Source organism: Wyeomyia smithii, chromosome 3, assembly GCF_029784165.1.
Source record: "Wyeomyia smithii strain HCP4-BCI-WySm-NY-G18 chromosome 3, ASM2978416v1, whole genome shotgun sequence".
NCBI classification, from domain to species: Eukaryota; Metazoa; Arthropoda; class Insecta; order Diptera; family Culicidae; genus Wyeomyia; species Wyeomyia smithii.
The window spans coordinates 133,586,026-133,860,382 of record NC_073696.1 but is presented as its reverse complement, the minus strand read 5'-3'; the positions used below and the strand labels follow the sequence as shown (position 1 = coordinate 133,860,382).

The 274,357-nt window shown below is 38.3% G+C and overlaps 7 protein-coding genes across 12 annotated transcripts in view; 4 read left to right on the top strand and 3 right to left on the bottom strand.

Moving 5' to 3' along the window:
• Positions 1-18,661, top strand: part of LOC129731400 (nucleoside diphosphate kinase 7) — a 200,140-nt gene extending 181,479 nt beyond the window's left edge. Inside the window, exons 3-6 of the mRNA XM_055691379.1 lie at positions 14,490-14,583; positions 14,645-14,681; positions 15,868-15,987; positions 18,317-18,661. Of these exons, the coding sequence (XP_055547354.1) occupies positions 14,490-14,583; positions 14,645-14,681; positions 15,868-15,987; positions 18,317-18,454 (389 nt within the window). The 3' untranslated portion in view covers positions 18,455-18,661. The remainder of the gene's footprint in view (positions 1-14,489; positions 14,584-14,644; positions 14,682-15,867; positions 15,988-18,316) is intronic.
• LOC129731399 (uncharacterized) lies at positions 10,577-11,661 on the top strand. Its single transcript, XM_055691378.1, has 2 exons — positions 10,577-11,100; positions 11,160-11,661. Exons 1-2 carry the CDS (start codon positions 10,741-10,743, stop codon positions 11,592-11,594), a joined length of 795 nt encoding a protein of 264 aa, XP_055547353.1. The 5' UTR covers positions 10,577-10,740; the 3' UTR covers positions 11,595-11,661.
• Positions 18,662-52,940: 34,279 nt separating the features above from the next.
• On the bottom strand, positions 52,941-208,244 carry LOC129731397 (protein hu-li tai shao). Of its 5 annotated transcripts, none has more exons than XM_055691371.1 (13): positions 208,120-208,244; positions 170,485-171,072; positions 170,260-170,427; positions 128,028-128,323; positions 122,633-122,832; positions 122,451-122,574; positions 106,453-106,476; positions 99,059-99,172; positions 98,710-98,995; positions 98,524-98,631; positions 98,287-98,364; positions 81,173-81,240; positions 52,941-55,387 (listed from the first exon to the last, which is right to left on the bottom strand). In XM_055691371.1, the coding sequence occupies exons 2-13, from the start codon at positions 171,059-171,061 to the stop codon at positions 55,280-55,282; spliced, it is 2,151 nt and encodes a 716-aa protein (XP_055547346.1). In that variant the 5' UTR covers positions 171,062-171,072; positions 208,120-208,244; the 3' UTR covers positions 52,941-55,279. The 5 variants fall into 5 exon arrangements, with proteins under 5 accessions (XP_055547346.1, XP_055547347.1, XP_055547348.1 ...); XM_055691372.1 differs by lacking the exon at positions 208,120-208,244 and adding an exon at positions 207,138-207,984; XM_055691373.1 differs by lacking the exon at positions 106,453-106,476.
• LOC129731398 (uncharacterized) lies at positions 81,251-93,752 on the bottom strand. Its single transcript, XM_055691377.1, has 2 exons — positions 93,076-93,752; positions 81,251-82,381 (listed from the first exon to the last, which is right to left on the bottom strand). Exons 1-2 carry the CDS (start codon positions 93,722-93,724, stop codon positions 81,573-81,575), a joined length of 1,458 nt encoding a protein of 485 aa, XP_055547352.1. The 5' UTR covers positions 93,725-93,752; the 3' UTR covers positions 81,251-81,572.
• Positions 208,245-258,150: 49,906 nt separating the features above from the next.
• On the top strand, positions 258,151-261,416 carry LOC129728573 (uncharacterized). The gene is made up of 2 exons (XM_055687021.1): positions 258,151-259,230; positions 259,383-261,416. Exons 1-2 carry the CDS (start codon positions 258,151-258,153, stop codon positions 261,414-261,416), a joined length of 3,114 nt encoding a protein of 1,037 aa, XP_055542996.1.
• A 639-nt stretch (positions 261,417-262,055) lies between these two features.
• LOC129728572 (uncharacterized) lies at positions 262,056-263,006 on the top strand. The gene has a single exon (XM_055687019.1). The coding sequence runs from the start codon at positions 262,056-262,058 to the stop codon at positions 263,004-263,006; it is 951 nt and encodes a 316-aa protein (XP_055542994.1).
• A 6,992-nt stretch (positions 263,007-269,998) lies between these two features.
• On the bottom strand, positions 269,999-271,277 carry LOC129731780 (phosducin-like protein). 2 transcript variants are annotated; one of them, XM_055692034.1, is made up of 2 exons: positions 270,956-271,277; positions 269,999-270,907 (listed from the first exon to the last, which is right to left on the bottom strand). In XM_055692034.1, the coding sequence occupies exon 2, from the start codon at positions 270,878-270,880 to the stop codon at positions 270,035-270,037; it is 846 nt and encodes a 281-aa protein (XP_055548009.1). In that variant the 5' UTR covers positions 270,881-270,907; positions 270,956-271,277; the 3' UTR covers positions 269,999-270,034. The 2 variants fall into 2 exon arrangements, with proteins under 2 accessions (XP_055548009.1, XP_055548008.1); XM_055692033.1 differs by having other exon boundaries at positions 270,961-271,268.
• Between the last annotated feature and the right edge of the window lie 3,080 nt (positions 271,278-274,357).

Below are 274,357 nucleotides of genomic sequence, written 5' to 3'. Positions count from 1 at the left end.
GAATCCAAACACCCGGACTGTGGTGTATGTCTCGGGTGCGGTGAATGATTATGTCACGTAGCCGGCACGTAGTGTATCATCCCGTATACAGTGCTTGGCATGATCGATCGTCATCATTGCGTGTAGCTGAGAATCCAAACACCCGGACTGTGGTGTATGTCTCGGGTGCGGTGAATGATTATGTCACGTAGCCGGCACGTAGTGTATCATCCCGTATACAGTGCTTGGCATGATCGATCGTCATCATCGCGTGTAGCAATCGATAGCAATCGATAGCAATCGAGAACAAAAGACATCTTTCGTCAGTAATAGAAAACAAAAGACATCTTTCGTCAGTAATAGAAAACAAAAGACATCTTTCGTCAGTAATAGAAAACAAAAGACATCTTTCGTCAGTAATAGAGAATAAAAGACACCTTTCGTTACTGATAAACAACAAAAGACATTGTTCAGCTGCTGGATAGATCGGCTGAGTATAAATGCGAGCTCATGGCAAGAACCGTTTCAGTACAATTTTTATACTTGTGATACGATTACCTTTTTTGCTTTTGCTTTTGATTCGATTGGATATACAAACTGTTCGATATGAGTAACGCGGCAGTGAAACGTGGTGAACGGGAGCAGGCGATCAAGTTGGCGATTATTGCCATTAAGTTTGGCAAGTCGTTACGGGCAGCTGCTGGAGAGTATTGTAGGCATGATGTCGGCATGTCATCGTGACTGATTTTAAACACCTTACGTGTTGAGTATCAACTTAGGAATGAATCTTTATTTCAGTAATTGGCTTAACCTAACCTCCTATTTACTGGAGATACTTGAAGTCATTATGTATCGATCAGCCAATCGGTGATCGATGCAGAAGGCGGGAGAGAGCTAAGTATTGAGAGAGAGACCGCCTGGTCAGCGCATCGTCGCTGCATGTAGCTTGGGAATGGAATGGCTTGGGAACAGCCATAAAACAATGACTCTGTAAAATGACACTTTCATGGGAAAGTGTTTATGCAAGGCAGCAACGATGGGTTGATGACTGACGAGGGTTTTGACTTGGAATCAGCATGACGCAACTTATGCGTTCTGCTGTGATTGAACAGGATTCGATGCCATGTGTGATGCACATGCCACACCATCCTCCTTTAGGGAAAAAATGATTGAATTGTATGAGATCATTTTTGTTGCTATTGTTGTTGTCGACTTCAAATACCTCTCACAAAAAAGTTTCTGAAATGTATGCTTAATATCTATATTCAACGTTAATTTGTTATAATTATTTTGAATTATTTTGAAATTACTCTATTTTTATAAACTATTTGTTCATCTTGGTTGACAATATTTTTTATTTTAATGTTGGGATGATTTATTTCAATAACATTGAATGGTCCAGAGTAAACTGGATCCAGTTTCCGTCTTTTCTCCTTTTTCAACCAAACCTGGTCTCCTATCGCTACATCAATTGGATTTGAAACTAATTGCTGATTTTGTATTCTAGTTGTTTTAGCTTTTTCTAGCAGAGTTTTTGCTTTACTAGCTGCTTGTTGCATCCTAAATTTCAGTTCGTAAAAATATGATTCGTGATTATATATTGGATCAACTCTTGTTATATTTGAAAATTGGCTCGGCATGTTTGCAAGTTTTCCAAAAACTAATTCGAAAGGGCTAAATGAATGGTCGGTATGAGGTGTACTATTATAACAAAATGTGTAGTATTTAAGCCATGCATCCCAATTGTCATGCTCTTCATTGATAAAACTTCGGAGATATTCGTTTAGGCATCTATGGTTTCTTTCAAGACCTCCTATCGTTTCTGGGTGGTAGGCAGTTGAGAATTTTTGTTGGATTTCTAATAATTTGCAAATGTTTTCAAAAACTTCATTCTTATACTCGGTACCCAGATCTGATTTAATTGTATTTGGGCATCCGTATATGAGAATACAATTTTCTACTAAAGCTTTTGCTAATGTATTAGCCTGTTTGTCAGGTATTGGAGCTATGATAATATATTTTGATAAATCGCACTGAATTGTTAGCGCGTACCTATTTCCATTCTTTGATTTGGTTAACGGTCCAATTGTGTCTATTGATATGAGATCAAAGCATTTGGCTGGTGTTGTTGTTTCTAAGTATGTTTCGTTTGTTTTCATTTTGTGTTTATTCAGGCTACATTTCTCACATTGTTTGATGTGATTTGCTATTGTGCCTTTCATATTACGCCAATAGTATTTTGATCTTAATCGCTTCATTAATCTGCTAATACCAACGTGACCTCCCGTAGGGGTGTCGTGGTTTTCTGAGATAATTTTCTTTATAGTGTCTTCATCGTTTATAACTTGGGCTGGTGTATAAATTATAATCGTAATGTTTTTCAGTAGTTTATTGCATGCTTCCTTAAAAGTTTCTCGAGAAATCATTGAAAATAATATATCATCTATTTTCACAGCTAGCATTTTTATTTTTAATGTGGCGGCCATTGCATCTAATGTCTGCAGACATTTTTGTATATTAAAATTTCCTCTCTTGTAAAATAATTGCTCTTGTGCAAGAATTCTTTTCAGAGTTTTTGATAAAATTCGTACGTTTAGATTGTTGTCGTCTATATCGAAAATAACCTTTGGTATGTTAAACGCATCTAGGTTATTGACCGATTCATACGCTTTGAGGTGATCAGTCTCGTCAGCAGATGAATTGGTTTCTATGTCATTATCGTTCTGATTTATTTGCTGCCTGGTCATAGATCTTGTTTGGATTGGCAGTATGGTTAAATTTTTAAGTTCTTCGGAGTCGATTACTACGCGGGATAAAGCGTCGGCGCCAACGTTCTTTTTTCCGCTTATGTGTTCGACATCAAACGTAAACTCTTCTAGGTCAACTCTCATCCGGGTTAATTTTGAACTTGGATTTTTCATTGAAAATAGGTAGACGAGTGGACGGTGGTCTGTTTTAACCGTAAAACGTCTACCATACAAATAGGGTCTAAAGTAGTTGATTGCCCAATGTATAGCAGTCAACTCTTGTTTAATAGTGGATTTATTACTTTCACCCTTTGTAAACTTTTTGCTTGCATAAGCGACAGGCAACTCTATGTCACCATGCAGTTGTGACAAGACAGCACCGCATGCAATTTTAGATGCATCAGTGCTTAGAATAAACTTTTCTTTAAAATTTGGAAATTTCAAAATTGTAGGGGATAATAATTTTTGCTTTAAATGGTCAAATGCTTTTTTACATTTTTCGTCCCATTCAAATTTTACTCCTTTTCGCAGTAGCGCGTTTAAAGGGGCTGTTATTTCGGAGAAATAAGGAATGAACCTTCTATAATAATTACAGAAAGCGGTAAACCTTTTTACATCATCAACGTTGCGGGGTTCAGGGTAATTCAGTATTGCGGAAAATTTCGATTTGTCAGGTTGAATTCCTTCACAGGATATGTGATGTCCCAGGTAGGTAACATCACTTCTGAAAAACATGCATTTCGAAGGGTTCAATTTAAGGTTAAATTCTCGAAGTTTTACAAAAACTTTTTCAAGGTTTGAAAGGTGATGTTTGATTGAACATCCCACGATAATTATATCGTCAATATAAAGGAAAGCGCATTCCGGAGGAAGACCGCTCAAGGCTATGGTCATCATCCTTTGGAAGCTGTTTGGCGAAATATTAAGTCCAAATGGGAGTCTATTAAATTCAAAATGCCCTTTTGTAGTGGAGAAAGCTGTGTAATTTTTTGACGAATCATTAAGTTCTATCTGGTGAAAACCAGACATTAAGTCCAGGGTCGTGAAATATTTGGCTCTTTCCAGTTGATCGAGAATATCATCGATCCTGGGGAGCGGAAATTTGTCGGCAACGATATTTTTGTTTAATCGCCTAAAATCGACTACAAGTCTCCAATTTTTAGCCTTTCCATCGCTTGACTTTTGACGTAGGACTACGTCTAACCGCACTATATCGAGATACATTCCGCAAAAACTAAAACCAACTAAGATGTAACGCCGGAATGAAAGATTTCAAACGGTTATACTGATGTAACCACATGATGGATCACTATAATCAATATGTCGTTGGATTGATAAAATGATGGACAATTTTGTGATTCTTCAATTTTCATTATCACTTCATTGTTAAACAGTGAAAATTGAATAAAAGTTTCAAGGTCAAATTTTCAACAACAATGTACCAATTATATGCGAGCACGCCTAGCACAGACTTCATGAATAGACACCAACTGCATGCTGTGATATCCTGTATAGCAGTGCCAAAAAAAATTTTGACAGAATCTCCCCGTCCCAATAGGTCAACTAATGTTAGTTTCCATGAGCCTAGACTATTTTGATGTCTTGAAGGTGAAGCTTTCTCGGAAAGTTCGTAACCACCTCCACTATTAGACAGTATGACGTTCTGCTGTTAATAAATATGTTAATGTTAATAAAACTGATGTCTTGAAGGAAAACATGCTGGCAAAGGCAACAGTACTGCACCGAGCATTGTATGAATAGAGCGCTGGTCATTCGTCGTCTATCAGTGCAGAAAAACTCGATATTCATTTGTGTGCAGCCAAGCCAAGTGAAAACTACATTGCCGCTGTTGACGCACGGTGGAGCGTGGAACACAATCGAATTGCCGTTGGAATTGTCTTCTTCTTCTTCTTGTTTCGTATAGCAGCAAATATCAGAATTCAATTTGATTTTTCGGGTACCGCAGAATACGCTGCGCCGCCGGGGACAACAAAATGCGTTGTTTATTTTTGAACTCTACATTCTGCTTTTTTCAGATTTATTTAAATAACTGAATATGGTATTTGAAAGACAATAGAAAACAAAAATGCTCCGTACATATCTTTGAATAGTTAGTTAGACGAGCTGTACTGATGATTATATTTTACTAGCTAAATGAATTTAGTCCAATATGACAATATTAGTTGCATCCTGCGGTGGCGGTATAGAGGAAAACCAAATTCATTTCATCTTGATATTAGAGTTCCGACATTAGTATTTGTGTTTTTCAATTAAATTTTTTTTTTGAATTTGCATTTACAAGAGAATATTACTTTCCATAACCTTACTTGTAATTGAACAACGTTATGCAAACATTAATTGCCGTGGCTAATGTTGTGCATCATTCTTGCCCAGTTTATTTTCGAAAATAACAGACATATAACCTTCAAATATGATATCTTCGTTGTTCTTTGGTATCTTGAAACTAATCAAATTTTTTCTGATTGATTCTGTATACTGATAAAATGTTTAAATTGACCTGAATTGAATGTTAACATGTTCATAAAATTCTATGTCAATTTCAAATTTTCTGTGAATATACATTTTCTACTAAAACTGTCATTCATTATCTATATTTTTTCCACGAGCTTGTAACTGCAAGAAAAAATTGATGTGACATCTTTGCCGCTTTGTGATCGGTGAGTGAGCCAACTTTAACAAGACAAATAGATATAGAAGGAAGAAGTTTAATTTCTACTAAATCGTACTCAATTAAACATTTTATAGAAGGTTGCCTTTTCGCGTATTAGAGAAAACTCGCTGTATTAGAATGAAAGGTATTCATCAATAGTCTGGAAACCAAATTTAGGGGGAAATTTGGGTCTAGAGCTCTATAGCAATATTTTAGAGAAAAACTTCTTTCAACAAAATTGTTACATATGATAAAGCGCTTATTGAAAAAGTATCAAAAATTGGGGTGACCAAAATTTTCAATGCTATCAAGTATCTTCCTTTTTATTTTTGTAGATAGAAAACCTTGTTCTACAATTTTATAGCTCCAATAATTTTAAGTAACTTTGTAAAAAAAAAGATTTCTCTAAAACATTGCTATATAGCTCTAGACCCAAAATTTCCCCTAAATTTGGTTCCTCGACCATTGTGAATGTTGAAGAGAATATTTTTTCTTCTAAGGTAGAGTGGTACAAAGAAATAATCAAAATACAGACCCCGTTCGATTTTGGCAACACGCCAGAATATTTTCTGTTGCCAAAATCGAACCATGCCAAAAATGAACGGTTCTTTTTTCATGACTTTTTTGAGTGGTCAAAGACGACCTTAACAGTAGAAATGGCCAACAATGAGCTAGTTTTAGTTCCAAGTCGTTTAAGGTGACGCTTGATGAATTCGGGCTGACGACCTAGATACTTGATATTACCACCCGAACCAAAATACCTCCCTTTTGGAAGATGTTGAGTTTAAATTGGTTAAAATAAATCAAGCAAACTACAAAAGTAAAACGAGCTCAAATCAAACATAGCTTTAAAATAAAAATATAAAATTATTGTAGTCCTACGTCAACTATGCGGTCGTGTCTTGGATACCACCCTCCTACTATTTAGGCACAAGCAAGATAGGAGAGTTGTAGGGCGATATTGATGGTCGAATAATATTTTCTTTTAGTAATTTATTCACTTGTTCATCTATCTCTTCGCGATGAACTTCTGGAATACGATAATTTTTGGTATATACTGGTGTTTTGTCATTTAATATTATTTCCTGTTTATAAAAATTATTGCATGTCAAACTGTCATGTTGAAGTGCAAAAATATCGCTAAATTTAGAACACAAGTTAGTTAAGCTCTTTTTAGCTTCATTTGGAACACTATCCGTTTTCAGTTCCATTATTAGACGTTCTTGTCTGTTTTGTAAATCAATTTTATCGAAAGTAAAAATATCATAGTTTTCTAAAGTTTCGTATGTCCTATCAAATGATTTGCTTATTTTTACCATTTCAGATGTAGTGTTTATAATTTTTACTAAATGGTTTCTAGTGTTAACTATTGATTTTGCACTAAAAACACCTGGTAAAATTTGTTTTGATTCCATGAAATAACTTCCTTCAGGTTTTCTGGAGTCGATAATTCTTAAAACCTCACACCTAGGTGGTATCATAAAATAACCACCTAGACTGTCTTGTATTGTAAACTCTATTTCTGTACCTGCATTGAAAATTGTAAGTATCCATGAATCATAATTGATACTACAATGAAATTTTGTCAGGAAATCTCTTCCCAAGATTCCGTCGGTGGGGATTGGAAAATCCTCGTTAATTAGTTGAAATTTATGTTGTATCGAAGTATTATTAGGACAAATTATATCTGTAGTAATTGTTCCTAGGGTTTGTAACTTTTGCTGTGTAATGCCTGAAAGTGAACAATTCTCTTTTACGTTTACTAATTCACTAGGATTAACAATATTTGCTTTTAGTATAGAAATATCTGCTCCTGTGTCCACTAGTAAAGTGCACACTCGATTAGAAGCAGTTATCTGGATATTTATAAAGTTCGTGCAGGATGTGCTAATATTGTAACATTTTAGCGTCTCGCAATATTGGCCAGTGCGACCTGCGAGTTCTGTAGAGGAACTAGCTGGTTGGACTGTTGAGGTAGCTGAGCTGGACTGGCTGCCATGCTCGTTATGCCCCCAACGTTCATAGGTTGGGGGGCCGGCATGTTTTCCGGCTGGGCATAATAAACGCGATTATGCGGGTGATAATTTCCTCCTCGAAAATTATTACCACCTCTGTTTCCAGATCCGTTACGATACCCATATCCACCTCTACCTCGAGATGGATTGTACCCATTTTGATTTCCATGACTGCGTCCGTGGTACGTATTGCCTCCGCGAGGTGCATTGCCTCGGTTGTTGCGTCCACGGTGACCACCTCTGGCGTGATTGTAATTGGGGCCTTTGCAATACAAGATAGTGTTGGTTGTAGGATTTTTTTCATTTTCCGTTGCTTTGCCTATTGCCTCTGCCAGGGTATCAAATTTACCGGCTTTTATGATCAGTTGTGTTTCTTTATTTTTAAGTCCGCTTGCCAATGCATTCGTACCGGCTCTAACAGCCAGCCTCGATGCAGTGTCAAGTGGAACTTTTTCTGCAACATAAGCATTTTCGAGTTGGAGAGTTAATTTCTCGATTTGCTCCGTAAATTTGGCTAATTCTGAAGTTTGTCTTTCATTTGATAATTTGGCCAAAATTACCTCAGGTTGGAGGGTAGTCGAACATTTCGCTTTCAGGCCATCAATTATTTCTTTAATTTCCTGTGGGTTGTCGCCCACAGCTGATCGAGCTTTTCCCGATAATTTAGATAAAATTACTTGGATGGCGGCTGCCTTGTTTGCATTTGTGACGATAGTCTCCAATGCCTTGATTGCGGCAATCACTCTGTCTAACTTGTCACTGCTTCCGTCGAACTCGGGTATGAGCGTGGAAGCAGTCTTAATAGTATCTAAAACTGACGTCATGTTGGCATTTAATCTTTTTGTAAAAATAATAGCTGTTACTGCTGCTTTAAATGAAACTAAATGTAATTTGCTTTTTTGATCTACTATTTGCTTAATAACTTGATATACTCTAAGTGCTTTTTGATATATTATTTCATTGTCTGGATTATCTGTAGTTTCTCTTAGATTGGCAATTTTCCAAATAAGATCCTTTGCTATGTTTGAATTTTTTGTCAATATTCTTTGTGATGACCTTACATTCTCTTTTGATTTTAGGTCTTCATATACTTGTTTTAATTTATTGTATGTATCTTTCATTGAGACTTGTTAACTTTAATGTAAAAATAATAGATGGATAAACTCACTCGATATTTATGTTGCTTGCTTCCGGATTTGTTGCTTTGGTCTCATCTTCCTGCGGATTATAGATGCTTCTTGTGGTTCAGCTCCACTGCTTCCGTTGCACTCGTAAAAAAATTATGTCGCTTCTGCTGCACTCGTACGTAAATCATCTCGCTTCTGTTGCATTCGTACAATAATCAGCTTAATTTCTCGAATTGGTATGTTGTAGTGTTATTTTCCGACGGGTTTACTGTCATCCCGTTTTGCGCACTTTCAGTTTATTTCGCACTGTTCCCTAAATCGTTTTTGTAGACACACACTTGTGTACACTGTCACTTTGTCAGTTTTTTAAATTGTGGTCAGATCCGAAATAGTTTTCGCAGCTTTCAAAGCCTGCGCACGGGTGTGTTCTTTGTAAAGTTTGTACACTGTTATAAGCAATTGCACAGAGACGATCACGAGTATAATCGTGAGTTTGAATTCGTGCTCTCTATGCTGCTCTGCGTGAATTTCCAGTCTATTTAAAACTTGGACCTGGGGGTCCCCGGAAATCTGTGATTCTTTTGACTTTTCGTTCCCCATGTTGACAATTAACGCTGGTCATTATTTAAACTTGTTTTTCGTGAGGGGAATTAGTCACTTCACACCGATTATCACGTCGTTTGTTCACTGCTGCAGTTTACGATTAGCTCAGAAATTCAGCTTCTTCTTATTTGCACTTATTACTTATTACACAAATATTGTTAATTGTGCTTCACTTAATGCATTTTTTGGAGAAGGCTGTGCTTGGTTTTAATGTCACTGGGCGCCATGTAGGCATGATGTCGGCATGTCATCGTGACTGATTTTAAACACCTTACGTGTTGAGTATCAACTTAGGAATGAATCTTTATTTCAGTAATTGGCTTAACCTAACCTCCTATTTACTGGAGATACTTGAAGTCATTATGTATCGATCAGCCAATCGGTGATCGATGCAGAAGGCGGGAGAGAGCTAAGTATTGAGAGAGAGACCGCCTGGTCAGCGCATCGTCGCTGCATGTAGCTTGGGAATGGAATGGCTTGGGAACAGCCATAAAACAATGACTCTGTAAAATGACACTTTCATGGGAAAGTGTTTATGCAAGGCAGCAACGATGGGTTGATGACTGACGAGGGTTTTGACTTGGAATCAGCATGACGCAACTTATGCGTTCTGCTGTGATTGAACAGGATTCGATGCCATGTGTGATGCACATGCCACAGTATGGTATACCCCGTACCACCTTGCTTCGCCACAAGCGGTTAAACGCTGGCCTGATGGTGCAAGCGGACCCGCTACATCCTACGATATCGATGGAGGATGTGCAATTTGTAAGCGCGGAAGACCACCGTTGTTCCCCGAGGAACCAGAACGGGCATTCGAAAAGTATTGCTTGCTATGCCCGGACAAGTTCTTCGGTCTAACATCCAGAGACATTCGTGTGCTTGCACCACAATTCGCGAACCAGCTGGGGATTCCGGTTCCCGACAATTGGATCGCGAACGCAAAGGCAGGCCCTGTTTGGTTTCGGAACTTTCTGCGCCGAAGGCCGAACCTGTCGATGCGTTCACCCGAGGCGACCAGCATAGCCAGAGTCTCTGCTTTTAATCCCACAAATGTGGGCAAGTTTTTCGATCTTCTACGCACAGTAGCCGAGAATATAACGTTCGAACCAAATTCCATCTGGAATCTGGACGAGACTGGAGTGACAACAGTTCAGAAACCTCAACGAGTTGCTAGTCGCCGTGGAGTCAAACGTGTTGGTCGAGTAACTTCGGCCGATCGGGGCCCGTTGGTTACGATGGTACTTGCGGTTTCCGCCACTGGCAATAAAATGCCACCATTTTTCGTTTTTCCTCGAAAACGTTTCCATCCACACTTTCTGGATGGTGGTCCAACGGGATGCGCTGGAGCGGTGAGCAATACAGGGTGGATGAATGCAGATATCTATCTGGATGTTCTCCGACACTTTAAAGCATTTACGCGAGTGTCCAAAGAAAACCCGCTTTTGTTGATTGTGGACAACCACGGTTCACACAGAAGTCTACCTGCAATCGAGTTTTGCAGGGATAATGGCATTCACCTACTTACAATACCACCCCATTGCTCTCACCGCTTACAACCCTTGGACGTGAGTGTGTTTTCGCCGTTCAAGCACGCAATGAATGTGCTGTGCGACGAATGGACATACAGGCATCCCGGAAAGCCGATGTCTATTTTTGACCTTCCGGCTATCATCGACAGCGCTCTCGAACGGAGTGCCACGGAGCGAAACATCAAGGCCGGGTTCCGGGCATCAGGTATTTGGCCCTTCAACCCGGATGTATTCACTGCATTGGATTATGCTCCATCATCAGTGACAGGACCTTCCTTGGTTGACGAAATAATACCAGGATCACTGCTGGACACTCTTTGCAGAATCAGACCAATCCCGCGGGCACCACCGCGTGCTACAGGCAGACGAGGACGAAAACCTGGACGAGCTGCTATACTGACGGACCCCACTGAAATCGCTCTGATGGTATGTTTTTATTTCTCACGAAGCTCTGTTTGACACTAAATGATTCATTCTCTTCAAAGGAACAAAACATACAAGCGAAGGGAGTAGCCCGACCCACTCAACGGCGAGTAGGCCGACCACGTAAAGCAACTGTGCAGTTTCATCGCCTCGTTAGTGCACCACCAAGACCAACGATGGTGGTGATAAAGAGACCACCTGGAAGACCCCGCAAATCACAGGCTGCAGCGGATAAGAGGCCCGTTGGCCGACCCCGCAAGCCTCCAGTCGTTATACTAAAAAGGCCTGTTGGCCGACCTCCAAAGTCACTAGCCATTGCTAAGAGGCCCGTTGGCCGACCACCAAAGTATCCAACCATTGCTAAGAGGCCCGTTGGCCGACCTGCTCAAAGTAAAGGCACTGCCAAGAGGCCCGTTGGCCGCCCACGCAAGATTAAGACGCCTGTTGGTAGGCCACCGAAACAACCAGCAACCAAAATAAGACATGAATCTGAATAAATAAAATTAATCTCATGTCAAATTATTTTAGTTTTTCTTAATCAGAACAGGTCCGCATTAGATCACTTTCCCCTAATAATTTTTTAAAAACAAAATTACCGACGACCTTATACATCAAACAAACCGCCCAAAAAATTTTTCTTTACAAAATTTGAGCTATTAATATTTCTATTACTCCATGATTCAACAACAATCAAATTTTAGCTTACCTTTTGTAGATTTTGCAGGCAGAAACATGTTATTTTTTGAAATTCAAAAAAATATTTTTAATCCTAGTTTTATATCTTTTCTTCAGTGTTGCTGGAAAAACTCAATGGTGAGCCGTTTGTCAGACACTCAATCAGTTTGGGGTGAATAACTTTTTCTACAAGCCTTACGGTCTTCAGAAGAGTTTTCCCCGAGAAAATTTCCTGCAAACATCATGTATCGATATATTTTTAGGAGCCAACTGGACATCTCTAGAGAACAAGTATTTTTTTTTCTTTTTGAATAAAATATACACTGTGAAAAATCAAAAAAAAATTTTTTTTTAGGTTTCAACTTATTTTGTTTTTTTGATTATCCAAGCTCAAATCAATGTTTAGGTAACTTTTTGTGGTTTTCAAAATAAATAGAGTCTTTAAGCAAAAAATAAAAACTCATTAAACCTGTCTGTATGATTTTTTTGAAGACTTATGAATAGAGTAATAATAATAATTATTGATTTTTTTATTCATATTTTCAATTTTTTTTATGTTTTTTTTTTTGAAAAACAAAATTACCGACGACCTTATACATCAAACAAACCGCCCAAAAAATTTTTCTTTACAAAATTTGAGCTATTAATATTTCTATTACTCCATGATCCAACAACAATCAAATTTTAGCTTACCTTTTGTAGATTTTGCAGGCAGAAACATGTTATTTTTTGAAATTCAAAAAAATGTTTTTAATCCTAGTTTTATATCTTTTCTTAAAATTTTTTTACAATGTGTACTTTTTTCGGAAGTAAAAAACTACTATTTTCAACTCTGCCGGAGACGTCTCACCGATCAAACAAACCGTCCTGGCTCTAAAATTATTCTTGTTCATTAATACCATTTTACATAAGTTTACTTTTTTCAAAAATTAGTCTTGTTAAAAAAAGATTACTAGAAAAGCTTCAACCAAATCGAAAATGGTCGATTAACATCGATGTCTTTAACATTAACATCGATTCTGTAAACATTCCCTTTGTAGTGTCGAGGCGTTTGCGTCTTGAAGTAAAACAACAAACAGTTGTACATGTGGGGGTGGGAGGCTATGTACACAGTTCCGAGAGCAAACACTCTTTTATCGTAGCGTTAGCTTCAAGCTAAATTCAAGAAAATATTTTATTTTTACGTTTATAGCTAATACTAATTGTACTTACAAATTTAGTGTAAAAACCTTTGAGAAACGGTAGAAGTCTTATCGTTAACCGCGTTATTTTGTTCGACTATAACCTACAATTTTCACATTAGTTTTAAGTTTGCATTTTATAAAGTACTAACGATAAATTTATGCTTACTTGCAATGTCTTATAGATGGTTTAAGTTTTAGCGGTATATATAATTTGATTTGCAATTCGATAATTATTTAACGTGTAATTTTGCAGATAAGGGAAATATAATGTGCCTTCACTTTTCACGAACAGCGAACAATGACTATTGGGTATTCGTTTTTGACGTTTCTTCTTTCCGTCGACTGATCGAGCCGATTCAATCAGCATCCCGTCGACGTTCGTTGACGGCGCCGCCGCAACGAGGGGCTTGGTCGTTACAGTACACGTGGCGGTTTTACCCCATGTATAGTGGGCGGCTTTACCCCCAATGGAACATTTTCATATTTCACCGAAAAAATAGTCAAATTACAAGATCACTCACGGCTTTCGATATTTCCGAAAGAAGACAGACTCAGGCAAGCGATTAAACGTATATTCACGAACAAAATATACGAACAATAGATTTTTAGACAGAAAAACCTTAAGTCCCGTTACCGCCAAACAATAGCGCATTGACTGGTTGCCAGCTGAAAGGTTGTTTTTGATTATTTCTGTGACCGTGCGCGCACTATCAAAACATATTATATAACTTGATAGTGAAACTACGGTGGGCGGTCTTACCCCGCTAGGCGGTCTTACCCTGTTTACCCCTACATCATAACAGTTTCCCGCTTTACGTAGCTTTCCTGTCCCTCGTGCCTTGGAAATAATATTTTTCAAAGGCTCAGCACTGTTTAGCTTCCGTTTAGAGCTCAATAGAAGTTGAGAGGGTGTTTTAATTGGTGAAAATTCCATTTGAATCGGAGTATTCCATATTTATAAAGAAATATCTTGTCTCGGTCCCTATTATGAAACACTTAGAAAATAACTAGTTTTAATAGGAAAATCGTTATCAACCATCAACATTTTGATGAATCGCGAAGAACTTACCTTGAGCTTTGTGTATGAGTTATTTTTTGCACGAGAATTAGCGATTATATGACATATGAACCTTATGAATGAAAAGCATGCTACTTACGCTGATTGAGAAAAACGACAAATATTTTGATAGATTCTGGAAGGCAATATATCACGTCTATAAAAAACACATCAATCAAGGAATAAGAACGATGTTGTCTGTGTTTAAAGCTAGCAACTATGGCATGTTTTACTGCAAAAATGTTACATGCCTTCGAACCGTTAGTTTGACTAAGTTAAATGACATGAGACACAAAAGTGATCCGTATTTGTGGGAGATCTATAATTGTTGGGGGAGTGTACTTCTGTGCTAATAGATGAAACATTTCATATCTAAGTGAAATACACTTGCGTTTTACTTCACAGCACAAAATCAAGTGTTTACACTTCGGTTCGCTATGTCATGCATACCAAAATCAATTTTTTTTTACACTCAGATTTCAATGCTAAAACTCGTCAAATGTCAAAACACATAAAAATACCGTGGATTCCAATTAAAATCAATATGGGTCGACCTGTTAAAATGATTCGGTAGGTTTATTGGTATTCATGTATAAAGGGCATTTGGTATGAGCGTGTTTTTTTTTTTCAGTGTAGGAGTACAGGACGCAGCGCGAACACGGCAGCAGGTGGTGCTAGTGTAACTTACGTAAACTATCGTTTAGACAAAAGTTTCAGCTTGAACACCGAGTTGAATTGATGACCACTAGACTGGGTCACGGTTATATGGGAAAAAAGCGATGGTGTTATTTTTTCGCTCCCATGCACTTTTCGTGTTCCTTATGGGTACTACAACAACTGTGTAGCTTTTCAGGTCGATCGGTGGAACTATATATTTGCGCCCGATTTTCAAAGTTTCCATACGATTCTATATGAGAAAATCCACATTTTTAAAATTTATTCTCTAGATATTTCCAGTTGGCTCTTGAAAATATATCGATACATATTTGTAGGAAATTTTTCTGGGAAAAACTCTTCTGAAAACCGTAAAGCGCTACGATGCTTGTAGAAGAAGTTATTAACCACAAACTGATTGAATATCTGACGAACGGCTCACCATTGAATTTTTCTAGCAATACTGCTGCAGCATGCTGCAGTTGCAAACTCAGCCATGTGATAAGAAATGACATCGCGTAGAATTTATCTTGGAGGCTTCTCCGAAGATACTATGAGCAAAAATCCTACTTTCAAGCTTAATTCCACGCGAAATTCTTTCTCATCCTCCATGAGTTTGCAATACCAGCATGTTGTAGCAGTGTTGCTGGAAAAACTCAATGGTGAGCCGTTTGTCAGACACTCAATCAGTTTGGGGTGAATAACTTTTTCTACAAGCCTTACGGTCTTCAGAAGAGTTTTCCCCGAGAAAATTTCCTACAAACATCATGTATCGATATATTTTTAGGAGCCAACTGGACATCTCTAGAGAACAAGTTTTGATAAAGTGAATTTTGCCATATAAAATTGTATGGAAACTTTAAAAATCGGGCGCAAAAATAAAGTTCCACCGATCGAGCTAAAAATTAACACAGTTGTTGTAGGACCCATAAGGAACACGAAAAGTGCATGGGAGCTAAAATTTATTTTGTTGCACCACCCTAATGACCACTTTGGTACTAACCTGTATTCATATATTTTAATTAACACTTTACTTCATTTTGTCGTTTAGTTTCTTTGATTATCTGCTGCATAGCATCCATATAACACGATATTTTATGCGTATATTTGAAGTTATCCTCGTTGACCACCTCACCCGTTCTACCCTATATGTAATATAGGCAATATTAATATATTGTAATCTATTGATTTTTTTTTCAGTCAATGATAATGGAAATGATTAGCGGGAAATGCGTCGCTTTGGAAATCACAAATAAAAATAACGATGGATCTGATACTATATGCTGGAGATTTAGAGATTTTTGTGGACCAATTTGCCCGGTAAGGAAAAGATTTCCCGTGCTTAGAATGTTTTATAGGATTAAAACAGCTAGGGTAACCGCTCCTATATTCATCTCAGTACCTATATTCATCTCATCACGCCTTTTGGATCAATTTATCGTCAAATTTTACCATATTTTCAACGTACAACTTTCAACCACTTGACAAAATCGAGAAGCAAATAGATTTACTTTCAAACATTTGTAGAAATTTGACGATAAATTGGACAAATGAGAGAAATAAGATGAATATAGGTGCAACTAGCTGTTGAGATGAATAATGGAGCAGTTCCCCTACCTTGATCCATCTAAGCAGTATATACATGATTTTTACTTTTCGTTTGATGTAATGAATATCCCAGCAAGTAATTAATTTTAGCGGCGGGAAAAAGTATTCACATTCGCTAAAACAGTATTTTAGTTAAACCACAAAAAACAGACATTCATGTTCATATAAAAAAATTGAAAATCGTGTGTAAAAATTTGAATCAAAATACTTTCATACACTAACGACATATGTCTTGTGGTGCCCCAGTTACACTGCATACATATTGCCGTATCGATATTTTATCGGTATCAGTGCTTGGTTTATCATTGATGCAAGCGCCACAAAGTGATGAGTAGGGACAGTGGTAAATCACGATTTCGCGGAAGCCGCGAATTCCGCGAAATCTTCGCATTTCGACCGCGAAATTCACAAAAACCCGCGAAATGTCGCGAAAATAATAAAAAACAGCAACATTCTATGACTATCATGAAACATTTCGATTTGCAACCTACGAAATTCATGAAAACCAGCGACAAGGATAGAGCTTAAGATTAATGGGCACCTAGATGGCAATGGAAGGTCGTTTTCTTCGCAACCAATAACATGAAACAGTACTACAACCGCTCTCTTACAACGCGATTTTGTCAGTCCTAATTGAATTTTGCGATTTGTGACGTGTAGCATTGCACAATGGTCCAGAAACCAAATTTAGGGGGAAATTTGGGTCTAGAGCTCTATAGCAACATTTTACAGAAAAACTTTCTTCTACAAAGTTGTTACATATGATAAAGCGCTCATTGAAAAATTATCAAAAATTAGAGTGACCAACATTTTCGATGCAATCAGGTATCTAACTTTTTCATCTTTGTAGATAGAAGAAAAATTTGTTCTACAATGTTATAGCTCCATTAATTTTAAGTAACTTTGTAGAGAAAAGTTTTTCTCTATCTTTGAAAACAACCGATTTATATTGAAAAAACATATTTTACGCTCTAATTTTTTATTTCAAATTTCAAAACTGTCTTTGAACGACTTTTAGAGCTTTTTAAGAGAAACAATTTGCAATGCGGACATCGTAAATATCTCAATTTTACTCAAAGTTATTAATATTTTTCATCAAAAAATATGCGTTTTTCATTTGTATGTCATTGTCTCTTGGTCTCATTTTGAAGGGCATACTTGACTCTATAAATGGAGGAACTTTTAGAAATATGTTATTTTTAAATTTGAGTGAATTCAATTTAAAAACAAGACGAAAATTTCAATAATTTTATTCATTATGCATATAAAAGCACCCAGATACATTTTTTGGTATTTTTTCTTATAATAGACGTAATTTAGATGTTTTTAATTTGGTATTTTTTCTTATAATAGACGTATTTAGACGTAATTACCTTTAATATGAACCAAAAAGATCGAAAATCGATTCACTGGTTCAAAAGTTATGAATTTTATTAAATAAAATACATCGGATATAGCCGTTTTTTATGATCACCCTTTTTCGGAGCTGGTCCCCTTAACAACCCAACGAAACAATACGGGTTTGATTATTTTCAACATAGATGCATCCCTGCGATTTTGAGCACAATTGAAGCACTTTGCGTGACCAACTTCGAAATAAATCATTGCACACGGAAAATAACCTCACTTTTTTTACACTTCCCACGGGTTTGTTTGCAAGATGTTTCATTAACTTTGTATATAATAGGAGTGAAAATATATGATACGAGTACGAAAAAGATGGGATAACTCTCCGCCTATGCGAATTCGTTACTATGATCTTTTGGTTTATTCTTGGAAACGCAAGTTTTAACAAGACACTTCCGTCAACGATAAAAATGGTGGTTTATACGAAAAAGTTTGGAACTAACATTCATTAAACGCCGCAGACACTTCCATTGTGGAATTAAAGTTTTAGTTTTTGGGTGTGTGCGTTTTGAAATAAGCTTTGTGGAAAATGCTATGTTACTGGACTAAGTGCAACTTCACATTTTGTTTTTGTTATTTAACCTCTGATGATCACTTGTATTAATACACCTGTTTTGTATCAATTTCTTTTCAGAGTGTTGCTAGGATTATTAGACCGCAATCATTGAGAGCTCGTTTTGGTATTAACAAAATCATGAATGCAGTGTATTGTACAGATCTGGAAGAAAATGCTGAATTTGAATTGGAGTACATTTTTAAATTTTTGTCGTAACGCGAATAACATTTTTGTATTCATTTTATGTATGTTCATAACTAATAATCAATATTTTCAATTTTAACATTTTAGCTATACGATTTTTTTTAGAGGTTGTATCATTTGAAGGTTTATAGTGAGTGCGCATTCGCATATAACATATTGTATGAAAATACAAGCTGTCTCATTTTAAGGTAAAAATAAAGAAACGTATCAGATGATTAGATAGATTGCATCTACTAGTGATGATAATTGTTTCCGAAAAATTCTAGCGTCTTGATTTCACTTACTTTTAATTTCACGGTTGGGACTCTTCGCACAAGTTGTGCCTAATTTGTTGTAGTTATGCTCACCGCAAAGTATCGGGGACGTTTAAGGTGGAAGTGTGTCGAAGCCATAAATGGCCGACTTCAAGCCACCACGTGGTCGACTTCGAATTTCAAATGCTTACCACTCGGTAGTAGTTAATGCATCACTTGTGAAAACATATCATCATGTTTGTTACGATGATGAAAACATAAAATAGTGTTTTCATAGATAATGCATAAACAATTCCCGAGTCTCGTTGCGCTGAAAATTCGTAGTCGACCACGTGGTTGCTTCTACACACTACCACCTTAATTTAAAGTGACCAGACGTCCCGCGTGCCTTTGGGATGTCCCGCGGTTTCAATAAAATTGTATCACCAGATTTCACATATCTTTACTAAGACAGTCTCTTCGATACAATCCTATTGACACTAATAGTCTCTCCCGAGCCGAGACTCGAACCTACGACGACTGGCTTGTTAGGTCGTAACTTGAGACCAGCTGGGAGAGCTGGGAATCAATATTGTTGTATTTCAAAATTTGAAAAGTAAACTTCGCGTTGTTTTTACCAGGAACTAATGCTGTAACCAGTGGTGGGTACAATTCCGCAAATTCGCTAAATATTATTTAGCAGATTAGCGATTTGATTGAATTTTTCGGCTGAACTGCTAGCGTCGTCAAAATGTTGGTCTTCTAAACGCTAATCGTTTATTTGCTAAATTTGCGAAGAAGCGGCAGAAAAACTATTTACTCAAACTGTTAGTTGCTTATGCGTACATAAGTTGCTTTAAACGATAAAACTTACTGCGAAAGTTATTTGTAGAACGTATATTTCATTCAAAGAACGTTAAATTGTCTCAATTGTTTATTTTCGGGATGATTTTTGCGCTGCTTCAAATATTTTGGTTTAAAAAAGTGTTCCGCCGACTTATGAAACAATTCATGTGTGATTTTTTAACGTTGCAAGGTAACTACCCAACTCTGAAAAAACATGTAGATTTCAAAATTAGTGTAAGACTAAACCCCTTAGTTCCGAAAAAAAAATTGCAGAAATTCTGGAATGTGCGTAGAAATAAAAACTTTATTTGCTAAAGGTTTTCATCATTTATGCTTAATACTTTCGAAAAAGGATCAATACTTGCAAAATTTTTGCTTTTTACTTTAGAAGTAACAACGTAACATTTTCCCTTTTGTAAAAAAATTGTTACCGTAAAATGGGTCTGTGGTTGAAATTAAACTGCTCCAGGATTACTTTTGCTAAATTTGAGTGTAACATCTTAGTCTTGTATCATACGAGGTCTGAACAATATTGTATTGGTTGAAATGGCCATTCTGTTTCGGACGGAATTTCAACATGGTATAAATCAGCTTTAAAGTTGGATTTTTCTAAATTTTTCTAGTCTCCTAACTTCAGTTTCTTGAGTAGATGCGGATTATGTAAAAAACTCATTTTTGAAAAAAAAATTGTCTTTAGACCACTCTGTTCCGCGACGGCGCATATGTGGTTCTTTGTGCAACTTCGTTAGCTCAGATCCATCACGGAGGAGCCAACACGAAATGTGCGGTCATTCAAGCTCAAGCTCTCTATTCGATTCGGTGTACGTGCATTAGTTTGTTCGTCGTATGCATACGAAACAAAGAAAAAATATGACAAGAGTTGCCAGGCAGAGATGCCAGATGTTTTTGAAAATTGTCTGCAACTGCTCGAAAAACCGGAAAAATGTACTCGAAATCTGAAAAAAATCTATCCGTGATCCGAAAAAATTTCGCTCGCGCAGGCAAAAGTCTGTAAAAATCTGCAAACATTTTAAAAAACTCTGCGCAAATATAAGGAGACTCTGATAAAAATCTGCAGAAACCGTGGAATGACTGCAAATATCTGCAAATCAATAAATATCTGCACACGGACTCCAAAAATCTGCGTTTTGCAGACAAATCTGCACATTTGCTTTCTTGCCAGCGAATGCAAGCAATGTTGAAAACGCACAATTTACCCAAAAAAAACTTATTAGGACTTGTTTGATAGTACAAAACATGTGCCAATCTAGAAACCCATATTCGGATCTCCGATAGCTTTGGTCGGAACATGTTTATGATCCATAATGGATTAAGGGGTAATATCTACCCAAAAAAAATTTTTTTCCGCCATTTTTATTTATTGACCTAAATCGTGCTAAAACTATCCAAGAATCAAAATCTACATCGCCCAAGTACAGATCTAAACTCAAATTTGATGTATAGAGGTCTCTGCATCAAGTTTCGACCGTTATACCGTCTCTATAGAACGTGTTTACTCACAATTTCCCTTTGTTTAGTCGATCAGCCGTTCTTGTTGTGTACATTCTTTGTTTGAGTTTTTCTATACTTTTTAACTGTGAGTTATATTCAAAAGTACTTAAATATGAGTGACAAGTTTGAGTTTTACGTGGGATCGGACGCCAACCGCGTCAAAGTCACTGAGCGCCGCATTTCGATACCGTGAAAGAGGGTAGGCGCAGCCTTAGATCAGATGAAAAAAGGTAGAAGAGGAAGATAAAGCCCACGAAGGACAACTTTACGGCACAGGGATAGCTGACTGAAGGTTAAAAAATTATTAGGGGCTTTATTATTGCGATTCTTAAGATTTATAGCATTTTGAAACTTCAAACGCGTTTTTCTCAAAACATGTTCTCAAAATCGGCGAGCAGTAGAACTGAAAAAGTTTACATCCGATTGACTTGAAATTTTAACTGTAGCTTCTTCATTATCTAGTGAAGTACACACGATTTCAGCGATTGATTTACAACAACTAAAGTTATAAACAATCAAAGTCGATTTTTTTTTGTCGAAACAGAACCTTTTTTTTTCAAACCGTTGCCATTTTGCGAAGAAAAATTCTAAAAATATAATCATGTGTACTTCACTAGCGGCACTTATGCAGACAAGGAAAAAAAAATGTTTTGGTTATAGGAGGAGTTGGGCACGACTTCTACTGTTCGCCGCGGAACAACTTTAAAAAAACGAAGTTCACGGCAATCGCTGCACAGTCGCCATTTCGTAACAAAATGTTGCAAATTGGAGGGACTAATAGAAACGCAGCGAAGTTTGTTTGATTTACTTCCTCGTTGTTCATTTTCGTTTTCAATTTGAATTGTTTAATAAGTTCAGAGCGAATTTTAATCAGTTCAAGGGGGGACCCTACTCTAGAAGGTCGAAAAATCATGAATTTTCATATACCTAACTGGTGGTAAGTTTTTCTCAGCTTCTAGTAGACCGATCGGACTGAAATTTTTTTTTCAGTATATAGAAACATATTATCTATCTTGTTACGTAACCGTTTTTGAAAATTCCAAAAATTGCCAAAAAGGCGGGCATTTTAGTAAAAAAATTGTTTTTTTTTCATGAAAAATCACTATTTAAAAAATCATAAAACATTGAAAAACTCAGATATCAAAAAACGGCTACGTAACAAGTTAGATAATCCATTTTTCCATGTTAAAAAAAAATTCAGCAAAATCGGTTCAGTAGATGCTGAGAAAAACTTACCACCAGTTGAAAAAACATGGTTTCGAGAAAAACACTGCCAATAGCGTAATACTCACTATATTTGCACCCACGGTACACAAAATACATCTTCAAATATACCTTAATCCATAGCCGAAATGCCCGAACACCTCACCTTTCTCTAAACATCCGAAAAAAATATCACGAAAATTCATTATTTTTCAACTTTCCAGAGTAGGGTCCCCCCTTTAGAATACACATTGATAACCGAATTAGAAATGGATGGATTAAAGTCAAACGTTCAGCGGAAGAGGAAGAGTAATTTCTTAACACTCGTGGAGAAGATTCATATTATTGAAGATTTCGAAGCAGGAGGTGGTACCCATGACTATCTTGGAACGAAATATGGAATAGGATCTTCCACTGTCACACGAATCATTCAGAAAAAAAGAAGCGATTCGTGGGGCGGCTAATAAATTTGAGGAATATGGAGTAACTAACCGGAAGACGCTAAAAGAGCAGACGTTTCCTCTGCTGGAAGAAGCTCTTTATGTTTGGATTTTGCAGCAGCGGCAATCCAACATTTTGTTGACAGTGGATGTCCTCAAGACAAAAGCGGAGCTGTTGTTCAAAATGTTCCAGGATCGAGGACTCTATAAAGTAAACAGTTTTGCTTCTTCGGACGGCTGGATGCATCGCTTCAAGCAACGGTTTGGATTGCGTGTCAAAGCTGTAGCAGGTGAAAAGGCATCCGTGAATGTTGAAGCGTATCTAAATTTTAAAACGGTTCTGCTGAAAAAAATTCAGAAAATGGAGCTCTCGATATCCCAAATATTTAATGCCGATGAGTCTGCCTTATTTATAAAGCTCCTTGCAACACGCTCCGTCGTTACTTGCAATAAAACTGTGGCAAGTGGACGAAAGCAAAACAAAACAAGGTACACGTTTATGCCTTGCGCCAACGTAGACGGTTCTTTGAAGCTTCCGTTGTACTTCATTGGAGGAATCAACACCGAAAAACTTCCTGTATCATATGTTCATTCTAAGAAGGCTTGGATGACCAGACAACTGTTCCGTCAATGGTTCTACTCTGAATTTGTACCCGCAGTTCGGAAATTTTCGACCGATAATGGGCTGGAACCAAAGGCATTGCTGGTTCTTGACAATTGCACCAGTCATTATAATGTTGATGAACTTCTACAAAGCGACGATGGACTTATTTTTTTTTATAAGAGGGGGATTTGTTAGTAGCTTAAGTATATATGATAAATATTAGTAAATAATAAGTATGTGTGTCCAATCACAAATGGTGACTTCTCAACACTGTTAGAAATTTGTAATTTTAATTGTTAGGATTGGTTTGCTTTCGCAATTAGGACTTATCATTCGTAGGGATTTAAACCTACTTGTCAGGAAAGGGGAAGTAAATTTATAACTAACTTAATTGCTAACTTATTGGCTATAAAGAGAGCTTATCGTAGCAATTGAGGATTGCAACGATTTTTGTCGAAAATTGTTAATAATTTTATTTGACATAGTTTCTAATGGTTCAACACCAGTAAGTCTATGTAATTCGAGTGTACCAAACCAAGGAGGACGCTTCAAAATCATTTTCAGAATTTTATTCTGAATCCTTTGGAGCGTTTTCTTCCTTGTTGAATGACAACTTGACCAGACTGACATGACATGACTGCATAAAGCATTGCTGGTCCAAAAATTTGTTTGTAAATCAAAAGTTTGTTCTTTAAACAAAGTTTAGAATTCCTGTTAATGAGAGGATATAAACATCTCGTATATTTGATGCACTTGGCTTGTATACTCTCAATGTGCTCTTTGAAAATAAGTTTTTTATCGTAAATAAGTCCCAAGTACTTAACCTTGTCAGACCAACTTAAAATAACCCCATTCATCTTGACAACGTGATTATTGTTTGGCTTGAGGAAAGAAGCCCTAGTCTTATGAGAAAAAATTATCATTTGAGTTTTAGAAGCATTGGGAGAGATTTTCCACTTTTGCAAGTAGGAAGAAAAAATATCTAAACTTTTCTGCAATCGACTGCATATGACACGAAGGCTTTTTACTTTTACGGAAATGCTTGTGTCATCGCAGAACAATGACTTTGTGCATCCTGGAGGCAAATCAGGAAGATCTGAAGTGAATATGTTGTACAGGACTGGACCCAAGACTGAACCTTGAGGTACACCTGCTCTGACAAAAAATCTATCAGATTTTGAATTCTGATAGACAACCTGAAGGGTTCGATCAGTAAGATAATGTTTTCAAAATTTTGATTAGGAAAATTGGAAAATTAAATGTTTGCAATTTCGCAATCAAACCTTTATGCCAAACACTGTCGAATGCTTTTACTATGTCCAAAAGAGCAGCTCCAGTGGAATAACCTTCAGATTTGCTAGCTCGTATCATATGAGTAACTCTGAGAGCGACGATGGACTTATTCAAGTTATCTACCTTCCGCCGAATGTGACTGCAGAATGTCAGCCGATGGATCAAGCAGTGATAAATGCGATCAAGCGAAAATATAAGAGGAAGTTTATGCTTGCATTGATTCTCGAAAACGATCACTTGAGGTAATTTTGAATTATTTCAGCTGGGTTGCATAAATTAAAAAGGATATTTTATGAAAATAATCTTATATTTCGTTTCTCTAGCTTCGAAGAACGGTTGAAGAAGATTACTCTTCAAACGTGCATTTCATGGTTGGCTACTTCTTGGGAGGAAATCTCTGAAAAAACCATACGTAGTTCGTGGAAGAAGCTACTCGACGGTTTATCAGTTGATCTCGGCGAGGAAAATTCGACAGCAGACGATGACGATTTTAAAGCACTTGTGTCAAATATCGATAATCTGGCTGGAACAAAAACATCGGACCCGGATATTGATCTGTGGATCAATGACGAGATATACGACGCAGACCTTAACCCAGATTGGGTTACCAGTGAAGTGTTTACTGACGACGAAATTGTGTCATCGGTCCTCAATAAAGACCAATCGCAAATGAACGAAAATTGGCTAGAAGATACAACGGACGTATCTAACACCTTCAATGATTCTGATACAAATGCAGGAAATCCAGGTTTTGGCGATGCAAAGATATCTGTTGATTATTTGCTTCGCTACATGAAGCATAATCCTGCTGAAATCTGCCGCTTGAATGCTCTGCGATCGAAGATAATGGAAGCAGTATGGCTAAAACGCGCATTTTGAAGAACTTTGCTTCTTTTTTTTTGAATTTATTGTTGTTACATCGTTTAAATCGTATAAAATATATAAAGAATTTATGTTAATTAACTGTCGATTAAGTGTGACTTTCATTTCTAAATAATGTTCGCAAAGTAGATAAAATAATAAGATGCATAAGAAGCTGCTTGAGTTAAACCATTATTTTCCAATGCAACTGGTTGTAGTAATTAATTTATTGCTTGGTTTGCCCGGGTTTTTCTTATAATCGTTTATCCATATTCGGTTGTTCGGTGTTTGAATGAATTTTACTTGCTGCATTCAAAACTGCATCCTCGAGCCCCTCAAACGAAAATTAGTGCCATCAGAAATAACGTTTGACTTCGATTCAGTTGGGCTATAGCCCAACGAACGGGAGCCCAACTAAAACGTAGCCCAACCAAACATAGCCCGAGTGAAATTTGACTGTATTACCCCTTAATGAAATAATCAACATATTAGTTTTTACATTCTGTTCAGTTGTCGTTAAGATACAGTCATGGAGAAAATAATATATACACTTCAAGTTTTAGTTAATTTTCCATATTCGCGCACTGATTTAAGTTATTATATGATGTTATGTTACGTCATTACGATCTGCAGGCGCTCTCTTTCATAGAAGAATGGAGAAATATCTGGAATTTTTCTGTGTCGGTGATTTTTAAAATTTCTTGATGTTCGATTTGAACAAAATAGAAAAGAGCACTTCATTTTTTCTCTACTATATGTAGCAAAACAAACTGAAACAAAAATACTATAAAACTGAAAATACGAGTAGTCATGTAATTACTTTTGTTTTTTTGCAATGTTGCTAGTTCTTTGAAATTTTAGAATGGCTGCCAGATTGACGGAAATTAAGTCGGCCAAACTTTAACTATAGGCCTTTAATTTTGAGCAGTTTCCATCTGTTTTGCAGGCGTTTTTTTAGCACCAAAAGTGGCTCCTGAATGGCTGTTATATAGGTCGATTTGTTTAGAATGATGTTTGTTCAAATATTTCTTTGTGATTAACGGTATTTCTTATATCCGCAAGACGCAAGTTCAAATCGAACATCAAGAAATATTAAAAATAACAGACACAGAAAAATTCCAGATATTTCTCCATTCCTCTATGAAAGAGAGCGCCTGCAGATCGTAATGACGTAACATAACATCATATAACAACTTGAATCAGTGCGCAAATGTTCGGTTTTCGAAATTTTTTTTGATGCCAAATGACTTAAAAATGCATGAAACGTCGAGAATTGGTGTCATCTGAAAAAAATTGTTTTTTGCAAAAATCTACTCCCTGGGACTTAGTCGTTTTTTCAATTGTGGAAGGCGGAGTTCAAAATTATTAGAATTATTATTAGAAATTGATCACTAGTCTCTGGAAATAGCTTGTATAATGATATACACTATAACTAACATCGAATTCATTATGTTTCATTAGGGTGGTTCATAATATTGTGAAAAATGAGTATAAAATAGAAAAAAGCACTTCGGTTCGTTTGATTGGTGTGACGTCTTCGACAAAGTTGTAGATAATAATTCTGTCTTTCCAAAAAAATTACTTTCAAAAAATTATTTGATTATTTAATTTAAGAATAATTAAAAATGAATTATTCAGAAGGGCTTATTTTTTCAAAAACTGATTTTTTTAATAAAACCTACAAAAGATTACCAAAACAATGAAACCAGTCCGATCATTTAGAAATCAAGAAAAATAAGTTATCATTTTTTGAAAAAAAAAATATTTTTTGAAAATAAGAAATATATTTTCATTTTTTTTAAGGATTTTTTTTGAAGGACAAAATATTATTTACAACTTTGCCGAAGACACTATGCCGTTTCGACTGTAGACATATATTTAATTCCCAATAGAGCACTCTATGAGGAATTAAGAATATTTCTACAGTCAAAACGGTTTATTTGATTGGCATAGTGTTTCTGGCAAAGTTGTAAATAATAACTTTTCAAACAAAATAAAAGATATTTCATCAGTTTCCACCGTTTCATGTACTTTTAAGACACTTGGAATGGAAAACATTTTTCAAATTTTCGAATTCCATGTATCTCCCGTGTGTGATTTTGCAAATGACATAAAAGCATTCAACATTTTCCGCGAGACACAATCTTAATTTTGGTTGAGATGGTTTTTTTGCACAAAGTAGTTTTTTGATACATTTTGTAAATTTGTTTTGTAATATCTTGCTATTTTACATATAATTTTTCCAATTCAACATTGCCACCCAAACGACAATGATATAACAAATATTATATTTTCAGGAATTTTCGATCTCCGCCTTCCACAATTGAAATATATATATATATATATATATATATATATATATATATATATATATATATATATATATATATATATATATATATATGTTCAAATCGAACATCAAGAAATTTTAAAAATCACCGACACAGAAAAATTCCAGATATTTCTCCATTCTTCTATGAAAGAGAGCGCCTGCAGATCGTAATGAAGTAACATAACATCATATAATAACTTAAATCAGTGCGCTAATATGGAAAATTAACTAAAACTTGAAGTGTATATATTATATTCTCCATGACTGTATCTTAACGACAACTGAACAGAATGTAAAAACTAATATGTTGATTATTTCATTAAGGGGTAATACAATCAAATTTCACTCGGGCTATGTTTGGTTGGGCTACGTTTTAGTTGGGCTCCCGTTCGTTGGGCTATAGCCCAACTGAATCGAAGTCAAACGTTATTTCTGACGGCACTGATTTTCGTTTGAGGGGTTCGAGGATGCAGTTTTGAATGCAGCAAGTAAAATTCATTCAAACACCGAACAACCGAATATGGATAAACGATTATAAGAAAAACCCGGGCAAACCAAGCAATAAATTAATTACTACAACCAGTTGCATTGGAAAATAATGGTTTAACTCAAGCAGCTTCTTATGCATCTTATTATTTTATCTACTTTGCGAACATTATTTAGAAATGAAAGTCACACTTAATCGACAGTTAATTAACATAAATTCTTTATATATTTTATACGATTTAAACGATGTAACAACAATAAATTCAAAAAAAAAAAGAAGCAAAGTTCTTCAAAATGCGCGTTTTAGCCATACTGCTTCCATTATCTTCGATCGCAGAGCATTCAAGCGGCAGATTTCAGCAGGATCATGCTTCATGTAGCGAAGCAAATAATCAACAGATATCTTTGCATCGCCAAAACCTGGATTTCCTGCATTTGTATCAGAATCATTGAAGGTGTTAGATACGTCCGTTGTATCTTCTAGCCAATTTTCGTTCATTTGCGATTGGTCTTTATTGAGGACCGATGACACAATTTCGTCGTCAGTAAACACTTCACTGGTAACCCAATCTAGGTTAAGGTCTGCGTCGTATATCTCGTCATTGATCCACATAAAATAATAACTTAATAATAAATAATAACTTTTCAAACAAAATAAAAGATATTTCATCAGTTTCCACCGTTTCATGTACTTTCAAGACACTTGGAATGGAAAACATTTTTCAAATATTCGAATTCCATGTATCTCCCGTGTGTGATTTTGCAAATGACATAAAAGCATTCAACATTTTCCGCGAGACACAATCTTAATTTTGGTTGAGATGTTTTTTTTGCACAGAGTAGTTTTTTGATACATTTTGTAAATTTGTTTTGTAATATCTTGCTATTTTACATATAATTTTTCCAATTCAACATTGCCACCCAAACGACAATGATATAACAAATATTATATTTTTATATTTTCAGGAATTTTCGATCTCCGCCTTCCACAACTGAAATATATATATATATAAATATATATATATATATATATATATATATATATATATATATATATATATATATATATATATATATATATATATATATATATATATATATATAAAATATATATATATATATATATATATATATATATATAAATATATATATATATATATATATATATATATATATATATATATATATATATATATATATATATATATATATATATATATATATATATATATATATATATATATATATATATATATATATATATATATATATATATATATATATATATATATATATATATATATATATATATATATATATATATATATATATATATATATATATATAGGACCATCAGCGAGAGCTAGCCTAGGTTGTGGTGAGACTCAGGCATTGGGCCGCCGAATTCTCACAAAAGCCACATTATCCGGAAGCAGCTCTGGCGGAGCGAATAGTGCCGCTCCCACCACCCAAATGCACTAATTCGCCCATTGGGATTGATGCCAGTAAGTTCCCAATTACGGTAACTGGTCGCAACGCCATATTATAAGAGTCGGAATTCGTTTTCGTACCACGATTCTGGGTTGGCACCTACGCCGAGCTGCCTTAGTAAGGTCGTGTGACAACGGCTTGAAACGGCGAGACAACAACCGGTGCAGGGGTCTCCGTCCCGTAAAACCTGGCAGGCCTTCCAGTACGTTCCAATCTCATTGCCCGGTGGGAACCGGGCAGGAGTGGGATCAGATGTCCTTTCCTGACTTGCGCCGGTCGGGGGTGTCATAGTTGCTCATAAGGCGCTATGGCAGCCGCCCCTAGCCATGGTCTCACTGCTTCGGCATAGATTACCATGGGACCAGATAGGCGACCACTCCAGTATGGATAAGGATAGCGGCTGGAAGGGGGACCAACTTAACAAGAATGAATATTCAAAAAAATGGGGATGAACAAATGAGCGCAGATGGGTTGAAGAACCCGTTCGCTCGAGGAGGCATCCAGAGGTCTCCGCCGAGAAAGGCGGAGACGGATGCAGTAAAGGACGCCTGCGAAGACGGCAAAGGCAGTACGCCTACCGGACCGACGCAAGACATCTCAGTGGCTGGCCCACTGTTGATAAAGGCGGTCGGAAGACAGCGAGACACGCTACCGAAGGTAGTAGCGCTGTCGGAGCAGCTCGATGCCATAATCGAGTTCGCGAAAAGTCGCACCAACACGACGAAGTACCTGAAGCAGGCTCTCTACATGCTTCGGTCCTCCGTCGATGCTGCGAAGAAGGAGGACGCCGAGCTGAAGACAAGAGCGGTGGCTGCAGAGGAGAAAGCAACGAAGGTGACCGGGAGGGCGACGAAGTCGGTCCAAACGGACACCTGCACGTTTGCAGCGGTTTGTGCCTCCGGGTCAGCCGCAAAAAGAGCAAGGCAGCAACAGCAACAGCAAGAAACGGTTGGTTGTGCTAAACCCGCGAAATAGCACACCAACGGCCTCCAAGTCCGCCGAAAAGCCTGCCGAAGTGGCGGCTACGGGAAACACTTGGGTTACCGTAGTAGGAAGAAAGCGCCAAAAAAGCAGCGAGCGCAACGACGAGAAGGCGAAAAATCGTCCAAGGAGGGAAAATAAGGCGCGAAGCAGGGGTGACGCCCTTATACTCAAGACGGATGGATCCAAGTACTCCGAAGTCTTGAAGAAAATGAGAGGCGAAACCCAGCTCAAGGATCTGGGAGCCGATGTGCGGACCATCCGTCGTTCTCGCTCTTGCGAGATGATCCTTGAGCTCCGTAAGGATGCTAAAAACAAGGGCGCTACCTACAAGACAGTGGCCGACGGTCCTCGGGAAAGATGTGCATATTCGGGCACTCACCTCAGAGGTGACTCTCCAGCTCAAAAACCTAGATGAAATCACCGAGGGGTGCGATATTGCACAGGCCCTCAAGGAGAAGTGCGGAGTGGAAGTGGCCACTGAGGCAATTCGCCTACGTAAGGGTCCAGCGGGGACCCAGGTGGCCACTTTCCGGCTTGCATCGGCCGATGAAACCCTGGCCCTGAAGACAGCCAAACTTAAGGTTGGCTGATCAGTATGTCCCCTGAGCATACTTCAGCAGCCGGACGTTTGCTTCAGGTGTTTCGAGGGAGGACACAAGTCCTGGACCTGCAAGGGGCCCGATAGGAGCCAGTTATGTAGGCGTTGTGGTGGTGCTGGCCATAAAGTTAAAGACTGCGGGGAACCTCCCAAGTGCTTGGTATGTACTGGAAAACGGGACGCCAAGCACTTTATGGGAGGCCCACGGTGCCCAGCCGGTAAGGCGGCCACGAAACCACGGGCGTGAGGGTGACACAATTGAACCTGAACCATTGCTATGCAGCACAGCAGCTGCTATACCAAGCAGCGTCTGAGTCGCGGTCGGACATCGCAATCGTATCGGACCCCTACTGCATTCCTCCCGGAAACGATAATTGGTTTGCAGATAGGTCCAGTACGGCGGCCATATGCACGACCAGCAAGTTCCCGGTTCAGAAATGAAGGATACGCGGTTGCCAAGGTGGACGGAGTGTTCTACTGCAGTTGTTATGCTCCGCCGCGTTGGTCTATCGAAAGGTTCACCCAGATGGTCGACTTGTTATCTATGGAGCTGACGGGACTAACACCCTTAGTAGTGGCGGGCGACTTCAACGCTTGGGCTGTTGAGTGGGGAAGCCGCCGCACGAACCGGAGGGTTCAGATCTTGTTGGAAGCTTTGGCAAAGCTCAATCTAGATGTGGCCAACGTTGGAACCAAGTGTACATTCAGCAGAAATGGTGCGGAGTCGATCATCGACGTGACGTTCTCCAGCCCAGGACTGATCGTGAACTGGAGGGCAGACTTGTTAAAGCACGCACCGCACTAGGAGCAGAACGCAAATTGAGCTCTTGCTTGCTAGGTAACACGCACTCAAGCTAGCTGCTTCGGTCGCCGACTCGGCTCGTGAAGAATAAGAGAATAGCACAAAACAGGTGATATCTCTTCGTTGGTGTTTTTATAAAGTTACATGGAGCGCGCGGTGTAGCCCCGATCCAGTTTTGCTTGCTTTTTTGCTTTGTGGCATCTCCGCCTTCTTGTACTCTGATTCTTCTTGCTATGTATATTACACGTTGAGCTAGCGCACAGTGAGCGCTGACGACGTTTGCGGGTGAATGGGTGACTATATATTTGTGTTGTTTTTAAAATTAAATGTCTTGAATTTAACGAAATGAAATTTAATGAAATGAAGCAGCAAAATAATGCTCTGTTTGACAACACCGGTGTAGCCAAGGATACAAAAAGGGTTCAAGTGATAACTGATCAGTAGTCTAAACTGATTTTCTATTTCTTTTTATAGTTTAAAAAGAACATGCGGTGAAAATTTTTCTTGCAACAGTTAAAATTAATTGGCTTTGTTTGTTTCGTTCTCACATTTGATATTTTTTCACACGTGTACTGTTCACACGCGCAAACCAGGGGACTAACTTACTTCATTTGGAAAAATGAAGCAAGAATAAAAGTAAGGTGTTCTACGGAGTGTTGCTCTTTGAATATAGAAATCTTGATATACGGTTAAGAACCGAAGCGCATTACACAGTTTTAAAGAAACCATACGTTTCGGTGAATATTTCCTCTAATATGAGGTTTAAATTGTTTTATATTTTTAAGCCTTCAGTCAAAGAATACAGTAGAGAATGACCAAGACACTATTTTGATACTTTCCGTCGTTTCAGGAAGCATAATCATCAATTATCAATTCACAACACGAGTTCATATTTCAAAAAATATTACAAAATTCCTATTCGAACCGCACAGCATCACGAGCAAAGCTTGATTGTAGCTCTGCTTCATAACCCACACGCACTCGGTCTAGGTGCTTTAATTTTCACCTGTTAGTTATTAAATTATTGAATGAACCTTCTACATATCAGGTTCATATCGATTTCCAACTATTTTTAGTAATAAAATTAAAATTTTCGAATGTACAACAATCGCAAATAAAAACAAAATAATAAGGAGCGCATTTTATTACTTTTACTTTTTATTTCATTTACTAGTTGAATTTGCTGCTTATGTTGAACAGAAGGATGGTTTTCGTTAAACAAATGCAAATATGTCCTGTATTTTCGAAGAAACAAAGTTATTTAAATACATTTGAGGGACATAACACATTCGTTAGTTATTTTGCCACCCACGGATTTTTCGAAAAACCTTATAAAAATTTTAAACCCAATGTACATACGCATATTGCAATACAGATCGGACTCGATTATCTGGAGGCACAATCATCCGGAGGCTCGATTATCCGGGGTTCGATTATGCGGAGAGAATGGCTTGATTATCTCGAGTTGTTATTTTTCTCCAATTTCGGATTTTGTGGACAATTCTACCTAGAAATACCAACTTTGATTCAGTATATTGCGTTATATGCTGCGTAGTCAATTCAATGATGCAAAAAGAGGAGGAGCAAGATTGATTTTGGTTCAACTTATTATTATTGAATTTCCACTATTTTGACGGTCACCGCATGAATGGGTTGCTTCTGAATAAATCTTAGTCACTTTCTCTGATCCGCAGCTTATCTAGCCGCAACGCTTATATAATTACCAATAAGAGACATATAAAAAGGGTATCAAGGTGTTTTAGCGGCTTCATGTTTCCTTTAATATTATTCTGGAACTTATTTCGGAATCTGGTGACCGATCACGATAAAGTTTATTAGAATATGAAGGCAGCTATACCTTTAAAAATAAATATGTTGCGTATAAATCCGTTCAGACATCTCCGAGATAAATGAACTTAAATAAACTGAAAGTGGTTTATATGATAAACATCGACATCGACCATTAGACCATTTCTAAATATTTATGTCGGCACATTTACACTTATTTTTATTAGCAATCTAGACGTCAGTGCGTCTTGAGCTGCCCGACAGATCAGACGTATTTTCGGTTGCTTGTGGACTGGTCTTTGACTGCCTATAGCTTCAAAGTTTGTGTTTTATCAGTGTGTCTTTTAAAGATTACCTGGAAGTTAACTTACATCAGTCTTTCTCAAGACTACCTATTTCTTTCTTTCTCAATACTTGCAATTTGATATTATTTTTGAACTTTTTTTCGTATCACCTGAAATGGCAGGACGAAAAAAGAAACCACGCTTCGCTACGGGGAGGAAAAGAGAGGCATCTCTTTCTGAAACTAGCTTATGCAGTGAAAATTTATATGATATTCTGCCTGAGCAAGAAGCCGGCGAAATTGAAATGTTCGAAAGTAAAACTATTCAAAGTGAAGTTTCTGTAAAAAAGGAGAAAGTTCCACCTATTGTGGTAACTATTGCTTCTGAATTTAATATTTTTAAAAGAGAACTTTCTACGTTTCTCTCCGACGTCAAAGTTACTTATCAAATTGGCCGAAGAGGCGAATGCCGTTTACTGGCCCAAACATTGAAAGATTGGAATCGTCTTATTCAGTATTTAACTGAAAAGATGTATAATTTTTTTACATATGATACGAAGAGCGCCAAGCCGTTCAAGGTCGTATTGGAAGGTCTCATCAACGATCAAACCGTTGATGAGATCAAAATTACTTTGACAGAATTACTTGGTATAGCCCCTACCCAAGTAATTCTGATGAAACAAAAATCACGAGGCGAAAACAGTCAGCGAACTGGAATTTCCCTTGTAAATTATTTAATTCATTTTAACCGCAGTGAGGTTAATGACTTAAATTTTTTTGAAAAAGCACATGCTTTATATAACGTGCGTGTAAAATGGGAATTATATCGAGAGTTTGGCGGAGGTGAAAAGCATACCACCCAATGCCGTGTTTGCCAACGTTATGGCCATGGTTCAAAGTTTTGTAACATGGACCAAAAATGCCTCATTTGTGGAGACTCTTCTCACAAAAAGGACACATGTCCTGTGAAAGAGAGTAAAAATTTTCGCTGTGCGAATTGTAACGGCAACCATATGTTGAATTTTTATCAATGCCCAGCCCGTTTAGCAATTGTTAAGGCAAACAAGGTAAACAAAATTCAAAACAAACTTCAAAACAAAATTCTCCAAGCGTACCAGCGATGCATAGTTTACCTACTCCTTTGCATACCCGTTTAACTTATGCACAGGTTACAGGTAGTTCGAACATTACACCGCCTAGTGTTGGTAGTTCGAAAATGACCGTTAATATGGGTGAGCAAAACACGCTAGAAAATAATTGTACACCTATTACTCCAGCTAATATTGCTGCCGAAAATATTTTTTCTAATATCAACTGCCTATTACGGCAGGTAAACTTTCTTTTTTGCAACAGGCAATGTTCGATCTTATGAACGCCATGTTGCAGGCAAAATCAATGTTTGAAGCCATTCAAATAGGCACAAATTTTACTATTAAAATTGTTTCTAATTTAAAATTTAGCAATGATTTCAAATAAAACAATTAAAATATTAAATTGGAATGCTCGCTCATTGAAGGCCAATGAGAATGAGCTTTTTAATTTTTTAACAGTAAATAATGTGCATATTGCAATTATTACTGAAACATTTTTGAAACCTAACATAAAATTAAAATATGATCCCAATTACGTGGTTCATAGATATGATAGGATTCAGGGTTCCGGCGGTGGAGTTGCAATTGTAATTTTATACAATGATTGTTCTTCAGGATACTATTCTATTTTGTCTCCGAATAGTCCTACATGCTTTTCTTCTGTAAGAAACCCTTCAACAATTGATTCGGTGCTAACAGTTCAAAGTCATGTATGTAGTGATTTGATCACACATGCTGACTTTGATTCTGACCATCTTCCAATAACTTTTTCTTTATCACATGAATCAGTTTTAAACCCTATGAGCTCTGTTTTTAATTATAACAAGGCTTATTGGGAAAGATACAAAACTCATATTGAGAGAAACTTCAATAATGAGCTTGATTTGCAAAACGAAGTGAATATTGATTCCGCTTTGGAAGCATTAAAATATGCAATTGTTTTTTTTTTTTTCTTCATCTATAGTTTATTTGACACGGCACAAATACAATTCAATATTTAACGGCGCCAATTATATCTGGTAGCTTACTTTCTAAAGTATCTTAATAACTAAAAGCAAATTTTTTATCCTCGCTGCCGACTACGAGCTGAAACTAAATCTAACTTAAAGCTAGAATATTTTGCATTAAAAGCACAGGTTTGCTGTTTGATGGTTTTCATTGCCATAGGTAAGCAGCATATTAAATTTGTTCCGCTGCTGGGCCAAGATATTACGGACTGGCATATTGGGTTGTTTCCATCGGGCCTTGAGAGTATCGTGCGGGTCTGATTGCTGTTTTCGGATCCGGGGTCTTAACGTGTTCTTGTCGTTTGGTTGGATGCAGGCGGAAGGGGATAGGACTAAACTGGGGCGTGGATGGATTTAAGGAAAACGTATATAAGGGACATGTAGGATAGGTCACGGCTCGCCAAGACATCACGAACAGGAACAGCCGGCTGCCTACCTTCGGCCTGCAGGGAAGCTATTAATCTAGACCTGGCGTCACGGTGTACAGGGCATGACCAAACAACGTGCTCTATGTCGTGATAACCTTCACCACAGGCACAGATACCACTCTCCCCGAGCCCAACACGACGGAGATGCGCGTCAAATCTATAGTGATTGGACATAAGCCGGGACATCACGCACATGAAATCCCGACCTACATCCAACCCCTTGAACCACGGGTTCGTCGATACCTTGGGGATTATGGAATGTAACCACCTTCCCAGTTCCCCCTTGGTCCAAGAATTTTGCCAACTGATGATCGTATTCTGACGTACAAATGCGAAAAATTCATTAAAGGCAATTGGTCTTACATAAATATCACCGTTTGTTGCGCCCACCTTAGCCAAAGAGTCCGCTTTCTCATTACCCGGTATCGAGCAGTGAGAAGGGACCCACGCTAAGGTAATCTGAGTTTTTTCGGATAAAGCACTCAGATGTACCCGTATTTTCCCCAGGAAATACGGAGAGTGCTTAACATCTTTCATCGATCGGAGAGCCTCAATGGAACTTAGACTGTCCGTAAAGATGAAATAATGGTCCGTGGGCATTTTTTCGATAATCCCTAGGGTGTACTGAATTGCAGCTAATTCTGCGACGTAAACAGAAGCAGGATTATCGAGCTTATGGGAGACGGTTAAATTGTTATTGAAGATACCGAAGCCAGTGGACCCATCAAGAAGTGATCCGTCAGTGTAGTACATATTGTCGCAGTTGATGTTTCGATATTTATTGGAAAAAATTTTAGGGATCTGCTGCACGCGTAAATGATCCGGGATTCCACGAGTTTCTTCTATCATGGATGTATCGAAAAACACAGTAGAATCAGAAGTATTTGATAAGTCGACACGATTTGGAATATTCGAAGAAGGGTTAATATTTTGGGACATGTGATTGAAATACAATGTCATAAAACGGGTTTGAGAATTAAGTTCGATTAACCTTTCAAAATTTTCAATCACGGGACGGTTCAAGACCTCACATTTGATTAGAATACGAGAAGACAGGCTCCAGAAGCGGGTTTTCAATGGTAGTACTCCAGCTAAGATCTCCAAACTCATCGTATGGGTCGATTGCATGCAACCCAAGGCGATACGCAAACAACGATATTGTATTCGCTCCAGTTTGATCAAATGTGTGTTTGCTGCGGAGCGGAAGCAGAAACACCCGTACTCAATGACAGACAATATCGTTGTTTGGTAAAGCCTTATAAGGTCTCCTGGGTGGGCTCCCCACCATTGTCCGGTTATTGTACGAAGAAAATTCACTCTTTGTTGACATTTTTTCATCAGATACCTCACGTGACAACCCCAGGTGCTTTTAGAGTCGAACCAGACACCAAGATATTTGTGTACCAAAACCTGAGAAATCGTTTTACCCATTAATTGTGTTTGAAGCTGAGCAGGTTCATGCTTCCTAGAAAAAACTACTATCTCAGTCTTCTCCGGAGAGAATTCGATACCTAGCTGTAAAGCCCAAGCGGACAAATTGTCCAAGGTATCTTGCAATGGTCCTTGCAAATCGGCAGCTTTGGCTCCTGTAACAGAGATTGCACTGTCGTCTGCAAGTTGTCTTATCGTGCATGAATTTGCCAGACATTCGTCGATGTCATTTACATAAAAGTTGTGAAGAAGGGGGCTTAAACATGAGCCCTGGGAAAGACCCATGTAGCTAATGCGAAAAGTTGCCAAATCGAAAGAATGTCAATAGAAACGGAATCAAAAGCCCCCTTAATGTCCAAGAACGCAGACGCCATTTGTTCTTTGCGAGCATACGCCAGCTGAATATCTGTTGAAAGCAACGCAAGACAATCATTCGTCCCTTTGGCACGGCGGAAGCCAAATTGAGTATCTGATAGTAGACCATTTGATTCGACCCAATGGTGTAAACGACGGAGTATCATTTTTTCCATCAATTTCCGGATACAGGATAGCATTGCAATCGGCCTATAAGAGTTGTGATCAGAAGCTGGTTTCCCTGGTTTTTGGATGGCGATCACCTTCACTTGCCTCCAATCCTGCGGTACAATGTTTTGCTCCAGGAACTTATTGAACAAGTTCAACAAGCGCCTCTTGGCATTGCCGGGTAGATTCTTCAACAAGTTGAATTTGATTCTATCTAACCCAGGCGCGTTATTGTTACAGGACAGGAGGGCAACTGAAAATTCTGCCATCGTAAAAGGTGATTCTATCGCGTCGTGGCCCGGAGACGCATCGCGAACAATGTTTTGCTCAGGAACAGAGTCCGGACATACTTTCCTGGCAAAATCAAATATCCACCGACTTGAAGACTCCTCGCTTTCGTTGACCGTTACGCGATTCCGCATTCTTCGGGCTGTGTTCCAAAGAGTGCTCATCGATGTCTCCCTCGACGTCTCGTTCACGAACCGGCGCCAATATCCGCGTTTCTTTGCTTTAGCCAAACTTTTAAGCTTGGTATTAAGCTCCGAATACCATAAATAGTCGCCAGGTATACCTCCCTTCTGGTAGGCCTTAAACGCGTCGGATCTTTGCGTGTAGACATCGGAGCACTCTTGGTCCCACCACGGAGTGGGAGGCCGTTCTTTGATCGTTACGCCGGGATATTTCTTCGTTTGGGCTTGCAACGCGGCGTCGAGAATCAAGCCCGCGAGGAGGTTGTATTCTTCAAGTGGTGGATGATGTTGAATCGACTCGACCGCTTTTGAAATCATTTCCTCGTATAACTTCCAATCGACATTCCGTGTGAGGTCATACGGAATGTCAATTGGTCGCATGCGAGTCGACCCGTTATTAATTGAAATAAGAATAGGCAAATGGTCGCTACCGTGAGGATCAAGGATTACCTTCCATGTGCAATCCAACCGTAGCGACGTCGAACATAAGGATAGATCCAAAGCGCTTGGGCGCGCTGGAGGTTTCGGGATACGTGTCATTTCACCGTTGTTTAAAACAGTCATATCGAAGTCATTGCAAAGGTTATAGATTAAAGAGGAGCGGTTATCATTGTATGGGGAACCCCAAGCCACGCCATGAGAGTTGAAGTCTCCCAAAATCAAACGTGGCGAGGGAAGAAGTTCTATTAAATCAAAGAGCCGCCGTTGCCCAACCTGTGCTCTGGGAGGAATATATATTGAGGCAATACAAAGCTCTTTACCTTGTATTGTCATTTGACATGCGACAACTTCGATGCCTGGAATCGAGGGGAGGTTAATACGATAGAAAGAATAGCACTTTTTAATCCCTAAAAGTACTCCTCCATATGGGGTGTCTCGATCAAGGCGAATAATATTAAAATCATGGAAGTTGAGATCAATATTTGAAGTAAGCCAAGTTTCACAAAGGGAAAATGCATCGCATTTGTTTTTATTTATCAAAACTTTAAACGAATCAATTTTTGGTAAAATACTTCTACAATTCCACTGTAAGACAGAGATAGAATCCTTCATATACGCAGTTGAATTAGGCATCGAAGGATACAATCGCCGCAAGGAGGGGCCATTGGGCAGTCAACTGCTTCAAAAATGATCTAACTGTTGGGAGGAATGCTGTAAGAAAAATTTTAATTGGATCGGGTATATTGAAATTTTCAAAAAACCAGTCCACAATGTCAGAAAATTTCACTAATCCAGAGTTTGTTTCATTAACTGGATGTGCAAAAGGAACAACTGGGGTTTTAGATGTTCCTGGCAGTGCTGGGAACTCCTTCTGGGACTTTAAATTTGCAAGCCCAGGAGGAGTTTGCTCCGGTTTTTCCGCAGCACTGTTTGGTTTGTTCGTACTTTTCATTACACTTTGGGAAATCTTAGGACCTTTACGGGGAAGTTTAGGAGAAGAAACATTTTTCTCTTCCTAGACCCCCCAGGAATGGCATAAGATGTTCCCGCTGATGAATCGTCAGAATCGGTTTCATCGGAGGGCAACAGATCAAAGGGGTTCGATGTTATGGTAGAAGTGGTCACGGTCTTCTTCAGCATCTCAGCGTAAGAACGCTTTGAACGCTCCTTAAGTGACCGCTTGATTTTATCTCTGCGGTGCATGTACACCGGGCATGTGGAGAGCTCATGCTGGTTTTCCCCACATTGAATACATTTTTCAGCATTAACACTGCAAGAATCTTCCGCATGAGTCTCCCCACACTTGCTACATCGTGCCTTATTGCAGCAGTAAGCGGCTGTGTGGCCTAACTGCTTGCAATTGGAGCAATTCATAACACGGGGTACATACAATCGCACAGGCAGACGAACCCGGTCGATCGAGACGTGGCTAGGGAGTGCAGATCCGGCAAACGTAACGCGAAACGAGTCTGACGGAGTGTAAACTTTTTTACCGCCGACGAGAGACATGGACCGCAATTGCTTACAATCCAAAATCTTCGCCTGTGTTTCGGTATTTTTGAAGCAACCGGTTGCGCTTTTTAGGATACACTCGACAGACAGACTCGAATCGGTTATGACACCGTCGATCTCCACGTCTCGTGCGGGTATGTAAACGCGATACTCGCGTGTGAAGAGCTCAGAGCAAGCGATAGCATTGGCCTGTGCCAGATCACTGACCACGACACGGAGCTTGTTAGGTCGGACCTTGGAAATTTCGGTCACGGCCTTGTACCCCTTCGTCAGGTCTTTTGAAATTTGCAGTATGTTTAATCGCTTTGAATTCACTCCTGCCTTTGGACGAAAATAAACAGTATAGCTGCCCTGTTGAGATCCGTCCGGGTAAAGCCTGGGGCGAGGGGGGACTGGAGAATGAACAGGGGAGGGGGTAACAGAAGGGTCAGGGTCAGGGGGGTTCGGGGATGGTGGCACGGGAGGCGAGGGATCTATATCCATCGCGCTAAATGTAACGCACTAGCGAACTAGCGCCGACAAGAACACGTACCTCTTTACTTCTTCCTTCCAGCAGTGGTTGTCCGATCGTTCGAAGCTGCACCCAAAGCAGCCAGCAGCACCAGTACAGCAGCACCAATACAGCCACCAGCAGTGAGCCGGGTGTGAGATCACTCAGCACAGCGACACGGACTCGACTGTCAACTGATGGCCTTGAATAATACACTCTTTTGTTTGGCTATTCGTACACACGGACCGGATTGTAATAGAACGACCACTTTGCACGTCCGTTTCTGTCGAGTGTTCGACGCGGAATGAAATGTGCAATTGTTGATGCCAGGAATTATTCTGTTCCAAAGGCTCAAGTGAAATTTGATTCACCAATAATTGACGAAAATCTTCAACTTCTAATTCGTTTGAAAAATGTCCGCAGACGTCAATATCAACGTTCTCGTGACCCTGTTTTTAAAACTATTTATAAAGATTTACAGAAAGAGATTAAACATAGATTTACTCTTCTGAGAAATCAAAATTTTGAGACTAAAGTTGAAAAACTGAAACCATATTCAAAACCTTTTTGGAAGCTGTCAAAGATTCTTAAGAAACCTTCAAAGCCTGTTCCACTTTTAAAAGATGGTGAACGTTTTCTTGTATCCAATGAACAAAAGGCTCAAAGACTTGCTAAGCAGTTTGAGAGTGTTCATAACTCAAATTTGAATTTTGTGAGTCCAATTGAAAATGAAGTCACACGTCAATTTGATTTCATTTCTTGCCAGAATTTTTTACCTGCAGAAATAATTGAAACTAACTTGAATGAGATTAAATCAATTATTAAAAATTTCAAAAATATGAAAGCACCTGGTGACGATGGAATCTTTAATATATTATTCAAACATCTCCCTGAAAGCACAATGGAATTTTTAGTGAAAATTTTCAATTGCTGCTTCAAAATTGCATATTTTCCCAAATTATGGAAAAATAGTTTTCTGCGGACATTTTTCAAACGAATTAGAAGTTGAAGATTTTCGTCAATTATTGGTGAATCAAATTTCACTTGAGCCTTTGGAACAGAATAATTCCTGGCATCAACAATTGCACATTTCATTCCGCGTCGAACACTCGACAGAAACGGACGTGCAAAGTGGTCGTTCTATTACAATTGGGAGAGCATTGGGAGAGATTTTCCACTTTTGCAAGTAGGAAGAAAAAATATCTAAACTTTTCTGCAATCGACTGCATATGACACGAAGACTTTTTCCTTTTACGGAAATGCTTGTGTCATCGCAGAACAATGACTTTGTGCATCCTGGAGGCAAATCAGGAAGATCTGAAGTGAATATGTTGTACAGGACTGGACCCAAGACTGAACCTTAAGGTACACCTGCTCTGACAGGAAATCTATCAGATTTTGCATTCTGATAGACAACCTGCAGAGTTCGATCAGTAAGATATTTTTTTTAAATTTTGATTAGGAAAATTGGAAAATTAAAAGTTTGCAATTTCGCAATCAAACCATTATGCCAAACACTGCCGAATGCTTTTTCTATGTCTAAAAGAGCAGCTCCAGTGGAATAACCTTCAGATTTGTTAGCTCGTATCATATTAGTAACTCTGAGCAATTGATGAGTTGTGGAATGCCCATGGCGAAATCCAAACTGTTAATTTGCAAAAATTGAATTTTCGTTGATGTGTGACATCAATCTCTCCCAATGCTCTAAAACTCAAATGATAATTTTTCCGCATAAGCCTAGGGCTTCTTTCCTCAAGCCAAACAATAATCACGTTGTCAAGATGAATGGGGTTATTTTAAGTTGGTCCGACAAGGTTAAGTACTTGGGACTAATTTATGATAAAAAACTTATTTTCAAAGAGCACATTGAGAGTATACTAGCCAAGTGCATCAAATATACGAGATGTTTATATCCTCTCATTAACAGGAATTTTAAACTTCGTTTAAAGAACAAACTTTTGATTTACAAACAAATTTTTAGACCAGCAATGCTTTATGCTGTACCGATCTGGTCAAGTTGCTGTTCAACAAGGAAGAAAACGCTCCAAAGGATTCAGAATAAAATTTTGAAAATGATTTTGAAGCGTCCTCCTTGGTTTGGTACACTCGAATTTCATAGACTTACTGGTGTTGAACCATTAGAAGCTATGTCAAATAAAATTATTAACAATTCTCGACAAAAATCGTTGAAATCCTCAATTGCTACGATAAGCTCTCTTTATAGCCAATAAGTTAGCAATTAAGTTAGTTGTAAGTTTACTTCCCCTTTTCTGACAAGTAGGTTTAAATCCCTACGAATGATAAGTCCAAATTGCGAAAGCCAACAAATACTAACAATTAAAATTACAAATTTCTAACAGTGTTGAGAAGTCACCATTTGTGATTGGACACACATACTCATTACTTACTAATATTTATCATAAATACTTAAGCTACTAACAAATCCCCTCTTTAAAAAAAAAATATTAGCAATCTAGCTGTTCTTGACAAGCGAAAATAGAAAAAAAAATCAAAATAAATAAACGGTTCTATTATCCGGAGAATTCGGTTATCCAGAGTGAAATATTATTCAATGCTCCGGGTAATTGAGTCCGACCAGTACATACATTCAGAGTTGCGATTTATCATCAATCCAGCTACTCATGTGTTAATTCTGATTGAAAAAGCGAGACATAATAAGATATATTTTATTTGATTTAATCTCTATTAATGAATATTCTTTGACATGATAAAAATTTTTCATACTAATCAAATTATAATGATATTCACCCTGGGCTCGGTAACGAAAAGGAATTGAAGGCTTAAACGGAAGAGAAAAGTGCTTCCAAACATCTTGCACATAAGCTAATAGCCGAATTGAAAAACACATGTTTGCCATCACAATGTTACCGGCTCAGTCAATGTAATGCAAATAAAAAAAAAAACAGCGCTAATCTACTTATATCGCTAAAACTATTAATTTATCAAATCTCAAATATCATCAAATTGACTAACGTTTATGAAAACAGCTTTTGATTTATGAAAGCATAATCTTGATTACAAATAGCATAGACGAAATGCAGTAAGCTCACGAGCCGTAACGAAGGTAAATGATATCACTCGTATTGCATTCATTGTTATAAATCAATAGATTTATTTTCTCATGCGTGTAAATATCACGCTGTTGAAATGATAATATTATTTTGGATAAATCAGTGTCGGTACTGTAAGCAGTCGTATACTTGTTTACTAAAAAGTACAAACCACGCATCATCCAAGTTGGCGGATTGCAAGAGCAAGACATGTTTACCATTTATTAGAAGCCACATCAAATTAGAATTACATCAAAACGAATAACGGCAATGCAAAGTCATGTTCAACTACACAAGCAAACACTCAGCCATCATCCCTCCCTGCTCATCAATCCATAGCAGCACTGCAGCAGAGTAAACATCGAATGCCGTGCGCGAGCGGCCTCAGTCCAGCCGACCTGGCGTACTGGCGGTTCAAAACAGAACGAAAAAGATAAAACGTTCAATGTGTATGTGCCTCCCGGTGACGAACGAAAGGTTACGGCACTGCATTCGTAGCTTCTTAGCTCTTGAGCCGAGCTGGGGTTGCTGCGAATGTCGCATGAAAAGATAATACGCTCGTGGTGATGGGTGCCTAGAATTTGGCGATGTCACCGAGCGGCTCGGAGCGGTGCTTTTACCAAGTCTGCTGGAGGGTAAACGATGGCTACAACTATAGTGACCACCAGTCGGTCTGCTATAGCGTAGTCCATAACGTGAGGCGGCAGGCGACGGGTAGAGCCAATACTCCGACTGTCCGCGGGTGGAAGACTTCGCATTTCGATGCCGAGGTATTTGCAGAAGCAATGAGAAGAGAGCGCGAGGGGGGGCAGTTGGCTCCGCCCGAGTGCTGACCAATTAGTTGCCACATTATCGCGGGCGTGCGACGCCACCATGTCTAGGACTCGTCAACCTAGGAATGGTAAGTCACCGGTATACTGGTGGACCGACGCGATAGCGGACCTCCGTAGCGCGTGTCTCCGTGCAAGACGGATGTTGCAACGTGCACGTACCGATGCACAGAGAGTAGAGCGCCGTGTAGCATTCGGATCTGCAAGATCGGCGCATAAAAGTGCGATAAAGGCGAGCAAGAGGGCCTGCTTCGATAAGCTATGCGCGAGTGCCAATACGAATCCGTGGGGCAACGCCTACAGAGTCGTAATGGCGAAGACCAAAGGCGTGTTGGCGCCTGCAGAGCGACCACCAGCGATGCTGGAGCGTATCATCGAGGGACTCTTTCCACGCCACGAGCCAAATCCTTGGCCTCCGGTTGCTGAGTCTCACGTCCGACGTTCCAGTATCTCAGACACAGACCAGGGATGGTCGGCCAACCTGCCGGGCATCCAATCCGTGAGAGACGGCAGCCGTGCCGAGGTTGTGGAGGAGGTAAGGGTTACGAATGAGGAACTCATCGTGATCGCCAACTCCCTAAAGGTGAGCAAGGCACCGGGACCGGATGGAATCCCGAACTTGGCCATCAGGACAGCCATGAAAGTGGCCCCCGAACTATTTCGAGCAGTCATGCAGAAGTGCCTGGATGACTGCCTCTTTCCGGACAGGTGGAAGCGACAGAGATTGGTGCTGTTGCCGAAGGCTGGGAAACCGCCAGGGGACCCATCGGCATACAGACCTATCTGTCTGCTGGACACTACGGGCAAGGTGCTTGAGAGGATTATCCTCAACAGACTGGTGAAGTACACAGAGGGTGTAAACGGTCTGGCAAGTAACCAGTTCGGCTTCCGGAAAGGTAGATCCACGCTGGATGCTATTCTCTCTGTCACCAAGACGGCAGAGGTAGCACTCCAGCGTAAGAGTTGGGGCATTCGCTATTGCGCAATCGTCACGCTTGACGTGAAGAATGCATTCAATAGCGCCAGTTGGGACTCCATAGCGCTCGCGCTTAGGAGCATCCACGTACCGGTGTCGTTGTACAAGATTTTGGAAAATTATTTCCAGAATCGGGTACTGGTTTACAACACGGAGGAGGGTCAGAAGTGCGTCCCAATCACCGCAGGGGTACCGCAAGGTTCCATCCTGGGCCCGGTGTTGTGGAATGTCATGTATGACGGAGTGTTGAAACTAAAGTTCCCCGCAGGGGTTGTGATCGTCGGTTTCGCAGACGACATAACGCTAGAGGTCTACGGCGAGTCGATCGAAGAGGTCGAGTTGACGGCCGCGCACTGCATACGCAAGGTCGAAGACTAGATGCACTCTAGGAAACTGGAGTTAGCGCATCATAAGACGGAGGTCACGGTTGTGGATAACCGTAAATCAACGCAACAGGCGGTGGTCAGAGTCGGAGACTGCACCATTACCTCAAAGTGATCTTTGAAGCTCTTAGGGGTTATGGTTGACGATAAGCTCACGTTCAAGAGTCACGTTAACTATGCCTGTAAGAGGGCTTCAACGGCCGTTTGCTGGTCTATCTCGAATGATGTCTAATAGCTCAGCGGTGTATGGCAGCAAGCGTAAAGTTCTTGCATGAGTGGTTTCGTCCATACTTAGTTATGGTGGGCCAGTGTGGTCCAAAGCGCTAGGTACTAACAGTTATCGTGATAAACTGGAAAGTACCTACAGGCTCATGTGCCTGAGGGTTGCGAGTGCGTATCGCACAGTGTCATACGACGCAATCTGCGTTCTGTCCGGCATGATGCCTATCAGCATAGCCATTAAGGAAGACGTAGAATGCTTCGATCAACGTGACACAAGGGGCATACGAGGCATTAGAAGATCATTATCGATGATCAGATGGCAGCAGAAATGGTCCAACTCCACGAAGGGTAGATGGACGCATCGACTTATTCCGGACGTATCCGAATGGGTCGGAAGGCGCCATGGAGAAGTGAACTTCTACCTGACACAGATTCTGTCAGGTCATGGTTGCTTCAGGCAGTATTTACACAGATTCGGGCATGAGGGGTCCCCCAATTGTCCCGAGTGCGTGGATGTGGAAGAGACTGCTGAGCATGTCTTCTTCGTGTGTCCTCGTTTTGCGCATGCGCGTAGCGACATGATGGTAGTGAGCGGGCCAGACACCACTCCGGACAACCTAGTTCGGAGGATGTGTAAAGACCCGAACATTTGGAGGAGGGTTTGCGCAGCTGCCTCCCAAATTGTTTTAGAGTTGCAAAACAGGCGACAGGTTGACCACCGACAAGCCAGTTAGCTAAGTTAGCTAAGTTATCAGAGTCTTAAAACCAAGAGGTTGCGTAGAGCACAAAGGCCGCTCCCTGAATCAATACCTAGCGGTGGTTCCGGGGAGTATTATGGGCTGGAGACTGGAGGGGTTTTAGTGGGTCCGGTCACTGATTCAAACCAACCCCATACTCCCTGAGGTTGGTCACCTCAGGGGTTTGGTTGCAAATTTCCCCTTCACCTGATATATATATATATATATATATATATATATATATATATATATATATATATATATATATATATATATATATATATATATATATATATATATATATATATATATATATATATATATATATATATATATATATATATATATATATATATATATATATATATATATATATATATATATATATATATATATATATATATATATATATATATATATATATATATATATATATATATATATATATATTAGGGTGGGGAAAAATTATCGGTTTTCCAGAACCAAGCTTTTTTGGTTCCTTTTGGGGCCCCAAACAACCCTAAACTTACCGGAAGTCGATTGGTTTTGTCTCCGCTTGGCGCATTGCATTTCAAATTTGTATGGAAATCGGTATGGGAAAACCTACTTTTTTGCATTTACCTTTCTACAGAGCTCAATAATACTCTAATAATGCACTACATTATGTTAAAGTATAGTATTTCAGATGCCCAACAACTTTGCCGAAGACACTGAAGAGCTAGGATGTCCATAAGAAGAGCTATAGCTGTTCAAAATTAAGTATGTCGATTTAAATGCAGAAAATCTTGGTTTCTGCCAACATTACCAATGTACCGGCGTCAGTAGGGTTCCCATCAGAAGTAACCTGTCGTAACGAGTTTATACACTCGACTGGACCAAGCAAACAAATTTAGGTCAATACTCTAGTCGTAGGTAGAATCCCAAGTATAGATGACAGTTCTAAAAGGTATGCTATTCACGTCGATGCATTAGTATTGGTGATCGTTATGAACTTTTTCCAATTTTGTATGAAATTTGAAATGATTTTGCATTTTAAACTAAACTTATAAAACATACTTTCCTGAAAAGTTAAAGAAATAATGTTCAAACATGTTTTATTTGTGGGGAATACATAAGCATGCTGCGGTTTAGGTAAAATATGCTGTTTTTCATCAATTTGCCGGTAGCCTTTTTGCACTTTTCGTTTTTTTATTGTAGTCTAATAGCGCTTCAAAATAGAGTCGCTTATGTTTCATACAGTAACAAAAGTCATGAGCATTTTTATATATTTCATTTCGACATATTGTCGCAATTTTTCACACGAAATCTAAATTAATATCAATTTCTAGTGTGTTTCAACTGGAGATTCACTCTCCAACCAAAAAAATCAGATATAAAACATCATGAAACGAGAAATTTCCAAAAATGTTCTGAATTCCATACAAAACGCGAAATTTTTCACAACGAGATTTGTTTGTGTGCGTGGATAGACAAAAATGTAGCATACCTTGTAAAACTGTCATCATACTTGGGGTAGAATCTACAACGAGTTTCAGAGGTTACTTCTGATGGAAATCTGACTGACGCCGGTACACTTGCAGTGTTGGCAGAAAAAATAATTTGCATCATAAATTCCGACATACTCAACTTTGAACGGCTCTAGTATTTTTTTGGCACACCCTCGCTATTTAGTGTCTTCGGCCAAGTTGTTAGGCATCAAAAAACCTACCATTTGAAGTCATGAAACCTTTGGTGTGAGCCATTTTGAGCTCTTTAGAACGGAAAATGCAAAAAAGTTGTTTTTTTCCAAACAAATCTCCATATAAATTTAAAATGCAATGCGCCAAGCGGAGGCAAAACCAATCGACTTCCGATAAATTTAGGATTGTTAGGGGCCCCAAAAAGAACAAAAAAAAACTAGGTTCTGGCCTTCTGCTATCAAGTTTCGTTTTTTTCCATATAACGATTCCCCACCCTAGGCTAAGGTACAGCGCCCGAGTTATTTATCCAATCGTTTTGTTTTCAAAGAATGAATTGTATATTTTTGATCAAGCATTCCAATAAACGTATGGTTTTTGCTGGAGAACTACGGACAAATTAAGAAAAACGTGTATTTACCTAAATTTTAATAATTTTTCGAGCTTAAATTAGAAATAACTCGAAAACCAATGCCTTAAGAATGTTAACTACCGAGAGCTTTTTGATTTAAAATGACTCTCTGCATCTTTTAAAATCATCAGAATAAATTTTTTTTTGAAAAATATTTGAATTAGAATTTTCATGAAAAAATCATTCTACCATTAAAACAATATTTTTCATTTCTCCATCCTGGACTTTTTTTTAAAGTTGCGGGTTAACGTCAAGTTTATTTGAAGAAAAAATAAAAAAAAATCAACTCTTTTTTTTTAAATGAAATTTAATGTTTATTTTTAATTTTTTTTGGTCAATTTTTTTTTGTACAGTGTATAATTTTTTTATAATGCATTTTTAATTCCGCACAACTCATTCTCAGACAGTTTTTCTATACAACCAACGGTTTCTGGACTACAATGCTTCGAATAAAACCTATGCCAAAAGACATACGCCTTTTTAGAATGTAACTCATGGGTGTAGAAAATCTTTCCATCTGTGAAAAATGCTCAGTTTGCTAAGCCAAATACGTGTGCAAAGTTTCATTCAAATCAAAAATGGTCGATGTTCGACCTTAGGAGTATTTCAGTCAAAAACCTGGCCAAAATACGAAAAAAATAATTCAAGTGTTCCTCGTGCTTTTGATTCTTTTTGGATTCTCTGATACTTACTACATCTTGAAGTTATCTGAGTTGTTTACAAACTACAGTAACGATCATAATCTTGTTATTAATTAGAGCCCATGAATAAGTCACAAATTGTTGTACGAAAACTATAAACTGCCACTCATGTTATTATCACTTTAAACTGATTCTTGAGCGTAAATTTAATATGGGCGGTAACAACGAAGGTATGAGTAAATTTGTGCCGGTAATGTGTTGTATAGATTGAAAACTTGTTAAAAACAAGGCATTGCCATACACGTGTTTTTCAGTTTCTTTTGATCGACAATTTTTTTCCAAAAAAGGATTTTTGTTTGGGTTCCCAGCAAAAACTCACCCACTATTGGAAAGGTTATGTGTTTCTGAATAAGTACCAGAAAGAAAATCTGGCCCATGCTCACCCATTCGTAATTGCGACCAATGCGAAGTTGGAACATTCAGATTTGCTGAATTTTTGTTTTTATTGAATGAGTGCATTTATCATGCCTTTGTCATACATCGATTGTAAAAATTTGATTAGTTTCTTCAGATTTTGTGATAACTTACCGAAAACTACCCTATTCGGGTTGATTGCGCAATACTATGAACATTCGATAATTAAAAAGTTCCTGATTCTGGAGGAAAAACTTAAAGAAACCCTCAAATGTCACCACAGAAGATCAAAACAATGATCGAGTGGTAAAAGTCTCACAAAAAACCCAAATGTCCTCCAAGAATCACACGATCTTAAGATGTCAACAGAGTCGCTCCAAAAGTTAGTTATATAAATTTGACAGCTTCGAAATATGACAAAATTGGTAAAGCTTAACCAAAATGTTGTAAAGTTGGTCGGAAGCTTCGCATTTATGTCGTCCAAGCAAAGGATAGATGGCAGTGATCGAATCAAGAGACGCAAAACGCAAACGAGAAATTGTACACTCAAAGAAATCGACACGACATCATAAAGTGTTTTGCACTTGATTTCACCCTACTGGTCAAAACATATAGAATTCATATGCGAAACACTTTAGAATTATTTATCGTGCAACATCTCATTTCCAAAAGGAGAACACTTTCAATTCTCGTGTTATGACATATAGACATAAAGTGTTTGGATTTCGAATCTCAAATGAATGTTTACCGAGCTTCGAATGATTTTTATTCGACTTTAAAATTAAAACAGTTTTACACGGAAATTATTGCATATAATGCAACCTTTGTTTTATTTATAAAACTTAAAATTTAATTTTATCTATAATAATTCATCATCAAATATAAACTTTACTTCTCTGTTGAAGAAACCTGTAAAGCAAACAAAAAAATTAATTAATTTAATTGTATTAATCAATGTTTAAGTAAACAAATACTTGCCTCTAGCGTAAAGATGCTTTCATCAGAATCTCTGTGATCTTGTGCTAGAAGAACGAAATAAGATTAGTATTGGATTCTTTTACGTGACATAAATAACTTACCTTGCAAACATTTACAAATTTAGTCCGGAAAATCGTCGAGCTTCTAAACCGTATGACACTCGCTGACTTTTCATCTGTCGCCATTTTTCTACTTTTCAGCACAAACGGCACTTCATTTGACACATAAAAACAAAACAAATCAACCGAAAGTGTTTCGCACATGATAATCACTGTGATGAAACAGTGGGGCAGATTCAAGTACAATTCACTTGAAAGGGATGTTGGAATCATACGTAAATGAAGTGCGGCTCATGGATGTAAGTTGATGTGTGCGACAACTTGAAACGAAAGTGAAAAATGACTGAATTCGATAAAAAAAATTCTTCAAAGAATAATGCGGAGTCATTTTCATATTCAATTGATGAAACACTTGGATGGAGCGTGCGCAGTTTTTTCAGTGTACCATTGGATGAGTTGAGTTACGCAGTTCCCATGACTCAATGATCTACTGGGAGCACTGCGGTTTCCAACATTATTAAGGCCATATCAGACGATCCTTTGAAAGCGAGTGATTGACAAAAAAGTATTCACTAGAACAAGCTCTTACTATATTTATACTTTTTAGAATTGCAGATTAATAGCAGAGAGAAGTTGATATATCACTGCTAGGTGATTAGATCTTGATGAAATCTTGTTAATAATAAGTTTTTATGTCTAAATATGAAGCTTAACAGAGAAAAAACCACGTTAAGACACATTTGCTATATGAAAACTCATTAAAATAATTTTGACCAGGTTTTTATTCTACGTACTCCTATGTGCATCGGTCATTTGGCGCGATTTGTCTCAGATATTAAATTGCATTTCGATAGACATCATATTCCTGATTTATAGGTAATTGTGATATGAGATGTTTCGTGAATTTGCTGTATTTCAGATATGGTATAAACGAAGGCAAAGAATCGCAGCTGTTCATCAAACATATTTTTATTTAACGGATCAAGTCATTTTTTTTTTGTTACTAAAACACATCTTGAAGCTTACAATCGAAATAGCGGAGTTAGCATTTTTTCGATGAAATGCTGGCATTATCACTACAATTCTAACAACCGTTTCTCTTGCGAAATTCTACCTTTGAAAGTAAATAAGCTCATAGTTATTACGCGTTACAAGGTGTAAACTACCGAAAATTACCGTAAACATTCCAATGCATGAGTTTACCAATTTTTGTATTCACAATACAGGTTTAACTGCAGTTATTCCAACGCGGAATCTATAATTTTTATATAACGAAATAGCTATGAGCTCATTGAGGTCCTGGTGCTATGAACGACCAGCTACATATACCTTTTGAGTAGCAGGCTATTCATTCTCATGCACAGGTATACTGTTTGGTGAACTTAATGATATCAATATCAATTTTCTTTAAAATTTTATGAACACTGGTCACCGGACATGTACGTTGCCCGAATACACATCATGTAGTGCAACAAAAGTCAGAAGCAATGGTAACAAGCGATTTTTTCACGACTCAAGTGCGGCTCGGGAGCTATTGTTATTGCAAGTCACTTCTCATGAAAATTATGTAATACTAAAGGCGATGAAAAAGACAATTGTAACGTTTCAAAGTGCATGTTCGTTTGGCCCTAAGAGAAGAGTGGCCAAGATGATAACTCGGTTTGCTCCAGGTTTTTTGCTCCAAACGTGATTGGTTGATTTTGACAGCACGCGTGTGTGACAATATTCAAAAGGGGTTCAGCTTGCCGTGTTGCAAAAAAGCTGGTGTTCGACCAAGGGATTGGTATGGTAGCCTTCAAGCGTATCGAACATCTATTTCTGTACCGTTCATCACAAAACTTCGTTTTATGCCGTCACAATTTGCTTCTATATGTTTTGGGGCACAATTATTGTACAAAATATCACTTAGAATATCAAATTACATACAAAAATCTTGAGAAACTGCTCAAAATTATCCGATAAGCTGTCAATAACTGCAGTCAACATTTGGTCGGTTTGCCCGAATCAACATAAGATGAGGGTAAACTGACCATTTTTCGGGTGCCAGTGCCAGTGATGTTGGTAACGCGTCAAATGTGTGGTAGCTGACAGCGGTGCCATCCCCGTGTGTTCGACCCAATCATTGAGTAAGTAAAAGTGAAATATTGTGGACACAATTTTGTTTTCGTTGCGACAAAAAAAGCAAATAAGAATTTGAATGAAGTGCCAAGAGTTTGGTCGTAAAATTTTATCGATTTCCCAAGAATGCAGAACCTTATCGACAGTGGCTAAAAATATGCGAAAAATCTGAAAAAGATATTCCAAATTTTAAAATCTCACGCAATAGTCAAAAATGCAGTGAAGGTAATTCTTTTTATTATTATGTTGTTTATTTAGTTGTTCGTGGTAAAGTGAAATCAAGCTTTTCTTGAAAACAAGCAATTTTCCCCTTGATTTTGCAACAGGAATTAAGTGTTTCGCCAAATATTTTTCATTCTGCTCTCTATAAAAAGTCCGGAGAAGTCAGAAAAACAAAAAAAAAAGTCTGGCAGTGGTAGTATGATGATATAAATATGGACGAAGTTTTGTTGTTTTGTTTTATATGTTGTTTGTAATCCAATTTTCTTTGTTGTGTTTTTGTTAAATAAAAATATCGAATAAATAAATTGTTCTGGTTGCACTGGATTTTGCGTAAGGCAGACGAAAATAATATTCAACCGGGGATATGTTTCATAGCAAAGAAGAAGAGAAAGAAGCCACTTGGCCACTCTTCTCTTAGGTTTGGCCATGCATCGTAGTTGTTATGGTACATGCGATGTTTTATATCCTGAAAGCACAAAGTAAAATTAACGGAAACACCATTCCAATTGCAGCACTCTTCCATCACTATCAGTGTTAAAAACATAGTTTCGACAATTATTTTCAGTAAACTTCATCTTATACAACCTAAAACACAGTTAGCTTCACGTGCTAGCAATCAGCAGCATGAAACAACTCTTGAGGAAACCTAGTATGGGTTTGCAAGAAGACAAACTTATTACTGAACTCAACTATAACTACAGGGTGCATTTTATCTGACCATTTCACACATTATTAAAACTGCTGCAGCAATTGCTATATTGTGCCTGTGCCTTTCTGAGTGATAGTCATTATTAATAGGAATATTTGTTCTTATCATCTCATATACATTCGTTCTGGGGGATTTTTTTCTATTATGTATTCACTTTTTCGTTCGTATAGTAGAAGAAAAAAAGGTATCTTTTAATTAAATTCTTACAAAATCGTCAGTGAGAACAGCTATCCAAAGTTATCTAGGCCTCGATCCGCTTCTTGTCCTTCTTCTTTTTCAAAAATGATGGAGTCCTCAAGCCTTTCTTCTTCTTTTTATCTTTCTTGGGAGACCCTTCGGTAGATACATCCTGTAAATAAAGCGATAATATAACACCTTATTAAAACGATATGTTTGTACAAGTGCTATTAACTCCACGTAATCTTTTGATGTATGAGTGTGAGCGTGTTTGCGTGCTGCATTTTGAAGTAGAATACTTCTCTCAGGAAGTTCGGCTACATAGGGATGTGAAATAAAAATCTAAAACCGAAAAAAGTGAAAAATATGTCCAATTTCAAATGCTAATAAATCGGTTAGTATTCGATGGATTTCCTTCGTTCTTGCAGCAATAGATTGGAAAATCTTCTAAGATTCTTCCCAAAATAAGATAATTGTAATTTTATCATTCACACTATTGTACTATTGAAAATAGTCAAGCCTTGTCAAAACGAAAAATTCGACCTCTGATTGGTCGTTATATGCTTGCTTCCCAAGCACGGTCGACAGGATCATATACCTTGCAATTGAAAACATGCTATTTGGCCTATATAAGAGCCTGCTTCAGCCGGAGCCGCTCATAATAGTTCTAGACAGCGACAAGTCGTTCTTCCTTAGCAACAGCACTAGCCCTGTGGTTGGTCACCACGTCTCAGGAGCAGCGCGGTTTTTCTCAGCGTGTGTCGCCAGACAGCCATTATTCCCCCCTTGTTGGGGCAGCTTGAAGATTGCCATCAGGAAATCCAATTTTGGAAATCAAAATGCCTTTTTGAAGGCAAATAAACAAGTCATTGAAAGTTAATAATTTTTGTCAACGCAAGCAAGCATTCTGTGTTGCATCCTTACAATTTAATTTTGTCGCACCCGTCTAATTTACTGAATGTGAAATAGCTTCCACAGTGCATGTTGTCCGTGTATCTTAATTCCCCCAATGTTAGGGCAGCTCAAAGGTTGTAATTAGCAACCGATTTTGAACCGCAACATGCTTTTTTCAAGGCAAATAAAAAAATAATTGGAGGTTAATAATTTTCTGGCATCAACACAAGCAGACATTCTGTGCGGGATGCAATCAAATTCTGTTGTAGTTGTCTAATTTTCACTTTATTTAGTAAACCCCCCACTGTAGGGGCGGCGCAAAGGCTGCGATCAGCATAACCGACATTGAATAATAAACTGCCCTGTTAGTACGTATTCACAAAAGCAGTTAGTTCGACTATGCAGAGCTAATATGAAGTCGATTCAATCAATCAGCATAAACAGAATTTCGTCGTCTCCCAGCTGCCAAGTTGCAACATGATGCAACACGCAACAGCGAGCAAACGAAATCGCTTGATGTTACAAACCGCAATAAGATACGGGTTAAAACCGTTGCGTGTGTGAGAGCACCATCGGTGTTTATTCGCTGGATACACTATCTACTGTCTACTGAACGCAATAATCTGCTTACATGCGACATGGGGACGGGAACATTTTCTGCAACCAAGCTGCACAACACGACACAAAACATGTTATTTTGTTGCTTCAATGAGAGTGCTATCGGTCCGGCTCGACAGAATGTTCACAAGCAGACTTCCTGAAATCTCGCTCGCACAAAGAAGAGACAGTGTGCTTTGCGCTACAAGTCTCGTTTCTCATTCAGTCGCTTCGTGCTGTGTGCAGCGTGCGAGCGAGAAAACTTACCATTCGTACGAGCCATGTCTCGTCGCATGGGAATTTTTATTGCGACGTACATGAAGATATCTCGTCTCTCAACTTAACGAGTGCGGTGCATGGGCGTCGCGTACTTGAAACAGCTTGCGTGCAAATTCTCGTGAGCTCGTCTCGCGAGCTTGCCTCGCATGTTGCTTTGCGCTAATGGTGCGAGAAGGAAATTGATTTTGCGCAGAAGGAAACAGGCAGGGGATTTTATGTTGTTTTTTATTTACGGTGTTATAGCAGCATGCATCAAAACACCGTTAGAATTATCAATGATATAACCTAGTTTATTTATTTATCAATTCAAAATTCTGTGAATAATTCATCCGACTTTTGTTAACATGAATTAAGAACGTTTTGTTACTATACTTATTATGCTAACGGTACGAAAATGCACCGGATGCAGAGTGTTACGTTGGTTAACAGGAGTGTTCCTTTCGTCGGTTTAGATGTCATTGACTATCTTATGATAGAACTCTGTTTTGTAGTTCTAAGGATAAAAAATGTGGTTTGAAATTACAACATAAGTTTTTCGGGAGTTAAAAATAGTAAAACCATTGAAATTGTTTATATTTTCTAGTACATGTTGATGTTGGATAGAATTTTCGAATTGAGTACACTAAAGTCGCTTTTTATGCGGGGGATACATGCCGCGTAAAAAACCGCGTAAATTCCGGAATCCGCGTAAAAAAAAAACCGCGTAAATTCTGCAATCCGAGTGAAGAGGAACCGAAATCCGCAAGAAAAAAAATACCGCGTAAATTCCGGAATCCACGTAAAAAACCGCGTAAAAGCGACCTTAGTGTATAGATATTGCAAATCAGGTTTTGAAGGTTCGTGATAATCTGATCGTAGTAATATAGTTTTGTGAATTTTTCCGATTAATACACCTTCAGAAGGGTCTGACGGCATATATCGTATGTAGGTACGGTAGGCAGCCTATACACCAGAGAGACGCAGAGACACTCACCGTTAAGGCAACTGTCAACATCAAAACGGATAACGGCAATGCAAAATAATACAGCTCGCCCGTTTTGATGTTGACAGTTTCCTCACCGGTGAGTGCTTTGTCATTTCTCTAATATACAGTTTCACTAAGGTACAGTACGGGCGTCTCGCTCAGTTCGTAAAGCGATAAGACAAAGTGTGGTGCGCCGCAGTCTCTTACCGAAGAAAAAGAAGAAAAGAAACCTCTCGTCGTTTCAGCGCGTGTACAGGAAGTCTGTGTACACGAGAAAGTCTCACGAGCTGTAGCGCACGAGCTGTATCAAGTATGTACAGTACGGGCGTCTCGCTTAGTTCGTAGTGCGATGAAACATCGCCTTGCGCATCGCAATCCGAACCGAAAGAGAAGCGAAAGAGCAACCTGCAAATTGCATGTGACGTGTCTCGTCTCGTCGCACAAGCATGGAAATTCTACGAGCGAGAGAAAGGTTTCTCTCGTCGCTTGAAAAAAAAGCGCGTGCACGGGAAGTCTGTTCACAAGAAATCATTTTTGTGCATCCGTGCTACGAAACTGAGGAAAAACTTTAGAAACTAAAAAAAGGTGGAGCTTATCAAATGATCGTTCTGAACCAGAATGAAGTCACACATATTTTTCAAGTTATATCATTCCACCACGTACGGAAAATAATTCATTCCTATTTTCATCCCTATATAAGAGCCTGTTTTAGTCGAAGCCGCTCATAGTAGTTCTGAACAGCGACGACAGCAGTCCTCCCTTAGCAGAAGCGGGAGCGAGCAGTGGGTACCATCGATAGCGGATAGCGGCCACAACTGTGGCATGGCTGTGAATAAGCGTAGCAGTTTCAGCGGATCTCACCATCGATAGCAGCAGGGCCAGCAGATGCAGGTACAGCGGATACCAATGGCGGCCACAACTGTGGCATGGCTACGGATAGCGTTGCAGGTGCTCAGCAGTTGGGCCAGCGTATAGCGGCCACAACTGTGGCATGGCTATGCATAGCGTAGCTGTTGCAGCGGGTATATCAGCATCGATAGTAGCAGGGTCAGCTGATGCAACGACACTCCCTTCACTAAAATGCTGTTTCAGTGTGGTAGCGGGAAGCATCAGCAGCAGGCTTGCATGGAGTGAATACATCAGCCAGCAACTTTCTCTAAGGCCTCTGCCATAGTAGACGCAAAAAACGGCGCGAACCGATTCGCTCGGCCGTAGGTTGATGTACAGCTCTACTGATGGCTGTACGTTAACCTACAGCTGAGCGAATCGGTTCGCGTCGCTTTTCGCGTCTATTATGGCAGAGGCCTAATGGGAAAGTTGTATCAGTTTGTTCAGAAGAATATTATTGTCGGTAATATTACAGAGATGCGATTGCGTAAATCCGATTTTGAATTGAACAATTGTTCTTTTGAGAACAAATAACACACTTATTTGAAGAGTTAATAGCTTTTGGTACCAATAGCAGTATAGTGACAGCCTCAGCGGTAGATGCAGATGCAGCTGGTACTTCCCTGAGGCCGATGTAAAGGTAAACGGGAGCAGCACGGCGAAACAGTTCGGGTTATGCTTAGACGCGCGTCATTTTTCGTTTTTGATATTCCCCACATGAAACGACGCGCTTTCGTATGACAGCGGTGGTATTAGCGGTAGATGCATTTGCCAACACTTCCTCCTGTAAAGCCGTGTCTAGTTTTCAATGTGAAAACACCTTTCTCATTGTGTTGACCGTGCGCCTTAGTCCTCACTATCAAGATAACACAGAGATGTAAGATAAACACTACATCCTATTTAGAAAATCTATAACGAGCGTCTTAGCAGAGTGATTGAGAAATCAAAGAAATAGTTATCGGTTTCCGTTATACTCTACTAATTTTTTTGGAAATAAATATTGAAATTCAGTCCGCAAATATATATTTCGACTGTGACGTACAGTCTTCCTCAGTGCTTATGTGGACTGGTAAAGAGCAAAGCGTAAATCCTGTTTTTTATTTGTAGTAGGTAAAATGAAAATTTAGCACTCTTAATTGGAGTTAGGTAGGGAATTATGCGGTCGATTGTTTACCGTACCATGTCTGGGGTTTTTGGGAAGCAGATTGAATAGCCATGAGGGGTGATTACCTGCGTCTTTATTGAGCAGCGTGCATGAGTGTTGTTTATAAATTTCTAAACTTTCAGCTACGTCTAATTTCCATAAATTATTAACGGGGCGGAAGAGGTGAATGTTATCCAAAGTTAGTGGATGTTCCTCGTTAAAAATATGTTCAGCAACTTTTGATTTGAAAAGGTATGGTGGGGCATTTTTTGAAACTTTACTTGCTTTTGTCACTTCTGCGAAATGTTCTTTGAAACGTATCCCTAGGTTACGTTTAGTTTGTCCAATGTAAACCATGTCACAGTGACTGCATGCAATTTTATAAATTCCAGCTTTGTTCAGGGTATCAATAGGGTCTTTGGAAGACCCCAATTTTGTTTTGAGTTGGGTATTTCTACTAGTGTAGACAATATCCATCCCAAATTTTCTAAATTTTGAACGAAGTGGGCGTGTCAAGTTAACGTCATATTCAACGGCTACCCTTTTCAGATCTTCTGTTATTGGGGTGAGTGTTGTAAAAGATTTCCGAATTTGAACACGCTTCTTTTTATCAACAATGGCTTGAATGATACTTTCATTGTAGCCATTAAGTTTAGCAATTTCGAAAATATATTCCAGTTCCTTTTGCTTGGCTACTTCACTTAGAGGTAAAGTTTCCATGCGGTGGATCATATGATGGAAAAATGCTATTTTATGCTGGAAGGGATGGTTTGAAGTGTTAGGTATTACCCGTTTTGTATTCGTGGGTTGAGCATGAGCATGAGCATGATTGACCGCCCGCGGTTGCTACTCCGTTATTGCCAGATCAGCTGTAATTTCACAAAGAACCAACAGATCATGTTTGGGACCAACATGCATCCTCAATGTGTAAAAACAGGTGACCTAAATCTCTATATTAGGCAATACCAGCGCCGGCCGCATCCGAATGCTGGTCAAAGAAGGAGTTTGTATAGGAATATGTTGACGTGATACTCGCTTTATGGAAGCCGAGAACACCTCTGCACTTCCACGAGAAATCACTGGGATGTTGGATAAAGGGGAAGGTATACAGCAGGGTTCGTTTTGGTAAACGATGCGCTAATGTCGGGTTCTTCAGAACATGTGCCGCGTCTACAAGTTTATTACATCCGCCACTATATTTATAATTGATTCGAACTTATTTAGTTTGACAATGTAACACCGCAACAATAAAACGTACGCGAGGATACAGGATTTTTGACTAAACCGAGACAACCTCAAATTACCGTATATCTCCTCGTAAGGTTATGCTCTTTATACCTAAAACTATTGCGCGTTGTTGATCCATCTGTAGATAATACGACCTCATGGAAGGTACCGACGCGGGGGTTGAAATGATATTTATCGACTGAACGAAATCTACTTCGATTTCCGATGTAATAATTTAGATGCAACGCGCGAGCAGTCTCCGACTTAACGTTGATGGAGATGAGAAAGATATGATGAAATATCTGGGTTCACTTCGCGAAATCACCACACGCCGGAAGTCCATATATCAGCAAAACTCGTCCGGGCTGAATACGCGTTTACACCGAAGCGTTACGAACAACCGCTTTAATCCCCCCGGCCGACACATACGCGCAGGAACTCGGCGTTTACGTCGATTATCTCTTAACAATGTACGCCTAATACGCCTAATAAATATGAAAATTGGCAATGTTCCATGCATCCAAAGCCTCAACAATTAAATAAAAGAAAATATACATATAAGCCTGAATATAATTTTAAATTTGTTGACAAAGTGCCGAACTAGTCATAAATATAACAAATTATGTAAAACAACTGGTCAAAAGCTAGAACAATCAAAAAATCTAAGCATATGATTCCTGAGAAACACATACTCCAAACTCCACAAACCACATTAACACTTTGTGGACAAAATTAAAACTTGTTACTGAAACTCTGCGGAAAAAAATACCGCGCACACAATTTCAACGATGAAATCAAAATCTCTCTGTATCTGTTTTCTCACATAAAGTAAAACTAGAAACAAGCATCAACATATCACTTTACAATACAGACAAGACAAAACGTATACTTAGCTTTCATCTCTGCATTTTCCAGTTGTTTTCATCGTTTTTGGACTTTTCTTTAAATAGAAGTATAGTGGCAACATGCATGTATGCCTTCACACACTCGTTTAATCCATACAACATTTCATTCGTTGAAAAGAGATAGCACATTAACACTGTAAACGGCGATGCATGGTTTTGATCTTACTGGCAAATTTTCACTTCAAGTTTAACTAGATACAAGCCAAATATAATTTGCACTATGCCAATGAATAAATCCCTAATGAGCATCCAATCACTATAAAACTATGTGGAGCAGCTGCTCGAAAAACACTCTCCTTATTGTATCTTACCCGTTTTGTATTCGTGGGTTTCCGATAAATTTCAAATTCCAAGTCCGTAGACTTTCTGACTACAACGACGTCCAAGAAAGAGAGTCTGTTGTTAAGTTCTTTTTCAATTGTGAAGTTTACATTTTTATGGGTATTATTAAGGGATATGAAAAAAGTTTCAAGATCCGCCCTTTTCAAAATACAAAAAATATCATCCACATACCTCCACCATCGAATTGGTAAGATGTTCCTCTTCTCTAATGTACTTTCTATATTTGCCATGAAGAGCTCACATAGAAAGGGAGAAAGAGGATTCCCCATTGGTGCCCCTTTAGTCTGTTTGTAAAATTTACCACGAAATGTGAAGTAGTTTTCTTTCATGCAAAGGCGTGAAAGTTTCAACAAACTGTCAACTTTCTTTTTCCAAGTATTATCAAAATATTGGGAAAGAAGCCAGTCCTCTAAAAGGTTTAAGGTTTCATTCACTGGAACGCTAGGAAATAAGGCCGTAACGTCAAATGAAACCATTATCTCATCAGATTGGATGTTACCCGAGGATCTTAAATTTTCAACGAAACCCCAGCAAAATCTTCTAAATATGGGCCTAAACTTCGCAATTCCTTCACGACCCAATATTGAACAATCGATCATCGATATAGAAGCTGGGATGGACAGTTGTAAACTTTCCACAGAACAAACTGGTGAAGTACGCCAAATTTTTTCAAAAATTACTAAGACACTGCCACGTCATGAAAATTCGTCTAAAGACAGTTGAGGAATTACGTAAAAAACCTGTTTTCTATTTAAAAGCAGATTAGGGGAACAAAACCGTCATCATGGACAAGTCTGACTATGATGAACAAATAACCCACAAAATTGATAAAGGTCCATATTGGCAACTGCGACTTAATCCTCTTGCTGATATGGTAAAACGTGTCGAAAATACAATAAAAGAATGCAAACCCGTTTTGGGTAATGCGTTACAAAATCTTCGTGTTTCAAATCCAGTTCTTCCAAGAATAAAGGGTCTCCCCAAAATTCACAAACCTGGAAATGAAATGAGAGAAATTAACTCAGCGGTAGGGGCTCCCACAGAAAAATTGGCTAAATGGCTGGTAAAAGAATTTCAAGCCATGCCCAAGAAATTTCCAAGTCGATCAGTAAAGAGCACCGGAGATTTCGTTGAAAATTTAAGATCCTCGGGTAACATCCAATTTGATGAGATAATGGTTTCATTTGACGTTACGGCCTTATTTCCTAGCGTTCCAGTGAATGAAACCTTAAACCTTTTAGAGGACTGGCTTCTTTCCCAATATTTTGATAATACTTGGAAAAAGAAAGTTGACAGTTTGTTGAAACTTTCACGCCTTTGCATGAAAGAAAACTACTTCACATTTCGTGGTAAATTTCACAAACAGACTAAAGGGGCACCAATGGGGAATCCTCTTTCTCCCTTTCTATGTGAGCTCTTCATGGCAAATATAGAAAGTACATTAGAGAAGAGGAACATCTTACCAATTCGATGGTGGAGGTATGTGGATGATATTTTTTGTATTTTGAAAAGGGCGGATCTTGAAACTTTTTTCATATCCCTTAATAATACCCATAAAAATATAAACTTCACAATTGAAAAAGAACTTAACAACAGACTCCCTTTCTTGGACGTCGTTGTAGTCAGAAAGTCTACGGACTTGGAATTTGAAATTTATCGGAAGCCCACGAATACAAAACGGGTAATACCTAACACTTCAAAACCATCCCTTCCAGCATAAAATGGCATTTTTCCATCATATGATCCACCGCATGGAAACTTTACCTCTAAGTGAAGTAGCCAAGCAAAAGGAACTGGAATATATTTTCGAAATTGCTAAACTTAATGGCTACAATGAAAGTATCATTCAAGCCATTGTTGATAAAAAGAAGCGTGCTCAAATTCGGAAATCTTTTACAACACTCACCCCAATAACAGAAGATCTGAAAAGGGTAGCCGTTGAATATGACGTTAACTTGACACGCCCACTTCGTTCAAAATTTAGAAAATTTGGGATGGATATTGTCTACACTAGTAGAAATACCCAACTCAAAACAAAATTGGGGTCTACCAAAGACCCTATTGATACCCTGAACAAAGCTGGAATTTATAAAATTGCATGCGGTCACTGTGACATGGTTTACATTGGACAAACTAAACGTAACCTAGGGATACGTTTCAAAGACCATTTCGCAGAAGTGACAAAAGCAAGTAAAGTTTCAAAAAATGCCCCACCTTACCTTTTCAAATCAAAAGTTGCTGAACATATTTTTAACGAAGAACATCCACTAACTTCGGATAACATTCACCTCCTCCGCCCGTTAATAATTTATGGAAATTAGACGTAGCTGAAAGTTTAGAAATTTATAAACAACACTCATGCACGCTGCTCAATAAAGACGCAGGTAATCACCCCTCATGGCTATTCAATCTGCTTCCCAAAAACCCCAGACATGGTACGGTAAACAATCGACCGCATAATTCCCTACCTAACTCCAATTAAGAGTGCTAAATTTTCATTTTACCTACTACAAATAAAAAACAGGATTTACGCTTTGCTCTTTACCAGTCCACATAAGCACTGAGCAAGACTGTACGTTACAGTCGAAATATATATTTGCGGACTGAATTTCAATATTTATTTCCAAAAAAATTAGTAGAGTATAACGGAAACCGATAACTATTTCTTTGATTACTACATCCTATGATAAATTGAACAATTGTCCTTATAAGGACAACAATTGAATTAATGAAGATTTAATTTTGAATTGGAATACTTCTCTCAGGAAGTTCGCATAGGGATGTAAAATGAAAATCTAAAACTGAAAAAAGTGAGAAAAATTTCAAATGCTAATAAATCGGTTTGTTTTCGATGGATTTCCTTCGTTTTTGCAGCAATCGATTAGAAAATCTTCTAAGATTCCTACCAAATGCATGAAATTGCAATTTTATCATTCGAACTATTGTACTATTGAAAACTCTTAAGCCTTGTCTAAACACAAAATTCGACCTATGATTGGTCGTTATACCGCGCTTTCCCAAGCACGGTCGGCAGAGTTATGGACCTAGTAAATTGGTAATGCATCATTTGGCCTATATTAGAGCTTCATCAGATAATAAACAAACATTTCATCGGATATTAAATTAAACAACTGAAATTTGAAGAACACAAATGATATTTGAAGAGTTAATATTTTCTCGTTTTGCGCTATAATCCAAAGTTCAATATCTTCATCTACATGCATACTCTGACTATTATCACGTGTTTGCGTCGCATAGTGTTTGGCTACGGTCATGCAGAACGCAAATAACGGCGCGATGCGATTCGGCAAGACGAAATCTGTTGAAATGTATAGCTCTACTTCGCCTTAAAAAGAGCTGTACATTTCACCACGGTAAGGCGAATCCGTCGCGCCGGCATTCGCGTTCTGCATAACCGTAGCCTTTGTTCCGTTCCCGTTTAATGATGTCGTATTAAATGTGCATATTACAATTCGGCAGCACTTCAACTTCTCATTTGCACAACATTTAAAAATATCCAATGAACTTCATTCAAAATATCAGACAAAAAGAAATTACAATACTGCCAATGAACGGTCAACGTTTATTTACTAGATAAAATGACTGACACGCAAGCAGCCAGGTTATCTTTCTTGTAAAAGTATTCTACTTCAACTTGCGGTCGTGGCTTTGCATACAACCTTCTTGTGATTTTTTCTAAACAAAAACAATGGTGAGCAATACAATTTCACAATTAGGCCCCAGTTTGAACATTGTTTTCTCAATTCTATTTTTTGATTTGACTGAAACTTTGGATGTTTCTATGGACAAAAGATGCAACAGCACAATTTGTTTTTTTTTTTTTTAAATTACGACTCGTTTTTGAGAAACTATGTAAAATGCTATGTAGAGAAAGAATTGATGATTACAAATGTTTTTAAAATCAAACGGTAAAGTTGTAGATAATAGTTTTGTCTTTCTGAAATCAGAAAGAGACACAAAAAATAATTACAAATTAAATATCTCAAAAAAACTTCACATCATAAGCAAATCATAAAAATAGTTAACCAAATTTGAATAGAAAAAATTGTCAAAACAACTAGATTTTTAAGCCCTTTTCACAGTGTATATTTTTTCGGAAGGAAAAAAAATATTATCTACAACTTTGCCGAAGACACTATACCGGTCAAACGAACCGTTCACATGCTAAGGATTGCTAAACAATTTGCTTGATCGGTATGGTGTCTCCGACAAAGTTGTAGATAATAATTTTGTCCTTCTGAAAAAAACATATACACCATAAAAGAAGTTTAAAAAAAAAATTTAGCAACTCTTGACAATTATTTTTTATTTTTTATCTCTCCAAGTTCAGTAAACTGTCATTGGTTACCACAAAAGATCAAAACAATGGTCGCAGTGGTCCAAATCTTACAAAATAAAAAACTGTCATTGGTAAGATCATAATGTGTAGTTTTCGTAGGAAGAAATGATTCATGAAAAGTGAGTTTTTTGAGATATTTAATTCATTATTAATATTTTTGCATATATTTTTTTTTAAAGAACAATAAATATATTGTTTTAAAAGATAGTAACAAACAATAAATAAAGGACTGTTTACAACTTTGCTGAAGACGTTTTATCAATCAAACCAAACATTCTGGCTTTAATTTTTTGCTGAAAAATTTTTTTTGTTCTCAATCTATCAATGTTCAGCTAATCTTATGTAGTTTTTTAAGACAGAAAAAAATAGATTTAGATGGAATAAGTTTTTCAGAGAGCAGAAATATCAAATTTTCTTAAACTTCTTTTTCTCAAAAATTTTTTTAGAAAAACAAAATTATTATCTACAACTTTGACGAAGACGTCACACCAATCAAACAACCCGTTTGGCTTTAAAAATATTTGTAATCATCAATACTTTTTTAGCATAGCATTTTTACAGAGAAGCTCAAAAACGAGTCAGGTTTGAAAAAATTGATTTTGGGCCTTGACCCTTCAAAGGTTTGGAAAATTGGTCTATTTTTAGTGTAAGAAGCAAAAAAGCCGTTTGTCACCATATTTGGGCCTGTGAATCCAGATCTCTAGGACCATGTTCCATTTCGGGAACCTGCTCTGGAATGGCCATTTCGAAGGCAACTCATCAGATGGACTCAGAATAAATGAAAATCAACTCCTGGAGTGATTTTATCATACCAATGATACCAATGTTGTTCGGTATATCTAACGATTATCTAAATCTATCTAAATGGCTAATAACAAAGCCTGTAATATTTTTACCAGAATAATCATTAGCACAGAATTATATCGAATTCTGTTATCAAAGATACCGAACTGCGTTAAGCGATATCCGTCGATATCTTTTCAGATAGAAAATTTCCAATATTTCGCATTTTTTTCCCATCAGTCAACATTTTGGATTCTAAGTCAATATAATTTAATTTGTGTGTATTTTTATTTTACATGCTGATATAAATCAACTTTGGCTAAAGCCTCGTTAAAAGAAATAAATACATAAACAAATGCTGATATAAATTTAGCTACTGCATTGCCAACTGTGTGGGTTACTACGCTTACACATTGTCGTAAACTGTTATTCAGCTGCATTCAATGAAAACTTCCTGAGTTACCGATCAGCCAAGTATATCAGGATTATAACAACCTGTTCAGACATATAATAATTTTAAATAACATAATTGAAAAATCTTTAATAATATTATATCATATTACAACGAAATTTGTGAGAATCAACGGGGTGTTGTACCATGATCGGACCAGTCAGAAAATGTACCATGATCGGACCATTTTTTATATGCAAATCTCAATTATTCTCAATTATTGAATGAAAAACTATATCAAATATGTAACAGCATCATCAAAGAACTTCTACTTCTGATAATGTTCGGAAGGTTTCATTTAGATTCCTTGAGTATTACTATTATAAAAAGGTTTTAAAAAATTATCTATTTCCAAGCACAATTTCCCCTTGGAATTTTCATCAAGTCATGTTTTTAAGCAGTGATTTCACGGTTAAATTACACAGTGCAACAAAAATTGACTTTTTTTCTGCCTTGGTTGGTTTTGCATCAAAATACAAAAAAAAATATATTTTTTTTTTGTATTTTGATGCAAAACCAACTTTACCCGAGTTTGAGCATATTTCAACATAAGGGGCAACAATGGCGCCATTTTGAATTTTTGATAAAGCGAACATTTTTGATGTTTTTTCGACGCCATTTTGTTTTGAAGCCAAACATCATTCTAAGAGTTTGTGTATATTCTTACCCATCTTTTCAAAGAAACAGATCTTGAATCGGACAAAAACTGAGCTCAAAACGGCGATTTGGGCATGGTTTTAGTATATTTCACAAAGCAAAATCATATCGAGTATGTCTAAGCATTGATGGTAATGCGCTAATATCTAAAAGTGGTAGTCAAATTATGTCTTATATTGAGTAAAAATGTCTCAGGAATCGAGTGGTAGGTGTCTGATTTACGTCAAATGTCAACAACATGTCAATTTTGCCCCAATTCCCCTTTCAATATCGCACGCTTAGCCTGGGGGCTAATAGCGGTCTCGATCAACTAGACTAGATGAGAGAATTCGTTATCGATATTATTTTTGGCACATTTTGTATGTGTAGGATAAGTACAACGATACACCGTGCCCCAGTGCTGAGTCGAGAAAATTTCCAGCTTGAAAAGATCCTCGACTCGATCGGGAATCGAACCCGATATCACAACCGCGTGGGAGAGCTAGCCGACCGACATCGCTAACCACAGAGCCACGGGGACCACAAATTAGCCCCAATTCCCATACAAAACTTAAATAGGTATATTTCGACGTTAGATTAACTTATTTGAAATCTGTTTAATGTAATATCAAGAATGTAAACAATACTCAAAGATACAATAACAATTTGTCTTACCATGATGAAAAGGGGGAGGCTTTTGCGAGAGGAGGGGTCGCATTGTTGGCATTGTTGGACCGGCCAAAACATAAATATCTCGCTTCGGGTATGAGACAGAATCATCGCGTCTTCAATAAAGTTGAATGCGACCCCCTCCTCGCAAAAAGAGGATCATGTGGAGACAAATTGTTATTGTATCTTTTAGTATCTCTTACACTCTTAATATTACATTAAACAGATTTTAAATAAGCTAATCTAACCAGCGATGGAAAAAAATAACCTCTAGCTATTTTGAATACATATAAAGCAGGCCTATGATGTGTTGACATCGTCGTCAGAATGCGAAAAGTATCGGTGCTGGTGCACTCTCTTTGCTTTCATCTTTATGGTATATTTCTATTCATAATGAAATAAATAAATAAATAAATCCTTTCTTCCCCTAACGCAGCGGTTCTCACCCTTTTTTGTCCGCGTACCCCTTGGCAATATTTTCCAAATTAATTGTACTCCCTGGCTTCTAATGTCCTCGCAGAGTGGGAGAAAGTAGTGGTAGATCACGTTGTGGTAGTCTAGTCCAGGTTTCAAATTGGACTATAGTTTGTTTCATTGCTACAGTCATGTTTTGAGAGCAAGTTTGAACAATAACTGAAGTTCTATAAAAAAACATTGCTTCGTCCGCCATTACTGATTTTTCTTTCGTACCCCCTAGAGGTACGCGTACCCCAGGTTGGGAACCGCTGCCCTAACGATGGAGAAACAAACGCAACGAGCGCATCGCTTCTCAGAGCTGATGTAGTCTAGTCTTGTGTTCCTTTTCTCCCAGAAACCTATGCACCATATCATCATTCCATTATGGGTTGAGAGTATTCAAGTTTAGTCGCGGTTTGTACACTTCATGAAGTGCACATGTATAGTATAAACAACGATTGCATCTAATTCGTTTCGTTTCCATCACTGAATCTAACGTCGAGATAAACCTATTTTAGTATTGTAGGGGAATTGGGACAAAATCGAAATGTTGCAGACATTTTACGTAGATCAGATACCTACCAATCGATTTCTGATACTTTTTTACTCACTATAAGATATAATTTGGTTACAATTAAAAGGTTACAACTAAACTTTGATATTAGCGCATTACCATAATGCTCTACATACTCGATATTATTTTGCTTTGTGAAATATACTAAAACCATGCAAAAACCGGTTTCGTAGAATCACCGTTTTGAGCTCCGTTTTTATCCGATTTAAGATCTGTTTCTTTTGAAAGATGCGTAAGAAGATGCTAATATGTGGACAAACTCTTGGAATTTCGATATTTGGTTTTAAAACAAAATGGCGTCGAAAAAACATCGAAAATTTTCGCTTTCTCAAAAATTTAAAATGGCGCCATTGTAGCCCCTTAAGTTGAAATATGCTCAAACTTGTGGAAATTTATTTTCGCATCAAAATCATCGAAAAATCATACATAAAAGCCAAGGCAAAAAAAGAGTATAAATGATGAAGCTTATTTTCTATAGAATGAAGTCTATCAAAAACGACGTAAGGTTCGCAAACTAAAGTAAAATCGTTTAAAACTTTACTACAAACAGCCCTTTATGTTTCAAATAGGGAAAATATAGCTCAGTGTCATCCTTATTTAAGAAGCACTTCTTCCCGTGAAATTTCGACTAGTTTACGAGAGAGTGATAAATCAAAATATATGAAAATTTTCATTTGTGTATGTTTGTTTGTCAAAGCTTCTGAAGAGACATCTCAAACATGTTTAGCTTAAATAAAACGGTCGTAGATATTCAATACAATACGAATATGACCTATGATCTACGAAAAGATTTATTGTTTATTGATTTATTGTCATAGCACCGATAACTTTCTTCAATGTACCTTAAGGTTTGGTTGAAGTTTTGAGAAGTATGAAATGATAGCTTTTATTGTGGTCCCCGTGGTTCTGTGGCTAGCGATGTCGGTCGGCTAGCTCTCCCACACGGTTGTGAAATCGGGTTCGATTCCCGATCGAGTCGAGGATCTTTTCGATCTGGAAATTTTCTCGACTCAGCACTGGGGCACGGTGTATCGTTGTACTTATCCTACACATGCAAAATGTGCCAGAAACAATATCGATAACGAATTATCTCAACTAATCTAGTTGATCGAGACCGCATAAGCCCCCCAGGCTTGCGTGCGATATTGTTATATTGTGATAGCTTTTATTCTTTTAAACAACTTTATCAAACAGATGCGATAACGACTAACAAATCAGTTTTAAAAAAAATAACAGATAGTGCTTTCGTGAAGAGATAGCCAATCATACTAAGTTGAAATCGCATAGCTTGCTTCCGCGATATATTTCAACAAGCAGTTGAAACGCTATGAAAATATAACGTTTTTAGGAAAACGGTTGGTTTAAAAAATGAAAACAAACAAAGTAAAGCTTCTGAGTACTTTAACAGAATGGACACGATTATTTTTCAATGAATACATACAAGTCAGCAACATACACTATTCTAACAATTTAGGAAATTTGGCTCGGTTAGTAAAATGTTAATAAACGTTTTATATTTTGAGTGGAATTTATATAATATATATTATGCTATTAACCGCGAATATTGGCATTATGGCAGCCACTTAACGGTGAAATCAGAGAGAAGTGAATAAAGTCCTATTACGGGACTCACGAAAGTGAGAAAATCGTCGCAAAGTGACATCTGCCGTGGAATCTGGGTTATTATGAGGTGCCTATAACGGGAGTCACATCACGGTGAAATATATTTCACTCTCACGCTCACTTCACTTTTTGAGACCTATTCCCGATTCCACCTCAAGTGAGGTGACAAAAATCACCTCCGTGAAGTGAGATTGCCAGTGAAGTGAAATTGAGCTGAAATTTTGTATGAGGACATTTTTCGACAAGAGGAAACTTTTGAGCCCTACCGCTGAACGAAATTCGAAGGTCAACTTTTCCCTTACGTTCCATTGGCTGCAGCTCAAAAATTTGTATGTCCCAGAGAGCCGATTTTTTTCAAGAAAAAAAAAAGATTCGCCTTGTTGCTGGAAAATAAATCCAATATATACTACCGCTAGACCACAAATCAATCGATTTTTAAACTTTCCTGTCTTCGTGGAATCATTTCACCGTTCAAAATGGTCGTGAAATAATTCCACGCGAAACGTCGCTTTTTTCGTTTTCACGTTCGCGTGGAATTATTTCACGACCATTTTGAACTGTGAAATGATTTTACGAAGATAGGGAAGTTTAAAAATCGATTGATTTGTAATCTAGTGATAATATATATGGGATTTATTTTGCAGTAGCAAGGCGAATCTTTTTTTTTTCTTAAAAAAAAACGATTCTCTGGGACTTACAAATTTTTGAGCTACGGCCTAAGGAACGTGAGGGAAAAATTGACCTTCAAATTTCGTTTAGCGGTAGGGCTCAAAAGTTTCCTCTTGTCGAAAAACGTCCTCATACAAAATTTCACCTCAATCGACTTTCCGGGACTTAGGAATTTTTGAGCTGGGAAACTCCCACATTTCACTTGTCCTATTCTCAATTTCACTTCACTGGCAATCACACTTCACGGAGGTAATTTTTGTCACCTTACTTGAGGTGGAGGTGCTTATTACGGGAGTCACTTCACGGTGAAATATATTTCACTCTCACGCTCACTTCACGTTTTGAGACCTATTCCCGATTCCACCTCAAGTGAGGTGACAAGAATTACCTCCGTGAATTGAGATTGCCAGTGAAGTGAAATTGTGAAAAGGACAAGTGAAATGTGGGAGTTTCCCAGCTCAAAAATTTCTAAGTCTCGGAAAGTCGATTGAGGTGAAATTTTGAATGAGGACATTTTTCGACAAGAGGAAATTTTTGAGCCCTACCACTAAACGAAATTCAAAGGTCAATTTTTCCCTTACGTTCCATTGGTCGTAGCTCAAAAATTTATAAGTCCCAGAGAGTCGATTATTTTCAAACAAAAAAGTGATTCGTCTTGTTACTGGAAAATAATTCCGATATACATTATCATTAGATCTCAAATCAATCGATTTTAAAACGCTTTCCATCTCCGTGAAATCATTTCACCATTCAAAATGGTCGTGAAATAATTTCACGCGAAACGTCGCTTTTTCCGTTTCCACTTCACTCATATGACACTCATAATAGCCCAGATTTCACGGAAGATGTCACTTTGCGACGTTTTTCTCACTCACGTGAGTCCCGTAATAGGACTTTATTCACTTCACTCTGATTTCACCGTGAAGTGACTCCCGTAATAAGCACCGGAATCGGGAATAGGTCTCAAAAAGTGAAGTGAGCGTGAGAGTTAAATATATTTCACCGTGAAGAGACTCCCGTAATAAGCACCAAAGTGACAACTGCTGTGAAATCTGGGTTATTATGAGTGTCATATTACTAATAGCGAATTTCTGTAATCCACTGTGTCCGGGCAAAACTGCCGAGGAATAATGAAACGACATCGCAATTTACGACGCAAGTGAGAAAGAGATGCCAGATAATTGTTTACGAACTTAGCACATGCGGTGGTGGGTTAAAGCTGACAAATTTTACAGTGCGCTTCGAGCAAATAAAGAAGGGTTTCGACAGCAGTTAGTGCATTTTCAGGACAAAACGAAGTGAGCTGGTGGAATAAAGAAATTCGCTATAAAATGGAAACGGAACAAGTGACGTTTTGCATGGAATTTTTTCACGACCATTTTGAACGGTGAATTGATTTCACGAAGATGAGTAAGGTTTAAAAATCGATTGATTTGTGATCTTATGAAAATGTTTATTTTTCAGTAATAAGACTCTCTTTGAGACTAACAAATTTTTGAGCTGCGGCTAATGAAGTGTAAGGAAAAAAATGATCTTTGAATTTCGCTTAGCGGTAGGGCTTAAAAGTTTTGTCTTCTCGAAAAATGTCCTCATACAAATTTTCAGCTCAATCGAACCTAAAGCAGTAGTGTCTTAAAGCGGTTAAAGTCTCAATTTTCGACTGATGACGAAAGGCACAGTTCATGCAATTGTCGATATTGAAATTTTTTTTATACCAAATATCGTAGAAATGCATAAAACGTCGAGACCTGGTGTTATCTCGAAAAAAAAATCAAAAAAAGTCCACTTTTTGGGACTTAAAAATTTTTGGGCTGGGAAATTAATTTCACATTTTCACTTCACTGTCAATTTCACTTCACGGGGCTATTTTTCGTCACCTCGCTTTAAGATTAGCCTTCGTGTACTCGAGTGCGATGTGTTGGAATTTTCACTGCGATCTGTGTAATCCTATCAAAACATTTTATTTTTGATACTTAACATTGTGATTTTCGAAATTTGTGCGTCTCAATCTAGCTCAAAAGTAATAGACAAGTTACTGCATATGTAAAATAAACGATGGCATTCCCGTAACATAGATTTGCAATGAGTCCGAACAGCTTTCTGCTAAACGTGGAGGAAAAAATAATCTTTTTTTTTCTCCTTGAAAAAAAATCGACTTTCTAGGACTTACGATTTTTTGAGCTGCGGCCAATGGAACGTAAGGGAAAAATTTACCTTCGAATTTCGTTTAGTGGTAGGGCTCAAAAGTTTCCTCTTGTCGAAAAATGTCCTCATACAAAATTTCAGCTCAATCGACATTCCGGGACTTGAAATTTTTGAGCTGGGAAACTCGCTCATTTCACTTGTCCTATTCTCATTCTCACTTCACTGCCAATCTCACTCCACGGAGGTGATTTTTGTCACCTCACTTGAGGTGGAATCGGGAATAGGGTGCTTATTAAGGGAGTCACTTCACGGTGAAATATATTTCACTCTCACGCTCACTTCACTTTTTCAGCCCTATTCCCGATTCCACCTCAAGTGAGGTGACAAAAAACACCTTCGTGGAGTGAGATTTACAGTGTAGTGAAATTGAGAATAGGACAAGTGAAATGAGATTGTTTCCCAGCTTAAAAATCTCTAAGTCCCAGAAAGTCGTTTTTTTCCGTTTTTTCAGATAACACCAGATCTTGACGTGTTCTGCATTTCTAAGACATTCGGCATCAAAAAAAATGTTTTTTTTTTCGGTATCGAAAATTTCCTAAACTAGATTGCATTTTTTTCATCGGGCAACAAAATGAAAAATTGACCGCTTTAAGGCACGGATCCTACTCTGATTCGCTTCGTTACTGAAGAATAAATCCAATATTTACCATTAGATCACAAATCAATCAACTTTAAGACTTATGGCATCTTCGTGGAATCATTTCACCGTTCAAAATGGTCGTGAAATAATTCCACGCGAATCGTCGCTTTTTCCGTTCTCACTTCACTGATATGACACTCATAATAACCCAGATTCCGCGGCAGATGTCACTTTGCGACGTTTTTCTCACTTACGTGAGTCCCGTAATAGGACTTTATTCACTTCACTCTGGTTTCACCGTGAAGTGACTCCCGTAATAAGCACCTAGGTCTCAAAAAGTGAAGTGAGCGTGAGAGTGAAATATATTCCACCGTGAAGTGACTCCTGTAATAAGCACCATTGGCTGAATATCGCACTGAACAAGGGCTCTCACACTTTAGGCATAAAAGTTAGAGCATCGCCATATTCGGCAAATTTGTGGTACTACTTAGGGACTACAAGTTTGTCATACATCGTTTCTCAAAATTGTACTGATGCACATATGAGTAAATCAAATAAAAACCTGATCAAAAGTCAAAAAGCAAAAGTTTAATAACCATGTTCTGCATTTTCTCATTTTGATGTGTGATGCCTACTGAATCTTTTGACGGGTCATGAGCATCCAGGAGTATTGTTGACCTTTGTTACAGCTGGTTGAAATCGATAAAATTTTAGCTTTCTGTTGTTGCATTCGATGCTTTCGTACCGTTCACTTATTTTCAGAACAATCAAGTGCAACGTAGTGATTTGTCATCAAACCAACTATGGAGATTGTCAAAGAAGGTTAGATTAGATAATAATAATAATAATAAGGTTAGATAATCAATCTGTAAACTTGAAAGACTTATAAATAGTCTCGATATTGCCAGGGAACATTCTAATAAACACAAAAATTCTGTAAATTAGATTTTTTATATGTCATACTAACTGACCCGGCAAACTTCGTCCCGCCTATTTTAGTGTTTAATTTAAAAATTTTAAACATTTCAAATTCATTGATTCCTTGCGATTTGTTTATATTGCTTGAAATGATTGGTTTTAATCGAAATGACAACATCCTCGACTTTTGGCTTTTGTACATCACATCTATTCCGGAAATGTATTGAATGCATTTCAGTTATTTTCGTTGTTTTCCAGAAACTGAAAGTGGTCTTCTTCGAATTCAAAATGGTTTCCAGGGTCAATGCTTGGCTTCTATACATCATTTCGATTACCGAAATACCCGGTTATTCGGTTATTTTCGGCTGTTCCCAGAAGTTGCCATTTTACAATTCAAACTAGTGTCTGAGGTGAATTTTTAGCTCCTTGCATCATTCTGGATCCGGTGATACACATATTGGGCAGTATTTGGTCACTTCAGGCTATTTTTCAGAAACCGTAAGTCGCCATCTTGGATTTTAAAATAGCATTTGAAGACAATTTCTAACCCCTGACCGTCATCCTGGTTAAAGAAACGATCATATTGGGTGGTATTTGGTCATTCTCGGCTGTTTTCCAGACACCGGAAGACGCCATCTTACAATTCAAAATGTTGTCTGAGGTCAATTTGTGGTTTCATAACAATTCCGGAAATACTCATATTGGGTGGTATTTGGTCATTTGCCGCTGTTTTTCAGAAACCGGAAGTCGCCATCTTGGATTTCAAAATGGCATTTAGAAACAATATCTGGCCTCTGTGCATCATTCTGGTTTAAGAAACATCCATTTTGGGTGTTATTTGGTCATTTTCGGCTGTTTTCCAGACACCGGGAGTCGCCATCTTAGATTTCGAAATGGTATTTGGAGACATGCCAGAAGAAGGAAGGGTGTCGAAACATTATGGACATGTTTGTTAGACCTAATAACATTCATTTGCCAAATTTGGTTATTTTTGCTTGATTGGTTCTCGAGCTGTGCAAAATTTGAGTTTCATTTGTGGATTATGGATTATATTTGTTACCCCTAAAAACATTCACCTGCCAAATTTGGTTCCATTTAGTTGGTTAGTTCTCGAGATAAGCAGAAATTTGTGTTTCATTTGTATGGAACCCCTCCCTCACAGAAGAGGGACGGGAGTCGAACCATTATGGACATATTTGTTACCTCTAAAAACATTCACATACCAAATTTGGTTGTATTTGGTTGGTTGGTTCTCGAGCTGTGCGAAATTCGTGTTTCATTTGTATGAGACCCCTCCCTTGTAGAAGAAGGAGGGGTGTCAAACCATTATGGATATATTTTTTTTTATTCTCGCTTATTTTCCGTCGGTCTAGTTCCGCCACTGTTGTGGCCAATCACCGACGCCCAGGGAGGCGACTCCACACCCAGGACCCTAACTCACGACCCGCTTATTAACGGACCGGCGCCAACGTCTGTACTTCCTTATGCGATGGAAGGCGTGATCCCAGAGATTTTTCGACTCAGAAAATCTCCCGGTGTCGGTTAGGATTGAATCTAGACCAGTTGGGTTGGTTGTGAGTGGATCACGCCACCTCACAACCATCGACACCTATGTCGGCGGTGGGATTCGAACCCAGGCGTCGAGCGTGGTTGGCGGAAACGTTACCAACCACACTAGGCCCCCGCTCATTATGGATATATTTGTTACCCCTAAAAACATCCACCTACCAAATTTGGTTCTATTTACTTGGTTAGTTCTCGAGATGTGCAGAAATTTGTGTTTCATTTGTATGGAACCCTTCCCTTCCAGAAGAGGGAGGGGTCTCAAACCATCATAGGAACCTTTCTCGGCCCCTAAAACCCCTACATACAAATTTTCATGTCGTTCGGTTCGGTAGTATCCGAGCCTATATGGATCAGACAGACAGTCAGACAAACCGGACTGCATTTTTATAGGTATAGATAATATGAAGTGAGGTAAGTATCAATGAGTTTCAATGTAAACAGTCAATGGCAAATCAAAGCCGGTATGTTGCAGGTCAAATTGGTGGTTTTACATCATCCGAACCAATCCTAACTCATGAGTTACATCATTGTGAAAACCATTGAAAAATTTCAACTTTTCAGTTCCCGGCAGTGTTGTTGCCTTAGTTTCAAGAACATACCTCTGTCATGTTATGGATGAGTGTTCTGAGACATTCTCAACAGGTTGCTATTGAATTCAGATCGTTTGATTACGAGCTCCAGGCCAAAATCCAAAAAAAAAACGGTCAAGCTTTTTCGTCCGAAGCACTGCAAATGTTGCGAGTGAAATGTTTGTACACGGACAATGATAATAATACTAGTGACTCTCCAGATTCTTCTAAATGCTCAGATTGATTAATAAACGAAACAGTGTTAACCCCGCACCTCACTGATCTATAAAAATAGTAATGTTTCATTCATATAGGCTCAGTCATTTATTGTAGAAAAAAACTACCATTGAATCCGAACTACATCATCAGAAAAGTAACAAATCACTCAAAGGTGGGTTATTCCATGAAACTTTTAGTCATAACTATTCATTATACTATATTTCCGATCCATGATACGTTTCCAGTCCAAAAATATTTAGGAATAATTTTGATCAGGTTTGATGTTCTAAGTGCTCCACTGTGTGATGGAGTGAGCTATCGGTAAAACGAAACGGCAACCGAAAAAACACTCATAACTGAAATGCAAACTTGCCGTAATATAATTCATAATGTTTTCGAAATAATATGAAAAATGTTCGAAATTATTTTTAAAAGATCGAAAAAATATTAAAAAATATTTAATTTATCAAGTCCAAACCAAGCACCGATTATGATATATTTTTTGGTCCGATCATGATTCACCATGGTCCGATCACGATATAAATTCTATGATCAGGAAAGAAGATATATTAAAATGAATTTACGTCGAATTTGCTATTAATTATTATTTCTGTAAACTAGACAGATGGGCTTTTCCGATAAATGAATTTTATTTATGATTACATGTAATATTAATGGTGAAAATGTGACATGAAGAGCGATGTAGACCTTGAAAATAGTCTAAATTGGTCCGATTATGATATATTACCCTATAACTAGTTTAAGTCTTTTTCTGCCGAAAACAAAACTTGCTATAGTTGGTAATAATCAGTAATTAAATTTGATAGGATTTTTTGAAGGTTTCACTGTTAACGAGACCAAGTTTAGAACACAAGTTGATACAAAAACAGCTCGTAACAAAATATCAAGATATGTTATAATCCTATTTGCCTGATTGAGTAGGCGTCTCGAAGGGACGCGCTGGTCATATCTTTCACGAATGTTTTCACAAGACCAACGTGTCAAACTTTCTATGGGGAATCTGGCATTGATTACACGCAACGGAAAAGAAGTTTTGTGGTGATTCGTGACAATGGATGAAACATGGATCCACCAATCTTCACACCGGTTGAGTAGGGTGGCAAGCCGATGTATGGAAAAATCGAATTTAAAGAACCGGTTATATAAATTTTGTTTATTTGCCGAAAATAATAACCTGTGCCAAATTTCAGTTAATCAGACATAATTTAGGGGTGCCTCAAAGCGCTTAAAATTTCAGTGTTTTGACTCTCGAAAATTAACATTCCTAATAGAAAATTGTGTTTAAGATGCCTAATAAAAACTAAAATGATTTACATGTAGTTTGGTAAATCATCTTATTGTTCATTAGGCATTTTGAACTAGATTTTTTATTAGGGAAATCCATTTTCGAGGGTCAAAACATCAAAACTTCAAACACATTGAGGCACCCCTAAATCATGTCCGATTAAGCTGAAATTTCACACAGATCATTTTTTTAGCTCAATAAACAAAATGTACATAATTGGTGACATGACCATTTTCCTGCCACCCTAGTGTTGACCAGTATTTTTTGGATTTGCAATAGATTGTTTGCTCGATCAGATATTGAAATGGATGTAAAGGGGCCGCATATAGCGAAGGAAAAGTGCTCTTTCTCGAAGAAAACGATCTCGCTAATTCTGTTCGCCACCGATAAATTCAAGTAACTGCACGACGGACTGGTTCCCCAGCTTTTGTATTCACCAGAGTGACTAATTCCTGTTTTTTTTTCGGTTGAAAACGTGATTTACCGATCCAACAGCGTTGTAAACAAACTATTGTTTTGAAGGACTTGACGTTGAGCGCTACAAAACTGGGATCGAAATGTTAGAGAACCGCTACAATAAGTGCTGGATGAAGACTTTGTCATTTTTTCAAAAAGGCCAAAGACTTTTCAGCCCGTATAGTACCCAAGACGGTTAATACAATTGGCATGGGCACTACCTAACCGAGAAGAAACTATCAGTTAGAATAACAAAGTTTCCTACTATAACAGTTTAATCGAAGAATATTTGAACATGAAGCGTTCATGTTTAATGCTTCTAAAAATATTTACAAGGATACACCAAAATCAACCACATTAGGGTTCTTCACTTCGATCTACAAATACAAATACCCCCAGAAAACTGTGTATCTTCCATTACTTGTCAATGGAGGTGAGTATTTTTACGGCTGGGTATTTGTATATGAGCTCGATATGAATACCCATATGATTATTACTTTATCGTCTGACTAATTATTTTAGCAACGCTGATTTCGGACAGTTCAAACTTGAGAGATCGTTAAAACTCGTTTCAAAAATTGGTATATCCTGCAAAACACAAGATTAGTAAACGACCACATATTTTTGAACATAAAAAAGAGCTATATGCTAGATAACACTTTAAGAATTTTACGTACCTCTTTGCTGCTATGTGAAAACGTACTCATATGAGTATCTGAATGATCTCCGTTCTGCACATGTTCACCTGAAATATAAGTTATATTTGGCATATAAATAATTTCTATCTCATATATAATTGATTGACATTTTAGAACAAAAAAAAACTCCTTGAATGCTTAAGTACGTCCAACTCTCGAAATGACTATAAACTGCATTTGTTTTTAGTGCAATATGTACATGCTTTAAATAAATAAATACCTTATAAATAAACATGCACCTAGCATGCAGCAGGTAATAGATTAATTACGCTTTACAACATGAATATAACAGCCAATGCACTGTTTATTAACTTCAATGCGAATATTGTGGATACATATTTATGGAAAAAGTAAGAATGAGTTGTAAAATATCATTAAGTTATAACATATCAGAAACCGTTCTGTTCACTCGCAGACAATCTTGCGTTAATGATTCCAGATGACGTGAATAAACTGCATTAATTTCCTCTTGTAAGTGAACAATTTCAATAGCGTCGTTTTGCATTTCGTTGAAACAATCACTGATCTCGTTAATAGATTCCGTTTGATCTTTCAAAACTTCGTTCAGTACCTCCATTTCTTTTATTTTGATTGGTTGCTCTGCGCTCTCTTTATACTTTCCTAAATCTTCTTCATCCGTGGCAAACTGCAAGCTACGACACTTCACTGTCAAGTTTTGAAGTCTGCGTCTTTTTGTTAATGGTTTTTTATTAGATGAAAGTGTTTGTTTCTTGACGTCATTTTTAAGAAGAGAAAAATCACGCGAAGGGTTCAATTTAAACCGTTCGATATTCTCCAACACAAAATTGCGATTACGTCGAATTTTCGAATTTTTATGCAATGGCACTCGATTATCCTGTTGAAAATGATCTGATGTCAATGAATTTGTGTCTACTTTTTCAATACATTCACTCGCTACAGCTTTATTCGTACGCATTTTTTCCTCTTCAGTCTGCGTCGAGGAAGTACTTTTCAGCGGTTGAAAGGTTGTATCGTTATATTTCCTACAATAAAGAATTTCTTCACTGATCCGATGAAATAAGTCGGGAAGGTTGCCATAAATTTTAGAATGCTGGGTAATTTTTTCTAAAATCTTAAGATCGACAGAATCCAACATAGCAGGGTAGGGTTCACATGAAATTGTATAATTGAGTAACGATGTATCTGTATCCAATCTAACTGCTTCGTCTGTAATGAATACGTATACATGCACGAATGAGCAATTTTAAATCAAACATATAAAGCAAAAAATCTATATATATAATTATAATTGCTTCTTATATAAATATATATATATATATATATATATATATATATATATATATATATATATATATATATATATATATATATATATATATATATATATATATATATATATATATATATATATATATATATATATATATATATATATATATATATATATATATATATATATATATATATATATATATATATATATATATATATATATATATATATATATATATATATATATATATATATATATATATATATATATATATAAATATAAGAAGTACGTATGCAAAGCAAAGCTCAGGTGCTTCATTCGACACTCAAATTCCACATTTCCTTTTGTTTTTTTTTGCGCAAACTTCGCAACCATCTGTGTGTACAATTGCAGGGCTAGCGCTATAATCCTACTGACACTAATAGTCTCTCCCAAGCCAGGATTCGAACACACGACACCTGGCTATTATAGTCATTGTATTTTACTAGTCTGGCGGAGTGGAAAACCATGCAACTGGCAACCCACTTTTTTCACATTAAAATCCTGACACCACTGGATATAATTCATGTTGCATATGACTCCTTTGAAAGTAAACATTTGATGTGAAAATGAAGTGCGTTTATAACAAATGTAACAGCAATTGGCGAAGGACAAAGAAACAAACTAGTTTGTTCCGGTTTCCAAAGAATGCGGAGATTAGAGGGAAATGGCTAAAATTTTGCGAGTTACCTGATAATTTTGTTGTTCCGGAAAGCTGTCGACTATGCAGTGTAAGTAAATAAGACCGAACAGGAAGAATTTTTTTTAACTTCAAATCTTGAATGTTTTCAGTTGCATTTCGACGAAAGTTGCTTTTACATGTCACCAAGTGGAAAAAAAGTCAAAACGAACGATGCAGTCCCTACTATTGAATTCGTTTCCGAGATTCTGGAGAGCTCTTTTACAGGAAAAAGTGATAGCGATTTATCAGATTTGAACACAAGCAGTCAGCATGAAATAGAAATGGTTTCGATTCCCGAAAGGCTGGAGTATATTCATGTTGAATTTTTAGATGAAGCGTTTTTACATCCGGAGGGTTTGGGAGGGATGAAAATTGATCAACTACAGGTTTGTGTTACGAGCTGTGAAATCTGCGACGTGAAACTAAGGTGCCGGAATGGTACTAGCAACAAGAATCTAAAAAGAAAATTGAAGAACATAAAATATATCACAGGCGACGATCAGTACCACTTGCTTACAACGGAACAAAAAAAAATTGAAAAATGGTCAAACGACAGCATTATTGAAGGCTTACGTACTAAACTTGTTTGTGGCCATGAGGAAGAACAAAAAAAACGGCTCCTACCTAGCGCTAGAACGCTGCGAGAACGGCTGCAATTTTTGCATTTTGAAAGCGGTATTTTGAATGAAATTTTAGCTTGTGGATTGACACTAGAAGATGTAAATTTCGAACGAACCAGCTCAAACTTCGACAAAATGAAAGTTAAGACATCAACAAAATGTGTCAATAATGGGGTAGCAGCTGCGCTTAAAGTTTTCGCTCAAGAAAACAACAGATAAGATGTCTTGACAACTGCCTTTTTGATTGATACTATTTCTACTTGGTTCACAATTGTTCCATCGCGATCTATGCAACTATCGTTTAGTAGGGTGTACGAGGATGCGTATAATAATACTATCGATAATTTAGTAAAGTTTCGATCGATAGTATTCAATTGTAAAGTAGGTGCAAAAAGTCAAAGCAAGTCTTGACAATCCGCGGCAGTTATGGCTACAGATGGTGTATTGAGGCTTTAGAATTATTTTTTGAGAGTCGAAAATTTTGACTATTTTCTCGGCGGCAGGCTCACGCAAGACCCGTTAGAGAACATTTTCTCACAGATAAGAAGTCGACAAATCAGACCAACTGCGCTACAACTAAAAGACAGTTTGAAACTAATATCCGTTTCACAATATTTGAACAGTGTAGCACAGACGTCATATGGCTGGGAAGATAACAGCTGGCTTCTCGAAATGTCTGATGTAACCAAGAGCAGAGACGAAAGCAATCACACTAATCTAGACGCCACACCAAAATCCTACCGTGGTGAAGGAGATGAGCACTCTAAGGATGACAATGAATTTATTGAGGAGGTTGATACATTGTGCAATCGATATTCTGAACATAACGTGATATAATACTTATCTGGAATGATAATAAGAAAGTTAATCACAAGATCTCAAACTTGTAGAGCATGCATGAGTTGTTGTCTGAGTCAAGATGTACTTTTGATCGATGTAACTTTTTTTACACATCTTAGAGATTATTCGGGAAGTGCTCTAGTTTACGTTAACATAGACACTTTCAATTTCTTCTTGGAACTGGTTCTCGAAATCCAGTCCGCCAGACTAGTAAAGAATACAGTGACTATACTGGCTATCAGATCAGTTAGGAGGAAGCACATATCGTCGGTTTCATGCGATACTGGCACAACTCAAAATTTTGCACTTTTGAGTTTTTGATGGCAAATAATGTCAAACACTGGTTCGTTTAAACTGTTTGATGTTTTAAGAAAAAGATAATGTGTAAGGGCCCCGGAGGAGGCTCCGGGGCATTTGGCTCCCGCTTCGAGTTTTTGCCTAGCGATACAGTAGATACCTACATATCAGTCTATAATCTTCTGCTGAGACATAAGGGGTTATATACCTTTTTAGTTTCCAAAAAATCGAAATTTTTTATTGCATTATCTTGAAGAACAACATCTTGAGAACATTTTCACCAATTTTAGTAGTAAGTTTTTTCAGGAGTAAGTTACAGCGATTTGCAGCGCGCCTCGCCACGGCCGCATAAGCTAAACTTGAAACTTTATACGCGTTTATCTCGGAATGGAGTTTGGAAAGGAAATGGAAATTGAAAGAATGACAAAGGTCAAGGATGGAAGGTCATAGCACACGGACTGTTCACCCTAACGTTGAATTTAGGATATTTACTGAAAGTAATCGATGTAAACGATATAAACATACGAAAAAATACTGGAAAGGCAACCGCATTTGCACGAAATGTTTAGAGCTTTATCGCGATGGTAGCTTTTCATCGCTGGAAAAATGCGTTAACTGCGGAAGTCTTGACCAGGGTCACACGGAAAAAGAAAGCCGCAGTTTTTACAGTCATCTGTATCACCAAAGCTCTCCAAAACTCAGCACAATCAAAAAAACTATTTTTGAATAAACTGCCTTCAATCACATATCAATCCCATCTAAAAAAATGTGTAAGGTGGTTTATTCAATTTTTTTAGTATAATATAACGAAATGGACCTTCGCCATATTTTTTTTATGTCAATCTTGCATTTTTCCCGAAAATTGCAATGTAGCGACCGATATTTTATTCATTTATTTATGTATGCCCGCAGACTGCTTCTATTGTGCAGTGGAAAAACGGAAGGCGGAGACGTCCACCCATTACTTACTCCGACTTTAAGACCGTCGTTGAAAAGCAAAAAGGTTGAAGTGCTGCCAGACAAATTCTATCCATACATTTATAGCGTTTCGCAATACGTGCTGAATAACATTAGTTCCCGCCCATACCAAATTGGAAAGGTGTTATTGAGAAAGGGAAGTTTTTTTTTTTTAATTGGGGGGGATGTTTTGCGATGAATTATTTATTTACTAATATTTATTCAGAATTTGTTCTGCCACAAAGGGTGACATATCAACACTGTTACATATATTTTAAGTTTTATTTCATTAAAAGATTGTAATTGCTTCCGCAGTTAAGTGAATATAATAATTGTAGGAAAATTGTAAACCTACTTGTCAAGAAAAAAAAAGAATTTAAAATTAAACCATAAGCTAACCTTACACCTATCTTACTGACTATGAAGTTAGCTAATCGTTGTAATTGAGGATTGCAATGATTTTTGTCGGAACTTATTGATAATTTGGTTTGACATATTTTCTAATGTTTCAACATTAGTAAGCCTGTGTAGTTCATTCGTGCTAAATCAGCGAAGACGCTTCAATATCATTTTCAGAAATTTGTTTTGAATCCTTTGAAGCATCTTTTTTCTGGTTGTACAAAAACTTGTCTAGATGGGGACTGCATATAACATTGCTGGTCTGAATATTTGTTTGTAAATTAGCAGTTTATTCTTGAGACAAAGTCTAGAATTTCTGTTGATAAGAGGATACAAACATTTTATATATTTATTTATATATTTATGGGGAAAAATAATTGATTGTGTTTTTGATGCATTAGGAGAAATCTTCCATTCCTGCAAATATGAAGAAAATATATCTAGACTTCATTGCAGCCTACCGTGCTGGATCGAAACCCGTACAGTATCGAAATCCGTACACCTTGATGTTTTTCTTCAGTTTGAAGCATAATAAAAATGAAAATTCATATGATAGTTACATGTACATATCCGTTGAGCTGTTGGCCTTCTGTTAAATTGAACTATGCGCCAGTAGGCCATGAAATAAAAATATTAAAAATGAAAAATCAATCGTGTATCGGTTTCAGTTGTCATTTCGTTGTACCGTTAGAGAATTTACTGAGGAAACGTTCTTAAGATAAAAACGATTTTCAAGTGGGATATGAGTGTTTTACTCTGTGAATCTTTTTAAAATTGATGGAAAAGGTAAATCTTTGTCATTTTCGAGCTGTATATTGTCTGGTAAATAGTGTAAATTGTATTTATTCAACAAAAACTGTGCCGTACGAATTTTGATTCTTGTTATTTGCTTTGATCGAAATCCGTACAGCGTGTGTATCACGCATATATTGTTGAACTTTCTTCTTGTTTTCAGCATATAATAGAAGAAAACAAGTATAAATATACGGCAAACAATTTCGAACGAGCTGTGACTGAGGTGCGCAAGAAAAAGTCGTACCGGGAAGCTTCGAGAGGTTCCGGTTACTACGAAACGCTACGAAAATTGCACTATTTCAGCTGATATATAAAATTAGAAACTTTAGGAACCAATTGATCCTCAAAATATATTTAATCGTTAATTTAAAGATAAATTATAAATAAAAGATGTTCATTTTTGTACTTCTATAACGATCCGGGATTTGATTTATTGTTGTATGGACTTTGATCCAGTCTCTATCGCGTGTGTGCGGATTTCGATTCAAGAGTGTACGGGTTTTGATTCGGACAAAAAACTGTGTGCGGATTTCGATCCAAAACATGTTCTTTTTCAGCATGATTTTTTCAAGTTTCGCAGTGATTTCAATCATTTTGCTTGAAAATAGTGATAAAATATAAGTAGACCTACATGTAAACATGTCAGTTCAAAGCAATATATGATTTCTTGATTTTATATTGACCGTCGAAGATTATCATGTGCTTAGGTGTACGGATTTCGATCCAACACGGTACTGCATATGACACGAAGGCTTTTTCCTTTTACGGAAATGCTGGTATCGTCACAAAACAGAGATTTCTCACATCCTGGTGGTAAATCAGAAAGATCAGAAGTAAAAATGTTGTATAAGACTGGCCCCAAGATACTTTCTTGAGGTACACCAGCTCTAACAGGCAATATATCAGATTCACTATTTAAATAGTTAACCTGAAGAGTGCGGTCTGTCAAGTAACTTTGTATCATTTTTGTGATGTAAAGAGGAAAACGGAAATTTGACATTTTAGCTATCAAACCTTTATGCCAAACACTGTCGAATGCTTTTTCTATGTCTAGAAGAGCAGCTCCAGTGGAATAACCTTCAGATTTATTAGTACGAATCATATTAGTTACTCTAAGTAACTGATGAGTAGTCGAATGCCCATGGCGAAATCCAAACTGCTCATTTGCAAAAATTGAATTTTCATTGATATGTGTCATCAGTCTATTAAGAATCATTCTTTCAAAAAGTTTGCTTATAGACGAGAGTAAACTAAATGGACGATAACTTGATGCTTCAGCTGGATTTTTTCAGGTTTTAAAATTGGAGTGACTTTGGCATTTTTACATTTTGAGGGAAAATATGCTAATTCAAAGCATCTGTTAAAAATTCTTACCAAGAAACTTAAAGAGCATTCGGGAAGTCTTTTGAGGAGGATATAAAAAATCCCATCATCTCCTGGTGCTTTCATGTTTTTAATGTTCTTGATAATATTCCGTATTTCATTCAAGTTTGTTTCTAGTACCTCTTCAGGAAGAAATTCTTGAGTGGTGATGTGATCATACTTTTGTAATACTTCATTTTCAATAGGACTCATTCATTCAAATTGAACTTATGAACACTCTCGAACTGCTGAGCAAGTTTTTGAGCTTTTTGTTCATTCGTATGAAATATTTGGTCACCATCTTTGAGGACTGGAATGGGCTTTGAAGGTTTCTTAAGAACTTTCGAAAGCTTCCAGAAAGGTTTGGAATATGGTTTTAGTTGTTCAACTTCTTTCATGAAATTTTCATTTCGCAAGAAAGTGAATCTATGTTTGATTTTTGTTTGATAATCTTTAAAAATAACTTTCAAAGCAGGATCACGAGTTCTTTGATATTGACGTCTCCGTATGTTCTTCAAACGTATAAGAAGTTGTGGGGTTCGTTGTCAATAATTGGTGTTATAAATTTCACTCTAGCCTTAGGAACTGATAAGTTTCGGGCATTGAGTATTAAACTGCGCAAATCATCCAATGCTCCGTCAATGTCAGCACTATTTTGTAAAACAATATCACAATTCAAGCTTTCTTCGATCGTGGTACGATATCGATCCCAATTGGTCTTGTGATTATTAAACACAGACCTAGTGGAATTTAAAACAGTTTCACGGGATATGCAAAAAGTTATAGGGAGATGATCAGAATCAAAATCAGCATGAGTTAACAAATCACTGCATGAATGACTTTGGTTTGTCACTTTTAAAAAAGACACGAATGCACCAAAATACTTGGTGTAAAATGTCTCAAACAAACAAACAAACAAACAAATTTTGGTTTGTTCATACCAAATCAATTGTGGATGGATTCCTAACAAAAGAAAAACATGTAGGAGCATTTGGAAATAAAACTGAATAAAATCTAGCCGATCTATTTCACGATCGATGTTTTGCATTAAAATCACAGATGATAAAAAACTTAGATTTATTTCTCGTGAGTTTTTGTAAATCTCCCTTGAAATGATTTTTCTGCTCACCAGTGCATTGATTGATTGGTAGTTACGAGTTCCATAACCATTGATCCTCTATAGTAGAAAGAATTTCATACCTATTTCTTTCTGAATCACTCGGAGGAGAATCCTCACGTTTCCTCGTAGCCGCATCAAAGCGAGCTTTTTTGGTTCGTCCTGGCATTTCAGGACAAATTTCACTTCACTTTCACTTTACACAAATTTTGTCAACACAAATTTTGTCAACACAAATTTACACATTAATCACTCGTTAAACGTTAAAAACAAATTCAATACTTTGCGATTCAACAGAGAATCTTTAAAACAGGTTACCTGTTGAAAGCGGAAAATTTCCAATATCTCTCGATAGTCTAAGACAAGCCAAGACAAGAGAAGCTGTTGGTAAAATGCGACCGTTCTGCATGGCAGTTCAAGTCGTACTGAGAAAGGGAAGTTTCTAATTTCATTACAGCAGCGACTTGATGGAAAACGATAGCGATGAAAAGAGATGCAAGCTGTGTACAGCTATGCAACTAAAAACGATGTCTCCTGAATTCTGATAATTTTAGTTTGAAAGATCGTTTGACACGCACAGTAATTTGATCAGCTCTCAAAAAAAGGGTAACTAGTTTAATCGACTATTTTCGATCTGGCTTAAACTTTGCACAGGTGTTCCTATGAGCAAAAGAAGTCTTGCCATTATTATTTTTTAAATCACGATTATTTTTTTTAAAAGGGCTTTTGCAAGTTTATGTATAGTTTTAAAGCCAGAACGGTTTGGTTGATCGGTGTGACGTCTATGACAAAGTTGTAAATAATAGTTTTGTCTTTCCGAAAAAATATACTCTGTGGCAAAAACTTCTTAAAAAAAAAAAATAAAGAAATAAAATTGCTTTTAAAGCTTATTTTTTAGAATTTTTTAGAAAAGGTTAAAATTTGCTATTTTTGGTTTGTTTTTTTGCTACAATATTCCCGGAAAAATTTTAGACCGTAATTCTGTTCTTACACAAAATATATACACCGTAAGACAAAAAAAAAACTTTCATAGAAAAAAAAAACAAAAATATAATTATGAATTAAATAGCGTAAATTACCAATTCTCGTCAGTCTATGCCAGTTGAAATGCTTTAAGGTGAAACGGAATTGTGGCCTTTTCCTATACAATTTTGAGGTTAGAGTTCTTTTTACTTCTGTATTTTGATCGTAAAAAATTCGGCTTCCACTAAATAAACAACACTCAAATTGCTACTGCAGGCATGCAACAGTTGTGAAAACAATTGATCAAAGTTTCATGTACGTAGTCTTCATAAATCAAGAAAAAATTAGATTGCAAAATTCGAGTTGATCGCGACCACGTCCTGTTTCACCTTAAACTGCCACCATTCTTTAGTAAGCTACCTAATTTCATTTATTATTTTTCTGTTATACTTTTTCTACTTGTTATCTTATTAGAAAAATTGAAAAAAGTCACAAAATTTCCAACAGAGCTTCTAAATTTGATCGTAAAAAAGCCACTCTTACAGTATTGTAGGCATCATTTGGTTTAGTTCCTCAGTAGCGAAGAAAGAAAGAAAGCTTGTAGAAGTATACACGTTTCTTCTAGTTTCATTGCTATGAATTGCAAATAAACGTTCTTAATTACTCCGCCATTCAAAGTAGAATTCTGACGCCATAAGTTGTACGTGCTCCTGAGCAAATCAATGCTAGTGATGTCATTTTTGTATATGTATATGCTGCGCTTCTGTATACACGATTGTCGAGGGATTGATACATGTTGTCGTTTACTGTGTAAGAACAACAGGGATCGAGAAATTTGCGCAGTGCGCAGTGTGTGCTGTAGTTTCAAATTTACCGCAAAATATATTTGAACTCTATATCTGTTTACTATATCTATTTGAATTATAACGTAATTTCTTTGTTTAGGAATATACAAATAGCAATATGAGTTTGTGCAATTCAATTAACATTAAAGCATGGTTTCACATGTTATAAACTCTAATAAAAAAAGATATGGCACGTTTTGCAACAAAAAAGTGATTCATTCATGCGAACAGAAAAAACTTCAATGTTCGAGGTAAGTTAGCACACATTGATTTTCTAAGTGGAATAAAAGCAGTAGAGCCCGGCAAACTAAATCCTGCCAACAATGCATACCACCTGACAAAGCCGTCAGTTACCCTATCTAAAAATAAAAACTGAAAAAATATGATTTTTTGAAAGAAAGAACATAAATCAAATTTGAATAAAAAAGGCAAATTTACAATCATCAAATTTTGATAGATCGTAGTAAACATTGTTATCTTCAATGTGCAACAGATTAGATTTAAAAAAATGGTACCCTTTGAGATATTCAATAATGTGTGACAATTTGTTGAAAAAAATTATGCGGCGTAAATATTTTTTATGGAACCGCACTTTATTACCTTTGCTTTGCCGCAGACACTATTTCAATTGAACAAACCGCTTTTGGCGGGGGACTAGCGTGGTTGGTAGCGTCTCCGCCAACCAAGCTCGACGCCTGGGTTCGAATCCCAACGCCAACATAGGTGTCGATGGTTGTGGGGTGGCGTGATCCACTCACAACCAACCCAACTGGTCTAGATTCAATCCTAGCCGACACCGGGAGATTTTCTGAGGCGAAAAATCTCTGGGATCACGCCTTCCATCGCATGAAGAAGTAAAGCCGTAAACAATGGAACATTCAATGGGTTATCCATAGGCCCTTTTGCTTTGCTTTTACACATTGTGCTTATTTAAGGGGAAATATCCACAAAAAAAAATGTTTTCTTGTAAGTTTTTTATTGGCTTAAATCATGCTAAAACTATCCTAGAATCATAATCTACATCGCCCAAGTACTGATCTAAACTCAAAATTCGTTTTTATGCTCCAAAATAACATTTTTTGTTTATTTTGGCGATACTCACTTCACTACTTCAGTAGCGATACTTATGTAGATAATGAAAAAAAAAATTGTTTTGGGTATAGATGGAGTTGGGCAAGACGTCTACTGCTCGCCGTGGAAGAACTTAAAAAAGCGAATAAATTTCTTTTTGAGCGTCTTAGTAGAATGGAATTGAATATTGAGAATAGGTTATGTTTCCATTTAATTCTACTACAAAAAATCGAATACCCTCTAATCGAATACCGTCCGCAGATACGTATTTCGGCTGCTACATGCAACCATCATCAGTGCTTATGTGGACTGTTAACAGTCCACATAAGCACTGATGATGGTTGCATGTAGCAGCCGAAATACGTATCTGCGGACGGTATTCGATTAGAGGGTATTCGATTTTTTGTAGTAGAATTAAATGGAAACATAACCTATTCTCAATATTCTTAAAAAAGCGGTTCACGGCAATTGCTGCACAGCCACCATTTTGTAAAAAAAGTAGCAATAAAATCTCAAATGTCCTTTAGAAAAAATCATGAAGAAAGCCTTGTTTTTTGAGTATTTGGTAGATATTACCCCTTAAATGCAATTGATTTTGTTTTTTTTTTATGTAAATACGGTAATAAGTATCAAATTTTACCTGAGGACTGTTCACTTTCCGGCGTGGTTAGACTGGAATATTTCAAGTTGCAGAGTTTCCTAAGAAATTTTTGTGTATTTCTCAGATTATTGTATTGAAGTTGTCGCAAATGTTCATCACAAGCCTCAGAAAGACACCGCAAGTTGTTATTTCGATCAATATTTTCCATTTTTTCATAATAAAAATTAAAACTACCATCAAACTGATCGCAGTTTAATTTTTGGTCAAAGTCGAGACGCAGACTATTTTTAAACCTGGATGAATAGTTTTCGGTGGGCAAGATTTCACTCAATAAAACAGTGTGAGGGCGGTGTTGAAATTGTGACGGTACAGTAGGAATGTGAAAATGCTGAACATATGGCACAAACGTCGAAGGTCGGAATCCAAAAAATGCATTACTTCGATAGGGAAAATTAAATATAGTATTCACGACCAATCTTGAGACAGAGTTTTCAGTATTGACAAAGCTCGTGGCTCCTGGTTTTGTCCATGAATGATTTTTTATCCATATGAATGGCGAAACTTCTCTATCTGATTCGAAATAATCATCTTCGGATGTAGAGCTTACGTTGAATAATTCTAAAACAGTTGAATCGTTCACGGTAGCTTCTCTTTCCAAATCACCAGTGTAATCGTCGTAAATCGTCATACTCTGCGACGTTGTTTTATGCTTCTCAAATTCTTCCTTATCTGAATATTACAAAAATAGATATTAGTTTTAGCAAAGCTCATTAAATTACACAATTTTACACTGCACTACAATACAAACGATATCACAATGAAAATACACTAAAACCGCCCTTTTGAAAGGAAGAACGTACCGCTGAGTTAATTAGCATTCTGGGATGCGCAATAAGATATAGCAGTGATTTAGTGTAAACATTGCACAAAAAACCGGATGCTGATGCTTCTAAATACTCGAATCTTATTAAATCGCGTTAAAAGACGACTTCAGTGTATAATCCTCATGGTGACATCGTTAGTGAATTAACAGATAGGATATTATCAATACGTCTATATTTTCAGGTAGCCTGTAACGGGTGTCCACTAACAAAAGAGAATGAAAAACATGGATCAAATACAGAGATCAACAACAGAGAAGTCTGCAAATTGATATACTTCATATAAAGGGTTGACTTAAGTCGGTAGTTTGTGAACTCTGACGTATGGTCCGTGATCCACCGTGCGGCGAAGCGTAGTCATGGCATTGGAACATGACCGTTCGACGGAAGCCTCACCTCCTGTTGACGAGTTGCTCTATGTTCTCGGTCTTCCAATTATTCTTGTACACCATAGAGCTGAATAAACCTAAAAAATCTTCGTTAGGACGAGTTTCGATCTTTTGCCGGGTTTCGGTCTTTTGGTACATATTCTGTCTCTCTAGAAACATTAGTGTTTCCTTGGCGTAGTACGATGATGCCTTGTCCGGAGAAAACACGTATTCTCCATCCGAGTAATGTTTTAGAATGAATGGAATTAGTATTTTCTGGACTTCCTATTCAAACTTGTGCCTAAATTTTACATCACTTTTGAAGGAGTACTGGATTTGTCTTCAGTGTAGAATCGTTCGTTTCCGAACGGAGTGTTTTTTATTCATTACTTCCGTTGGACGGCCGCTATCTAAGTTCCGGATTACTGCCATGAAGTCAGCATACGGCAGGCTTGGTTTTCTTCTCAATATGTGAGAAGAGCAGGGTGAATATTCAGCGTTCACTTCTTGTCAAGCATGGGCGCCGCGTGTAGCAGTTTATTATCTCTTTTAAGAGATATTTTATGTCGAATTCGTTTTCGCGGTGTAGCTACACTTTTCCGGACTACACTTTGCAGCTTGAAATAAAACATTTTCAGTGTAGTTGTATTGGTATGCGTAATAAGAGGGATAGCTGTCAATTTGTTTTGTTTTGGTCATTATCGCCATCGTCATTTTGTCTCGTTTCCATTTCATATGTCCATCTCGCAAATGTGCTGAAAAAAAATTACCTGACACTTTACCACGTGGAACGAGAACCAAACAAACCAGTTTTGACACATACGTGTGAATGCGTTGGTAACTCCCTCCAGTACACTCTGCTTTTTTCGGGTGACAGGGTCACATTTTTGGGGCCCCTACAATTCGAGAAAAAGTTTTTATCTCTGTCAAAAATGAGATTCATTCAAAAGTTCGATTTACAGCAAGAAGATTTGAACAGACCATTTCAATCTGAAACTTTCCTTCAGTGTTATTTTTTCGCGAGCGCCAATATTACAACTACATTCATAAGAGTTCACCTTGGATTCTCTTGGAATGACACACATTAACACACCATTCGCGACTACGAAGTTGAAGGAGATTTTAAAGGCTGTTCGCACCTAGGCGAACTCTCATATGCAATTGTCAAAATGTGTGTGATGACAAAAGCAAAAATATTTCCTTCCTTTTTTTTCTCATGCAAAAACCAAACAAATATCAACACCTTCGTAGTCGCGAATTTGAATCGAACCAGCGTTGTCCGAATCAGGGATACCAGATGTGTTTTGCAAAATACAGATTTTCAGAGTTCGTGTGCAGATTTTATTGACCTGCAGATGTGTGTAGATTGTTCCTAGTTTCCGTAGATAATTGTCAGGGTTGCCTTATATTTGAAGCAGTCTTTCTCAAATTGTGTGCAAATTTTTACCTGCGGATCGATTTTTTTCCAAATTGCGGTAGGTTTTTTTTTCAGATATCAAGTAAAAATTTCCGGTTTTCGAGCAGCTGCAATGCAATGCAATCTTTAAAAAACAACAGGCACGCTGAAATTGCGTTGCGGATTTATTTGAGTCTAATGATCTCGAACGCAACTTCGAAGATGAAACTGATTAAAAATAGGTTGCGTACGACTATGAAGAATGAAAGGCTGTCAAAGTTAGCATTGTTAAGTTGCGAGTACGATATACTGAAGGAGTTGAACGTTGATTATTTAATTCATAAGTTTTTTTTTCTCGTAAGAAACAATTCTAACAAATTTTTGGTAACTTTTCAATAACAAATAAATGTTTTCAACTCGTACAATAAAAAACGGTTTTGTTTTATTTTAAGGCCCCCACCTTAAACTGGGCCCGGGCCCCCACAATCGTAAATCCGGCTCTGGATGCACCAGACGCGGCGCGGATTTCATCGCAATTCGATTTTTATGCAATTGTTGTTACGCAGGATTTAAACTCAAATCTAATACGAGTGTACTGCACTGTTAGTAGGGTTTACGTGCAAACCGAAAATAAATGTGCAAGCAAGTTTTAAAACTCACTTGGATACGAGTGCAAAGTCACACTGCCTACTCTGCCTTCACTGTCTACTTTTTTCCACGATCTTCGTCGTTTGCTTGGAAGAATTGTACAAAACAGGCTGCAGCTCCTCTTAATTCGATGACATTTTGTACATGACTGAACATGTCAGAGTGCAATAGAGTGTGTGACAATTTCCTGAAGAAGGTGAGGATTCATTCACCTAAAGGGTTATTTTTCTGCGAATGTTATTGTATTGTTACGATTCTCATATTTAAGTGGACACCCGTTATTTTCCCAAAACAATAGTTTTTATATTTCCGTTGTATAACAATCTAGTATCATAAATTATAACTTATAGTCTTGATCTCAAATGAATAGCTGTAAATAAAATCATAAGACGTGGTTAACATAAATATATAGGTAAGGTGAATTACAAAGTGTAGTTTGAAAATACCATCAAATCCAAATGCTGTCAAATGCCTTGCAGCAAATAACAACAAAACATACACACAGAGTGTATGTGCTAATATTGGTTTAAAGTTACATAAAATACCATCAGAAGTAAAAGTTGTTTAGTTCCTCGTTGAGAATATTTCATGAGGTTGGTAGAGGGACACAATTGAGTTATTCAATCTTTAGGTTTCTTGAGCATTCTCTCCCTACAATGGTCAGCAATCTTATTACTTTCATTTGAGAACTGAATAAAAAAAATCTACTAAACACAGCCTTTACATGACCAAAAAACTTAAAAAAAGTATTTTGGTAGCAAGAATGTTTGGAAATAGTGCTTTTTTAATCCTATTTCGGTGCTGCCTCGCACAAAAAGAATCTTAACATTATGGTTTTGGTAATTGAAATTGATTAGTTCTCTATCTGTTTTATTAGTGATCGAGAAATCATAATTGTAATATGTGAAGAAAAAATCATAATTTTATTGCAGTGCGCGTGGGTAAACTAACATGCTGGAGATTTTCGAAGTAGGGTAGCTTGCTTGCAGAAGAAAAAAACCTAATGTATTGAAATTTTTGTCACACTTACACTTCAACTAACATATACTATGTTAGTATCTACAAGAACAAAGCTGGAACATTTCTTTGCCCCACAGACAGAAAAAAAGTTCTCACAAAATTGCTCCAGAATATTTTTATAGTTGGGTGTTCACTCAATTTCAGTAATTTTTGTGATTTTTGTGACAAAGTAAGCAAAATATTTTGATGAAATTTAGTAAATTGCAAAAATTTACCGTTAACTCAGAAGTCTTAAATCTCTTCTGGTAAAATTATTGAATTTACTGTAGATAACATTTAAAATACATCAGATCCTTTTATTGCAAGGGGATGCGTCTCGTGTAAAAAACGCGTTATTTTGAGAAACTGTACAAAAAACCGTGTGGTTCCGGGAAACTGTGTTATTTCGAGAAGCCGTGTAAAATAAAATCGTGTTATTTCCAGAAACCTTGTAAAAAAACAACGGCCGATTCTTTTTCTGCACAGGGTATGCGTCCCGTCCCGATCTAATTTTTTTTGGTCGCAGTAGCTAAAACCCAACAAAAAAATGCGTCCCGTGTAAAAACCGTGTTGTTTCGAGAAATCGTATAAAATAAAGCAGTGTTATTTTGAAAAACCGTGTTATTTGTTATTTTCAAAAACCGTGTAGAACTTCGTTACAACCGATTCATTTTTTTTTGCACGAGGGATGCGTCCCGTGAGAAGAAGCGTATTATTTTGAGAAACCGTGCAAAACAGCATGCAAAAAAATCCGTGTAGACAAGACGCCAGATAAGCCTACATCGTCAAAAAGAGTGAACATGCAAAAATTTGTATTATTTTTAATTAACCGCAAGGCAAGACATAATAAAAATAGGCGCAGTGCAAAAGTTTTTTTTTTGATGTATAACGACAGAAACATTGAATCTATACTAGCAATGTTTTATTCTTTAATATAATATCAAGCAAAGGTACTTACCATCGCTAAGCACAACCTCTGGTTGACTAGGCTTGGGAACTTGCTTTGTTTCTATTCTGAGCACCTGATGCTCGGTAGCTAAAATATATTTAAGTCATTAGTAAGCTGAAACATAGCAGTCTCTATTTAGCCCTCTGGCAACAACAATTTTGAAAAGGAACTAAATAAAATATTCGATTTAGTTTATGGCCTAATACTGCTATAAAACTTTTAAAATTATTATGGACGTATAATTACCAGTGTCTTCTGTGTGGGACTTATTTGGTGGCCCCTGACTTTTCGCTTTTGAGTCCGAAATTTGTAGAGAACTCAAAGCTTCTGATTCAGAGAGGTCTGTATCTGTGTCTGTTTTGATCAGAAACATACATTGAAAAAAAAAAATTAACTAAATTCTCAAATATTTGGGATATATACGATACTTACAATCTCCTTGTCGCCTTTTTTCGACTGTTTTCTTATATTCGTTGAGTTCATCGTCCGTAACAGAATCGAATGGATTCTTGGCGTAGGGCGCTTTGTAAACAGTTGCATTATGTTGATATCCGCGCTGAATAATGCCCTTAGAAGCTGCTCCCATTAGAACGACATGATCGCCAGTGGCAGAAACATTAGCATCCTTAAGACGATTCGCTTCATCCCAAGAGACACCCTCCAAAATGTGTGATTGGGGTCCTGCCGATATTTTATCAGCTCGTCGATAGTCTTTAATCTGTTAGATTGAGATAAAATGTGTTTAGAAACTAAAAAAAATGTAAAACCGTATCAAATTCACCTGTTGTTGAATTCGCTTAAATTCTTTCGGATTCGTGTTTGGAGGAACGAACTGTAAGGCAGAATCAATTTTTACCGGCGTTGATGAATGAGTTGGGGAGGCTTCTGCTACCCACTATATAAAGAAAAAAGGAGAAAGGAAAAACATATTAGTTTCGAAAGCTGTTATCTAAAATAACCTTTCACCGTACAAAACTGCAAAACCTCTCGAAGTTTACAAAATAACGTGATATAAATGTGTTTGATGAATAAACCGAATTATTTTTCAAGTATATCCGAGTAAGGAACATGCTTTAAGGTATCTAGAATTAACTAATCGAGTTTCGTTCAACTCTCACTTCGAAGAATTTATTATTGCGTTTCAAAATAGTGAATTCTTTTGTTGTTGGTGTAGAATTACGTTTCCCGGCAACATTCAAGGATAGGGGTGTATACTGAAATACCGAAAACATCCAGAGCGCATGAAAATTGGCAAATTTTTAATTTCTCAGTCAGTTTACAACGGGAAATACTAGTTGAATTACGCGTCCACCAAAATGCGAAAAGTTGTTGTGTTTTGATGCTGACTATTCTACTATTGAAAAACACAGAGCTCATTCCAACCACGTTTTCCGCTCTAGAACCAAAGTAATCATATCATATGTCCCCAATCGTAGCTTTTCGTCACAAAATCAGGACCCCCTCAAGATAATTACGTATCTTTATAACAAAGCCCCCCCCCCCCCCACATGATATTTTTTTTTGCAAATTTTATTATCAAAAATATACCAGGTATCATAAATGAACAACAAAAGACAAGGAAGTAATAAAAATAACCCTAAACATACAAAACAGTGATAAAAAAATAAACAATTAGAAAAAAATCCATGTTTTTTCTTAGTTTCATATTTGCTACGTAGCTTGACTTGACCCCCCACCCTCCCCCTCGTCACTTTTCGCCACAAAACTGCAAACCCCCTCCTCCCTCCTCCAATGCTACGTCATTTATGAATGTTCCCATACAACTATTTAAATTGCTGAAGCAACCCGTCATAAGAAAGTACATTTAGTTGGCATTATTTCGAGGGAATGCCTTTTCCTATCCCTCGCTGTACATTTGACAGAGTAAAACATCGAAGGTACGAAAACGTCCAACCTGATACAAAAACGTCAATATCGGTCGGATTGTTTTCATTATTTTGCTGTTTCGGTTGGGGCTTAGCCCTTGCGCTTCTTAAGTAGACACCGTGGACCTTGTTATTATCCAAAAAAGTGATAAAACTCTATAAAAAACTCTGGTTTTTGTATCTCTAGCAAACACAAGCAAGAAAACAGAAAAGAGCAAAAACATCAGATTTGACGTTTCTATGTTGTACTCGATGTTATAACCATTACCTCGCATCATTTACGACCTGTTTAATCATATGCTCTTTGAGCTAATTTCTAATATCCAGCCTAAAATGTACACCAAAGTCGGTTCTTAATGGTGTCGCGTCGCGTTACGCTGGAATGTGTCAATAGCACAAAATGGCATCTTTTGCCTATAGAAACGTCGCAAAGTTTCAGCTAAATCAAAAATGGCAATTTAAAAAAAATATTAAAAACCAGGACATTTTTGTGGAACTGCTCAGTAGTAGGCACTAAACTCAGGAAATACAGGAAATAATAGCACAAAATGATAACGCTAGCCATAGAATATACTGTGCAGTAGGGCCTAAATTGCAAGATATTGTATTTATAGCATTTTTGTAGAACATTTCGACTTTCTAAAAAATCGTTTTCAGGTTGCCCAAACGTGATTTATGAAAAAATGACTTTTTTAAGCTACAAACCCACTCTTTTGCACTTTTTTCACTTCTGTTCGATTTTTCCATATATTTTTTTATTTTTGTGGGGTTGTTTTTGAATGTTTTACATGGTTCAGTACAGCATTTCATTTAGTTTTTTGACTTGCCCATTAAACATCAAAGAAAAATTAATTTTTCTAATAATTTTCAGATCAAACCCTTTAAAACACAAATTAAAAATTTTTTTAATCAAGAAATGAGATTTTCATTGCAAAGCGGGATTCACGACGAAAATTTATATGAAAATAGATATGTACTTGATATCCTATCGGGGAGCTGAGATATTGGCATTTTTATATGTGATGGAAATCTGTGCATTTTAACAAATATGTTTAATAACTGTTTTACTTTAGGAGATAAAAAATAACAATGTTCAGAAACCAAATGTGTTTTTAGATGGCTGATATCTTGGTAGAAGGTTTAAAAATTCGGAAAAATCTGCGAAAAAAGTTAGAAAGAAAATTGTGATTTTTAGTGCCTTCTAATAGAAAACTCAATGTTGCACGTAATATGTAAGCGATAGAAACATGATGTCTTCGGTAAAGTTTCTTGGTTTAAGATAACCCAAAACTTTGTCTTATTCTGATTAGAAAGTAAATTTTTTATCTCACTTCTTGGTCACCCATCTTTCTACATTAAAAGATGCATTTTTGAATATCCTGAAACTTCTCCGAATATACCTTATGGCTATAATCAACATTTGAATCACTATTTAGGAAATTATACGCACAAACGGCAAAATAAAACACTGTGCAATGAAGATATTGAGCTTTAGTGGCAGTTTTGACATAATGTATAGTTTTCCATCACATGTATAAACGCCAATATCTCAGCCCTCCGGTAAGATATCAAGGATCTTTGTTCATGTAAATTTTCGTCTTGAATCACGCTTAGCAGTAAAAATTTCAGTTCTTGATAAAAAAAAAATTATATGTGTTTTGAAGGGTTTTATCTAAAAATTATTAGAAAAATTCACTTTTTTGTGATGTTCAATGGGCTCTGTGAGTCGAAAAATTGAGTGCGATGCTGAACCAAACCATGCAAAATATTCAAAAACAACCCCACAATAATAAAAAAATACATGGAAAAATGCAGGAATCGAACAGATATAAAAAAGTGCAAAAAGGTGGTTTTATAGCTTGAAAAAGTCATTTTTTCATAAATCACGTTTGGGCAACCTGAAAACGATTTTTTAGAAAGTCGAAATGTTCTACAAAAATGCTAAAAATAACATTATCTTTCACCTTGAATTTTTCAACATCGATTTTTTTTGGGACACCCTACTGTGCGCCTACTGTGCGTGCCAGATCTGAAATGACCAAATAAAATAATTGCCTTTTTATGGAATTGCACAACTGTGAACTGTGAACTGAGAATGAAAGTGCACAAACTGTATTTTCATGCGCCGAGAGTCTTAACCATTAAGGTAGTATTTCCATCAGTCGGATGTGGTTTATCCTCGTCATTTTATCCATCCATTTTTTTCCATCGATTTTTTTCTCATGTCCAAACTTACCTTTAAATAAAGGCAAAAGGTTATTTCTGTGTCCTTTTTTCACTTCGAAAAAAAAAAACTTCCTTTTTTTTAAGCCACAGGAGTTGATATTTTCAACAATAAATTGAAAACATTTGCGCTTTGACAAATGAGACCGAATGAAATAGCGTAAGATCGAATAAATTTCGAAGCAATTGTAAGTGCCTGGAGTGGTATTCATTCAGTTGATTGACTTTTTCCTGGAATTTAATGTAAGGGAAGGGACAAAGTAGAGGGATGCGAGAGCCCAGTGTTGGAATAATCATGATAAAAAAATGTTCACTCACAGCTCAATGCCAAGAAAAATCGCCAGAGAATTTCGCACAAGAAGATCATCAACGATATTTGATCTAAAAGTTCATGAAAACACAATACGAGAATTTGTTTCAGCTGGCATCGTAGCGGATATTTTTTGTCTCCATCTCACATGCGAGCGAAACGCAATTGGGATTCGAATCATTCGAGCATCGTATCGCCTTCGTGCTTTTTCTGCTTTGAGAATAGGTAGCCTATTTCAACGAACGCACGAACTCATATTGATATTCGGTTTTGATCCGTTTCACTCAACCGCTCGGGTGAGAATTTTGTTAGTAGTTGTTTGGAAGTCTTACAAACTCGACGTGCATTTCTGGCTGTGACAACAATTGGATGCGAGCTTTGAAGCAATGGATAAAAATCAAAACCAAAGTGAACGGATTAATATCGTGAACGCTTTAGAAGAGAATGATAACTCATCCCATTGAATTGCCGTGCGTAATCATGATTATGCACAAATCAATAAACTGGCACTTATCTACCATTTGAATTTGATTTCAAACAAAACTCAAATATGGTCTTTTTTCATTTTACTTTTTAGGCGCTGTTGTTATAGCATATGTCTGTGTTTGTAAACAGAAGGGCGAGCTCCGAATCGGAATATGTATAGCACCAAGGCTTTGCTTTGTTATAGCGAATGCTTTACTATAAAAAACACTTATCCTTTTCATCTTTTCGATATATAATCAACCCTATTCCAGCGGAGAGAATCAGCCCCAGTGCACTTGTCGTCAATGAAATGAATACAATCAGTCATCTGGTTGAAGAGCGGGTGAAGATCGGGATATTTCGTCGAACAATATCCCGAATCATTTCATGATATTTCATCTACGATATTTGCTCTGGGTATATCATGAGCACAGAAAGTTCGGGAGCGAAAACGTATCGCATTTGAAAATGATATTCCGCTGACAATTCCAACACTGCGAGAGCCTGAGAATAAACCCATGCACAAAAGTCCTTCTGATACCGAGTGGTCTGATTCTATTAAAATTCAAACTCATGACCATTCGCTTGTTAAAGCGGACTCTGTAACCTTGGGACTACAAGCTCCCCTACAGATTTTACTTCAAATATTTTTATTTATAATAATAACACCCATTTCTTGCTTACAATTGATACAAGTGTTTTGATTTCGAATTTCGATACATTCAGTGCCGGATTTTGGTGCAGGGAGGCCCGGGGCAAGTTTTTTCGGCGGGCCCTCTGTTATTAACAAATTAAAAGGTAAGAAAATTTTAAATTTTGAAATGACAATGCTTCGCCCCCTTTGCCCCCTTAAATTTGGACCTGGATACATTCTCTATCCATTCGAAATAATTATAAGGCTCGATATTCATCGTACAATTAAATCTGAGTTATCCAGTGGTGTCAAATAGTATCGCCCGCGGAAAATAAACTACGGTGATCGTCTACTAAACAGTGTAATATAAGCCTTTCGTTGCAGCATATAAGTGGGTATTGTATTCATATTTTTAAACATTTAATCTACATTAAAGTTACAAACAAACTTAAAAAACGTTTTTTTTTAAATAATTTTCATCTTTCCGAAATATACAAACATAATTCAATCATCGCATAGACATAAAATGTCGAAGAGCTTTGTTTTTTATCTTTGTCTGCTGTTATCTTCCGAGTTGTCTACAGATTTCAGCAGACAAAGATAAGAGCAAAATATTACAAGCGTTGATAACATTGTACGAAAAGGACCAGACTGAGAAAAGTGGAAAGGAAATAATGAGGGTTATATATGCAAGGCTAACGGTCTGCTATGAAATAGTGTCGACATGCTTAAATAGCGATTCTAGCACTCACTTTTTGTTATTCCTGCCATGATGCAATGGTTACACAATACTGACGAATCATGTAGGCTTGTGTACAGATCTCGATGATTCAAATCCACTTTACCGGCTCGCGATACACGGATCCGTAGTCTGAAGCAAAGGGTGACTGTGTTAGTAACGTTAGTTTGCATACATATCTCTTGCTATTTCTAACCTTCAGTTCTTTCCACTTTCACAGCCTCGTTATGTCCTTAGGATACTATCAAATCTAGTTTTTATGGCTTTCTTCTACTGCTGTCATCGTCTGTTGAATTGCCATAAATATCTATACAAATGTTCGTTACATTTACAAGTTAAGGTAAAGCGCTTGAGGTTGACTTTTTTATTCAACTTTAAACTAAACTCCAAATACATTACCTAGTAATGTTCTAGGTTAAAAAACCTCTCAAAGATTTCAACTACCCAGAGCTTTGCCGAGAAACACAAATCAGTTCGAGAGCACGAAAAATTTCAACCAAGTCGAAATTGGCTGAAACACCATACCGAAGGCATCAGAGATTACGGATTCAATTCCTGTCAGGATAAGTGATTCTCTTTAGCCCAGAGTCACACCTTCTGTTCTTGTTCATTTTTCGCATTCTCATAAAAATTACATACATTGCCGCTCCACTAAACTCAAAATGTAATCATAAAAAAAATTAGTACGTAGTGTAATTTCAGCATAACAGCACTTTCGTCGAACGTGTTCGGTGGATGAACACCAACAACTGAACGTGGGCAAGTAACATGTGAGGGCCTTTTTCAGCTGTCAAAATTTCAATAAAAGAACATTTCATACAAAAATCTAAGTTAAAGAAAGTTTATAGAAGGATCAGTTGTGTTAGAATTTGAGTTTAAGTGTCACGAAATTCGTTGTGTCGTGAGCCATTGAAAGTGAACTTTTGTGGCGGCCCCCAAAGCCCCCCTCTCCTTCCCCTCCTATTCTCTGCGTGTGAAGAGACACTCTCTCAGTTACAATAATAACTCTCACAAAGCAGTGTGTGTGGTTAAAACAGGAGGCGTGCTAAGAATAGTAGAGAGTGACGTTATATTGAAGTTACCATCCCAGCAGTTTAATTGGCTAAAACACCATGTCGGAGACATCGGAGGTTGCGGGTTCAAGTTCCGCTTGGATGAGAAAAAATTTCTTAGGTCTATTTTACACCTTCTGTTCTCATTTATTTTTCGCATTTCCGTAAAAACTACATACATTTCCTATACTTTCTTATACTTAAAATGGCAAAAAAACGAATTTATTTCGTAAAGTCAATAATGAGTCTATGTAGTGTACAATAGAATTCCCCAAATTTCTACTCGACCGAATCGAAATCATCATGTCTAGTATAATTCATATCACGCAGTGCATTGAAAAACAATGGTTCACAAACCAGTCCAATTTTCAGACTAAGCATATCTTTAACGTGGTGTGAAACAATGCTTCATCTACAGATATTTCGAAAAAATACGTGAAAACGGTATAACGCTTGAACGAATGAGTCACATTCGTTCTTTTGAAAATAAATTTTTTAATTAAATTTTACTCACCAACTACCTTTCGCCCTTTCGCTGTAAACAACATCGCAGTTTTTTTTTACTTCCAAAGAACAGGTGATTCCTTTTTTTCACAGTAAAGAAAAAATTTCTCTATGCTGGCCACCCTAATAAACTCCGTTTTAAGTTAAAAAACTACAGAAAACTATTTATTACTATTTTCCCAATCGCATTTAAAAATGTTGTTGCACGTGTTAACTACCCGCTACACTGATACGCTGTTAGTAATTGAATATCTACTAGAACGAAACACAAGAACCTTTGCCTTTAGAAAAACTAAAAACAGTATAATTGAAAAAAAAAACTTAAGAGCTACACCCAAAACACCCATAAATGAATTGTTTACCTCTTCTATGTTTGCATCAATCCACTAAAAAAAATTGGAAAAAATAAAATATTTTTATTTTGTATGGGTAAAATTAAAGTAGTGAAAATATATGAATAAATCGAATAATTTAGATTTAGAAATAACAGATTACAGGGTTTTATGATATTAAATGGTTTGACTAAAAAGACTTATTAAATATCGTTCGACGAACGGACAAACTTTATTTTGCTAGTTATATCTAGTACACTTATAAGCAATTTACACTATTGAATGTTTGTAGTAATATAAATAATATATAAGCTTTACTTTTGCTTTTGTTGTTTACAATTTTTATATGAATCCATAAAATTTGCATCTAGCCAAGCGATAATTTGCTATACGAATCTGCATTGCCAAATACATATTTTTTCGCTGATGTTATTTTTTGAAAAATATGTCAAAGCAAATACTTAAATTCGTACATAGAGCATCACTTTTCGTAAAAGATTAGTTCATATATATTTTAGTAATAGACTGGGTTGATCATTTGAATATTAATGTTTTTTTTTTTGTTTGAATGATACTGGTAACGTTAGAGGCACACTGAATATTGACTGTGTGCCTATATTGTTTCAATTTGCGATACAATTGAACCAAAACGCCTATGGTAACGATCAGGTAACTCACCATGATAATTTATGAAATGCAATATTGAAATATATGTTCATTAAGGGTCGAGTATTATTGATCCTTGAAAGTGACAGCTGTGTCTAAAAAAGCATAACTTTTCTAAAGCAGGTATTAGACGAAGCAAATATTTGCTACTTTTCAATACAGATTTTATTTTGTGCAAATAAAAATCGTACCAAAAATAGCAAATATTTGCGTCGTCTATACCTGCTTAAGGAAATACCAACTGACAATGAGCAATATTTTACATCTATACAGCCAAAATTGGAAATCATCACTTTACCACCAAATGGGGCATTTGGAAGGCCTAAAGTTTTAACTCTTTCTTTCCCATAAGGTTTTCACTAGAGAAAAAAAAAACGAAATACACATTTATATGGTGCTAAAACAAATTGTTCACACTAAATAATAGTTCGCATTCAAAAGAAATAAAATGTTATGGTGGTGTTGATGATTTATTTTTAAACTTTTATTGTTGAAATAACTTAAAACGAGTTCTAAATAAAGAACGTTAGGAATGTCGCTCATGTGTAATTCTCTGAACTGGTCATTGCTCCAATTGGTCGGCCTGCGACCAGACCGAGCCTAGCGCCATGTTTTTTTTAAATTGAGTCATTAACACCACTAGATGTTAAAACTAATAATCTATCATCCATGATAAAGCAAAATCGTTTAAATAGTCCGTAATGAAACTATAAAAAAAACTGTAGCGGTTTGCAGAAAACATATTCAAAATAATGCTTGGTTCGGTTTTATTGCACGCCGACCAATTGTGATTCCAAAAACCAGGAATAATTCATTTCATAATCAATCCTTATCAGTTTTACTGATAGTGTCTTAGCAAAAGTCGCTTCTTCGTTAGTCATACACAGACTAACAGACATTACACTTTGAGCAATTAAAATAAAATCAGCGTTTGGGTAACAGTAGTTCACGTAAGTAACACTTGCACCATCTGCGCCGTGTTCGTGCTGCGTCTCGTGTTTTAACAGCAGTGTCAAATTGAGAACCACAATAATGTGTGAGATTGCATGACGGTGTTGTCGTGCGACGACTGTTATTTGATTGGAAATTGTAATTGATCATTTTTCTTGGTGTTCATTTGCTTCCGTGGCAACAACTAAACAATATTTGGTTTTTCGCAAGTATGAATATGAATGTGCGAATGTATGGAAAAAATTTATCTTCGAATTTCGTGTCGAAACTTTTCGAGAGATTTATACATTCCCAAGATATTTGGCATAAAAAAATAACATCGAACATTCATGAACCAGTGCATTTTTTCATCAGTCGAAAAAGTGTGACCGCTTCGAAGTTTTGCTCGAGGACATTTTTCCAGAAGTTGAAATTTGTCACCTACGTTGGCCCCAATTCTAGAATTTCTAAGTCTCGGAGATCGACAATGTGCGATATATTGAATAATCTAATATATGAATGCGAAATTCTCTAAAGCAGTCGATTTTATTGATTTTGTTTGCTTTGTTCCTGAAATATCAAACCAAACAACATCCAATATGGGTATTCTCAGGATGTTGCCCAGAGGACGGAAGTCGGCTCCAGGGACTACTTTTTGATTCCTGGTAGCGACTTCAGGCTTATGGAAAACAACTTAAAATGTATTCACTTATGTTCGAGCGTCTTGATAGAAAAATTTTCACTACACTTTTCACTTTTTATTCACTTTCACTATTTAATTCTATCACTTTTCACTTTTCACTTGCAAATACGTATTTCGGCACTGACATAGTGCTTTCGTCAGTGCTTATTTGGACAACAGTCCAAATAAGCACTGACGAAGGCACTATGTTAGTGCCGAAATACGTATTTGCAAGTGAAAAGTGAAAAGTGATAGAATTAAATAGTGAAAGTGAATAAAAAGTGAAAAGTGTAGTGAACTTAAAATAATGGTGAAATATCTTACAATATGGATATTTTCGATACCAAGATGATAGTCAGAAGCAGGATCAACTCCAGACGTCATTTTAAAATCTATATTCCGATATCTTATGCAAAAAACAGCCTGAAATGGCCATGTTTAATATATAAAATTGCTAAATAAGCAGTGAATTAAGAAAAATGATTATGAATTTTGAAACCCAATCAACACCGGCAACGCTCAGCTAGGTTGTAAAATGACACAGTTCCGTTGGATTACGCTATTTCTCTAGAAATTTTGCGAAATTGGAACAGAATTCAACGCGGTAACCTTTTTGTGACACAAGCAAATGGGAATCTGTTTTTTAGATATTCTGAGTTATTTGCCCGAGGCGTAATTAGAAATCTGTCATTTAGTAGGCAGATAGTGGACAGCCATGGCTTTTGCTTCTCTCCTGCGTAGGAGGGTATAGCAATCTCTGTCAAAAGTCATATACCACTCGATATAATTCAACGAATGAAGTTTTTTTTTATGTGTATGTAAAAAACAAATCTTGCAGGAAAAACCCATCTGAGACACTCATAAAAACATCCAATCCTACCTCAAAGGAGATGAAACAAAATATTGCGAGTTAACTGACCCAATCATGAATTGGTCGGCGTGCGACCAGACCGAACCATGCGGAACCATGGACGTGAAATTTCGGTTTTCGAAATTTTTTTAATGCCAAATGAAACGTCGAGAATTGGTGTCATCTGAAAAAAATTTTTTTACAAAAATCTGTTCTCTGGGACTTAGTCGTTTTTTCAATTGTGGAAGGCGAAGTTCAAAATTTTTAGAATTTATCTTTTGAAATTAATCACTAGTCTCTTGAAGCAGCTTGTATAATGATATACACTATAACTAGCATCGAATACATTATGTTTCATTAGGGTGGTTCATTTATTCGACATAGGGTGGTTCATATATTGTGTAAAAATGAGTATAAAATGAAAAAATCACTTTTCCCTGAATACCAATAGAAAAATTCCTGAAAATATAATATTTGTTTTATCATTGTCGTTTGGGTGGCAATGTTGAATTGGAAAAATTATATGTAAAATAGCAAGATATTACAAAACAAATTTACAAAATGTATCAAAAAACTACTCTGTGCAAAAAAAAAAAATTATCTCAACCAAAATTAAGATTGTGTCTCGCGAAAAATGTTGAATGTTTTCATGTCATTTGCAAAATCACATACGGGAGGTACATGGAATTCGAATATTTGAAAAATGTTTTCCATTCCAAGTGTCGAAACGGTGGAAACTGATGGAATATGTTTTATTTTATTTTGTTTGAAAAATCTACACTCTAAGACACTTGTACTTGTTCTTTCGAATGTTGTACCAGACAATTTATTCGTTTTATTTACCACAATAATGTCCTTTGCCAACACTTGATTGAACACACAGTGCTCTGGCTTATCTAATCGGACAAAAGACTGTATCGATGTTATTCTGTGATAATGAGAGTATAGGGATCTCAATCAGATACGCAACACAATGGACTCGTTGTTTCTGGGTTTGCGTCGTTTTGACAGTTCGACCATATATTTTCTGTCAAGTTTACATCATCAGAACGTGAACGTGCCCATTGGCTGAAACTTTGCATGAACGTTTTTATAGGCAAAAGATGCCATGTTGTGCTATTGGTTTAATATTTTGAAACACAACTCATTTTTGAAGAGCTTTTATAAAAACTATGAAAGTTTACCTGAACAACGAAACCGGCCATGGAGAAATCAGAAAAAAAAGTTATAATTTTTTTAATTCAATTTTTTTTCACAGAGTACATTTTTTTTTGGAAGAACAAAGTTATTATTTACAACTCTGCCAGATACACTATGCCAATCAAATAAACCGTTTTGACTGTAGGAATATTCTTAATTCCTCATAGAGTGCTCTATTGGAAATTAAAAATATATCTACAGTCGAAACGGCATAGTGTCTTCGGCAAAGTTGTAAATAATATTTTCCAAAAAAAAGCCTTTATAAAAAAATTGAAAATATATCTTTTTTCCAATTTTTTTTTAAAATGATAACTTATTTTTCTTGATTTCTAAATGATCGGACTGGTTTCATTGTTTTGGTAATCTTTTGTAGGTTTTATTAAAAAAATCAAGTTTTTAAAAAATAAGCCCTTTAGAATAATTAATTTTTAATTTTTCTTGAATAAAAAAAAAATATTTTGTAAGTAATTTTTTTGGAAAGACAGAATTATTATCTACAACTTTGTCGAAGACGTCACACCAATCAAACGAATCGAAGTGCTTTTTTTTATTTTATACTCATTTTTCACAATACCTTATGCCGAATAAATGAACCACCCTGATGAAACATAATGTATTCGATGCTAGTTATAGTGTATATCATTATACAAGCTATTTCGAGAGACTAGTGATCAATTTCAAAAGATAAATTCTAATCATTTTGAACTCCGCCTTCCACAATTGAAAAAACGACTAAGTCCCAGAGAGTAGTTTTTTGCAAAAAAAAAATTTTTAGATGACACCAATTCTCGACGTTTCATGCATTTTTAAGTCATTTGGCATCAAAAAAAAATTTCGAAAACCGAAATTTCACGTACCCCTCCCCCCCCTTGGGTGATTTTTCGGTTTTCAAAAAGGCCAAACTTCTTCAATCGCTTTGCGCCACCCCATTTTGAGTCCGATTGGGCTGAAATTTTGCACAGGGTGTTTTTCGAGCAGGTGAACATTTTGTATAGGGTTTTTTTTAAAACTCGAGATGACCATTTTGACTGGCAACCTAGTGTCCACTCTGGAAGTCTGTGCCAGGCGTGCTCGCTTGTGATTGGTACATTGTTCGTGAAAATTCAACCTTGAAACTTTTATTCAATTTTCACTGTTTAACATTGAAGTGATAATGATAATTAAAGAATCACAAAATTGTCCATCATTTTATCAATCCAACGACATATTGATTATTGTGATCCAACATGTGGTTACATCAGTATTACCGTTTGAAATCTTTCATTCCAACGTTACACCTTGGTTTCGGTTTCCGCAGAATGTATCTCGATATAGTGCGGTTAGACGTAGTCCTTCGTCAGAAAACCATGGGTGGAATTAGTTCTACGTTATATAACTAGAAAAAAAATACAATATGGGACAAAATATGCGGGTACATTTCAAAAGTACTCGCATATGTTGTCCCATCACATATAAATTCAACCAGCAACTGGCAGTTACACCGGCTACGTAGATTGTTCTACAGAAAAACAACATTAATTTAGTTAATTGAATGACATACTCCTATATGCCTAAAATAATCCGATGTACACTAATCTGGAGCAAAATTATATGTTTGCAGTTTGTACCACTATGCTGTGGGACTGTTATGCGAGTACTTTCAATATGGGACTAACACAACTTGGTATTTTTCCCAAGTTTTTCCATACTAACGTATCAATTTTAGATTTTTTTCAGAAAATATGATAACAATTAAGGCGATTCCCGATGATAACTCAAAAGTGACGAAAATCAGTATGGGACAGTTATGCGGATAGTGTCAGTCAGCGTGATAGTGAAATTCAAAGCAATTGATTTCATCTCGTTTTGAAGATTTACATTTTTCTGCCGAATTGTGAAAATGGCTTTTGGAGGGCTTCTAATCCACAGGCTACCACGCAGTATAATGAGGTCATTTGATAGTTACATGAGCAACGTTATTCGCTTTATTCAACATTTTAAACGTTACGACGGTCTAGTATTTCCCACTTTTGCGTTGTGAAGATAGTAAAATTTCCAACAAGTGTTGTAAAGAACATGGGTTCATCATCACAGCAACATTTCCGTATCTGAATTGATCGCTTTGCGACGTAAAGACGTGGACATCAATATGAACCTCATCGAAAAGTTAAGAACAAAAATGTAGCGAACGATCGAGAAAAAGTTGCTGTTACATAGTATGCGAACATGACAGCAATTTTTAGAATCATTGTTTTGTGTACCTCGCATGCATCACGCTGGCAACTTATACGCTCCGCCCATTAGATCCAGAGAAAGTTGGTTATGCTTTCAAACGCAGTTCACACGTTTCAACAACGAACCCAATATCGAAAATTACGTTGTTGGTGTAAACTTTCGAAGCAACGATGCAACATTAGTTGTTCTTTACAATTACAATCTTTACAATTTCATCGTAGTGACAAAATATGTTTCTTGGTATTCCATTTGTGCAGCAAATGATCACAATTTATTTTTTTTATTATATTTCAATTATTGCTTGGGTAACTCGATTGTGTCTTACTACCATTCGTCCTTGAGCCCCCGATGTTAAGTTTGACAACAGCTTGAAATTGATTCAGAACCGTGTGCTCGAAATCGAAAATGTAGGTTATCTCATACAAATTCAAAATGCAATACGCTAAGCGGAGTCACTAGTAATTAAGTTGGGGATAAGTTTGGGATTTTTGAGGACACAAATGGAATCAATAAATTTTGTTCTGGCTCTTTGCTCTAAAGTTTCAACATTTCCATATGACGATGAACCACTTTTATACTCATAGCCAAGCAACGACATCTACTTAAGCAAAGTTGCTTATTTTGCTATTATAGAAAACTTTGCTGAACATACCTAAGGGCATCTTCAGCGGTGGTCTATTTTTGAAACAACTTTATACTAGATTTACACCAGCGAAACCTGAATAGAACCAGCTAATATAGACCAACTTTTCGTTCTCCGCACCGGTGTTGTATATCTTGTTGTTTTAAACCGCTGACATCTGTCACACTGTCAATAATTTAATAATTTAATTTTTCGAGTAATAATTGCACTTACGAATATTTTATTTTACCAGTTGTTTTTTTTAAATCACCTTTCGCGTGTGTGATATCGAGTACAGAGTTATTCTAGACGTTCTGCTGCAAAATCTTCGTTTATAAGTTGGCGCCTACCGGCATCGTGCCTCTTTTGTTCGAGTCATGGCCTCTGTCTGTAAAACATGCAGCTCACCTATCAACGGAATCGATAGAGTTGCCTGCCGTGGGAATTGCGGTTCCATGTTTTATCGCACCTGCATTTCGGGACTGCAACGTTCCACTCTGGACGTGATAGCCACCTCCAGTGATAATCTGTTTTGGTTTTGTGACGAGTGCGCCAAAAGTTTCAACGAGTGGTTGCAGCACCCAGCTCCCCTTACACCCTTCGCTACCGATACATCGATGCTGTGTGAAGCTGTCGCCAAATTGAATACAGTCGTATCAAACTTATCGATCCGTATAGAGAAACACTTCCCAGCCAGCACCGCTTTACCAGCTCAGAAGATTTTTTATTCTCAGCGACAGCCCGACGAACAACCGACACCTAAACGGAGTCGTGAAGACACTTCGAAATTTCGGGCTGCAGTGGTCGGTGTTTGTGGCACGAAAACAATACAATGCAAAATAAAAACCATTGCTGATGAACGGCAGCAATTTTGGCTTTATTTAAGCAGATTTGATCCCAGCCACACTGTTGATGACATCGTTGCGATGACTCGAGAGTGCCTCGGCATCAATGAAACGCCTGACGTCATTATGTTAGTGAAAAAAACGCAGATCCCGCGAAATTGAATTTTATATCTTTCCGGGTGGAGATTCCAGAGAACCTTAAGGATGTTGCTTTACGTGCTTCTACATGGCCCAGATACGACCCGATAGATTTCGTCAATAGTTCGAACTTTTCTCATGCTTTATTATTGAACAGCGAGAGTCAACTGACTCTCGCACAAGTTAAGTATCCATCCTCGTTTTATGCCCCTGACAACGAATGCCAACATTCCGATTCGTGTTCTAGCATACTCAACTTAACACCCGCGCCGTCAGCTCCGCTGCCTACCAGTCCCAGGGCGATACGATCCCGCAACCCGGATTCGATGGTTCAGCTTTATTAACAGAATACTTGCGGCATGAATTCAAATATCGAAGACTATGTGCTCGTTTTTTCGGATGACTGTTACGATGTTATCGCGTTTACTGAAACTTGGTTGGACGATCGTACCGTGTCAGGCTATTTGTTTGGAAACGAGTACGAAGGTTTCCGTTGTGATCGGAGCTCTTTCAACAGCCTGAAAAGGACCGGTGGAGGTGTACTCATTGCCGTTCGTCGACGCTTGAAAAATCACGTTATTTGTGACCCCACGTGGAATACGCTCGAACAGATTTGGGTGTCTGTCCAGTTGACCGATAGAAAATTGTTTATCTGCATTGTCTACTTTCCACCGGACCGCACACGCGACAAGCAGCTGATCGATACTCATCTTCAGTCTGTTTCCTCGATTACTGCTAGAGCTAATCCGCGCGACGAAATAATAATTATTGGTGATTACAATCTACCTAGTCTATTCTGGCGCCCTGCTTGTGACGGCTTTTACTATACCGACCCGGATCAGTCTACATTTCACGCTTGTGCTATGGATCTTCTCGACGGGTATAACGCCGCTGGCCTACAGCAAATTAATGGCAATCCCAACGGAAACGGACGCTGCCTAGACCTTTGCTTCGTCAGCATCTGTGACACGGCTCCTAAGATTGCATACGCACCCGACCCGCTTGTCAAAACCGTACCTCACCACCCGGCTCTTGTTCTGTCTCTCGACAATCGTTATAGAATCGATCCAACGATTTCAGTAAACTCGATTCGATTCAATTTTCGTCGAGCTGATTACGATGGCTTGTCAAGCGCGCTACGCAACGTAGATTGGATTACTGTTTTGAATCACACCGATATTGACCTGGCCGTGAACGATTTTACTTCTGTCTGTACCGAACTGTTTGAACGTTTTGTTCCTAAAGCCCGTCATCGAAAGTATCTCCCCTGGCAATCTTCCACACTACGTCGTCTAAAATCAATGAAAAAAGCTGCATTGAGAAGGTTTTCAGCAAACGGTACGCTTTGTTTGCGAGAACACTATCGGCAACTAAATTACGAGTATAAAAAACTACGACGACGCTGCTACTCAAATTATAGGCGGCTCATGGAGAGTAAATTGAAGACTGATCCAGAAAAGTTTTGGAATTTTGTCAACATGCAGCGGAAGCAATCAAGTCTGCCCTCTAGTATGGAGCTGGCTGGCGAGAAAGCAGATAATTGTACCGCAATATGCAGATTGTTCGCCGATAAATTTTCTAGTGTATTCAACAGTGAAACTCTTACTAATGACCAAGTTCTTGAGGCCGCTAATAACGTTCCCTCTTATGGACAATCAAGCGCCTCGATTAACATCGACGATTCAATGATTCTAACCGCTGCTAGTAAACTGAAACATTCCTATTCTTCTGGTCCGGATGGTATCCCGACCACGTTGCTAAAAAAGTGCATCACTGATTTACTTATACCGTTGAGTTTCTTGTTTCGTTTGTCGCTTTCCTCAGAAAGATTTCCTACAGCTTGAAAACACGCATTTTTGTTCCCGGTGTACAAAAAGGGCGACCGTACGAAAATCGACAACTATCGTGGCATATCTGCGTGTGCTATATCGAAACTGTACGAGCTAATCGTACTGCACCCAATTTTCGCGCACTGCCAAAATAATATTGCTGACGAACAACATGGGTTTCTTCCGAAACGCTCGTGTACGACGAATTTACTCTGCCTAACAAGTTTCGTAATCGACAGCTTCATTGACCGATCTCAAACGGACACGATCTATACGGACCTCTCAGCCGCTTTCGACAAAATAAACCATCGCATTGCCGTCGCCAAACTTGACGGACTCTGAGTGTGAAAATTAACGACAAAATCTCGCGCAAGGCAGTCATCTTGGCCCACTAGTGTTCCTGCTTTACTTCAACGACGTACACTATTCTTTAAAATGCCCCCGTCTTGCATTTGCCGACGATTTGAAGCTATTCAACAAAATCAAGCATTCTGCCGATGCCGCTTTTCTTCAGGAACAACTCAACATATTCGCTTCCTGGTGCGAGATTAATTGTATGGTACTAAACCCGTCCAAATGCTCGTCATAACATTTACGAGTAAACACAGGCCACTACAAGTTGACTACTTCCTAAACGGTTCTCCAGTACAGCGAGTCGTCTTCATTAAGGATCTCGGAGTACTTCTGGACGAAAAACTCACCTTCAAGCAACACATATTTTTCATCGTAGCGAAGGCTTCTAGACAACTAGGACTTATTTTCCGAATGACACGTGATTTCAAAAACATCCACTGCCTAGTCACGCTTTACTGTTCGCTTGTTCGGTCTTCATTGGAGTACTGTTCTACAGTCTGGGTGCCTCATTATAATAATGCTATCTACCGAATCGAAAATATTCAGCGCCGGTTTGTACGTTATGCCCTTCGAATGCTTCCCTGGCAACAGCCCATGCGTAAAACCAGGTATGAGGACCGATGCCAGCTGCTCCAGATCGATACTCTTCAACTACGTCGGGAAACAGCACGCGCTATGCTCGTCTCCGATATTCTGACATCACGGGTCGACTGTCCTGCCATTCTGCGTCAAATCAACCTGCATGCTCCAACTAGAACCCTGCGAAGAATGCCAGCTTTGCACTTGCCCTTTCGCCGAACCAACTATAGCTCAAACAGTGCTATCACAGGTATTCAACGCGCTTTCAACAGAGTGTCGCTAGTTTTCGACTTCCATTCATCATACCGAGTTATACGTTCTAAATTTTTGTCAATGTTCCGGAGATATTTGTATTAGTATTAGTAGCCATTAGGACAATTTATTTTATGTCTGTTGGTAATAGTAAATAAATAAACAAATAAATACCCCATGCTATCAGTTAATGAGACTCGTTATAATAAAAAACTCAATATTTAACAAACGGAAATTCAATAATTTTTACGCACATTTAACGATTACTTTGGCAAGACACTTTATATCCACAAAACTTTATGGATTTGACGGTTTGACCCGAGCGTCAATGACATTTCTCAGGATGGATTGGTATGATCTAAAAATTTCTGCTCCGAAACCCTACTTGGTTTCGGAGGATAGCGAAAAATATTTGATCGCGTAGATGTTCATCTTCCGTTTTTGTCTCATCAATCTTTTAAAATCTTGCAGTTCTTCAAACTTGGTTTGGGTTTTGAGGATATTGGGTGGCATTGCGCAGCTCGATTCGAACGATTTTCGCTATTTTCGAGTAGGTCACACACTGCCAGTTATGCTTCAAGCTTAAAAGAAGCAGTCATTGTCATTTGTCCTGCGGCTCATCTAACCCGCAAAGTCGAAAAATACGAAAAACGAAACATAACGCCCCCCAGGGATCATTTAGTTTTGTTCGAGTTGCTCGAAACGAAATGCACAATTTCACCCCAGTATTTTGAACGTTTTTAGTTCAGTGTCTTTAAGGACCATTTTTCTGGCCTCTTAAGTTCTCCTCTAGTCACAATACAATTAAGGCGACAGTTATGGTCTTTCAGAATTCCCCCTTTTGCTGGTCGGTTTCCTTGATGCCAAAAACGACAAACCTGTTCATATTCTGCTTCAGAAAAGCCACAAAAATGAATTGTGAGTTGTCATAAAAAACCTTGGTTTTGTTTATTCCCCAACACTCGCAAAACGCTTATATGGAAATAGCCAAAAATGAGGTGTTCAATTGAAATATGACATTTTACCTACCTATTGGCAGCGTACAAAGGGTTTTAGAACGATCTATTTCTTGTTCCAAAAAGTGACAAAAATAGACCAAAACGTATACCAGTTTCAAATTTTTTCAATTTAGATCTGGTATAAAACAAAATTTACACCACCGGTGCAGCAGTGAATTTGAGTTTGTTCCAAAAAAATAGAACTAAACAACGATTTGGACCACCCCTGAAGATGCCCTAAGTGGTATAACAAGGATAAACCTGAAAAACTGATTTTTGGAGTCAACAATCATAAGAAACTTAAAGCCACTCATACTTCAGGCAACTGGCGGCCAGTGATAATCCCCACAATTATTAAAGACCTAACTTCGGGCTTTAAGATGGAACTTGTTACCAGTGCAACGGTTTGCAATTTACTTAGTAATAACATTTTGAAAAAGGGCCATTTTTAACTTAATAATCATAGTATCTTTCACGGATGAGATTTAAACGCATAAGTGTCTAGAGCAAAGTTGTTTGTTATTATCTAAAACTTTGCTGAACATAACTATGTTGTATAATGTGGATAAACTATAGAAAAGTCAAAAAAACTAATATCAAGGTACTACTTCCATAGAGCTCTTCATATCTCAATAAATTGAAGTCATGGCAACTTGATGTCTTAAGCAAACTTTATTGAAATTTTGAGTACTATAACATTGTAGAACACATTTATTCGCTATCAGTTGAAATAAAAAAGTTAATTTTTCTAAATTCACCTTTATTTAAAAAAAAAACAAAATGGCGAATATTCCATAAGATATGAAATCAAAAACGATAAAAGTCATCGGAACATACCAAATGGCTAAAATGTACACAAACGTCACAAAATAATTAAGTTCACGAATTTCTGCTTTTAACCCACTGTGCACCGTCATGGGCTACACTTTGCAGCCTCAAAAACATTTTATGGGTAGTTGCATTGGTAAGCGTAATAATAGAGATAGCTGTCAATTTGTTATGTTTTGGCCCTTATCGTCATCGTCTTTTCGTCTCGTTTCCATTTCAGATTCATTTCCATCTCGCAAATGCGCTGAAAAAAAACTTACCTGACACAATACCACGTGGAGCGACAACCAAAACAAACCAGTTTTGACACATACGTGTGAATGTGTTGGTAACTCCCAAAAGTACACTCTGCGTTTTTCGGCTGTAGTCCGGGACAGAAAAAGTGTAGTCAGAGACAGAAAAAGTGTAGTCAGAGACAGAAAAAGTGTAGTCAGAGACAGAAAAAGTGTAATCTGGAAAGTGAAAAAAAAAACATTTACGGGGTAAAAAGTGTACTCCGGGTCACACGAGTTCTACATTAGTTGAATCAAACCATCCAATGTCGAATGTTTTAGGCATAGAATTGTTCTCAGTCCCCTTCCGCCACACTGAATAGCAGTTTGCCTCACAAGATAAAGCTTATGCTCCAAGAGCTAGAAAAATTACAAACTCAAGGAGCACAGGAGCTTTTTATACAAGACAAATTATAGTTTGATTATGCTCCTTGGATCGGAGGTCGACGGAATAATCAAATAAAAAATTTCAATAACAAGGAGTCCTATATCACACACAAGCATGGATAATTAAGAAAAAATGTGGCATGTTATTGCAGAGATAATAAACCTCGGAGATGTTACAATAACCTAAAATGCTAGACGCAGTGTTGGAATTGATGTCTGCAGTGTAACTCAAATTGCCCGATCTATTATTTTTAAACAAAGTTTCTATTTTTAAATATCAGGAAAATCATTATCTCATGTAAACTGAGACGTACAAAGTATGTTTCAAATGCTCGTTGCTAGTTTGTAAGTTGCTCTGAACTAGGTATAAGACCGGGGTTTCTATGAGCAAGGATAATGCATTTGTCTGATTCAAATTCTAGTTAATAACAACAAGGAATCATAAAAATACTATGTTCGAGAACTGTTTGAAAAATAGAACCATTCGTCACAATTTTTCAACAAGCATCTTATATATATTGCACTTATCGTTTTAAAAATGGATTTATACGCAAACTTCTGATTCACTTAAAGTTTTGTGGTTAAAGTGAGAAAGAGATGCCAGATAACTGTTTACGAACTAAGCACGTGCGGTGGCGGGTTGAAACTGACAAATTTTACAGTGCGCTTCAGGCAATCAAGCGAATAAAGAAGGGTTTTGACAGCAGTTACAGCATGATTAAGCTTTCTGAACTAATTGCGAAAGTGACATTCGTAAATTACGTAAGGATTCATCTGCCGTTCAAAGCATATCTGTCCCATGTTCTATGGAAACCTTATGGACGCTGGGACAGTTATGCTTGGAACGGCAGTCATGGAACCAACAAAATCATACGTAAGATCTAAAAATTTTAAAAAACAAAACAAAACCTCAAGTTCTTAAAATTTGCAATATATCTTGCTGAGAGTAAACTTATTACAAGCAGCTATTTCATCTCTACTGAATGATTATGCACTATAATTTGTTAACTCAATTTTGATTTTCATTGGAATTGGTTAACTTGTTGTTTTTTATTCTCTGCGAATAAAAAAATAACATGTTTTTGAATCAATTTTATTTTTTTTTTCTCCAGAAAGGAAGTGTTACATAAGGTATTAGGGGAAAGGACAGGATAATTAAAAACCTTATGATGCCCTACTATGGTAGAGGAGGGTTGTCGAAGATTTTGGGAAGAGCCTTTACGTAATTTAATAAGTTATATCAATGACCCCTAACAATGCACTTCCAAAGTTCCAATGTTTTTGTGCGGTTATGTAAATAATTAGGCTAGGTACACACATAGCTGCAACAACAACAGTCATAGCAGTGTGTTGTCACTAATGTACTTTGACAACAAACGTCTTGAAAAAATGAAAAAACCTCGTGTAAAATGGATTGTTGCTTAACAATGTTTGAATTATTTAAAATTTCATAAAGCATATCAATGTGAGAATTCGTGGAATTCAGTTTAATATTAGGAAAATCATTCGAAGAATTTAATATATGACATTAGAGCAAATAAGAATTGATATGATATTAAACAACATTTTTTTGGTCACGAAAAATGGTTATAGGCCTTATCGATTCACAAAAGTCAACCTCTCCAGTGAACTGATATTTTGCTTCAATAGTAGCATAAGTAACACAACTAACGATAAATGTTTCAGAACAATATTTAATTTGTTTTGCTTTATTTTTGCTGGTTTTTGGTATTTTAGTCGTAAATTTTTACATTAATTAGCAAAGCTTTTCTTAAATGTTTGTTCTGGAATATTTTATTAAGGTGTTAACCAGCATAAATTTAAACAATTGATTTCAAATATTGTAACAGTTGAATCGAATGGTTAACGTTTGAATGTATTATTGTTCCAGTTGAAAATCGAATTATCGACTCGCGACTTTTCAATTTTTTACCTTATGCACAATGCGCATAATGTAATGCACAATGCGCAAAGCTGTATAGCGTACATTATGCGTATTGTGCATAAGGTTAAAAAATCGAATGGCGCAAGCCGTTTTTTTTTCGATTTTCAACTGCACCGGTAATATTTTAATATGATTTAATTCACTGTGTCATTGGGAAAAAAAGTATTTCGAAAAAATGCTCATTCACACGAGACCACCCTTAAGATAATTGTAAATATGTTTTCATATTTCCTTTTCGGGTTGCTTATGTTGAAAGTCTATACTAGAATTTAATAAATTGTGTTTAGATAGTAGATATTAAGTTACCTAAACATTACATGTTTTGTTCAATAGTTCCATGCTATGCCAATAACTTTAATTGTGTATGTATGCATTTATGTTAACAAGGTATTGATGAATCTCTCTGTTTAATTATTTTCGAATTTGATTATTTCTACCTTTGTAATTTTCTTGGGATCCGGAGTGCCCGTTTCCAATACTTCCACCTTCTGGTATACATTAGGGGAATTCAACCATCTAGAACGATCTCCTCCTTTGCGGAATTCACCCTTCTTCCAAATACTGAAAAAAATACATATATATGAATACCCTCTATTTATTTGATCAATATATTATCTACCCTTGTTTGAATAACTCTTCTTCTTCGATTAAATAACCCAATGAAGACACCGCTGGGGGCACTTCAACATCATTTTTCGGTTTTGGAAGATCGTTTTTGACTAACGGGTTTCTGTAAATATAACCGGTTCTGAAACCAGCGTTGTCCAACATGCGCATCAAAGCTTCAAACTCTGCGCCGCCTACTCTCCATTTGGGCACCTAAAACAATGAAAAGTTGATATTGTCATTTTTGATAGGTTTCCGATTAACTATTAACTATTAAGGTAAACTAAGTACTATTAAGGTGAACGATTGGAAATTGGGTACTTGGAACGTCCGATCTCTCAATGAACCGGCGCGAGCTGGCTTTCTTGCACAAGAACTACAGCGGCAGGGAGTCGAAATCGCAGCTATTCAGGAGGTTCGGTGGACAAATTCTGGAGAAAGGGAATTCCGTGCAGTAGACCCTGTTGCACGCACTTCTTTCAAGTACCACATCTATTACAGTCGGTTTCGTAGTGCTGGGAAATCAGAAAACAAGAGTCATCCGGTGGAGGCCCATAGATGACCGTATATGCGTGTTGAGGATTAAGGGCAAATTCTTCAACTACAGTTTAATCAACACCTACGCACCGACAGACGACAAATCCAATGAAGTCAAAGTTGAGCTCTATGACAAGCTTGAGCAAATCTATGACGAGTGCCCAAAACACGAAGTAAAAGTCGTTATCGGAGACGCAAACACACAGGTTGGGAGCGAGGAATTCTTTCATCTGGTCATTGGAATGCATAGCCTCCACTCGTCAATCAATGAAAACGGCCTGAGGCTGATAAACTTTGCCGCGGCCAGAGGAATGGCCATATGTAGCTCCTATTTTCCACTTTTGATTATTCGGAAACACACCTAGAGCCATCCAAATGGTCGATCACATACTGATTGACGGTCGGCACTTTTCGGATGTTACTTATGTTAGGTCTTTTCGGGGACCAAACATCGACTCTGACCATTATCTCGTCGTTTGTAAGATCCGCGCATGGTTGTCGAACGTGCTAAAATCTCGACCAGAGAGGACGACGCGTTTCAACAGTCAGCGGTTTAAAGCTGATGGCGTGGCAGCAGAATACGCCAGAGAGCTGAATCAACAGATCGCAGAACAGCAGGAGAAAATACATAAATGGGCTGTGGAGCAGCATCCACGGCGCCATCGAAACGACTGCAAGAGAGGTATTAGGTACGACGTGGAAGACAGCGTAATGGCTGGTTCGATGCCGAGTACCAGAGAGCGACAGATGAGAAGAACCGTGCCAGGAGCCACATGCTCACTGCGGCTACGCATCAGAACAGATAGAGGTACAGGAGGGTAAGAGCTTCCGAAAATAGAACCCACCGTCGAAAGAAGCGCGAGTACGAGGAGCAGGTGCTCGCCATCGCAGAGGACAACTATGCTCAAAACGACGTGCGGAGATTCTAGTGAACTGGCAACAGAGTAAGAAGCAGAAATTTCCCTGTGCCGGTCATGTATAATGACAAGGACGGCAACCTGCCTACTGATCAACCGACGGTTGCAGCCAGGTTGGAGGGCCTCATATTTGTTATTTATTGTTGTTAAATCATCTGACTCATTGGTGGTATTAATGATAATATAGATTATTAACTAAATGCTGATAGTATTTACAAACGATAAGAGACACTTTAAAAACAATTGGAACACGCTTTAATAACAATTAAACCTGTCGTCTACGAAGAATTTGTTTGAATGTTGTTACCGAGATGTTAAAATCGAATGAATCTGCTACGACGTTGAAGCTAGCTGACATAAAACGAATGGGGTCGTGTTGCCCATATGATGCAGTGTGATGCCGTAGCGAAAGAAAATTTCTCCGTCTTAAAGACCTTTCCGGAGCATACAGATTTAACTGCAGCAGAATTTTCGGGGCGTCGATTTCACCGGTTAAAATTTTGAAGACAATCACAACCTGCGTATCGAAACGTCTTTGTTGCAGTGTTTCCTTGCCCAAAAGCTGGTAGCGATCCGAGTACGCCGGTGCTGCGGGTCTCGCCACGGAAGAAAACGTAAAGCGTATCGTACAAATTTCCTTTGCACGGATTCAATTCTTGCAATCCAGTTTGCGTTGAATGGACACCACACTACGGAGTTTGTTTCAAGGACAGATCGCACCAGACAGTAGAATAATGATCGGAGGCACAATGGATCATGAAAATCCGAGGCTACCTTGGAAATAAAACCGAGTTGTCGGTTCGCCTTTGCTATGATCTCATTATAGTGTGGCCTGAAGGACAGGGCTGAATCCAACGTAACACCCAAATCTCGGACCTGGTTAACTCTTGTCAGAGTTTGACCAAGCATAGTATACTACCCCTGTTTACATAGTTGACGTAACAACCAACACCATCATTGCGAGAAAAACGAGTTTTTGTTATTTTAACCCAAATCATTATATTGAGATACAATTTCAACAAAATAGTCTGTCAATTTTATGAAGATTGATGTTTGAAAAGAGGTCCCATGGATTATATGAGTCGGCCCGTGGTAATTGATCCAGAAAAACCGCTACGTCAGTTTATGCGAATGAACATGTATTTTTCTCGCAGATTGTTCGCATAGCTTGGCGTAAAAACTTGACTACTTCCTACTCTGCCTCGCAGTTGATTCAGTTTTATCAACCGTGTTTCGGTCAAACGTCAGTTATTGTCCATCGGCAGTTTCAATTAGACAAACACGCACAAACACACATACAAACACACACACAAACACATGCATAAAGACTTACATTTACGCTAAGGTGGGTAATCGTTACATGGAAAAATGCAAACTTGACAGCACAGAGCCAGGACAAAGTTTTTCTTTGGTTCAATTTAGGCTCCCAGACAATTCTAAACCTGCCGAATATGGATTTCTCGTGCCTCTGATTGGTGCATTACATATGCATGTACATAAATTTGTATGAAAATTAGTATAGGAAAACTTTTGCGCATGTTTCTTTACAGAGAACTATCGATCAATTCACTTCCGGTAGTGTCATGATTGTTTGGGGCCCCAAATAGAACCTTAAAAACGTTCTCGCAAATCGAATAAGTTTACCCACCGTATTATACACACACGTTTTAATTAGTAGGGGGAAAGGACACGGTGACTTCACACCTTCCTGAGGCTGAGTGTTTTGTGAAAATATTAATATACAATATAATTATTCAATCCCACTTTCACCTTTACCCCTTTCCATGGAATATTTGTCGAATTAAACGACTTAACTTAGACAAACAGACAGTAGTTAGACAGTCGAATAAAACGACTTAACATAAACAATTGCACCTTGTATGGAGTGACGCCAGTTTTTGCAGCCAATTGGCAGTTACGCCAAAACGTTTTTCCAATATTTCTCAAAAGTTTCAGAACAAAATGGTTTTCTTTTTGTTTGTAGTGTATGTATCTTAAGAAAAGGAAGCTGAATCAACGAAAAAGTGCATTTTGGTCATTTTGGCTCTTACGTCAACTATGTAAACAGGGGCAGTATAGCTGAACATTTCCGGAATATTTTTTTTTTCTTATGGAACGAAATTACACAGCATTTCAGGATACTAACTGTCAACAGGTTAATGGAGCACCATTTTAGAAAAACGTCGACCAGTCGCTGGAGTTCGAGAGTCGGCAGTATTTCTTGTTGTCTTGAATAACTTGACATCGTCTGCAAAAAACATTGGATAATTTTCTGGCAACACTAAAGATACATCATTTATGTAGAAGGCAAAGAGCAGTGGTCCTAAATTACTGCCCTGCGGATCGCCTGATACATTTAAAAAAAATGAGCAGAATGTTGTGATCCAATCTTCACGTAGAGTGTACGATTTACCAAATAGGACCTCAGCCATTGCACCAGAGCGGAGGCCATTCCAAGTTTCTCCATATTAGCGAGCAGGATAACATGGTCGACGTAGTCCAATGCGGCTTTTAAATCAGTATAAACCGCATCAATTTGGGCTCCTTCGGTCATATTCTGTAGGCACGTTGCAGTGAATTGAACGAGGTTAGTAGCGGTAGAACGTTTGGATAAAAACCATGCTGATCGATCGAGATATAGTGTTTACAGCCAGCGAAAAGTGCATCATAAAAAACGATTTCAAATACTATTGAACAAGCGCAAAGAGAGGTTATGCCTCTGTAATTCTGCACGTTAAGTTTGTCACCTTTTTTGTGCACGGGAAACATGGTCGATATTTTTCAACTGGTTGGGAAAACACATCGTCGAAGCGACAAGTTAATTTGTAAACATAGTGGGCGTATGAACACAGCTTTACTTTTTTTAGGACGCAAGAAGGAATACCATCAAGCCCAAGAGCGAAAGAGGAATTCATTTTGTCGATTGCAGCTTCCACTTGGCGGTCGACATCATATAACACGGGTGGGAGGGGCATCAGGGTATTAAACAAATTGATGGCTGGAGGACGGACGTGGTGTGACAGCCTGAATCATCTGGTAGAAACTGTTTTTCTCCCTAAAGGCCTGAGAAATGTTTATTGCATCCTTCTAACAAACAAACCATCAGGCAAGTTCAGTTTGTACGGCGAAGTTGTTAAATAGGTAACTTGATGTTTATGTTGTTACACTACTGCACTGAATATTTTTGAAACTACATACTACTATAAATCAATCGAAAAGGCTGCTTACATACTCTTACATACCAAAGTGTGTACCTTTAATTGAAAGTCTGAAGATAGTTATTTCATCGTATGAAACTGCCACGTGCGTAAAATTGCGTAATTTTCAGATGGTTGAGGTGAAAATATCCCCAAAAATATCGAAATATGTCAAATAACATTTTTATTTTAGAAGATAAAAAATAACAATGTTCAGCATAAACATGCATATTTGGATGACTGATAACTTTGTAGAAGGTTTGAAAATTCGGAAAAATCTGAAAAAAAGGTATAACTAAAATTGTGATTTTCAGTACCTCTTCATAGAAAACTTTATGTTGCTCGTAAAATATAATAAATAGAAACATGATGTCTTCGGCAAAGTTCATTGTTTTAAAATCACCTAAAATTTTGCCGAAGATACCATGCATTTATCTCAATCTGATAAAAAAGTAAATTTTCTATCTCACTTTTAGGTGGATTGATCACTCATCTTCCTTCATCTAAATATCTATTTTTGAATATCTTGAAACTTCTCCAAACATACATTATGGCTAAAATCAAAATTTGAAACGCTATTTAATTAATCGCACGAAAACGGCAAAATAAAACACTGTGCGTCGACTCCGTGGTAGGCCTCGCACGCGGTGGAGCTGGAGCTGGTCATCTCTAATTCGTTCGGCCCTAGACCGGTGAACGGTCCGTTAGCCAACAAAGTAAAGTAAAGTAAGCTAGGGTTCCGCAATTCTGTACTTACTTGTAAGCGTTCCTTGTTATCCGAGGAAACAACATTCAATAAAAGTCCTGGCGGCTTACGAGAAGCGTCGTACAGTGCCTTACGAGTTTCTTCCGGAATTATAATTAGGTTGTCCAAGCCTACTGGCAGTAATTTCAATTGTGCCTCACAAGCAGCTACTATATGCGATACTTCAAAAAATGCCTCCTCTACAGTTTCTCCACAACAGATTGCTCCGTGATTTGAGAGTAATAACACTTTGGACACTGGTCCCAGACTTCTCAACAGTTTATCCTTTTCTTCTGGCTCATACAAAGCTTAAAAAAAACAGATTATTAGAACACAGTTCAGGTCCTAACCCACATAACGTAAGTGAACCTTTTGTATTTGAGACTATTAAAAAATTAGGTTATGACTCACGCAGTGAATGAATAAATAACATCTGAAATAAAGCGGCGAATACCATTACAGTTTATAGTTTTAGGCTGTGATATTTCTAATATAGGGGGATTAGAAGCATAATGAGCACACGGGGTGAAATGAGCACCCCTCTTTTATGCGAAACTACGCATTTTTTAATATAATATGGTAAGTGGAACTCTTCCGTAGTTACTACAGTATCTCTTTATGTAGAACAACAATGATTTATCTGTTTAAAATATGTAAATATATTGAAAAAATCAACTTGGTTCCCGGATGTTGGAAAAATTATTATTATTGCGCACTACAAAATAAGCTTCTACGGTCGTTTAAATGGCTCAATCAAGTATGTAGACACATCAATATGACGTATGGGTCGTACCCCAAATTTCACCATCATTGAAGTTTTGATTTTAAGCTATAATTAGTGTTAAAACCTCATGTTAACTTTAACTAATTCGATAGGGGCGAAATGGCCACGATTGGGTGGGGTGAAATGAGCACACCTTGTCACATAAACTTACCTGAAATTCATCTCAGTAGACTTGTGAGTTTGCCTGTTTCCATAGTCAGTGTTTGTTTACAGTGATGGTGCGAACACATGTTTGGAAATCTTTGAGACCGAATCGGTCAGAAAAAGGGGCTGCAGGCAGAATTGGCCACCATAAGGCGCGACGGAACTTTCACGAAACAAGCCGCCAAGTATCACGGCATCTCGCGACATACGTTGGGCCATTAGTTGTACTTCTACACAGTTTCAAGATATGTTCTATAAGAGTGCTCATTATACCCCGTGGGTGCTCATTATGCCCCAGTGGGGTGCTCATTGTGCCCCACACATCGACTGATTGCTGGTTTTTGATGCATGAATCTAATTTGTGTTGTTCACCATTATACGATAAACTTATCAATTTGTGAATAGTGTACCTTTAATTATAGATAGTTAAGTCAAGTTTTGCACTGAACACAGCTTAAAATTTTTGTCGTTTTCCATGCTTAAATCAGCAACCAAGTTAGGGTGTTCATTATGCCCCTATTCCCCCTAGGTGCGATTTGAATTGATTTTCTTACCGTTAATTTTTTTTTTGTTGTGATTCAAGCATTTAAAACAGCTCATGTGAAAAAAGTTTTTTAAACTGAACAAATGCTATAGAGTACACACCAAATTCCGTTATTTTTACAGAAATTCAACGATAAAACCATGTACTGAAATTTCAGCAATCTTAATGTGCACTTTGATTGATCGATTTCTCTATAAAGTGACTTTAACCCCAAACAGTCAGTCGTCCGTCCTAAATGTGTATTGAAAATTCAGCAAATACAAATTTGTGATGCCGGGATGAATTTTTCTTGAATGCTTTCGGAGCTCGAGAAATGCAGTAGGGTCTGAAAACCGACCATTGGGACCTGTAGGAAGTACTGTAAGGCGCCCTATTCCTGCGCGGTTCTTAATTCTGCGCACTTCATATTAAAATGTTAAAGATATATCAATTAAAAGTAGATTTTCAAAAATGATGTTTGGAAGTGATTTCCTATTATCACTGTTAATTTTAAGAATTAAGCAGAATTAATAGCCGCGCAGTGGAAGTGTTAAATAATTTTGTTTTTTTTCTCAGTTCGGTAGAGAGCATTGGCAAATCTCCCAGTATGTCCCGAGGTGCGATGTGATACTGGTCTAACAAGCCGGTCGTCGTTTTTTTTTTATTTTTTTTGTGGGGGGGATTTGTTAGTAGCCTAAGTATTTATGATAAATATTAGTAAATAATGAATATGTGTGTCCAATCACAAATGGTGACTTCTCAACACTGTTAGAAATTTGTAATTTAAATTTTTTTTTTTTATAAATAGTTTATTTGACACGGCACGATACAATTTATGTTTAACTGAGCCAAGTACATTTTTTTAAATTCTAAATTAGCAGGGAAAAGAGGGAGGCCTTTTCTTTATTCTCGCGGCCGACTACGAGCTAGTGGGGATTTAAGGTGAGAGGAGGGGAGTTACAATTTTGATTTTAACTATATTGAGTTATACGATTTATTCATTTGTACATGGCTAAGCAGTGATGTTCTATTTGAGCAGTTTGGACTGAGGTGTCTGCGTGAACATAAAGATGCCGAGTCTTCGTTTGAGTGTCTCCAGCTTAGTGTATTATCTTCTTTCAGCGTGTAGCGGAAATGGTAATCTAACAAATAGATAGAAGAGTTTCATATTTTAATACCAGCGTGTTTTATGAACACGTATAGCTGTGTCATGTACTGGAGATCACCGCTTCCCAGAATGTCTCTAACGGGTACGTTCGGTTGTTTTCCTCGGGCCCGAAGGGAATCTATAAGCTCAGACCTAACATCACAGTATTCGGTACACGACCAAACAACATGCTCGATGTCATGGTAGCCATCGCCACAAACGCAGTGATTACTGTCTACAAGCCCTATACGAAAGAGATGCGTGTTTAACGTATAGTGATTGGACATAAGTCTGGACATCACGCGAATGAAGTCCCGACCTACATCCAACCCCTTGAACCATGCTTTCGTCGATACCTTAGGAAAAATGGAATGTAGCCACCGTCCCAGTTCATCTGAGTTCCATGATGATTGCCAACTGTTGAGTGTTCTCTGACGCAAAATGCTATAAAATTCATCATAAGCAATTGGAGTCAGCCTTTTCGTTACCCGGAATCGAGCAATGAGTAGGGACCCACGCTAAGGTAACCCGGTAATTTTTATCTGTTAAAGCACTTAAAAACCGCCGTATTTTCCCCAGGAAATACGGGGTGTGCTTCACAGGCTTCATTGATCGCAGAGCCTCAATGGCACTGAGACTATCTGTGAAGATGAAGTAGTGGTCTATGGGTAGGGTTTCGATGATTCCAAGAGAGTACTGAATAGCAGCAAGTTCTGCGACGTACACGGAAGCAGGAGCATCGAGTTTGTAGGAGGCGGTAAAATTTTCGTGGAAAACACCGAAGCCGGTGGACTCATCTAGTTTAGATCCGTCAGTGTAAAACCTTTTATCATAACTAACATGTTTAAACTTATTGGAAAAAATCTTAGGGATCTCTTGGGGTCGCAATTGATCCGGGATACCAGAAATGTCTTGTTTCATGGTGGTGTCGAAGAATATAGCATTATTAGAAGTAGCTAAAAGTGCGACATTGGAGGAATCGTATGAAGAAGGATTAATATCTTGAGCCATATAGTCAAAATATAAAGTCATAAATCTGGATTGAGATTGAAGGTCGACCAACCTCTCGAAATTTTCAATTACTAATGGGTTCATAACTGTGCATCGAATTAGCAACCGGTAAGAGAGATTCCAAAAACGATGTTTCAACGGAAAAATACCCGCTAACACTTCAAGACTCATCGTATGGGTCGACTGCATGCAACCCAAGGCAATACGCAAACAACGATATTGTATTCTCTCTAATTTTATAATGTGCGTGTTCGCGGCGGAGCGAAAGCAGAAACAGCCGTACTCAAGAACTGACAATATCGTTGTTTGGTATAACCTTAGAAGGTCTCCTGGGTGAGCACCCCACCAAGTTCCGGTAATCGTACGAAGAAAATTAATCCTCTGTTGGCATTTTTGTGTCAAATACCTAATATGACAAGCCCAGGTGCATTTAGAGTCGAACCAGACCCCGAGATGTTTAGCAACTAAAACCTGAGAGATCGTTTTACCCATTAGTAGGAGCTGCACCTGAGCTGGGTTATGCTTCCTAGAAAAAACGACCAGCTCAGTTTTCTCCGGAGAGAATTCGATACCCAGCTTAAGAGCCCATTCAGACAAATTGTCTAAGGTATCTTGCAATGGTCCTTGTAGATCGCTAGCCTTGCCACCAGTAATGGATACAACGCTATCGTCTGCAAGTTGCCTTAGCGTGCATGAATTTGCAAGACATTCATCGATGTCATTGACGTAAAAATTATATAAGAGAGGACTTAAACATGAGCCCTGGGGGAGGCCCATGTAACTAATTCGGGAAGTTGTCGAATCGCCATGTGAGAAATACATATGCTTTTCTGACAACAAATTGAGCAAAAAGTTATTCAAATTTGGTGAAAGTCCCTGCGAATGAAGTTTCGCGCTTAAAACTTCTACAGAGACAGAGTCAAAAGCCCCCTTAATATCCATGAACGCAGAAGCCATTTGCTCTTTTCGAGCAAAGGCTAGTTGAATTTCAGTAGAAAGCAACGCTAGGCAATCGTTCGTCCCTTTGCCCCGGCGAAAGCCAAATTGAGTATCTGAAAGTAACCCGTTTGCTTCGACCCATTTGTCTAACCGTAAGAGGATCATTTTCTCCATTAATTTCCGGAGGCAAGAGAGCATCGCAATCGGCCTATATGAATTGTGATCAGAGGCAGGTTTCCCGGGTTTCCGAATAGCAATGACTTTTACCTCCCTCCAGTCATGCGGAACAATATTTAGCTCAAGAAACTTGTTGAACAAATTCAACAAGCGTCTTTTTGCAGAGTCGGGTAGATTCTTCAACAGGTTGAATTTTATTCTATCTAACTCTGGAGCCTTATTGTTGCACGACAGGAGAGCCATTGAAAATTCCAACATCGAAAATGGAGGCTCTTCCGTAGTTACTAATAACGCGTCGCGAAAGGTTTTCTGTTCCGGTACAGAGTCTGGACACACCTTTTTGGCAAAATCGAGTATCCAGCGATCTGAATACTCCTCGCTTTCATTCGAAACGTCACGGTTCCGCATGCGCCTGGCGGTATCCCAAAGAGTGCTCATCGCTGTTTCCCTGGACAACGCGTTTACGAACCGCCGCCAGTACCCGCGTTTTTTCGCCTTTACTAAGCTCTTCATCTGCCTGCCCAGTGCCTCGTACTTTCGAAGCAGGTTGACAGTGCCGTACTCCCGGTAGTCCTTATACGCCGCGGACCTTCGCGCGTACAGCTCAGAGCACTCTTTGTCCCACCATTTGTTGGGAGGGCGCTGTCTAATCGTTACCCCGGGTATCGGTTTCGTCTGAGCTTGAGTCGCGGCGTCGATTATCAAGCCAGCTAAGAACGCGTATTCTTCCTCCGGAGGAAGTTCCTCGTGAGTCTCGATAGATTGCGCTGTAATAGACTCATAACACTTCCAATCAATATTACGTGTAAGGTCGTAGGAAATATTGATTGGGTTCGGGGGAGTTGAACCATTAGCAATTGATATAACGATTGGAAGATGATCACTACCGTGGGGATCGTTGATTACTTTCCACCGGCAATCTAACGCTAGTGATGTCGAGCAAAGGGATAGGTCAAGCACGCTTTCACGTGCTGGAGGATTAGGTACACGTGTCGCTTCCCCAGTATTCAAAACTGTCATATTGAAGTCGTCGATCAAGTTACAGATTAAAGAAGATCGGTTGTCGTCGTACAGCGACCCCCATAGCGAACAGTGAGAATTAAAATCTCCCAATATCAAAAAAGGCGCGGGAAGCAACTCTGCTATATCAGTGAGATGCTTCTGTTCAATCCGCGCGGATGGAGGCATATATAACGAAACAAGGCATAGGTCTTTTCCATTCATATTCGTTTGAATGGCAACGACTTCAATATTCGAGATCGAGGGGAGGTCGATTCGGAAGAAGGAATAGCACTTTTTAATCCCTAAAAGTACCCCTCCACCGTGTGAGTCTCGATCTCGACGAATAATGTTAAAATCGTGAAAATTGAGTTGATCGTTTGAATTGAGAAAGGTTTCACAGAGCGCAAATGCGTCACAATTGTATGTATTTATTAAATGAGAAAATAGATCGAATTTGGGGATGATACTTCTGCAATTCCACTGTAATACAGTGATACAATTCCTAACCTCTTTCGCCGTATTAGTCATCGAAAGATATGATAGCTGAAATGAGGGGCCAAGTTGCTGCTAGTTGCATCAAAAAGGTTTTCACTGTAGGAAGAAGGGCAAGAAGAATATTTTGTAGGGGATCTGGTATGTTGGATGTTTTAAATATCCAGTCCACAATATCAGAAAATTTTATGAACCCTGTTTCTTTTTTATCTTCTGATCGAAAAATGGGTGCACGAGGGGTTTTTGGTGCCCCAGGAAGCGGTGGGTACTCCTGGTTTGATTTAAAATTAAAACCGGGAGGTACTTGCTTCGGTTTTTCTTCACCGCTTCCTTTTTGTGTTGGCTCATTGGTCATTCCGCTAGGGGTTATCTTGCGACCTTTGCGAGAAAGATTAGGAGAGTTGATCATTCTCCTCTTCCTAGATCCTTCTGGCATGGCATAAAAACACCCTTCGACGGGATCGTCAGATGTACCCTCATCGGTTGGCAAAAAGGAAAAGAAGTTTCCTGTCGAGGGTGGCTCAGCACTCTTCAGCATTTCTGCGAAAGAGCGCTTTGATCGTTCCTTGAGGGAACGCTTTATTTTTTCCTCGCGCTGTTTGTACGCGGGACACGCCGAAAGGTCATGCCGAGTTCCCTCGCAGTAAAGACACTTTTCAGTATCCTCACTGCAAGCGGTCTCAGCATGATTGCCTCCGCACTTGCTGCAGCGTGCCTTGTTGCAGCAGTAGGTGGATGTATGACCTAACTGCTTGCAGTTTTGGCAATGCATGACCCGCGGTACGAACAGGCGTACAGGCAGACGAACCCTGTCCAAAGAGATGTAGTTCGGCAGTGCGGATCCGGCGAATGTTACACGGAAGGAATCCGAAGGGAAGAATTTCTTCTTCCCTTCTTCGATGGATACTGAATGCAATTGCTTGACATCCAGTATCTTTACATCTTGAATCAGGGGGTTCTTGAAGCAGCCAACCCCGTGACGCAAAATGTCATCGACCGTGAGGCTTCCTTCGGTAACCACACCGTCGATCTCCACGTCCTTGGCAGGGGTGTACACGCGGTACTCTCTCGTGAAGAGCTCGTAGCTAGCAATTGCGTTTGCTTGCTCAAGCTACTCACAACAACTCGCAGTTTGTTCGGTCTAACCTTTGTAATTTCGGTTACGTCCGAAAACTGTTTTGCCAGGTCCTTGCCGATTTGAATTATACTTAGAGGCTTCTTTATGGACCTTTCGAAGCATCTGGGTAAGCTTTCACCCGTGTTGCCGGTACCCTTGGTACGGGGCTAGGTAGCGAGGAAGGTAGAGGGGAATTGATGGGGGAGATCTCAATCTCTTCCCCAGTTGTTTCCACATCCAGGAATAGTTGCACCTGCATGTCGTCCATTTTGCGGGAGCGTTACGCTCTACCGCACACAAACGATAAATATTCGAATGTGGGGGGGGGGCAAGTAGTTGCTATTAAATTTTAAAAACAATTTTTCAAACTACAATGGATCAAAATAAAAATAAGGCAGTAATACTAATACTAATAACAATAGTAATAATAATGATAATAATAATAATAATAATAATAATAATAATAATAATAATAATAATAATAATAATAATAATAATAATAATAATAATAATAATAATAATAATAATAATAATAATAATAATAATAATAATAATAATAATAATAATTATAATAATAACAATAATAATAATGCTATTAATAATAATGATAAAAATTCTAAAGTGAATACTTCACCGAACGTCTAAGTCACGACCTCACGGCTGATAGTAGGATTAATCGAGCGTCTCCGCAGAACAAACAATGACGATCCAGCTTCGTGTTGTGACACAGTGGCCGTATCCTACACGCGACCTTGTAGATGCCACTTGTAGTTGACTTCCACTCGCTCGATCGTATGGTGGTCCGTGCTGCTAGCGGGGTAACAGCGGTGCGGGAGAATTATTCTTGCTGATATATCAGCTGCGTATCGGATCACTGGCGGGGTAGCCTGCCCTTACCAGTGTGCAGAAGATGTTTCTGCCGATAAACTACCGGCTATTGTTATCGCGCAGCACAAGAACTAATCGACAAAAAAACACCCGTACGATAACTTGTGTATTGTTATTTTGCAAACTCAAACGGAGATGAACAATTTGCGTCTAATCGAGACGAAAGCAAAACAACGAATGAAGTAATTTTAATTGTTAGGATTCGTTTGCTTTCGCAATTAGGACTTATCATTCGTAGGGATTTAAACCTACTTGTCAGAAAAGGGGAAGTAAACTTACAACTAACTTAAATGCTAACTTATTGGCTATAAAGAGAGCAATTGAGGATTGCAACGTTTTTTGTCGAAATTTGTTAATAATTTTATTCGACATAGCTTCTAATGGTTCAACACCAGTAAGTCTATGTAATTCGAGTGTACCAAACCAAGGAGGACGCTTCAAAATCATTTTTAGAATTTTATTCTGAATCCTTTGGAGCGTTTTCTTCCTTGTTGAACAGCAACTTGACCAAATCGGTACTGCATAAAACATTGCTGGTCTAAAAATTTGTTTGTAAATCAAAAGTTTGTTCTTTAAACAAAGTTTAGAATTCCTGTTAATGAGAGGATATAAACATCTCGTATATTTGATGCACTTGGCTTGTATACTCTCAATGTGCTCTTTGAAAATAAGTTTTTTATCATATATTAGTCCCAAGAACTTAACCTTGTCAGACCAACGTAAAATAACCCCATTCATCTTGACAATGTGATTATTGTTTGGCTTGAGGACAGAAGCCCTAGGCTTATGCGGAAAAATTATCATTTGAGTTTTAGAAGCATTGGGAGAGATTTTCCACTTTTGCAAGTAGGAAGAAAAAATATCTAAACTTTTCTGTAATCGACTGCATATGACTGTATATTTTACGGAAATGCTTGTGTCATCGCAGAACAATGACTTTGTGCATCCTGGAGGCAAATCAGGAAGATCTGAAGTGAATATGTTGTACAGGACTGGACCCAAGACTGAACCTTGAGGCACACCTGCTCTGACAGGAAATCTATCAGATTTTGAATTCTGTTAGACAACCTGCAGAGTTCGGTCAGTAAGATAATTTTTTAAAATTTTGATTAGAAAAATTGGAAAATTAAAAGTTTGCAGTTTCGCAATCAAACCTTTATGCCAAACACTGTCGAATGCTTTTTCTATGTCTAAAAGAGCAGCTCCAGTGGAATAACCTTCAGATTTGTTAGCTCGTATCATATTAGTAACTCTGAGCAATTGATGAGTAGTGGAATGCCCATGGCGAAATCCAAACTGTTCATCTGCAAAAATTGAATTTTCGTTGATGTGTGACATCATTCTGTTAAGAATAATTCTCTCAAACAGTTTACTTATTGAAGAAAGCAACTGATTGGTCGATAGCTTGAAACTTCAGCTGGGTTCTTATCCGGTTTTAAAATTGGAGTAATTTTTCCATAATTTGGGAAAATATGCAATTTTGAAGCAGCAATTGAAAATTCTCACTAAAAATTCCATTGTGCTTTCAAGGAGATGTTTGAATAATATATTAAAGATTCCATCGTCACCAGGTGCTTTCATATTTTTGAAATTTTTAATAATTGATTTAATCTCATTCAAGTTAGTTTCAATTATTTCTGCAGGTAAAAAATTCTGGCAAGGAATGAAATCAAATTGACGTGTGACTTCATTTTCAATTGGACTCACAAAATTCAACTTTGAGTTATGAACACTCTCAAACTGCTTAGCAAGTCTTTGAGCCTTTTGTTCATTGGATACAAGAAAACGTTCACCATCTTTTAAAAGTGGAACAGGCTTTGAAGGTTTCTTAAGAATCTTTGACAGCTTCCAAAAAGGTTTTGAATATGGTTTCAGTTTTTCAACTTTAGTTTCAAAATTTTGATTTCTCAGAAGAGTAAATCTATGTTTAATCTCTTTCTGTAAATCTTTATAAATAGTATTAAAAACAGGGTCACGAGAACGTTGATATTGACGTCTGCGGACATTTTTCAAACGAATTAGAAGTTGAAGATTTTCGTCAATTATTGGTGAATGAAATTTCACTTGAGCCTTTGGAACAGAATAATTCCTGGCATCAACAATTGCAAATTTTAATGCTTCTAAAGCGGAATCAATATTCACTTCGTTTTGCAAATCAAGCTTATTATTGAAATTTCTCTCAATATGAGTTTTGTATCTTTCCAATTAACAATTGCAACTCCACCGCCGGAACCCTGAATCTTATCATATCTATGAACCACGTAATTGGGATCATATTTTAATTTTATGTTAGGTTTCAAAAATGTTTCAGTAATAATTGCAATACGCACATTATTTACTGTTAAAAAATTAAAAAGCTCATTCTCATTGGCCTTTAATGAGCGAGCATTCCAATTTAATATTTTAATTGTTTTATTTAAAATCATTGCTAAATTTTAAATTAGAAACAATTTTAATAGTAAAATTTGTGCCTATTTGAATGGCTTCAAACATTGATTTTGCCTGCAACATGGCGTTCATAAGATCGAATATTGCCTGTTGCAAAAAAGAAAATTTCCCTGCCGTAATAGGCCCCAGACAGTTGACATTAGAAAAAATATTTTCGGCAACAATATTAGCTGGAGTAATAGGAGTACAATTATTTTCTAGCGTGTTTTGCTTACCCATATTAACGGTCATTTTCGAACTACCAACACTAGGCGGTATAATGTTCGAACTACCTGTAACCTGTGCATAAGTTAAACGGGTATGCAAAGGAGTAGGTAAACTATGCGTCACTGGTACGCTTGGAGAATTTTGTTTTGAAGTTTGTTTTAATTGAGAAATAGAACTTTGTTTACCTTGCCTTGCCTTAACAATTGCTAAACGGACTGGGCATTGGTAAATATTTGACATATGGTTGCCGTTACAATTCGCACAGCGAAAATTTTTACTCTCTTTCACAGGACATGTGTCCTTTTTGTGAGAAGAGTCTCCACAAATGAGGCATTTTTGGTCCATGTTACAAAACTTTGAACCATAGCCATAACGTTGGCAAACACAGCATTGGGTGATATGCTTTTCACCTTCGCCAAACTTTCGATATAATTCCCATTTCACACGCACGTTATATAAAGCATGTGCTTTTTCAAAAAATTTTAAGTTATCAACCTCACTGCGGTTAAAATGAATTAAATAATTTACAAGGGAAACTCCAGTTCGCTGACTGTTTTCGCCTCGTGATTTTTGTTTCATCAGAATTACTTGGGTAGGGGCTATACCAAGTAATTCTGTCAAAGTAATTTCGATCTCATCAACGGTTTGATCGTTGGTGAGACCTTTCAATACGACCTTGAACGGCTTGGCGCTCTTCGTATTATATGTAAAAAATTTATACATCTTTTCAGTTAAATACTGAATAAGACGATTCCAATCTTTCAATATTTGGGCCAGAAAACGGCATTCGCCTCTTCGGCCAATTTGATAAGTAACTTTGACGTCGGAGAGAAACGTAGAAAGTTCTCTTTCAAAAATATTAAATTCAGAAGCAATAGTTACCACAATAGGTGGAACTTTCTCCTTTTTTACAGAAATTTCACTTTGAATAGTTTTACTTTCGAACATTTCAATTTCGCCGGCTTCTTGCTCAGGCAGAATATCATATAAATTTTCACTGCATAAGCTAGTTTCAGAAAGAGATGCCTCTCTTTTCCTCCCCGTAGCGATGCGTGGTTTCTTTTTTCGTCCTGCCATTTCAGGTGATACGAAAATAGTTCAAAAATAATATCAAATTGCAAGTATTGAGAAAGAAAGAAATAGGTAGTCTTGAGAAAGACTGATGTAAGTTAACTTCCAGGTAATCTTTAAAAGACACACTGACAAAACACAAACTTTGAAGCTATAGGCAGTCAAAGACCAGTCCACAAGCAACCGAAAATACGTCTGATCTGTCGGGCAGCTCAAGACGCGAAGCCGGTCGTCGTATTTTCGAACCCTGGCTCGGAAGAGACTGTGTGTGACAGTTGCGGTACAACACTAGCAGTTGACCGCGATATTTGTGTATATTGAAAAACAGAAGGTCAAATTCCGGGGTAAAACCTTGACCAGAGTAATCAATGTCTTACAAAATACCTACAGCACCAAAAGAACGCACACAGCAGAAATATTCATATTGGGTATATGACCAATTAAGGGTGTTTTCCAGAAATCGGAAGTTGCTATACAATCAGGATTCAATACACGGTTTTTCATGAAGATTTTTTACAAGGTTTTACGCGGGTTTAGAATTAACGCGGATTTTCGAATTAATGGGGGTTGGGAAGCAAAATCGTCTAAGTGTTTATTGAGTGGAAGATTCGAAAAGAGTAAAAGAGTAAAAAAAACCCACCGCCCTCTGAAGGATCCGGAAGTGCCGTCGAATAGAATAATTTTAAATACTGGTCGTAGACCGTCTTGGGGTTTTCTCAAGTTTTTCTTGGTGGTTTACTTTGCGCAAATTTTGTAATAACGGCGTTTTTTTTTGACGAGGTTTGACGGCGTCACATTATTTTCCCGAGTGGCTAGTAAGAAATAGGGAAGGGTTACAAAGGCGTAGCTGGGGGGGGGGGGCTGTCGACCTACTGATGCATGAACATAATTTTACGAAAAATCGACAGTGCATCAACAATAGGGTGCCAATGGAATGTATAAGAGAAATAAGATTCCCGAATTTCGTTCAGTAGTAATATTTGCATTAAAAATATTAGCTTTTTTCGGATGGTGATAGAAAAAAAAATAATTTTAATGAATTTCCCATGGAAGGTAATTATAGAATCTTACTTGTAAAAGTAATCAACGCCCTTGCGAGTGGCCTTCCGGAAGTTTAACGTAACATTCGCCATGGGGGACGAAAACATGCGTGTAGGCATATTTTTGAGTTCTTTCTTCGTTTTATTTATCAATTCCTCCACAATTTTCGCGAAAAAATTGTTGGAGTAGGTCTTACCCTTCTGGTTTGCCCAGAAACTCGCAGCGGGGGGGACGTTGGGTGGGTTGGCCTGGATACCACCCCATGTCCTCCAACGATTGCTTCGAGTAGTGGGCCGACACCAGATCTGGCCAGAGCACCGCGTCTTCGCCCTTATGGTATTTCTCAATGAACGACGCAACTTCCGGCAGACACTATACTATAAATTTTCCCGTTCACGGCCAGTACGGAGCTTCTCGCTGATTGCCAACCACAGCAGCACCTTCTTCGGCAACTTGGTGTGTGAAATAAACTTCGCCTTAGAGCTCACTTCCTTCATGGGGAAAGTAAAACACGAAGTGCCCTGCCACTCGTTGCAATCCTGGGTGAGATAGGTCACGGCGTCGACCACCACGTCGCGATTCGCCGGAAAAATCGACCTAACCATCTTATTCAGCCGCTGAGATACCGAAACTGTTAAAAAAAAGGGAATACCGGAAACGTGGACTCTTCAAGGAAAAAAGTATAAACGCGTGTGGTCTCTAGTAGCTATCAGAACGGAATGAAAACTCTTTATTTCTCTCTATTATAGATAAACTAATGAGCGGCAGTGTTGCCGATTAGGTAGCTTCAACAATCGTTGCTATTCGATCCCATAGATTCAACACTCCTCCTCAACATAGATGGAATTGATGCCAATCGCCTTCCGCAACATCTGCAACTTTACCGCTTGAAGTGGTTTTGTCAACCGATCGGCTTCCATGAACTCGGTCGGACAATCGCTCACCATCTGCTTCACAAAACTGCATTTCGTGTCAATGTGCTTCGATTTCTTCTGTGCTCGATCTAGCTGCGTGAGAGCAATGCAGCTCTGATTGTCTTCCATCACCATAATTGGAAGTTTCAACGGCTCGCCTATATCTGCCAACAATTTGAGGATCTATTGAAGTTCCTGGAGGCATTCCGCGAGAGCAATATATTCAGCTTCAGTGCTGGACAAAGCAACACATTTCTGCTTTCGGCAACCCCACCCGATCACACCACCGAATTTTAATACGTATCCAGAACTAGACTTGCGATCACTTACGTCACCTGCCCAGTCTGCATCCACCCAGCACACAAGTTCTCGGTCGTCATATCCAAGTTGCAGTTCCATATCTGCTGTGCCCTTTAAATAGCGGAGCACGCGTTTCGCCTCGTTCCAGTCGGCCTGTGATGGATTTTTCACTCGTCGACCTAAAATAGAAGAAGCGATCGATATGTCCTGTCGGCTGCTCACGGCAACGTATAATAAGGCACCAATGAGACTTTGATAGTGCTCTACAGTTTCCAATTTGATGCTATCCTCCTCCTTACGTTGAAGAAAGCCGGGATATTGCCCACCTACCAAACGAACTTGGATTTCAAGAAACAGTTTTAAATCACCTAGAATGGTAATTTTGAAGTTATCACTCAAGCCCTGAGCAATTTTAGAAAATTCATCCTCCGTGTTGCATATAATAATAACATCGTCCACGTATAACAACAAAAAAACAGATTGTTTTCCAGTTTCTCGTATGTATAGGCAAGGGTCAGCTTCTGACTGGTGAAATCCTAATGATTTAAGCATTTCGTCGATCCGTTTATTCCAGACTCGTGCGGCCTGCTTGAGCCCGTATAAACTGCGCCTCAAATGACGAACTTTGTTTGTGTGGGTGGAACTCCTGCTGTAGCTCTTTCAGATCGGCGAATAGGCTCCACTACCGGCAATTCTTCTGCCTCGTCGTTTATCCGGATTTCTGCATCATTCTCATCCCAACCATAAAACTCTTCGTCCGATTCAGGATCAAAGTTCCTTGCATCTGAATTAGGTATTTCATTTAATATCACCTCAACAGTTTCGACGGGTGCAACAGAAGATTGAACGTTTTCTCTTTTTTCCGAAATCTCCTCCTCAAGCTCTAGAAAGCAAACATCTCTACTGATTTTAATCTCACCGGTTTTTGTATCCAATAGTCGGTAAGCTTTGTGTTCGGTGGAATAACCGACAAATGTCATTTTTACGGCCCTTGCATCTTATTTTTTACGTTTCACTGACGGGATCAGAACATACGCTGTACAACCCAAAAAAACGAAAATGATTGAGATCAGGTTTTCGGCCGAACCAAACCTCGAAAGGTGTTTTGACGTGGGACTACGTCTTTCTTCACTATACTAAGGTACATTCTGTGAAAACTGGATTGAACATGTAACGTTTTTGGTTGGCGGAATGGAAGATTTTAGATGCTAATAGCGCTCAAACAACTGTTCCGATTTCAATAGTTAATATACCGTTATACAAGATTTGTATAACATGATAATTTTAGTTAGCATTTTCTTATTACTTCGTGTAAATTGCGGAAAAGTTTGAAGGTCGAATATCCACATATATTTTTCATACGATTGGTATATTTCCCTAACGCAGACTTCAAAAACATAGACGAAATGATTTCACGCATTCAGTCATTGGCTAGCAATGCTAGCCAATTGGCATCGCATTAATCACCCAACGTAAGCGACGAAGAAAGAAAGTAGTGATGCTTCCACGTGATTGGTTCTTCCCCCAATCACCCAAATTCCCCACACTGAGTGACGCTATAAAAGGACATTCCTTGTTGAGAGAAGATCATTCCCTGGTCGACCGTCAAACTAACAGTTCGGCTTCCCTTCGATTGAGTTGGACCCCACCAGTGGTAATCTAATTCATATATCGTTGTTGGAATACAACCCGAAATTGGACGTGAATGGCACTGGGGACCATTGGAAGACTTGGAAGCCGTTTGGGTGCTGCCGATAGTGTAGGTATAGTGTGTCGTATATCAAGCGTGTGTGTTTGAGTTTGAGTGTGTGAATAGCGTGTGAGTGGCGAGTGTGCCTATGTGTGAGTGGCGTGTGTGTATGTGTGAGTGGCGTGTGTGTGTATGTGTGAGTAGCGTGTGTGTATGTGTGTGGCGTGTGTTGGTATATGTGAGTGGCGTGTGCGTGTATGTGTGCGTGTGGATGTGTGTGTATGTGTGTGTGCGTGTATGTGTGTATGTGCGTGTGTGTATGTGCGTGTGTGTATGTATGTGTGCGTGTGTGTGTATAGCGTGTATGTGTGTATTACGTGTATGTGTGTATAACATGTGTGTGCAAAAATGCATTTATCCGAGGTAAATATATTTATGACAGAATACTGGTACAGGTCGGATTCGATTATCCGGAACATCAAAAAATTTTCATTCCGGATAATCGATTTTTCCGGATAATCGAATCACGGAAAAAAATTTAAAATTTGCGATTATCGAAAATAAAATAAATATTTACTTTTTTTATTTTGTTTGTATGATGCAGTGGCGTAACCAGAAATTATTTTTGAGGCGAAAAGGGGTGATTTCTTGAAAAGCATAAAAGATAAGGCCGTTACAAATTTTGTTTTAATTTTATTTCACCCCCCCCCCCCCCCTTCAAAAATCATGAATATTGGAAGGGGAAGAAAAAAAAGCTCAAACCGTTTTGTTCATTTCATTGGTTTTCCGACAGCATAAATGCTCAATTTAGCAACAAACAAGTCAGGTGACAGCGAGAGTGTCGTCGAAAGGCAAGCGAAATAAATAATAATAATAATAAAGTGTTATTTTTGAACGTGTTTTTAAGTGCAAGTTACAAACGTCATAACTTGCACACAAACTTTGATCAAAGATATTTCTTTTTTTTTCGTCTCGGTGTTGTTGAAAAAAAAAGAAATATCTTTGATCAAAGTTTGTGTGCAAGTTATGACGTTTGTAACTTGCACTTAAAAACACGTTGAAAAATAACACTTTATTATTATTATTATTTATTTCGCTTGCCTTTCGACGACACTCTCGCTGTCACCTGACTTGTTTGTTGCTAAATTGAGCATTTATGCTGTCGGAAAACCAATGAAATGAACAAAACGGTTTGAGCTTTTTTTTCTTCCCCTTCCAATATTCAAGATTTTTGAAGGGGGGGGGGTTGAAATAAAATTAAAACAAAATTTGTAACGGCCTTATCTTTTACGCTTTTCAAGAAATCACCCCTTTTCGCCTCAAAAATAATTTCTGGTTACGCCACTGCATCATACAAACAAAATAAAAAAAGTAAATATTTATTTTATGTTCGATAATCGCAAATTTTAAATTTTTTTCCGTGATTCGATTATCCGGAAAAATCGATTATCCGGAATGAAAATTTTTTGATGTTCCGGATAATCGAATCCGACCTGTACCAGTATTCTGTCATAAATATATTTACCTCGGATAAATGCATTTTTGCACACACATGTTATACACACATACACGTAATACACACATACACGCTATACACACACACGCACACATACATACACACACGCACATACACACACGCACATACACACATACACGCACACACACATACACACACATCCACACGCACACATACACGCACACGCCACTCACATATACCAACACACGCCACACACATACACACACGCTACTCACACATACACACACACGCCACTCACACATACACACACGCCACTCACACATAGGCACACTCGCCACTCACACGCTATTCACACACTCAAACTCAAACACACACGCTTGATATACGACACACTATACCTACACTATCGGCAGCACCCAAACGGCTTCCAAGTCTTCCAATGGTCCCCAGTGCCATTCACGTCCAATTTCGGGTTGTATTCCAACAACGATATATGAATTAGATTACCACTGGTGGGGTCCAACTCAATCGAAGGGAAGCCGAACTGTTAGTTTGACGGTCGACCAGGGAATGATCTTCTCTCAACAAGGAATGTCCTTTTATAGCGTCACTCAGTGTGGGGAATTTGGGTGATTGGGGGAAGAACCAATCACGTGGAAGCATCACTACTTTCTTTCTTCGTCGCTTACGTTGGGTGATTAATGCGATGCCAATTGGCTAGCATTGCTAGCCAATGACTGAATGCGTGAAATCATTTCGTCTATGTTTTTGAAGTCTGCGTTAGGGAAATATACCAATCGTATGAAAAATATATGTGGATATTCGACCTTCAAACTTTTCCGCAATTTACACGAAGTAATAAGAAAATGCTAACTAAAATTATCATGTTATACAAATCTTGTATAACGGTATATTAACTATTGAAATCGGAACAGTTGTTTGAGCGCTATTAGCATCTAAAATCTTCCATTCCGCCAACCAAAAACGTTACATGTTCAATCCAGTTTTCACAGAATGTACCTTAGTATAGTGAAGAACGTGAACAACGTGAACGTCAAAACACCTTTCGAGGTTTGGTTCGGCCGAAAACCTGATCTCAATCATTTTCGTTTTTTTGGGTTGTACAGCGTATGTTCTGATCCCGTCAGTGAAACGTAAAAAATAAGATGCAAGGGCCGTAAAAATGACATTTGTCGGTTATTCCACCGAACACAAAGCTTACCGACTATTGGATACAAAAACCGGTGAGATTAAAATCAGTAGAGATGTTTGCTTTCTAGAGCTTGAGGAGGAGATTTCGGAAAAAAGAGAAAACGTTCAATCTTCTGTTGCACCCGTCGAAACTGTTGAGGTGATATTAAATGAAATACCTAATTCAGATGCAAGGAACTTTGATCCTGAATCGGACGAAGAGTTTTATGGTTGGGATGAGAATGATGCAGAAATCCGGATAAACGACGAGGCAGAAGAATTCCCGGTAGTGGAGCCTATTCGCCGATCTGAAAGAGCTACAGCAGGAGTTCCACCCACACAAACAAAGTTTGTCATTTGAGGCGCAGTTTATACGGGCTCAAGCAGGCCGCACGAGTCTGGAATAAACGGATCGACGAAATGCTTAAATCATTAGGATTTCACCAGTCAGAAGCTGACCCTTGCCTATACATACGAGAAACTGGAAAACAATCTGTTTTTTTGTTGTTATACGTGGACGATGTTATTATTATATGCAACACGGAGGATGAATTTTCTAAAATTGCTCAGGGCTTGAGTGATAACTTCAAAATTACCATTCTAGGTGATTTAAAACTGTTTCTTGAAATCCAAGTTCGTTTGGTAGGTGGGCAATATCCCGGCTTTCTTCAACGTAAGGAGGAGGATAGCATCAAATTGGAAACTGTAGAGCACTATCAAAGTCTCATTGGTGCCTTATTATACGTTGCCGTGAGCAGCCGACAGGACATATCGATCGCTTCTTCTATTTTAGGTCGACGAGTGAAAAATCCATCACAGGCCGACTGGAACGAGGCGAAACGCGTGCTCCGCTATTTAAAGGGCACAGCAGATATGGAACTGCAACTTGGATATGACGACCGAGAACTTGTGTGCTGGGTGGATGCAGACTGGGCAGGTGACGTAAGTGATCGCAAGTCTAGTTCTGGATACGTATTAAAATTCGGTGGTGTGATCGGGTGGGGTTGCCGAAAGCAGAAATGTGTTGCTTTGTCCAGCACTGAAGCTGAATATATTGCTCTCGCGGAATGCCTCCAGGAACTTCAATAGATCCTCAAATTGTTGGCAGATATAGGCGAGCCGTTGAAACTTCCAATTATGGTGATGGAAGACAATCAGAGCTGCATTGCTCTCACGCAGCTAGATCGAGCACAGAAGAAATCGAAGCACATTGACACGAAATGCAGTTTTGTGAAGCAGATGGTGAGCGATTGTCCGACCGAGTTCATGGAAGCCGATCGGTTGACAAAACCACTTCAAGCGGTAAAGTTGCAGATGTTGCGGAAGGCGATTGGTAAAAGATTTTAATAATTTTTAAAAATGAGCTTTTATAGATAAGTAATTTTTAATTTGGAGCAGAATTCGTGAAACAAAATCGCGATGTCTATTTTTTCAAAAAAGTATTCAAAACTTCAAGAGTTTCATTAGAGAAGTTGATTTTTCATTTTTTATTGAATTTGAGTAAGTTTTGAAGTTATCATTTAAAACTAAGATCGATGTTCTTTTAAAATAGACATATCTTTAAAACCATTGCATCGAATTTGATTAAACTTTCACAGCAGATGAATCCTAAGCTGTAGTTTATGAAAATATTTTTTTGGAGAAAAAATATTTTTTTTCAATAGTAACTATTTGAAACAATATGTATGTAATGGGGCACTGAAAAAAATAACAAGTACTTTTTGACAAAATTTCGAAACTCCTGAAAATTTCGAGTTGGTGTTATTTTCAGTTATATATATATATATATATATATATATATATATATATATATATATATATATATATATATATATATATATATATATATATATATATATATATATATATATATATATATACAGTCATGGAGAAAATAATAAATGCACTTGTAGTGTTGGATAATTTTTCGTATTTGCGCACTATAGTGTATTTATTTTTGTCGCCACTTTAAAAACACTAACTCACGCAAAAAAGTTTCGGAATCACCGACAAGGAAATTTCTCCAGTCATTTCTCCGTGCCACTTTTAAAGAGAGTGTCTGCGGATCATAGTCGGTGATTCCGAAAATTTTTTGCGTGAGTTAGTGTTTTTAAAGTGGCGACAAAAATAAATACACTATTGAAATATATATACAAAACAATCCAAATTAGCTTTATTTCTCTACATATTGTTAGCAAAGTGATTTTTTACGTTACAAAACTCACTTTCAAAATTTTGTGGCCTGTTTTTTGTTTTGTAAAACCATATTCAATCTTCGTGGAATGTTTACCCTCAGGTTTTCACGAGTAGAAGCTGAACTAGCGACTGTCCGACGTTCCATAAGTTTGTTTTATTCTTTGGATGATGCTTTGCAACCTCGACTTTCCCAATCTTCCATAGAATTTCTAAAGGATTTAAATTAGGAGTCTGCGCTGGTCAAACTAATAATTTCATATTTTTGTTTGAAAATTATCTTCGTGTTTTCAATACTGTATGTTTAGGATCGTTATACTGCATAAAGATCCAGCAAAGTGGCATGTTTTCTTCGGCATATGGAAGCAAAATCGACCACCTAGGTACACAGGAAACTTCATTCTACTTCAAAAGCGACACATTTGGGCAAGTACTGAAGTTTCTAAAAAGTTTTAGACTAGGGTGCAACTAAATGGCATATCGTGTTTTGGTCGGATGAGTCGAAATTTAACCCTTTTGTTCCAAACGGTCAGCAGCTGGTGAGAAGACCGGTGAATACTGCCTTCAACGCACAATTAACCACGAAAGTAGTGAAATTTTGAAGTGACCACAAAACGGTGTAATACTATTTTCTGATGCTGGTATGGAACCCATTGATTTTATAACATAGACTATGAATACTAACGACTGTGTAGATATTTTACGTAGCGCAATGCTTCCGTATGCCAAAGAAAACATGCTTCTTTGTTGGAGAGTAACGATCCTAAACATACAGCATTGAAAACACGAAGATGATTTTTAAACGAAAATATAAAATTATTAGTCTGACCAGCGTAGACTTTCAATTTAAATCCTTTAGAAATTCTATGGAAGATTGGGAAAGTCTAGGTTGCAAAGCATCATCCAAAGAATAAAACAGACTTATGGAACGTCGGACAGCTTCTACTCGTGAAAACCTGGTGGTAAACATACCCGGAAGATTGAATATGGCTTTACAAAACAAAGGACAAGCCACAAAATTTTGAAAGTGAATTTTGTGACGTTAAAGGTCACTTTGGTAATGATATGTAGAGAAATAAAGCTAATTTGGCTTGTTTTGTATATATATTTCAATAGTGTATTTATTTTTGTCGCCACTTCAAAAACACTAACTCACGCAAAAAAGTTTCGGAATCACCGACAAGGAAATTTCTCCAGTCATTTCTCCGTGCCACTTTTAAAAAGAGTGTCTGCGGATCATAGTGACGTAACATAACATCATACAACAATTAAAACTAGTGCGCAAATACGAAAAATTATCCAACACTACAAGTGCATTTATTATTTTCTCCATGACTGTATATATATATATATATATATATATATATATATATATATATATATATATATATATATATATATATATATATATATATATATATATATATATATATATATATATATATATATATATATATATATATATATATATATATATATATATATATATATATATATATATATATATATATATATATATATATATATATATATATATATATATATATATATATATATATATATATATATATATATATATATATAATATATATATATATATATATATATATATATATATATATATATATATATATATATATATATATATATATATATATATATATATATATATATATATATATATTTTTTTTTTTTTTTGTTTCAGGTGGAGGGGAAATTTGCATCCAAACCCCTGAGGTGACCAACCTCAGGGAGTGTGGGGTTGGTTTGAATCAGTGACCGGACCCACTAAAACCCCTCCAGTCTCCAGCCCATAATACTCCCCGGGACCACCGCTAGGTATTGCTTCGGGGAGCGGCTTTTGTGCTCTGTGCACCCTCTTGGTTCTATAGATCTCTTTGCTAACTTAGCTAACTAACCTGGAGACTGGCCGTTAGCTAACACTGGCGTGTCGGTGGTCAACCTGTCGCCTGTTTTGCAATTCTAAAACTATTTGAGAGGCGGCTGTACAAACCGCCCTCCAAATGTTTGGGTCTTTACACATCCTCCGAACTAGGTTGTCCGGAGTGGTGTCTGGCCCGCTCACTACCATCATGTCGCTCCGCGCATGCACAAAACGAGGGCACACGAAGAAGACATGCTCAGCAGTTTCTTCCGCATCCGCGCACTCGGGACACATGGGGGACCCCGCATGCCCGAATCTGTGTAGATACTGCCTGAAGCAACCATGACCTGACAGAATCTGTGTCAAGTGGAAGTTAACTTCTCCATGGCGCCTCCCGACCCATCCGGATACGTCCGGAATAAGTCGATGCGTCCATCTACCCTTTGCGGAATTGGACTATTCCTGCTGCCATCTGATCATCGAGAATGACCTTCTGGTGCCTCGTATACCCCTTGTGTCACGTTGATCGAAGCATTCCACGTCCTCCTTAATGGCTATGCTGATAGGCATCATGCTGGACAGGACGCAGATTGCGTCGTATGACACTGTACGGTACGCGCTCACAACCCTCAGGCACATGAGCCTGTAGGTACTTTCCAGTTTTCGACGATGACTGTTGGTACCTAACGCTTTGGACCACGCTGGCCCACCATACCTAAGTATGGACGAAACCACGCTGGCAAGAAGTTTACGCTTGCTGCCATATACCGCTGTGCTATTGGACATCATTCGAGATAGTCCTGCAGCGGCTGTTGAAGCCCTCTTACAGGCATAGTCGACGTGACTCTTAAATGTGAGCTTATCGTCAACCATAACCCCCAAGAGCTTCAAGGAACGCCTTGAGGTAATGGTGCAGTCACCGACTCTGACCACCGCCTGTTGCTCTAATTTGCGGTTGTTCACAACCGTAACCTCCGTTTTATGGTGCGCTAACTCCAGTTTCCTAGAGTGCATCCAGTCTTCGACCTTGCGTATGCAGTGCGCGGCCGTCAACTCGACCTCTTCGATCGACTCGCCGTAGACCTCTAGCGTGATGTCGTCTGCGAAACCGACGATCACAACCCCTACAGGGAACTTTAGTTTCAACACCCCGTCATACATGACATTCCACAACACCGGGCCCAGGATGGAACCTTGCGGTACCCCTGCGGTGATTGGGACGCACTTCTGACCCTCCTCCGTGTTGTAAACTAGTACCCGATTCTGGAAATAATTTTCCAAAATCTTGTACAACGACACCGGTACGTGGATGCTCCTAAGCGCGAGCGCTATGGAGTCCCGACTGGCGCTATTGAATTCATTCTTCACGTCAAGCGTGACGATTGCGCAATAGCGAATGCCCCAACTCTTACGCTGGAGTGCTACCTCTGCCGTCTTGGTGACAGAGAGAATAGCATCCAGCGTGGATCTACCTTTCCGGAAGCCGAACTGGTTACTTGCCAGACCGTTTACACCCTCTGTGTACTTCACCAGTCTGTTGAGGATAATCCTCTCAAGCACCTTGCCCGTAGTGTCCAGCAGACAGATAGGTCTGTATGCCGATGGGTCCCCTGGCGGTTTCCCAGCCTTCGGCAACAGCACCAATCTCTGTCGCTTCCACCTGTCCGGAAAGAGGCAGTCATCCAGGCACTTCTGCATGACTGCTCGAAATAGATCGGGGGCCACTTTCATGGCCGTCCTGATGGCCAAGTTCGGGATTCCATCCGGTCCCGGTGCCTTGCTCACCTTTAGGGAGTTGGCGATCACGATGAGTTCCTCATTCGTAACCCTTACCTCCTCCACAACCTCTGCACGGCTGCCGTCTCTCACGGATTGGATGCCCGGCAGGTTGGCCGACCATCCCTGGTCTGTGTCTGAGATACTGGAACGTCGGACGTGAGACTCAGCAACCGGAGGCCAAGGATTTGGCTCGTGTCGTGGAAAGAGTCCCTCGATGATACGCTCCAGCATCGCTGGTGATCGCTCTGCAGGCGCCAACACGCCTTTGGTCTTCGCCATTACGACTCTGTAGGCGTTGCCCCACGGATTCGTATTGGCACTCGCGCATAGCCTATCGAAGCAGGCCCTTTTGCTCGCCTTTATCGCACTTGTAAGCGCCGATCTTGCAGATCCGAATACTACACGGCGCTCTACCCTCTGTGCATCGGTACGTGCACGTTGCAACATCCGTCTTGCACGGAGGCACGCGCTACGGAGGTCCGCTATCGCGTCGGTCCACCAGTATACCGGTGACTTACCATTCCTAGGTTGGCGGGTCCTAGGCATGGTGGCGTCGCACGCCCGCGATAATGTGGCAACTAATTGGTCAGCACTCGGGCGGAGCCAACTGCCCCCCTCGCGCTCTCTTCTCATTGCTTCTGCAAATACCTCGGCATCGAAATGCGATGTCTTCCACCCGCGGACGGTCGGAGTATTGGCTCTACCCGTCGCCTGCCGCCTCACGTTCTGGACTACGCTATAGCAGACCGACTGGTGGTCACTATAGGTGTAGCCATCGTCTACCCTCCAGTTCACGATCAGTCCTGGGCTGGAGAACGTCACGTCGATGATCGACTCCGCACCATTTCTGCTGAATGTACACTTGGTTCCAACGTTGGCCAGATCTAGGTTGAGCTTTGCCAAAGCTTCCAACAAGATCTGACCCCTCTGGTTCGTGCGGCGGCTTCCCCACTCAACAGCCCAAGCGTTGAAGTCGCCCGCCACTACTAAGGGTGTTAGTCCCGTCAGCTCCATAGATAACAAATCGACCATCTGGGTGAACCTTTCGTTAGACCAACGCGGCGGAGCATAACAACTGCAGTAGAACACTCCGTCCACCTTGGCAACCGCGTATCCTTCATTTGAGGTTGACACAACCTCCTGAAGATATATATATATATATATATATATATATATATATATATATATATATATATTATAGATTTATATATATATATATATATATATATATATATATATATATATATATATATATATATATATATATATATATATATATATATATATATATATATATATATATATATATATATATATATATATATATATATATATATATATATATATATATATATATATATATATATATATATATATATATATATATATATATATATATATATATATATATATATATATATATATATATATATATATATATATATATATATATATATATATATATATTTAATTTAATAATTTTAAACATTTCAAATTCATTGATTCCTTGCGATCTGTTTATATCGTTTGAAATGATTGGTTTTATCGGAATGACAACATCCTCGACCTTTGGCTTTTGAACATCACCTGTATTCCGGAAATATATTGGGTGCATTTTGGGTGGTATTTGGTCACTTTAGGATATTTTTCAGAAACCGTAAGTCGCCATTTTGGATTTTGAAAATGGCATTTGGAGACAATTTCTGGCCCCTGAGCGTCATTCTGGGTGTTATTTGGTCATTTTAGGCTGTATGCCAGCCACCGGAAGTCGCCATCTATGAATTCAAAATAGTGTCTGTAATCGATTTTTGGCTTCTGTGCGTCATTCTGGTTGCGCGGATACTCATATTGGATGGAAATCGGCCATTTTTGGCTGTTTTCCAGAAACCGGAAGTTGAATTTCATAATGTTGTCTGAGGTCGATTTGTGGCTTCAGTGCATCATAACAATTCCATAAATACCTATATTGGATGGTATTTGGTCATTTTCCGCCTTTCTTCATAAACCGGAAGTCGCCATCTTGGATTTCAAGATGGCATTTGGAGACCATTTCTGGTCTCTGAGCGTCATTATGGTTAAAGAAACACCCATAATGGGTGGTATTTGGTCATTTGCCGCTGTTTTTTAGAAACCGGAAGTTGCCATCTTGGATTTCAGTATGGTATTTGAAGATATGCCAGAAGAAGGAGGGTTGTCGAAACATTATGTACATGTTTGTTACACCTAAAAACACTCACCTGCCAAATTTGGTTGTATTTGGTTGATTGGTTCTCGAGCTGTGCGAAATTTTTGTTTCATTTGTATGGGACCCCTCCCTTACAGAAGAGGGAGGGGTGTCAAACCATTATGGATATATTTGTTATCCCTAAAACATCCACATGCCAAATTTGGTTCCATTTGCTTGGTCGAGATGTTCTTAAACTTGTGTTTTATTTGTATGGGACCCCTCCCTTTAAGAAGAGAACCACCGGAAAAAATCATACAGGTTGGTATTCAATCATTTTTGGCAGTTTTCCAGAATCCGGAAGTCGCTATTTTGGATTTCAAAAAAGCACGTGGAGTTCAATACTAGCCTCTGAGCATCACTCTGGTTTCAAAAATAACCATTTTAGGTAGTCTTTTTGGGCTGTTATTCAGAAATTGTAAGTCACCATCTTAGAATTAAAAATGATGTCTGAGGTCGATTTTTGGTTTCTGTGTACTATCACGATTACGGAAATAGCCGTATTGTGTAAAATTGGGAGTGGTGTCAAACCATCATAGAAACATTTTTTACCCCCAAACACCATGTCAAACTTGGTTCCATTTGCTCAATTAGTTCTCGAGTTGTGCAGAAATTTGTGTTTCATATGTATGGTTACCCGCCCTTTCAGAAGAGGAAGAGGTTTCGATCTATCATGAAAGTATTTTTTGTCTCCAAAAATCTTCTCATGCCAAATTTGGTTCCATTTGCTTGATTAGTTAATGAAATTTGTGTTTTATTCATATGGGACCCATCCCTTCCAGAAAAGGGAGGGGTGTCGAACCACTATGAACATTTTTTTGCCCTTAGATATTTTCACATACCAAAATTTGGTTCCACTGATTAATTCTATTAATTAAAGTCCCCTTTTCCAAAGGAGGAAAGGTCCTCAAACATATGTCTCAAACATGTCCATATAGACATTTCTTACCCCCGAAAACTTCCACATGGCAAATTTAGTTCCATTACCTGATAAGTTTATGAGTCATGCAGAAATTTGTGTTTCATTTTGTATGGAGGCCATCCTCGGTTCCTCGGTCCCATAAACCCTTACATACAAATTTCCGTTTTGATTGGTTCAGTAGTTTCCAAGTCTATATGGATCAGATAGACAGCCAGAACTCCATTTTTATATGTTTCGATTTTTTGGTCTTTCAATTTCAAACAATTAACTATGCCTAAATCATGATCTAAACCGTATTTTGTTGTTTAGGAGGGTTCCAGACCCAAGAAACTCTATCGCTTAATTTTTTTTTTGGTTTTATCAGGAAATTTTACATGAAAATCATATTTTGACTAATATTTCTACTGTGAATGATTCTCAATGCGCGATCAGAATTAACGTGTTCAATAATAATACATGTAACAAATGAATAACTTTTTTTTCTAAATTACTTGATGGTGGGTGTTTCCCATATTTTTTGTCATCTTGGTGCTAGAATTTTCTGAATCTCAAATGCCATTAAACATGTCAAAGCGTCTCCGTTGTTCATTGCAATGACTCTTCAATGGAGATGCATGGTGATTTTATTAAACGGCTAATGGTACTGTATCAAAAAACAACAACAACAACAGAGTAGTAATCGAGCACCACCTCCCACCACCCACCGGGCAAGCTGCAGGATTCAACTATCATAACATAGCATATTTGATCGCCCGCGTGTTGCCCGCGATTAAACAGAATGGTGCTGAAATTGCACTAAAGCAAGCCTAGTAGCAAACGATTTTGAGTGTTCAATGCTATTTTTCCCACTGATCAATAATGTAACGGACAACAACTAACGCAGATCAATAAATGATGGGATGCCGGGAGTGTTAGTTTTACTCTTGTGGCTACTACAGATAAAGAAATCCTCTGCATCATCCACAAGTATCAAAGGAAGTAATGGCGTGACTGGGCAACACCCATGACGAAAAATTTGGTCAGCCTTCTGAAGGTGACACGCATGCAAACAGTCTCCTGGGGGTGACACCTCGCGCCTCCGCCCCCACCACGGTACGCCAGTGTTAGTAAAAAGGAACCGAAAGTAACTGATCAGGATCCATCGAAGTAGATGGTGCGATCTTTGCTATATGAATTCGCGCACGATATGGTTATTGCTTGTTCTATGGGCAAATGATCATCGGGAGACAATGAAATGAAACCTTGTCAAAAGCGCTATATCGGTGTACAAGCAAATCGAGACATCTAATTAATTTCGGTTAGTTAATAAATTTGTGCACCGTTATAGCTAACTTGTCACAAATTCATTTCGAAGAACGTGAGCCAACACATATGCAAAAATATTGACTGTGTACCGAAAACAAAAATTATAACGAGTTGGTTTTGCGATATGATGGATTATGCGCCAGAAAACGTGGTGAAGTGGAAAACGAAATCTCTAACCAGAGGGCCATCACGAGACACACCCAAACACTTCACCAGGACATCTTGTGGTCATTGAACTTAAATTTCAATACAACAGTATAAATAGTCACACTAGGCACATCAACAATAGCGCGCCCGAAATCTCTGCCCTCTCCGAGAGCAAATTAAAGCACGCCTTAACGAGTTCACCGAGTCGGTGAAATAGCTAATATACGCTTAATAGATAAACTGGCAAATTTCAATGCACTCAAAGCCCAAATAATTAAAAATGTGCATGTATACATATAAAATCCAATAGAGTTCCCGGACAAGCAGCAGGAGTTAACTTAGAAAAAATTAAAGCTTCAAATAGTAGGGTTTAGCAACTATTTTATTTTTCATGATCTTCTACTTACAAAGTACACGACGAAAGGGCCGGCTTCGTAAAGCAGTTCATCTCATTTCAAATACATGAGCGGGTCCAGTTGACTCGATTTCTGTAATATAGCCCAACAATTCGCACTAACCACACATCCATCGTTAACCTTCGTTCACTGGGCCTTTTTGCGAACGCGACAGCCGTACTTTCCGAGATAGAGGCACCACCACCAGATCCTGCCCTTATAGGCCGTGGCCTGGTCGCTCGGATCGCATGACAGCATCACACAGGGCGGCGGTGACATTGAAAAAACTCTTGTATACAGCTGCAAAGGATACAATCGTGGTATCAGTTTTGGCTAATGGTCGTATAGTAATTTTCTCTAGAGGCAAACTTACCAGCTGTTTGGGCCGCTTGTAGACCAGGCTGATTTCCTCATCCGCGAACGTCATCTTATGGCCTCCACTTCAACAGTACGAGCTCAGGTTGGTCGTGCTGTTCTCCTATAAATAATCGATAGGTTCTTTTGAGAATGAAGAAAAACTATCTCGCAACAAAATAAACAGTTACCGTGAAATTACTCCTGCGCGTTCACAATCCATGTCTGGCGATTAGCACTCAACCACACGTCTACACAGTGTAAAAACTTAACACAAGTTAGCAGAATAAACTGCCTACAAAACATTGCCGAAGCAGCCCAGAAAATGTAAATAATCAAGTTTTCATGCTTCGTGCAGGCCCGTGACGTGCTTATGTTTTCGCATCGCAGTTTTTATATTTGGTTCCAATTACATATTTCGCTAAAAAAAATTGTTTCTGCAAGGGAAATTTTAAGTAGCCGCGTTCATCTGGTGTTTTATGCATACGTTAACTACAAATGTTTCTTATAAAAGACCTTTTTTATTATGCAAATCATAATAAAAACATTTTTATTTTTATTCAGTAAAAAGTTGTTTGCCGTCAAGAGCCTCGTTCAATCAGCTTGACACACTTGACATCTCCTTCCTTATGTTTTAACCTTTTCTAACCCTTAAGTCTAGACATCAACCGTTTTTGCATAGACATCCACCCTTTTCGCATACGTATCGCATTCGTACGGGATACGAATGGATTCGTACGGCCTTTGTACGTAAACAAGAATGGCATTTTCGAACTCATCCGAATCCATACTTTCGTACGAATGTTGGATACGGCCGTAAACAAGAATGAAGGTGACTATGGCAATTGCAGAATTAAATCTTTACACCCACCATAGTCCCACGGCAAGCCTACGCTTGTGCACTCAAGCACATACCCTTTAACTTTTTGATATCGACGATGTTGGCAATCGATTTTGTATATAACAAGCTGTATTTACAACTTCAGCCCAAAACCGTTTGTGCAGTCCAGAATCCGATAACAAACATCGAGCCATTTCACTCAGCGTTCGGTTTTTTCGTTCGGATATCCCGTTCTGCTGGGGCGAATATGCAGCGGTATACTCTGCACGTATGCCTTCTTCCTGGTAAAATTGTCGCAATACCCTGCTGGAGTATTCTCCTCCTTGGTCCGAGCGTATGGCACGAGGTTTACGTCCAAACTGATTTTCGACCAAAAGAACATATTCTCGAATTTTCATTTCCACCTCGGATTTCTCCTTCAAGAAAAACACATATGCATACCGGCTATGGTCGTCTATCATCGTTAAGTAGTAGCGACATCCACCTGGTGTGACTTCCAACGGCCCACAAACGTCACTGTGAACAATATCCAGTACCTCTCGTGATGTTTTCTCGGCCACTTGCGGAAAAGGTGGACGAACCATTTTGCACTCGACACAACATTTGCACGTACACTCAATGCCGCAATTTTCTACATTCATTCCCGTAGCCAAACCGTTACGTTTTATAACTTGCATTACGTTTTGGTCGCGATGCCCTAGGCGCCGGTGCCAAGTATGTTGGCAGTTTTTAGTATGTTGTTGTTGTTCGGTTTTTGCCACACGATCAACCGCTCCGCGTATCCAATACATATCACTTTTTCGGTCTCCGATTGCAACTGTTGTGCTCCCATACATGAGCTTGCAACCAGCCTTGTCGAAAAACGCTAGTACACCTTTCGATGCAAGTCTACTGACTGATATCATATTGCTTTCCAATGTAGGAACGTATAACACACCCGTTAGTGTTACATTCACTGATTCACCGCTACCATCTTCGCAAACGATTAAACAATTTCCCACACCTTCGACTCGATTTTCGGTGCCGTCGGCGACTATAACATTCGAACGCGAACCGGTTTCAGTTTGTAATTCAGTGAACGCACTCTTATCTTTACACATATGCGAAGTCGCACCCGAGTCGATCAACCACGAACACGGACTGCTTCTCTCATTTCTCTTGCGACGCACCATAAACCTAACGATATTTTGTCATCTTCGTGCACTTTTCATGCTTTCTGGTTTTGATTCGATTTGGCATTACTCTGCTCACTACTATCGCACTTTTGTGCTAAAAACTCTCTGCAGTTTCTCTTTTTATGTCCTGTTTTACCACAGAAAAAACACGATACTGCAGGTTTGGCAGCGCTGCTAGCTTTCAGCACACGCTCTTCGAGATGATTCCCACCATATAATTTTTCACTCTCCTCGATGAGTTTGGTTCGAACAAGTTGCATCGTGAGCTCTTGATCGGAGCGACTTTCCAGAGCCGTCGTGAGGCTGTCGAAACGACTCGGAAGCGCACGTAAAATCATTACTACTTGCATGTATTCCGAAAGTTTTTCACCAGCGTTTTCCAGTCGCGCGTACAACTCCTAAATTCCGAAAAGGAAATCTTCCATGTTTTCCCCTTCCTTGTAGTGAGCATTGCAGATTTCCTTCAGTAAGGACACTTTTCCTGTTAACGTCGCTTGATGATGATGCGATTTGAGTGCATCCCACATGGCTTTTGCGGACGTTTTCGCCATGATAAAGTTACGTTGGTTATCTTCCGACATCGCCTTGGAATCTGCTTCTTTCCACTCATTGGTGATCGGTGTTGGCGGTACTCCTGGGTCAACGGAGCTCCACGTACCCAACAACATCTGAACCTTAAACGACCAGGAACGATAGTTCCTGTTGTTCAGTCGAATCACACCAACTTTTGCAAAGTCCATTTTAATTTTGCATCGAAACACAAAAACGAAAAATTCGCGAATTCAAAAAACCGTTCCAGACCGCAAACTTTTCACTCTGGCCCAAAAGCTGTGCACATAACCTGTTAAAATAAAGGGAACACCGGAAACGTGAGCTCTTCAAGAAAAAAGTATAAACGCGTGTGGTCTCTAGTAAGGCTGTGCGAGATTTCGAATGATTTCGTATAATTTCGCAAAACTCGAAATTTCCCGAAATTTCGCGAAATTTCGGTTTCGCGAAATTGCCGAAAAATTTCGTTAAATTTCGCTAAATTCTGCCTAAAATTTCGCGAAATTGAACTTCCAATTTCGACGATTACGAAATTTCGCGAAATTTCGGACCAAATTTCCGATGCACATTATTATATTATTTTGGTTTGTGCTCATTGCGACTATAAATTAAATTGAATATATCTCAACAGATATCTGGTATACTAAGTCAGACATAGAAGAATAAACTCTCAGCCGGTAATTTTTGTTTTTAAAGACAAAACCGTAACATCATGCGGGAGATATTTTTTATTCACGCAGAGCATAAAATTCATGTCATTACTGAAGTCATATTCGAGGAATATGAAGCCGTCCAAATGCACTACAAGGTATCTAGTAATTTGTTTGTAGGAATAAATTTTACGCATCTTTTACGTACATCAAAATGTGGTTATATTTGCAGCCCACAAGGTTAAAGAGGTCACTTTTAGTCTTTCGTTTAGGAGGGCATAGCAGTTTCTTCCAAAACTAAAGCTCTGAAGCTCTATCTTACAGGCCAAATGTTCTATGCTACTCGACTTGTACAAATTTTCAAGCCTTTTTTTCGGATTTCTCTGTGTTAGAGGACTCATCACTAGGCTGACGGGATATCATGCCTTATAGTGTGCAGACTTAGTGATCGATGTGTCAAGCAGAAAAAGTTGTAATTGCCTGAATTTTTAGTACTGTTTCAAAACACTCTGACTTCAAAGTCAGCATAGGTTTCAAAATTGCCAGGTACCTTATCAAAAATATTTTAAACGTGTTACCAAAAAAGTATACTTTATCAATGAATGAATAAAAAGTACATGGTTCGCTCTCGTTGAATACATAACTGAGAAATGTTACTCTTGTTTTAGGGGACACAAAATTTTACAATGTCAAAAACAAGTTCAGATTATAGCATAAAAGTGATTCTGACTTTGCACTTGACGAATATACAAGGTAGAAGAAAAGAAAGGTTAGAAAGAACGAGAAATAAGAAAACGAAGATGATTACGAATAACTTAATTGAGTAAAGAGAAAACTATTTGTTTGTTGCATTACAACATTCCAATCTAACTGTTGATTGGTTGAAAGAAAAATTATTTTAGGTTTGTTCCAAAGAGGCCGTTCCTAAACCACGTAGTCATATATAGGGAGACGGGGAGTTTATCAAAAGACCACGAAAAATCACGTGGGGGGTGTGGGGGCTAACGAATAGACCACGTAGTCTTTTTTCTGACTTATAATTTTTTATTGCCGCTAAGTCAAGACGAAGCTTTCGCAATTTTTTAATTAATAAATTTATTTGACACGACTAATTAATAGAGTTGTCAGCAATTAACTGTAATCAAATTTTTGAAACATATTTCAAATTTATCCGAACGAAGAAATTTTTTTTTTTGTTTTAAACAGGCTTTGCCTTATATGGCATTTTCTTCTTTAGAATAATAGTTCTATTTTGCAATGCGTCGGGATTTGTGTTATTTTTCCTGGAAGTATATTTCAATACTCAACGACCGGTAAAACAAATCAACGTTTTGGTCTTAAAAACAATATATAAGACCTGGATGTTCGTGAACTGAAGGAAGAAAGAAAGATGTTTATATTTTGTTCGACATTCAAAAACTTTGTAATTTATTAAAAAAAAACTAAGTTACAAATCCGAAATCTGAAAATCACTAAAAGTAAGGTTTTACTTATTATCAACTCAATATTTTTCTAGATGATTTCTAGATGAGTATACAATTTACCGTAACTATAAGCGAAAAATTTGTCGTAGATGATCAAACTATTTAAACAAATTTTTTTTTTTTTTTGATACTCAACAACAAATTAAAAATCGTTTTGAATATACTCAACAGAAAAACATATTTTAAATTACTTTCAGGTAAGGAAATTATTATATTTGTTAAAGACAATGAAATATTATTAAAAATTAAACAACCATTATCTATTTGTTATTTTGGTTGTGAGAAAATGATATTACTGAAAATTCTGTTTACAATTTGCGCAATAACTAATAATCAGTTTTCTTGAACCTTAATTTTTTTAATAAATTTTTCATACTTTATTGTACATATATTTGCAGAATAAGATCACAAAACAAAAGACCACGAAAGACCACGGGGGAGTAGGGGGGTATAAAAGGGATCAAAATATGACCACGTAGTTTAGGAATGGTCCCAAATGCATTTTATTATTTTTGGTCTCGCAGAAACTCACAGGGCATATTTTTTTAGGACAAAATTATTTTCCACAACCTTACCAGAGACACTAGTTATGCCAGTCAAACAAACCTATTTAGCTGGAAAAATAATTTTAATCTCCAATTGGACACTGTGTGGGTAATTAAAATATTTTTATAATCGAAACAGTTGGTTTGATTGGCATAGTGGCTTTGGCAAAGTTGGAGATAATAATATTGTCCTTCCAAAAATAAACATGTTGTAAATTTTTTTTTAAATATAACTTATTTTTTGACTCCTTCATCGCTTCGATAATTTTTTTGTAATTTTTATACAAAAAAAAAAAGATTTTTGAAAAATAAGCTTTAATTTTAATGTTTCGTTTACAATAAAAAAAATGAATTTTTTAGAGTTTTTTTTTCATCGGAAAGATAAAATTACTGTCTAAAACTTTTCCAGAGACGTCACACTGATCAAAAAACTTTTGGCTCTGCAAATATTTATAATCACAATAACCCTCCCAAAATAGCATTTTAAATAGCTTCTCAGTCTATAGAAACGTTTATGCAAAGTTTAGGCCAAATCTAAAATGACAAAAAATATTGAAACTGGGACATTTTTTGTGGAACTGCTCAGTTAAAAAGTAATTTTAAGTTATATTAAAAAATGTGCAAAAATATTGAAAACTTGAAAGTTTACAGAATAGTTAATTTAAATTCTGTTTTCCTCGAATTGATAAAGATGTCACTTAGTCTAGTCTGACTAAACTGTGTTAAAAAAAATTCAATAACACTGGTCGACAAAAGCGACAAAAAAGTTGCCCTCCAAAGGTTTTACAGCTTTTTAACCATTCCTGTGAATTTTGCTGCTTTTAGAGAATGCAGAAATGCATCAGAAGGCCGCCGAGGAATTGCTTATCGGATTCGTCGCTTTTACGTTTGCATAGGGCCCATCTCTCATGTTTTCCAGTTCGAGCTCTAGGACAAAACTTGTATTTTGAATGATGAAAGTGCTATGAAAGAAGGATTGATATTTTAAACATAGTTGCATTCAAACCAAAAGAATCAGTTCAGAAGTTTATTAAATTATTATTTACAAAGACATTTCGAGTTTGACCTTTATATCATTTGTATCTATCGAGGTGCTATTACCTGCAATATAATCTGTATAAATGAATGCATCAAGATTTTAGTTTTTAACATTTTTGATTTTCTCGTCATTATCGGTTTATCGATATCTGAATACCGTTACTCTTCGTACTTCGTTAGCGTGCGCTCCAACGTTACAAATCATTGTAATGCTATGTTTCAGAAACATTTATTTTATTTTTCGAAATTTCGCGAAATTTAGAGCCCAATTTCGTTTCGTATCGAGAACTCGAAATCCACCTTGATTTCGTTTCGACTAATTTGGCGAAACCGAAATTAAGGGTTAATTTCGTTTCGTTTCGTTTCGACACCAGAAAAGCCAATTTCGCACACCCCTAGTCTCTAGTAGCTATCAGAACGGAATGAAAAAGTCTTTAATTCTCTCTATTATAAATAAATTAATGAGCGGTAGTGTTGCCGATTTGGTAGCTTCAACAATCGCTATTCGATCCCATAGGTTCAACAGAAACAAGGATAACCGATCGTCTCTTTTCCGTACAATGTCCGTTTTCGACGCGGCCTGGGTAACGTTCTTTGAGCGCGCACACTTCTGAACGGAGTAGCTTCACTGTTCTCGGCATCACGGTTAAAGTTCCTGTCAACTTTTGCTGCTGGGTTACTATGATTGAGGCTGCATGGGTATTTTCGTCAATGTAAAGGTAAACTCGAAAAAAATGCAATTTTGAGCATTTTATTGAAGCAAACGTTAGGGCTCCACAATTTTTTCTTCTCGAAAAAAGTCTCTATCCAAAATTTAAGCTTAAGGATAAAGATTCCACTTACAGTCGTGAAAGTCTAACATTTTTGACCAACGAAAAAATGCATAAGAGTAGCTCTTGAAGTTTTCGAAATCGTAATTTCTCTGATAGCAAATTTCTTAAAAATGCATGAAACGTCGAAATCTGATGTTATTTGAAAAATACTACAAGGTATACAGCCCTAGGGTTGTATGAAATGGTAACGTGGGACTAAACACTGTAATTAGGGGATTTTTTGTTACAAAATATACAGAGCATGCTGACAGAATCAAGGTGTTTGCTCAGCGACTGTACGTATTTTTATTTACAGCCTCCCCTGGAAATCAATTTTTTGAAATATATTCAACACTCGAAAGAATATCGTATATATTTGGCGATATTAGTATTAGCTTGTAGTATTTTTTTGTGCAAACAACATGTATTTGACAAGGCACAAGCATATCATTCTTGTTGAAAGAGCACCAAGAATTTTTCGTAATGCGTCAAAATGAGAATTAACTCTATATCCTCGAAAACCAAATCCAATAATACTTACGTTATATTAATATATGGTTTTGTCTTATTTAACTCTGATTAAATCAAATCTATAATATGGTTCTTACTTTCAAAATAATATAGAAGCCCTTACAAAGGTTCATTAATTGGCAAACATGAGAAGATATGTCTAACAAACTTGTTAACAAGCTCCAGCAAAAAACCGTAACAATCAACAATTCCATTTTTGTTTTTTGCTTGACAATTTTTTCATTTACCTACAACTACATTCGCTGTATTACGAAGACTGCTAACTATACATACGTTTATTATGGTATATATATCATCTAACAATTTTGAAATGTAAAAAGAGATTCTTAGTAAATAAAAAGTAAAAGAGAATCTTAGTAAATGAACCAAAAATTCATAAGCATTTGCAGGCTCCTACTCTTCTATAAATGTGAATATGTGGAATTTACTCTTTCGATACCATCCGGTCACAATTGTTTAGTGAATAACGAAGATACGATACGTTGTAAAAATTTACAATTCTTGTTGAATAGTTTATGGTAATCATGTTATCTCATAATTAACTTTCAATCACCATCAACAGCAGCATTGCAGTTTTTCCTCGATTGCACACAAATAGAAATGTACGAACATAAGTGTACCACTGCAATACGAATAGTACCGCTGCAGTATGAATAGAAGTGTACCGCTGAAATGTACGAATAGAAGAGTATCGCTGCAATCATAGACGACGAGAGACCTGCGGTTCTTTACTCCACTGGTACTGGTACTGCTTTTACCGGCATGTTTTCTTTCAAGACATCAGTTTTTATTAGGTTCTGAAAGCAAGATTAGAAATTTTTCAAAAATGGGGATTGTTTCAAACTTTTCGAAAAACTTTTACCTTCGAGACATCATTTTAGTCTACGCTCATGAAGGCAAAAATAAATTGACCTATTGAGACGGGGAGATTCTGTCAATTTTTATATCAATATTGATACAGAGAATATCACGGGGAACGGATGGTGTCCATTCACGTCGTCTGTGCTAGGAATGCTCGCATGTAATTGGTTCATTGTTCGCGTAAGTTTCCCTGTAACTTTTTATCACTTTTCACCGTTGAGCAGTGACATAATAATGATAACTAGCATGCTATAAAATTGTTACACATTTTATCTATCCAACAACATATTAGATATTGTTATCCATCATCCATTTATCACTTTTCACCGTTGAGCAGTGAAATAATAATGATAACTAGCATGTTATAAAATTGTTACACATTTTATCTATCCAACAACATATTAGATATTGTTATCCATCATGTGGTTATGCTGTTATTAACGTTTGAAATCTGACGCAACATTTGCCAGTTTCATTTCCAATTTTACAGAATGCATCCCAGTATAGTAAACAAAGACGTAGTCCCACGTCAAAATGTTTAAAATAATTAACTTTCAAGGACATGAAAACTTCTGCGCTGGGAGATTCGAGCTACACCAGAAAACACAAGAGACACTCCCAGCTGGAACATTTTTTTCATCGATGAAAAACTGAAACTTTGACCGCTTTGAGGCTCTACTTCCCGAAGTCCGATTGAGCTCAAATTCGACATGGATAATTTTTACGAGAAAACAAGAACTCTAGAACACTATCTTTAATAAAATTCAGAGAGTCGATTTCCATTGGAACCCTAATCAACTATCAAAAAAAAGGTGAAAATAAAAATTATTCAGGTTCGTGCAAGATACAAAATAAACTAAATCTTAGACTAAAAAATTGCCAACAAGCGGTAACTATAATATTTTTTATCTAGGAGCCAACATTTAAAAACATTTGATCGTTTAGAAAAAAGTCGTATATGAAGAAGAGTTTGAGATTAAGAAGGAAGTCTTATAAAAGTATTCAGCAGGTATTATTGAAAAATTTTAACTATAAAATATGTTCACGTGGATTTCATTAGCAGCAAAATCGATTTATCGTGCATAATCCGCCGGATGAAAATGGAAACTAGATGGCAGCACCATATAAGGATATTGAAAATTAGATGGCCGCACCGTGCAAGGTTATTGAAAATTAGATGGTAGGACCATACAAGGATACTGAAAAAATTGCTTCACCTGCCATCATCATCAAATTATCAGTATACAAATTAGTTCGACTTTCGTTCACGCGCAGCGACAATCGTGTCCGTGCATACTGCAAGAGTCAGGTGTCTTGTTCTAGTCACCTTTGCTCTCGCTCAATGATATCCATAAAAAAATCTATCACTTAACTTATTTCACTTATTTTTATGTGTGAGTCAAAATAAGTAGAGATGCACCGAATAGCACTATTCGGCCTTCGGCCGAATACCGAATAACTTTTTTTCCATTATCCGGTGAGACGAATATTCGGCCGTATATTTGGCTGAACACAACGTTGATCGTATGATAACAAAATAACCAAATGGTCATTGTTTGAAGTTTAAATTGTTTCTTTCGCTTTTCAACTGTTCATGTACGAAAATGATAGAAAGTTATCCGAACTATTGCACAAGAAATAATTAATTTTGCGCCTATGGAATGAGGCACGCTAATTCGTGGCGCACCTAGTTTTGTTCTTATTTGAGTTGTCGTTAAAAAATAATGTTTTTAAGGATTATGGTTAACACAATTAAAAAGTTTGTGTTACACCTACATTTCAAGTGTTTTTGCAAAGCAAGCAGTGCATGCAAATATATAAAATGCGAGAAATGAACGAGAACTGAGGATGTGACTTTGGCTCAGAAAAAATATACCTCATCCAGACAAGACATGAACTATTGTGTGGAGATTGCGGTTCGTGTTCCGTTTTAATGAGATATATTCCTTTCTAACCCCAAGTTACATCTTCAGTTTTCATTTGCCCCCGTTCATGCAACTTTGCACTATACTTTTATATTATTTTCTGATAATCATTGGCAACTATTCGGCTTATTCGGCCGAATAATAAACTTACTATTCGGCGAGCCGAATATACGGCAAAATCCATTTTTTGCTGATATTCGGCCCGAATATTCGGCCGGCCGAATATTCGGTGCATCTCTAAAAATAAGCTGCTATACTAATCAACGGATTTTATTTGCAGTTTATGGAATGAAAGGTTCTTAACCGTACTACTGAAAGTCACTGAGATCGGCTGCGCATACTTGCGCACTTTCAAAATAAACCCCCTTAAACACTACCTGAAAACAAGAGAAAATCCGCAATAAATAAGAAACCAAAATAACTAGAACTACACTTCTGGTTGCAAAAGATGCATTTTTATAATACAGGTCGGACTCGATTATCCGGAGACTCGATTAACCGGAGACTCGATCATCCGGTATTCGATTATCCGGAATTTTAGACTCGATTATCCGGAATTTTATTTTTCCGGTGTTCGTTTACAATTTTTTATCCGAAATTTTGCCTTTACCATCCCTTCTGGCATATTTGTTATCAATCATGTCACTTTCGGCATATTTGGGACATATTCGAAATTAGCAGAGGGGGTGGCAAAAAATAAACAACACCGAGACGAAAAAAAAAGAAATATCTTTGATCACAGTTTGCGTGCAAGTTATGACGTTTGTAACTTGCACTTAAAAACACGTTGAAAAATAACACTTTATTATTATTATTATTTATTTCGCTTGCCTTTCGACGACACTCTCGCTGTCACCTGACTTGTTTGTTGCTAAATTAAGCTTTTTAGCTGTCGGAAAACCAATGAAATGAACAAAACGGTTTGAGCTTTATTTTCTTCCCCTTCCAATATTCAAGATTTTTGAAGGGGGGGGGGGGGGGGGTGACATAAAATTAAAACAAAATTTGTAACGGCCTTATCTTTTATGCTTTTCAAGAAATCACCCCTTTTCACCTCAAAAATAATTTCTGGTTACGCCACTGCATCATACAAACAAAATAAAAAAAGTAAATATTTATTTTATGTTCGTTAATCGCAAATTTTAAATTTTTTTCCGTGATTCGATTATCCGGAAAACTCGATTATCCGGAATGAAATTTTTTTTATGTTCCGGATAATCGAGTCCGACCTGTACTCTCATTTCTTCAGAACATTATTTTTCTGTAAAAATTAAAATAAAAAAAAAGAGCAAAAAACTGATTTTAAGAGGGTCATTAATTTGGAGCTCAATAACTTTTTCCTTAAGAGATAGAGTTTTTATTTCTTCGACAAAAATTTATCAAACAAGTAGAAGTTACACATTTTATAAAAATTTTTGGTTTGTATTTCGAAACAAAAATTATTTATTCGAGACTTATACACATACCCTCTTAATCTCAAATATTACATTGCAGCATGAAAATGCTCAAAGAATTGTGAAACTTTTGTGAACACACCATCATCATAAAACTAATAGTTTCTTCGTAAAAGCTATTGTCCGCCTTTTTTGAATCCGTCCCACTGTTCGCCGGCCCTGGAGGGATGCATTTCCTCGTGAAAAAAAAAAAACCTGACGGTATTAGAATTTAAAATGGCGTCGGAACTCGATTGTCGGCCTCTATATATTGTATGGTACCGATTCCTAAAATACTCCCGGTCGGTCGAGTACAGTTCCGAGATAAAGAAAACAGTATCAATAAGGTCAACTGCGATACAGCATTTCACCTATCAATTTGGATAATATATGGTTGCCATAATTTAAAAACAGGTGTTAGGTCATGACTTTTTTTGGAGAATTGAATTATATGTACCAACCTATCTCAAAAAATAAAAGGTTCACATCACATCGTTAGGTGGATTAATTCATGTTTTTAAGAAATTATCTTGGCTGTTCATAGTGTTTTTGTCGTTAAAATAATGCTTATTTTTGAAATATTTGAACTGCTATCCCAATAACACATAGTGGATAATAATAAGCAAAGTTTACCTCCTGTATATGTGTGAGTCGATATTTCGCCAAGCAAAGCGCTGTCCTTTGTGAGAGGTAGCAATCCCTGTTTGAGGGCTGATATAGCTACGACTGAGTTACAACCAACGTATATTGCACATCTTATGTCAGGCCTTGCGGCATGGATTACGGAATGCAACGTGAATTCTATAAATAAAATAAGTAATATAATTTTAATTTGCAAAATTATATTTGCCAACATACGACTAGTATTGACGCCAAAATTTGTTGTTCCTTGTTCAGTCACCAGCCCTTGCATGTTTACTTTATTCAATGAAGATGCAGTAATTTCATGATTCAAGACGCCAAAGGGATTAACCAAGAATAACTCTTGATCGGCATTTAAACGAGCTGTTATATGACTGTCTATTCCTTGAGTCCAGCCATACAAGTCTATCAGTCGGAATGTAGCAGCCAGTTTGCAACGAAGAATTTTTTCTCCTTTTTCATATCCCATCGCTTCAACTCCACGAATGTCATTGATAGGAACGACACAATTGGAGCTTTTGAAAACACTACCAATTCGAGCTGCTGGCATTCCCATAATATCTGAAAGTTGTTGTAGAATATTGGAAGATCCACCCTCACGCATTTGGCCATCTACAATACGTTCCAGTTCTTCACGAAATAAACGAGAGTTCATGATAGCCTCAACACGTTTGCGGCGTTCCATTTCACGCATATCCGCTTCAATATCAGCTGGACGGGTCTTGTTGCATTCATCTTCTTCTGCAATCGTTTCAATACCATTGCTATGAACAATTGTTTCTGTTTCTGCCATTTCGCTGACACCTGAAGTAAAAAAAAAATTATTTGATATAGCACAATTCAAATAAGAGATCTCACTGCGGTTTAAAATTTGGGAATGTTGGCAATACTGTGTTAAAAAAGTAAATTACACATTGAATTCTACACGCTACGAACCAATCAGGTTCGTAGCTAGTCATTAAGCTAAAAAAAATATTTTCCGAGATTAGCAATAATCTAATAAATAATATCGACATGGTTAGTAAAATTTGGTAAATGCAATTCAAGGCCCCGCTGCAAAAAAAAAACTCAAAAAAAAAGCTACGTCGTTTATGAATGTTCCCTTAGTGAAGATCGAGTCCAACCCAGGTGGAAGTTTTAGTCATTTATGGTAACTCAAAGGGACTACAAGGGAAACAGACCAAGCATGTCATTAGTTGGATTATGATTCTTTAAATACAGTATTATCAATGTATACGCACTGATAAACGACAATCCCGATAATATGAAGGAAAAGTTTTATGACTATGAAAAAACATACGGAGTACCCAGAATATGATATAGAGATCGTCATCGGAGACGCAAACGCATAGGTTGGACGTAAGCAGTTCTTTCGTCCAACTATTAGTAGACACAGCCCCCATGCTCCATGTAATGAGAATGGCCTGAGGTTGGTGAACTCCGCCACAGTCAGAGGAATGGCAATCTGATGATACGGAATGTTTACATTCAGAGGTTGCAAACTGACCGAGTAACTGCCTAGTTCACATGGGTTGATGAGCGATTTGACGAACAGGTTGGAGACCTGCACGAACTGTTGAGACACATTCGCGATACGGTCAGTAATACAGCGCGTCATGTGTTGGGCACGAACACGTGCAACACGTGGTTCGATACGGACACGATGGTGGCAGCATAACGTGTGACACGCCAGATGAGATAGGGGTATAAAGGCAAGAGCGACCGAAAAGACCAAAGCAAGAAACAAGAGCACTGCAAACGATCTCTCCTGGAGACGAAAGTTTGCTTCTCCAAGCACGGCACGAGAAGCTTTTATAAAGTGGTAAACAGATTTCGGAATCGGACTGTGTTAGTCCATGACATCGACAGAGAAAGAAAACTGATAACCGATGAGAAACTAGTGGCAATGCGTTGGAAACAAGATTTTTATGAGTAGTTGATCGGCAAAGGAGATACAATCCTACACAGAAACAAGAGAGAAAATGAAGAGAATGAATATGCTATGAGTCCGCCAAGCTTGGACAAGGTCAGGAAAGCTTGTAAAAAATGAAAAAAAAATACACACATACAAAGCAGCTGAAATGTACGGCCTCTTAGCCGAACTTTTAAAAGTCGAGAGTAAGCAGCTGTTGCTCATCTTAAAATTTTTGGCCGCAGACAAACCAACAGGAAATTGCTTGGAAGAACTCATTTGATGTATAAAAAAGGGCCGATGCATAATATAGGAATATAGGTACTTAGATGAATATAGGAGCGGTTACCCTATCAATTTCATTTTGCAGCTTCGAAAATTTGCAAGACTAGTGTTGATACTGAGATTATGATAAATTCGGGGAATATATATCTATGAAGCAGTCAATAAATTTGTGTATCTTGGCGCATAGCTATTTTTGAGTTGATGTCCAATTTGATTTGCACGTACATCCCAATCACACGCCAAATTTGAGTGGTGCTAAACCAAATCAATTTTGTGTGAAATTGGTACAACTGATGATTAAAATTGAAACTTATTTAACGAATGTGTGCTGGACATGACACAATTGATGCTCCAGCGAGTTTTTAATGTATTAAGCCTGTATTACACTCTTTGTCTAATGGTCAAATATTTGACCTCCTTACATAATGGTCAAATTTTTTTGACATCATGGTTATTGTTTGCCCGTGTTTGCCCCATGTTAAAATTGGAGAGTGACAAACAATTTTTTTTGACCAAATTTTTATCTGTCAAAAAGTAGCAAATATTTGACGCTTGGTCAAAGAATGTATTAGAGCCTTATGTTCCTCCAAACCACACCCCTTATAAAGTACCAACTGGCAGGCTGGTATCGTTGAAGCAGCGCAGCCAGCAATCAATACTGATAAGTTGGGTACTGACTAAATAAATGAAAATACTAACTGGTCGATGCGATGAATCTGGTTGTTTTAAAACATCATTGAAGCATTACCAATTAATACGACATTAAATTTGTTCAAAACATTTCGCGTTTAACTATGACTCTGGATTTATTCATACGCATTCAGTTCTACGTTACTGGCACCAGCGTCAGTTATTTCTGTGACAAAAAAACATCGCTGATGGCAGTTAGCGATGGCCCATCGATATACCGGCTTACGAAAATGAACTACGGCCCCAAAACTGATCTGCCGTTTACCGAAACATCACGATTTTTGGATGTATGATACATATTCTGATCAATGTATTTATGTTACAACTGCTGTGCTGAACACAATTACGTCATATCATAATTACCTAATAACTTTACATTTCTTTGTTTATTAGTTTGTTTGTTAATATATCTACATTCTAAGACAGCGGTTTTCAACCTAGGGTGCGCGTACCCCAAGGGGTTTGCGAAAGCCTTCAGGGGGTACGCGAAAGAAAAATCAGTTATGGCGGATAAAGCAATTTTTCTTTATAATACTTTATACTTTATAGTTCAACTCGAAATCTGAACTAAACTACCACAACATGATCTACCACTACTCTCTCCCACTCTGCGAGAACATTCCAAGCCAGGGGATACAATTGATTTGGAAAATATCGCCAAGGGGTACGTGGACAAAAAAGGTTGAGAACCGCTGTTCTACGCTTTTTAGTGATAAACTTATCTACAATATATGTTATTTTTATTGCCCAGTGGGAAAAATACTTTCTATTAAATTCCAGCAAAACTACGTACACATTATAAAGTTGGGTCATTCCATGTCAAGTGATCAGGCAAATGCAACGACCCTCTCCGATTCGCTTCAAAATGAATAAAATGACTTGTTTTAGGTCGAAACTGAAAAATCCAGAGTTTTGGGTCAATCGGACAAACCCCCTCCAATTGCGGGGCCCTTCATTTCAGTATTTTTTGACAAAAAATCATTTTACATGTTTTGAAAAAACATCATATCTCAGAGACCGTAAGAGCTACAGACAATATTAGACTCTTTTGAAAGGTTATTAAATTTACAATCGAATGGCAGTGTTGCCAATATTGATATTTTACGTTCAAAAACTAAAACTTCGTTTATCTCAAAACACCCCCAATTTTTTTGAAATTTGATATCACCAATGTGTTCAGCGGAAAATTTTAATAAGAATCACCTATCCATAAAATGCAATATGCGCCATTGTGGAGATTTTCAACTTTTAAGATAACAAGTTCGTTAAACTCAAACAATACGCCTACAAATGCGATAAGCCTTATTAAAACGCATCCCAAAATTAATCACCGCTTCGAATCTCAAAAACTGGTTTCTCATATTCTACTTGATGGTACCTGAATTAACAGTCATTGAAGTACATGGAAATGGAATAAAAGCGTATACAATTTCGAGTGTAAAATGCGTTCTCTCCACCGCTAGATGTCGATACTTAAAATAAAGAGATTTTGTCTCATTTTTGGTTCTTTAGCTGAACAGATGTGCTATAATGCTTGTAACATTACATGTGCTGAGGTATACTATTTTATCGATTGCTACACCTGTTTCCTGATCCATCATTCTATCTTGCGAATTAATCCTTACAACCTCCGCTCTCAGTGCTGCATCACATTGGATGCATGTCTTTCGAACTTCTACTATTTCCTTATTGAACTCCTAAAACCTGTCATGAAAACGTGACGAAATGATTTTTAAATTTTTCTTACGAGCACCGCCATGGCAATCAGCGGATTGCAGCATTGTTTCTGTTTAGCTGCGAAATATTGTCCAAACTGTTTTTCATGGCTTCCGCATACAGTTTGCAAACGTTGAACACCATACCGAAGTTTGAACAAAATCCATTCTCGCGATGTTAAGTGCGATCGATTGTGATGTTCAGCTGTACACTTACTTTTTAAACTCAAACTTTTGAACACACCATTTTTTTCACTGTCGTGAAGACTCAAATCAACCTGCGTATGTTTTGACAGAAACCACGTTATAAAAACAAAGGAATAAATCATCAAAAAGGCCATGAGAAACCCACACTTGTGAAAAAAAAATGTGAAATAGTTATTTTGTTTCGAGTGCGTTTCAACATTTGGTCACATTTGTTGTGTGATTTAACGCACTCGTTATCTTAAAGGTTGAATATCTCCGTCACGGCGCATATTGCATTTTGTGGATAGGTGAATCTTATGTAAAAATTGGAACACATTGGTGACATCAGCTTTTAAAAAAATTAGGGGTGTTTTGAGATAAACGAAGTTTTAGTTTTTGAACGTAAAAATAATGCAATATTGGCAACACTGTTTGCAAAATTTGATGATGCCATTCGATTGTAAATTTAATAACCTTTCAAAAGAGTGTTTAATATTGTCTGTAGCTCTTACGGTCTCTGAGATATGATGTTTTTCCAAAACATGTAAAATGATTTTTTGTCAAAAAATACTTAAATGGAGGACGCCGCAATTGAAGGGGGGTTGTCCGATTGACCCAAAACTCTGGATTTTTCAGTAGTGATGGCATGAACTCGTGCAAAGTTGAACTGAGTAACGGTTTTCCAGATTTGAATCCAACTTGAATTTGCTTCCTCTCGATAGTTTGAGTTTTTTTGCACCGCACACTCTGATCGATTGAGTTTAAATGCGTGCAATGCATGCAGTGCACGATGTATCCAGCGATGCAGGCGATAATGTAACGCGATGAGTTTTGTTTTTAGATCGAATTTATGCTTTCAAAGGACATTGCAACAAACTGTTGCAGCAGACGCGGCGCGAATTTCATCGCATTACGTTTTTTATGCAATTGTTGTTATGCAGGATTAAAACTCAAATCCAACTCAAGTGTAATGCACTGTTACTAGGGTTTACGTGCAAACCGAAAATAAATGTGCAAGCAAGTTTCTAAACTCACTTGGATACGAGGGCAAAGTCACACTGCCTACTCTGTTTTTCAGTTTCGATCTAACACAAGTCATTTTATTCATTTTGAAGCGAATCGGAGAGGGTAGTTGCATTCGCCTGATCACTTGACATGGAATGACCCACTTATATTCTGTAGGTTTTCGTTCGTTTTATAACTAAATAACTTGAAATAAGCGTATATATAAATATCAAAACTTTATGGTCCTTTAGATTCTTTAGACAAATCATCTTATATTCTTCTGGAAGTAGAACAAATTTCATTACAAAATTATAAATTGTTATGTAAGTGTCCCTCTCGAAAGAAGCGCCAGCAAGAGGATCGTGAACATGAGGAGCTGGAGCAGCTATACCGTGCCAGTGAAACGCGGAAATTCTATGAGAAGGTAAACCAGTCCCGTAGAGGCTATGTGCCGCAAGCCGACATGTGCAACGACGCGGATGGAAACCTTCTCACGGATGCCAGCGAGATGGTCGACAGGTGGAAGGAGTACTTCGATGGACACCAGAAAGGCGAAACAGTAAACAGAAACGGAGCAGGAACTGACCTAAGAGCACCAGCACACGAAGTTCTTTGTGAGATCGGGAAGCTGAAAAACAATAAAGCCGCAGGCAAAGACGGACTGCCGAGCGAGCTCTTGAAACATGGAAGAGAGGCGCTGGCTAGAGCGCTGCACTGGGTCATTTCCAGGATTTGGGAGGAGGAAAAACTGCCAGATGAGTGGATGGAGGGAGTCATCTGTCCCATCTACAAGAAGGGCGACAAGCTGGAGTGCCGCAGCTACCGCGGTATCTCGCTTATCAATGCCGCCTACAAAATACTCTCACAGATCCTGTTCCGTCGTCTATCACCTTTAACCAGGAGGTTCGTGGGTCAGTACCAAGCGGGTTTAATGGGAGCCCGTGCCACCACGGACCAGATCTTCTCAATCCGACAGATCTTACAGAAATGTCGCGAGTACAACGTGCCCACACATCACATCTTCATTGACTTCACGGCGGCCTATGATACAGTCGATCGAGACCAGCTATGGCAGATCATGCACGACAACGGATTTCCGGATAAACTGACTCGATTGATCAGAGTCACCATGGTGCAAGTGATGTGCTACGTGCGTGTTTCGGGGATACTCTCGAGTCCCTTTGTATCGCGCAGAGGGTTGAGACAAGGTGATGGACTTTCCTGTTTCCTGTTTAACATCGCCCTTGAGGGTGTGATCCGGAGGGCGGGCATCGACACGAGGGGCACAATTTTCACAAGGTCTGTTCAGCTTCTGGGCTTCGCAGATGACTTCGACATCATATCACGTAACTTTGCGACGGCGAAGGAAACTTACGCCCGACTGAAAGCCGAAGCTGGACGGATCGGACTGCGGATAAATGCGTCGAAAACAAAATACATGCGAGCGAGAGGCTCCAAGGAGAACAACATTAGCCTCCCAACTCAAGTCTCTGTAGACGGTGATGAGCTTGAGGTGGTCGATGAGTTCGTGTATTTGGGGTCACTGGTGACCGCCGACAATAACACCAGCAAAGAGATCCAGAGACGCATCCAGACTATCTACGGTGGAGTACAGACGGACGACGGAGAATGGAGACGGCGCATGCACCACGAACTGCACGCGCTGCTTGGAAGGAATCCCATTGCACACCTGGTGAAAGTTAATAGGTTGCGGTGGGCCGGTCATGTTGTAAGGATGCCGGACGGCAACCCGGTGAAATCACTTCTCTTCAGCAACCCTGCCGGCACCAGAAATAGAGGGGCGCAGCGTGCACGATGGCTCGACCAGATCGAAGAAGACTTGCGGGTGATGAGACGCATGAGGAACTGGCGAAACACAGCCCAAAACCGAGCAACATGGCGACAAATTCTTGATACAGCACGAGCCACCATGGCTCTCGTCTGATTGGTAAGGTAAGGTATGTAAGTTTCCCGCGATGGCTAACAATTAAAATATAAAATATGGAAATATATTTACAGAAATTTGGAAACAAATAGAAGGTAGGAAAAGATAAAAAAAATGGTCGCAGTGATAAAATACCCAACACGGAAAAAAAAGGTAGGAAAACCTATCCGACGATAAAGAATTGACAAAAAATAAAGCTTCAGTCATATATTAATAATTTGAGGCAGTGAAACATCTGAAGCAATTTTTTTGAAAAGTTTTTTTTAGGTATTTTATCATTATGTCAAGTGTTGCACAAAAAATGATCAAGATTGTGACGGTCTAGTCAGATCGCACTTTTTTCTCAAAATTTTGAAGTTCGTATGACTAAAACAAAGCAAACTTTTGTTGCTACATTTCGCTATCGAAACATGACCTTCTGTACGTCGAGAACACCTTAAACATTTAATTTGAAATTCAGCATGTTACATCACAGTGCTCCCACAGACCGTTATTATCTAACAAAAAAACATCAAAGCGGTGAACGCCAGTTTGTTCGGTATGATGCTTTTCATCTCTGGGTAAATTCAAAAAATAAATCGTTGGTAGCATTTTTGAATTATGTCCATTCTATGGTAAAATGACCGACATTCTTAGGAAGCTCATACCAACTCGACCAGCAATTGCTTTCAGTCTCTCAGATTTCAATCGTACTTTGTAGGTAAAAATATCGTACCTACCTAAACGCAATTTCCATAACCATAAAACAATCCTAAGCTTTTAAAAGGGCGTAACTTCTACATTACATTTTCATTTCAATATAAAATATATTAGTGAGAGGTCGCTCAACTGATTAAAACTCAGTTAACGCATAAACAATAAACGATAAATCCTTTTCAACTCAGTTTTACGGTTGCAGGACTCGACTACTTGTACCGAAGATTTATATCAACTTTATAAAGCCCAAAAATATAATCTTTACCTACGCCACTGTGATACAAACAAATTAATTGCACGGGAATATACCTCGTATTTGAGAACCAACGTATACAAATTGGCATGGTGATCGAGTTTGGTGTTGTGGAGTTTATAAAGAACAAATTCGCCGTTGCAATACCCCCTTCCTGCCCACGCTCATGAGATAGCTAAAAAAATTGCTAGAGGATCTCTATGTACCGAAATAAATAATCAAATTAATAATTAATAATAATGACATAACTCATACTCCCCTCTTTCTCGCTGAGATATAACAAAGTCTCAGATGACACAGTAATGTCGCAAAAGCCCGCCTTTTACCCAAAAACCTTCGTATAGAAAATTCGCACAGCTATACTGCCGTGAGATGACAAAGTGACGTGAGTGCCACTTTTTCGAATATGGGGTTTTCATGCCAATTTGTTCATTATTCGAAGACCTATCTTTTGATATCTTGCTTTTTGTTGTTACCAATTCATACCTTGCATAAAATCATAAAAAAAAATGACGAAGACACCCATTCCAATACAAAAGGGACCATAAATTCATTCGTTTTAGGGCCGTACTGACGTTTTCAAGGTTACAGAATACAGATGACCAAAACCTTAAATTCTATCAAAGATTTTTTTTAAATTAACCCAGAGATGAAGAGCATTATAACAACTAAACTGGCGTTCACTGTTTTGATGGTATTTTTTGTTTGATAATAACGGTCTGTGGGAGCACCGTGTACATTGCTTTCATACCAAAAAAACATTCCAAAAAAGATTCATTAAGGTTTTCAATGCTGTCGAAAAAAACAATCGCAAAACACATCTTAGACACTTGCGGTATTTGGTCACGATTGTTTTATTATTGTTTCAGTTGAAAACCGAAATAATGACTCGCGACTTTTGATTTTTTAACCTTATACACAATGCGCATAATGTCGCATCTAGTGCGCTGTATAGCGCATCTGACGCGCAATACAGCGCACTAGATGCGACACTATGCGCATTGTGCATAAGGTAAAAAAATCGAAAGTCGCGAGTCGATATTTCGATTTTTAACTGGAACAATAATAATTATAAAACTGTATGCCTTCGACTCGCACTAAAGGGTGCAAATATTCAAGCGCTCTAAACAGTCACGATTAAAGTGTTTGAGGAAAATAAAAATCACATCACATTGATGATTTCCTTGCCGCCTAAATCAAAAGGTTTTTTTAGATGCGAGTCATTGTTTAATGTTGATTAAATTGTAACAATTTAATATGTATGAGCCGTAGCGAAACAGAGCGGTCTAACTCTAAAGACCTTTTTTTTTCGAAAATGAATTTTTTGCATAAACCGCATCTCATGGAGCTTAGGTTGGGAAATTAATAAAATTTCGAGAAATTGAGCTTTAAGCTGATTTAAACCGTGTTGAATTTTTGTCCGAAACAGAATCTATGTACCAAATCGGTGTAATACTATCATGTAGCACGTAAGATGTAACATTACATGTGATATGTAACATGTCACACGTGATTTGTAACATATTACACGAAATGTAACACGAAAAATTTAACATGTGGAGTAGCAGGTTGTGTTACATGTAATGTTACACGTGACATGTCTCATTTGACATGCTACAGGGTAGCCTTTCAAAACCCTAAATTAAATTCCCAGTTTTTTCCCGGTTCGTTCAAATATTTTTCCCGGTTAATTGTATTTCTGAATTCTGTAGTTTTTCATACACTTGAGAATTAAAAAAGCGTGACTTTCGATTTACATCCCAAAATGCTCAAAGTCACTTCTTAAACGTGTTCAGCTTTATTGAAATCAAGAGATATTGTCGCAAAAAGTGGAAAAATATGACGGGCGTCATCTTTTCCGAGAGGAGTTGTCTACAAGTATCTTATAAACGCATATAATACTCATTACCGTGGACTCCTAGGCCAAATTAAGTTTTCAGGAACCGTTCTTACCTCAATCATATAAGAATAAATATATTAAGAATTATGTTACACATTTCTTGCAGAACAAACTTCATTTTAAACAGGCCAATCAGATTTTCACAACACTCAAAACCAGTGGTGGGCACCATTCTGCTAATTCGCTAATTGCTAATTAGCGACTTTAATATTCAGTTAGCGATTTAGCGATTTCGAAATTTTTGAGCTGGTTAGCGGACTGTTAGCGTCGCTAAAATTTTGGCTTTCGAAACGCTAATCGCTAATTCGCTAATTTTGGAGAAAACAGACAAAAAAAACTATTTTCAAAAACTGTGAGTCGCTGATTGTGTCGTCAATTGCTTCGAATGATGAACATATCATACTGCGAAAGATACTTTTGGAATTAAATACTGACACAACTCAAAATTTTACAGTTTTGAGTTATTGATGGCAAACGATGCCAAATACTATGAAGTTTCATCTCACATAGACCCGTTTCCAAATTCACAATAATTCCAGAAATATAAGTAGATGCGCCTTTATTGCACAATTTTAAATTATCCCTAAAAAGACCGAAAAATGGGGTAACAACTCTTATAATTTGCCTATTACATGCACATGATAGACCCAACAAATTCAATAAAAATGGGAAATTTGAATTTTTCACAAAAATGAAAAAGAAATTTCTGACGCATATTTTCAAACGCGTTTTTCTCGAAACTATGAATTTTGAGTTGTGCCAGTACTGGATTCAACTGACGATATGCTTCATTCGAACAACGTTCAATTGTCTTGAATGTCTAGAATTTCTCTCTTTACGACACAAGTGCAAGTCAATCTTTTTACTCTAGAACAGCGTTTCTCAACCTGGGATACGCGTACTCCTAGGGGTTCGCGAAAGTCTCCAGGGGGTACGCGAAGAAAAAAGAATTGTAATGACGGACCAAATATTTTTTCTTCATAATACTTCATTTGTTTTTCAATCTTGCTCTTCAACATGACTGTAGCATTGATTGCTATCATAGTTCAATTTGCAACCTGAGTTAGACTACCACCACACGATCTACCACTATACTCTCCTACTCTGCGAGAACAATAACAATTAGGTACAATTGATTTGGAAAATATCGCCAAGGGATACGCGGACAAAAAAAGGTTGAGAACCGCTGCTTTAGAATGGAGTTCCCTTCTCGTATAAGCCACAGGAGCATTCTGGTTAACAAGGTGATTTGGATTTAACTTTTGGAACGCCAAAAATGTCTGCATATTGCAATGCGGTAGAACTTACGGCAACTTCGATTCTACTTTTTCGATTCAGATAATATTTGAGTTTTTAAAAACATTCCTAAAAGCATTTATTCTACATACAAGCAGAATCACTTTTGTTGCTCTGTATTCCCACTTAATCCGCAAGAATGACCGTTTCGTGAATTTTGAACCTCTTATTAGCGCTCGAAAGTAATTATTTTCATTCGTTTTTTTGAGCAATAAACATAACTATATGACAATCTACGTATAATAAGTTAGCGATTCGCAAAAGTTCCGCTATATGGGTTTAGCGTTTAGCGATTATCAAGCTAATTTTTTTCTGTTAGCGGATTAGCGATTAGCGTCGCTGCTCCACTGCTTAAAACACATTATTTCTGCTGCCTCTCTCTGGGTGAGAAGTTTTGCCTTCTTGGCTTCTATCGCTTTAACAGCACGGACCGTGGTATTTCTTCTTCTTTTAGATTCATGACTACGCACTCTTATAGCGAATTTCTTTAATCCACCAGCTCACCTCGTTTTGACCTGGAAGCGCACTAACTGCTATCAAAACCCTTCTTTATTCGTTCGATTTTGACCCAGTTTTGACCTGCCGTGCTGCCCGAAGCGCACTGTGAAATTTGTCAGCTTCAACCCACCACCGCACGTGCTAAGTTCGTAAACAAATATCTGGCATCTCTTTCTTACTTGCGTCTTAAATGGCGATGACGTTTCATTATTCTTCGGCAGTTTTGCCCGCACACAGTGGAATAAAGAAATTCGCTATTAGTTTACGAAGAAACTTCACTCCAACGTGGCATGCGATAGAATCAAAATCTTCAAACACGGTAAAGGTTCTTGCCTAAACCAGCTATCAGATCTCTACAAAAAGTATCAAGGCGTATCTCGCTACGGTGCACATAAAGGAACGGCCAAAATTACCAAAATGCGAATTTAATATTCAGGATGCTTTGAGCACATCATTTTGTTGTTTTTGATCTATTTTTCATAATATCTCAATGAAATCTTGATACATAGCACGGTTCATGTTGAAAAACGCCTCCAAAGTTACCTTTCTCGAAAATTAAAAAAATGGTTTCCTGAATATGTTGGAATATATAAAATCCTAAGCTGTTATGCTATATTTGCATACAATTAAAAGCGTATTATATTAAAAAAAAACTTCATAAAACTGAAAGAGTAATTAATTTTAACCCAACAGAGTCTGCAGCAGGCTACATAGAAAATATGCGAAATTTTCCTGATTTTGTCCTCTCCAAGAATCAATGTTAAAAGTTTGCGGAAAATTTGCGTTTTTGTAGAAAAAGATGAATAAAGTTTTTCGCTTTACATGTAAATTTTGAATTTTTGGGTAATTGATCCACGAAATTCATCGTATATCTTACCGATTTGCTCCAAAACACATCAAGATAACGTAGAATTAGTATGATTTTTCGTTTAGTATGATTTTTCGATTTTTTTATTATTCCGAAAAATAATAATATTTGCCTCAATTCACGTGGTTTATGGACAACCCCTTGTCACTACAACACTTTTCTCAAACGACAAAATCATCTACAGTAGAAAACTAACAATTTGACACCAGAAAATTAATTTTGGCCAAAAATGGTCGACCGTCAAAGCGAACAGTTCGGCTTCCCTTCGATCTGAGTTGGACCCCACCAGTGGTAATCTAATTCTGATATCGTTGTTGGAATACAGCCCGAAACTGGACGTGATCGGCACTGGGGACCATTGGAAGCCGTTGGAATGGGACCAATGGAAGACTTGGAAGCCGTATGGATGCTGCCGATAGGAATTTGTGTAGGTATAGTGTGTCGTATACCAAGTGTCTGAGTAGCGTGTGTATGTGTGTGTGTGTGAGTAGCGTGTGTATATGTGTGTGTGAGTAGCGTGTGTATATGTGTGTGTGAGTAGCGTGTGAGTAGCGTGTGTATGTGTGTGTGTGTGAGTAGCGTGTATGTGTGTGTGTGTGTGAGTAGCGTGTATGTGTGTGTGTGTCAGTAGCGTGTGTATGTGTGTGTGAGTAGCGTGTGTATGTGTGTGTGAGTAGCGTGTGTATGTGTGTGTGTGAGTAGCGTGTGTATGTGTGTGTGTGTGAGTAGCGTGTGTATGTGTGTGTGTGTGAGTAGCGTGTGTATGTGTGTGTGTGTGAGAAGCGTGTGTATGTGTGTGTGTGTGAGAGTAGCGTGTGTATGTGTGTGTGAGAAGTGTGTGTGTGTGAGTAGCGTGTGTATGTGTGTGTAAGAAGTGTGTGTGTGTGAGTAGCGTGTGTATGTGTGTGTGTCAATGTGTGTGTGTGAGTGACGTGTGTGTGAGTCACGTGTGTGTATGTGTGAGCGGCGTGTGTAAGTGGTGTGTGGGTGTGTGTATGTGTGTGTGTGTGTGTAAGTAGCGTGGGTGTGTCTGAGGATCGTGTGCTTGTGAGTAGTGTGTGTGTATAGCGTGTGTGTAAAACGTGTATGTGTGTATAACATGTGTGTGCAAAAATGTATTCATCCGAGGTAAATTTATTTACGACAGAATACTTTTATAGGCAACAAGTTAATTATTTTTCCTATTAGTTTGTATGCTATGGTTTATGACAGGTGTATGGGTTTTTTTTCATGGATTGTTGTTTATGGTATTTGTACGTTTGGTGTGTGTTATATACTATGGCTATGGCAGAATAAAATTCTAACACCCACAATAGTCCCACGTCAAGCCTTCGTTTGTGCACTCAAGCACATACCCTTTAACTTTTTTTAAATATGGGGTTCTGATGCCAATTTGTTCGTTATTCGAAGAACCATCTTTTGGCATCTTTCTTTTAGTTGTAACTTATTCATACGTTGCATAAAATCAAGAAAACGAAATGACGTATGCACCATTTCAATACAAAAGTGACAACTAACCCGTTCGTTTTTGGGCCGTATTGAAAAACTAATCAAATGGATGTATGTTATATCACGGCAGTACAGTTCCCGTGAGATTGTCTTTGTGAACCATTTGGTCTAGGCAAAATTCGCGCCATTTGACTGCTACTTTCCGGGGAGCTTACGATGCACACTGTTTCCAAAGCAGCAAAAACGTGATCGAAATTGTTTTGACCCAGAAAAAATGATTTTAGAGAAAAAGGGTCTTCGGAGAAGAGGTTCCATTAATTATTCTCCATGTTATAGAAGTTGCGATTTTGTGATTAATTCACCTGAAAGTGAGATACGAATTTTACTTTGCTCATTTTTGCATATAAAAATCCACTTTGTTCGGCAAAGTTGTGGCAAATTTTATAAGAAATGACTTTGCTGAAGATACTATACTTCTATCTGCCTATTAAAATGGACTTTTGTGGAGTTTTCTACAGAATGCCCCTTAAAATCTATTTTTACCACAAAACTTTTTATAGTGATTTTCTACAATTTTTTAATGTTCTACAATGTAGTTTGTTATAACAAAACACACAATTTCTCTTAAGAACGTTTATTTTTTTCTCCTATATTTATTTAATTATTGAAGAATTTTATTAAAATAATGTACTATTTCACTGACATATATGGGTTAGTAACGAAAGGCTGAAATTCAAAAGGCTGAAACCCGAAAGGCTGAAAAGTATGATTCATAATGAAAGGCTGAATGCATAAAAGGCTGAAACCACAAAAGGCCGAATGAACGAAAGGCTGAAACATGAAAGGCTGAAACTTTTGAATCATAATCGTTGAAAAATTCGGACACATGGATAACAAACCTTTATAAGGTGACAGAGTTCAATGTTTGAGTATTAATTGGTTTGTGCAATGGAAAATTAATTTTCAGCAACATTTGAATCTATACACACTTGACTCTTGTACATACTTACAGTATCGATACCTCGGGGCCTGAATACCGTTTTTTTTTATCGATACAAACGACTTCAATATCAAGCTGGATCGATACTTTCGGCCCGATATTTTTTCGATGCTGAAGAGAAACTATAAAATCGGAAAATATTGTTGATTGCTACGATATATGATTTATCGCGTTAAAGTCTTCTACAAACAGTGCAGAAATTTGGTTTGTGCCCTTTTTGTAAAAGACACCAACGAGATTGAATATACCCGCTCATTTATAAGGCGGTTTTTCATGCCTCTTGCGAGAAAAAGGCTGCCGCATTTGGTAATACTGTCTGTGCAGAGCAAAATCGTAAGCGCCGAGTTTTTGCAAAACGGCAGGCAATAAAGAATAAGAAGCCAGGATTATCGTGCTGCCCTATATTTCAAATAAGGCCGCAGACGCGCGTATGCTATTGCATTGATTTGTGTGTGTGACATATAATTCTGTCACCACTGTCCCATTCTGGTACCATTAGGTCTGTTGACCGCAGGGATACAAAATATGCAGATTTGTCTTCAAAACGCAGATTTTTAGAGTCGGTGTGCAGATTTTTATTGATTCGCAGATAATTATATTTTCTGCAGAGTCTCTGCAGATTTTTGTCAGAGTTTCTTTATATTAACGCAGACTTTCTCAACATCTGTGAAAATTTTTGCAGACTTTTGCCTGCGCGAACGCATTTTTTCAAATCACAGACAAATTATTTTCAGACTTTAAGCAGATTTTGTCGGTTTTTCGAAAATTTGCTTACATTTTTCAAAACACCTGGCATCTCTGATTTTCCGTATTAATGATCAAGAAAAAATGGTAGCTTTTCATAGACCTGTTTCGAGTGGTAGGCAGAGTATCGATACAGCTAGTATCGATGCTCCGCCCTCAATATCAACTCGGCATCGATAACTTCTGGGAAAAATTATCGATACTCAAATATCGATACTTCTGCAATTTTTGGCCAATGCTGTGTTGGAGACATCGGGTCCAGTAATAACATCTATTAGAGGATTCCCAAAAAAAAAACGAAACTCCACTGTCGCAGGAAGCAAGATCGCTTTTAATCGTTTCTGATGACGAAATTTTTACTCAGAGTGATAGTGACAGCGAAGAATGATCCCTTATAGATTGAGTTTAAATAACTTTTTGGCATAAACATATATTCAAAATAATTTCTCTCTTTTACTTTAATAATCCGAGAGCCATTCCTTGACGCAAATTAGCGCCATAACTTGTAAAAATAGAAATTGAGCGACCGTAACCGTGCTGGGTAGTCGATATTTGAGCGCATGTTCTTGAATGCAGGAGACAGCGAGAGGCAAATGCCGATGTCTGGATTGAATACGGTTTAACTTAAATTTAACATAGAAATGGTTTGGTCTGCAGATATTTGCAGATTTGGTAGATATTCGTCAGTGAAATAGGCTCATTTCAAGATGGCTTGACAAAGTATTTTTTTAATTCTTTTAGCACCAATATTTAGTGGTTAATTTGTGGTTTCGAAATCCAATTTGTGGTAATTTGTGGTTGAGTAATTTCTGAGAAATTTTCAGAAAACTGAGTCAAGCCATCTCTGAAAATGATTTCGCTTCAAATGAATCGGACAACGATGATATATACATCAATCGAAAGCTCTTAATTTGTGGTTCCAAAATGTAGTTTTTGTAGGCATAGTTCATATTAAAATAATTAAAAAACTATTAGGCTGATACAAATTTCGAATTCTTTTTATGTCCGAAGTTATCAAACTTAGTAAAGGGGGTGGCAAAAAATAAATAACACCGAGACGAAAAAAAGAAATATTTTTGATAAAAGTTTGTGTGCAAGTTATGACGTTTGTAACTTACACTCAAATAAATGTTGAAAAATAACACTTTATTATTATTATTATCTATTTCGCTTGCCTTTTGACGACACTCTCTCTGTCACTGGACTTGTTCATTGCTAAATTAAGCATTAATGCTGTCGGAAAACAAACAAAATGAATAAAACGGCATGAGCTTTTTTTTTCTTCCCCTTCCAATATTCAAGATTTTTCAAGGGGGGGGGGGGGGTTGACATAAAATGAAAATAAAATTTGTAACGGCCTTATTTAAATTTTTGAACATTGTTTACCTCTTGTCAACACCGACCGTACGCGGCGTTGGATGAGCATAGTACTGGCACCTGCCGATGTTAGTGCTAGTGGGTTATCTAGAACATATCGACAGTCGTTCATATACACTAAGGTCGTTTTTTACGCGGGGGATGCGTTCCAAATTTGTATGGGTCCGCGTAAAAAACGACTTTTTTGAGTTGCAAATATAACAAAGAAAACCGTCCTAAAACGTTAAAACCTCGTTTGAATATGATCGTGGCCAATCTAGAGACCAAAATTCAATATTTTAAATTTTGAGTATTACACCAAAAATTGTGATTTTTTTTAAAAACTGATATATGATCACTCGTGGCCTAAAACGGAAAACGTGATTGAAATGAGGTCGATATCTTGTACCGTTTTTGAGTAATGGAGGAAAGCAACCCGCGTAAAAAAAACCGCGTAAAAAGCGACCTTACTGTATACGACATACAGTTGTCGCTGCCGTTGAAAGCTTTTTTGTTTTATTATTCAGGTAGCATATTCCTGAGACGAGAAAATATCGAATTTCAGTTCTAGTCAGGACTCACACCTTTGGGCATTTACCATGCGTTTCAACCGTTCCCTACAGTTCTAAGGCCCATTTCCGATCTTCAGGCATCATTCCGGTTTCTAAAATACCCAACAGTCGAATACAGTTGCTTAGTTGGTTACCAAAATATTATTATATTTATCGAAACAAAAATTGTTCTTTATTATTATCAGGCTGTAATTTATTCCAAGAGTTAAAAGGTATGTGCTAATAGATTTTAACATATAATAGATTTTGTATGAGAAGGACCAGATCACACCCCTAGGTGTATTAATTTAGGTTTTTTTTTCAAACAATCGGTAAACGGCAACACTACATTTCCGGAAATGATTCGACCGAAGATCAAGAAAATTACGCTCGCATGTCTACGTAAAACTTCACTTATTTTGAGGAAATTTACGTAAAACACACGGAGGCTTGTCAACTACAAATATCTGCTAATTGATCAACATTTGCATTTCGCAGCAAATCTGCACATATAGTATCCCTGCTGTTTACATACTGTTTCACCTAGAAATACTCAGAGAAAGAGATTCGCGGTGAAAAAAATTGCCAATTCGGCAACTGGGTTTCATATGTCAGAGGTGCCAGATCTCTTCTCAAAGCGCAATGTTGACTAACATTCGACTTGTATAATCGGTGGTGACGGTGAAAGTCCTTGAGAATAGTGAAGTGCTTCGCAAAAACTGTTAAGGTGATATATTTTATGCTTATGTTTAATTTTATACACCTTCACTTATTTTGTTACCTATACACAAGGTTTGTTGAAATCCGGGTAAAAATCACTCACTCATTGGCAATAGAACAAAAAGTCGTATAGAAATGAACACGTTCTTTTTTGTAACTGATTGCAATACCTCTCAATGTGGTGTTACCTTTCTTGTTCGTTCGGCTCCAATTTTGACGGTTCGTTTGGCTCACCGCATATCTCTCTCTCTCTGAGTATCTCTAGTTTCACCATACTCATCGCTACACGAAAGCTTTCTGAGAAAAAATCATCTTGATGGTCTACCAGCGCCGCGTACGGTCGGTGTTGACAACAAGAGGTAAACAATGTTCAAAAATTTAAATAATAGTTTTTAATTATTTTATTATGAGGTATGCCTGTAAAAACTACATTTTCGTGAACCACAAATTAAGAGCTTTCGATTGATGTATATATCATCGTTGTCCGATTCTTAAATCATTTTCAGAGATGGCTTGACTCAGTTTTCTGAAAATTTCTCAGAAATTACTCAACCACAAATTACCACAAATTGGATTTCGAAACCACAAATTAACCACTAAATATTGGTGCTAAAAGAATTAAAAAAAAATACTTTGTCAAGCCATCTTGAAATGAGCGTGAAATAGTACATAATTTTAATAAAAATCTTCAATAACTAAATGAATATAGGAGATAAAAATAAACGTTCTTAAGAGAAATTGTGTGTTTTGTTATAAAAAACAACATTGTAGAACATTGAAAAATTGTAGAAAATCACTATAAAAAGTTTTGTGGTAAAAATAGATTTTAAGGGGCATTCTGTAGAAAACTCCACAAAAGTCCATTTTAATAGGCAGATAGAAGTATGGTATCTTCAGCAAAGTCATTTCTTATAAAATTTGCCACAACTTTGCCGAACAAAGTGGATTTTTATATGCAAAAATGAGCACAGTAAAATTCGTATCTCACTTTTAGGTGGATTAATCACAGAATCGCAACTTCTATAACATGGAGAATAATTAATGGAACCTTTTCTCCGAAGACACTATATCTCTAAAATCATTTTTTCTGGGTCAAAACAATTTCGATCACGTTTTTGCTGCTTTGGAAACAGTGTGCGATGGTCAACTCAGCTTCAAAGAGCAGATAAATAAAAACAAAAACTGATAAATGCACTGTAAGAAATGAGTTGAATATACCGTCAGCCGGGGTGAGATTGTGCCATTTAACCCGTGACTTGTCAGCCATCTTTTCCGGGATCAGAAGACTAGTCTTTCTTGGTTAATTATTCGAGGAAACTTATAAGGAATTTTGGTCTTGTGATCGCCATAAGATAGCTGACAAACAATGGGTGTGTATAGCACAAACAATATCGCACGCGCACAACCCAGCAAACAAGAAGTCGTATAAGGATGTTAATTTTAAGTTACTTTAAAGTGCATGTCTAGTTTAAAATTACATAAGATGCGATATTAAATTTGTTTATATCGTATAAAACTTACATCCTATAAAAAGCAATATTAGGTTATATATGAAACAATTTAACGTGTCATATAAAATTGTAAAATGGATCATTCCTTTAAGTCGTATATAATGCAATTAAAAGTTCCAGATATTTCAGATAGCCTGCGAAGTTATACAAAAAGGTAACCGTATATGGCCTCCAGATTTTTACACATTTCATGTATCTTATATCGTCATTTTTACCAAATAAGGGTTCACTTAACAGAGTTGAGCGCGAGTTATGTGAACCAATTTGTTTGCTGGGAATCTCACCCCCAGTAGCACAATCTCACCCCCACTGGCACAATCTCATCCCGGCTCACAATATTCAGTGAAATTCTCGTTTTTTCCCGGTTCCAAACGATTCCAGATTTTTATTTTTTTTATTTTTTATTTTTTTTTATTTTTAGATTCCTAGAAAGGTATAGCAATCACTAAAAAAACCAAAGGTATAAAAGTACTCCAAAGGGTCGAATCTCGTATATCAATCGACTTAGTTCGATGAGCTGAGCATTTTCTGTATGTGTATGTGTGTGTGTATGTAACGCTCTCCCAATCTCACTCGATTTTCTCAGAGATGGACCTATTTTTATGGAAATAATTGCAAATGAAAGGTTTAGTTGCCCCATAAAACCCTATTGAATTTTATTGTATTCGGATTTTTTGTTTCGAGGTTATGTATCAAAATGTGAAAATCACAAAACTTCATTATCTCAGAAACTACACAACCGATTTGAACAAAATTGGTATCAAAAGAACGGGCTTGTTTTTTGAACCATTTGCATTTGTAATTTTATAATGATTGGACATGTAGTTCAAAAGTTATGCAAAGAAACTTGTGTCATATGGAAGGTCTTGTTGTCCCATAAGACCCTATTAAATTTTATTGTAGTTGGACTTTAACTTTGTCCATTATGTATATTAATTTAAAATCAGGCTATAAAAAAAAACATTTTTCTAAGACTGCTTGAACTCACCCACTTTTCTCAGAGATGGATGGACCGATTTCCACAAAATAAGTTGGAATCGAAAAGTCTAGTTGCCTGATGAAACCCTTTTGAATTTTATTCTAATCGGACCGTAATTTTGTCTTTCACCTGTTTTGCCAAAGCTGGCTGGACTGATTTCAACAATTGGTTTGAAATTAAAGGTTTAGTTGCTTTATTGGTACCTATTTCATTGGTTGACTGGTTGACAAAATCGAAAAAAATGATGCTCTTAAGCTCACAATAGTTGCCCTAGAAAGAAAGAAAATCACAGGAATGGTTAAAAAGCTTAATTTTTCATTTTTTCTCAGTTTGAACTTCGGGGCCACACTTGTGTTGACCAGTGTAATCGGATTTTTATTTCAACCATTATGTGTTAAATTGTAAAAATAATGAAAGTCTATTACACGACTTATTTAAAGAAAACAAGTGTCAAACGAACAGGTTGTTCCTCAAACTTACAAAGAAACAAAACCCAAAGGCTGTTTAAAACTAGCTGCTTTGATCAAAGTTCGAAATTAGGAGTCATTATGATAGAAAGACTATTTATTTAGTACAAATATTACGTCAAATTTCGAATTTTATGCTCCAATTACTCATTACACAACATATAAAAATGCAGCTCTGTCTGTCTGTCTGATTCATATAGGCTTAGAAACAACTGAACCGATTGGCGTTAAATTTTGTATAAAGGAGTTTTAGGGGCCGAGAAAGGTGACTAAGATAGTTTGAGACTACTCCCTCATCTGGAAGGGAGGGGTCCCATACAAATGAAACACAAATTCATGCACATCTCGAAAACTAACCAAACAAATGGAACCAAATTTGGCATGTGGACGTTTCAAGGAGTGACAGATATGTCCATATTGGTTCGACACCCTTCCCTTTTCTGGAAGGGAGGGGATCCATACAAATGAAACACAAATTTCTGCACATCTCGAGAACTAACCAACTAAATGGAACCAAATTCAGCAGGTGAATGTTTTTAGGGATAACAAACATGTCCATAATCAGGGTGGCGACTCAATTTCCAAAAATAAATTCCCTGATACTCCCTGATTTTCCCTGATGTTTCAAATTTTTTTCCCTGACTGTTCAAATTTATTTAAAACTGATTTATGTTACGACTATCATAGGTTTTTCCATCTAAATCTCAAAAGTCAAAACTAAAAAAGGATCAGACTTAAGGGGTAATATCTACCAAAAATTTCTTTTTCTTGTCATTTTTTTATTGGCTTAAATCATGCTAAAACTATCCTAGAATCAAAATCTACATCGCCCAAGTACTGATCTAAATTAAAAATTCGTTTAAACCGATTTTACCGAACAACTTTTATGCTCCAAAACAACATTTTTCGTTTATTTTGGCGATGCTCGTTTTTCTTTTTATTTCGAGACTTTTTAAACTACAGAAGTTACCGATGATCGTTATCGTGTTTCAAATTTGAAGTATAGAGGTCGCTGCATTAAGTTTCGACCGTTATAGCGTCTCTACAGCACGTGTTCACTCACAATTTCCCTTTGTTCAGTCGATCAGCCGTTCTTATTGTGTACGTTCTTTGTTTGAGTTTTTCTATCCTTTTTAACTGTGAGTTATATTCAAAAGCACTTAAATATGAGTGACAAGTTTCAGTTTTGCGTGGGATCCGACGCCAACCGCGTCAAACTCGCTATCGTATGTCTGATATCGCGAAAGAGGCTAGGCGCAGCCTAACATCAAATAACAAAAAGGAAGAAGAGGAAAATATAGCCCAGGAAGGACAACTTTACGGCGCAGGGAGAGCTGACTGAAGGTAAAAAAAATATTAAGGGGCTTTATTATTGCGATTCTAAGATTTATAGCATTTTGAAACTTTAAAAGCGTTTTTCTCAAAACCATGTTTTCAAAATCGGCGAGCAGTAGAACCTAAAAAGTTTACATCCGATTGACTTGAAGTTTTAACTGTAGCTTCTTCATTAGATTATCTAGTGAAGTACACACGATTTCAGCGATTGATTAACAACAACAAAAGTTATAAACAATTAAAGTTGATTTTTTTTTGTCGAAAATGAATTTTTTTTTAAACGGTTGCCATTTTGCGGAGAAAATTTCTAAAACTATAATCATGTGTACATACTTCACTAGCGACACTTATGTAGATAATGAAAATAGTTGTGTTTGCGTTGGGCACGACTTCTACTGCTCGCCGCGGAAGAACTTTTAAAAAAGCGGTTCACTGCAATCGCTGTGCAGCCGCCATTTTGTAAAGAAAAATAGCAATGATTTTTTTCTATTCTCCAAGAGTTGCTTAATCCAACGGTATATTATTTATATACCTTACATCTCAAATGTCCGAAATACCCAGATTAGACAGTTCGGCAATTATGATTGGAGTTCATGATGGATTTTATGACTTAATGATTATCAGATAACCAGAAGTGGTCATTTGGATTAAAATGGGGTTTGGGTTCGGATTTTAGCCACTGGGTATAATCCAGATTTCAAGAACCCATATTGATTGGTATTTGGCCATTCATTGGATGAACCTCAGAAACGATCAGTAATATCATCTGCGTTAAAAAGGTTAGTATAGTTGACATAAACAATCTAAATATTTATACGCAATATATGAGTACAAATCGATTATTCCACGATCAAAAACAAAATTGAACAATTTGAAAGAATTTAATTTCATGTTATGTTCATATGTGTGTGAATGTTATATTTTAAATATTCGATATAGTTGGGCTGTTGGTCACCAAAAATTTGTTGTTCAGAATGAATAATAAATCCAGCAGAAATTATCAAGGTGTATTTCTTAAGTGTTGGTGTAAATCTATTTTAACAAATAATAAGTTCGAATGAAAAAGGCTAGGTCTCACCGCTAGGTGGATAAATTCGGGTTTTCCCGATTCTTCCGTTTGGGTGGCCACCCTGATGCTATGTCTTTCATGTAACATGTGACACTAGCCATTGTGTACGAGTTATGGTCATTTTCCTTGTCTTTACTAGTCTTGTGTACATAGACCACTCTGTTCCGAAACGATTCCAAGATTTCAGTGAAATATATATGAAGCCATATACATTAGAAAAATAAAATCACTTATTTGGCAAAGAAACTGTTAATTATATGTATTCCAATGTTGGACCACTTCATAATCTTTATATTAGAACATTTCGTTCGGAAGAACTTTATTTATAGATTTTTCGAAAATTACTTCTCCTGAAACATTTGCTCGATGGCACATAGACCACTCTGTTCCGCAACGGCTCATGTATTAGCCGTTACGTAACAGAGTGTTCATAAACCAATTTTTTTCAAAAAGGAGTTTTTTTGCATAACCTTAGGAGTTTTTTTGCAACTCAAAAAACTGATGTTGGGAAATCATGAAAATTTCAAAAATCGAACTTTGAAGCTGATTTATACCATGTTGAAATTTCATCCGAAACAGAATGACCGTTATGTTTCGGAACAGAATGGTCAATGTACCAGAGATGGTCGGGTACGGGTAATTTTACCCGAAACCGGTACCCGACCCGTACCCGACGGGAACAGAGGTATGAGAATTTAATTTTTATCATTTCAAGCCTGGGTGTTTTCTTAATGTCGATAATCGGTAAGATCGGAGAAAAAATCGCACATCCTCACTCAACGCAATCGCCCATCATGCACCGCTTGATGACATCATGCTATCGCTTTCTAATGTTAGATTGAATAGTTCTTCCTGCAACGGTTTTGATTTAAATGGAATTTTTGTCGGGATTTTTTCATAACTGTCAGGAAAACCGCGGAGCATTGCACAGTGGGGCGACTTAATACAAATGCTTGTCAAGTGAAAAAAGTGTCGATAAAAACGACAAAAATATGATATTTACTCCATCTTGGGGTGCTCAACACGAATCTCCATTCAACTTTTTATTTGGGGACGTTCACAAAGCACGTGACTTAATTTCTCATGATTTTTTAGCACTTTTCCCCTCACTTTTTTATTAAACAGAATTATATGATCTTTAATCACAAGCAACGCCACAGGGCGTCCTCTTTACAAAAACAGATTACGTAGTTTTTGCACAACTCCTGAAATCAACCAAATTTCGCGAAAAAAAAAATTGTTTTGTAAAAATTAAAACAATATTATATATTATGATAGGTAATAAAAACTAACTACAAATCAACTTTTTCTTCGAGGCCAAAAAAACCAAGCTATCATTGAAGCTGCAGAGCGTTTCAAAGTAATGATATTTTTTTTCGAATATGTCAAAAAAAACGTCTGTATGCCGAGCTTTGAAAAGTTATAAAAAATCAAATTTTATGATATTACACCCAAATTTTGGACTTAAGCACTTAAATGTTATATCAATAATGGAAAAATATTATGAAACAGCTGACGTTTAATCATTTGTTTTGATGGCCAGCGCTTTCCCACTGTGCATTGAGATGTTTAGTACGAAACAAATATATGAGATTTGACAGTGATAGCATAGTCTTGGTTTGTACTGTGACCAAGAATGCCGCATGTGCAGAAATATCTGTTTTTTTTACCGATTTTTAGAATTTATCGATGACACCGAATCTATACTCAAAATTACAGGTTTTTGGCGAATGTAGTGAATTATCAAATTTTTCTCAAGTTATAAACTATATTAATTTTGACCTTTCAAAATTCGTTTGACCCTTTAATGAGTTTATAAAACTCGTCGTTTATTTTAAACTTTACCAGACATGCACTTTTCATATTGGACCGATTCCTTATAGTGTACCACCCGCCTGAAACTCTGGGTTCATTATCATTCGTTCACACGCACACTCGGTTCTAGCCTAACTCCGGCCATTATCGCGAGAAACCACATATGACAATCAGTGCATAAAATGTGCGAGGTACCCAGGCATTTTGAAATAAAAAATTTAAAAACAAAAATCCAGGACGGGTCGGGTACCGGCAATTTCGGCGTTTTTTTCTATCGGGTACGGGTCGGGTACGGGTAGTTGGAATAGATATTTTTCGGGTTCGGGTCGGGTACGGGTATTTTAAACAAACCGGACTTCGGGTACGGGTTTGAAAATTTTCGTTGAGTCGGGTACGGGTAACAAATTTCCCATACCCGACCATCTCTACTATGTACATAGATCGCTGTATTACCGTCATGTCACATGTGATGAGACATGTCGTATGTGATTTTTACCATGTTACATATAACATGAAAAATGTAGCATGAGCATAACATGTAATACGTAACATGTTGTATTACATGAAATGTTACACGTCACATGTTACATGTAACATGCTATGTATATCATGTAACATGTGACACTAGCCATTTTATGTGAGTTAAAGTCTTTTTTTGTGATTTACCAGGTTTATGTACACAAACCCCTCTGTTCCGAAACAATACGAGGATTCCAGTGAAATATATATGAAGTCAGAGTGCCATGTACATTAGTATGGTAAAATCACTTTTTTCGCAAAAAAATGTGTTTTTATGTATTCACATGATGAACCGCTTCGTACCCTTTCTATTAAAATTTTTGTTTGAAAGAATTCGTTGAACAGATTTTTATTTTCAGATTTTCCGAAAATTGCCTTTCCTGAAAAATTGACCGGACTCTGTTCCGCTATGGCTCATATATATGTGATCACCTATATTGGCAATGGCGTTTTTTGAAAAAAAAAAAAAAAAAGAAATCGATTCACCTAAATCGATTTATCGAAAAAAATTTTTTTTTCAGAAATCATAACTTTTTTTCTTGATTTCTCCATGATCGGACCGGTTTCATTGTATAGGTAATCTTTTGTAGTTTTTGTAAAAAAATAGATTTTAAAAATGAGCTTTTTTAGATAAATAATTTATAATTTTTATTTTTATTTTTTGCATCAAAAATATTTTTTTAGAGTGTATATTTTTTTCGTTATCTACAACTTTGCCGAAGACATCATACCGATCAAACAAACCGTTTTGATCCTAAAAATGTTTGTAATTTCAAAATAGCATTTTCAAGAGCTTCTCAAAAATAAGTCGAGTTCCAAAAAATAAACGAATAGCACAAAATGGCATCTTTTGCCTATAGAAACATCTGTGCAAAATATCAGCTAAATCAAAAAAGGTCGATTAAATTGGTTGCCTGTTTTTTGTAAAATTGCTCTATTTACAAAACTATTTGATTTTTTTTTCTTTCCCTTCCAATTTTCAAGATTCTCGAAAGGGGAAGAAGATGACATAAAATCAAATTTGTAACGGCCTTATTTTATCCTTCCTAAAAATCAAAAAAACATTCGAAATTGAAAAGTTTTTTTTTAAGAAAATTACAACTTTTGAGTTTTTTCTCCATGTTCCAATATGCAGTATTGTTTAGCTAACAAAGTGTCGTTTTCGAATAAAACAGATCTTTGTAAGTTTTTTTGAGATATTAAATTTACAAAATTTCTTTTAACTCTTTATTCGAGAATTTTTTTTCTTAGTGTATATTTTTACTGAAACGAGAAAATAACTATCTACAACTTTATAGAAGACATCACATAAATCGAACAAATCGTTTCGGCTCAGATGGAATAATTAATTTTTTTTTTCGAAAAATTTGATCTTTTTTTCTTATTGCCCCATGAACCATCAATGCAGGGTTGTTACAGAAATCTTGGTTTTGAATCCACAAAATCCGTGCCATGGAGTTTGAAGATCCGCGCCGTGAGAACTAAATCCGAGCCGAAGAAAATTGTTAAAAATTATTGATTCAAGCATGGTTTCTACAAGCATCGAAGCGTTTTTCCTACAAATATTATGTATCGATATTTTTATAAGAGCAAAAAACTGGACATATCTAGAGAATAAGTTTAGAAAAGTGGAATTATTCATAAAAATCGTATGGAAACTGGACCATGAAGTTGACTCAATTTTTTTTTGCCCCACGCTAATGTATAGCTTATTTGTGTTGGGCCTAAAACGAAGGACAGTTGAATTTTAAACATACGACGCGAATAACTACCTAGTAGTTAAAACGTCTTCTCCGGCGATAGAGGAAATGCTTCGCCAACCTGAGCGTCTGTTCACCAAGATGGTGCGGCTCAAAACAGCGTCTGATCTCCATGTTAGGAGCGGCTGATCAACGTCCTGGTGGCAGCGTGGGACTCTAAACAGAGCTGACACGATGGTCCCCCGGCGAGACAGGGGGTTGGGGAAGGCCCAACAAGCCGCCCCGGAAAACAACATGTTACAAACAACGTAAGAGATAATACGGATCGGAACAATCGGCATAGACCTAGGCAACGAAATAAGGACTACGATTGGAAACTTGGTTTGGGAGAAAGAACGAGTACCGGAGGAATGGATGGAGGGTATTGTGTGTCTCATCTACAAAAAGGGCGATAAACTGGAGTGCTCCAATTACCGGGCAATCACTCTGTTGAACGCCGCCTACAAGGTACTCTCCCAAATACTTTGCCGTCGACTATCGCCATATGCGAAGCAGTTCGTGGGGCATTACCAGGCGGGATTTATGGGTGCCCGCGCCACCACGGATCAGATATTCGCGGTTAGGCAGATTATGCAGAAATGCCGCGAATATAACGTGCCCACACATCATTTGTTCATCGATTTCAAATCGGCGTACGACACAATCGATCGGGACAAGCTATGGCAAATTATGCACGACTACGGTTTTCCGGACAAACTGACGCGGTTGGTCAAAGCGACGATGGATCGAGTGATGTGTGTATTTCGTGTTTCGGGGGCACTCTCGAGCCCCTTCGAAACCCGAAGAGGGCTGAGGCAAGGTGATGGTCTCTCGTGCCTACTGTTCAACATTGCCCTGGAAGGTGTCATTAGAAGAGCGGGGATAAACACGAGTGGCACGATTTTCCAAAAGTCGGTTCAACTGTTTGGTTTCGCCGACGATATTGACATTGTGGCTCGGACCTTTGTGAAGATGGCGGATACGTACATCGGACTAAAGGCTGAAGCCAAACGGATTGGACTGGTCATCAATGCATCGAAGACGAAGTACATGAAAGGAAGGGGTTCACGTGAAGACAGTAACAGTATCAGTAACCTCCCACCTCGAGTTCAAATTGGTGGTGATGAAATCGAGGTGGTCGATGAGTTCGTGTACCTGGGCTTACTGGTAACTGCCGACAACGATACCAGCAGAGAAATTCAACGGCGCATTATGGCAGGAAATCGTGCATACTTTGGTCTCCGGAGGACGCTTCGATCGAGGAGAATTCGCCGCCGCATCAAGTTAACCATCTACAAGATGCTGATCAGACCGGTAGTCCTCTACGGGCATGAGACATGGACTATGCTTGTGGAGGACCAACGCGCCCTTGCGGTGTTCGAGCGGAAGGTACTGCGTACCATTTTCGGTGGACTGCAGATGGAAAACGGAGTGTGGAGAAGGCGAATGAACCACGAACTGCGGGAGCTGCTTGGGGAGCCATCTATCGTCCACACCGCTAAGATAGGCAGGCTGCGGTGGGCTGGGCATGTTGTAAGGAAGTCAGACGACAGCCCGGTAAAGATGGTTCTTGAAACCAATCCGTCAGGGACGAGACGGAGAGGTGCACAGCGGGCAAGGTGGATCGATCAGGTGGAAGACGACCTGCGGACCCTACGCAGACTGCAGAGCTGGCGAACTGCAGCCATGGACCGAGTGGAATGGAGACGACTCTTACGTACAGCAAAGGCCACACCATGGCTTGGGACTGTTTGGTAAGGTAAGTAAGTTAAAACGTCTTTAATTAAATAAAAAAAATGCTTTTGAACATGAACTTTATAAACTAAAGTTCATCGTTAGTCAAAACCCTTACTGCGCCAATGTTTAGGGGCCGTTGGCACCAAGCTCGGAAAAGTAGAAGCAAACCTTAGCTTAGTAAAATTGTAAAAATGAAGCTTACTGATAAAAATGTTTTAATTCGATGAAAAATATGTACATAAAAATCACTGAGTTCAAATTCATGTCTAACATTTTACTTATATTTATCTGAAGAAACATGGGAAGAGTTTTTTATGTAGGTACGTATTAACTTTTGTAAACAAAGCTTCGAACGAAAGTTTAACGCAAATGCTAAGTTTGCGAGGGTTGTCGCGGTGAATAGACCATCATACCGAATCTTTCAACCTCACTTTTAGATAGTGGTGCCACAGACAAACAGACGTACCACTCCATACAAAATTCTAAAAAAAATGTTAGTAGAGATGCCAAAGTTCCGATTTAAACTAGATTCTTCCAGTTTTTTTCGAGTAATCCAGTTAAACAGTTAAATCACAAAATCATCCAGTTTTTGTAAATTCTTTCAGTTTTATCCAGATTTTTTATTAGCTTAAGTTTCCATTATTTTGAAAATATTTTTTTTTAAGTAAAAATTGTATTTTGTTTCATCTTTAAAAGTTCTTTAAGAGGGAGTGAATAAGGATTTCACTTCACTTTTCTTTCTATTCTCTGCTCGCACGAACACAGCCAAATTGATAGCAACATGATGACATAGAATTAAAAAAAAACATTAAAAACAATGTAGAAGCAAAGAAGCCAATAATGGATAAAGCAACTATTTAAAATTTTTGACCGAGAATAATACATATTAAGCGATTGGCGCCTTGTCATATCTGTGGTATATAATCTCCATTTGCAAAATTGAATAATATAATAAAATTTAAAGAAAACCCATCTAAAGCAAAATCTTAAGCCCATTAATAAACTTTTTTAGATAAGCTTTTTCTCCTTAAGAGTGCCTTTTTTTTAAATGTTCCTAAGAAGCTAAGAACCTAATTTGGTTAAAATCAGAACCTAATTTGGTAAAAATCAGAGATGACCGTTTTATAAATCATTTTTTGTTTCTAAAGTTTTTTTTTTTTAGTAGTCCTTTTGAAGTATTTTTTCAGTCCTTTTCAAATGCTAGTCCAGATAATATTCTGAAAAAATGAAGGTATGCAAAATTGCTCAATTGCCTTGCACCCAAAAAGTTTCATTGAATTCTGAGAGGATGCTGCCAACTACTCAATCGAGCTGGTGCGAAATCTTTTAATAATAAATTCTAGGTTGCAGAAAGCGAGGTTGAAAGGCTTTCCGCAAAATCCGCGCCATGGAGTAGAAAAACGCGCTGACTCCGCGAGAAACGCAAAATCCGCGCCGACTGTAACAACTCTGTCAATGTTTAGTTATAACTTCGCAATTTTTTATAAAAAAGAGGTTTTAAAAACAAAAATGATAAACAATAATTTAAAATGCCACAGATACAACGAATTTCGGTAATAACTTACAACCATCATCAGTGCTTATTAGAGATGGTCGGGTTTCGTGGTGCTTATGTGAACTGTTTAAAAACATAATTCACATAACATAATCGAAATACGTCGAATTTGCAGACGGTTCGAATTATTATTTCTTTTTTATAAGAACTCAAATTAAAATTCGAGAGAAAAGAGTCCATCAAATTACATTGGTAGGGCTTGAAGAGCATAAAAAGCAGTAGAGATCCTGAAACATTATCAATCGATTCCCAGTATTCAGGAAAGCTTTTCGGTGTGATAAGGGCTTCAAATTATTGCCTAAATTAGTTTGCGATTTAGCCACGCAGATTGCGACACCTACTTTTTTTCTTACATGCTAGAGTTTTGCGGTTTCCAACAAAGTTGTGGATCATAAAATTTTATGAAATTTTCTTGAAGACACAAAATTGTATCTTTCCAAACTTTGAAATTTACATATTTTGTAAAATTTGTCTTAATGTGACGATTTTAGTAGTAATTTTGTGATTTGATCAAGCTTAGGAAAATGACTGGAGAGCGACACTTAACTAACGACTTTTCTCTCTTTTCACTCTAACAGCCTCATGCATGAGCTATTAAGAGAGCTCACATACAGCTACAGCTTATACAAGGCAACGAAACTGTCTTGTGTTGCGTACGACAGCTCATTCTTGCGCACGTATATTGTTCGTTCGGACATGACAGCCTAGTTTGCTCATTTTGAGGATGTCCTGTTGCTGTTGACAGCCTGCTAATCGGCTGCGGCTGTCATCGACTCGCATTTTTTTCGTTTCTCCTTTTTCACAGCCGGCGGCATATTGAATACAAAGCAAACCGTTTCATTGTTGATATTGTTCCCCACGTAAGAAAAAACGTGCTTCGCACAATCTCTCTTTCATTCATTCATCGGCCTTACTGTCGTGAATCATAATCACCTGACATCCCGCTCGGATTCGTGCTGAAGGATGTCGGAAGATTATAGGCTGTCATTTGCGACAGCTTGGAAAAACCAACAGACATAAGGAGATGAAAATTAACAGCCCGTTTAGAGTTGCATGTGTGCTGTCGGACTGTGTACCGAACGTGTGGAGAGTAGAGAGAGCTGTGCAATTTGCTAAGTATTGTTTCATGTTGAGTTCTCAATGCTACCGGCAGATTGGGTGTACATTGGCAAGATAGAAACTGCTCGTTCCGGTTTTGCAAACCGTAGACCGCATTCTGTTAATATGAACTAATGAAACCAACGAACTTAATGAACTAATGGTTGTCCGACTTTTCCTAGTAAACCATTCCCCAGAAAATAAAGTGTCGAAGGATTTTCCCCAGAATGAACCAGTCTCCAGAATGCCAAATCCCAGAATATACTAGTTACCAGAATTCTAAACCCCTGAAAGCACTAGTTACCAGAAAACCGTGTCCCAGAATGCACTAATGCCCAGAAGACTATTCTCCAGCATCACCGTAACCAGATAAAAACATTAGTATTTAGTTATTATATTGTTAACATTCTAAATGATTTGACATTTTTAATTAACACTTGCGTACCTGCGTAGAGCCGAAAATATGAAATTCTTTTACCTGCCGAACCGAATTTGATCGAACCTTTTTCAAAGGATCACAAATTTATCATAGTTTTTGGGACGGTAGGGGATATTTGTTCCGGATTTATCGAGGGGAACGGTGGGGTAAGCACTCTTCCAGAGACACAGGCTAAATTGAAAATGGTAGCGAAACCTTGCTTCAACGTATCAAGCTTTAGGTTTTTACAAAACAACACTATTAACGATCGGTATTTCGCCACTTTGTTTCATTTCGATAGTCGGATTCCCTCAGCCGTGCCAGTTCTGAGTTGACTGTTTATCGATGACTGCAGCCCAAGCCGGGAAGCGTATGAGCCCGGGCGCGGCGGGCGAGCGAGCGCACCGCACACCCACGCGGGGCGGACGAACGGGTGGCCCACACCACCACACGGCCGGACGCCCCGGAGTGCGTTGAGGCAGAAGCGCTGGCAGGCCCACGACGCGACACCAGCGCGAAGCGGGAGAACCACCGCAGACCCGTGACCCGGCAGCCCCGTAGCCCGAGTCATCCCAGTCTCCAGAGCCAATCCTTATCCCGAAGTTAAGCATTTAATTTGCCGACTTCCCTTACCTACATTGATCTATCGACTAGAGACTCTAAACCTTGGAGACCTGCTGCGGATTCGGTACAAGCTGTTGAGAGTTTGCGTGCCCCAGTCTTCGATTTTCAAGGTTTAAGAAGATAATACCGACACAGCAATTTAATACCATGCTCTACCAGCCTGTCCAACCATATCTCTCTATGAAAGACTTCCATGGCTAGTATGACTGTTAAACAGAAAAGAAAACTCTTCCGATAACTCTTGTTGGCTTCTCGAAGGAAAGGATTCATGTTGCCATGATTACAAAGGCGCTACCGTTTCCGGTGAGCACGCCAATGCAAACGTATACTCAACAGGCTTCGGAATTGTAACCGGGTTCCCTTTCGCTCGTTTAATATATACTTGTGGATGTTGCATCAACAGAGGTAATTTCTGCAGGCGGCTGCCCCCCATGTGAACTAGATTAACCGAATTAAAATAAGAAGGGGTATTTTAGATTTTTGGTCAAAGAGCCTCAGGAATCAATTCGCTACTGTGTTTTTGTGGTCGACTTGTGATGTTCATTCAGCCAAAAACGATTACTGAAAGTTTTCTTATTTTATGACTATGGCCTGGTGTCAAGCGCTGACTTATTTACTCCATGAAATAACAAATCTATTAGTTGACAATAAGTTGATTCAAATGATAGAATCGTTATACATTTCAGATATACAACAACTCAGTTTAAACAGATTTTCATGTTAAAAAATAAAAATGCATATTTCTTCGTTTTTGGATAACAGTTTTCTGGAAAACGGTATTTTCTGGGAAATAGTTTTCTGGGCATTGGTTCATTCCGGATAATAACTTTCTGGGGATTAGTACTTTCTGGGTAGCAGTTTTCTGGTGATTGGTACATTCTGGGATTTTGTTTTCTGGGGAAAAAGCTTCGGCGTTTTATTTTCTGGGGAATGGTTTTCGAGGAATTGTTATACAATCGAACTCATATGTCAAAACAAGTGCGGGGGTCATATACAAATGTTGTATTCTTATTATAGTTTTCTAAGAAAATCGTCATGAAAAATATCCCTAATTTTTTAGTATCCTACCATTATCATTCCAGGTTACTACCGGTGAAATTTTTTTCAGTACAGTAAGGTTTTTTATGACTTTCTGGGTAGCAGTTTTCTGGTGATTGGTACATTCTGGGATTTTGTTTTCTGGGGAAAAAGCTTCGGCGTTTTATTTTCTGGGGAATGGTTTTCGAGGAATTGTTATACAATCGAACTAATATGTCAAAACAAGTGCGGGGGTCATATACAAATGTTGTATTCTTATTATAGTTTTCTAAGAAAATCGTCATGAAAAATATACCTAATTTTTTAGTATCCTACCATTATCATTCCAGGTTACTACCGGTGAAATTTTTTTCAGTACAGTAAGGTTTTTTATTTTTTTTTTCTAAATAACGCGGTTTTTACGACACAACATACTTTTTACAGGCAGTTACAAAATTGATGTTCATTTTATGTTAGCCCCCCCCCCCCCCCCCCCCCCCCTTAGTTCTGCCATCTGATGACTTAAATGCGCATAAAACTGATTATTAGCAAAATCGATTTATCGTACATAATCCACCAGATAATAAATGAAAACAAGATAGCAACAAGGATATTGAAAATTAGTTGGCAGGGCCATACAAGGATTCGAAAAAAATGTTTCACCTTTTGCCACCTTGCTGTCATCATCTAATCACCAGTATACAAATTAGTTCGACTTTCGTTCACGCGCAGCGACAATCGTGTCCGCTGCATACTGCAAGAGTCAGGTAACTTGTTCTAGTCATCTTTGGTACTGGTCAATACCTTGTATTTTAATTCTATAATAGTATCAGAGTGAAAAAAATACTACAAGGTATACAGCCCTAGGGTTGTATGAAATGCTGACATGGGACTAAACACTGTAATTACAGATAGAATTAATTCGTTTGTTCAGTGATTTACGTATTTTAATTCTCAGCCTCCCCTTTCTTTTTTTCAGAAATATGTTTAATAACGCTCGAAAGAACTTTATTCACACTTGGTGATATTGTGCCTGAAATGTTTATTTTGTATGCAAACAACATTTAACAATTACAACGAAGTTAAAGTTTTGCTTCACAAGTTTGTTTCATTTGCCAACAATTACATTCACTGTATAACGAAGACAGCTAATGTAATTATATTAGATTATTTGATTAGATTATTTGTAAAGTTCAAATAAATACTACAAGGTATACAGCCTTGGGGTTGTATAAAATGGTGACATGGGACTAAACACTGTAATTACAGACACAATGAATTTGTCTGTTCAGTGTTTCCGTATTGTAATTCTCAGCCTTCCCTTCATTATCCTAGTATCCTTGTATAACACGAGAACTTGAAATGTTCCGGATTTAAGGAGCGTGTTCACAACGCGTAGAACTTTGTCTGACATTTTGTTCCTTTTAGGGCCAATAAACTAGAATTCATTGGTACTAAAATCCGTCAAGGAACCATCGAAGCCAAAACTAAAACACCACAAATTTGGACAGCTCCAGACTAAGTCCCTTTGACTGAAACCTATCATGCATAAGATGCATAAAAACACGGCAAACTTCAGTTCAGTACATATGAAGAATTACACACTCAAAAACGGTAATATGTACAGTAAAAGCTATGTCGAAAATTTTAATCAAAAAAATTACAATTTTTTTATAAAAACTTTTATAAATCTTGAGTAATTGAAAAAAGGAAATTTTAAGACTTTAAGTTAATTGTAATCAAAAAATGAAAAACATAACATTAAATCTCAGTCTCGGTATCATATTCACAGGCCTACTGAAAAAAATTAATCAGCTTCAATTCAATGTTTGATTTGTTCACACATTTAATCAGACTCAGTAGATGAATGTGGTGTTGGTGTTTCTATCTCTACTGAAATTTCGAAAGCATACTTACCGCACCGTCAATCGAGTTTTGTGTTAGTATAAAAAGAGCATAATACACTTTATTCGTGTAGGTATGTATGTATATGAAAATGACATCATCACCTTCCGCTCTATTTACGTGTATTTGATAAACCAAGGCAAACGTTCGATCACCACGCCAAAAAATATTTACATTCAACAATTTGTTTTTTAGTTAACTAACATAGTAACGGCGAAACAAGATTTATTAAACGACTATCTTTTATTCTTGGCCTGTTATCACTTGATTGTAACTGAACTTTACCAAATAAAATGCACTTCTGTAATATGCAACAATGCAGAAGCAAAAATATGAATGCAGAACAAATAAAACGATACCGCTATTTTGTAATTATATTTTTTAGAACTACTTTATGAAAATTTCATAAATTTCTGCTAATTACGATGACAAACAGAAATTTTGCTTTCCTGCAAATTCTGTCAGAGGTTTTTTACGAATATAGATGGTCAAGATTCTGTTATGCGTTTTTTTGCCTGACATTTGAACTAGCAAGTACATTTCGCCTCAACATGGTTTTCCCTGGATTTGAATAACTGTCACAGTCCACATACAGAGAAATCATAAATGTTTCGAAACATACAAAATCTCAGGCTGATATGATAACCGTCGTCAGTTGCATAGTAGATTTCGAGTACAATATTAATTCACTCGTAATATATATTAAGCACTATATACATGATAACATTTGAAACCAAAATTTTTTTTCTTTGAATCAATTTGGTCATCACTACATGAGCATCTCGCACACAGCTCTATTTTGGTTTTCTCCCAAACGCTCACATACTCAACTAAATGGGTATACGCCCTTTGCTCTCATACTATATGAAGTAAAAGTGGCCATTTGGCCTAATTTAAAAACACATTTTTAACACATTTCTCACATCAGCCACATGCATCAAACACCGCAAAACAAATATTCAAGATCGATTTAACAATTTTAAAAAACATTCACCTTAAACAACACTGTATTTTACCACAAATGACCGGTTTTTCACCACAGCGTCAAGTACACTTTTTGAACTGCTGAAACAGAATGAGACAATCTTTGCGTAAACTAAAAGTGTTGCCATATAAATTCAATGGAAATATCTACGTTCAGTCCAATGCACAATGTTCGATTTTGATTGCGTATACATTACGTAACATGATATTGTTGATTGCGACAAATTTTCTTGCGAAAAATTCTTGTAGAAGTGCGCGGGTACGTCCAATAAGGCAATCCACGAGACAGTTGCGATCAGCTGATTTCAGTCTGTTTTCAACTTAGGAACCATTCAAATATTACATAACGCGGAATTTAGCAATTTGCAATACCCACCCACCCCCATGTAACGCAATTTTACATGTTTGCCACATGCAATATAACGCTCCGCTGAATACCCCTCCACCCCCTAGAGCGTTATGTATTATTTGAATGATCCCTTATGACAGCTTTATGTATGTTCGTCTCAACTTGGATGCAATCCGGATCCAGAAACGTGAAAAACAAATGTTATCCGATCGGTAGCTCTAGTATCGCGAGTGCCAATTCTAAATACAACAATATAAAATCACTTTTGATATTATTGCCGACATTAAAAGATTTCGGTTTTGGCCGTGTTTTGATTTTACAGCTTGAAAAACAGCAACAATAACAAACGTACAAGCAAAAAAACGTCACCCGTGAATTGCCTTATCGCGGTAATATCTTCTACAAAAAGTGCAGAAATTGGATTTGCGCACTTTTTGTAGAAGACACCAACATGATTGGATAAATTCTCCCGCACTCGACAATACTGATTCTGTAATTCGCATTTTTACATTAAATGTAAAAAAAAAATTATTTTTACATTTTTCACACTTAAAACAAAGACAAACAGACGTGCCACTCGATGACGATTTCATCAACCAGAAAAATAACGATTATTTTGAAATTTTGCTTGGTGGGCAGTAATGTCGCTAGTGCCGTTATAAGCAAGCGTGCATATTCATTATCAAAGACAAAAACCGTCAGTGATGCCGCTGGTGTTGATTTAAGCAAGCGCGCACACCAATTAGCAAAGACAACAACCGTTCTACGAAAATAAGTTAGTAGGCAATAAGCTCACATGGTAGCGCATGAGTGTAACGTTTCGAATAAGGACAAAGATTTTTCAGGATTTCTCTTCGAAGATGCACGTGTTTTTGTCTGTGCTCAAAATTTACTGCCTACACACTTAGATAATATCACCGAGTACGGTAAAATTAATTACCGAGATTTCAACAGCTGAGATTCCGGTAAAAATCTCGGTAATACATCAGAATACCGAGATTCTGTAAAATCAATAATTGACAACTTGTCAAACTTTTACGAAATTCTCGGTAATATTTTACCGGGACTCGGAAATTTCAACTGTCGAATTGTTACGAAAATTTCGGTAAAATTTACTGAAGTACGCATTTTGCGATTTCTCAGATAAATCCAGGAAATGATGAGAACGATTAATTATCTGTATAACTTTATTAATTATTTTGTCAAATGATTCAACTTATTAGGTACAGCATTGGTAGAAACAGCAGAGTTGTATTGCTTCCTGGAAATAAAACTACATCCATCACTGCAACTTCCATCCTGCGAAGCAAGTCGTGAACCTACAAAATTGGGTAAGGAAAGAATTAATTGTTTTCTTTTAGTATTATATTTGCAATAAACACAAACAAGATCTGAGAAATAATATTATATACTTACTCAACATTTTAGGTTAATCTGAATATAACAGATTTCTCCGGAATGATGATTAACCGCAAAACCTCTTTCTTTTACATCTAAACCGAAACACGAATAAAACTGATAGTGAAGCTTTCGTTGTTTTGACAGTTCAATTTTTCAGAATTTCAGTAAGAGCTTCTTTGGTTCAACGAGATCTCGGTTAAATGATGTCAAGCTTCGAGATTCGGTATTTAAGTTTACTGAACTCGGAAATTTGCTGTTTTACGGATATTCTCGGCAAACAAATTTACAGTATTCCGGTAAACACATTTGGTTTCCGATTTCTCAGTAATTTTGTTACGAAACGACGGTAAACGAAAATGTTTTCAGGTAGTTCGGTATTTTACTTTACCAAGAAAACATTATGCAGTTAAGTGTGTAGCGTTAGTTCATTGCCGAGAGCGGCACCACTGAGTGCTCGATTAACATATAAGACAGCTGTCTTACTCTTTCGTAAATCTCGGTTTACCCTACTGAAATGTCGGTACAAAACATCCGAAATATCGGTATAGTGATAGCTCGGTCACAGACAAGCAGACGTACCACTCGATGACAATTTCATCGGCCAAAAAAATAACGATTATTTTGAAATTTTGCTTAGTGGGTAGTAATGCCACTAGTGTCGCTATAAGCAAGATTGTAACATTCATTACCAAAGGCGACATTCATAAATTATGTAACGCAAAAAAACCCAATTTTTGACCCCCCCCCCATATGTAACAATACGTAACGCCAACGACTACCCCCATAAAACTTACGTAACGCTGTAGAAGAATTTGTTCAACAAAAATGCTCGTTTTTGGATATTCTCTCAAGAGAGTTTATGTTACGTAACGCTGATCTTATCTCCCCCCTCCCCTATGTAACAAATCTCAATGATACTCCCCCTCCCTCTATGTGCATTAAGCAATATATGGATGCCACCAAAGACAAAAACCGCCCGTGGTGCCGCTGGTGTTGACTAGCAATACTCAGAGGGAGAGACATGCGAAGATAATGTTATGAGCCAAACGAACATGTCAAAATACGAGCCAAACGAACAAGGACACATTGAGAGGTATTGCAATCAAATGCAATAAAGGATATTTTTATTTTCACACGTTTTTCGTGTTCTATTACTAAAAATAAAACAAATTTAAAATGCAATATACAGGGTGTTAGGTAGCTCACTTAAAATACTTTAAGGGGTGATAGAGGACCCTATTTCATGAAAAAAAATCCTTCTACGCGCATATGGTTAGAATTCAACTACTCCAGAGTTATTTACTTTTTCAGTTCTCGGTTATGTTTGCCTTTAACGAGGTCTATCACATGAAGCGAGATAGCTAGCTCATTTATGTTGATTTCGTTGAAAGCTGGGAAAATTTCGTAATCAATAGTGTCTTGAAAAACGTCCAACTGGAGAAGATAAGAAGCACTTAGTAAGGAACAAACGTGAAATCAAATGTTTTTTGAGAACTAAACTGCAATTTTCTCTCTGAAATGTGTGATAAACATGGATTTTGTTGTTAACTAAATTAAACATTAAAATCCACTCTACAAGTTGTTCTTTGACATCGAGCATCTAGCACTTTCAGTTTAGCTGCTATTTCACTTTAAAAGCAATAAATCGCGCCTTTATTCAGTGTTGTAAGGATCACAATTTTCTTCTTCACTGTGTTTACTTAGATGCGGTGTTGCATGAAGGTGCAACTTATTGCTTCCAAAGTGAAATAGCAGCTAAACTAAAACAATTAGGTGCTTGGTGTCAAAGAACAACTTGTAGAGTAGACTTCAATGTTTACTTTGGTTAACAATGAAACCCATGTTTATCACACATTTCAGAGAGAAAATTGCATTTCAGTTCTCAAAAAACATCCGATTTCACATTTGTTCATTTTTAAGTGCTTCTTTTTTTTTCAAATTTGACTTTTCTAGGACACTCCTGATTACGAAAACTTCTCAGCTTCCCAAAGAAGCCATCAGAATTGAGCTAGCTATCATACTTCTTGGGCTAGATCTCGTTAGAGGCAAACATAACCGAAAACTGGAAAAAGTGAATAACTCTCCAGTAGTTGAGTCTTGACCATATGCGTAGAAGGATTTTTTTTTCATCAAATAGGGTTCTCTATCACCCCTTAAAGGATTTTAAGTGAGCTACCTAACACCCTGTATATTGCATTTTAAATTTGTTTTATTTTCATTGACCTGCAAAAGTTTTTTTTTTCCTCATCTATAGTTTATTTGACACGGCACAAATACAATTCAATGTTTAACGGCGCCAATTAAATCTGGTAGCTTACTTTCTAAAGTATCTTAATAACTAAAAGCAAATTTTTTATCCTCGCTGCCGACTACGAGCTGAAACTAAATCTAACTTAAGCTAGAATGTTTTGCATGAAAAGCACTGATTTGTTGTTTGATGGTTTTCCATCGCCATAGGTAAGTAGCATATTGAATATGTTCCGCTGCTGGGCCAAGATATTACGGACTGGCATATTGGGTTGTCTCCCTCGGGGCCTGAGAGTATCGTGCGGGTCTAGTTGCTGTTTCCGGATCCGGGGTCTTAACGTGTTCTTGTCGTTTGGTTGGATGTAGGCGGAAGGGGATAGGACTAAACTGGGGCGTGGATGGATTTCAGGAAAACGTATATAAGGGACATGTAGGATAGGTCACGGCTCGCCAAGACATCACGAACAGGAACAGCCGGCTGCCTACCTTCGGCCTGCAGGGAAGCTACTAATCTAGACCTGGCGTCACGGTGTACAGGGCATGACCAAACAACGTGCTCTATGTCGTGATAACCTTCACCACAGGCACAGATACCACTCTCCCCGAGCCCAACACGACGGAGATGCGCGTCAAATCTATAGTGATTGGACATAAGCCGGGACATCACGCAAATGAAATCCCGACCTACATCCAACCCCTTGAACCACGGGTTCGTCGATACCTTGGGGATTATGGAATGTAACCACCTTCCCAGTTCCCCCTTGGTCCAAGAATTTTGCCAACTGATGATCGTATTCTGACGTACAAATGCGAAAAATTCATTAAAGGCAATTGGTCTTTCATAAATATCACCGTTTGTTGCGCCCACCTTAGCCAAAAAGTCCGCTTTCTCATTACCCGGTATCGAGCCATGAGAAGGGACCCACGCTAAGGTAATCTGAGTAGATTTTTCGGATAAAGCACTCAGATGTTCCCGTATTTTCCCCAGGAAATACGGAGAGTGCTTAACATCTTTCATCGATCGGAGAGCCTCAATGGAACTGAGACTGTCCGTAAAGATGAAATAATGGTCCGTGGGCATTTTTTCGATAATCCCTAGGGTGTACTGAATTGCAGCTAATTCTGCGACGTAAACAGAAGCAGGATTATCGAGCTTATGGGAGACGGTTAAATTGTTATTGAAGATACCGAAGCCAGTGGACCCATCAAGAAGTGATCCGTCAGTGTAGTACATATTGTCGCAGTTGATGTTTCGATATTAATTGGAAAAAAATTTGGGGATCTGCTGCACGCGTAAATGATCCGGGATTCCACGAGTTTCTTCTATCATGGATGTATCGAAAAACACAGTAGAATCAGAAGTATTTGATAAGTCGACACAATTTGGAATATTCGAAGAAGGGTTAATATTATGGGACATGTGATTGAAATACAATGTCATAAAACGGGTTTGAGAATTAAGTTCGATTAACCTTTCAAAATTTTCAATCACGGGACGGTTCAAGACCTCACATTTGATAAGAATACGAGAAGACAGGCTCCAGAAGCGGTTTTTCAATGGTAGTACTCCAGCTAAGACCTCCAAACTCATCGTATGGGTCGACTGCATGCAACCTAAGGCGATACGCAAACAACGATATTGTATTCGCTCCAGTTTGATCAAATGTGTGTTTGCTGCGGAGCGGAAGCAGAAACACCCGTATTCAATAACAGACAATATCGTTGTTTGGTAAAGCCTTATAAGGTCTCCTGGGTGGGCTCCCCACCATTGTCCGGTTATTGTACGAAGAAAATTCACTCTTTGTTGACATTTTTTCATCAGATACCTCACGTGACAACCCCAGGTGCCTTTAGAGTCGAACCAGACACCAAGATATTTGTGTACCAAAACCTGAGAAATCGTTTTACCCATTAATTGTGTTTGAAGCTGAGCAGGTTCATGCTTCCTAGAAAAAACTACTCTCAGTCTTCTCCGGAGAGAATTCGATACCTAGCTGTAAAGCCCAAGCAGACAAATTGTCCAAGGTATCTTGCAATGGTCCTTGCAAATCGGCAGCTTTGGCTCCTGTTACAGAGATTACACTGTCGTCTGCAAGTTGTCTTATCGTGCATGAGTTTGCCAGACATTCGTCGATGTCATTTACATAAAAGTTGTAAAGAAGGGGGCTTAAACATGAGCCCTGGGGAAGGCCCATGTAGCTAATGCGAAAAGTTGCCAAATCGCCGTGCGTAAAATGCATGTGCTTTTCGGACAGCAAATTGTGCAAAAAATTGTTCAAAATTAGAGGAAATCCTTGTCGGTGAAGTTTACCCGAAAGAATGTCAATAGAAACGGAATCAAAAGCCCCCTTAATGTCCAAGAACGCAGACGCCATTTGTTCTTTGCGAGCATACGCCAGCTGAATATCTGTTGAAAGCAACGCAAGACATTCATTCGTCCCTTTGGCACGGCGGAAGCCAAATTGAGTATCTGATAGAAGACCATTTGATTCGACCCAATGGTCTAAACGACGGAGTATCATTTTTTCCATCAATTTCCGGATACAGGATAGCATTGCAATCGGCCTATAAGAGTTGTGATCAGAAGCTGGTTTCCCTGGTTTTTTGATGGCGATCACCTTCACTTGCCTCCAATCCTGCGGTACAATGTTTTGCTCCAGGAACTTATTGAACAAGTTCAACAAGCGCCACACGGCATTGCCGGGTAGATTCTTCAACAAGTTGAATTTGATTCTATCTAACCCAGGCGCGTTATTGTTACAGGACAGGAGGGCAACTGAAAATTCTGCCATCGTAAAAGGTGATTCAATCGCGTCGTGGCCCGGAGACGCATCGCGAACAATGTTTTGCTCAGGAACAGAGTCCGGACATACTTTCCTGGCAAAATCAAATATCCACCTACTTGAAGACTCCTCGCTTTCGTTGACCGTTACGCGATTCCGCATTCTTCGGGCTGTGTTCCAAAGAGTGCTCATTGATGTCTCCCTCGACGTCTCGTTTACGAACCGACGCCAATATCCGCGTTTCTTTGCCTTAGTCAAGCTTTTAAACTTGGTATCAAGCTCCGAATAACGTTTAAAGTCGTCGGCATCGTCTGTATCCCGGAAGGTCAGATACGCGTCGGATCTTTGCGTGTAGACATCCGAGCACTCTTGGGCCCACCACGGAGTGGGAGGCCGTTCTTTGATCGTTACGCCGGGATATTTCTTCGTTTGGGCTTGCAACGCGGCGTCGAGAATCAAGCCCGCGAGGAGGTTGTATTCTTCAAGTGGTGGATGATGTTGAATCGACTCGACCGCTTTTGAAATCATTTCCTCGTATAACTTCCAATCGACATTCCGTGTGAGGTCATACGGAATGTCAATTGGTCGCATGCGAGTTGACCCGTTATTAATTGAAATAAGAATAGGCAAATGGTCGCTACCGTGAGGATCAAGGATTACCTTCCATGTGCAATCCAACCGTAGCGACGTCGAACATAAGGATAGATCCAAAGCGCTTGGGCGCGCTGGAGGTTTCGGGATACGTGTCATTTCACCGTTGTTTAAAATAGTCATGTCGAAGTCATCGCAAAGGTTATAGATTAAAGAGGAGCGGTTATCATTGTATGGGGAACCCCAAGCCTCGCCATGAGAGTTGAAGTCTCCCAAAATCAAACGTGGCGAGGGAAGAAGTTCTATTAAATCAAAGAGCAGCCGTTGCCCAACCTGTGCTCTGGCAGGAATATATATTGAGGCAATACAAAGCTCTTTACCTTGTATTGTCATTTGACATGCGACAACTTCGATGCCTGGAATCGAGGGGAGGTTAATACGATAGAAAGAATAGCACTTTTTAATCCCTGAAAGTACTCCTCCATATGGGGTGTCTCGATCAAGGCAAATAATATTAAAATCATGGAAGTTGAGATCAATATTTGAAGTAAGCCAAGTTTCACAAAGGAAAAATGCATCGCATTTGTTTTTATTTATCAAAACTTTGAACGAATCAATTTTTGGTAAAATACTTCTACAATTCCACTGTAAAACAGAGATAGAATCCTTCATATACGCAGTTGAATTAGGCATTGAAGGATACAATCGCTGCAAGGAGGGGCCATTGGGCAGTCAACTGCTTCAAAAATGATCTAACTGTTGGGAGGAATGCTGTAAGAAAAATTTTAATTGGATCGGGTACATTGAAATTTTCAAAAATCCAGTCCACAATGTCAGAAAATTTCACTAATCCAGAGTTTGTTTCCTCAACTGGGAGTGCAAAAGGAACAACTGGGGTTTTAGATGTTCCTGGCAGTGCTGGGAACTCCTTCTGGGACTTTAAATTCGCAAGCCCGGAGGAGTTTGCTTCGGTTTTTCCGCAGCACTGTTTGGTTTGTTTGTAACTTTCATTTCACATTGGGAAATCTTAGGACCTTTACGGGGAAGTTTAGGAGAAGAAACATTTTTCCTCTTCCTAGACTCCCCAGGATTGGCATAAGATGTTCCCGCTGATGAATCGTCAGAATCGGTTTCATCAGAGGGCAACAGATCAAAGGGGTTCGATGTTATGGTAGAAGTGGTCACGGTCTTCTTCAGCATCTCAGCGTAAGAACGCTTTGAACGCTCCTTAAGTGACCGCTTGATTTTATTTCTGCGCTGCATGTACACCGGGCATGTGGAGAGCTCATGCTGGTTTTCCCCACAGTGAATACATTTTTCAGCATTTACACTGCAAGAATCTTCCGCATGAGTCTCCCCACACTTGCTACATCGTGCCTTATTGCAGCAGTAGGCGGCTGTGTGGCCTAACTGCTTGCAATTGGTGCAATTCATAACACGGGGTACATACAATCGCACAGGCAGACGAACCCGGTCGATCGAGACGTGGCTAGGGAGTGCAGATCCGGCAAACGTAACGCGAAACGAGTCTGACGGAGTGTAAACTTTTTTACCGCCGACGAGAGACATGGACCGCAATTGCTTACAATCCAAAATCTTCGCCTGTGTTTCGGTATTTTTGAAGCAACCGGTTGCGCTTTTTAGGATACACTCGACAGACAGACTCGAATCGGTTATGACACCGTCGATCTCCACGTCTCGTGCGGGTATGTAGACGCGATACTCGCGTGTGAAGAGCTCAGAGCAAGCGATAGCATTGGCCTGTGCCAGATCACTGACCACGACACGGAGCTTGTTAGGTCGGACCTTGGAAATTTCGGTCACGGCCTTGTACCCCTTCGTCAGGTCTTTAGCAATTCGCAGTATGTTTAAACGCTTTGTATTCACTCCTGCCTTTGGACGAAAATAAACAGTATAGCTGCCCTGTTGAGATCCGTCCGGGTAAAGCCTGGGGCGAGGGGGGACTGGAGAATGAACAGGGGAGGGGGTAACAGAAGGGTCAGGGTCAGGGGGGTTCGGGGAGGGTGGCACGGGAGGCGAGGGATCTATATCCATTGCGCTAAATGTAGCGCACTAGCGCACTAGCGCCGACAAGAACACGTATCTCTTTACTTCTTCCTTCCAGCAGTGGTTGTCCGATTGTTCGAAGCTGCACCCAAAGCAGCCAGCAGCACCAGTACAGCAGCACCAATACAGCCACCAGCAGTGAGCCGGGTGTGAGATCACTCAGCACAGCGACACGGACTCGACTGTCAACTGATGGGCTTGGATTAAAAAGATCTATTCACGGTGCACAGATCAAAACTGCAGCTGGTATTTTGCACCAATACAGCCAAAGTTGTGAGCCGGGTACAGAACGTATCGACACAACTCACAATCTAGTTGACCTTTAGCGCGAATAATACACTCTTTTGTTTGGCTATTCGTACACACGGACCGGATTGTAATAGAACGACCATTTTGCACGTCCGTTTCTGTCGAGTGTTCGACGCGGAATGACCTGCAAAAGTTGTTAAAAATAATCATTCTGACATCCCAGCAAACAATTTTGTTGTATAACAGCTTATTAAGCTTTAGCTCAGCCGAAATCCACCGAATAGCAGCTTAACAAGCTATAATTCAACAAAATTGTTTGTTGGGATCAACGGCGTGGAACGTTCAAAAAAAATTCAACGGGGATGACGGCCGTTACGAAAAGAAAAATAAGAAGCCAGCTGTCGCGTCCTAAGACAAGACGCGACAGCTGGTCACCGTTACATGCAACCAAAAGCGACCAGGCTGCTGAATCCGATAACGCAATCGTCACGTAGAAAATACAACGAGGTTACTTTTCACTGTAACGCAGTGTTGCTGAGTCATAATTTAGCTATAATAATTGTAGAGCAACATGTCAAAAGGATCTATCTGCTTTGATCGTGTCTAACCGGACGGCCGGTATCTGTGGGCTAAGGCCAGATTTCAGTAATAGCAAATAAAACGTGCGTTATCTAGTAGTGTTAACAAAGGAATGACGTTTATTTATTCTTGTACACGTTTATTAAAGAAGGTCTCAAACATTTCTTTCTATACACGCTAATGAAAACTCCAACAACTTTTCCCCTCTTTCGAATCAAGCCTCATCCGTTCGGTTTATTCGCGTTGAAAGAGATTTCGAAGGCTGTTCGCACCTACGTGAACTCTCGTATGTAATTGTCAGCATGTGCGTGAAGACAAAAGCAAAAATATTTCCTTCTTTCTTTTTCGCACGCAGAAACCAACACGCTCATTATTTGTTACTCTAAAGTGAGTTAGATATGACCCATTTTTGAAAAAAGTGGAGGTACCCTAATTTGAGTACTTTTACGGTTACTCACTTCTGAGTAAGGGCGTCATACGTCAAAAACTGATTAGAATCTACTCTGTTCATGCAAACCAGGAATTAACGAAAATGAGTACAAGTTACCCAGTTTGCCAAAATTTGGAAATTTGATGATTTCTGGTTTTTGTAAATCTGACTCAATAAATAAAATAAATTCAGAACAATCAAAATCATAGATTTATTTTTCATCGAAACATTATAAAAGTTTTAAATCATTCACGTGTCTTTATATAATGCGGCAACCAACCGGTTCACAGTTGCCCGTGAACTGTGGCTCATGTTATTGTACAGGACGCACACCAGAAAATCCGTCATCATCCTTCACCAAACACTGCGAAGGATTTAAATTGTATCGATTGCATGTATTGGGCACTGTACACCGATACAAATGTTTCCGTTCATTATCACGAATAAAAGCCCGACCTAAAACGGCATCGCAGGACACACAACATGCGGTTGTTCATTTTGAAAAGATGTTTTTTATGTTTTCAAATCCTCTGCAATAATGATGTTGGGCTGAAATTGTTATGGAATATTGTTACATGTTGTTTGTAATGTAATTGATTAGGAAATTATTGATTTGATGAAAGATCAAATACTTACTGCTAGCAAACGAATAAAAAGCGACACCAATTGTTCTTCGGAAACAGATAATATCGCTGTTGAAAACTTTTGACATATACATATACTCAGGGGTGAGTAAACATCATGGATAATAACTCAAAACTGAGTAAACATGGTAATTATGAAAATTTGGGTAAATGTTACTCAATTATCCAGTACCCGATAACTCACTTTTTGACATTTTGCATAAGAATACCAAACTGAGTAGATCCTAATCAAATTAGAGTTAAAATAAAGCAGCGTGAAACAAATATCAGCGACACCGTCAACGCGAATCGCTCATTTATAAGTCTAATCTATTTGGTGGTTTTCTAAGACGAGTGGACCGCCTCGGACTAGGAACGTTCCTTGCTATGTTTTCGGTCGGTTGGTCGGTATTGGTGTCAAGAGATTCCTCAGTGGTTTGCTCTGGTAATTTTTCATTCAAGGCTTGGTTATAACCATGTGTGACCAGTGTTGGCGAATTCACTCTGTGGTTCCGGTCATCCGTGGATTTCGGAGTGAAACATAGCTCTGGATCTTCAACAGTTTTAATTGGGGCAGCTCTCAATTGGTCAATGTGTCTTTTCCAAATTCGGCCGTCATTCAATTCCACATAGTGGAGTTTCCAAGCCTTTCCGTGATGGTTCCAAAACGCCATTTAGACGAGCTAGGAAAATCTCTTGCAGCTACGGTTTCGCCGACAGTGAAGCATCGTACTTCAGTTTCTTCCCCACGTGAACGATCTTCATTTGCTCCCTTGGGAATTATCGAGTCAAGTCGAGATCTTATTCGCCTGCCGTAGACCAACATTGATGGCGACTGGTAAGCAGCCATATCCAAACCACGCTCTACACTGAGTGGCATATCTGAAACACGGCACGACGTGTATTGCAACTGCAACTGAGTGTTAGTGTTGAATCGACAACACGCAGAGCGATAGCCGAACCACCGGTGGCAGTGGCTGTTTTTCATTTTCGCCACGTGTGTTTCAAACTTCGGCAAACACCGGAATCGAGGGATTTGGCTTCGCAAAAACACCGGCCGCAGCCGAGAGTTTCAACTTCGAGAAAGCAGCGTAATACAAGCTTGCTGGTTTGTCATTGTACACAGCATTGCGAAGAAATTGCATCAGCCATAGGCCGTGGACATACCAGCGCGGACTGCCGCATGTTAGTGTACAGCCATAAGTAAAGCTCTACATTAACCTGCGGCAGGACAAGCAGCCTCTGCAGTGCAGGCCGCGCCAGAATGTCCACGGCCATAGCCTATGGAGTTCTTTGCGTGTAAATTTTTATAATAGCGATTTTCATTATACTATTGATCTACCCAGAAAAAAAGCGACACTGCGATTCACGCCGTAAAAAGATTACAGGTAGTTGTTTACGAACTAAGCTTATGCGAAAGTAGGCTGATACTGATAAATTTCACGGGCGCTTTTGATAGCACCGCAGGTAAATACTGGGTCAAAACTAAGCGAATAAATAAGGGTTATAGCAGCTATTAGATTGGCTTTAGATCAAAACATGGTGAGCTGTCAATTAACGTGAAGTTCGGATATTAAAATATGAAAAAAAATCGGTAAAACGTTCAACCACCAATGCTTTAACATGAATTGTTAGTTCTGATGTGTACGATCGACCATCAATTAGTTTTCCTGCTACTAAATTACATTTCTCCCACGCAATAAATAAAACATTTGTATGTATATTTGTATAAATGTGCACGATAACCAAATAGCAAAAATATTCAAGAGCCACAGTGTTTTATTTTGCCGTTTTCGTGCGTTTAAATTAATAGAGATTCAAATGTTGATTACAGCCATAATGTATGTTCGGAGATGTTTTAAGATATTGTCCTTTCACAAAAAAATTAGAATGCAGGGTATTTTTAAGAAAAAGAAGAAGCAACACCCGCAACTGACAGACATCTCAAACACTGATAAAAAAAGTGCTGTAAGGAATAGCACTCGATACACGTTCAACTGGCGATAGTGAAATGTTCGTAATTGGAATACAAAAATATACGAATAAGTTTTATTCTCTACACCTCATTAGTTAATTAAGGTCTTTTTAGTTTCTTAGGTTTTCGTTTGTCTTAATCGAGCGAAGAGTATCATATTCATCATCAAAGGCATGTACGATTTATTGCAATCAGTGATGGGCACCATTTCGCCTGTTTTTAGATCGGTTAGTGAATATGATACGACAACATCGGGTACGGGTTTGTTAAAGTTCGCATGCTTTTGGCGATTTGATGTATTTATCACAATAATGCCATGATATATAAAATAAAAGTCGTGGGACAACTATGTCTATAAAGTTCAATTTTGAAGATGCAGGAGACAGACATAGAAACGATGCGCTGTACACTTTTGCAGTACTGGAAAACATTTATGTTATCTCAGGAAACAAATTTAAAAAAAAAGACTTTCTAAAGCATAGGAATTCTCAAGCTGGAACCAACAGAAGTGATGGGGAAACTAGGCCTTCGAATTTCGTTTAGCGGTAGGGCTCAGAAGCTTCGGTTTTTCGAAAAATGTCCACAATGGTAAAAATAAATTAAAGCTGAGAGAGTTTCCCAGTTGAAAATTATATCACAGTGGTCTAAATCTTACAAAAAAAAAACACTAGATTTTAACGTTTATTGCATCTCTAAGGAATTTGGCATCACAATTTTTTTTTTTATCGAACATTTTCTCATTGGTAAAAAAGTATAATTTTACCCGCACGACTTCCCGAAGTCCGATTGTGCTGAAATTTAGAATAGTAACTTCTTTCGAGAAGACGAAACTCTTAAGCCGTACCTCTAAATCTCTGAACGAAATTCAGAGGTCTTTTTCCCATATATCTCATCGACACATTTTTCTGTTGCTCGGCGGTCATTCACCAGTCAATGAAAACTATGTTATATTGCATACTGTTTAAGCAACACCAAATAATGGATTATAACTAGTTTATTCGTAGAACATTCTGATTGCAAACCATATCAATGCGGCTCTGCTGCATAGTCGAGGGCAAGGAATCAAGGCGGCTTCAATTCTATTCAATTTCAATTGAAGTAAATTAAGAGTGCATACGCTTTGACAAACAAGTTCATATGAGTCGCATTTTTTTCGGTGCTGTCTGAGTTTGTCATTTTCGGTTGTCAGTTGCGGTTGTCAGTTAGAGCGCAAAATTCTAATTTTTCTCTGAAATCACAATATTAAAAAATGCATCTTGCGATGTAGGAAGATGAGTGATCAATCAACCCAAAAAGTGAGATAGAAAATATACTTCTTATCAGATTTAGATAGACGCTTGGTGTCTTCGGCAGAATTTTAGGTGATCTTAAAACAAGAAACTTTGCCGAAGATATTATGTTTCTATCTCTTACATATTACGAGCAACATAAAGTTTTCTATGAAGAGGTACTGAAAATCACAATTTTCATTATAACTTTTTTCTCAGATTTTTTCGAATTTTCAAACCTACTCCAAAGTTTTCAGTCATCCAAAAATGCATGTTTATGCAGAACATTGTTATTTTATATCTCCCAAAATAAAAAAGTTTTTTGACATACTTCGATATTTTTGGGGATATTTTCACCTCAATCTTCTCCAAATTACGCAATTTTACGCAAGTGGCAAATCCGTACGATAAAATAACTATCTTAAGACTTTCAATAAAAGGCACAAACTTTTGTATGTAAGAGTATGTAAGCAGCCTTTCTGCCTGTTTTTCAAAGCTTTTTGATGCCGCAAAAATTTTGAAATGAGGAGTTTTGAGTTTCGAAGATGGCACTAAATGATCTTTAGTTTAACTTGCATGCATGCTTTGGTAAGGGTAAAAAAATGGTGAATATGTTTGAAATAATTTTAAATTTTTAAATTTAAATATTTTTTTTCAGTAATGTAAGCGTGAATGAAAAGAGTAGCTTTTTTTCAAATTCCATTTATTCTTCTTACCCGATTTCAAAAGGGACGAGCAAAGAAAAAGTTTTAATTTCCACTTTTGGCCACTCACGTGCTTCTGTGATAACAGGATCTGACGAAATGAGCAACCAATGCAGCGGGAAATCTTACTAGTATGATATTCTCTATATCTGAAGATTAATATAAAAAAAATTAATATTTTGGTTAATCTATTTTTAACACTAACGTCACCAAAGTGTGCATGCATAATTAGCTCAAGATCGTTTAGTGCTACCTTCGAAACTCAAAACTGTTTCATTTTTTAATTTTTTTTATATAAAAATCGGCATCAAATAGCTTTGAAAACCAGGCGGAAAGGCTGCTTACATACTCTTACATACAAAAGTTTGTACCTATTATTGTAAGTCTTAAGATAGTTATTTCATCGTATGGGTTTGCCACTTGCGTAAAATTGCGAAATTGGGAGATGGTTGAGGTGAAAATATCTCCAAAAATATCGAAATATGTCAAAAAACTATTTTATTTTAGGAGATAAGAACAATGTTCTGCATAAACATGCATTTTTGGATGACTGATAACTTTGTAGAAGGTTCAAAAACTCGGAAAAATCTGAGAAAAAAGTTATAATGAAAATTGTGATTTTCAGTACCTCTTAATAGGAACCTTTATGTTGCTCATAATATGTAAGCGATAGAAACATGATGTCTTCGGCCAAGTTTCTTGTTTTTCGATCACCTAAAGTTTTGCCGGAGACATCAAGCATCTATCTAAATCTGATAAAAAAGTAAATTTACTATCTCACTTTTAGGTTGATTGATCACTCATCTTCCTACATAGAAAGATGCATTTTTGAATATCTTGAAACATCTCCGAACATACGTTATGGTTATAATCAACATTTGATTCTCTATTTATTTAATCGCACGAAAACGGCAAAATAAAACACTGTGGAACGTTTTATTCGATCGGTATGGTTTCTTCGACAATATTTTGAACAATAATTTTGTCCATTCGAAAAATTAACCAAGTGAAAAAAAAATTAAAAAATATATTCAGAAAAATTTCTACTCTTGCATATTTTTATGTTCCACAAATTATCAATATTAAACATTACTCTCTTTGGGGCTTCCTGCAAATGCCGACAAACGCTATAGTAAACTAATTCAACCGCATTTCTCTATCATCAGATGCCATACAAAACAAAAAGTATTCTGTTCTAGGATTAATGCCAAATAGTCCAGTCAGCGTCTAATTTGTTAAAATTCAACGGCCAAATCTACAGATGGAAAAGTTATCAATATTTATCGTTAATTTGGATGATCGCTTCTTATCGATAATATCGTTTAATTTCGGCGCTAACAATAGTTGTTGATTTATCGCTGACGGCACAAAGCATACGAATTATTTCTTGCACTTGCAAAATACCATATAGGATTCATCCTAAATGACCATTTAATTAACAAGTAAACAAGTGCTTTTGCGACCTCGCGCTCTTTTGCCAAAGCGAACGGATTTTGCTCGATATTTTCCATCACTAATCGAATCAACCCGCGCTAGGACAAGCAGGCGAGCGTGTTGTCGAGATGCTTTCTCGAAGTTGAAACTCTCGGCTGCGGCCGGTGTTTCTACGAAGCCAAATCCCTCGATTCCGGTGTTTGCCGAAGTTTGAAACACCCGTGGCGAAAATGAAAAACAGCCACTGCCACCGGTGGTTCGGCTATCGCTCTGCGTGTTGTCGATTCAACACTAACATTCCGTGGCAGTTGCAATACACGCCGTGCAGTGTTTCGATGCAAAAGTGGCAACCGGGCAGCACAGTTCGGTGTTTCGACCATGGCTGCTTACCAGTCGCAGGATGAACCATGCGTCGATAAGCCATCAAAATGTTATACAGTTCCAACTGGACATCTTTTCGCTCACATTTTAAAGCTTTTAATTTTTCTTTGAATGTTTGGACAAATCTTTCAGCTTGTCCGTTTGTAGCTGGATGATAGGGAGCTCCCATCTTATGGGTTACGTTATTTGTTTTCAAGAATAATTGGAATTGTTGAGCGGTGAATTGAACTCCTTTGTCACTAACCAGCACTGACGGAACACCGTACGTCGTAAAATATTCACACAAACGTTCGATAGTCGTGTCTGTAGTCATATCGCGAGTGATTTTTACTTCTGGCCATTTTATAAAAGCATCAATGATGACCAAGAAATAATGACCTAGTAACGGTCCTGCGTAATCAATATGAATCCTCTGGAATGGCTCAGATGGTCGTTCCCAATGATGCGGTGGCACCTTCACTGGATTTTTCCTCACCTCTGCGCAGTTAACACAGTTTCTTGCTAATTCTTCGATATCTTTATCTATACACTCCCACCAGCAATACGATCGGGAAAGAGACTTCATTCTTGAGACACCAAAATGGCCTACGTGTAGCTCCTCCAGTATACATTTTCGCAGCTGTGAAGAATATACACTCGAATTCCTCGTAGGATACAACCTTGTTGGATGCTGAACTCGGCTTGATCTACACCAAAGCGGTCTCGACCATCAACTGCTCTTCCAGCTTTCAATCCCTGTAACAAATTCCGGACGTTGAAATTGTTGTTTGTGTATTCTGCTAACTCGTTGGCCGTCACTGGTAAAGTTTCGATTGGCCCAGTTCTATTACATCAGCAACTTCAATACAGTTTTTGTTCTCCGCGTCATTTACTGGTAGTCTTGACATTGCATCCGCGTTACTATTATCTTTAGAGAAACGACACCGAATTTCGTAGTCAAACGATTCGAAAAAAACTGCGTAGTGTTGCATTCGAACAGCTGATAATGTAGGAAGCCCTTTATCCGGGGATAGAATCTGTGATACAGGCTTATTGTTGGTCACTAAAACAAATTTGCGGCCGTATAGATACTGGTAAAATTTCTTCTCTCCAAAAATAATCGCATATGCTTCTTTATCAGCTTGACTATACTTTTGTTGAGTCTTATTTAGTGTTTGTGATGCGTACTGAATAGGCTTTTCGGTTCCATCAGGATACGAGTGACTAAGAATGGCACCCACACCGTAGGGTGATGCATCAGTTGCAAGGACCAAAGGAAGCTGAGGGTCGTAGTGCACGAGAACTCTGTCAGAAACCATTTCCTTTTTCACCCACTGGAAAGCTTTTTCGCAGTCTTTATCCGAATTAAATTTCACGTTGTCTTTCAAAAGGTTATTGCTCGGGTAGATGCGTGTGCTCAGATTTTTCATAAAACGTCCATAGTAGTTAATAAGACCGATAAAAGCACGAACCTGCTCGCGATTAAGGGGTTTAGGCATTTGCTGAATAGCATCCACCTTCGATTTCATCTTTCGTATTCCTTCCTTGTTGATAGTGAATCCACAGTACTCAATTTGAACGGCGAAAAACTCACATTTGGCGATATTAACTCGCATTCCGTACTCATTTAGTCTTTGTAGAACTTGTTCCAATCTTTTCAAATGGGATTCATCATCGTACCCCGTGATTTTTACATCGTCTAGGAACACTGACACGCCTGGAATATCTGCTAGTATCTGCGAAATTTCCCTTTGAAAAATAGCGGGAGCGGATGCCACACCATACATCAAGCGAGTTGGTTGATATAATCCAAGGTGCGTATTTAGCGTAAGAATCTCGCGATCCTCATCACGAACCTCCATCTGCAAATAAGCTTGAGCTAAATCAATTTTTGGAAACTTTTGTCCTACAGACATATTTGCAAATAGTTCTTCGATTGTGGGGAGTGGATGTTCGTCAATCTTTAGGTATTTGTTAACTGTAACTTTATAATCTCCGCAAAGGCGTATGCGGTCTTCTGACTTTCTAACCGGAACCACCGGTGTAGCCCAGGCACTGTGTTTCACTTTTAAAATGATTCCGCTGTTGACCAAACTACTGATTTCACGTTCGACGATATCACGGATAGAAAATGGCAACGTACGAGCTTTCATGAATACTGGTTTGCTATCCGGTTTCAAATGAAGTGAAGCTTGTATATTTCGTATGGTCCCAACATTTTCGTCAAATTCTCTAGGATATTTTTCGAGGAGACGTTTTACAACATCTGAAGAACGGATAGAGATTGTGCTAACCGTGACATCCGAATTTCGGATTATTTTGTTCCAGTCAAATTTTAGTTCTCTCATCCACTCGCGGCCTAGTAAGGGATGCCTTTCTGTTTCCACCACGAACAGGCGAAGAGAACTCATCTCTCCTTTATATCGGACATTTACCAATATATATCCGAACACCTTGATTTTATTTCCACAGTAGCTAATCAGCTGTACATTTGTATGCACCAAAGGAAATTTGTCAAAGTAGACCGATTTATCAAGCAAACTAATCAACGTCACTGGTGATCCACAGTCAACTTCAAATTTGATACATTTATCGTTTACTTTCAATGGTAAAATTATTTTCGAAAGCGAGTTAGATTTGAAATCTACTTTGCATATATCAAGAACACAAATTTCATCGGAATCAGTCTCATCTGTCTCATCTACCTCACTACTTTTTTGTACTTCATCGTCCTCTTCATCACTATCTCTTTCAATCATATTTGTTCGGAACTTTTGTTTTCGTTTAGGTTTTTTAACTTTTTCGTCTTTATTTTGCATTGCGAGCTTCAGACAGGCTCTTTTGAGGCGTCCAACATTTTTACAGAAAGCACAGATAGCATCTTTATACTTGCAACAACTTGCCAAGTGCGTCTCTTATCCACACCGATAGCATTGCCTGTTAGCGTTATCATATACCTTCGATTTCCGCTGAATATATTTTTTTTCGGTATAATTCACAGCGTGAACCTGCTTCTCTAGAACTTCCACACCTTTGCCCGATGCCTACATAGTAATAGCAATCTCCTTAGCTCTCTCGAATGTAAGATTCTTCTCTTCAATAAGATGAGATCGAATTTTCTTCGATCGTAACCCAAACACTAGTTGATTTCGTAGTTCCTTTGATAAATAATCACAAAACTTACAAAGCTTTGCATCTCGTTGCAAATCTGTAATAAAATTCACCATTGACTCATCCTCTTTTTGCTTACGCGATCGGAATTTACCGATCTCCACCATTTCTAACGGTTCAGGATCGAAATACGCTTCCAGTACTGTCATCAACTCTCGATAAGTCTTTGTTTCTGGTTCGATAGGAGTAATGTGATCACACAGCAAGTCGTAGGTAGTAGCTCCCATGTAATGTAGTAGGTAATCCTTCCACTTAGCCTCTGGAACGACAAACATGCGAAACGCTCCTTCGAGACGTTTTACCCATCTCGCCCATTTCGTTTTTACTCTATCAAAAGAGTCAATTGTAAAATTGTGCGAAGTTGCAGCAACTTGTTTCATGCTGGTAATGTATAGCGTATTCAACAGCAGGAAATAACGGTAGACCGTATCAATCCATACACATACTTTTACACGTTGAACTTGTAGTAGTAGCAATAACGGAACTTCTCCGATGCGCAATTCGCCACAGTAATTCTAGCGAAATTTAGTCTAAGACTAAGATAGTTATGTCCAATATCACTTAATCCATTAAGCAGCGCTAGTTCTTCCGATTCGTCGCCAATTAACTGTCGTAACCGGACGGCCGGTTTCTGTGGGCTAAGGGCAGATTTCAGTAATAGAGATAAGTGACTTTTCACCTACGCACACTAGTAAACGGGTAAACCCGTGTAAAGTTGCTTTTGGTTCCTCCAAACTGTAAATCATCGCATCTCGTTGTTTCGACTTTTATCACATTTTACCATTTTTGGCCGATTATGTTCAGCAGCTTCTTCCGATTTCTGAACACGAATGAAAACATTTATTCAGAAACAAATTTAAAACACATAATGAGTGTTCAACTGAATATTTGTCCAACTGCTAAAACATAGCATTGCAAACAAAACAGCCATTTGTAAATATTTTCCTCAACTAATGGCACTAACACATTCGTACGTAAAAAGGTCTATAGCAAATAAAACGTGCGTTATCTAGAAGTGTTAGCAAACGAATGACGTTTATTTATTCTTGTACACGTTTATTAAAGAAGGTCTCAAACATTTCTTTCTATACACGCTAATGAAAACTCCAACAGATCGATTTTTTGATCGATCGGTTTCTTTCAACCGCCACGGCTTATTAAACACGTTTCATGATATGTCCTTTACACCATTTGATAGCGGAGAATCTAATCTAGCTTTTTAAATAAAAACCACGTTGAGAATAGTTACTTTAGCTGAACCATTAAACAAATAAAAAGTCAATCAATAAAATCGATGAAAGTAGATAGATCCTTTTGACATGTTGCTCTACAATTGAGCATGAGCATGAGCATGATTGACCGCCCGCGGTTGCTACTCCGTTATTGCCAGATCAGCTGTAATTACACAAAGAACCAACAGATGATGTTTGGGACCAACATGCATCCTCAATGTGTAAAAACAGGTGACCTAAATCTTTATATTAGGCAATACCAGCGCCGGCCGCATCCGAATGCAGGTCAAAGAAGGAGTTTGTATAGGAATATGTTGACATGATACTCGCTTTATTGGAAGCCGAGAACACCTCTGCACTTCCACGAGAAATCACTGGGATGTTGGATAAAGGGGAAGGTATACAGCAGGGTTCGTTTTGGTAAACGATGCGCTAATGTCGGGTTTTTCAGAACAAGTGCCGCGTCTAAAAGTTTATTACATCCGCCACGATATTCATAATGTGATTCGAACTTATTTAGTTTGACAATGTAACACCGCAACAATAAAACGTACGCGAGGATACAGGATTTTTTACTAAACCGAGACAACTTAAAATTACCGTATATCTCCTCGTGAGGTGATGCTCTTTATACCTAAAACAATTGCGCGTTGTTGATCCATCTGAAGATAATACGACCTCATGGAAGGTACCGACGCGGGGGTTGAAATGATATTTATCGACTCAACGAAATCTACTTCGATTTCCGATGTAATAATTTAGATGCAACGCGCGAGCAGTCTCCGACTTAACGTTGATGAAGATAAGAAAGATATGATGAAATATCTGGGTTCACTTCGCGAAATCACCACACGCCAGAAGTCCATATATCAGCGAAACTCGCACGGGCTGAATACGCGTTTACACCGAAGCGTTACGAGCAACCGCTTAAATCCCCCCGGCCGACACATACGCGCAGGAACTCGGCGTTTACGTCGATTATCTCTTAACAATGTACGCCTAATACGCCTAATAAATATGAAAATTGGCAATGTTCCATGCATCCAAAGCCTCAACAATTTAATAAAAGCAAATATACATATAAGCCTGAACATATTTTTAAATTTATTGACAAAGTGCCGAACTAGTCATAAATATAACAAATTATGTAAAACAACTGGTCAAAAGCTAGAACAATAAAAAAATCAAAGCATATGATTCCTGAGAAACACATACTCCAAACTCCACAAACCACACTAACACTTTGTGGACAAAAATAAAACTTGTTACTGAAACCCTGCGGAAAAAAAATACCGCGCACACAATTTCAACGATGAAATCAAAAGCTCTCTGTATCTGTTTTCTCACATAAAGTAAAACTAGAAACAAGCATCAAAATATCACTTTACAATACAGACAAGACAAAACGTATACTTAGCTTTCAGTTGCCAGAGAAAGTTTCTGAAGCCAAAAAAAAACTGATTCAAATTGGGCTCAGGATCGCCGGACACCGTTTCTGAAGTCCAGAATTGTCTTAAATTTAGTTCAGAATAGCTGCAAAACGTTTCTGAAGTCCAAAACGTTACCGAAGGCCAAAAATGCCAAACAATAGCGATCTCAAGCCAAGCTCAGAACCGCCGAATAATGTTTCTGAAGGCCAGGAAGGAAAATGATCCCCAATTCGAAGTCCAGAAACGCCGAAAATTGTTTCAGAATGCCAAAAAGGCCAGAACAAAAAGCGATCTCAAATTGAATACAGAAAATTAGAAGAGGCCAATAAAGAAAATGATACCAAAATAAGCTTAAAATCGCCGGAAACGTTTTTAAATACCAGAAAATGCTAATTTCAAATCTAGTCTAGTCTAGTCTACACTAACACAGCCAGTACTTGAAAGGATCCTGGAAAATGATATCCATCATTTGAAAAAATGATTTCCATACATTTTTCTTGTCAACGGCCAGGCCTACTGTGTAGCGCAATATAATACAATATAATCTAAGATCGGGGACAATCCGTACCAACCGATCCGTATGTAAGAAGTAATATACCTAATTCGTTGGGAGTGATAAAGCTAAGAAAGTACACTCCTTTGTTGACCAATCTCCTGGGATGGAACATAGGTATTTCCTCCTTATGTTCGGGTTTCAAAACCAAGGATATAGCGCCTTTACTCGCTTCAACTGTTACGGTTGGAACTTGAGTACTAACTCTAGTCCTAGCATTTTTGCTTATGGTTATAGCGCCATTACTCGCTCTCTGAAAGGAATATGAATTAATTCAAATCTCTGAAAGGAATATGAAACAAATTTGAGTTCCATTTATACTGAGAAACGGTTTATATCTCCTGTTTCTTTAACAAAATATCAAAAACATGGTAACATTCATGCATCCAAAGCCCAAATATTAGACAAAAGTGCATTAACACTATTTACAACATAAAATTCTTAATTTATCCTCGAAACGCTAAAGTAATCATGTCTCGTATTATATTTTTTAACTTGAATATATAACATATTTGTCAAAAACTCTGTCTGGGAGCAGAGTAATTATTCAAAAGCTAGAAAAGTCATAAAAAGGTATGGAGTTCAACATCAAGTTCGGCATTATATTGCACACAGATTCATCAACGCGAATGCACACAATTTCATACGATAAATATAATGTACATCTGTTTATTCTTCATTCTCTAATGCAAGAAAGCAAGTGAAAAAAACAGCAACTATGTGACCAAAAATAAAACGAAATTCGCCCGAACTTTCCATAACATCATAACAACTGACTCTCATCAATGACTCACCCAGGTACCGAAAATAAATTACTGCACTTTTCAAGATGAACTCGCGAAGATATCGAAGATCTAGGAAGGAACCCCAAGGAGTTATTTATTTGACCCTGCTTTCAGTCCTTTCCGAACACTGTGCTACGTCCACCTCCATCACGTGGATCGTCCACCGAAGTTTGAAAAAACTCACACCAGAATAGAAGTATAAAAAAAAAAACAACTTAGCTGTTCCAAGCACCGAGGCAGACCGATGTGTCTCCTTTACTTTCGGCCTCCCTAATCTCGTTACAGCGAGTATCCACCGGAGCTGGTCTTCTGTAATGCACAGCACTCCAATATCAAAACGATGCGTCAACTGCCAGCGATGAACAGCAACAAAAGATCTTGAGCACAGGTTGTTCGACTCCAGGGCAGCAACAACGGGATCAGTTAACCAATTCCTATGCGTGACTCCAGTTCGTATTCGTATGAGTAATTCCAGTTGTATAAATATTTGTTTTTTTCACAAAACAAAATCGAAACTCTGTAAATTGTGACACGAAAACTTTTCGCGTCCGTTCGCTTTCGTCCCTTTTGACATGTTGCTCTACAATTGTTTATCAATGATGATGCAAAAATATGCAAGGTACATGATATTACCGAGTAATGTATTTTACTGTTCTAACATGAAAAAAGCATTGATTAATCGTTTTTTACTATTACGGTTGAAGTTAGCCCGAAAAAAAAAAAAAAACATTAACAAAACATTAAAAAAAACCTTAAAAATTGCTGTAATTGTACATAGTTATACCATAATTTAACTATGTTTTTCATTGTCGATACATCAATTTTACATTAAATATCATTGTCCAGAACAATAAAAAACATCGTTTTTGCCATTTTTACAATGAAAAAGGGGGGCCGTTATGTATCTTAACAACATTTTTCAGGCATTTTTCCCATACATTTAGAAGTCACTGACCATGTTTTTCATGGTAAAATTATTGTCGGTGGTAGATTCAACAACAAAAAACGTTGTTAAAACATGGTAATGACAACAACCGTTTACAAGCTTATACAGTAAAAATACCGTGTTTTTTATGAACCATAAAAAACACGGTATTTTTACTGTAAGCTTGTAAACGATTGTTGTCATTACCATGTTTTAACAACGTTTTTTGTTGTTGAATCTACCACCGACAATAATTTTACCATGAAAAACATTGTCAGTGACTTCTAAATGTATGGGAAAAATGCCTGAAAAATGCTGTTAAGATACATAACGACCCCCCTTTTTCATTGTAAAAATGGCAAAAACGATGTTTTTTATTTTTCTGGACAATGTTATTTAATGTAAAATTGATGTATCTACAATGAAAATCATAGTTAAATTATGGTATAACTATGTACAATTACAGCAATTTTTAAGGTTTTTTTCAATGTTTTGTTAATGTTATTTTTTTCGGGAGGGAATACCAAAAAACTTAGGAAAAAAAATTATAGTAGAAGTATACTTTATTGAACATAAAACAATAAATGAAAATTGAGTATTATTCGCCAATATATATTGCATTTTAAATTTGTTTCATTTTCATTGACCTGCGAAAGTTGTTGGAAATAATCATTCTGGCATCAACGGTGTGACACGTTCAAAAAAATTTCAACGGGGATGACGGCCGGGAATACCAAGAAACTTAGGAAAAAAAATTATAGTAGAAGTATACTTTATTTAACATAAAACAATAAATGAAAATTGAGTATTATTCGCCTATATATATATATATTGCATTTTAAATTTGTTTCATTTTCATTGACCTGCAAAAGTTGTTGAAAATAATCATTCTGGCATCAACGGTGTGGAACGTTCAAAAAAATTTCAACGAGGATGACGGCCGTTACGAAAAGAAAAATAAGAAGCCAGCTGTCGCGTCTTGTCTTTGAGTCGCGTCTTGTCTTTGAGTCGCGTCTTGTCTTTGAGTCGCGTCTTGTCTTTGAGTCGCGTCTTGTCTTTGAGTCGCGTCTTGTCTTAGGTCTGCGTCAATTTCACTCCTCGCTCAATGAACATAAAAATGGTGAGAAGGAAACTTACTGACACTTGCACGTGCCCCTCTGCCCGCCCCCCTCAGCGTATCATTGATGCCAAATAGTGACGTAGCTATTTGTATTTACCATTAAGTTCGTCCCAGGTATAAATGACAGTTCTAATTCTAGTTGGTTGGCGAGTGGTTGGACACGTGTCACTTGAGATCCTATTGTGGTCATTCACCTCTGTCCAGCAACTCCTATCCCAACCTCCACGTGGTGCCGACCGGGATACGAGTAAACTTAGCGGAGATCGGGTAATCAACCCCCGGTGGAAACTTTGGTCGTATGCTGACTGGGAAGGGGGAACGTACGCGGCTGTTTCCCCATGTTAGGGGCGGTGTACAACAGCGTCTGATCCGGGCCGGGCGGCTGAATCATGAAACGCGGTGCCTCGCCAGCTATAGACGGCAGCCCAGTCGCGAGACTAGGTATCGTAGCCCTAGTAAGGCAGCATACTGAATATTAAATACTACGAACAATCCAGATAAAAATACGGAACGGAATAATCGGCATGGACCTAGGCGAACGAAAAAGGACAACGATTATTGGAAACTCGGTACTTGGAATGTAAGGACTCTACTCGAACCGGCACGCGCAAGTGTTTTGGCTAGATAGCTGCGGAAGGTGAATGTGGAGGTTGCAGCTAACCAAGAGGTGCGGTGGCCGAAATCGGGAGAACGCGAATTCCGGGCAGTGGATTTGCACTTATTTTGCACGCAAGAACATACGTAAGCACACCTGGATGCACCCGAATTGAGAGTTTTGCTCTCAAATTGACCACGTTCTGATTGATGGACGGCGCTTTTCAGACGTTACAGGCGTGAGGTCGTTCAGAGGACCGAACGTTGACTCGGATCACTATCTCGTAGTAGCCAAAATCCGCGCCCGGCTGTCCAACGTGTTGAAATCCAAGGCAACGAGGAGGATGCAGTTGAACATCCAGCGGCTATCAACTGAAAGAGTGGCGGCAGAGTTCTCGCAGAAGGTTGATGAACGGATTGAGGAAAGAGTTGAAGGGAACCTGAATGAACAGTGGAGAGACATCCACAGTTCGATCAGCACTACAGCGCGAAAAGTGTTGGGTACAACTGCGACAGCTGCGTCCAATGAGTGGTTTGACGCTGAGTGCCAGCGAGTGACGGAAGAGAAGAACCGCGCCAGGGATCACATGTTGGCCACGGCTGTGACTCGTCAGAGCGTGGGTAGATATCGAGATGCTAGAGCCGCTAAAAAGAGACTCCATCGCCGGTAGGAACGACAGCATTTGGAGCGTATTCTTGCGGAGGCGGAAGGTTGCTTCTCCAGGCACGATGCGAGGAGCTTCTACAAGAAGGTCAACGGAATCAGGAATCGAAACGTGTCAGCCTCTGTCATGTGCAACGATAGGGAGGGGAACTTGATAACCGATAAAACAGAGGTGGCCAGGCGTTGGAAGGAACACTTCAGTGTGCTGTTGAACGCTGAGGGAAACAGTGGAGTCGAAAGGAGCAGTATGACTATTGAGAATGATGGTCAAGCTGTGGATCCACCATCCATGGACGAGGTGCAGAAGCCGTGAAAGAGCTGAGAAACTGCAAGGCAGCCGGGAAGGACGGCAATCCCGCCGAACTCTTCAAAGTCGGAAGCGAACAGCTGTATCGTGCCATCCATCGGATCATGCTGAGAGTGTGGTCTGATGAAGAATTGCCCTCGGACTGGTTGGAGGGTTTCATATGCCCGATCTACAAAAAGGGTCATCGCCTGGACTGTAGCAATTATCGGAGCATAACTCTCCTCAATACCGTGTACAAATTTCTCTCCCGCATCCTGTTCCACAGACTGAGGCCGTTGCAGGAGACCTTTGTTGGCGAGTACCAATGCGGTTTTCGAAGGGGATGCTCCACGACGGACCAAATGTTTACCTTGCGACAAATCATCGATAAATTTCGAGAATTCAAATTGCAGACGTACCATCTCATCATAAACTTCAGGACAGCGTACGATTCAGTTTAGATAAATGAGTTATGGCAGATTTTGCTCGAACATGGCTTCCCAACAAAGCTGATTAGGCTGATACGTGCCACCCTTGAAGGTTCTACATCAAGCGTGAGATATCGGAATCTTTCGTGACGTTAGATGGTTTGAAGCAGGGTGACGGGCTGTCGAACTTATTGTTCAACATCGCAGTGGAAGGTGCTATACGGACGGCTGGTGTGCAGAGAAGCGGCACCATCATTACGAAGTCGCACATGCTTCTAGGTTTTGCGGATGATATCGACAAACAATATCGCACGCTTAGCCTTGGGGCTAATAGCGGTCTCGATCAACTAGATTAGTTGAGAGAATTCGTTATCGATATTGTTTTTGGCACATTTTGTATGTGTAGGATAAGTACAACGATACACCGTGCCCCAGTGCTAAGTCGAGAAAATTTCCAGTTCGAAACGATCCTCCACTCGATCGGGAATCGAACCCGATATCACAACCGTGTGGGAGAGCTAGCCGACCGACATCGCTAATCACAGAGCCACGGGATGATATCGACATGTCATAAACTCTGTCGGGCATGTCATAAACTCTGCCAAAACGAAATACATGGTGGCTGACAGAGTGCGTGGTAGTCCGTCGGAGGTTGGTGCTGCGGTGGTGCTAGATGGGGAAACATTTGAAGTAGTCGACGAATTTATTTACCTGGGAACGTTAATTACATTTGACAACGAGGTTAGTCGTGAGATAAAGAGGCGGATAGCAGCCAAAAACAGGGCCTCTTACGGATTACGTAACCAGCTAAGGTCTCGCAGTCTGCAAATCCGTACTAAATTTGCACTCTATAAAACACTGATTCTTCCGGTGGCTCCCTACTAAAATTGTTCTAGCTTTGTACATGGTAAACCTAAAACTTGAATTTCAGTCGCTTTATATTGTATATTCGAGAATTTATAGTTTCGCCCTTTACTATGCAACTTTTCGATCTGCTCGAAAGTATCGCATTTTACTTTGCGCATTATTTAGATCTGCTCGACAGTATCGCCCTTTACTATGCGCCTTATTTTGATATGCTCGACAGTATCGTACTTTACTATGCCCCTTATTTTGATTTTCTCGACAGTATCGCCCTTTACTATACGCCGTGTTTACGTTATTGTATTGGAATACGCCCTTTGCTTTTAATGTTTATTTTGTTGACAACTTTAATTCCGCCCATTCATCAAAGTTCAAAAGTTCCACTAATATGGGTCAAGCTTTTGACGTGGGACTGCGTCTTTTTTCACTATACTAAGGTACATTCTGTGAAAACTGGATTGGACATGACACGTTTTTGGTTGGCGGAATGGAAGATTTTAGATGCTAGAAGCGCTCTTACAACTGTTCAGGTTTTAATAGTTAATATACCGTTGGAAAGCTAAAATATACTAAAAGATAGTTTACCATTTTTTTATTACTCCGTGGAAATTGCATAAAAGTTTAAAGATCGAATATCCACATACATTTTTCATACGATTGGTATATTTCCCTAACGCAGACTTCAAAAACATAGACGAAATGATTTCACGCATTCAGTCATTGGCTAACAACGCCAGCCAATTGGCATCGCATTCATTACCTAACATTAGCGACGATGAAAGAAAACAGAGATGCTTCCACGTGATTGGTTTTTCCCCCAATCTCCCAATTTTCCCACACTGAGTGATGCTATAAAAGGACATTCCGTGTTGAAAGAAGCTCATTCCCTGGTCGACCGTCAAAGCGAACAGTTCGGCTTCCCTTCGATCTGAGTTGGACCCCACCAGTGGTAATCTAATTCAGATATCGTTGTTGGAATACAGCACGAAACTGGACGTGATCGGCACTGGGGACCACTGGAAGCCGTTGGAAGGGACCATTGGAAGGCTTGGAAACCGTTTGGATGCTGCCGATAGTAATTTGTGTAGGTATAATGTGTCGTATATCAAGCGTGTGTGTCTAAGTGACGTGTGCGTGTGTATGTGTGTGAGTGATGTGTGCGTGTGTATGTATCTGAGTGACGTGTGCGTGTGTGTGTCTGAGTGACGTGTGCGTGTGTATGTGTCTGAGTGACGTGTGCGTGTGTATGTGTCTGAGTGACGTCTGCGTGTTTGTGTGTGTGTGTGAGAGTGTGTGTGTTTGTGTGTGTGTGTGTGTTTGTGTGTGAATAGCGTTAGCGAGTGTATGTGTGTGTGTGATTAGCGTTAGCGTATGTATGTGCGTGTGTAAGTAGCGTAAGAGTGTTTGTGTGTGAGTAGCGTTAGCGTGTTTATGTGTGTAAGTAGCGTTAGCGTGTGTATATGTGTGTGTGAGTAGCGTTAGCGTGTGTATATATGTGTGTGTGTGAGTAGCGTTAGCGTGTGTGTGTAGCGTGAGTGAGCTTGGGTGTGTGTGTGCAGACTTGGTTTTCTCCTCCGGGCGACCGAAGAGCAAGGTGTATTTTATACTTGCACGAGGCGGGAAATAAAGGACTCCGCGCGTGCGATTCATTTACGGTACACCTGAGAAGAAACTGTTCACTCGTGTGCATTCTGCACGAGAAAAACGAATCATTTACACTTCAGCAAAAGAGAAAGCCGAAGTTTTACACCTAAAACCGAAGTTTCGCCCTGCAAACCCGAACGATGGCACGCGGCGTCCGTCATATAATTTCCATGGCTAGTGTGATTGATTTTCAAAGCCAAGGTAATTTTTCCCAGCATGCAAATGAAGATTTCAAGCATTTTTACTGACTGACGAGACGAGCCGACAGTAGCAAAATGACTCCAGAGATTACCTGACCAAAGCCAAGGATGGTCACTCAATGTCAATTTTCGATTTCCCGGTATTTTCCCGGTTATCCCCATGATATTTAATTAAATTTGCCGGTGTTTTCTTTTTTAAACATGAGAAAAAAATCAATTTCACATGCTTATTTATGCCTTGGGAAAATAGTGTTACAAAACTATGAAAAACATTTCTCATTCATCATTTTTAGCTATTCGTCAACGTTAGCAAGTACCTTCATAGTGTTCTGCTGCACAATTTCCGCCCTCTTTATCTCCAAATCGTTGACAATCGCCTTCTCGTGCTTTCTTGCTTCCCTCTGCTTCTTTCTCTGTCGAGCTACTCTCGAGTAGACCTGTGCGCCGACCATATCATCGGCGGCGGCGGCGTAGAAAACATTTTACCTCGGCGGCGACCGGCGCACCGGCGTAACGCCGTTGGCTTATATCGGCGGCGGCGGCGGCGGCTTGTATCGGCGTGACACTAATTACCACTTATAATTGCGCATAATGTGTGCTGTGAACTCTCTTTTTCGGTTTTTTGTTAATTCAACGATAATAAAAAAATTATTGCGTCAGGGTTGACATGATGTCAAAACTAGAAATAAGAATGGTAAGAAATCAAGTAAATAAACAATTGAGCAACCAGAAAATAATAAACCAAGCAGAGAAAGTAAAACAAGTGTAAATCACAAAAAAAATTGCAAGGAACACTATTTCCAAAGACGTTCAGTTATGAAAAAAAGATGATAGTTTGTCGATGAGTTCATTTTGATTAACCGTAGACCGACTTGGGGAAAATTCGATAGATCTTACGTTAGAGGGTCGTTTTCAACTTTCATATATTTTGTTAGGTTACCCATGGAAAAACTGAAAAAATGGGATACTCTTTTTATTTAAATAGAAATCTTCGTTAAACTCCACAGATTCTTCATTACCATCTGGAAAATTTTTGTTTGTTCGAAATAGCGTTGGAAAAAGCAACAAAATCACATGAACTATGTGATGTCATTACTATGAAAATCACCCTTAAATATGATGGGTCGAAGGCGATCCATTCTGACCGAAAAATCCGCAAATATCACCATGGTGATAGAAAATAGCTGAAAGTGTTTTTTTCGATACCTTAACGTTCAAGCAACAAAGTAAGGAGGATTCAGCCAAAACATAGTCGATTTTCAAGGAATCCTCGCATATTGATCTAAAAAAAACTTAGTATTCTAGAGAAAACTAAAATCTTTACCAAAAATAGATGAAAAACCACTAATCATTTTTTCTTATTTTTTTTAACATTCCCGGATTGCTCATACGTTTACATAAACATTAAAAATAAAAATAAACATATAAACTTATGGTATAATGACTGAAACAATATTCTCGAAGTAAACTGGCCCCGTGCAAATTATTGATAATAACTTCGAAATTTTTTATATCTTTCGATAAAAAAGACTAAAGTCTAAATATTTAATGTCAAATATTGTATCAAATTACCACAAATTAAAATAATTTACACTTAGGGAACATTCGTAAAAGATAACAACCCGTTGAGCATACTGACGGAAAGCATACGGACGCAAGGCATAGAACGCTAGGCATAATGGATGGCAGGCATACGGGCACGAGGCATATGGACGCGAGGCCGAATGGACGCGAAGCCGAAGGGACGCGAGGCCGAATGGACGCAAGGCCGAATAGACACAAGGCCGATGGGAAGTGAGGCGGAATACGGTATTATCGTCATCATCACAGCCCTCTTTTAATAACATGTATTTCGCTTCAGGGTGTCATTTAGAAAGCAATACACTCGCGGCCTTCGGCCTACTCGCTGTTCGAGCGAATGATGTCCTTACTCGCTACCGCTCGTTCGGACTTAACTAAGGGAAAGAAACTCTGTTTGAGTAGACCTAGCAAATCTGTAGATCAGTCGTTTGTGTGCAAGAGGCAGCCGCTTCCGACGGCGGGTCGGCGGCCGGCACGGACTGTGGAAACCACGGCAGCTTAGTGCCGCCACATTTCCTTGCCCTCGATTATGCGTCTGCGCCGCATGATTTGAAAAAATATTATACCCAACCTAAACTCTTTGGGAATATATTTACGCTTATACTACATACGTAGAGTAAAAAATATCTGAGTTAAATATAGAATTTATTGAATGACGCTTTTTGTCAATCATCAAGGGTGCAACATATTTTTCAATAGAGTCTGCTGCGGAATGTATGTTGCAAATCCGGAACACATAGTCATGATGAGTGGATCTCATGCGATCATACAATATCGTATTCAGCCTCGCGTCCATTCGGCCTTGCGTCCATTCGGCCTCGCGTCCATTCGGCCTCACGTCCATTCGGCCTCACGTCCATTCGGCCTCACGTCCATTCGGCCTCACGTCCATTCGGCCTCGCGTCCGTTATGCCTTATGGCAGTATGCCTCGTATCCATTATGCCTCACATCCATTAAGCCTCGCGTCTGTATGCCTAGCATACTATGCCTAACATCCATATGCCTAGCGTCAATATGTCGCGTGTCCCGTACCCTTCCTAAATACGTAAATACAGGGGAGGTACTTAGCGAAGTGTTACACTGCGTGAGGCCACCATGCAAAATTGCCTTACGTCGGAGTGAAGGGGTATTAAGAATTGCCAAATTCCGCGATACTTAATATACGAGTGTCCCCTTATCGGCTGTGATTTGCGGTATTTCTATAATCAGGAAAAAGTCCAGCATACACAATCACTATCGGCGCGGTAAAAATTTCCTCGGCGGCGCGCCGAGTCCAAATCATCGGCGGTGGCGGCGTGCGTAAAAGTGTCGGCGGCGGCGGCGCGGCGTGGCGGCGCACAGGACTACTCTCGAGCTTGCAGTGCTTCTGTATTAGGATGCCAATGAAATGCATGGGTGGCGACTCAATTTCCAAAAATAAATTCCCTGATATTCCCTGATGTTTCAATTTTTTTCCCTGAATGTTCAAATTTATTTAAACTGATTTATTTATGTTGTGACTATCATAGGTTTTTCCACCTAAATCTTAAAAGTCAAAACTAAAAAGGATCAGACTTAAACTGGTTCCTGCTGAAATTCCCACCAGTAATTGAAACAGTTTAGCTTCGCTTTTGCTAACTTGAATCTTGAATAAAAATATTTTTTGTTGGGAAACAGGTCCAGTTTGATAACAAAAAAGAGAAAAAGGTTTTCTTAAGTTCAAATAAATACCCTAGAAATATTATAGCTTCTTAACCTGTTCATTTTGATGTCCCTGGTAAATGCAGAAGTGCGTCAAAAGACCGCAGAGTAATTGTTTGCCGTGTTCGTCATTTTCCGTTTACTTACGGGAAAATTTTATTGAAGTCTCTGAAGACTTGAGGCATTTCCGAAACGTCTAGGGGCACCAAAATTCACAGGAGCAGTGTTATCAATTAACTATTTTGAGACACACCTGCTTTGACAAGAAAATCAATCAGATCTGGAATTCTGGTTGGATCAGTTAAATAATTGTTTCAAATTCTTGACTGTAAAAAGTAGAAAATTAGAAATTACCAATTTCGCAATCAAACCTTTATACTAAACACAGTCGAATGCTTTTTCTATGTATAGAAGAGCAGCCCCACTTGAATAACCTTCAGATTTATTAGCTCGTATCATCATAAAATGATTGCTTGACAACTTTAAACCTCAGCTGGTTTCTTATCCGTCTTTAAAATTTGAGTATTTTTAGCATTATTCAATAATTTGGCGAAATATTCATTTTGAAACAATTCCTGAGAATTTTTTAAGAACTATATTCAAAATGTTTAAAATCCCACCGTGACGAGGTGCCTTTATACTTTTGAAATTTTAATGATAGATTTAATCACATTTAAGTTAGTTTCAATTAGTTCAGCTGGTAAAAAATCCGGGGTAGAATTTTGATAACATTAATTCACTACTCACTCACTATATTTCGAGTTATGAACACACTCAAACTACTGAACAAGTCTTTGAGTTTTCTGTTAATTGGTTGCAAGGAAGTAATCACCATTTTTAATAGCTGGAATATGACAATGGCGATAGTGAAGCTTGCTCAGGCGATGCTAGAAGGTGCATTAACAGTTTGGAAGCAATTGCAAGAAACCGAAGAAAAAAATGTCGTCTAACCACTGGTTTAAAAAGCGTAGTAATTAGCATAAAATTCGCGCACTACTTGAATCTATTTGGATACTTTTCAAAAAATTTAATCGCTATTTCTTGACATCTTGGTCACTAACGTCACTACAGTTGCATTATCTAACCGTTATGAGTCCTGTACAAGGTATCATCAGTGCTACAATGCTCTAATCCATTCCCGCGGGAATTTAACTAAAATTTAAACTTTAATTGCAGTTTAACAAATATACTTGAAATTTTCAACGATGGAACTATTTAAAACGGTTGGAGAACAAATCGACCTTTAATTTACAATAGAGTTCATTCAAATTGTGCATGTTTTTTTTTGTTCATCTATAATTTATTTGACACGGCACAAATACAATTTAATGTTTAACGGCGCCAATTATATCTGGTAGCTTACTTTCTAAAGTATCTTAATAACTAAAAGCAAATTTTTTATCCTCGCTGCCGACTACGAGCTGAAACTAAATGTGACTTAAAGCTATAATATTTTGCATTAAAAGCACTGGTTTACTGTATGATGGTTTTCATTGCCATAGGTAAGCACATGTTCCGCTGCTGGGCCAAGATATTACGGACTGGCATATTGGGTTGTCTCCCTCGGGCCTTGAGAGTATCGTGCGGGTCTGATTGCTGTTTCCGGATCCGGGGTCTTAACGTGTTCTTGTCGTTAGGCTGGATGCAGGCGGAAGGGGGTAGGACTAAACTGGGGCGTGGATGGATTTCAGGAAAACGTATATAAGGGACATGTAGGATAGGTCACGGCTCGCCAAGACATCACGAACAGGAACAGCCGACTGCCTACCTTCGGCCTGCAGGGAAGCTATTAATTTAGACCTGGCGTCACGGTGTACAGGGCATGACCAAACAACGTGCTCTATGTCGTGATAACCTTCACCACAGGCACAGATACCACTTTCCCCGAGCCCAACACGACGAAGATGCGCGTCAAATCTATAGTGATTGGACATAAGCCGGGACATCACGCAAATGAAATCCCGACCTACATCCAACCCCTTGAACCACGGGTTCGTCGACACCTTGGGGATTATGGAATGTAACCACCTTCCCAGTTCCCCTCTGGTCCAAGCATTTTGCCAACTGATGATCGTATTCTGGCGTACAAATGAGAAAAATTCATTAAAGGCAATTGGTCTTTCATAAATTCCACCGTTTGTTGCGCCCACCTTAGCCAAAGAGTCCGCTTTCTCATTGCCCGGTATCGAGCAGTGATAAGGGACCCACGCTAAGGTAATCTGATACGATTTTTCGGATAAAGCACTCAGATGTTCCCGTATTTTCCCCAGGAAATACGGAGAGTGCTTGACATCTTTCATCGATCGGAGAGCCTCAATGGAACTGAGACTGTCCGTAAAGATGAAATAATGGTCCGTGGGCATTTTTTCGATAATCCCTAGGGTGTACTGAATTGCAGCCAATTCTGCGACGTAAACAGAAGCAGGATTATCAAGCTTATGGGAGACGGTTAAATTGTTATTGAAAATACCGAAGCCAGTGGACCCATCAAGAAGTGATCCGTCAGTGTAGAACATATTGTCGCAGTTGATGTTTCGATATTTATTGGAAAAATTTTTGGGGATCTGCTGCACGCGTAAATGATCCGGGATTCCACGAGTTTCTTCTATCATGGATGTATCGAAAAACACAGTAGAATCAGAAGTATTTGATAAGTCGACACGATTTGTAATATTCGAAGAAGGGTTAATATTATGGGACATGTGATTGAAATACAATGTCATAAAACGGGTTTGAGAATTAAGTTCGATTAACCCAGTGGTTTTCAACCTTCTTCAGTTCATGCACCCCCTTTTGATAATTTTTACAAGCTTTCCCCCCCCCCCCCTAAGGGCACCATGAAAGAAAAGCTGTAGTAATTAAAAAATATAAGGCTTTTTAAACTTTAATTTTGACCAGGTTTCAAACAGGAGCACATTCGAAAAAAAAAATGAAAAAAATGTCGCACCACCGTCAATCACAAAAGCTCATTACATGTGAAATTTTTCCACTCGCGATTCCCCCCCTGCAACGGTTAAATTCCCCCCTAGGGGGGGAATTCCCCCCCGGTTGAAAACCGCTGCATTAACCTTTCAAAATTTTCAATCACAGGACGGTTCAAGACCTCACATTTGATAAGAATGCGAGAAGACGGGCTCCAGAAGCGGTTTTTCAATGGTAGTACTCCAGCCAAGACCTCCAAACTCATCGTATGGGTCGACTGCATGCAACCCAAGGCGATACGCAAACAACGATATTGTATTCGCTCCAGTTTGATCAAATGTGTGTTTGCTGCGGAGCGGAAGCAGAAACACCCGTACTCAATGACAGACAATATCGTTGTTTGGTAAAGCCTTATAAGGTCTCCTGGGTGGGCTCCCCACCATTGTCCGGTTATTGTACGAAGAAAATTCACTCTTTGTTGACATTTTTTCATCAGATACCTAACGTGACAACCCCAGGTGCTTTTAGAGTCGAACAAGACACCAAGATATTTGTGTACCAAAACCTGAGAAATCGTTTTACCCATTAATTGTGTTTGAAGCTGAGCAGGCTCTTGCTTCCTAGAAAAAACTACTATCTCAGTCTTCTCCGGAGAGAATTCGATACCTAGCTGTAAAGCCCAAGCAGACAAATTGTCCAAGGTATCTTGCAATGGTCCTTGCAAATCGGCAGCTTTGGCTCCTGTAACAGAGATTACACTGTCGTCTGCAAGTTGTCTTATCGTGCATGAATTTGCCAGACATTCGTCGATGTCATTTACATAAAAATTGTAAAGAAGGGGGCTTAAACATGAGCCCTGGGGAAGACCCATGTAGCTAATGCGAAAAGTTGCCAAATCGCCGTGCGTAAAATGCATGTGCTTTTCGGACAGCAAATTGTGCAAAAAATTGTTCAAAATTAGAGGAAATCCTTGTCGGTGAAGTTTACCCGAAAGAATGTCAATAGAAACGGAATCAAAAGCCCCCTTAATGTCCAAGAACGCAGACGCCATTTGTTCTTTGCGAGCATACGCCAGCTGAATATCTGTTGAAAGCAACGCAAGACAATCATTCGTCCCTTTGGCACGGCGGAAGCCAAATTGAGTATCTGATAGTAGACCATTTGATTCGACCCAGTGGTCTAAACGACGGAGTATCATTTTTTCCATCAATTTCCGGATACAGGATAGCATTGCAATCGGCCTATAAGAGTTGTGATCAGAAGCTGGTTTCCCTGGTTTTTGGATGGCGATTACCTTCACTTGCCTCCAATCCTGCGGTACAATGTTTTGCTCCAGGAACTTATTGAACAAGTTCAACAAGCGCCACACGGCATTGCCGGGTAGATTCTTCAACAAGTTGAATTTGATTCTATCTAACCCAGGTGCGTTATTGTTACAGGACAGGAGGGCAACTGAAAATTCTGCCATCGTAAAAGGTGATTCTATCGCGTCGTGACCCGGAGACGTATCGCGAACAATGTTTTGCGCAGGAACAGAGTCCGGACATACTTTCCTGGCAAAATCAAATATCCACCGACTTGAAGACTCCTCGCTTTCGTTGACCGTTACGCGATTCCGCATTCTTCGGGTTGTGTTCCAAAGAGTGCTCATCGATGTCTCCCTCGACGTCTCGTTCACGAACCGACGCCAATATCCGCGTTTCTTTGCTTCAGCCAGGCTTTTAAGCTTGGTATTAAGCTCCGAATACCGTATATAGTCGTCGGGTATACCTCCCTTCTGGAAGGCCAAAAACGCGTCGGGTCTTTGCGTGTAGACATCGGAGCACTCTTTGTCCCACCACGGAGTTGGAGGCCGCTCTTTGATCGTTACGCCGGGATATTTCTTCGTTTGGGCTTGCAACGCGGCGTCGAGGATTAAGCCCGCGAGGAGGTTGTATTCTTCAAGTGGTGGGTGATGTTGAATCGACTCGACCGCTTTTGAAATCATTTCCTCGTATAACTTCCAATCGACATTCCGTGTGAGGTCATACGGAATGTCAATTGGTCGCATGCGAGTTGAACCGTTAGTAATTGAAATAAGAATAGGCAGATGGTCGCTACCGTGAGGATCGAGGATTACCTTCCATGTGCAATCCAACCGTAGCGACGTCGAACATAAGGATAGATCCAAAGCGCTTGGGCGCGCTGGAGGTTTCGGGATACGTGTCATTTCACCGTTGTTCAAAATAGTCATGTCGAAGTCATCGCAAAGGTTATAGATTAAAGAGGAGCGGTTATCATTGTAGGGGGAACCCCAAGCCACACCATGAGAGTTGAAGTCTCCCAAAATCAAACGTGGCGAGGGAAGAAGTTATATTAAATCAAAGAGCAACCGTTGCCCAACCTGTGCTCTGGGAGGAATAAATATTGAGGCAATACAAAGCTCTTTACCTTGTATTGTCATTTGACATGCGACAACTTCGATGCCTGGAATCGAGGGGAGGTTAATACGATAGCAAGAATAGCACTTTTTTAAAAAAAAAAAAGTACTCCTCCATATGGGGTGTCTCGATCAAGGCGAATAGTATTAAAATCATGGAAGTTGAGATCAATATTTGAAGTAAGCCAAGTTTCACAAAGGGAAAATGCATCGAATTTGTTTCTTTTATTAAAACTTTAAATGAATCCATTTTTGGTAAAATACTTCTACAATTCCGCTGTAAGACAGAGATAGAATCCTTCGTATACGCAGATGAACTAGGCATCGAAGGATACAATCGCTGCAAGGAGGGGCCATTGGGCAGTCAACTGCTTCAAAAATGATCTAACTGTTGGGAGGAATGCTGTAAGAAAAATTTTAATTGGATCGGGTACATTGAAAGTTTCAAAAATCCAGTCCACAATGTCAGAAAATTTCACTAATCCAGAGTTTGTTTCATCAACTGGGAGTGCAAAAGGAACAACTGGGGTTTTAGATGTTCCTGGCAGTGCTGGGAACTCCTTCTGGGACTTTAAATTCGCAAGCCCAGGAGGAGTTTGCTTCGGTTTTTCCGCAGCACTGTTTGGTTTGTTTGTAACTTTCATTTCACATTGGGAAATCTTAGGACCTTTACGGGGAAGTTTAGGAGAGGAAATATTTTTCCTCTTTATAGACGCCCCAGGATTGGCATAAGTTGTTCCCGCTGGTGAATCGTCAGAATCGGTTTCATCAGAGGACAACAGATCAAAGGGGTTCGATGTTATGGTAGAAGTGGTCACGGTCTTCTTCAGCATCTCAGCGTAAGATCGCTTTGAACGCTCCTTAAGTGACCGCTTGATTTTATCTCTGCGCTGCATGTACACCGGGCATGTGGAGAGCTCATGCTGATTTTCCCCGCAGTGAATACATTTTTCAGCATTTACACTGCAAGAATCGTCCGCATGAGTTTCTCCACACTTGCTACATCGTGCCTTATTGCAGCAGTAGGCGGCTGTGTGGCCTAGCTGCTTGCAATTGGTGCAATTCATAACACGGGGTACATACAATCGCACAGGCAGACGAACCAGATCGATCGAGACGTGGCTAGGGAGTGCAGATCCGGCAAACGTAACACGAAACGAGTCTGACGGAGTGTACACTTTTTTGCCGATGACAAGAGACACAGACCGCAATTGCTTGCAATCTATGATCTTTACTTTTACGTCGTGACACAAAGCATTTTTGAAGCAGCCAAAACCGCTTGCCAAGATACACTCGACCGACAGACTCGAATCGGTTATGACACCGTCGCTCTCCACGTCTCGTGCGGGTATATAAACGCGATACTCGCGTGTGAAAAGCTCGGAGCGAGCAATAGCGTTGGCCTGTTCCAGGTCGCTGACCACGACACGGAGCTTGTTGGGTCTGACCTTGGAGATTTCGGTCACGGCCTTGTACCCCTCCGTCAGGTCTTTCGAAATCTGCAGGATGTTTAACGGTTTCGATTTCGGTCCTGCTTTTGGCCGAAAGAAAACAGTAAAGCTGCCCTGAGATCCGTCTGGGTAAAGCCTGGGGCGAGGGGGGACTGGAGAATTAACAGAGGAAGGGTTGGCAGGAGGGACAGGGTCGGAGGGGTTCGGGGATGGTGGCACGGGAGGCGAAGGATCTACATCCATCGCGCTAAATCTAGCGCACTAGCGCCGACAGAACACGTACCTCTTTACTTCTCCTTTCAGCAGGGTTGGTTGTCCGAACGGTCGAAGCTGCAGCCGTTACAGCCAGCAGCACCAATACAGCAGCTCCAAGCAGCCACCAGCAGCGAGCCGGGTGTGTGATCACTCAGCACAGCGACACAACTCGCTGTCAACTGTTGGCTTCTTCTTTTTCCTCCTTTGTGTTGAGATTCTCGTCCACTGCTGTAGCACAAATCACTCAGCAGCCAAATCGGCTTACGCACCAGCAAACAGCCACGATGCGAAACAGTTGCACAAAGGCGGGCGACCTTGAACCTTCACTCGACCAGGCAAACAATGCCAACACTTGCTCGCGCGTCTTTTGTTTTATATTCTATCAGAGCGATCACCGAACACATCCGATACTGATGCGTGTTCGGCACAGAATGATTCATTGCACTTGTCGTAAATGAAATGTATAATCAGTTATCTGGCTGAAGAGCGGGTAAAGATCGATATTTCTTCGAACAATATCCCGAATCATTTCATGCTATTTTATTTAAGATATTTGCTCTCGGTATATCATGAGCGAATGTGATGTAAAGAGATAGTGAGAAAAAACGATCTGATTGTTTCCGTATCCTTGCATCGGTGAGTTGCGGCAAATCAAGTTCATGAAAGTTCGTTTTTTGCACCTCGAAGTTCAATCGGAATTTATCAGCGTGTGAAACGAGCGACAAAGTTCAGAGGCGAAAACGTATCGCATTTGAAATTGATATTTTGCAGACAATTCCAACACTGCCCAAGATATTTTTTGAGGGGTAGATTTTTTGTACCAATTTGAGGCTGCCCTGAAGCTTTGGGCCTCGAATGGTATTGAAATGTTAGTGTTTTTGCAGTTGCATGAAATTAGACATCATCATCTTACAAAAATGCTTATTTGATATAGTCGGGTTTCGGGTTTTCAGACCTAAACCCGACCTTTTTAAACCCGAACCCGAAAATTTTTTTCCCACCAAACCCGAACCCGACCCGTACCCGACACCTTCAAAAATTTTCAAACCCGAACCCGACGGGTACGGGTCGGGTTCAGGTTTGAAAACCCGAAACCCGAACATCTCTACCGTGTACTCGAGAAATAACACGCGCACCTCCGAACTCATGCGTGTTCACTGCGTGCGAAAAAAAATCTCTTTGCGAGAATCGAGTAGCCTGCTTCTCGTGCGAGTCGACGGATGCACCTGGTGCAGAGAAATCACAGAGAGAAATGCCAAGTATGTGTGTGTGTGTGTGTGTGTGTGTGTGTGTGTGTGTGTGTAGCGTGGGTGTCTGAGGAGCGTGTGTGTGTATGTGTAAGTAGCGTGGGTGTGTGTGTAAGTAGCTCGGGTGTGTCTGAGGAGCGTGTGCTTGTGAGTAGTGTGTGTGTATATAGCGTGTTTGTGTATATAACGTGTATGTGTGTATAACATGTGTGTGCTAAAATGCATTCATCCGAGGTAAATTTATTTATGACAAAATACTTTTATAGGCAACAAGTTAATTATTTTTCCTGTTAGTTTGTATGCTATGGTTTATGACAGGTGTATGTGTTTTTTGTGAAGTGTTCATGGATTGTTGTGTATGGTATTTTTACGTTTGGTGTGTGTTATATACTATGGCTTTTGCAGAATTAAATCTTAACACCCACCATAGTCCCACCGTGGGACTCCCACGTCAAGCCCTAAGAGAAGAGTGGCCAAGTGACTTCTTTCTCTTCTTCTTTGCTATGAAACATATCCCCGGTTGAACATTATTTTCGTCTGCCTTACGCAAAATCCAGTGCAACCAGAAAAATTTATTTATTTGATATTTTTATTTAACAAAAAACACAACAATGAAAATTGGATTACAAATAACATATAAAACAAAACAACAAAACTTCGTCCATATTTATATCATCATACTACCACTGCCAAACTTTTTTTCTGTTTTTCTGACTTCTCCGGACTTTTTATAGAGAGCAGAATGAAAAATATTTGGCGAAACACTTAATTCCTGTTGCAAAATCAAGGGGAAAAATGCTTGTTTTCAAGAAAAGCTTGATTTCACGTTACCACGAACAATTAAATAAACAACATAATAATAAAAAGAAATACCTTCACTGCATTTTCGACTATTGCGTAAGATTTTTAAATTTGGAATATCTTTTTCAGATTTTTCGCATATTTTTAGCCACTGTCGATAAGGTTCTGCATTCTTGGGAAATCGATAAAATTTTACGACCAAACTCTTGGCACTTCATTCAAATTCTTTTTTGCTTTTTTTGTCGCAACGAAAACAAAATTGTGTCCACAATAAATATTTAACTGTTACTTACTCAATGATTGGGTCGAACACCAGCTGTTTAGCAACACGGCAAGCTGAACCCCTTTTGAATATTGTCACACACGCGTGCTGTCAAAATCAACCAATCACGTTTGGAGCAAAAAACCTGGAGCAAACCGAGGTATCATCTTGGCCACTCTTCTCTTAGGTCAAGCCTACGTTTGTTCACTCAAGTACATACCCTTTAACTTTTTTTGCGTTTGGCGATTATTGACCAAAATTTTAGCGATTTAGCGAAATTAGCGATTAGCATCGTTAAATTATTAGTTGGCGGTGCTCACCACTGCTCCTTCTTGATTGAGTATATGATGGCTTTTGAATGTAATTATTCGAAAGTTTTTGACGTGGGACTACGTCTTTCTTCACTATACTAAGGTACATTCTGTGAAAACTGGATTGAACATGTAACGTTTTTGGTTAGGGGAATGGGAGATTTTAGATGTTAATAGCGCTTAAACAACTGTTCCGATTCCAATAGTTAATATACCGTTGGAAAGCAAAATTATACAAGATTTGTAGAACATGATAATTTAAGTTACCATTTTCTTATTACTTTGTGAAAATTGCGGAAAAGTTTGAAGGTCTAATATCCACATACATTTTTCATACGATTGGTATATTTCCCTAACGCAGACTTCAAAAACATAGACGATGTTCGCAAGTACCCTACAACGCTACAAGTACGCTACAACCCTTTTTATAATATCACAGAACGAGCCAACAAAAACAATCACAGAACGAGCCATACTGATGCAAAGGGAAGCCGAGCAATCCACATCGTCTCCTGCAGAGCAGACAATGAGTGATAAGCCGCTATCATTTTCTCATCGACACCGATCGCTGCTGGAGCGATAGCAAAGCTGGAGTGATATCGAAGCCGGAGCTAGACCGAAGACGTGCTACCGATAAACCCATCGATCGCCGAAGCAATTTATCCGATCGCTTCTAGAGCGAGAATCGACCACCGGAGAGATGCCACCGATAAGCCAATTGATGAGACGTCGCCAAATGAGAGTCAGTCAACCCGAACTTCATCCCACCGCCGACCGCTGCAGATAACATCGCACGGCCCATCTAGGATCCTTATCTATTAAAGCGCTGCTGGAGCAGCGCGCCAGTCTCCTTCCAGTCACCGGATAGCATGGGCGGTGGAACCGCATGCTAATTTATTCCTTTAATTATAAGTTAATTGTAAAGTTAGTCACGTGAATAAAGTTAGTCACGTGAATAAATTTGGGCAAATAGTTAGTGTTAAATGTTTAAATAAACCAGTGTTATTAGTACCAATGTGTTAGTTGTTGGAGAGAAAGGCGCATCTGGATCCGTTCATGTCTGGTCATTCTGCTGGGAGTAGCAGAATTCCGTCGATGCTGGGGTTTGGATTCAACTTACAACGAGCTATCGAAATTTGGAGGTATCCGGTACCATCCCCCAACATTTTGGTCCTTCGAACCGGATCCAGGACCGGCTTTGCAATTGGATTCGTCGGCAGGGTCGACGCGTATAATTTCTTCCGCTGATTGGACTGGCGTGGTTGGGAAACGCCATATTCCGTGTGCATTGCAGCACACAAAGGGCCAACTTCTTTTAAGTTGCTGTGGCTTGGGTGGATCGCCATTGCTCCCGCTTCAACTTCACAATAGGAGCAGCGTACTCTAGTGCTAGCGTGGCTTGGTGGACGGCATCGCTTTATCGATCCGCTTGGCTTGGACTTTGCTGATTGGATAGTTTGTCAGGTTAGTGAAGCCTTTGCATGCTATATGTCCAGCCGAGCTGGGAGAAATTCGCAATACTAATGCTTGCTTTATCTGGTGATCCGAAAATAATTGATTATTCGCATCCTGAGTGATTATTGAAATTCCGTGACGAGGAAAGTGCTGTGTTCAATCATCGGTACGGGTGGATTGGTGAAATAATTGATCGCTATACTTACTGGTCGGCTATACTTGGACTTACTGGTCGATAGTTTCCAACATTTTGAAGCATGCTGCTTACTACATCGCTGTTTCCTCTTCGCTCTCGTTATCTGTTGTTTGAGTGCTATCCACTTGTCGGTTGACTGGGACGTAACGAGGCTTGAGGAGATTTTTTTGCTAAATTTGGAGCACCACCACCTGGTTCTGTCGGTCAGTGCTTACAGTTTATGCCTAACCAAGCTAGGATTTATCGTAGATTACTACACCACGTCTATTTTTCCTTGCTAATTGGTTTAACGGTGACGTCAGCATAATACCCGCGGCCAAGAAGGCGCCGTCAATGAGGGCGCTTACAGCGAGAATGATGGAAATTCAACTATCATTCAATGACATCTGGAGGTTTATGCAAGAATTCAAGGAATCCAATACAGCAACCGAGGTGCAGGTACGCCTTGCTAAATTGGAGGAGCTGTGGGAAGGTTTCAGCGATGTGATGGTGGAGATTTTTGCACACGATGACTACAGTGCAGCAACTAGTGGCTTAGAAAAGGAGCGAATGGAATTCAGCGACCGTTATTACGAGGTCAAATCCTTTCTGGTGGACAAGACAAAGGAGCTCCAAGCAGTGCTTGAGGAGGGATCGAAATTTGATTGTGACTGCGATGAATGCACATGCTTTTTTCGTTTGAATTGAACGGCAGAAACGATCGGGCGAACGAAAAAAAGTTTTTCTCTTTCTCTCGTGTGACGATTTGTTTTCTAACGATAGCGACCGCAGTTTCGGAGAAGTCGATTTTAAAACTCTCTCGCTCGATCATTTACAATGTATGTTGAACGGAGCAAACTAGAGTATGATCGGCAGCATGTGGCGTGTTTTATTTTCGTTTCTCTCGTTCTCGACTGGTTCTTGACTGGCTGTCTGAACGGTCAAAAAACGGTCGATGAATGCTTTTTCGCTGTATCGGATGGGATTGGGGCACTGCTTACAGATGCACGTTATTTTTTGGTGGAGAAGTTTGTTGTTGTTGTTGTTGATGTTTAGCGATTATTGCTTGAGGACAAATGAGGTGGAGATATAGTTTGAATATTTCTTCATGCGAAATGCTTAAGTCCGTCGTAGTTATACGTCGCAAAGCGCCGACAGGCACAAGTAGTGTTTTTACTTCTGCCTACGCGGCTAGCATCATACCATATGTTGCGTTGCGCGCGGCTGTAATTTATATTTTTCCGAAGCTTATTCAGATTCTTGCTTCGCTTATATCATTGGCCCAACAGATAAGCCGATATATACTCTATTCTTTTTATATCCATCGTTATCAGTAGGCTAATTTTTCAGTCAATTTTTTTTCTGATTCGTTATGCATAAATGGTGGAAAATGACAATCCTTATGCCCTGACAAATCACGTTCTACAATTGAGTTGATAGTTTTGTGATGTATTTGTTGATAACCGTCTTACAAACTGTGTTTTTTTAGATGCAAAAAATTAAAGGTAGATTGCAAATCAGCAGAAACATTAGAGGCCACCTAAATTGAATTGTTGAAACTAGCTCAATTTTAGTTGTGAGTTGTTAGTTGTTTCTGGTACCCAGGAGCGGATTAAGGCGAAGGCGAAGCAGGCGGACTTCAAAATTGAAGTTTGATGCATGAATAGGATCATCAACAATGTATGGAGAACACTATTAATGTATAACGAAAAAGAATTTCCCGCATACAAATTGACTTGAAAAATTAGCCTCCTGATAACTATCGAATTCAAAAGTATCTATCTGTTAGGCCGATGATATAAAGGTTGGATTCGATTATATAGAGACTCGATTTTATATTGACTCGATTATATGTATATGATTCTATTATATATAATTTCAAACTCGATTATACTGCCGTTCCAAGCATAGTTGTCCCAGCGTGCATAAGAACGGCAGTATATATAGTAGCAAAAATTTTTTTTTTTTAATTTCAAACGTGATCTAGAGCGAACATTTCGTAAGAGAACATCCAGAAAATACGTTACGCTTGATAGAAAGGGAAAAAAATAAAAAATAATTAAAAACAATGAAAAATTTTGGTTTTTTTTTAAGAATTTAAAAATTAAAAGAAATTGAAATACCTTAATAAAATTACCTTAATAAAAAAAAATTTCAAAAATAAAAAAAAAGAAATTAAAAAAATTTAGAAACAAACGAATAATTTTAAAATTTTCAAAAATTTGAGAAATTAAAAACAAACGAGTTGACAAATCAATATATACTGATCTAACCTTCTCTTTCCATTTGACACCAGGAATAACTACAAGAATAACTACAAGATATATGTATAATTTTCATAAGAACTGTGTTTGCTGACTTTTAGGGATGAGTCAAAAATAAAATTCTTCCTATTTATTCGAAAATAATAAAACATTCATGTAAAATGAATAAAGTACATTTTTTCTCTGATTAGATTATATATAAAATTCGATTATATATAGTGGAAAAAAATCAGAGACTATATATAATCGAGTCTGACCTGTACTTAGCGATGCGAAAATCTAAATTAGCTTCGGACAAAGTAATCCACCCCACAGTGGGGAATCGCTGGCCTTCGACCCAAAATTGAAAATGTGAATTTCATTTCAATTATATTTTTCCTATAGTTGTATTCTATTGAAGTGACAGGATCCAAATTTTTAGAGCATTACGACAAAATTTGAATTTTCTATGATTTTTCAAAGTGTACTGAGTCAGCGTTTTTTAGCGCTTTTCTTGAAAAAAAATGCAATGTTGCGAAATTTGCTGGAGCCCCAAGAGTAACTTGAGTCTTGATGACGTCTAAGTAAAAGTTGTCTATAAAATAGTGGAGAATAAATCCTAATCATTGGATAATGTATAATCCTCATCATTGGATAATGTATATATGTATAAATTGACGGAATCAAAAATCACGTATTTTTTGCATAAAACAGCGTTTAAAGTTTAAACGGCAGGGTTTGGCACTATTGGCACTAGTTTTAAAAGATAGCTTGGAAAAAATGCCTTAAAATGCATCTAGTCCGATCTTGCGCAGAGTTGCGCAGAGTACCTTTCTTTCGAAGAGAAACAACGAGTGTTCGGCACATCTACATAATAACAAATGACTCATATTAGTCTGATAATAACAACGTTTTCGAACAAGTTTCAGTATAATTATTCACACTATTTGCATATTTACAAGTTTAACTGATCTATATTTCGATAATTTACGAAGTATCAAAAACTAGTCATTGTTTATGTTTTGGATCACCAGCACTGACTACCAAAATCATGTTTTAAGTTTATATCATACCAGTCACATGTAAAAACAATCGTGTAAATATAAACCATGACATAATACATCACCTGCTAATTTCTACAGAGCAAATAGTGAATAGTTATTTTGACGTTAGAAACTGCATTTCGAAAACCCTTCTTGAAGATACTAAAACTGTATTGAAAATGAACACAAAAATAAAGATGAAGGTGAAAGTGAATGGAAAAAAATGCAAATGGAAAAAAAAGCGAATGCGATAAAAAGAATCAATAGTCACTTTGAAAAAAAAACAAGTCATAAGTAATTTTCAACACGAAGCATATTTTTCAATTTTTTTTTCTTTTTCTTGATAACTGATTAATATTTAATGTTTTTTATGGCATATGAAAGTCTTTCAAGCATCATGCATTTTATTTTCTCATATAATTCCTCATATAAAATTTTCCTCATATAATATATATAAAAAACATGAAATTTTCCCTGGCGTCAAAAATACGCATTTTCATGCAAAAATAATATCAAATTCGTACTCAGCGTCCCAAAATTATATAAAAACCATGTATTTTCCATGATTTGAAGATATTTTTCCGCTTGGCCAGCATTTGTATGGGGCCGCCCCACTGTGCACCGCCGCGACGCGAGCTGCGCAACATGAAGTGCTAGCCGCGTTGGCAGATGTAACTACACTACTCATGTCCAAACGCGATGCTTTGATTTCCATGGATGCTTTGAGAGATGTATGAAGAATTAATCAAACAGCTTCAACACCTTACTTTTCCATAATCGCTAAACATTAATAACAACAACAACAAAAACAAGCGCCTCCAGCCACCAAAACGCTGTAACAGAATATACGCATCAGAAGCATACAGCGACTGCCGGTCAAATGATTTTTTTTCCGGTCGTTCATTGCCACTAAAAATCAATGGATATTGAACAAAAGGAAAATGCGAAAAAAATCGTCATAAAGTAGTGCAAACAGGATTGCGAGGATTCTACACTAGAGAGGAAAAGAGATGATCGTAATGCCCGTTCGTTTTATTTTGCAATCGGAAAACGAAACTGAACGTGACAGCTCGGAGAGACGAACGGTGTACGAAGTCTCGCACAAAACGGATAAGATGAAATTGAATGACTGATATTTTTGTGATCGGTAGAAAAAAGGATTGATCAGAGCACTGGCTCCAAGAGCCACAAAGATTAGAAAATTCAATCCGAGTAGGAGACGTTACAACTCACGGCGGTATGGACCACGTCCGGTTGCCGCAAATTAAATTGCAAAGTTTTAATGGCGACATCGATGAGTGGTTGAGTTTCCGAGATTTGTTTACATCGCTCATCCACTGGAAGGAAGATCTACCGGAAGTAGAGAAATTCCATTATCTAAAGGGGTGTTTGCAGGGAGAGCCAAAGAGTTTAATCGATCCGCTGCAAATTACGAGAGCCAACTATCAGGTAGCCTGGGAGTTGCTACTTAAACGGTACAACAAATGTAAACAGCTTAGGAAGCGCCAGGTTCAAGCGCTTTTCAGTTTGCCCACACTGACCAAGGAATCAGTATCCGATCTGCAAACTCTCATTGAAGGCTTCGAGAGAATAGTGCAGACACTGGATCAAGTAGTTCAACAGGCGGACTACAAGGACCTCCTTCTAGTAAACATTCTTACTGCACGATTGGATCCGGTCACTAGAAGGGGGTGGGAAGAGGTGTCATCAGCAAAGGAACAGGATACTTTAGCGGATTTGACGGAATTTCTACGACGTAGGGTACAGGTTTTGGACTGCCTACCATCCAGGTGCAGTGACACTAGGGGTGTCCCGCAACAACATCCAAGGCAGAAACATTCCATAGCTAGGGTATGCTATAATTCCAACCAAACGTCTGGGGGACGCTGTACGGCTTGTACGTCGGATCATCCGCTTTATTTGTGCAGCACATTCCAGAAAATGACAGTGGTGGTGGCATTATTAAAAACTCATGCTCTTTGCCGCAATTGTTTCCGAGTTGGCCATCAGGCGAAAAATTGCACATCCAAATATTCGTGTAGGAATTGCAGAGGTCGTCACCATACGTTAGTTTGTTTCAATCAAAGAGAGAAGGAAACCAAGGTTGCAGCGGTTGCGAGGGATATTACACTACCTTCCAAGGAATCGGACAATCCAGCCTCCACCCAAACGGCTAATATGGCAGCCGTGAATATTCAGGTATCCGGAGCAGCTCGTCAGTATGCTTACCATGTGCTTCTGGCCACAGCAGTTGTCACGGTTGAAGACGATTATGGTAATCGGTTCCCTGCCGCGCTATGCTGGATTCAGGATCAGAGAGTAATTTAATTACCGAACGGTTAAGCCAACGTTTGAAGGTGACTCGTGATCGGGCTAATATATCGGTCGTCGGGATAGGTTAAGCTTCAACCACAGTAAAACAGAGGTTAAAAACGTTGATACGGTCTCGAGTTTCACCGTTCTCGCGCGAGCTAAGCTTTCTAGTTCTTCCAAGAGTGACAGTTAGTCTTCCTACTACAACAATTGATACGGAAAGGTGGAACATCCCGAGCGGCATCCAATCAGCCGATCCAGCATTCTTCGAATCCCATGGGGTGGACTTAGTGCTAGGTATTGAAGCATTCTTTGATTTCTTTGAAACTGGCCGAAGGATTTCTCTGGGAGAGCAACTACCTACACTTAATGAATTGGTCTTCGGTTGGGTGATTTGCGGTAGTTCTGCAGCACCAAGCCAGTCTTGGCAAATCAGATGCAATGTGTCTACTTCAGAGCAGCTAGATACATTAATCTCTCGCTTCTGGGCTTGTGAAAAGGTGGATACTGTTAGAGCTTATTCACCAGAAGAACGACGATGTGAAGACATTTTCACACAGACGGTACAACGCAACGCAGATGGGCGTTACACCGTTGCCTTACCGAAAAGGAAGGACATCCTATTCAACCTGGGTGATTCAAGGGACATCGCATTCAGACGTCTTCAGGGAACCGAACGTAGACTGGCAAGAGATGAAAATCTGCGAAACGAATATACCACTTTTATGGACGAATATCGGCGACTCGGGCACATGCAGAGGATCGACGACACGGATTCGGTCCCACGATGTTACTTGCCGCATCATCCCGTCGTCAAAGAATCTAGTACCACCACTAAGGTCAGGGTCGTGTTCGATGCCTCATGTAAAACGGCCACTGGGGTGTCTCTCAACGGCCTTTTACTGGCGGGGCCGGTGATACAGGACGATCTTCGTTCAATTATCCTGCGAAGTAGGACCAAGCAAGTCATGCTCGTGTCCGACGTGGATAAGATGTTCCGCCAAAGAAACGTTTGTCCCGAAGATCGACCTCTCCAATGCATCCTTTGGCGAGACTCGGCATCCGAGAAGGCTCAAACCTACGAGCTTAATACCGTAACCTACGGAGCTAAACCAGCCCCATTTCTGGCCACCAGGACTCTACATCAACTGGCGAGTGCTACAATCCATGACACCTACATGGATGATGTCATCACAGGGGTGGACAGCATAGAAACTGCGCTAGAACTGAGGATTCAGTTAGATGAAATGATGTCACGGGGGGGTTTCCGGATTAGAAAGTGGGCTTCAAACTCTCCAGACGTATTAAAGGGGCTTCCTGAGGATGGATTGGCCATTCGCGCTTTGGAAGGAATTAATCTTGATCCAGACTCATCGGTGAAAACATTAGGCTTGACCTGGATGCCTGTGCCAGATACACTTAAATTCAGTTTTGCTATCCCTACTCTAAATGATAAATTATCACTAACTAAACGATATGTCCTGTCGGTCATAGCTACACTCTTCAACCCACTGGGACTGTTAGGCGCTACTATCACGTCAGCAAAAATGTTCATGCAAAGGTTGTGGACGTTACGCGACGACGGCGGTAACCCTCTGAGCTGGGATCAATCACTGCCTCCAACGGTGGGTGAGGCTTGGGTGAAATTTCAGGAACAAATTCCCCAACTCAATGAGTTGCGTATTAAGCGGTGTGTTATTATCCCACAGCCTGTCGCCGTGGAGATTCATTGTTTTTCTGATGCCTCGGAGAAGGCATACGGTGCATGTCTATATTTGAAGAGTATAAACGCTGAGGGAGATGTCAGAGTGCACCTATTATCTTCCAAATCAAGAATAGCTCCACTAAAATGTCAAACGATTCCGCGGCTAGAGCTTTGTGGAGCAGAACTAGCAGCGAAACTGTTCGAAAAGGTAAATGGTGCGATACGCTTAGCGGCACGGACTTATTTCTGGACGGTCTCAACCTGCGTGTTACGATGGATTTCGGCTAGACCCACAACCTGGTCCACATATATGGCCAATCGAACAGCAAAAACTCAAACTATCACCGAGTGTGGCCAATGGTGGCATGTCCCGGGTGCGCAGAACCCTGCTGACTTGATTTCCCGAGGGATTTTGCCAGCAGAAATACTACAAAACACGTTCTGGTGGGAGGGTCCCGATTGGCTGAAACTAAGGATGTCTTCCTGACCAAATGCTCCAGTAAACTTATGCGCAGAAGAAGGGGATGAGGAGAGACGTCGTTCTTTAATTGCCGCTGTTGTTTCTACTAACAATGAATTCAATGAAGCATGGCTTGCCAAATTCTCGTCTCACACCTCGCTTATCCGTATTACAGCATATTGCTTGCGATTTATAAAGTTGCTGCGGACACATCGCAAAGGGAAGGCTCAATCAGAATTTTTAAATAGCACGGAATTGAAGGAAGCAGAAACGGTATGGGTGCGTCAAATACAAAAGGAGTGTTTTGCGGATGAATGGTCTAAGTTATCAAAGGGAGCTAGTGTGCCAAAAAACTCTCCATTGAGATGGTTCAATCCGTTTATCAGCAAGGATCAGGTGATACGATTAGGCGGAAGGTTGAAAAATTCGTTGGAGCCAGATGAAGTAAAACACCCGGTTGCATTGCCGGCACGACACCGTTTCACCCGCATGCTATTGGAATACTACCACGTTCGACTTCTTCACGCTGGGCCGCAGTTATTATTGTCAGTCGTCAGGCTTCGGTTTGGCCATTGGGTGGCAGAAGTTTAGCGAGACAGATTATACACAAATGCCTGAAGTGTTTCAAAATCATCAGCTGTTCAGCAATTTATGGCGGATCTCCCGATGTCGAGAGTAACCATCTCACGACCGTTCTCCCGTACCGGAGTTGACTACTTTGGTCCAGTTTTCGTTCGACCACTTCCAAGGCGGCCAGCAGTAAAGGCTTACGTAGCCATTTCCATCTGTCTCTGTACAAAGGCGGTCCATATGGAACTGGTTACGGATCTGTCTACTGAACGGTTCCTCCAGGCACTGCGACGATTCGTGGGTAGACGAGGCCGATGTTCAGATATTTTTTCCGACAACGGAACCAACTTTATCGGTGCACGTAATAAATTGTCAGAATTTTTGAAGGTCTTAAAGAGTCGAGACCACCGCGATGCAGTATCCAGAGAATGTGCCAAGGAGGGCATACATTGGCATTTCAATCCACCGAGCGCCCCCCACTTTGGCGGTATCTGGGAAGCGGAAGTCCGATCTGCAAAACATCATCTATTAAGAGTGGTAGGTGAAACACCCCTTTTACCGGAAGATTTCAGCACGCTACTGGTGCAGGTAGAAGCTTGCCTCAATTCCGGCCCCCTTACACCGCAAAGTGACGATCCGAATGATTTGGAGCCATTAACACCGGCACACTTTTTAATCGGCTCGTCCCTGCAAGCCATCCCCGAACCAAACGTAGATCAATTGCTAACCTCTCGGCTTAACCATTGGCAATCAATACAGCGTCATCTGCAGACTTTCTGGAAACGATGGAGACAAGAATATTTGTGTCAGCTGCAAGGTCGAACAAAACGTTGGAAACCAGCCGTCCCCATTGAAGTAGGAAAATTGGTCGTCGTTAAGGACGAAAATTTGCCCCCTATGAAGTGGAAGATGGGTCGAATCTGCCAGCTGCATCCCTCGGCAGACAACGTAGTGCGTGTTGTTACACTGAAGACAGCTACGGGAAATTTGACACGCCCAGTGGAGAAAATCTGCTTGCTTCCAGTTCCGGATGATGAGGAAGCTTAGCGTACACCTACCCACAGTCCCGTCCCGCCGAAGAGGATCTGTTTTTTCTCTCTTTTCAGAAATCTACAATTTCTGGGTGGGTGAGGATGTTCGCAAGTACCCCCAACGCTACAACCCTTTTTATAATATCACAGAACGAGCCAACAAAAACAATATCACAGAACGAGCCATACTGCTGCAAAGGGAAGCCGAGCAATCCACATCGTCTCCTGCAGAGCAGACAATGAGTGATAAGCCGCTATCATTTTCTCATCGACACCGATCGCTGCTGGAGCGATAGCAAAGCTGGAGCGATATCGAAGCTGGAGCTAGACCGAAGATGTGCTACCAATAAACCCATCGATCGCCGAAGCAATTTATCCGATCGCTTCTAGAGCGAGAATCGACCAGCGGAGAGATGCCACCGATAAGCCGATTGATGAGACGTCGCCAAATGAGAGTCAGTCAACCCGAACTTCATCCCACCGCCGACCGCTGCAGATAACATCGCACGGCCCATCTAGGATCCTTATCTATTAAAGCGCTGCTGGAGCAGCGCGCCAGTCTCCTTCCAGTCACCGGATAGCATGGGCGGTGGAACCGCATGCTAATTTATTCCTTTAATTAGAAGTTAATTGTAAAGTTAGTCACGTGAATAAATTTGGGCAAATAGTTAGTGTTAAATGTTTAAATAAACCAGTGTTATTAGTACCAATGTGTTAGTTGTTGGAGAGAAAGGCGCATCTGGATCCGTTCATGTCTGGTCATTCTGCTGGGAGTAGCAGAATTCCGTCGATGCTGGGGTTTGGATTCAACTTACAACGAGCTATCGAAATTTGGAGGTATCCGGTACCATCCCCCAACAGACGAAATGATTTCACGCATTCAGTCATTGGCTAGCAATGCCAGCCAATTGGCATCGCATCACACCCAACGTAAACGACGAAGAAAAAAAGCAGAGATGCTTCCACGTGATTGGTTCTTCCCCCAATTACCCAAGTTCCCCACATTGAGTGACACTAAAAAGGACATTTCGTGTTGAGAGCTCATTCCCTGGTCGACCTAGCAATGGGCGATCTTTGAACAAAAACCGATTCTCCTGCATCGATTAATCAAGATCAATAAAATCGATTCATAAGAAAATCGAGCCTGAAAAATCGATTTAACAAAAAATCGATTTTTGTTCGGTATAAGCTTTTTACGACTTTTCTGGCTATATTTATGGAGATTTTGTTTTGTTTGCGTTTTCTGGTTTATTAATCATGTTCATCGAGTTTTCGTACACATCTTCTAACGATACGGCTTTTTTAGTTTATTGCCATCTTCTTTAACCGCGTGTACTCTTAGCGTTTTTTTTTTCTACTAAAAGTTTTTGTTGTCGCTCATCCCATAGACCATTTCACGAGACGTTTGGGAACTTGATTCATGAACGAAATTTTGACAGAAAGTTTGGAACCGCTGACATTATGCACGTGAAAGCTTCAAGAACATCAGCAGGATCCGTGACACCTGTCAGTTCGTGAAATGGTCTATTGTTTCGGATGCACTAAGAGCAATCCAAACCTGTATACAGTCAGATTTTTTTACGTACCTCGTAAAAAAACGCATAAAAACCGCGGTAATTCAAAAATCCGCGTGAAAAAAACGCGCTCGTTCAAAAATCCGCGTAAAAACAAACCTCGCTAATTTAAAATTCCGCGTAAAAAAACACGTTTTTTTTTAAATGCGCGTAAAGTAGTCCAGCAAGAAGGGCTTTAGAAAAAACCCGAGACGCTCTAGAACCAGTATTTAAAATTGTCCTCTTTGACGGTCATTCCGGATCTTTCGGTGGGCGGAGGGTATTTTTTGGACTAAGTCTTTTACTAGATAAATACTTAAACGTGTCTGGTTCCAAACCCACGTTAATTCGGAAATTCGCGAAAATTGTTTTGAATTAGCGCGGTGACGCGTAAAAAAAACGCGTTAATTCAAAAATCCGCGTAAAAAACCGCGTAATTCAAAAATCCGCGTAACTCGTAAAAAATTCCGCGTATAAAAAAACCGCTTAAAAAAACCTGACTTTAATTGGGTTGTTTAGTTATTCACGGATTTCCGATTTTTATATATCATCCAAAAGAGTGTAATTTTTTTAAGCAAAACGTGATTTTTTAAAACTTTATATCATTTTCCTTCGGTTTTTAAATGAAAAATAAAAATTCGCTCTAAATCGTTACAATGACAATTGGTAGATGGGCGAACTGTCATTGTAGCGGTTTCGAGCAGATTTCAAGAAGTTTTAAATTGTAATTTAAAAAGCGAAGGACAATGATAGAATTTTTTTTAAATCACGTTTTACTTGGAAAATTCAGATCATTCAGATGATATGAAAAACTGATATAGCTGAACAACCCAATTCATAAAAAAATCGGAACATCCGCAGAACAAACTCAAATAAACAAAAATGGCGAGCGCGACACCATGCATAACAGAATACAGCTCGGCATATACACGACCATTCAATTCAACTTTTGCAATATTTGAGTTAACGAGTACCCCGCTACTCATAGTTGAAAAATAAGCGCATATGCCTTTTCTACCTAAATCAAAAAATTGGTGCTTGATAGTAAACACCCACAACGATAGTAAACAACGTCCCTACACACTTAAAATTTATTTTCGGGTCACATTTTTCCGTAAACCTCGTTTCACCGAACTGAAATTTCGGCACACAAAATCCGAAATCCAAGGTTTCAGTTAGGTTGAACCGAGATTTACGAAAAAATGTGACAGCTGTCATTTTTTTCTAAACCGAGTACTCAGTGGTGCCGTTCTCGGCAATTAATTACCGAGACCCGGCAAAAATTTTTAAGTGTGTACGGAAGCCAATTTTCAAAAAGTGCACTTGCAGAGGTAGCAAATATGAAATAATGTTGGCTAATATCCAAAATGGTAAATTCAATATCCAATGCAATGCAAAATTTCAGCTGAATCGGAATTCAGGAGTATTTGGTCTAAATTTCACTTTCTCGACTAATGAAGAAAAGCACAGTTTGTAATAGTTTTTTTGTGCCAAATGTCTTATGCCTTGTTCACACTATAGCAGATATCACGTGATATCGCGTATCTTGAAACATACATACATCTAGTTTTCACGGAAAATTTGGAGTATGGGATTTGAAATCAAGATGGGCGATATTACATCATGTGAACTGGTTATTAGAAATGTATAAAACGTCGAGGTCGGGTGTTATCCAAAAAATCGAAATTTTGCTAAATGTTCGTGAAGGCGAAATTTTTAACACTACTTCTAAATAAAACTGTCAAAGTCAATTTCCATTGCCACCCCAATGTATACCAATCAGATAGTAATGATTGTATACAATATATGTCAAACTTTCGAGACGGTCTTGTGGTCTGGTAATTTATATTCAGTTCGAGGTGCAAACTTGTCTCGTCGTTCTATTCATCCTCGCTAGGGATGGGCGAACGGCTCACGAGCCGTTCATATGAACCGGTTCTTAGGAAAGAGCGAAAGAACGAACGGCTCACGAAAAAGAACCACGGTTCTTTGGGCGCACCAGAACTGTTTGGTTCGCGCGAACCCGAAGTTTACTGAGACAACACGAACTGTCAACGCTCGTGAATCATTCACATTTAATAAAAAAAATCGTTCGGTAATATTTTTTACAACAATCCATCGGTAAAGTGTAATAATACCGGTATTCCGGTAAAAAAGCATTAGATTAACGAGTGTTCTGTAATATCTGCAAGTTTTACCATAATTTCGTAAATTTTCACCGAAATATTTGCATAATTTTATGTCGAATGTCGAAAATGTCGGCCATTTTTCTCATACGTGCAACCGTGCAAGACGCGAATGTATCAATAGAAAATATTCAGCAGAAAATATTATATTAGTTAATTTGGTTTTAATTGCTGTCGAGTGTTAACATAATATGGAAAGTGTTTACCTTAGGTAAAAAGTTATACCATAGGTAAAAAGAGCATGGGAGAAACTTCATATAAAACTTTTTTAATTTTCTGTTCATTACACTTTCGAGGATTAAACTCCCAAGAATTGCCTTACGCTCTATTTTAAAGAATATAATATAACGGAGCTTATTACGGGAGTCACTTCACGGTGAAATGACAACCGTAATGGGCACGGTGAAAGTGATTCCCATTCAATTTGCACGGGTCGTTTTTCACCGTTTTTTCACTTCGTTCTCACCGTGAGGTGACATCCGTAATAAGCCCCAATATAACTGTGTAACTCTGTTTACCAGCTGAATATCCGAAATCCGTTGTTTCTTCGAATCAATGAAATAAATTTTTTTATCAATTCGAAGAAAAAAAAACACTTTACATCCATCCGGTATTTTTTACAGGTGCGGTCGGTATTTTTTCTTATTTTCTTAAACATTTTTACAGGTTCTTCCGGTAAAATTAACAGGCTGTTCGCCTTGAAACATTAGCAAAATAACTGTGAAAATTACCGACTTGGCGGTAGGTAGTTTCACAAGCTGTTAAGTAATTTTCGGAAACACCGAAAATTTCACCGAACGCTCAGCTTGAGATTCCGGTAAAATTTTACCGAATCCGGTGTTTTTTTTTAACTGTGTTGTGAACCATGAGTCGGTTTAGAGCCGCTCTTGCAAAAGAGCCGTTTCACCCACCCCTAATCCTTGACGTATTTTACAACGCATGCGTATTAGCCAAATTTCATACGGGTTTGTCTATTGAGGTCGCGTTTACAGAGGCAAAAAATGGTTACTGCGTTAAAAATACTGGAAGGACTTAATTTGGCTGCGGATTGTTATTTTTCAACTCGACGACAAGGTTATCCAGCTTCCCTGACCTACAGAAAACGTCAAAATGGGCTGCGTGCACTATACGCCATTACCGTTCGTGAAAAGCTGGATATGGGGGTGGTGACATACTCATGAAAAAGTTGTCATGGACAATTGTTTGAACCAACAAAAACATTTGAAATGCGTTTTTCTCAGTTTCATGTCAATTGAATTTTAGCCCATTCTTCAACTATGGACATCCCGGTAAAAAATTGACACATTTTTCAGATCAGTGTCCGAATTCCAAGCACACACTTCTTCGGAGAGAAGAAAAATTTCGTATACTATCAATAAAGAAATTTTCTTCTCTTCAAAGAAAAGTGTTCTCGGAATTCGGCCGCAGATTACGTTAGCAACAATAAATGCAATCACTATTGTTTTCAATCCGTTTTGCACACATTTATTTTTCAGGCGGAAAAAAACGATCTTGCCATCCAAAGGATCGATTCAGCAGAAGATCGCGCGCAGAGAAATCGATTCAAAAATCGATAAATCGACTAGAAAAGATCGATTTTGCAAAAATCGGATCGATTTTGCCCATTGCTAGGTCGACCGTTAAGGCGAACAGTGCGGCTTCCCTTCGATCTGAGTTGGACTCCACCAGTGGTAATCTAATTCAGATATCGTTGTTGGAATACAGCCCGAAATTGAACGTGAACGACACTGGGGACCATTGGAAGACTTGGAAGCCGTTTGGGTGCTGCCGATAGTGTAGGTAGGGATGGGCGATACTGTCTGAAGTATCGATACCTGAGTACTCGAATACTTTTGCACAAAACGATACCAAGTATCGTGGTATCGGTATAGAGTTCTCCAAGCGAAAACACACAAACACTACAACACGGCCCGCTTTACACTGTATATTTAAATTTGTGAGAGTGTGAATCAAACTCGGTAGTTTTTTATGCTCTCTTTCAGATGACAGTTCTCACAGGTGACAAAAAATTCTTACAGCTAACAAAAAATAAATCGTAAACATCGCACTAATACAAACGCACCTGGATAACTCTATAGAAAGTATCGATGCCAAAAAACTCGATGCTTTTCACCGAAGTATCGATTCCGCTGGCATCGATACCGGTATTGCCTATCCCCAATAAAAGGCATTGGTGGTATCGGTATCGTTTCAAAGTATCGTTGGAAAAGTATCGATACCGCTACTCATTGCTAGCAACGGGGATCGATGCCAAAATACTCGATACTTCGGCTCCATGTATCGATACCGCTGGTATCGATACAAGTATCGCCCATCCCTAAGTGTAGGTATTGTGTGTCGTATATCAAGCGTGTGTATGTATGTGTGAGTAGTGTGTGTTTATGTGTGAGAGTAGTGTGTGTATGTGTGTGAGTAGTTTGTGTGCGTGTGTGTGTGAGTAAAATGTGTGTGTGTGAGTAAAGTGTTTGTGAGTAGTGTGTGTGTGAGAGTAGTGTGTGTGTGTGTTTGTGTATGTATAGCGTGTGTGTGTATTACGTGTATAACATGTGTGTGCAAAAACGCATTAATCCGAGGTAAACATATTAATGACAGAATACTTGTATAGGCAACAAGTTAATTATTTTTCCTATTAGTACTTCAATTGGTATTTCTATGATAGTGACCATAATTTTATACTAGTTATTTTCAGCACTAAGCTTGTTTTGCGTTTATCTGTAACATGCGACTGACCGAAATTCATATTTTTCTAATCAATTTAACAACAAAAAGCTTTTTCTTGCGATTTTTTGAGAGCACCGGGTATGCGAAGAAGTTTTTGAGGTTTAAGCAAAAAGTGATGAGAAATTACATGGGACTGTTATGAATTTATGGGCAGTTCATGTGGATATTGGTATTTGTATGCTGTGGTTTATGACAGGTGTATGTTTTTTGTGAAATGTTCATGGATTATTGAGGCTTATTACGGGAGTCACTTCACGGTGATATGACAACCGTAATAGGCACGGTGAAACTGATTCCCATTTGATTTGCACGCGTCTTTTTTCACCGTGAGAGTTTTTTTTCACTTCGTTCTCACCGTGACAGTCGTAATAAGCCCCATTGTGTATGGTATTTGTATGTTTGGTGTGTGTTATATACTGTGGCTATGGCAGAATTAAATCTTTACACCCACCATAGCCCCACGGCAAGCCTACGTTTGTGCACTCGAGCACATACCCTTTAGTCGTTTTAGGCAAAAAACAGCTGTATTTAAATCGTTACATTTCAACATTTATTTAGACGCATTAGACATTTTGAATTGCAATGACAGGAACAGAGTATTTGTCCGGGAGCATTCCGACTTCAATAAGGAAACTTTCGACGTCTGAGGTGTTAAAATCATCGGTCAAATCATCTGTCAATCTAACAAAATTTCCGATGATTTGACCAGCTTTGTATACCAAAAGAGCAGGCAAACCGCTTACTTTAAACGTCATGCTTAAACCGGCAATCGAACTCTTGAACTTACAGAACTTAACATTGGTATACTCTGTAGCTAAATCAACCAAAGCGTCATTCATATTTTTACAAGCATTATTGTTACTATCATAAATATGTATAATAACTGTTACTGATTTTTGTTCGTTATCTACTGCTTTGAGAAATTCTACTCCATTTTCAATTTCAAGTAGAACGCCAAATGCAGGTTGCTTTCCAGCTAACGCAAGCATTTCTGACATTCTTTTTTTTTGGTACTCCAATAAAAAGTTGTCATCGTCTGTATCTGCCAGATCATCAATCAATTGTTGTTGTGAATCAGTATTTTCGTTTTTAGAATCTGAACAGGTTATAATGCTAAGTTTTTTGATAAGTTCAAGTTTTTCTTTTTCCTGATGTTCCCGTTTTTCTGCTTCTAGTTGCTTGAAACGTTGCCAGTCATTGATTACTCCTTTAGGACCAGTGTTAGCTGTGCATGCAGAAAAAAATGTTTGATCTTTCAATTTATTTTCTGGAACAAATTGTAAACTAGATTTAGCGTTTCCGCTTGTCTTATTGTCCGTTGATGAATGATCGTTATCTGCTTCATCTTCACTGCTGCTACAGTAGTTATGCACCTTTTCACCTAATATTTTGTCTTCTAATGTAACCATGACTTGGTTCACAATGTTTAACTTTTTCTGTAAAATATAAAATTAATACAAAATCTGTATAAAGACATAACTTACTATACTTAAGGGATGTGCAAAAAGCCTTTAAGCAATAACAAACGTGAGAAATGCTGAACGTTTTGCCGAAATCACTCCTGACTATCAAATAAACAATTTTCACTATTTTTCATTAAATTAAAAATAATAAATATTGATTCTTTAAGTCCGGGATGCCAGGTCGTTTTGTGGAAATGTCTTCACGCTCCACGAAAAATATGTCTTCACATCTTTTCTCATTTGAAATGCCAGGTAAAAGCTACCGCCCGGAGGCTGCAATAAATTCCTGCGAACTTGAAGATATCAAGCAAAAAAAGGTCACTATCTGCAAATTGCGGATGTCTTTACGTATTTTGCAATGCCTTCGTTTTGTCTGCGCAAACCAAGATATCTTCGTAGCTGGTCAAAATTTAATGTCTTCAAAATGGAAACATGTTTCCCAATCTGGCATCTCTGCTTTGGAAGTACACGTTCCAAGTATAGATTACAGTTTTACAAGGTATGCTACATTTTTGTCTATCCACGCACACAAACAAATCTCGTTATGAAAAATTTCGCGTTTTGTATGGAATTCGGAACATTTTTGGAAATTTCTCGTTTAATGTTAATTTATATTTGATTTTTTTTTTGGTTGGAGAGTGAATCTCCAGTTGAAACACACTAGAAATTGATATTAATTTAGATTTAGTGTGAAAAATTGCGACAATATGTCGAAATAAAATATACAAAAATGCTATATTTCTAATAGTCGGAGCATAATCTTAGTCATTGTCATAGCTCAAGACTTTTGTTACTGTATGAAACATAAGCGACTCTATTTAGAAGCGCTATTAGAGTACAAGAAAAAAACAAAGAGTGCAAAATGATGAAAAACAGCATATTTTACCTAAACCCCAGCATGTTTATGTATTTCTCACAAATAAAACATGTTTCAACATCATTTCTATAACTTTTCAGAAAAGTATATTTTATAAGTTTAGTTTAAAAAGCGTAATTATTTCAAATTTCATACCAAATCTGAAAAAAGGTCATAACGCTCACTAATACTAATGCATCGACGTGATATTAAATTATTATAGAACTGTCATTATACTTGGGTACACGCAACCAGGTGACATCGGCCTTGTTTCCTAAAGCTGCCGTGAAAGACAGTGGCGCTAGTCTCATCTATGTTTTTGAAGGTTTGTTCACACAGCAGTGTAACCATGACGAACGAAGCATAATATATGTTGTACAGAATCATGCGCTCGAATCAATTTATTCATGTAAATAAAAGCGTAGCTTAACTTTGCTAATGTTTAAAGGTAGCGTTGATACACTATCTCATTTACATATACGTTGATATGTTAATCCCTAAATCATCGCGCGATGTCAGCCGCCTGCAAGAAATACCGCCGTTCGAAATCGGCAAGAATAAACGTTGGGTACATTCTATAATGATGCAACGCATTCATTTTTTGTTTCATCAAGCAAAGCCCTCGACGTTATGTGCAATAAATACATCACCCGAAAACAACACATAAACACACTGCAGCTGAACACCGACACTGTATGCACTAGCGAACCTATACATTAGAGAAATGACAAGACACTCACCGTTAAGGCAACTGTCAACATCAAAACGGATAACGGCAATGCAAAATGATACAACTCGCCCGTTTTGATGTTGACAGTTGCCTTAACGGTGAGTGTCTCGGCGTCTCTCTGGTGTATAGGCTGACTAGTATGCACGTATGAACACTGCTTTTTCCCGTGTTTCGATGAATCATCTGTCAAATTCAAATTGCATGTGATAGGGATGGGCGATACTAGCATCGATACCAGCGGTATCGATACTAGGGGTCGTGGTATCGAGTATTCTGGCATCGATACTCACCGCGACAAATGAGTACCAGTGTCGATACTTTCTAAACGACGCTTTTTGAAAAAAAATTGCAGGTCTGATTCCGATACTATCGAAGCATCGGTAATCGATACTCCTTCAACCGATACTCCGATGCCTGGTATCGAAGTTCATTGAAGGATCGCAATACCAAAGTATCGATACTTTTATCAGTATCGCCCATCCCTGGCATGTGAAATTGATCCAGTGGTCCAGCTTCCAGCTAATGCTGGCTTCACTTATGTTGTACGTAAACGTCAGTGATACCACCGGGTTGGGTACACGTTATTCCCAAATATCGATACCGAATTTTGCTATCGATATTGATAAATCATACCTGAATTTTCAAATGGCCGTGACATCAGCCCCATCACGCTCATTTTATGTAGAGTGCCTGTAAATATATAGAGTGGCGACACTATCAAAATTGGAATGAAAATTATCTGTCAGTGTCATTCCAGTTAAGCAAACAACCTATTAAACACGCGTGGGGAAAAGATAAAGGATGTTCAGTGTTACCAGCGTTACTTTGGACGACACGGCGCTACTCTAGTTATATATAGGCACTCTAATTTTATGTTACTCTAAGCTGAGTGAGATGTGAAATGAATAAAATTGTACGCATTAGGCTAAGACAAGACGCGACAGCTGGCTTCTTTTTTTTCGTAACGGCCGTCATCCCCGTTGAAAATTTTGATGCCAGAAAGATTATTTTTAACAACTTTTGCAGGTCAATGAAAATAAAACAAATTCAAAGTGTAATATATATATATATATTAGAGATACCAAGAGAGAGATAGAGAGAGAGAGAGATAAGCGATGAAAAAAGCCGCTAATTTGGCAACTAGGATTCACATGTCAGGGGTTTCTTATCTTCTCAGATCTCTTCTCAAAGCGCAATGTTGACTAACTTTTTCATTCGATTCGTATAGCTGATTTTGCCGGTGGAAGTCCTGGGGAATAATAAAGTGCATCACGAATGCCGTGAAAGTTTTAAATTTTATATTTAGGTTAAATTTTGTATACTTTGACCATAGTTGATCATTATTTTGTTGATCATACAAATGGTTTGTGAACCACCAGTTAAAAATCACTGTGATAAAGCAACTTTGGAGCATTCTCAATTCATTCTTTAGTACAGTCGTCGTTCGCTAACTGCAACATGTTTACATTGCAGTTATCGAATGCCGTTCGATAACTGCAACACTTAACACATGCCAAAATTTAGAGCGGGGTCCGTCACAACCATTTTTGTTTTCAATGATGTTAAAATGTATTTTTTTAATGAAATAGTGGCAAAAAATAGCAGAAAACTAAGAGAGGCAAGCTTTTTGATTAATCAATTTGATATTCATATTTCCGCATCATAATTTATTGCGTCTTAGTAACTAATTTACATAACCAATATGTAGGCGAAGATAAAGTTCATCACTACTGAAGATCATTTTACGACACGTTTTTGAACTCTATTCATGAATGAAATTTTGACAGAAAGCTTGGAATCGCTGACATAACGCAGGTAAAAGCAACATTAATGTCAG

Bases quoted from the DNA above. Each gene is read 5' to 3' on its own strand.
- LOC129731397 (XM_055691371.1), bottom strand. From the start codon at position 171,061: ATGGCAGAAACAGAAACAATTGTTCATAGCAATGGTATTGAAACGATT. The intron at 128,324-170,259 runs GTAAACTTTGCT...GTTTTTTTTAAG, and splicing joins GACTCACACATATACAGGAG to CTTTGTATGAGCCAGAAGAA. The intron at 98,996-99,058 runs GTGAATTTGATA...TCAATCTAACAG, and splicing joins TTAAGCGAATTCAACAACAG to ATTAAAGACTATCGACGAGC.
- LOC129731780 (XM_055692034.1), bottom strand. From the start codon at position 270,880: ATGGTTACATTAGAAGACAAAATATTAGGTGAAAAGGTGCATAACTAC.
- LOC129731398 (XM_055691377.1), bottom strand. From the start codon at position 93,724: ATGACGATTTACGACGATTACACTGGTGATTTGGAAAGAGAAGCTACC. The intron at 82,382-93,075 runs GTAAAATTTGAT...TATTCATTACAG, and splicing joins GGAAAGTGAACAGTCCTCAG to ACGAAGCAGTTAGATTGGAT.
- LOC129731399 (XM_055691378.1), top strand. From the start codon at position 10,741: ATGAATGTGCTGTGCGACGAATGGACATACAGGCATCCCGGAAAGCCG. The intron at 11,101-11,159 runs GTATGTTTTTAT...TTCTCTTCAAAG, and splicing joins CCACTGAAATCGCTCTGATG to GAACAAAACATACAAGCGAA.
- LOC129728573 (XM_055687021.1), top strand. From the start codon at position 258,151: ATGGACCACGTCCGGTTGCCGCAAATTAAATTGCAAAGTTTTAATGGC. The intron at 259,231-259,382 runs GTAATTTAATTA...TTCTCGCGCGAG, and splicing joins GCTGGATTCAGGATCAGAGA to CTAAGCTTTCTAGTTCTTCC.
- LOC129728572 (XM_055687019.1), top strand. From the start codon at position 262,056: ATGTCGAGAGTAACCATCTCACGACCGTTCTCCCGTACCGGAGTTGAC.